The sequence below is a fragment of the Artemia franciscana genome, chromosome 14 (assembly GCF_032884065.1).
Source record: "Artemia franciscana chromosome 14, ASM3288406v1, whole genome shotgun sequence".
Lineage (NCBI taxonomy): Eukaryota > Metazoa > Arthropoda > Branchiopoda > Anostraca > Artemiidae > Artemia > Artemia franciscana.
The window spans coordinates 7,165,875-7,454,232 of record NC_088876.1 but is presented as its reverse complement, the minus strand read 5'-3'; the positions used below and the strand labels follow the sequence as shown (position 1 = coordinate 7,454,232).

At 35.3% G+C, this 288,358-nt stretch overlaps 8 protein-coding genes and 2 long non-coding RNA genes across 12 annotated transcripts in view; 5 read left to right on the top strand and 5 right to left on the bottom strand.

The window, feature by feature from the left end:
* Positions 1 to 14,077, bottom strand: part of LOC136035262 (uncharacterized) — a 95,228-nt gene extending 81,151 nt beyond the window's left edge. The window contains exon 1 of the long non-coding RNA XR_010619379.1: positions 13,632 to 14,077. This is a non-coding gene — a long non-coding RNA (uncharacterized LOC136035262). The remainder of the gene's footprint in view (positions 1 to 13,631) is intronic.
* On the top strand, positions 4,993 to 10,662 carry LOC136035815 (uncharacterized). Its single transcript, XR_010619514.1, has 2 exons — positions 4,993 to 5,287; positions 10,174 to 10,662. It is a non-coding gene; the product is annotated as an uncharacterized LOC136035815 (long non-coding RNA).
* A 9,742-nt stretch (positions 14,078 to 23,819) lies between the features above and the next one.
* On the top strand, positions 23,820 to 52,710 carry LOC136035261 (DNA excision repair protein ERCC-8-like). Its single transcript, XM_065716932.1, has 5 exons — positions 23,820 to 23,877; positions 29,759 to 29,934; positions 36,531 to 36,632; positions 47,442 to 47,647; positions 51,898 to 52,710. Exons 2-5 carry the CDS (start codon positions 29,792 to 29,794, stop codon positions 52,617 to 52,619), a joined length of 1,173 nt encoding a protein of 390 aa, XP_065573004.1. The 5' UTR covers positions 23,820 to 23,877; positions 29,759 to 29,791; the 3' UTR covers positions 52,620 to 52,710.
* A 10,433-nt stretch (positions 52,711 to 63,143) lies between these two features.
* LOC136035259 (transketolase-like protein 2) lies at positions 63,144 to 102,549 on the top strand. Its single transcript, XM_065716929.1, has 11 exons — positions 63,144 to 63,659; positions 65,871 to 66,016; positions 67,956 to 68,145; positions 73,792 to 74,026; positions 77,109 to 77,252; positions 82,591 to 82,839; positions 87,952 to 88,089; positions 90,982 to 91,108; positions 95,687 to 95,826; positions 97,690 to 97,921; positions 101,181 to 102,549. Exons 1-11 carry the CDS (start codon positions 63,475 to 63,477, stop codon positions 101,348 to 101,350), a joined length of 1,956 nt encoding a protein of 651 aa, XP_065573001.1. The 5' UTR covers positions 63,144 to 63,474; the 3' UTR covers positions 101,351 to 102,549.
* Positions 102,550 to 104,029: 1,480 nt separating this feature from the next.
* On the bottom strand, positions 104,030 to 135,503 carry LOC136035260 (THO complex subunit 7 homolog). Of its 2 annotated transcripts, none has more exons than XM_065716931.1 (5): positions 135,406 to 135,503; positions 122,596 to 122,719; positions 117,696 to 117,888; positions 112,799 to 112,918; positions 104,030 to 106,049 (listed from the first exon to the last, which is right to left on the bottom strand). In XM_065716931.1, the coding sequence occupies exons 1-5, from the start codon at positions 135,482 to 135,484 to the stop codon at positions 105,867 to 105,869; spliced, it is 699 nt and encodes a 232-aa protein (XP_065573003.1). In that variant the 5' UTR covers positions 135,485 to 135,503; the 3' UTR covers positions 104,030 to 105,866. The 2 variants fall into 2 exon arrangements, with proteins under 2 accessions (XP_065573003.1, XP_065573002.1); XM_065716930.1 differs by lacking the exon at positions 135,406 to 135,503 and adding an exon at positions 132,694 to 132,874 and having other exon boundaries at positions 105,805 to 106,049.
* A 3-nt stretch (positions 135,504 to 135,506) lies between these two features.
* On the top strand, positions 135,507 to 204,015 carry LOC136035257 (uncharacterized). Its single transcript, XM_065716928.1, has 7 exons — positions 135,507 to 135,644; positions 152,448 to 152,504; positions 161,448 to 161,552; positions 167,304 to 168,394; positions 174,589 to 175,813; positions 199,206 to 199,417; positions 203,672 to 204,015. The coding sequence occupies exons 1-7, from the start codon at positions 135,557 to 135,559 to the stop codon at positions 203,795 to 203,797; spliced, it is 2,904 nt and encodes a 967-aa protein (XP_065573000.1). The 5' UTR covers positions 135,507 to 135,556; the 3' UTR covers positions 203,798 to 204,015.
* Positions 204,016 to 212,150: 8,135 nt separating this feature from the next.
* LOC136035882 (uncharacterized) lies at positions 212,151 to 212,600 on the bottom strand. The gene has a single exon (XM_065717839.1). The coding sequence runs from the start codon at positions 212,598 to 212,600 to the stop codon at positions 212,151 to 212,153; it is 450 nt and encodes a 149-aa protein (XP_065573911.1).
* A 983-nt stretch (positions 212,601 to 213,583) lies between these two features.
* LOC136035256 (mitochondrial ribonuclease P protein 1 homolog) lies at positions 213,584 to 227,719 on the bottom strand. The gene is made up of 3 exons (XM_065716927.1): positions 227,581 to 227,719; positions 221,252 to 222,259; positions 213,584 to 213,811 (listed from the first exon to the last, which is right to left on the bottom strand). The coding sequence occupies exons 2-3, from the start codon at positions 222,241 to 222,243 to the stop codon at positions 213,601 to 213,603; spliced, it is 1,203 nt and encodes a 400-aa protein (XP_065572999.1). The 5' UTR covers positions 222,244 to 222,259; positions 227,581 to 227,719; the 3' UTR covers positions 213,584 to 213,600.
* Positions 227,720 to 236,459: 8,740 nt separating this feature from the next.
* Positions 236,460 to 253,796, top strand: LOC136035254 (centrosomal protein of 120 kDa-like). Of its 2 annotated transcripts, none has more exons than XM_065716924.1 (2): positions 236,460 to 236,524; positions 250,615 to 253,796. In XM_065716924.1, the coding sequence occupies exons 1-2, from the start codon at positions 236,505 to 236,507 to the stop codon at positions 253,049 to 253,051; spliced, it is 2,457 nt and encodes an 818-aa protein (XP_065572996.1). In that variant the 5' UTR covers positions 236,460 to 236,504; the 3' UTR covers positions 253,052 to 253,796. The 2 variants fall into 2 exon arrangements, with proteins under 2 accessions (XP_065572996.1, XP_065572997.1); XM_065716925.1 differs by lacking the exon at positions 236,460 to 236,524 and adding an exon at positions 236,746 to 236,797.
* Positions 253,797 to 262,003: 8,207 nt separating this feature from the next.
* On the bottom strand, positions 262,004 to 279,894 carry LOC136035255 (large ribosomal subunit protein uL22m-like). The gene is made up of 3 exons (XM_065716926.1): positions 279,632 to 279,894; positions 267,732 to 267,945; positions 262,004 to 262,255 (listed from the first exon to the last, which is right to left on the bottom strand). The coding sequence occupies exons 1-3, from the start codon at positions 279,860 to 279,862 to the stop codon at positions 262,038 to 262,040; spliced, it is 663 nt and encodes a 220-aa protein (XP_065572998.1). The 5' UTR covers positions 279,863 to 279,894; the 3' UTR covers positions 262,004 to 262,037.
* Between the last annotated feature and the right edge of the window lie 8,464 nt (positions 279,895 to 288,358).

Here is a 288,358-nt window from a genome sequence, read left to right as displayed (position 1 = left end):
GAATTGGGGGGGGGGGGTAATTTTGAAAATTGAGGTATTTGTAACTTACGAAAGGGTGACCAGATCTTAATGAAATTTGATATTTAGAAGGATCTTGTGCTTTAAAGTTCTAATTTTAAATTCCGACCAGATCCTGTGACATTGGGGGGAGTAGGAGGGGGAAACCGGAATTTTTGGAAAACGTGAAAATTGGGGTATTTTTATCTTACGAATAGATGATCGGATCTTAATGAAATTTGATTTTTAGAAGGAATTCATATTTCAGAGCTCTTATTTCAAATCCCGACCTGATTTTTTGACATTGGGGGGAGTTGGAGGGGGGAAATCTTGGAAAAACACTTGAGGTGGAGGAATCGGGATGAAGCTTGGTGGATAAAATAAACAAATGTCCTTGATACGTGATTGACAGAATTCTACTGGATTCGCTCTCTTTTGGGGAGTTGGGGGGAGGGGTTCAGTGATTTGGCGAGTTTGGTGCTTCTGGACGTGCTAGGACGATGAAAATTGGTAGGCGTGTCAGGGAGCTGCACAATTTGACTTGATAAAGTCGTTTTCCCAGATTCGACCATCTGGGGGGCTAAAGGGAGAGGAAAAATTAGAAAAAAATATGTATTTATAACTTACGAGTGGGTGATCGGATCTTAATGAATTTTGATATTTAGAAAGACATCGTGACTCAGAGCTCTTGTTTTAAATACTGACCGGCATTAAGCCTCTTATTTTCCTTCTTAAATCAATCTATTGATTCATAGAATTTTGTTAGAGCTCATACCATATGATCCCTTGGCTCTTAGCTCTTCTCGCCTCGTCACAAGTGCCATATGAGCTCTTAGCTCTTGTTTTTTCTGTTTTTTCTGTTTCTCTGTTTGCCGTTCTGGCATGTCCAATGAATTGTGGGACAGAATAGAAGCAGTCCAAAAAACGTGTCTAAGAATTATTTTCAAACAGGGTAAAGGGCCTTACATTTCCCTTTTTCGGAGAGCAAATCTAGTCACCCTTAAGAAAATGAGAGTACAAATTTCTTTGTGTTTTGCCAACAACACCGTGCATAAGGCTTGTACTACTCTTTTCCCTAGTGAGCATTTACCCACCCGCCACGTCAGAGGTGAATCCAGGATTTTTTTTTGGGGGGCGGGGCACATAAAAGGTTGCTCCAGTAATTTTGTGGACAAAGAAAAACCAGCAATTTAAAGGGAATTGAAACAATTTCTAAGTCGTAGGTAGGTAGTGGACATGGACTTTTATTTAATATAAAATCTGATGAGTTCTATTGAAATTAAAGTAAGTTAGAAATATTGATACAGTAAAAGTAAGTTTATAAGAACCACGTCGCCATAAAAACAATTAAAAGGTTGTTCACCCTCTACAAAAAAAATATATATTTTATCTTTTCTGCATAATTTGTAGCATTTGCACTTCTGGCGACTATAGCGAGCTAGTTAAACTTTGTATTGTCAAAAAGAAAATAAGTACCATAATTTGGTATCATACATTCTTTTGAACTAATTGTTGATTAAACATGAAATAATAGTTCGTTTGATAGTGTAGCAGGAAAAATAGAACAAAGAAATAGAAATATAATGATTTCTTAATGTTGCTATTAGCAGCAGATTAAGTCAAAATTTTAAATCTCCCCTCTTTACGAATGAAGATTTCCGCCTCCCAGTTGGCATTTGTGGTAATACGGACAGATTCCCTTGATAAACTTAAATTAAATTAAATACTTTTTGGGGACATGTGTCATTAATAAAAATCTAACAGAGACTGCAAAAAGTAACTGAAACCTTGTTTGAAACATGTTTGCAAAAAGAAACAGCCTTAATAATTAAAAACTTACTAAAAACTCGACTATTAAAAACCAAATACAAAAAAAAAATTTCGTCCCAAACAGAACCAGAACAAGCGGTCCCAACCACAAATCTACTATTATTTCAGGGGGAAGGCACCCCCCTGCATCCACCACTGCCTCATGTTCTATTTCAACAAAAATCCCCCTTCTTGCCCCAATAAGAGTTTCCAATGAAAGATATAGAAGAACGTTCATCCTTCACATAGTTGAAATTTTAAATTAGTAACGTTCCCCTCTTCTCACTCCACTTTTAACTTGTAGTTTTAATGCTTATTTTGCAACTGCAAACTTTACAATTCTTGCTAGTTAAACTAAATTGTCATTTTGTTTAAATTTGTTTTCCCGGTTTTAATTTACGACTTTTTATCGTTTGACTTTTTTACTGATTGCAATTTTATGAGTTTAAACTGGTTTGATATTTGTTACTGACTGACATTCACCATTTTTTAAATTTTTTTACTGACACTAAAGTGTGAATTTGGCCCTTTTGGGCTTGTGATAGCCGTTTTGTAGAAATAAATCTTGTCTTGTCTAAACCGTAGTTTGAAAATAATGTGATAGATAACCCGTGAAATATGACAAGAGAAGAGCCAGAACTTGAGTACTAAGTTGAGATTGCTAAAGAAATAGCGAAACAACTGCCGATTATTCAATATAAGCTTTGAATTGTTGGTAAAACCAACAATAGTGAAATTAAACCAACCTAAGCAGATACCGTCGGAGCGTTATGTTGTTTTGGGATGAAAATATCTTTAAAAGTTATCGAACATTCTTTCTCTATATCAGAAAAGACAATTATCAAGAATTACTAAGGTACAAGTTGTATTAATTGTAACCCAGAATAATTTTAATATTTTCTATATTAAAAATTAGTTAAATTCGTTAAATTGTAACCCAGAATAATTTTAATATTTTCTATATTAAAAATTAGTTAAATTCGAAAATAAAGAAACGAATCAAAGGTGTGGTTTTTACTTTTCTCGGCAGACTCCATCTCTCGTAGAAAGCTAATGAAAAAATAATTGATGAGTTTCTGCATTAGTAGTGAAGAAATAAAAGTGTTTTTAGAGTTGAAGATGGAGATAGCTGCCAAGTGAAAAAAAAAATATCGGTGAGCAAGTACTTGTAGTCTATTCTCGCGTCAATGAAGCTGGACAGATTACAGTCTTATGCTTCCGTGTCGGAAAATGTGCTTCAATGCTATTGGCCGATGTGCTTTAGTAAGTCAATTGCATTCTTTAAGCTTACGTCAGATAAAGAAGTCAGATAAGCACACGTTGCTGATTTATTTGAACCATCAAATATTGATACGTAAAACTAAAATTTTTGGCTCAGTTTTGCAAGGGAATGCCCAAGTTCACAGTTTAATTTCAACTCTGTTATTATTTATTTATTTCCCTCAAAATCGAGGAATTTAATAAATGCATAAATGAAGTTGCAAGAGGAAATCATAATACTTCAACAAACGAAACAAAGCATTGATATAAAATAGGCTTAACAATATAACTGAATAAAATACGTAAGGGAAAAAAATATCAAACATTATTGAAATTCTGGAAAAAAGGGAAAAGGCTTTGCATGAAAAGAAAATTTTCAGACGTATGTTAAAGGTATCTAAGATAGATATACGAATCTGGGTCCGATGAGATAGATGTAACCTTCCCATGAGTTTTTAGAGGTTATGGTTGAACAAATTCCCACTAACATCCGATTGTCAGATGCCAGGTGAAACACCTGGTCTTGATAAAATATCGAGACAAAGATATTGATATTTATCATAAAAAAGAGCCCCAGGGCCGTGACTAAACACAAAAAAAAAACTACGAAAAATAACTATTTAACACCGGATACAAAACAAAAAAGAAATAAGGAAACCAACTAGCATGCATGCAACAATTTTTTAAGCACTCTCTTCTCTCACTTTCCGTGTAAAAAAAAACTATGTCATTCCTAATTTAATATGTTCTGCAATATTTTTAATAGTCATAAAATCATTTGAACCCATTACTGAAACCAAACACTCCCCTGACTCCGCCTTACTTGAAGATATATGTTTCCTTAAATATAGCAATTTGGGACAAAGGGCCATAAAATGAAGTAGATCATTATCAACTTCTCTCCAAATGAGGCATGAATAAAAACTCCATCACTCTTACTCTTCTTAAATGTTCTCTTGTTTCTCCAAGTGCTAACAGATTACCCCTTCCTCACATATACCACTTAGTTTCATCACTATCCAATCTGCTCTAAAATAAATATCATAACCCAAGGCCTTCTTTCGCTGCCGGTAAACTCGGAGGGATGTCGAGGCTGGGATTTCTCTTTGTAATTCCTGATCTTTGTGGCTTTCTAATATACACCTTTTCTATTTTTGCTGCATTATCTATCTCCCAGTCGTATCCCCGTCCTTTCATTCCAAAGATCTGATAAATCGCTGCCATTTAAAATTGGTTTCACCTGCGAAGCCCATGAGCTTTTCTTCTATCTTGCGACACTTCCAGAGATGTTGCATCCACTAACCCAGCATTTGGTAAGCTAACAGCCTTTTCCCAATACCTTATCATTCTAACCATTCTTTTTACTCTAAATGAATATAATTCTAGATCACCCGTCAAAACCAAACTATTGGATTTACCCTTTAAGCCTAATAGCCTCTTGAAATGTCCTAAGCACATTATTTCTATTTTGTTCAAACCACCAAACTTCCACACCATAGCTCAAAACATCACCTATTGTTGGCTCAAAAAATTTCTTGTGCAGTTTAATATCCGATGGTCCTAGATACCTAAGGGAGCTCCTGAGTAACTACTACTACTAGTAACTCCCTACAGCACCAAGTCGCCAGGGGGCCAACATAGCTGTGTGAGCTCCTCCTCCACCCTAACTAAACCCAGAAGAATTGTCCATTAATCAGATTCCACTGCCAATGCTTTGTCGTTTACTAGGTCATAAATTCTTCTAGGGGTGCCACTCCTCAAGGTCACCCTGCAGTGCTGTTAGGAGTCACAGTTTTAGTTACGAACACTTCAAAAGTCAACCCTAATGTTACTTTGAGGCCATCCCTCAAAGTGGCATCGTCCCTTTGTCCTGATAGGGACGAAGATTGGAGCTTATGACGAAGCGAAGACCCCAAACCATCAGTAATGCCTGCTCAATATATTATGAATTGAGTGGTTAAGACCTAAAATTATCTGACTTTGAAGGTTTTCTGCAATTCCTTATCAAGGTCCTGTAAAAGTCATTTTGTTTTAGATGCTGTGTAAAGCTTTGAATGATGCCTAGGTCATTTGACCTGAGTTAGACAGGAGCTTACGAGTACTTTTCCCTGCAGATGCTCATCGGAAAAATGAGCTGCCAGATGATTTCTTTAATTTTGCAAAGCCAAAATACCGATGTACACTTATTCGTATCCGTTTTCCTGATGAAATTATTTTGCAGGTATTTTTTCTCCTAATTATTTATTTGTATAACTTATAAAAACTTTTTCTGTGTGTGTTTTTATGGCACTTGGTATTAACCAAGTGACATATAGCAATCGTAAATTTTGTATTTCCCGGTTTTGCTACTTTAGGCATTTCAAGGTAAGCTAGGACGATGGAATTTGGCAGGCGTATCAGGGACCGGGCCAGATTAAATTAGAATTAGTCATTTTCCCGATTTGACCATCTGGGGGGAGTGGGGGGCCCGTTAATTCGAAAAAAATTGAAGTATTTTTAACTTACGATCGGTTGATCATATCTCAATGAAATTTGATGTTTGGAAGGATATCGTGGCTCAGAGCTGTTATTTTAAATCCCGACTGGATCTGGTGACATTGGGGGGGGGGGTGGGAGGTGGAAACCTAAAATATTGAAAAACACTTAGAGTGGAGGGATCGGGATGAAACTTGGTTGGAAAAATAAGCACAAGTCCTAAATACATGATTGACATAACCGGAACGGATCCGCTCTCTTTGGGGTAGTTTGGGGGGTCTAATTCTGAAAAATTGGAAAAAATGAGGTATTTTTAAACGAACGGGTGATCGGATCTCAATGAAATTTGATATTTAGAAGGATATCGTGTCTCAGAGCACTATCTTAAATCCCGAACAGATCTGGTGACATTGGGGGGAGTTGGGAGGGGGCAACATAAAACTTGGAAAACACTGTGAGTGGAGGGATCGGGATGAAACTTGGTGGAAAAAATAAGCAAAAGTCCTAGATACATGATTGACATAACCGGAACGGATCTGCTCTCTCTGGGGTAGTTGGGGGGGGGGGGGTTAATTCTGAAAAATTAGAAAAAATGAGGTATTTTTAACTTATGAACGGGTGATCGGATCTCAATGAAATTTGATATTTAGAAGGATATCGTGTCTCGAAGCTCTTATTTTAAGTCCTGACCGGATCTGGTGACATTTGGGGGAGTTTGGGGTGGGGGAGCCTAAAATCATGGAAAACACTTAGATTGGAGAGATCGGGATAAAACTTGGTGGGGAAAAAAATCAGAAGTCTTAGATACGTGATTTACATAATTGGAACGGATCCGCTCTATTGGGAGGGGGGGAGATCTAATTCTGAAAAATTAGAAAAAATTACGCATTTTTAACTTACGAAGGAGTAATCGGATCTTCATGAGACTTCATATTTAGAAGGACCTTGTGACTCAGATCTCTTATTTTAAATCTCAACCGGATCCAGCGTAATTGGGGGGGGGGCAGTTGAGGGGAACCGGAAATCTTAGAAAATACTTAAAGCGGTGAGATCAGGATGAAACTGGATGGGAAGAATAAAAACCTGTCTAAGACACGTGACTGACATAATCGGACCGGATCTGCTCTCTTTGGTGGAGTTGGGGGGTAATTTTGAAAATTGAGGTATTTGTAACTTACGAAAGGGTGACCAGATCTTAATGAAATTTGATATTTAGAAGGGTCTTGCGCTTTAAAGCTTTAATTTTAAATTCCGACCAGATCCTGTGACATTGGGGGGAGTTGGAAGGGGAAACCGGAATTCTTGGAAAACGTGAAAATTGGGGTATTTTTATTTTACGAATAGGTGATCGGATCTTAATGAAATTTGATATTTAGAATTAATTTATTTTTCAGAGCTCCTATTTCAAATCCCGACCAGATCTTTTGACATTGGGGGGAGTTGGAGGGGAAATCTTGGAAAACGCTTGGAGTGGAGGAATCGGGATGAAGCTGGGTGGATAGGATAAGCAAATGTCCTTGATACGAGATTGACGGAACCGTACTGGATTCGCTCTTTTTGGGGGAGTTGGGGGGAGGGGTTCAGTGATTTGGCGAGTTTGGTGCTTCTGGACGTGCTAGGACGATGAAAATTGGTAGCCGTGTCAGGGAGCTGCACAAATTGACTTGATAGAGTCATTTTCCCAGATTCGACCATCTGGGGGGCTAAATGGAGAGGAAAAATTAGAAAAAATTAGGTGTTTATAACATACGAGTGGGTGATCGGATCTTAATGAGTTTTTATATTTAGAAGGATATCGTGACTCAGAGCTCTTATTTTAAGTCCTGACCGGCATTAAGCCTCTTATTTTCCTTTTAAATCAATCTATTGATTCATAGAATTTCGCTAGAGCTCATACCTTATGATCTCTTGGCTCTTAGCTCTTCTTGCCTCGTCGCAAGTGCCATATGAGCTCCTAGCTCTTGTTTTCAATGGTAGGGCTTATAGACCCATCAGCTAAGCTATGTACTTACTGGAGTCACCTGGGTTTCTGGACTTACTGTACTTACTGGAGTTACGAAAGCGGAGTGAATATTTGGCTTGCTTCTTTATCAGATCTGAGTTATTCTCGGATAGTTGGGTTTCACAAAGCCGCAAACTGGGTGAAATTTGGTTTGCTTGTGTATCGAACCAGGATATGGCTTCAATAGTTTGGTTTCGCAATGACAAAGAAGGAGGGGATGAATACTCGGTTTTAATTTGCAATGGATCAGTTTTGTTGCTTCATGGTATCCTTATTAATTTTGTTTCCATAGCTGGGATTTACGCGGATAAAGATGGGGACGAATTTTCGGTTCACTTCTGCATTGATTTCACGTCCACAGCAAGCTAAGTTATGCTTAAAACAAAGAAAAGCTTCATGCTTGTCTGCTGGTGACAGCACTTGCTTGCAATTCTTTCTAGATTAGTATGTAAAAGGAATCTCATTTTTTTCAATAAACAAATTACAAATTCTCTCTGGTCTTCTCTGGCTATGATAAACTTGAAAAATAATAAGAAAGTAAAATTAAGTGTGTATCCCAGCCCATCCTTTCGAGAAAAATGTAGAATTTCCTATTTAGTAGATGGAGGTCTGAAATCTTTGCTACAGAGTTTCCAGATGTGTTGAAGTTAATGGTGTTTTAAAGGTGGTTCAATCGATAGTGTACTTTTTGCACAAGGATATCCAAAAGTTTCAGTGTTTTAGTTTGTATTTTACTGAATGCTTCTACTCTTGGGATCTTGATTGGCCCCTTTGTGATGACACCAGGATATTTTCGAAGAGAGAATTTCTTTGGATCAGGGCCTTATACCTCTCCTCAAGTAAACGTATAATCCTAATTTTTAACTTAATTCTAAGTTATTATCACTGGCAGAGTTATATTAAAGATAAATTTGTTATATAAGGAGTTTTTTTTTGGGGGGGGGGGTCTAAAACGACTTCTTTTTTTTATTATCAGCCCAGAGTAGATAGTTTTCCTAATTGTAAATAGCTTCAAAGCCCATGTAATAGGTTTAGTGAAGAAATTTGAATATGTTTCTCATTAGAGAACATAGAATATCCACAATTCAAAGTCTTTGAACTAGAGAAAGCAAGATTTCGGGGAAATCCGCAAGAATCTGGGTTAGTGGCAGCACTGAACTGAACACAACTGATGAGCCAAAAATAATAACAAACGAAACAGTTTTACAAGTTGCCGCAGAATTCCTCCGTGGTTTTAAAATCACTTTTTTATGATCAGTCCAGTTATTTTTTTATTATCAGTCCAGAGTAGATAGTTTTCCTGATTCTGAATAGCGTCAAAGCCCTTGTAATGGGTTTAGTGAAGACATTTGAATATGGTTCTCATTAGAGAACATAGAATATCTACAATTCAGAGTCTTAGGAAATCCCCAAGAATTTGGGGGTTTCACTCTTGGGAGAAATCTAACAGTTTTACAACTGGCCGCAGAATTCCTGCGTTGTTTTAAAACCACTTTTTTATTAATAGGCTGCGCGGCGGTTGAGTACGCTTGGCAATTTGACAACAAATTACATACGTACAGTTTTTGTTAGAAAAAAAATTTCAGTGATAATTTATTGCGCCCCCTGATTTTGTTGGCCCCTAGGCCCGGGTCTAGTAAGCCTTTTTGTAAATTTGGGCCTGCTGAGACTAATGAATTCAAGGATGTAATCATCCTGACCTTTCGGAGCAATACAGCTATAAGCTTGTCGCAAACTCGCTTGTTTCAGAGGAACATAAACCTTCAAGGAAATACATAACATTTCTGCATTCACCATTTCCTATTTAACATTCAATTCTCATTCCCGAATTGTCAGATTCATAGTTTTCTCACGTAATATGTATAATTTTATCGTTTTATAGTTAAGTATGTGTATATAAATATATATGTATAAATATTTATATATAAATAAGTGTAGTTTGCATATATAAATGTATGGCAAATTTACCCTTTTAAGTCTTATATTTTTAAGTCTTCTATTAAAACTTAAGGTTTCTTCAGGTATGGGTTTCTTTCATAGTTAAGTTATAGTTAAGTATATAGTTAAGAATATTTATATAGAAATAAGTGCACTTGCATATATAAATGAATGACAAATTTACCGTCTTCTATTAAAACTTAAGGTTTCTTCAGGTATGGGTTTCTTCCATAGTTAAGTTATAGTTAAGAATATTTATATAGAAATAAGCGCAGTTTGCATACATAAATGTGTGACAAATTTACCGTCTTCTATTAAAACTTAAGTTTTCTTCAGATATGGGTTTCTTCCATAGTTAGGTAGAAAATTTGAATTAAAAAGAACATTCGAATATCCTATATAAGTCTGGGTATTTAACTACAATACTTAGCAATGCTTCCGGAGTTACTCCCTTTTATTTACCTTTTCACTGTGCTCAGTGAAATACGTGTGGGGCCATGGAGCCCAACCATTCTATGAAGAGTACTTCGACCCTCTGTGCTTTTGCTGTGTGTCGTGATCAGTTGATTTTAGTCTCCTCTCCGTCTAACCGTGTTTTTGCTGTGTATTGTGACCATTTAGTTTTAGTCTCTCCCCCTCTATTTCTTATTTTTGCTGTGTATTCCCATCAGTTAATTTGATTTGTTTTTTAGGGCACCTTCAATGTTAATGAGAAACCGAGGGACGTCACTTTGTTCATTCAGGAAGCTTTGGAACTGCCCTTGGGACCTTTTGTTCTCTCGTTTTCAGGAAAAAAGTTAGTGGACCAGTATGTGAGTCTCCTCAACCTTGAACTCATTCCCGGTGTGACTCTTCAGTGTGATTTTGATTGGGACCAACCTTGGGCTGAATATGATACAAGTTTTTTGGAAGAGACTATTTTAGCGCTATTGGAAAATGTGTAAATTATTTATTAACTTTGTTCATTATTTCTAAATAAGGGTTTGCAGTGGGTTAGAAAAAAAAGCTGAATTTTTACGGATGGACAACCTTTTATTTAGTAATTAACATATTTCAATGAAATATACATACAATTACAAAAATATTTTTTTGAAAAATGAAGCAAAGATAAATTCAAAATTAGGCTCTAAAAATAAAACCAATAATTTGGTTCAGGCCATTGTTCAACCCCACCCATCCCCTTTTTTAAATATAAATTTTTACTCTCAGTCAAACTGTTTCCTGGCCTTCGTTTTAGATGCTGGCTCAGTGTTTACAAATCATATATACCAGCCTTGATCTTGTCCGATCGAAATGTCCCTAATAGCCTTTGTACCCCCCTCCCTCCTTTCAATAAGAAATTTAATTTCTTATTGTTCGAAAAATAAATTGTTAACTTCGTGGCATTTTGAAAAAAGGCCCAAGTCCACTTCTTTCCATGTGGACTTGTGACTTTAACATGTGGTTCAAAAGAGCTCGAAAAGACCTATCGATTGGTATGTTCAAATCGGCTCTACCCTTAATTCTGACCGAGTTATAAATTGTTCCAAAAGAGTTTAATTTTCTAAGTGATGAAAAATTCAACAATTTGGTAGCTTATGTCCAGCCAATTCCGATCGAAAAGCAAAGTCTTTAAGGTTTAGTCTTTAATCCGTCTTTAAGGTTTCAAGTTTCTTAAATCCAAGTATTTTCAGTCGCTAGTAACTTTACCATTTGAATGATCTTTAGCTACGAATCTATGCTAATATTAAATAGTTTCTTGTTGCCCTTTGTTAAAATCTATTTCAAAAACTCGCAATACAAAGCGCTGTATTTATTTACTCTTATTTTGTGTGAATTAAGCAATAACATTCTTTTAATAATCTTTCCCTATTCGTAAGACCGCTCTGCCTCAAGAAGGAATGGAAGAAATGTTTTCAATCGTCAAAACACTGAGCATAAACCGTAATTTTCATTTTTGATATATTTTTTTAGGCCAAGTTAAAAACTAGCAGGGTTATTTTTTTTAGTAGTATTATATTTCCTACGAAAAGGCCCATGAATTACTGGGTCTTGAGTCACTCCACAACCACCACCAAAAAGCTTCTAATCAAATTTGGATAATACATTCGAAGAAGCTCAAAACATAGGTGTATCCTCCCCCTAAACGCACTCCTGAACACGCTCACCAGAAGACAGAACAAGTGAAACTAGTTTAATGCCACATAACGCAGTATCAGCATTCTTTTGTTACCCTTTTACGGGTCTGTAAAACAGCACAAAGCAATTACAATTTGTTTCTTTTGCAATTATTACGGACTATGGAAACAGCTCAGTTTTAGTTCTTTTTAGCGCTATGTCGCGTATGTCAGTAAATATGTCTATACCTCTACTCTTGGTACCACTGTCTCATTTAAAAGAGGAATAAAAAGACAAAAAGAAGTAATGTAATCGCTAGTACCATTTATCTTTTGAATGATGTTCTGGCATTGGCTATATGACTACCATAAAACGTTCTCCGTGTTCGGAATAAGACATTCATCGTAGTACAACTGAACATAATAGTCTTCTTCATTTCCGTCCGGTCCAGGATGCCGTCTCAAGAAGAATCCGGCCTCCCTTAGGAACTCTTTATTCCCTTCTATGCGGTACACATTCTTTTGAAACTCTTCATTCATGATACGAATCCTCTGGTATTTTTTTCAGTTGGGTGATGAATTAAATTTTCTAAAATCTGATTTAATCCGTCAACACATTTTTGAACCTGCAATGTGGGGTTTTACCCTTAGGTAGCTGATTGGAGGATATTTGTTTTTAATAAAAAAGGGTTTTAAAGTGTCTGAAGTTTTCAAGAATTGTGCGTGTTCTTTTTTTGTGTCCTTTTTGTTTTTCTTTTCATCTTTTTTTTTATACTCCTCATTAGTGCATTTGTGTTGTATGCTTGGATAACAATAAATTATTATTATTATTATTATATATTATTTTTCTAAAGGCTGCTGTCCTAGATTTATATTCAGGGGACCAAAATATGCATTTATATAACATATTTTAATAACATTTTTTATAGAATATATATATATATATATATATATATATATATATATATATATATATATATATATATATATATATATATATAAACATATATATATATATATATATATATATATATATATATATATATATATATATATATATATATATATATATATATATATATATATATATATATATATATATATATATATATATATATATATATATATATATATATATATATATATATATACTAGCTGTTGGGGTGGCGCTTCGCGCCACCCCAACACCTAGCTGGTGGGGGCGCTTCGCGCCCCCCCCAAGCCCCCCCGCGCGCGTAAGTCGTTACGCGCCATATTAGTTACGCGCCATTGTAGTTGTGTCCCTATGTCCCACCTGTGAATCGACCATTCCCTGAGTCGCCATCGTCATTTATATATCCCCCCTGTGCACCCCGGCGTCCCCTTTGTAGTTATGTCCCTGTGTCCCGGTCGTCGTCATTTATACTCCCTGTGTCCCGGTGCTTTGTTGATTGCTAATCGAACATTCCTTTTGTCCCGGTCGCTTTCCCTTTGAGTGTCGTCATTTATTTAGATTGTTTCTCCTTTATTTTTTAGTTTTTACCTTTTTTAGTTTTTTTCTTTTTACTTTTTTTTTAGTTTTTATCTTTTTTATTTTTTTTATTTTTATTCTAAATTTTATTAGTTTTCTTTTTCTCTTCTATTTTTCAGTTTTTTCCTTTTTTTAAGTTTTTTTTTAGTTTTTAGTTTTTTTAGTTTTTTTTTTCCTTTTTTTCTTTTTAGTTTTTTATTGGTTTTTACCTTTTTTTTAGCTTTTTTAGTTTTTTTCGTTTTTTCTTTTTACTTTTTTTTTAGTTTTTATCTTTTTTATTTTTTTTATTTTATTCTTAATTTTATTCATTTTTATATCCCCCTGTGCACCCCGGCGTCCCCTTTGTAGTTATGTCCCTGTGTCCCGGTCGTCGTCATTTATACTCCCTGTGTCCCGGTGCTTTGTTGATTGCTAATCGAACATTCCTTTTGTCCCGGTCGCTTTCTCTTTGAGTGTCGTCATTTATTTAGATTGTTTCTCCTTTATTTTTCAGTTTTTTTCCTTTTTTTAGTTTTTTTTCTTTTTTAGTTCTTTTAGTTTTTACCTTTTTTAGTTTTTTTTTAGTTTTTTAGATGAAAATTTTTTTTAGTTTTTTTCCTTTTTTTCTTTTTAGTTTTTTATTGGTTTTTACCTTTTTTTTTAGCTTTTTTAGTTTTTTTCGTTTTTTCTTTTTACTTTTTTTTAGTTTTTATCTTTTTTAATTTTTTTTATTTTTATTCTTAATTTTATTAGTTTTCTTTTTCTCTTCTATTTTTATGTTTTTTCCTTTTTTTGAGTTTTTTTTTAGTTTTTAGTTTTTTTAGTTTTTTTTTCCTTTTTTTCTTTTTAGTTTTTTATTGGTTTTTACCTTTTTTTTAGCTTTTTTAGTTTTTTTCGTTTTTTCTTTTTACTTTTTTTTTAGTTTTTATCTTTTTTATTTTTTTTATTTTATTCTTAATTTTATTAGTTTTCTTTCTCTCTTCAATTTTTCAGTTTTTTCCTTTTTTTAAGTTTTTTTTTAGTTTTTAGTTTTTTTAGTTGTTTAGTTTTTTTAGTTTTTTTAGTTTTTTAGCTTTTTTATTTTTTTATTAGTTTTTAGTTTTTTTTGTAGTTTTTGCCTTTTTTTAGTTTTTTCAGTTTTTTTTTAGTTTTTAGTTTTTTACCTTTTTTGTGGATCGTCACCTGATCCACAGATCCACAGACAGACAGACAGCTTATTTTTATATATTTTTTATTTTTTTTTATTTTATTCTTAATTTTATTAGTTTTCTTTTTCTCTTCTATTTTTCAGTTTTTTCCTTTTTTTAAGTTTTTTTTTTAGTTTTTAGTTTTTTTAGTTTTTTAGTTTTTTTAGTTTTTTAGCTTTTTTATTTTTTTATTAGTTTTTAGTTTTTTTTTGTAGTTTTGCCTTTTTTTAGTTTTTTCAGTTTTTTTTTTTAGTTTTTAGTTTTTTACCTTTTTTGTGGATCGTCACCTGATCCACAGATCCACACACAGACAACTTATTTTTATATATATAGATATATATATATATATATATATATATATATATATATATATATATATATATATATATATATATATATATATATATATATATATATATATATATATATATATATATATATATATATATATATATATATTTATATATAGGAATTTACAAACTTAAAAGATTCTATGAAATTGGTGATTAGCGAGTGAATTATTAATCTAAATGTTGTCGTTATTATTATTATTTTTTTTTTCTACAGAGAAAGGCTGCTCCTGTACTTACCGCTCCTACTGTTCAGTATTAGAAAGAGCAGGAACGGTTTTTGTTACCCTGATGATCCTCTCTTTGAGAGCAAACAACATAGCACCCTTCCGCAGGATATATATATTTATACATATATATATATATATATATATATATATATATATATATATATATATATATATATATATATATATATATATATATATATATATATATATATATATATATATATATATATAAACTAGCTGACACCTGCCGTATGTTGCTGTGCCGCTGCACACCACAGCAACACATACACATGGAGGGTAAGCTAGGCACCCCCACACGGCTCGCTTCTATATATGGATCTTCATTGTCGCTTGTGGTGCATTCTAACTGTTCTGACATTCTGTCTCAACTGTTCTGACATTTTGCTCTAACATTCTGACAGTATTGTCGCTTTTAACTCCGATTAGTGCTTTGATGGGAACAGAAGGACCTATCTTGCGGTTTCTGGTAATGAACGGTAAGAACAGTAAAATTAGAGTATCTTTTCTCAATAGGAATGAAATGCACAAAATACTGTGTTATATTCAGTTTCAACTGATAAGTGAAATGAAGTTTGAAGAAGAAAACTCTGAGGGTTGTGAAATTTAGATAAAAACCTTTTAAAAATATACACGGTTTAAATAAGAAGTATGCTGTTGAAATCGACATTTTTGAAAACCCTTAAGTGGATGTTTACAGACTCCAACATGAAAGTAACGACCGTAACTACGGTTTTGGCAATGAATGGTATGGACAGTAGGTACATAGTGCCTTTCCTCAGCAAAATAAAAAGTACCAAAAAAACAGAATTTTATTCATTTTCAACTGAACAGTGTAATGTAGTTCAGAGAAGTGAGCTTTGAGAGTTGCGAAAAATAACTTGAACCCCTTATGAATGCACCAGATGGGAATAAGAAGTACTCTGTTGAAACTGTCATTTTGGAAAACAATTAAATGGATGTTCACAGTACTCCAATGGGGACAGAAGGACCTATCTTGCGTTTTCTGGTAATGTCAGTAATAATGGTAATTGCGGTAACACCTGTAAGTGCAAAGCAACTTCCCTTAATATAAATAAAATATATAAAAACAGAGTTTCATTTATGTTCAACTGAACAGTGAAATGTAGTTTGGAGAAGAAAGATTTGAGAATTGTGAAAATTAGCTTGAAACCCCTCAAAAATACGTCGGATTGAAATAAGAAGTATGCTCCTTTAATCTACATGCAGAATATGCCAGGTGAACACGTGTAGGATATAGAATTTGATAATTAATGATGGTTGATTTGATTACTTAATTAATAAAATTAAGTAACAGGTAATCAATAACCATTAATGATATTTTATTTCTGGAACACACCCTTTGGGAGTATTTGCTTGAAAAGCTTGTGTATCTTAAACTTAACCGGGACACTCAAAGAGAAATTACAGACTGGGACACCGGGACACAAATGACGACCGGGACACAAGGATATAAATGACAGGGACACAACTACAACCGGGACGCCGGGGGGCACAGGGGGATATATAAATGACGACAGGGACCCAGAGAATGTTTGATTAGCAATCACCATCAACAAAGCTCAAGGGCAATCATTAGAATCATGAGGTATAGATCTGAATACGGATTGTTTTTCCCATGGACAATTATATGTTGCATGTTCAAGAGTCGGTAAACCTGACAATCTATTTATATCCACAGACAATGGGACAGCGAAGAATGTTGTATATTCGCAAGTTTTACTTAGTTAAAAACGTATATATATATATATATATATATATATATATATATATATATATATATATATATATATATATATATATATTCACAGGTGGGACACAACTACAATGGTGCGTAACTAATATGGCGCGTAACGACTTACGCGCGCGGGGGGTCTTGGGGGGTGGGCGCGAAGCGCCACCCAAACAGCTAGTATATATATATATATATATATATATATATATATATATATATATATATATATATATATATATATATATATATATATATAATATCCTAATCTATATATATATAGATATATATATATATATATATATATATATATATATATATATATATATATATATATGTATATATATATATATATATATATATATATATATATATATATATATATATATATATATATATATATATATATATATATATATATATATATATATATATATATATATATATATATATTCTATATATATATATATATATATATATATATATATATATATATATATATATATATATATATATATATATATATATATATATATATATTCTCTTTTTGAAAATATGTAACCCGGAACTATCCGGCCCAAAAATAGCTATTAAGTAGGTCAAAAGTTATAGAAGATTCGTAAAGAGAATTAATCTAGACAGCAAAATGATATGAGTGACACTATAATTATGTGCACATTTCAAAAGCATGAATTATATAATCCCCTCCCCCCAGAAGTGGTCGCATTATTTTTAGTATCTATGTCGCATACAAGTATGATTTGGTATCATGTATATACTGTTGTATTTCTTGGGTATACTTTGGTATCATCAATAAATTTTCTGCTTTTGCATACTTCATAACATACATAGCGATTTTTAATTGTGTAAGCATCATTGTAGGGTCGAGATATGACATCATTTTTGCTATAGACGTCATAGCAGAACAAATATCATGATGTCATTGTCACCATAAAAAGAAATTTCCTCAAAAAATACTAATTAGTTAGAAAATAGCGTTTATTCATAACATCAATGTATAATATCAGTTTTGAAGTAAAAATGCCCCCCATGAAAGATCAAGAAATTGAAATACTTAAACATAAGATATCCTTACTGGAATCTCAAATCCGTCAAGATACAGAGGCAAATTTGCAGAAGCTCGAGATCTCAAGGAAGAAACAAATTGACTTTTTGGGCTCTGAACTGTCTTGCAGCATCTGCTTCGAGGTGTTTGTTAAACCAGTTAGACTGCCGTGTCTACATCCATTCTGCCAATCCTGCATCCTTCAAAATCGAAAAAACAAAAGGGTTTGCCCCCTGTGCAGGGCAAAATACACATCCGTTGGCCGTCTAGATACTTTTCTGGCACGCTGCATTGAAAATCTTATAGAATTTTCCTATACAAGGAGTGAAAAGACCGAAAGAGCTAAACTTGTAGCTGCACGTGAAAACTTGGAGAAACAGTACTTGGAAAAAATACTTGGAAAATACTTGGAAGACATTGAAATTGAGGAAGAATGGGATATTTATCAATGTGATATAGTGATTCAATTGGTTGAAAGTGTTAAAGAGTCCTTTTGGAAGTTTATATCTGTAATCTGTTTTCTAATCTTTTTTTTCTTCATTCTACTCCCCTGGCTCTTTGAAAAAGATGACGAAGATGAAGACTGACATTGAAGAATTGTAAAAACTGCCAATCAAATAAACCCTTTCTGAAAATTACAGGAGCATATCTTCCGTAAGAACCATATATGTCCCCAGGGCATAAATTAAGACGCCTGCCTCTGGGTCGGGAGGTGGGGTGCGTTGACACTGGAGTTTTGTTATCTGATCATTGAACTATTTTTAACATAATGGCTTTTTCAAAGTTTTTATCTTGTGCAATTATGGATAAGAGTGGGGGGCTAGTTGCCTTCCGATCACTTTTGACTCTTAAAAAGGGCATTAGAACTTCTAATTTTCAATCGAATAAGCCCCTTCCAAAGATTACACGACCATCCCTTACATATGATGTGCCTCTGAGAAAAAAAAAAATCATAAAACATTGAAGCCTTATGGCCTTTACTATAGACAACGCTATAGCGCGGCCTCTGATTGCAGCGTATAGGCAACTCTTAAGAGTGAAAACTGACACTGCAATCCAATGCCATCTAACATTAGGCCTTTCTTCGTATTTTTTCAAGCTTAAAAAAAATTCAGAAAGATGAAAAAAGACACTGAGGGTATTATTACACAAAATTTTCCAATTACACTAGTTTTGGCTTACATATACACTAAAAAATTCCAAGAATCCTAAAACACCAGATGTCATTGGTAATAATTCATCAAGACTAGCAATAGTTTCCAATATGGTGAGATACCAACATTTTCTTAGTTCATTCGAGTCCTTATCTAACTTTTTTGCTTAAAATTGTGTCCCCTGGGTGTAATCCAGGTAAAGTTGACCCTCGGGTAAAGTTGAGTTTCAATTCACTCTTATGAAACAAGTATATAAAATGTATAACCTCCCGCACTTAATAAATATTTAAGAATAAATTACACTGTCAAAATGCAGATACTTCCTGGCCAATGTTGGAAAAGTCCTAAGCGAACAGTAGTTGCGTTAGTCCACTTAGCCCCGACAGATGTTTACTTATGGTAGTATCTTTTAGAGGTTTTTGCATGTTTAGGTTGATAGAATTAATGTTAATTGGTTATTAACATTATGTTACATTAACATATGTTAATATGTGTATTAACATAATGTTAATTAATTAGGTTGTTAATTTGAAAATTAATGTTAAGAGGACTAAGTCGTAAAGGCTGGGAGTAAGTGAAAATGAAAAGGTGATGTTGGATAATGCAAAGATTGATCAGCTTCACTTACCTCCGTAGTATTATTATCAAAAATATAACGTCTGGAAGAATATGAAGACAAGTCTGTAAACCAAAATTAGAATAGTGGAAGCTATAGTGATGATAGTGGTCAAATATGGTTTTGAAGCATGGGCGCTCCGAAAAGCAGATGAAGATTTGCTAGATGTTTTCAAGTGAAAATCCCTACAGATTGTTCTGGGTACCCTGCTTACCGACCATATTTCAAACAGTAGGCTTTACGAAAAATGTGGTTCAATTTCACTTTCTATGGTTATGATGAGAGAAAGATTGAGATCGCTTGGGCAAGTTCTGAAGATGATGGATGACGGATTACCGTAAGTTGTTCTTTTCGGCCAGCCGTCAAGGGCTAAGCAAAAAGCAGGTTGTCCGCGATTGGGGTGGGGAATGTTATAAAGAAAGATTTAAGGGAGACGGGACTTCGTGGGGGGATGTAAAGAAAAAGGCTTCGAATGGATTGGGATGGAGAAGGAACGTGCGTAGCTAGCTAGGTTGGTCTCAGGCGGCCGTGTGCTGTGTGAGTTGTTAGTAGTAGCAGTAGTTGTGCAAGATTTTCAATATCCTCCGTCTTATAGTCTTGCTATAAGACTACCAACCCACACGCGACGGTTTGTCCTCTCGGCTCAGTTAAGGCTCATGAAAAATTATTGATTTTGGTTGAATTGGCTCTAAGAAAAATTTTCAATTAATGTATGTGTCGATGATAACCAGACTAAACTTGCACTCAGTTCTTTTCTGCTGGTTGATATTTGAAAATTTAAATGAAAATTGAAAATTGAATTAAAAATACATTTAATTTTTATGAAAATTAAATGAATAATTAGGCTTAAATTAGCCTAGATTAAAGTTACCGTAGAATTTCAAGTGTAAATGTAACAAACGAATTAAAAGGGACATTTATTTGTTTTTGTTTATTTATAATACTCCGTACTTTGTGTTTTTTATACTTTACGGGTAATAAAGTTCATTCATTCATTCATTCATTATGTTAATATAAATTGCTGTTGCTTTTTCTCTATTCATTCGACAACTTTAATCCAAAAGGTATTATGTTCTAAAAAATAAAGTTTGACAGGAGAGTGGAAAGATTAAAAAAAATATAAACAAGTATTAATTCATTCAAAAAAAAATTAATGTAAAAATGTTAGTGTGTTAATTTTGGGGGATTTCAACCGTGTCAAATATAATTTTTATTTATTTTAAGGCATTAAACGTTTCAAGTGTACTGAATTTCTATTTGGGACGAAACTCGCTTTTTTTCGAAAAAAAAGAGAATTCAATAGAATTCAATAGCATAAAAATCTGATTCTTTTGATGTATCTATTGGTATCAAAATTCCGTTTATTAGAGTTTTAGTTTATATTGAGCTGGGTCGCTCATTGTTACTACTACTACTTTTTTTCGAAAAAAAAGAGAATTCAATGGATAAAAAACTGAAGCATGCACAAGGACGCCCATATTTTATATGAATGATATAAAATTCTGAAAGGAAATTGCGATACAAAACATTCTATCATTAAAATGAAATAAAAATATATGATAATGGGTGAAAATATTTATTAAGAGAATAAAAAAAATTTATGTATATTAATAAAGCCCCGGGTAATTCAAGTTCACGTTCCGAAAGCCTTTATTAACAGAAAAAAAAGAAAAAACTGGACTAAACAGCTAAAATATACAAGAAATCATAAGCAGTGCAATAGCATTGCCTAAGTAAACAGCGAAGTGGGCACAAGGTATTATTTAATATTTTCCAAACTGTTGTGGTAAGAAGCGACCCGGCTCAATAGTAAGCAAAACTCTAAAAAACGGAGTTTTGATACCAATATTTACATCAAAAGAATTTTTATTTTTATGCTGATTTTAAATATATAAGTTTCATCAAGTTTAAGCTTACCCATCAAAAGTTGCGAGCCTGAGAAAATTTGCTTTATTTTAGAAAAAAGTCATAGACTCATAAAAAAAATCACACCATCAGATTCAACTTATCAGATAACGGCACTGTAAAAGTTTTAAGCTCCTATCTACAAAATGTAGAATTTTGTATCTTTTGCCAGAAGACAGATCAGGGATGCGTGTTTATTAGTTGTTTGCTTTTTTGTTTTGTTTTTTTTTCCCAGGGGTGATCATATCGACCAAGTGGTCCTAGAATATCTTGAGAGGGCTCATTATAACGGAAATTAAAAGTTTTGATGCCCTTTTTAAGTGACCAAAGAAATTGGAGGGCACCTAGGCCACCTCCCACGCTCATTTTTTCCCAAAGTCACCGGATCAAAATTCTGAATTAGCCATTTTATTCAGCATAGTCGAAAAACCTAACAAATATATTTTGGGGGACAATATACTCCCCCACAGCCCTCGTGGAAGGGGCTGCAAGTTACAAACTTTGACAAGTGTGTACATATAGTAATGGTCATTGGGAAGTATACAGACGTTTTCAGTTTTTGTTTTGGTTGGGGGGTTGAGGGGAGGGGGTTATGTGGGAGGATCTTTCCATGGAGGAATTTGTCAGGGGGGCAGAGAATTTCCATGAAATGGGAGCAGGTTTTTCTAGCATTATTTAAAAAAAAAATGAAAAAATAAATATAAAAAGTTTTTTCAACTGAAAGTAAGGAGCAACATCAAAACTTAAAACGAACAGAAATTGTTACGCATATAGGGTTCAACTCCTCCTAATACCTCGCTCTTTACGCTAAAGTGTTTTAGTAATTTTAATTCTTTATTCTACGGCCTTTGTGATTCAAGGGCCATTCTTAAGGAACTGGAACAAAATTTAAGCTTTAGTGTAAAGAGCGAGGTATTGAGGAGGGGGTGAACCCACTCATATACGTAATCAAAACATACGAATATAGATGTTTATTACGTAATTTAATTTGTGAGTTATGTATATTTTTTACTAGTAAAAAAAATCGTTAAAATTAAAAGTTCTAGTTGCTTTTGTAAGTAACCTAAAAATTAGAGGGCAACTAGGCCTCTTCCCCCGCTCCTTTTTTCTTCTTTTTTCTTTTTTTCTTTTTTTTTTTCGTCCGATTAAAACTACGTGAAAGCCATTTTGCAAAAAAAAGTTAATATGCAAATTTTCTTTTAATTATTCATGTGCGGAGAGCCAAAATTAAAACATACATTAGTTCAACGTTCAGAAATTAAATAAAAAGCAAGTATTTTTAACTGAAAGTAAGGAGCAACATTAAAACATAAAACGAACAGAAATTAATCCGTATATGAAAGGGACTGTTACCTTGTCAGCGCCCTGCTCTTTATGCTAAATTTTTTTTACATTTTTAAAAAGTGAAGTTGAGAGAAAGAATCAAACTTTAGCGTAAAGAGCAGGGCACTGAAGAGGGAACAGCTCCTTTCATATACGGATTAATTTCTGTTCGTTTTAAGTTTTAATGTTACTCCTTACTTTTAGTTAAAAACACCTGTTTTTTTTTAAATTTAATCAACGTAAAGAAATGAGAATGCGCTATACGATAATAAGAAAACTTAAATATCCTATATCTTTCTTTTTTCCTACCCTAATTTTCCTGTTCTTTTTTTCTTTTTTTTTTTTTTTTTCGTAGAGTATTTTCATTTCTCCATAAAATTTTCTTGTATGAACTTACGATACAATTGACTTACGATGATGGTTCTATCTTCGTCCGTGTTCTTCAATCTTTGCTGCATCAAGTATGTTCGTGTATCCTCTTCCCTTGAATGAGTTATAATGAGGTTACCTGCAGCAGGAGATGGAACTTGTAATCTTTGAAAAAGTCTGGAGTCTCTTCCTCACCATGCATTACTATGTCTCAAATTTATCTGAAACAGTGGCATTAATATTACTTAGAATGGTAATGACTGTAATACCCTATTATGACAATAACTCTGACAGCTGAGAATAAAACTCATGTTTAGTAGACCCATCGACATAATTAGTCCCGGCGTGAAATATTATTATGCACCTGTTTTCATGTTTATGTTCATTCTGTTCTCTCAGTATCCTGTCTGAAATTCCCTACCACTGCTGCTGCTACTCACTAGAGCACCAAGCTACCTGAGGCCAACACAGCTACGCGCGCTCCTCCTCAATCCCAATCTATTCAAATCTTTCGTCTTTACATCCTCCTAAGAAGTCCCTATTTGTCTTAAATCTTTCTTTACGACATTTTCCCACCCCATGCAGGGATAAACTGGTGTTCATTTCGCCTTAAACGGTGGAAAGTCTTTGACAATCTGTCATCCGCTAAACCTATCCAAACAATGTCATCCTTTCTCTTATTATAGCCCGAGAAAGTGGGACTAAACCGCGTTTTGCGTACATCTTACTATTTTTGATACGATTCGTCAGTTTGGTAGCAAAAACAATTTCATAGGCAGTGACTCATGCATAATATCTGGCGGCAAAATTTGAAAAAAGCATATGTTAAAATTCACTTGCCTTAGGAATACAAAGACATTCAACGAAAACGTGTGTATCTCAGAATGTGTAATGATTTGGAAATATGAAGAGTTGCTGAGGTGGTATTAAAATTATTTTATAGACTTATTTTGTTTAGTGAGAATTTGAGAAACTTGATTGTATGGTGTATTAAAAGAGTACTAGTGAGCTATTAAAGTGAGGAGGAACAGGTGCTAAGGCACCTAAAAAGGGTCTGATATGGATCCTGGACAAATTCTTCTCTCACCAGCCATGAATGTTAATGGACCTAGTGAACTTGAAGCATTAAGCCCTTCTTTCCTCATGAACCAACAGAATGTCATGCAGCCTATACTTCAGAACAGCTTACCATCAAACCAAGAGACATTGCCAGTGGGCATATACCAGAACAATCTATCACCTATTCCTCTAACACTACCAGTAAGTCAGTTTGTTAATCATAACATGCAAGTTCCTTTTTATCCTTTTCCAGTTTATATGACTAATCAGTCAACCAGTAATCAAACTGCCCCAGGAACAAGTATTCAATATGCAACAGGTACTACAAACCAGGGACAGATGCCTAGAATGATTCCCAACCTGCAAAATATTTACCAAAAGGACAATCAAACAAGAACCATGCTAAAAGTCCCAAAGCAAATGCCACAATTTCCTAATGTATATGCAAATATACCAACTCATAACAAATTTGAGGTTCTTCCTCAAGATGAAGATCCACTGAATGAATGTGAAAGTGACCTTAATGAAAGTGACCTTAATGAAGTTATAAATCCAGCTGTGGCTGAGGGCCTTATGGACATTTCAAACCACACACAAAAACAAAAGTGGTGCAATGCATCACCAGGAACTTCAGATGTGAGACAGTCTAGAAAGCAAGAGATCAGAGCTCAAACTAAAGCACAGGTGGAAATTCCAGAACAAGAAATCTTTAACAATCAAGTCATGCTTCAAGTGAACAATATCAATGAAAAGTTTAGCGGTGATTATGAGATTTCCAAGTTTCTGAAGGAAAAGACCAAGATTAAAAAATTTGAATTTGAGATAAATCATGATAGAACAAAAATGATTATGTTCCTACAAAATGATGAAGATGCCAAGGAATGTATGCAGATAGATAGAGTTGCAAATGTATCTGTTAGGACAGCAAGAAAGCCAAAAACATGCAGGGGCATCATCAAAGGAATTCCTTTATACCTGACCGATGAACAAATTAAAGAAAGCATTGACTCACCATTCCCAATAATTGAAGTGTTGCGCCAAAAAAGATATAATCGTGAAGATAAAAAGCTGGAGAACAGCTATTCTGTATTGGTGGAATTTGAGAGCCCATTTCTTCCCCCAAATGTGTGGTGTTCAGGAAGAAAAAAAGAAGTTTTTATATATAATCGAAGGGTGTTGCAATGTTATAAATGCCAACGTTATGGACACTTACAGAAAGACTGCCGAGCAAAAGAATTTACCTGCCTGAGATGCTCAGGCAATCATTTTTCAAAAGAATGCTCATTGAAAGACAAAGAAATTAATGATCCAGCTAGGCAGTACTGTTGTGCTAATTGCAAGGGTAGACATTCAACTACATCCTCAGCTTGTCCTGTTAGAAGGGAAAACAGGGAAATATTAATGGTAGCAGAAAAGTATCAGATGGGATATAGTAGAGCCAGAGTAGCATATAAAAGTTATGCACAGATAGTGCAAAATGAAGCTTCTAGAACGCTAAAACCAGAGTCCATCATTGTCAATAGAACAATGAGTCAGTTAAGAGATGAAATTGTCAGGAATACTGCTAAAACAATTGTAGTAGGACTGCTATTATCCCAAGACATGTTGAATATTGGATCTCTCCCACTAGATGAAAAAATCAAGATGCTTTGTAACTTTGTAGAAACAATGAAAATATGCAAATTAGAAATGAAAGATATTGCTGATGTGTGCCAAGTAGAGATGATGATAGGGTCAGCTGCACCAACACAACCATGAACATGAGAATAATTTCTTGGAATGCATGTTCAGTTATGAAAGAAAAGAAGGATTTGTTTCTCATGAGTTGCTTAGAAAATAAAATTGATATATTCTGTATTCAGGAGACTTGGTTAAAGCCCCATATAAAACCAGAATTCCATGGGTACACTGTGATCAGACAAGACAGAATCCACACCAGTAAAGGAGGAGTGTTGATTGGAATCAAACAGAATTTTCATTTTACTGAAATTGAATTAGAATTGGATGAAGAAGAGGGGGACAGGATAGAATTGATGGCGGTTAAGCTATTTCTACCAGGAGGAAAGGGATTGTATATTGTTAATATATACAACCCTTCAGGATCTAATGGAATAATTGGCCAAATAATAGAGGAAGTTTATAAACAAATACCAAATTCAGATGATATCATCATTTTAGGAGATTTTAATGCCCATAGTAATTTATGGTGCAGATGTAATGTGATAAATAAATCAGGTAGGAGTATTGAAGCTACACTCCTATCTACCAATATGATTCTGTCAACTCCTAAAGGATTACCTACCAGAATAAATCCTCAAACAGGAGACTCTACAACCATCGATTTGGTTATGGCTAACCCAAGAATTTCCTGCTCATTAGTTGTTGACATTTTACAGGACCTTGTTCTCCATAGTGATCATAACCCAGTGATTGTGGAAATAGGCAGTAAATATCTTACTGGAATTAATGAAAGAAGAGATAAGTTCAGAACTGGAAATGTCAATTGGGATGATCTAACTGCTAAGCTGAAGGATGTCAATATCAGAGCTGTTATTGAGGGGGAAGCAGAAATAGATAAGAAAATAGAAGCATTTCAAGACCATCTTGTTTGCACAGCTAAAGAAATAGTACCATTTGGTCCCGTTGGATTTTCAAAAAGAAAAAAGTCTGCTTGGTGGAATGAGGAGTGTCTGAATGCAAAGAAAGAGGTCTGCCAAAAACGTATGCTGTACAGAAGATATAATTCTCTCTCAGATTTTATTGAATATAAAAAAGCTTATGCAAGTTTTAAAAGAATTGTGTTAAAGTCCAAAAGAGAAGCCTGGAATTTGTTTTTAGCATCATTAGACTTTAGAAAGCCAGCAAGCAAGGTCTATCAGTTCATTAAGAGTATATCAAACAAGATGCCCGCCCCTAGACAGAACCCACCTTTAATATTTGAAGATAAAACACTGGTAGAAGACAAAGAGAAAGCAAATGCTGGTGCCGCCCATTTAATTAAATCCATTGGAAAGGCAGATCCTAACGATGTCGAAAGCCAAAGGATTAAAAGGAAAATTAAATTTCTCTCCTCTCAAGGTGGAAAGGAAGAATATAACCAGCCTTTCACACTCAAAGAGCTTGAAGATATAATCCAGGGTTTACCACTTACCTCTCCAGGCCCTGATCTTATTCATCCGCATTTTGTTAGATCATTACCACCAAATTGGACCTCAGCTCTACTAGATATATTGAACCTTGCCTGGTCTCAAGGCAAATTTCCTACAGTATGGAAGTATGCTGAAGCTGTTATGATACCAAAAGGTGGCAAAGATCTATCCAAATTAGAAAATCACCGAATGATATCACTTTTGCCTGTTTTAGGCAAGGTTTATGAAAGGATTGTCAAGAAAAGGCTTAACTTTGAGATTGAAAGAAGGAAATTGCTGAAGGATATTCAATGTGGCTTCAGACGGAAGAGGAGCACTATTGACTGCCTTAATTGCATAAAGCAGGACGCACTTTACGCAATGCAAAACAATTGGATAATGTTATTGGTTATGTTAGACGTTGAAGGTGCATTCGACAATATAGTCCATAGACAAATTTTGTCTGGTCTAATTGAAGCTGGTTTTAAGGGAAGTTTAATTGCATTTGTTGAAGATTATATGAAGCAGAGGACCATCAAAGTCAGAGTTAAAGGTGAACTATCAGATGTTATAGTAGAAATTAAGCGAGGCGTCCCCCAAGGGTCTGCCTTGGGGCCGGACCTCTACAATATTGGAGAATATAATATTCCAATAGAAGAGAGTGCTGAAAAAGGCTGTATATTTGCAGACGATAACAATGTCTGGGTGTTGGGCCGCTCTATGGAAGAGATTCACATGATTATGGAGTCTGTTTTGGAACAGCTGCAAAGATGGGCAGATGATATTGACCTTAGATTCTCACCTAATAAAACTAAAGCTATGATATTCACAAGAAAAAAGATACTGGTACCCCCATTGCTTCATATATATGGGCAACCTATAGAATATGTCAATGAATCAAAGATACTGGGATGCGTTTTTGATAAGCAGTTAAGCTGGAATAGCCATGTACAATCATTAAAGACCGCTTGCATGAAACGTCTGAACATTTTAAAGGGAATTACAGCTGCCATGTATGGTTTACACCCTGATCTGCTATTGGATTTTTATGTAAAATACATTCGAGCTAAATTAGAATACGCTGTGGTGATATATGGATCTGCAAGTCCATCACTTTTGAGTAAGCTGGATGTCTTGCAAAACTCAGCTATCAGAACTGCTTACGGAGGTAGAAGTACGACTCCAATTCCCTTTTTACTATCGGAAAGTGGCTTAGAAGACCTTGAATCGAGAAGAAACATAGCCTTTTTGAGATACATTAGAAGAATATTGCTCGCGGGTAAAAATCATCCTGTGAAATCACGGATCATAAAGACAGGAAGAGCATGCACCAAGAATCCAAAGAAGGTTAGAAATCAACTTAATTTTTGGGAAAAGGCTTCAGAAATTTCAGCATCCAAAGATGTAAATTTAAAAACTTCAGAATTTTTAAGCATATGTGAAGTTCCTGATATTGCTCCTTGGGAAATAATCGAGCCAAAATGCAATCTATTATTTCCTACAAAAGAACGTGATTTGGACATGGAACTCAAAATAATGCTAAACGACAAGTATAAAAATTACATTGAAATATATACAGACGGTTCGAAGTTGGAGAGCCCTACAGCCGTTGGTGCTGCATTTTGGATTCCAAAAATGAAAGTTGTCAGAAAATATAAATTGTACCCTGAGGTATCAGTGTTTGTTGCTGAAGCATATGCCATTTTGAAAGCATTGGAGTTTGCAGAAAGTATGGAAGACCATGAGGACATTCTGATATGTTCTGACTCAATGAGTGTCTTGGAAGCATTAAAAAATTTTGGAAGGTCTAGAGATCCATCAAGAGAAATAGTGGCTTGCTACCAAAAATTGTTAGGGATATTAAAAAGAAGGAAGATTTCGTTTCAGTGGGTTCCCGCCCATGTGGGAATTAAAGGGAATGAGAGAGTAGATAGAGAAGCCAAAACTGCCGCACTAGAAGGTCAGAGTGAGTTGGATGTTCCTACTCCAAGAATTGCAACTCAAATAGAGCAAATGATTAAAACAATCCGCGATCAAAGCTTCCAGGATAACCTGAACTTATCAGGAAATTTGTTTGTAACTACAAAGGAGCGGCGCAAGAGAGAAGTTGTAATATATAAATTTTTGAATAGATGGCAATCAAGAATCGTATTTAGACTCAGATCTGGTCATGCTGGGGTTCGAAGTTATAAAGCAAGGTTTGAAGGAGCTTCAGAAAGATGTGAATTTTGTGACATTGAAGAAATTATTGAGCATTTACTTCTCGAGTGACAGATATGCGAGTCAAAGGTAGGAAATAGTGGAATTCTTTCGTGTAAGAAGCATTAAACCAAGTGTATATCATATTCTGGGTGGTCTCACTACATCAGAAGACAAAGTGCAGATACTTCAACTTGTTACAAGTACTTAGAAGAAATCCACCAAGACTTTAGACTTTGAAATCAGTTATTGGAGTTCCAGATTCTACAAAGAAGGCTCTTAAGTGGTAAACAGAGGAGAGCATAATTCCTTCAACTTCAACTTCAAACACTTGCCTTAGCTAATTCTTCTGTTCTATAGCATTGACAATGATTAGACCTATGAAAAATAGTATGTGCAACTATTTAGAATCTAGATTCTCGAATCTTTATTCAGATCCGTTCAAACAAGTGGAAAAATGCTTTTCAGACACAATTAACTGCTTGGATCTAGATGAGATTGATAAAAGATAGTGAGTTGGCTTTAACTATATCTTAATCAATCGGAATACTTCAAGGATATGCACAATGTTGTAGAAATAGACTGCTAGTTTGGTTTTTCCCCTTCTTTGTTTGTTTCCATCAAGGGCACCACAAGGCTAGATGAACATTTAGTGATGGCAGGGTTTGGATTGGTCAATGTATACAATATTATATAACTAGCATAGGGACAAGGTAACCATACTACTTGAGTCCTTTATGCATTCTCTTTCCAGATATACTAGGCTAATCAATCCACTTGCATATTCAAATCATCCATCTCTGATAGTCCCACATATAGGCCTAATAATATATTTCTTCATCATATCAATACAGTCATTCCTTCTATGCTAGCTCCTAATTTAAACTAGTCAGTTTCTCTGTAATAAAGTACATAACATGTACCAAAATACTAGCCTATTTAAAATAATTAAGATAGTGTATAACAGGGGATAGGCTATAATAATCTGATTAGTAGGAACATTTTGGATATTAAAAAATAAGAATTTAGCTGTTCCAAAGGGTTTGTTTAGTTTTTAAATATTCCTTGGGAATAGAGGACCATAAGGGGGGCTCACCATGTTCACTCAAGGACTTCTTTTTTTAACTAGAACTATAGCCTCAGTTATCAAATTCAACATACTTATCTGACATTCAGGTAATGGAAGTCTAATTTATGCATGTTTTTGGTCCAGTTATGTCAACTGGAGGTTGCATACTTTGTCTTTGGCAAGTATTAGTGTCAATTCATAGAAACCATGGTGTATTTTTCAAAATTTAGGGGGTAGGTATTTTATAATTTTTTCAATGATTATACAAAACAGGTCATATTTAGTTATACTGATACAAAATATTTATTTTTGAAAATGTAGTGGAAGCAAGCCCTCTCTCCTCCCCCATGAACATAACTGTTTTCAAGTCATTTGTCCTGAAAGATAAGAACTATCTGCCCAATAGATTCACAGATTACTCTGAACAAACCCAGCTAAGTCAGACTGCTATTTGCTAGATTGTATATAATTAGGTTCTTGTTTAGCTTCATCATAAAATATGATGCACAATATATTCTTTGTATAGAATCATAAAACAACACCTGTCTAAAAAAAATATATATATAATTAATTAAAACATCTAAACATATTGGTTAATTGGCTGTAACCTTTGTCTTTATAAATCATTTAATAATACATAAAGTATCTTATTCAATAATCTACATACAAAAAGTAATGAAATAACTTGTAATATTTAAAATAATTCAAATAGTTTGAAAAAAGATGTGGCTAGTTTTGTGACTGCCTATTGAGGAATACCAAATAGAAAAATGTTGCACTTCTTTTTCCTTTGAAGACTAAAAATATGAAATAATCTAGAATTTTAAGTTACCATATTCTAAAAATTAACACATCTATCTTACAAAAAAAAATTGTATTCTCTAACTGGTCTTGTGTATTATCATTTGGAGTATATTACTGTCTATTACTGTTGATTCTGTGTTACTGATCTTGTGTATGCTACTATTTTAAAGCAATCAACTAATCCAAATGTAAATCAAACAGTTTGGGGTAAAAAATTGTAGTAAAGAGCAACCTGGCTCAATAGTAACCAAAACTCACAAATACTGAATTTTGATACTAATATATAGATCAAAAGAATCACATTTTTTGGTTGATTTTAAATATATAAGTTTCATTAAGTTTAGTTTTACCAATCAAAAGTTACAAGCCTGAGAAATTTTGCCTTATTTTTGAAAAAAGGGGGAAACATCCCCTAAGAGTAATAGAATCTTAATGAATATCGCACCATCAGATTCAATGTATCAGAGAATCCTACTGTAGAGATTTCAAGGTCCTATTACAAAAATGTGGAATTTTGTATTTTTGCCAGAAGAAAGATCATGGATGTATGTTCTTTTTTTCCAGGGGTGATCATATTGTCCTAGTGGGCTCGGATATTGCGAGAGGGCTCGTTTTAATGAAAACTTAAGTCCTAATGCCTTTTTAAGTGACCAAAAAAAATTGAAGGGCAACTAGCCCCCCTCCTATACTCATTTTTCCCAAAGTCATCAGATCACCAGTCACCAGATAGTCAAAAAGTCCAATAACTATTTCTTTGAGGATAACTGAATCCCCCACAGTCCCTGGGGGGGGGGTGAAGGGCTGCAAGTTATGAACTTTGCCCATTGTTTACATATAATATTGGTTATTGTGAAGTACACTGATGTTTTCAGGGAAACTTGTTCTAGAGGCAGGGGAGGGGTTTATGTGATATCTTTCCATGAAGGAATTCACCATGGGGAAGAGAATTTCCATGAAGGGGGCACTAAATTTTCCTACATTATTTAAAGAAAGGAATGAGAAATTAAGTAAAAAATAAGTTTTTGTAACTGAAAGTAAAAGCAACATCAAAACTTAAAATGAACAGAAATTATTATGTATATTAGGGTTTGACTCTTTCTCACAACTCTACTTTTTAAAACAATAAAAAACTTTAGTATAAAGAGTGGGGCATTGAGGAGGGGACATCCCCTTTCATATACAGAATAATTTTTGTTAGTTTTAAGATTTATTGTTGCTGCTTACTTTCAGTTTAAAAAGCTTTTTTTTTATTTAATTATGCCTGTGATGATAAGTTCAGTAGATTTGTTTCCTGTGAAAATACAATGAAGTAGAAAATAGTCATGTAAAATCATTTTCAATTTGAATTGGATCCAAGGACATAGGAGATTGGAGGGGGGAAACAGAAATCTTGGATACCAGAAATCTTGGAAAGTGCTTAGAGTGGTGAGATTGGGATGAAACTTGATGGGAAAATTAAGCACAAGTTATAGATACGTGATTGACATAATTGGAACGGATCTGTTCTCTTTGGGGGAGCTGGGGGGCAGGGTGTTAATTTGGAAAAATTAGAAAAATCAAGGTATTTTTAAATTAAGAATGGGTGACTGGATCTTAATGAAATTTGATACTTAGAAGGAACTCATGTCTTACAGCTCTTATTTCAAATCCCGACCAGATCTGTTGACATTGGGGGAGTTGGAAGAGAAACTGGAAATTTTGGAAAACGTTTAGAGTGGAGTAATAGGGATGAAACTTGGTGGGTAGAATAACAAGATGTCGTAGATACGTGATAGACGTAACCATACTGGATATGTTCTCTTTGGGGAAGTTAGGGCTGGGGTTCAGTGCTTTGGCAAGTTTGGTACTTCTGGTTGTGCTAGGACAATGAATATTTCAAAGTGCATTACTTTGTGATAGCTTAAAGGTCAGTATAATTTCATCTCTTTTTGATAAGCAAGAAAAAGTAGTTTTTGAAATTCTCACCACTGTGGTTGCTCCTGTCAGGCAAGTCTAATAAAAACTGGTGTGTGTCATGGTCAAATTGACCAAGTGGTAGTATTTATAGGTTAGAGAAGATTACAAAAAGAAAACAATGTATTTTTCAAATCCAAGAGAGGGGTTAATTTTTTATTTTCTCTTTTAATTTTTTTAAAATTAAAAACTATTGTCCTTTTGAAATTTGGAGGAAGTAATTGATACCCTCGATTCCAACCTTCTAAAGATTGTATTTCAGTGACTATTGACTCTTAGGGTAAATTGTAATCTAGTGCCAATATTTCTATTCTGGGCTTTTTACTGTCTCATAAAATAGTTTTATTCTTATCTTAAAATTACCTTAAATTTTATTTGCCAGCAATAGAATGATCCTGTAGGATATAGTTATCACTCCTAGGATAATAAAACATTCAGGAATGAATTCCATGTCTGAATTATGCCATAGGAGGGCGTTTTCAAGCTCTTATCTTAACTTGCTCCCTATTTCTATGGTTTAGAAAATTGGGTAGAAAATTAAAGACATGTCTGTATCTGTCTTAGCTTTGGAAAAAATGCCTTAATTCTGGTCTGACTCTGCTTTTCTTTGACTCTAGCATTAAAAAAAATCCATCGTTTCTAACAAACATTTTAGAATTCTTTAAACAATCCTAAATCTTCAAAAAAACTCTAAAAAACAGTACTAAAAAAATTCTATTTCCTATTGAGTGGGATTTTAAGGTGAATTTTTTTTTTTAAATTCAAGATATAGTTTTCCCAAACTATTTGAAACCTTATAAATCATCAGCTGCTCCTCACAAGTTAATAGTAGTAAGCATGTGGCACAGATCCAATTAACTGTTTTCCATAACAAAGAATTGTTAACCACAAAAAAGTTTAAACTTCTTTAATACCAGTACAGGATATGGTGAATGCGATACTAAGAAGTTTGTCTGTCTGCCTACAATTAAAGTATTTAAACTGATCCCAAAAATTTGATCCAATTTTTTAAAGCACTTACAAGTCTTCCAGTCCTCATTCCTGAATGCCTCTACAGTTTGGACCTTAAATACTGTAAGATGCAGCTTGGAGTGAATTAAGGATTCCTATCCTTGTAATGCTCTGTGATCACTTTTATAGGGTTAATTGTTGTGTCTGTTTGTTTATTACTTCCTGATTGAGCTGAATCCCAGTTGAACAGGAACTCTTGATGTAGAGACTCTTTGTCAATTTATGAGGATATTGATATTTGTGATAATATATTTTCCTCTCAGAAAGTTCTAAGGTATCACAACTTGTGTATAGAAGTTTTCTCTGACTCTTTTGCTTCCATGATGATTGGCAAGCTTTTTGAACCGGCTTCTAGTATCAAAAAAAAATATTCCAAAGTGGATTACTTTGTGATAGCTTAAAGGTCAGTATAATTTCATCTCTTTTTGATAAGCAAGAAAGAATAGTTTTTGAAATTTGACATCTCACCTCATAAGTTTTTGTTTTGAGACCTTTTATGAGCTTTTTTTATATATCCATGTACTCTTTCTACTAGTGAAATATTCATTTTATATTGAACTAATTGTCGCATTTCCAATTTTGGTCTAATGTGAGCTTCAGTACTAGAGCTTAGCTTTGATATCAGTTGCTGGAATTGTGTATCTTAGTCGATTTACATCACAAAGCACACATTTGGACTTTCCATTGCTGTTGCTATACTCCAGTGATCCATTGCTCAGTAAGTCAAGGTTTTTAATGAAGCAGTTTATTATATCTTTTACTACAAGCTTGGTACTTACCAGTATTATTAGAGCACTTTCCTGTTGATTCAAGATTTCTTCTCTAAAAGTTCTTGTTGTGTTTCATGATAATATGACTATTGAGTAATGGCCAGCACTTGCTAGCACTGAAGTGAAGAAGCTAGACATATATCTAAATGTGGGTCTTTTAGTCATTTTGGATAGTTTCTGGATCTACAATACCAAAGAATTTGGCAGCATCATTAAATAGTTGTGATTCATCATCTATGTCATCAAAAAATATTATTTATGTACATTAAAAGACTGTTTGATCATGATAGTTCCCAAATGCAGACCACTTGTGAGTTATGATTTATTTGAGCAAGTAGATTTACCTTCTCTTGTAAATATCAAAAATTTCTGCTTTGTAAGTAGCCAGATAGTTTGTCAGCCAACCTGTAATTCGCTGGCTGTTGCTGACAGCAAATGGTTTGGATTTAAGTCATAAAGTATTAAAAAAAACTTGGCAAGAAAAAGTATACTGTTATGCTTGTGAATGCTTGGATGCTTATGCTTGCTGCTTTTACATTATGCTTTTCTTTATTGATGTCTGGATTATAAATAAATCTTATCATGAAACACTACATGGTGCCAGAAGATGGAAGCCAAACCACCAATTATTGGCTGGGATTCAGCTTCCCTGTGGAAGAATGAAGTGCTTTGAAAGGCATTCAAGACTCGTGTTCTTATGACGTCTATCAGACAAATCAAAGAAAAGCAAGTGTGATTATCTTCTCATTTGGGTAGGAGAAAAAGGCGAAAAATATTTGAAAAATTTGCACTTACAGTGGAAGAAACACACTTAGTTGACTCTTACTAAAGAAATTATGTGAATGCAATACCTGTCACCAACAGTGCATTTGCCTGATATAACATCCAGAAACAAGACCAGCATGATAGAGGAAGTATGGACAAAAAAAAATCACAGAGCTCAGAATCTCAGTGAAGTTTTTTAAACATGATTAGTACAAATGAAATGGTTTGTGACAATATAGTTAGTGGCGTCCAAAACCCTATTATGCAAGAAAGACTTCTGGTGAACGGTGAAAACCTAACTTTAGCAACACTAATTGAAAGGTGTTGCTCCTTCCAAATGGATAGTTAAGAACATTTGAAGCCATTACCATTCAAAACAAGAGATTGATGCTTTTGAGAAGCATGACAAGGCTAAGAAAATATGAATAGGCTGTATCATTTTGAAGAAAGAACAGAGATTGTTATTTCTGTTGTGGAAAAAAAAAATTCTGTTTGTAGGGAAAATTTCTTTTTTGCCTGCAAAAGGAAAAAAAAATGTGCCCATGCAGACCCATTCGGTTCCAAAGAATGGTAGTGAAGTCAGTACAAGGGGATGTAGGAGGGGGAGTGTATTTTTCAAAAATTAGCAGGGTGTGCTATTGAGTTTTTCGGTTTCTTTTTTTTTAAGTGAAAATATAACAAAGTATTTTTCAAATTCTATGTATATTTGCATTTGTAGCTCTGTTATATTTTCAGCTTACTCAGTGGCTCCTCTGATGGCACTATAAATATTCATGACTTATGGAACTTTTCTGGAACTCCAAGCTACACTGCAAAAGTTGTATCTAAAGTTACAAAGTAAGTTTTCCCTTGACATATTTGACAGAATACCTGTATACAAGGGGCATGGGGCAGAAGCTCCCTTGAGAAGTATATAACAAACCTTCCCATGTTACAATGTTTACTTTCAACTTTAAAAATTGAGAAGCAAAATTCTTCTCTCAAGTTTCCCTAAAAATAGCGTATTTGTACAATTGTCCTGAGTTTCAGTTCTGTTGGGTAGCATTTGACTGTCAAACCACCACATGACTAGCTTTCAAAGGAAAGTCTGATGGATTTTTTTTTCCCGAAGGTTATTTTTGACCTCTTATTCTACAATTATAGATGAAAATTTTGGACACAGATATTTAAACATCTTGAGGATAATCATTATTTGTCATCAATAAATATTATTAAAGATATTATTAGTTTATTAGCAGATCCGAATTTTCTTACATGGGTATACCAACTACCTGCCTATATAATGTACCACTCAATGTTACACAGGTATTAAATACTACAAACTCTAATAAATCCAGCAATATAGTGAAAGTCAAGAAAGTTTACTCCAAGTTCAGGTTTTTCATAAGCATAGCGTGCGAAAATTATGTATTTCGATTAGTTTTTTTATAAATAACCCTGTAAAATAGGGTTAAATAGCGCGGTTAAATGAACTAGTGGTTAAATAAGCTCTTCCAGATAATTTGTTGGGTTACAAAAAAAGAAGAATAATTACATTCCGAAATTTCGAGCTCAATACTGGTCTCTTTGAGAGTGTGGAATATCCGAACTAGGGATCACTGTTCAGCCTCTTCAAGATTTTTTTTTGACAAATCAGATTTGAGGTTTTGTTTCGTGTTTCGTTTTGCTTTTCTCACAAATTATGCACACCTCCTTTTGGTTGAAAATTGCCTCTTTGTTTGGTTTTGGTTTGTCCCTTTGTTAAACTTGAAAAGTATTGACATTAATCTGGTTAGATCAAAGAGTTAAAATTGTTACAGAGTAGATAAGCGGCTTAAATACGTTTTTTTTTACAAAGACATGGGCTGATAAAAGTTAGTAAACAAATATCGTGTGGATGTGAACTGACCATCAATTTCAGCAGTAACTTACTAGTATGCCTTAAAAACGGGAAAAAAAATGCCTGGTTGATCTCATGGAGCTAAGGGACCATGGTCCCTTTATCTTTCTTACTTGTCCTACATGGTAAATTCTATTTTTGTATAATTCCTAAGTTTTTTTTACTAGTATCATTTATCATCCGGTAGACAATAATACATTTTTTTGGCAAAAAAAGTGATTTTGTTTTAAATATTGTGTTCCGTTGATTACGAAAGCGAGTAGATGTACCAACTTCCTTTAAGGCCGTGATTAAGTGAACTGATGGAACTTGAAAATCTCATGTTAAATTGAAAATTTATATTTAAAAAGTACTCAAGTATTCAATGGCGGAAGATGCCGCTTTTAATATCAGACCATAGCTTCTTGAAGATGCTACAAAATGTTTGAAAGGATTTTGTTCTATTTCCTCTAATTGCTTAGAAATCTTAGAAAATGTCTAGGTCTTTTTCACAAGTGTACTCTATGAAGGATATTGCTTTTGGAACAAAATCGGTACTATCATGAGCAGAAGACAATAACCTGTAAGATGATTGGAACCATTTTTTGATGTATTTTCCTGTTTTCTAACAGTCCCATAGAATATTTTCAGCTACCTGAAATTTTTACAAGTCGGTTGCCAGAAAGAATCTTTTCAGATCGCCGATAATACCCCCTAGAGACCAAAATGACAAGCTGGTATAATCAGCTGCTTGTTAATAGAGTGTGAAATTTTCATAAATTATTTCAATGCAATGAAGAAACCTAGAAATGAGAAATAGTCAGGAGCCTTCAGTAAAGTTGTGCACACAAAGCCGAAATCATGGGGAAAATTAAATCAAAGCGAGGTATGCATCTTAAAAGTGTTACCACACATAGACAGCGCCTTTGTAAAAAGTATTTAGAGCTTGGTAGATGCAAATATCCAAAATACCTAATAATGCGGTACGCCGAAGAACTAGACAAGTCAAGAGATTTAGGTCAAGCGACAAACCTTGAGATGGAGCAGAACCCTGTAGCTTCTTCCCCGTTGCCCTACCGGATCGTGACTGGTGGTAGAAACTTGGATTGCGACGAATTGAAGGATTGCCGACGGATTTTTGATCCTGCATTTTTCATGCGCGATCTGGAGACTAAAGTTTGGAAGCACAGATGAGCTTTATTTTATACTCTATTTATTAAGCCGAATTCTTATGCGTTTTCATTTAAAATGTTTTTAAAAATCCAAGAAAGATTTTTCTTCTGGGTCTTGATAAACTTTTCAAAGATTCAAAATTTTTCAAACAAAAAAAAATCGACAATTTATGGTCTTTGATGTGACCCCAGCATAGAAGTCAATCTGGAAAGTACGGTGGCAAAAAGGAAAGTATTAGGCCGCACACAAAAATGAAAAGTGAAATCCATATCGAGAGTACAACAACAAACGGAGAAATAAATTGCAACTCCTTGCTTGAATTTTGACTCGGTGATGACGGAATAGTTCGGCTAAATACACAGAACCCATCTCTAGCGATCGCTGAAAAAGATCATTTGATACATTTAAAAAAAATAAAAATAGTAATTTGTCAGTGCGACAATCTTCGAGGTTATTTTTTTTTAATTTTGACGAAGTGACAGGCTCGTCATTCCAACTTCGCATTGCTGCAATTCATATTGCTGATACCTTCGCAAAATCCATCCGATAAATTTCTTCAAAAATTGTGCTTTAAAAAATGACGTTATTTGAATTAGCAATTGAAAACTGTCATTCCCTTTTAATTTTCTTCTCTTGTATGCGTCTTTTCCCCTTGGAGGAATGATTTATGAATTCAGTTAAAAATATTTTAAAATTATTCTCAACCTGGACCCCAGAGCCTGGAAGAGGGGGGAAGACTACTGATCCTCTTCCTTAAATGTCGGGTCTTACTGCACTTGATAGTGAAGAAAGCTATTCTATCGGTAAAACACTGTAGTGAGTAAGGTCATGGATAACCAAAATTTTCTAGTTGTAATTATTTTAGAAAACTGAACGAATTATGCCTTAGACGATGCAGTATGTCAAGTTTGGATACAAATGTTCTAGTCGAAAAAGGAAGAGAGGGAGGCGTTTTTTTAGAGAAATGGTCAAATAATTATTTTATTAATTAGGTCAAATAAATCAGGACCAAGAGAATATATTTGCAGGAAAGATAAGAAGTTTTTTGTTTGATATACCATAATATGTACTTAATAAGCAGAAGGAAGTAGAAATACTGACGATTTACAATAGTAAAAACATTACAGAATAATAATAATGAATAACAATACTTTTATTATAATGGTCGATTGTGACAAAATAACAAGAGCTAAGAGCTCATGTAGCACTTGTGACGAGGTCGGAAGAGCCAAGAGCTCATATGGCATGAGCTCTAGCAAAATTTTAAGAATCAACAGATCGCTTTAAAAGGAAAATCAGAGGCTTAATGCCGGTCAGGACTAAAAATAAGAGCTCTGAGTCACAAGGTCCTTCTAAATGTCAAAATCCATTAAGATCCGATCACCCACTCGTAAGATAAAAATACCTAAATTTTTCTATTTTTTCCAAATTAACAACCCGCAGCTCCCTCAAAGACAACGGAACCGTTCCAATTATGTCAATCATGTATCTATAACTTGTGCTTTTTCTTCCCATCAAGTTTCATCCCGATCTCTCCACTCTAAGCATTTTCCAAGATTTCCGGTTTCCCCTTCCAACTCCCTCCAATGTCACTGGATCTGATCGGGATTTAAAACCTGAGTTCTAAACAATAAGATCCTTCTAAATATCAAATTTCATTAAGATCTGATCACTCGTTGTTAAGTTACAAATATCTCATTTTATCTAATTTTTCGAATTACTCCCCCTCCCCCAACTCCACCAAAGAGAGCAGATAAGGTCCGGTTATGTCAGACACTTATCTTGGACTTGTGCTTATTCTTCCCACTAAGTTTCATCCTGATCTCTCCGCTTTAAGCGTTTTCCAAGATTCCCCCCCCAATGACACTAAATCCAGCTGGGATTTAAAGTAAAAGATCTGAGTTACGAAGTTTTTCTAAATATGAAGTTTCATAAGGATCTGATCATTTCTTCGTAAGTTAAAAATACCTCTTTTTTAATGTTTTAGAATTAACCCCCCAACTCTCCCAAAAAGAGCGGATTTGTTCCGGTTATTTCAATCATGTGTCTAGGGCTTGTGCTTATTCTTCCCACCAAGTTTCATCCCGATCCCTCCACTCTAAGTGTTTTCCAAAATTTTAGGTTCCCCCCAAGCCCCCCCCCCCCCCAATGTCACCGAATCTGGTCGGGATTTAAAATAAGAGCTCTAAGATACGATTTCCTTCCAAACATCAAATTTCATTAAGAAGTGATAACTCCTTCGTAAGTTAAAAACACCTCATTTTTTTATAATTTTCAGAATTAACCCCCCCCCCCCAACTACCCCAAAGAGAGGGGATCCGTTCCGGTCATGTCAATCACATATCTAGGACTTGTGATTATTTTTCCCACCAAGTTTCATCCCGATTCTTCGGCTCTAAGCGTTTTCAAAGATTTTAGGCCCCCTCGACTCCCCCCAATGTCACCGGATACGGTCGGGATTTAAAATAAGAGCTCTGAGACATATATCCTTCAAAATATCAAATTTAAATAAGATCCGATAATTCCTTCATAAGTTAAAAATACCTAATTTTTCAGAATTAACCCTCCCCCAACTCCCCCAAAGAGAGCGGATCCGTTCCGGTTATGTCAATCACGTATCAAGGACTTGTGTCTATTGTTCTCACTAAGTTTCATCCCGATCCCTCCACTCTAAGCGTTTTCTAAGATTTTAGGTCTCTCCATCCTAACTTTCCCCAATGTCACCTGATCCGGTCGGGATTTAAAATAAGATCCCTGAGACACGATATCTTTCCCAACATCAAATTTCATTAAGATCTGATCACCCGTTCGTAAGTTAAAAATACCTCCTTTTTTCTAATTTTCTCGATTTAACCGATTTATTTAAATAATAAAGGACACCAAAGATTATGTTTTATTTATCCGTATATAACAGTAGTAATTATAGCAGCATAGACTATAAAGGTATTTCGTCACATCTTACTCTGGTCAGTTGAGTCCCTTTTTTTAATTCGACCAGCTAAATCTACCTCCTTTCTTGCGTAAATGAAGTAGAGGAAAGCTCAGCAAGCTCAGGTCCTATATTTTTTCTTTCTTGCTGGAAGCCCTCTGTACTTGTCTTTATATTATTTGATTCCATGGAAGATCGATGTTAAAAGACAAAATTCCTAAGCAAAAGGACTCCCACTTTTTTATTGTTTTTAACAGGGACTTTAGCAGATAAAAATTAGTACCAAATAAGTAAGCACGTTTTTATTCTCTTTTGTCGAGCCGTTCGCTTATCACCTCCGAACTCCTTCCGTTTTTTATTTTTTCGTTTTTGAGTGATTTTTTTGAAGCTTGTGTCCTCCAATTTTCATTCGTTATGAATAACATCTAAAAATTTCGCAGTGGAGCGGCATCGACGACTTCGTGTCATTGCTTATAGTTTTTGATTTGTGAATCCTTTTCGTTTTTGGGATTAACGACACTTGTGACAACAAAGGTCCTTGCGTCGGTGGCGTATTTCCACTATTCAGCAATTTGAAATGTCGAACAAAACGCACAAATGTTCATCGAACGATGGATCGGTTTCGAAGCATGGCGACCCAGGGCCTTTACGATTCCGGGACATTTGTTTAAATCCCCGCCCCCGAAAATAAAATCCTGGGAAAGGGTCTATATATTGGCAAGTTCTTCAGTCTAAAACTTTTAGGAAAGTCTCATTCATTTTATGAAAGAAACTCTCTAATACTGTTTTTCTTGCTATGAATACTGTTCTCCTAAACCTTGCATAAGATCTTTTGACGTTGATCAGATTTTCTAAAGTTGTTGCTATGGCATAAATTCTTTCATTTTTCATGTAGTCCTTCTTTGCCTCATCACAGTCTCCATTCCACCAAATGTCGTCGTTTGTGTGAGTCCTTTTTGAGCTACCTTTTATTGGAATAGGTTTGTTTGCTGCTGTCAATATACTGCCTTGAAATACACGATTTTTAATTTCATCAATCAATGTCTCTGCTTCCACTAATACCTGAATTGATATGTTTTCAAGTTGATCTCTATATTCAAGCCAATTTGCTGTTTTCAACCTGAACTGAGGAGTGCATTTGCTGTCCAATTGGGCTGGATTGCTACTGATATTATGACCCTCAAAGTAGATATTTATGGAGGAATGATCACTAAATAGCATTATATGATCTGGAATTGCAACAGTAATCCTTGTGGCTAAATTAGGGTAGCAAATGTTAGGTCAATTGTTTTGTGACCAATAAAATGAATTATACGGGTTTACAATTCATTAGGAGTGACCATGCAAATTGGAGATTGCAACAGAAAATCCTCCATACTCCTTCCAGATGAGTTCACAATATCACACTTACACCAAACTTTGCTGCGTGCATTAAAATCACATGTTATTATCAGTCCTTCATTAGCAGAAATTTTCTTTGATAACTCATTAATAATACCACCAATTTCACTGTTGTTGCCATTTGCGTTGTAAACATTTATAATGTTAATGGTTGATCCATCTTGTTGAAGTACCCTGCAGCCATTGATTTCAACTTTATAATCTGGATGATCAATCTCCCATTCAGTTAAATGTAAATGCTTTTTCACTCAGGTCATTACTCCACCTTTTGTACCTTCTGATGTGTCTTTTCTTATCACATTGTATCCTTTGATAGTCAGATTTATATGCGGCTGCAACCATGTCTCTTGTATGCATATTACATCAACCTCATTCTCCTGACAATATTTTAAAATAAGGTCTTTTTTCTCTTTCATTACTGACTGGGCGTTCCATGATAAAATTTTAAGCTTCATTTTGACCATTGTCAGTTATTCCATTCATATTACAAATACTGGCAATCTTTTGCTGATTCAGACACCCTAACTCTAATTCTTCCACAAATCTGCAAAGGCATTCAATTCGACGATATAGTAACATGTTGCTCATTTCCAACAATTCGGCTTTACAGAGTAAACCTATTACCATCTTTTCTGCAGTTTCTTGTTTAGTAAACTTTCTCATCTGTTCAACACTGTTGGCTGAAGTAGAATTGTTTGGTGCTAGTCTTTCAAATGTGTCCTGTTAGCTGCATCTGCATAGCTCTTATAAGCTACTCGAGCCATCCTGTAACCTATTTGGTAACGTTCTAACACTTAAAGTATTTCACGATTTTATTTCCTCACTGGGCAAGCAAACAAAGGAGAGGCATAATTTCCTCCAAAAGTGGCACAAAAATAAGCCCTTGGTTTGTCTGGTGAGATATCACTTTTCAAAGGACATTTATCTGATGAATGTTTATTTAAACAACGTAGGCAAATTGGCTCCTTGGCTCCGCAATCCTTTTGCAGGTGATTCTACACTGCATGATTCTACGATGGTAAACATGAACTTCTCTCTTCCTCCCTCAAAACCAAATGTTTAGAGGTAATGTATCACCTTCGAATATTTCCATTACTGCAAAACCATCTTCTAGTTTTCTTGTTTCCTTGTCGATCCTTTTCTGTCTCACTATGTCATGTATTACCATTACACTTTGTGGGCACTCCTTTATATCTCCTGTTGTTTGGTTAAGAGGAACTCCCTTTACAATTCCTCTCACAAGGGACACTTCCAATTTTGCTGTTGCCTTAATGTCACCAATTTTTTCAATGCTCACAATTATATTTGTTGCATCCTTATTTTGAAGGTATACAGTCATTATAGACTTGCCCCTCATAACATCAAACTCAAACTTGCGACTTGTGAGCAATACTTTAAAAGACTTTACCAGATCAAAGTCAGGTGGTAAAACTTCCTCTTTATTGATCACTTCTATTTCAACCTGTGGCTTGTGAGTAATATTCAAATAGTGGCTTGTGAGCAATACTTTAAAAGGCTTCCATTAATTGTCCTGTGGTGGCGCAGTGGGTTTGACCTTAGCTTGGTAATACGGGACCCAGAGATCGAATCATGCTGCAGCAATGCACTGCAGGGCCGACGCAGGGACCTTAGTAGTCAAGAAGCGTCGTTAACCTGATACAATACAATACTTTAAAAGGCTTTACCAGATTAAAGTCAGGTGGTAAAACTTCCTCTTTATTGATCACTTCTATTTCAACCTTGGTGGCAAGTTGTTCTGCTGTGGGAATATTAACATTTAAAAACTGTTTGGGTGGTTTATCAATATTCTGTCTTTTTGTCTCAAGAATATAGGATTTATTAACATCTGGTGAAACATATCTTCTTTTACGATCAATTTCTGGATTTGACCAAGCCTTGGTATTTCTGTTTGTCTTTCGACTCCTTCCTCATCATATGGGTTTCCAACTACCCTAATCTCATCATCACTTTCACATGGCAGTGCTGGGAATTGCTCTGTACTTAATGGAGTAAATCTATTAGCTAGGCACATTGTAACATGGGGGGGTTGTGTGCTTTTTCTTGTTGAATCACTGAGTTTTGTTGAGGATCTACACAATTTGATGGTGCTGTAGTATAGCCATGGCTATAGAAAGATTGACTCTAATGCTGGTTATGCCAACCTAGTGGAGGTCCATACTGCCCAGGAGTCAGCTGAAAAGGCTGAGCCCAATTCAGTATCCCGTGCTTTCGATTATAGTAAGGGTTAATTGGCACAAATTGTCCCTGACCACCCTGGGGTTCTGACAGATTATTCATCCTTCCCAGTTTAATTTCAACTTATATCATACAATTGTCTAAAAGTTTTAAAAGGCAAAAGACTCAATGAATTCTAAAGTATCGCAAGTACTTACATAAAATTGTAAACTTGATGCAACGATTTTACATCGAACCGTTAATCTTTTCTTCCTCGTTATTGGTCCATTCAAAGAATTGTTTCTAAGTGATGATAAAACTCCCGAGTTACGCTGAGCCAGAAAAACCCTACTTGGTAAGCAATCCCATTTACGTGATGCAAGTTTCTATGCATGGATATCTAAATCATTTCCACCCTCTTTGCAAATTAGACGTCCTGACGGATCAATAGCTAAATATTTTCAGAAATGATCCAATTAATGAACTTGCTAGACCGGCTATCAGACAAGATTATAGTGACCGTAGTCAAAGAGATCGATTCGGGCGAAAGAATTGAATGTTTTTTGTATGAATGTAACAATTGAGAGAGAATTACATCGTCGTTGAGATGCTAAGAAAAAGTTTGTAGTAAAAATAATTGGTTAAGTGTTTGATTACCCTCGTGCGTGGTTATACTGTATGTTTTCTGCTGATTATAATGATTGCTGTTTTTGTTTGTCTTTAGCTAAAATTTGCGCTTTTCTTCTTTTTTGTTCTTTTTTTTTTTCGTTATCTCACATTACGAGACTTGAGAGATATCACATGATATTTTCCGCGAGAATAACCCCATTTAGTACGAGTTTCAGTGTTTTTATTTTTATGTGGGAGAGACATGGGGGGGGGGCAAGCTTTTAAGGTAAAAGTTAAAGTTGAATTAGATTTTGTTAGTTAAGCTTTGGCTAAATTTGGTTACAAACGTCAGAAATAGGTTAATAACCTAACCAAATCTAACCTAATCTGTCATCATCAAACCTTGCATTAAATTCAAAAAGTTGACTGACAGCGCTGACTGAATCCCAGGAGAAAAAAAGGTATTTCGGACATTCAACGGCGAATGTTCGACATTCACGAATGTCGAACATTCACGGTAAAATAGATATGTGAACTATAGTGCACGTCCTAGACTAGCTCATCAAAGACATATTTCAGAGTGCGATGCTGTATGGCACCAAGTAACTTGAAAGCGTTAACTAGTACTGCTCACCGCTCATTGCAGCACCAAGTCGCAAGAGGCCGACCCAGTTTCGCTCGCTATTTCCTCCACACCGATCTATTTTAAAGTCTCCGTATTTACATCCTCTCAAGAAGTTCCAATTTATCTGAATTGTGAGTTTGTTGATTTTAATTAAAATCAAGTAGTTGCTGGTAACAAGTCATGGCTAATTGTAAGAACAATGTCTGCTGGACTTGTATGCAAAATGAGGGACTGAATTTGCTTAGACTCACAGTCAAACGTGTGACCTAAGCCTCATAGGCTTGGCTGCTTGTAGTCTAAAGGTGGAATACCGTGTCATAGAATTGACACATGACAAACAAGTCCCCTGGACTTACAGTTGAAGGATGAGACCTATAATTTTCCAACTGTTTGGTTAAATGGCCATTGGGGTGCAAGCCTGCTTTTTATTTGGCCCTAGATGGTTGGCCGAATAGGACAATCTTTGGCAATGCATCATTCTTTGTCTGCTTGGAACGTGCAGATGAAGTGAACGTGTCATTATACCATGTCCTAGCCATATCAACCTTCTTCTCATTATTGCCCGTAAAAGCGGGATAGAACCACAAATTTTGCACAGCTTTCTGTTTGAAATACGGTCAGTCGGGTACCCAATGCGGGTACCCAAATGAATCCGTTGACAATTCCTCTGGTAAACATCTAACAAATCTTCCTCCATATTTTGAAGTGCCCACGTTTCAGAACCACTGTCATCACTGTGGCTTCAAATATTCCAATATTGATACCTATCTTGTATTATATTAACGGGATCATTACGAAACAAACATTTATTTATCACCTAAATGAATAATGAATTTGGATGAACAATAAAATAATGTTTTTTTCTTTTTTTTTTAGGAAAAATAGAAACTGCCACAGGCAAAGTTGCGAATGTGTACAATGGCTACCAACAGATACTGGTATGTTTGTTACCAGCGGAATGGATAAGTTTCTCAAAGTTTGGGATACGAATGCCATGATGGCTGTTGATGTTATTAAGCTGGAAGGCAGAATTTACCAACACCATATATCTCCTATGGTTTCTCGCCGATCACTAGTTGCAGGTATTTTCTTTAAGTTTAACTTGTTCCAGGCAGGAGCGAAAAAGTAAGGTTTAAATTACGTTTTATTTTGGGTGTTTCACTTCTTTCATTTCATTTTCTTTTATTTCTCTTACTTCTTTTATTCGGAGCTCAAACTAAAGGTGTATCTAAGAAACTTAAGAAAAGGCGAAAAGGGTGTTAGAGTACTGGTATTGTTTCTGGTTATCTGGTTATGGTTATCTGGTTATTCTGGTTATTATCTGGTTATCTATGGTTTCTGGTTATCTTTCATTTCATTTTCTTTTATTTCTCTTACTTCTTTTATGCGGAGCTCAAACTAAAGGTGTATCTAAGAAAGGCGAAAGGGTGTTAGAGTACTGGTATTGTTTCCAAATTGAAATCAATCAAGAGACAATCTACTGCCAGAGAGAATCTGTTTGTCATTTCTGTGCTTATTCAGGCTATTTGGAGTGATATTTGGAAATTATTTAGATATGAGTTTAATTTTTTTATGTTCTGTTTAATTTACCTTTACTCGTTTTTCCCCGTTTATAAAGGCTCCCGCACCTGAAGTCAAAATACTCGGATCTATATTATTCAAAGTTTGTTGTTTTTCTCCTGTTTTTTTCCACTGCTTTGTTTAGATATTCTACCCACTTCTCTCTCTATATTTTCATTTATGTTCTTATTTTATATATGTTTTCTCCTGAAAGATTTCGAATAATGCAACTGTAAATAGAAAAACAACAAGATATGTAATTTTTATTTAATTTCTATGGGGCTGTAAAAATTTGGGACTATTTTTGGCAAAATTCGCGTTTTGGTAATTTCTGGTGGCTTATTTTATTCTATTTTTTTATCATGATGCTTGGATATGGCAAAGTTTTTCTTTTTACGCCTTTTCTTCGATTCTGCCCAAGTTTGCTAAAACTGACGGATTTGAAAAATAAGGAGAGATGGGCCTAGAAAAATAAAATAGATGGGCCTTGAACAGTAACTTTTTGTGCACGATAGGGAACAACAGATACTACAGCATTTATCACTGGTTTTACCCGGAGGTGGGCAATTGCTGCTTGGAGCTTTTTTATTCTAAAGCTTAAATGTGAATAATTCTTGTATTATACATTTCTTTAATGTATTCTTGTTTCCAAGTGACAGGGGGTATCTCCCTTCCACCATTACCCAGGCCCAGTGCCCTTTCCGAAAGAATGTTCTTTTTCTCTGCTTTATAATTTAAAAATTAGGAATGTGAATATATGCTCGTATATGTATGGGTCCTCGCAAAAATTAAAAAACTTAATGGTTCAATTGCTTTTGTAAATGCATATCCTAAGAATATGTCAACATTAATTTTTTCACATTAATTTTGACGTTTAATTAAACTTCATGTTATTTTTTTTTTTTTTACTGATTAAGATTGAAGCAAGTTTTATGCATATGACGTTAAATATCCGTTACAGTTTTGTGTTTGAGTGATATAACGTGTACTTAGTAACTTTTATCGGCAACTTTGTAATCATGGCTACTCGTATTGGCAACTACCAACTTTCACGGCCTTGGCAACTTTATAAAAAAAAGCATCATACCAGCAAAATTAGTATTAGCCGTCAATGATGTTATTACCTTAGTCTAAGTCATTTAGCCTTAGGTAAGAAGGAATTATTTGTAGGCTAAGAAGGATCTCAATAATAACAAAACTATCATCATTCATCCGCAGAATGTGTCCTAGCCATTCCATCCTTTCTCTTGTTATAGCCCAAGAAAGTGGAATTGAATTATATTTTTCGTGCAGCTTACTGTTTCAAGTATGTTTAGTCAGACGGTTACCCAAAGGAATCCTTAGAAAATTTCTCTTGAAAATATCTAGCAGTTTCTCTTCCCCTTTTCGTAGTGCCCACTCTTCAGAACCATTTTTGACCACTGTCATCGCTGTAGCTTCCAATATTTTAATCTTGGTTTGCAGACCGATCTTCCTATTCTTCAAAAAAAAATTCAACTGCGAAAAAAAAACTTTGGTGTTGGATATCCCACCGTCTTTACAATCAATGCTACCTATGTAAGTGAAGCTGTCCGCTTGATTGATATTCGCGTTACTCAACATCACTTCTTCACCTTCTTGATATTAGTTTTCAAACTACTTTTGCAACCTGAACTCGCAGAACCTCTAAAAGTTCATTCATTTTGCTTACAATTTCGTCTAGGATGTTTAAATCATCAGCATAATCTAAGTCTACGAGAGTTTACTTCTCCATTTGATTCCATGTTTCAAAATACCTTTGCTACGCTGCTTAGGATAAAGTCCATCAAATGATCCATATAAAGGAGGATAGAACGCAGCCCTGCTTAACTTCTGATTTGATACGAAACCACTTTAATGTATTTATATGGTATACTATAAAAGGATAGGATCGTCGCTGAAGCTCTTCTATCAGCTGATCAAACGCATGCTACTAACCTATAAAACTGAGCACTACAGGTGCTAGATGACTCAGTCAATTCTCAATTATTAATTTAACAGTGAAAATATGATCAACGCATCCTCTACCCTTTCTAAAACCATTTTGTTTTTCTCTTAAAAATTTATCTACCGCATCTCTAATTCTAAAAGTATCATCATACTAAGTAATTTGCTTTTCTATAGAAACCAGGCCATTACCACACTCACTCTCTCACCTTTCTTATGGAGAGGTTTAATTAGTTTTCCTAAAATTGCTGGGTACTTCCTTTTTTCGAAGATCATATTTACAACCTTCAGTAACTTATCTCTCACAACCTCTATATTAACAAAAACTCATACTACACTAATCAGCACTTGGGGCCTTGTAGTTTTCTAATCCCTTTAGTACTGTGACTATTTCTTCCTGACAAAATGAATATTTCTTCACATCCAAATTGTCACAAACTTTTCATTATTCTATATATCTTTTCCTATAGTTCTGTCATGTTTTATCCCATTCTCAAAATGTTCTGCCCATATCTCTTTCCTTGTCACTAATTGTGGCTCGGTCCTGTATTTAACTGGGGCAAGTCGAGATTGACTATTCCCTCTCAATTTATTAACATACCAGTACAATATTTACTATCATGCTGCCTGGCTGCTTCTTCCAGATCTTAGACAATCTTGTCCATGGCATCCGCTTTACATATCTTAATTCACATCCTTATGCTTTGTGCACTTTTTTTACATTCCTCTTATTTTCATATGATCTATATCTCAAATAATTCTTGTAGAGGTCCCTAATAAAGTATTCCCACTAATATTCCTAGCTGCGTTTCTAACTCTCTTCCCTAAGACACCATCAGCGACTACAGAAACTATTTTATTAAAATTATTCCGTACTTCTTCTTCATTATCAAGTTTCAGACTATCCAGTTTAGTGTTCAAGTGTTCCTGGAAAGTTTCTCTCAAAGTCTCATTCTGGAGTTTACCGGCGTCATAAATTTCTGATAGCTGACCCTTCCTAAATTAGATGATTATACTTACTTATAAAATCAATAATAGCACTCCCATTTACCCTAGTATCTTGTGTCATTCCTGCCAGTCTTCGGTTTACAATAACATAATCAAAACGTTAGCTGTCTTACTACGGAAGGCTACATACGGAAAGGCAACCCATAATAGATACCTTAGCTAGGAAGGGGTTTTTCAGTCCAAAAAAAGCCCACAAAAACAAACGAAACCCAGAAAAAATATCCATTCATCAGAATCAATCGCAAAGCCTGTGTTGTTTACACTGCTTGCACTGAGTCAACGTCGGTATGTTGAATTCAAGGTGCCCTATCCCCTAAAAAAGAGGAGTTCCTCTAAATAGGGCGGGTCATAAGAGAGTTTTTTGAGAGCAGTAGTTAATCGGTAAAGAATTTACCCTCACTGATATCGTTAAAATAATATCAAGATAATGATATATAAATAAAAGTCAATATTTATTGGGAATGAATCGTGCTGTCGAACGTATTTAAAAAATAAAAGCTATTTTTGTATCAGCTATAAATGGATTGAATCGAGAAGCGGTCAAGGGGTGTGACAGATTTTGCCACACACATGTAGAAAACCTTCATAAAATACTGGTAGTCTGTGGATCACAGTGTTTAACAACGCTTCTTTTAAGATAGTAATCAATTTAGTGCTGTTTCTTCTTTAAAGTATTTCATCTTTTCTTCTCATAAAATGAAATTTTGTTTTTAAGTTGAAGGTCATTGCTGCTTTTTTTAACATCTGCCTGAACCAATAGACGAACAGCATTGCAGTTACATTATTTTATCTTTTTCAGTTGCAACCAGCTCAAACAATGTTAGTTTATTTGACTTGTTAACTGGGTCCAGTACTCATCAGCTAATCGGTCACACAGAAACGGTGATTTGTACACGGTTTTCAAATCGAGACGAAAATCTTCTTGCAACTGCAGGCAAAGATCATAATATCATATTTTGGGATGTTAGAAGTGCGAAGTCTTACCTCAAAACCTTGAAATACAAGAGAAGTGATAAAATAGAAAGCTCACATACTGGTAGTATTTGTAGTTTGTCTTTTACTTCTGATGGTTTATATTTATTATCGTTAGGTAATGATAAAAGACTTCGTCTGTGGAATACATTCAGTTTGGAAAGCGTGGATGTTTCTTACCCTAAAATACCAGTAGAAAGTAAAAGATTTTATAGAATGGCTGTGACCAATGAACTTAGGAATAACAAAGTATTTGTGCCATCAGAAGGGAAAATTATTGTTATTGATATATTTTCAGGAAATCTTGAAAAAACTTTGATTGGGCACCACAATTATATCCATAGCTGCGTTTATTCTGATATTTGTCAAGAGCTTTATAGTGGTGGTGTTGACCAAAGTGTGCTAGTGTGGTCTTGTGATCGGACGAGAAATAGTTTATATGAACGTTATTTGAAAGAAAGGGAACTGAACGATGTAAACTACGTTCCTAGAAATGTAATTCGTCCTATTATTAGATCTCAGGCTGGGACTGTTTATGATTATAGTTGAATTTTAGTGCTTTTAGAATATGTTACTTATTCAATTTTATAAAAAGGATATATATTTCTTTAATTATTTATTATACATTTTTTTTATTCCACCGGAGTTTTAGTTTTCGAAGGGTAGAAATCATCATTTGGGTGCACTTAGCCATCAGATCTGGAGGGGAGACGATGATTTGGAGGAAAGGCCTCTGATCTAGAAGAGGAGATAGCTGATCTGAACGTGTAAACATCTGGTCTGGAACGGAGCTACACCTAAAGCTGTGGGTGCACACTTAGACATTTTATCTAGAGGGGAGCTGCACATACACCTGTATGGGCGTACTTAGACATATGGTCTTGAGGAGAGTTGCTCCTACAACTGTATGGGCACATTTGTCATCTGGAGGGGAAGTGATAATTTCAAGTATACCCTATTTTTTACCTTATTTTTTACAGGGAGGGGGGAATAATCAAAAATAAATTCTAATAATAATTTGAATTTGAAATTCCCAGAGATTCTTGAGAATTAAGACTTTCGGTTAGGGTTGGACCATCTTCCTGCATTAGTCCCTAATGCATCAATACTTTCGCTATTGGCAAAATTTATGAAGCAAGAAAAAAGAGAGAAACAACCATAAAAGGGAAAGAAACGGCAGATATTTCAGACCAATACTAAGTCCTTTTTCGTCGCTGAAGAAAAGGGAAAGAATAAAGAAACAACAATTACTACTTCAGCATGTATACATTTATCTTGAATACATTATCATTTTATTTCAAATTGTTTATATTTATTTGAATGAGTCTCCTTCTGGCTTCAGAAAGGTGACTCCATTAACGATAAACAATTGTACGTTTTATCTTTATTTTCTAAGTATGTTCGGGTCTTCGTTTTAAACTAGATGGTTTTACCCTCAATTTCATTAAGTTTTCTCTCTTGTTGTTTCTTTTTTTGCATCTAAGAAGGACCTTAAATATAAACCTGAGTTATATGCCATCTTTTTTGCGTTTATTTTCATTGCCTTAACCCATTTTGGGAATTGGAATAAATGGTTCTATTGTCACTGAACTCCCATGTAACTGAACCTCGTGTGACTGAGCCCTTGTGCAACTGAATCCCATTTAACTGAATTTTCTTACAACTGAAACCCTGTGCAGCTCAACTACATTCAGATGAACCATAATGCAATTAAACAGCCGCGAGATTGATCGCCCGTGTAACTGAAGCCTCGTCTAACTGAACCCCATTTAACTAAACCCCCGTACAACTGAACCCCTATGCAACTTAACCTCGTTTATCTGAACTCTCTTGCAACTGAACCCTCGTGCAAATAATCCCCCTTTCAACTGAACCACATTTAACTGGGCCCTCTTGCAGCTGAATCCACGTTTAGCTGGACCCACTTAGAACTAAACCCGCGTGCAATCCACCTCCATTTAACGAACTCTCGTGCAGCTGAACTCCAGTTTAATTGAACCTTCATGCTATTCAGCCAACGTGCAACTAAGTCCCATTTAGCTGAACTTACATTCAACAAATAAATCTGGCTTTAATGGTTTGTGACGTCCGATTTTTTAGGCCAACTCTAACTTCTAATACGTAATTCTATATAAATAAAGAAAAATAAAACAATATCCCCCGCCGACGCGCTAATTTTCTTTTTTTTGTGACAACGAAACGAAGTTTTTTTGATGAATTATCTTGACAGGCATTTATTTCGTGATTTAAACAAACAAACAGTTACAAAAAGATAGAACATGTAAAGACTCGTGTGTCTTTACATGTTCTATCTAACTTGTGTGTTTGACCCATATTGCCTCATATTTGTAGAATACTGAAAATCTAGAGCTTTACTGAAAACAAAAAGCATAAATAAAAAATTAGGATGCTTCTCTTAGGAGCAAGAAAGTCTCTAACTAGCCTGCACAAAATAAAACACTAGTTCTTAAGGTGGTTAATAGTCTTTCGCCAGTTATAATATATAGCTGGTTTTTACCAGACAATTTAAACTCTTTACAAAATTCCAACTATGTCAGTCTTCATATTAAGAACTAGTTTTTTTTTTTTTTTTTTTTTTAGAATCCTCCAGATATAGGGAAATGTCATAAGTAAGTTTATTTTAGCTGGTTTAGTAGATAGGTGTTGTATAGACTACGAATTAATGATTTTTGTAGTTTCAAAATGAAGATAGATAGTCTTTATGATTAACGAATTGGCGTTATAATGGAATGAGTTTTTTCACTCTGTAGCTCTCTCAATTTGTTTCCTCTTGCAAAGGTTGGAAATACTTTCTAGGAAAGGGAGTATTCATGAAGGGAATTTTGAACACTAGTTTAAGTGTTTCTGATCCTCAAGGTTTTACAGGTAGATCTTTTATGGTTTCAAGCCTTCACCACTCCAGCAATCCCACTGAAATCATATTTGGTGCCAAAAGATATTTTATGATGGTCTTGTCATAACCAAACTATAAAAAAAAATGCGTTGCTCTGTGATATTTTAGTGCCCTATCAGTACTGGATAATTAAATTAGAAAATGAAAGAATTATGAACGATTCAGCTCTTTTTAAAAATTCCAAAAAATTTGTTTCCACGATAAAGTTTTTAAGATGAATTTAAATCAAAGCTGTCATTCCTGAGCTAAGTACTGGTTTTTCCATTCCAGGGTTCAGCTATTGCTGCGATCATGACTGTCAAGTATGTTCAGGTTTCAGGCCTTGGGCATATTTTCAAATATATAGGACAGAAGGACAAATTGCTCTTTTTTGGAAGGGGGGATAGTTTTACAACGAACGGCATAAAATAAGAAAAGAGAGAAAAGAATTAACGAATGAATAAAGACCATTCACCTTTCGTCACCTCCGACAAAACGGACTGAATTATATCTTCTATTTATATTGTTGTTTTGAAGATGGTTTAGCTAGATACGTTAATTCGAATTTGGGTTGAGTCAGACTTATTAGGTTAAACGGTGGGTCGAGTTGTGAGTGAGGATTGAATTTCACGGAAGTTAAGCTGGATGGAGGTCGGAATAAAGGGTGGCTGAGTTGTACGAGGGGTGAGTTATACAGAGCTTGGGTTGAATAGGGGTTGAGCTGAATCGGTTTGAGTTGCATGTATATTGATTTTAGTTAGGGTTGAGTTGCATTGACGATTAGTTAAATGAGGGTTCAGTTAAATAAGTTTGGTTTTTACAATTGTTCAGTTAAGTTAGAGTTGATTTTTGCTAGGGCTCAGTTGAACGGGGCTCTATTAAACGGTGGTTGAGTGGCATGAGGGTTCAGTTGCACGGGGTTTAGTTAAACGGGGGTTGAGTTGTACGAAGGCTCAGTTAAACGGGGATTCAGTTGTTGGGAGTTTGTGTTACATGCGGGCTCAGTTGAATGAGAGCTCAGTTGCACGAGGACCCGGTTGCACAAGGTTCAGTTGCACGAGAGTTCTGTTGCAGGGGGGTTCAGTTACGTGAGAGTTCAGTTACATGCACACCGGAAAAAACTTATCCATTTTTTGTAATAATGGACATAAAGAATTTCACCAGGGGACTATAAGGAAGTAACTACTTCTCTATACCCTTATGGGACTAAATACACATATAGCGTATAAGGCAGCGTTCTATTGAAAATCTGTTGCATAACCATCGCGTTTTCTTTTGAAATGCTGGATGGTAGTAAAAATAGAGTTTATCGGAGCTTCATGTCTTGTTGTTTGTTTATGCTTGGGATTTTTTAATGTTTCTTTTTAGTGCCATCTTTCGAAAAGTCAAGCTTTTTTCTTCTTTGTCTACAAGGGTATCATTTCATGTTGCATCATATCCTTTACCCTGTGGCTGCACAGTAGATTGATGCTCTGCTTGGCGAAATATGTCCCAGAGATCTATATCTGCTTAAGCAAGGCTGGACGACAGGTTTGCTACTTATCTCTTGAAAAATCCGAGCAACTCCAACCTTGACTTGCAGCCCTGTGTGCCAGCAATTGTTCTGGAGAACGTATATTATCTTTGTCACTTCTTTTCTTTTACTTATTCTGTCTTTTGCTCTATTTTTTTCACCTTTATTACTTTCTGCCTGTCTCATTCTTGTGGTTCATATTTTCATGACAGTTTCTATCGTCTGATATTTTATCTATATTTGTTATAATTTTATATAAATATATTTTGTGTTTTTATTATTGTTTAAATTATATATATATATATATATATATATATATGTATATTTATTTCACTTTTTTCCTGGACAGAATCATGGCTGTAAAACATATTACAGGATATAAAGGAAAAACGAACAAAAACGTTTTTTAAGGCCAAATGAAAATACTAAAAAAAAACCGAATATTTCGAAAAGACAACCGCCTCTCTTCTTCTGTGCCAAAAAGAATATTTAAGGAAAATGCCAAAAATGTCGTTTTTGTTCGTTTTTTCTTTACATTACGGTAGGCCAATGTGGTTTAAGAAGTTATTTTTGTATTACAGGGTAATCCTGAAAAGTGGCACTCGAGGAAATGAGAGTTATGTTAACGACACAGTATTAGATTAGATATCGACACAGCAGTGGATTAGATTTCAATTTATGGATGATTATAACCTCGACTAATTTCATCCCAGCTCTGTTATTTATTAGGGGTCGTCTGCCTCTCTACTGTAGAATATTATTTTTAGGTGTGAATATATAATAAGTCGAAGGTGAAATATTTGGAATTGCTTGTGTAGGATATCGATTCTGTTTTGTAGAAATGCATCGCCAAGTGCTGGAAATCACCTTAGGGCCATGATGGGTCCAGGCTTGCACAAAGTCTCTGTTCGACTGGAAATTCCGGAGACTTCTTGCAGCCGGGTTCCAAGGCGGCCTAAGCACTTCACGCAGAAGATTTTTTTTTCAGTACCCGACCTATACTAGTGGGACTCCTTGCTTTTCTCCGGCCCACAACAACTTAATCTATTGAAATAAGATGAAAATCACGTCATGAACATCGGATAAATTCAGGTTTTTTTAACTACACTTGTTAGGAGTTTGGGAATCTTAGCTTTTTGTGCTAGGAAACATAATTTGGTGAACAAGTAATAGTTCAAATAGGGAGGGATAGATCTTTTTATTAGACAATGAAAAACAATGACAAAAAACTGTGAACATTTCGATCCCATATACAATGACCGTCATCAGCTGATATACTCTGCTGTATATATCTGTTGATAACGGTCACTGTATATGGGATCGAAATGTTTGTTTTTTTGTCATTCTTTTTCACTGTATAATAAAAGAACATCCCTTTTTGAATTGTTATTTGCACGTCATGAAAAGGCAGTGTGATCTTCGGAAAATACCAACGTGTGAAATTTGGTGTACCACAAATTATTTATTCAGATAGAATGGATTGGGCATATAGACAGGGAGTAGGGATCATGATGAATAAGGAATAGTAAGTCCTACTTCGGCTGGTTAGTTATTAATAATAGTATTCTAGTTGCTCACTTTATAAAACAAGTATAAGGTATCAGTCATAATTGTATATACCCCTATATATGCGACTGACAAAAATGGTTTTGACTCGGATGGATTATATATACATCCGACCGGCAAGATCCAATTTAGAAAAACCTTATTTTTAAGAAGACTTTATAATACTCAGATGGATATAAATAGTGGCAGATGATATTCTGTCCTAAATAAATTTGGTATTGGAAAGTAAACCCCAATGGTAATAGATTGCTGCAATTTTGTAGGGACGATAACATAATAATCACTACGGTATCTGGTCAGAGGATACTGCAACGATATTAATTATGCTATCGTAAATCAAAGACTGGCAGGATGGACAGAGGACGCTAGGGTATACTTGAGTGCTGTTTCTGATATTAAAAGTCGGGATCACCATCTAGTAGTGCCAAGACTAGACTTAATTCAAAGCTGGGAAGATTAACCACGTTCTAGTTATGACAAGCATAGACTTTGGGGAGAGAATATCTGTGGTGTATATGAAACTGGTGAGTTTAAAATTTGGCAATTTCGAGTATGAGTGGAATGATTTTCCATAATAATTAGTAAGGTAGCTCAAGACCTCTTAGAGAGGAAGCCTAGAAATCTATCTAGGAGTACTAGCGACATTGCTTTAAACCCGGCCAAAAGAGGGAAATGGTTTGCTTGAGAAGTTTAATAGTCATAGGTTTACGAGAATAGAAAGTAAGGAAAATAGGGAAGACATTAAGGTACGCATTAAGGATATAGAAATGAAATGAAGACCATGGATAAAATTGCTGAGGATCTGGAAGATGCAGCTAGATGACATAGTAAAAAGATGCTATATGGGAATACTAAGGAACCAAGAGGGAGCAGTCAGTCTGGACTTTTTCCAGATAAAGATAGAATACGGCAGTGACGGTTAAAGGCCTGGGCAGGGGGTAGCTACCCCTCCGCCCCCCCCCCCCCAGTTTCTCTGACATCTGACGTTGAATTTTTATTTTGTATTTTTACTCTCCTATGGTATACCTTGCCCTCCCCTAGATTATGGGGCTTAAACCGCTACTGGGAAAAGTTACTCAATTAGTGATCAAAATGGTGTTTAAAAGAGGTGGATAGAACAATTTAAGATTGTATTAAATCTTCATAATGAAAAAGAGAATGAAAAATTGTTAGATTATTGAGAAGTAAAGAAAGATTTATTTTGCATGGAGCCAGGGACAGTACTAAAGTGATTTAAATATAATAAGACACTTTTGTTATGTCTTTTTGTTTGACAATAAAAATGTCTCGACACTGGAATTTTGTTATCTGATCTCTGAACTAATTTTAACAAAATGGCCAACTCAAAATTTTTATTAGATGTATTTAGGAAAAGGGCGGGGGGGGGGGAATTGGTTGATCTCTGATTACTTTTGACCCTTAAAAAGGGTACTAGAAATTCCGATTTCTAATCGAATGAATCCCAACCTAAGCTTATACGACCACACCTTCCGTATGAAGTGCCTTTAGGAAAAAAAAATACGTAATAACAAAATTAGGATTAAATTGGATTTAAAATTTAACAAGGTCAGCATTTCTCATGTAATAATGCCCTTGGTACTGCAAGTTTACCATAGCTGTACTGAAATGTAATGTCACAGTCATGCTTCTGTCTATAATAAGGATACTGTGCGACCTCACTGGATCCAGTATGTAATTTATTAAGATGAGCTATGTTCAACTTTCAAGTGTCATCTTTATAATTGACTAACGAATGAAGATTCAAACCGTAATTTTGAAATTAGGAAAAAATAGAAGCCTAGTAAAGTAGTTTTCATCTGCATATGATTAATCTACTACTACTACTACTAATAACTCACTGCAGCACCAAGCCGCCTGAGGCCAACACAGCCACGCACGCTCCTCCTCCAACCTAATCTATTTAAAGCCTCCCTCTTTACACCCTCCCAGGAAGTTCCCATTTCCTTTAAATCTTTATTTATGACATCCTCCCAACCCAGACAAGGACGACCTGCTTTCCGTGTAGCCCTAGACGGTTGGCCAAAAAGGACAATCTTCGGTAATCTGTCATCCTTCATCCGTAGAACGTGGCCTAGCCATCTCAACCTTTCTTTCATTATAGCCCCAGAAAGCGGGATTGAACCACACTTTTCGTACAACCTACTGTTTGAAATACGGTCAGTCAGCCGGGTACCCAGAACAATCCGTAGGCAATTTCTCTGTAAAACATTTAGTAAATTTTCATCTGCTTTTCGGAGTGCCCATGCTTCAGAGCCATATTTGACCACTGTCATCACTGTAGCTTCTAATATTCTAATCTTGGTATGTAGACTTATCTTTCTATTCTTCCAAACTTTTTTTAACTGTGAAAAAACACCCTGAGCTTTAGCTATTCTACTTTTAACATCTTCACTGCTCCCACCATCTTTACTAATAATACTACCAAGGTAACTGAAGCTTCCAACCTGATCAATCTTTTCGTTACCTAATGTCACCTGTTCATCTTCACTTATTCCTAGCCTTAGTGACTTAGTCTTCTTAACATTAATTTTCAAGCCTATTTTAGCCCCCTGAACTCGTAAAACCTCTAAAAATGCATTCATTTTGTTCACACTTTCATCTAATATGCTTAAATCATCAGCATAATCTAAGTCCAGGAGCGTTCTTCCTCCCCATTTGATTCCATGGTCTCCAATTGCCTTTCCTGTGCTCCTTAAAACGAAGTCCATCAAATGATCCATATAAAGGGGGATAGAACACAACCCTGCTTAACTCCTGATTTAATACAAAACCAGTTGCTAACCTCATTTCCTACCTTAACCGCAGCAGTATTATTCTCGTACATAGCGCAAATCACTGTAATGTATTTTTCTGGTATACCATATAACGATAAGACCTTTGTTAACGCTGTTCTATCAACAGAATCGAAAGCTTGCTCATAATCGATAAAACTAAGGACCAAAGGTGTTTGACAACGAAGGGACTTCTCAATTATTAACCTAAGAGTGAAAACATGGTCGACACATCCTCTACCTTTTCTAAAACCGCATTGTTCTTCCCTTAAAACTTTGTCAACAGCATGTCTCAGTCTAAAAATTATCATATTACTCAGTAATTTGCTACCTACAGAGACCAGACTAATGCCTCGATAATTACGACACTCATTCTTGTCACCTTTCTTATACAGTGGTTTAATTAAGGTTTTCCTAAAATCATTGGGTACTTCCCCTTTTTCAAAAATCATGTTCATAATCTTCAGTAGCTTATTCCTAAGCTCAGAGCCACCATATTTAAGAAACTCATTAATCATACTATCAACACCTGGGGCCTTATTATTTTTTAATCCTTTTAGTACTGTCGCTAATTCTTCCTCACTAAACAAATCTTCCTTCACATCCAAGGTATCACAAACTTTTTCATTTTCATCTATATCTTTTCCTGCAACTGTATCTCGGTTTAGCACATTCTCAAAATGTTCCACCCATCTTTCTTTAACTTTTTCCTTATCACTAATTGTGGCCCCATTTCTATCTTTAACTGGGACTAGTCCGGATTGGCTACTCCCTTTCAATTTATTAACATGCCAGTATAATATTTTACTATTATGCCGTCTAGCCGCATCTTCCAGGTCCTCAGCAATTTTATCCATCGCCTCCACTTCACATCTCCTTAGTTCATATTTTAATGCTTTCTCCACTTTCTTTACATTCCTTTTGTTTTCATACGACCTATCACTCAGATAATTCTTATACAAACACCTTCTACTCTCTATTAAACCTAAAGCTTTTTCACTAATATTCCTAGTTGCAGTCTTAGCACTCTTCCCTAGGACACCATCAGCAACTTCACAAATTGATTTTTTGAAATTATTCCTTCCATCTTCCACGTTGTCAAATTTTAAACCCTCAAGTTTAGTACTCAACTGTTCCTGGAATTTTTTTTCTCAAATTTTCATCTTGAAGTCTACCAACATCATAACTTTCCGGAAGGGAGTTACTCTTCCGAAATTTCAGCTTTAAATTAACCTTAGACACTACTAGATGGTGATCTTTACTTTTAACATCAATAACGGCACTCCTATACACCCTAGTATCTTGTATTGATCCTGCTAGTCTTCTGTTTACAATAACATAATCAATAAGGTTTGCTGTCTTACCATCACGTGAATACTATGTCAACTTATGGGCCATTTTGTGACCAAACACCGTATTGGTTATAACTAAGTTGTTATACTTACAAAATTGCAAAAGCCTATAGCCATTACTGTTTTCTTTTCCTACACCAAATTTACCTAGGCTAGGATACCATCTATCCCTATTTCTACCAACCTGGGCATTAAAATCTCCTAGCAAAAACACCATATTTCTACCTGGTACCCTGTCTATTTGCTCCTGTAACTGTAAGTAAAATTCATCTGAGTCACTAGTATCTCCATCAGTTGGTTCAATGGGGGCATATACTACTATAACTGATACCCTAAACTTTTTAGTCATAAAATGAGCAATTAGTATTCTATTATTAATACCTTCCCAGTCTAATGGCAAATATATACAAAAATATAGCCTTAGCAGACACTGTTCTGGAAACAACTAGACTGTCAAAGAAAGTAAATCGGGCCTTGGCTCATAATTTGACTTTCTGAGGGTAAGGCTGCTGTCTCTTGAGTTAAAAATAATTTACAATTGTGTGTTTTGGACAGAGGTCTATGAAAAGTGAACTTAGGAGAGCTTTAGGCATTAGCTTTATATGGGAAATGGAACATGAAAGAAAAATTTTATAGCCATCATTGTTTATAGTCATGACTTAAATCAGTTTCATCGAACATCTTAATGATTATCATCAAAATCTTTACTTATTTGCAATAACTTTTTATTGAAGTCGTTAAGATCCTCCTCTTCTTTGGAGCAGGAATCATTCATATAGACATGAAACAATATTAAGCATATGACAGAATCTGATGCTCCTATTGAAAGTGATATCTTACGAACATATACTACCTAATAAGATGGATGGAGACATTGACGATCTGTTTTTACGCATGAATTAATTTGACAAGGACAAACCACACAACACAACTAGATAATTACTATGACTTTGAGTTAGTCTTTATTGTTACTTGTCCAATTACGGTCTGGAAGCATGCGAATATTTATAGTTACTCAATATTTTGGAAATTTTTAATGCCAATGTGTGATTTGACTGAATTGAAGTGAATTAATATATCTTTTTCAACTCAAACCGTTTTGAAGTCAAGTGGCGGGAGAAGACAAAAGCCTTGGTAAATTGGGGTTTTATTGACTTTTCCTAGAAAAAACGAAATTTAAATACTAATTTGAGCCCCTTCCTTTATTGTTTTTTTTATAAAAATCTTGTGACAATATCAACGTACTGGTTACAAGGAACGGGTGGGTTGAGTATATCTCTGGCCATAAATGACGATCGATCGACTTTGCCCTCTGATTTGTTCAATGACTCAGCGTAAAATTAGTGATAGAGAGCCGATAAACATCAAGAAGAAAATCTCCAAAATGGATTCTGAAAAGTCTAAACAGCTCCAAATTATTGCTGATCGACTGAGAATTCAGTCTATTTTAGCCACGAGTGCTAGCAAATCTGGGTAAGTCTGCATTTAATCACGTTCTATGATAATTTTTTGGGGTAGGCTATTTAATAGTTCTATAAAAGGGCAGCCCAAAAACCTTAGCTCACATAGGCTATATCAGCATAATTTTCTTAGATGTTTTCTTGTACCCAACAGGGATGCTAACCCAAGAAAACCTTGGTAAAATTGTGCTTTAGCTAATTTTGGCTATCTTGGAAAGAGGTTAGGAAAATAAGGTAAAATTCTAGTTAATTGACTTCTTGCTATCTCAGAAAGGGTTTAGGTTAGGAAAATGAAACTTTCAGGGATGGGTCTACAGGCCAAAGTATGTCCCAGGAAGGTATTTCAAAGTACCCATGTCCACTCCTCCCTCCAAAGGGCCCTGAAATTTGCCTACATGACAGGTCTATACCTATTGAAATTTTGACAAAACAAAATTTACCTTAATTTTCAGTTACTAGTTGCTTTTTCTCTGCCTTTAGTTCTGAAAATATAATTCCTGTTATTTGAGTAGAATTTTGAGCCATATCAGTGTTTTTTTTTCAAAATTTAGGAAATATATTTGCATATCTTTAAAATCTTATAAAATAGAATTGAGCAAAGTTATGAAGCTGAAAACAATTTTGTTGTACTTCAATTAAGCAGAAGATCTATTTTGCAAGGTTTCACTTTTATAACACACATATTTTAAAGGTCAGGGCCCTCTAGAGGGAGAAGGAGTAGAGGTAGTTACTTCAAAATACCTTCCCAGGTCATACTTTGGTCTGTAGATTCATCCCTGAAAGTTTCATTTTCCTAACCTAAACCCTTTCTGAGATAGCAAGAAGTCAATTAACTAGAATTTTACCAAATGTTTTATGTATATTTATGTTGTTTGGTTACAATGAATATACTATCTCCTTTTCCTCCCTCTTGTGGTTTCTCTAAAAAAAACTAAAATGGGTAACATACCTTGTATACCAAGCTTCACATAGCTTACCACATTTGTTATTATTAAATAGAAGTAATCAGAACTCCTAAATTATAATTTACTATTAAAAATATAATTAAATTAAGCATGGGTTTAACCAAAGAATGAAAATACCTATTTATGAAGTAGTCATGAGCTGCAACATATCTAGGGCAAATAAGTACTTCCTAGATAACATTTTCTTTAATATCTAACTAGTTAATAAACATCAAATGTAGTCATATGATAAGCTAAAGACAAGGAATTTGAAAAAAAATTGTACATTCATCCTAGGCCTATAGCCTCTAATAACCACTTCAATGTTCCTGTTTTCATCTTGCAAGACTTGCAGCAAATTAGTCCATTTTCATTTCAATAATACTTGACAAATAATTTAGCAATTTAATTAGGCTTGCAAAATTTTCAGAAGCCATTTTTTCCTATTTTAGAAGTCATAATTGTGTGAAGTTCTGTTGGAGGTGTACATTCATGTAACTCTTAAGGTGATAAGGTACCTTAAAGAATCACCTGGAAGGATCACACTATCTTGTCTTATGATTTTCTTCCCATAACTTCAAGAGCTTATATCAGAGATCTGAATCAATATCAGAAAACTAAAAGCCAATACCTACTTTCCCAAGAAACTTGAACCATTTAACCCCTCCCATTTGGAGCTGGAGATAGAAATATTCAGCTTTAAGAAAACCTACATCATTAGAAGATGAAGATTTTGCTTATTCAATTAAAAAGAGCAGAATTTTATTTTTAAAACTCCAGGAAGAATGTTCCTTAAAAAATATTGTAGCACACTTGTTAAAAATCAGATCAAAGGAAATATCATTTGACAGCTTTGGGAGTTTCTTGTGGGGTTACCAACTTTGATTGAAAACCTTACCAACATGCTCCAAGCTGCAATTTAAGATAAGATAACACAGTGACCTACATTTTATGCTGTGGGAACATTGAATAGATGACACTCTTCCTAACAATCTGTAAAAGAGTATATTTTCCTTTATTTACCAGCTATTTCCCATCAGCTTTTCTAACTGTTGACATGTCAAAGATCTATTAATGTTTACCAAACTTTTAATGACATCATTTTTTTTTTTTTTTGGTAGTTTTGGGAGCTCTGTGGTGCTGAGAAAGTTTGCTAATGTACTCTTTTTTGAGATAGTCAGCCAATGCTGATGCTTGTAAAATGATATTTGATGGTTAGATACCAATATTAACTGACCTTGAGGTTTTTTATTCTTTTAATGTGCTTATTTTTCATATAGGCATCCCTCATCATGTGCATCCATGGCAGATATTTTGTCTGTTCTTTTTTTCCATGCAATGAAGTACAAAGTCTCTGCTCCAAAGGATCCTTCTTCAGATAGGTTTATACTCTCAAAAGGGCATGCTGCACCTATACTCTATGCAGGTCAGTAACTTGACTTTTTTATTAAATAAACTATTTTTTTTCCTTTTTTGTGATTTAGTTTACTGTCCTTTAGAGTACATTTCTATGAATATGAATGGTGAAACAAATAAACTTTATTCTTCTGTGATGCTTCTTGTGAATATCATCTCCTGAAATAGACATATGTGAGGTTTTAGTCTAAACCATCTAATTGGCTTTTAAACCTGATCTGGGTCTTTTCTGTGGCTTGGGTGTGATTTCTCCTCTTCTGTTTTTGAACAATCTGATGGATTTAGAGTTGCATTCAAGTTTTTACATGTGAGATTATGGTTCTAAAGACATGAATAAGTATCAAAATGAATGATCTAGCAGCATCAAGAAAAGGGGGGCATATGCTCCCTAGGTTCCCCCTGGGGTTTGAAAAAAAGCTTTTCAGGGGGGGGGGGGCTATTTAAACTAAGAAGTGCCTTTTCTTGGTATTTTATTGAAACATTTCAAATTTTTCCTGTTGCATAGATTTGGAAAAACATTTTCTTGAATTGATGCTACTGGAATTATGTAGATAAAAAAAAATGAAGCTTACTAGAGAGTTATGCTACTTATAAGAGTGATGCCAATGCTACATATTAAAGCGTAAGTTACTAATTCTACTTATAGCTTTCACTTTTGAGGTGCTGAAGTAGTTTTTTTTTTAATTTCAAACTTGTTTCTCTTGCTTGTCTATTTACTTGCTTGTCAGTAGGTTATAGCTTTCATTAGATGGATCTTTGGCTTTTTAATAAGTATTCCAAATGTTATTCTCCTTCTAGTATTTTATAGAAAAAGCGCAATATTCATCAAGCCAATTACTAGAAAGGCTAGAAAGTCATTTGCACTTATCAGATTGCTTTGAAAATAGCCAGTTAATGATTTTAAATTTATATTAAGTTACCAATTGCCCATTCATGACAAAAATAAGTATCCTTTTAAATTTATTAATTGTTAATGTAAATGTTTTAAAGATAGATTTTTTTCTGTAGACGTGAATAGAATTCTCATTTTTAGAATGTTTTATTATATAATACACATATAGAAAGGCACATCAAAATATATATTGTTTTTGGTAAATCACAAGTGAAACTAGTTTTAGGGGCAATTATGGGGGTTGACAGTGTGACATTTGTTTTTGGTAGTTTTGTTTTGCTCTAGGGCCTTATTATGTTTTTATTTCTTATCATTTCAGGTTTTAATAATGCTCTTTAATGTTCTTGAAAAAATAATTATTTCAGCTAAGGTTTAGCTTTCTTTATTCCCAAACTGAAAAACAATTTCTTCAAAATACAAAACATGCACTTCTGAAAGGTTAACGTTTTTGCAGCAATGCAGCATTAGATACAAGTCAGTTTCACCAACTCTTATCATTTCCATAACACATCATACCACTACTCTCCTGTTTCCCTATCACCCCACTTCCCTGCCATCCACCTCCCTACCATTTTTCTTTCCTGCTACCATCAACCATATCAAACTATCCAAAACAACTAGGTTTAAGGCTAAGTTAAGTTTAAGGCTAGGTTAAGTTTTTCTTTGCCCATCCTAAAATATTTTCTGAAAATATGTGGATTTTTTTCTTCAGTTGTTTTTGAATATATACAAATGTAATTTTTGTGTGCTTTTGGCAAAGGGGGCTCTTATATTTTTCAGACTAATGTAAATCAATGTAAAAAAGAAATAAAAATTGCCATTTATTTTTCTATTTAGGTTTTATAATTAGTTTTAAAGAGAAAGTTTTAATATCCTGGCTCCAAATCTTCTCACTAGTGAAGCTCAGGCATAGCAGAGTCAATCAATAAAAATGGTTAGATTCTATTGAACAGCTTTGATATACTTTTGCAGCTTTTCTTAATACTACTGCTTACTGAATTAAGCTGCTTAACCCTGCTTAATGCTACTTTTCTTATTTTTGTTTGTATATCTTTAGCATGGGCTGAAGCTGGACTTTTCCCCAAGAGTGAACTAATGAACTTGAGGAAAATTGATAGTGATTTGGAGGGTCATCCAACCCCACGTTTGAATTTCATAGATGTTGCCACTGGATCCCTTGGTCAAGGACTTAGTGTAGCTGCTGGTATGGCATATGTTGGGAAAAATATTGACAAGGCTTCCTACAGGTAGATAGGCTGTTTTTATGTTTTAATGCTATAGAAAGAGAAAAGGGGACTGTTTTATAGTAATTTTCTAGTAATTAATTTATTTATGACTCATGTCATAGGTTCATACATTCCTTAATTTTCATCAATATACAAAAAAAATCATGGTTAAATAAATATGCAATCATCATGGTTAAATTGTATGCAATGACTCAATTAATTAATTAAATCACGTTTCCTAATCAAAAATAAAAACAAAAAGAAGATATAAACAGGTGAAGAACTAATGCATGATATATACAAGGAAGATGTTCTAACTTTGCAACTCAACTAAGGAGAAATTTGAACAACAAACAACAGAAATTAGAAATAAAAATACCAAAAAGAAGAAATAAACAGGTGAAGAACTGATGCATGATATATACAAGGAAGCTGTTCTCACTTTCCAACTCAATTAAGGAGAAATTTTTTGACCTGCAGTTGAAATGAAGAGCTTAATTCAGAGCCCCTAGTGCTGTCTGGAAGGCTATTCCAGAGGATCATAGTCACGGACAAAATATATGGGCTGGCCTCTCTGCATTTCTCTTCTCATATAGTTGAAAATTTCAAACGTGAGTGGTAATATTTGCCTAGCTCACTCAGTTTATTAAAGGAGACCAAATTTCCTTCTGGAAAGGTGGGTTGTTTTCTTCTGAAGAAGGAAATAATTGTATTTTAAGCCTATATTTCTCTAAATTCACTGAAAAGGGCTGGTTTCTCCCCGGAAATTCACTTAATCAAAAACCACTGAAAATTTTCTAAATCATGCTGACCAATCTTGGGTAGGTTTACTCGCACCCTTGATACATATGCTTTAGTTGTAAAGATTTTGGAAGTTCGAGAAAGCGGGTGGCATTCGTATTAGAAGGGATAGGGCATCTTCTTGCCCCTTTTTCATGTTGACAATGAAATTATGTATATTCGGAAGTTTCTTTTTTAATTAGTTTCTTCTAACAATCTAAACTAATTCTGGGTGCTTTGACTGGGTTTATTTTGATTGGATTAATTGAATTATTTTAATTAAAGCTGTCTGGAAGGCTATTCTAGAGGGTTATAGCCATGTGAAAATGTAGGCACTGTTATTGTACTTCTACTTACCTCATAGATACAAAAGATTAGGGGTAATACATAAAACAAATTCTAATGAAATTACCATAAAATAACGGACAAAAAAAAATGATAAATCACAAAAATAAATAAATAAAAAGATGTAATTTTCGAAATTTCACAAAAAAAGGAAAAAGATTCCTGTCACATAAATATTTTTAGCTTCTTTTTTCTAACAGGATCACACTTATTCTTTACTACCCTAGCGGGTTTTTTAATTCAATACAAAAGATAATCTAATTAGTTTAAATGGATGATTGTGATAATTTAATCCAATAAGAGATAAATTCTTTTAGTTCTTTTAGTTAAGCGGGTTTTTAATTCAATACAAAAGATAATCTAATTAATTTAAATGGATGATTGGGATAATTTAATCCAATAAGAGATAAATTGTTTTAGTGGAAGAACACAGAACGCCAAGGTATGTCATTAAATCCGAAGCACGGAAAGCCCAACCATTATCAAATTCAAGAATGGATCATTTATTCTAAAAGACTTACATTTTGCAATGTTAATTTACAGACCTTTTTTCTTTAATTCATTCATAAAACCTTAAAATTTTTGCTCAAGACCAGCTAAAATAATGTAAATAACCAATGACAAGTAAAATAATGTCACCAGCATTTGTCAAATAACTGGTTTCAACTGCTAAATAAGTGAGATTTTTGAAGAAGCAAAGTCATATTTCAAATATAGACTAAAAATTGTTTTTTTTTTAAGTGAATTAAAAAAATTTATGCAAAAATGTGTGACACCCATGGATTAGTTGTTCTACTGATCATTCTGAATCTTGTTTCAAGAATCTGATATATCAGTGGAAAAGGTTTTTATTCTTGGCTGTTATCTAAAGCTATGCTTGAAGTAGAAAGCTTAGAATAAAACTGTGATAATGTATAAATGACAGTAATGGCAACATAAAAATACAAGTTTTAAATGATAAATATTAATGAAAAATGTGCAAAATACAAAAATAAATAAATCTTAATAAAATAAAATAGAAAAAGATAATTAATAAATTAAATAATAAATAACATATCAATATTTGATTATTATTGGTGGATACTTAAGTATTTCTGTATGTTTGGTATGCAATTAAGTTGGGATAGCAAAGGCCTAATCACCCTGAGAATACTGATACTGAAATTCAGCTAACGCTTAAAGCAAGTTTTAGCTGAGGGTAGTAAACAGACTGTTTCTAATGTTCAGGATTGTATCCAATCAAACTTGTTCAGATAGAAAATGTTCAACCAAGTTTTCCAAAAAGTGCTAATTGTAGACAGGGGTTTAAATATTAAAACATTTTCATATACCCTGGAACTTACCCCTTCGCTTACAGTATCCTGTGCTTGCATTTATATTGGATATAAACAAAAGTATATAATGTATTTTTTGTATATTGTATACCAAGCTGAGATTTAATACACTTTGCCACTACAGTACAGCATTTCAATCTCTCAGTATGTTTCTATATAACTAAGGATTGCTAAATGAAGCTCTTCAGTTGCCTTATCCTTAATAAATTTAAGATCAATCAGATTGGAGTTTTGGCTATATCCAGTTCTTTACACTAGACTTTCATTATGACTGAGTTAGAACTGGCTGATTTCCAATTGACATTATCTGTATCTTAGTGTTATTAAGTTTTCATTGCGAATGGGCCTAAATTAATTAATCTAAATTAAGATAAATTTTACAAAAAAATAAATAAAAAGAGAAATCAAATTTGATACATTGAAAATAATGCAGGACTTGGGAGTGCTTCGGTCTTGTTTCATTTTTAAAACTAGAAGCGTTGTTTTGTGACGTGATTTTGGGTAAGTTAGATTTATATCCTACTTCCTAAAAGTATAAAAAAACGATTTATTTCAGATAGTAAAGTCTGTTGCTCTTATATAGATGCCAGCCCCCAAATCTTTGAATGTTACCCCTTTCTCCCAAATGTGTGTTATCCTTCTTTTTTCCTCACAGAAATAATTGAATAATTGAGCTCTTCATGTTTTCCCTCTTATATTTCCTCCCCTTCATTTTATGCATGACATATTCGTTTTTAATTAGTTTTAAGGTTTGTTTGTTTTTCTTTTTCCAGCCTATTAACTTTCTTTACTTGACGTTAGAATTGATTCAGCACTATTAGAAATAGTGTAGAGTTTCCGAGTTCAATAACATATTTTTGCTAAAATGAACTTGGCCCATTTTGATCTATATCACATTCTTTACAAAAGGCTGCTTATAAATAATAGCAAAAACCCGTTAAAGATTTTTTCAGTTTTTCTTATCTTCTACAATTTTTATGTTGCACAACAATGATTTTCAAATTTTGTTTCTTATTTTGCCAAAAAAGCTCTCCAATTACGTCATATTGATTCCTATAGTCTTGTTTTCATCATTCTAATAAAAGCTACAATTTTTCTAAAATGGTGTTTTCTGTGAGCTATTAAAAAAAAATATTCGTAAAATTTGGCACCAATTCGAAGTTGTTGGTAAAAATTGTTTATGGTTATATGTTAAAAAATCTATTGAGCATCAGAATAAAAATAAAACTTACAGATTTCTTCATTAAAAATAAACATGGATAATGTTTTGTGTTTCAGGGCTTTGTAACGAGTTTCTCCCTTTATTTAGGTTTGAAATCTTTTACTTTTTTTGGTTAAAAATATACTTTTCGTTGGTTAGAAATTATGTTCTGTTCACTAACAGAAAATTTTCAGTAACAACTAGGACGGTGTGACCATACCTTGAGTGTTTGTATTTGCTCTTTTGTCTTTTTAACTGTGTTTATTAATCACTCTTAATATATGGATTGTCCAAGAGGAAAAAATTGTTTCCGCATATCTTGTGATCATTCAACCAGTCTGGATTATATTGCCTCTAGTTATCTCTGACCTCCATTGTTTAACTAGCCATAAAACATTATATTCTCGGTTTCAAAATTCCCAAATAATGCGGTTACTATTTATTGATCAAAACGATTTCATTGGAATAGGCTAAATTACTTGTTCATATAAATTAAACATAGGATATTATTCTTGGGTTGTGGTGATATAAAATAATATTTTAAGATTGGGACTCCTGAAATTTCTTGAATTCTTTCAAAATCATAGTAATAATAAGAAAGCAGGCATATAGATTCGTGATGCGGTTTAATAGTTTCTAATAAGAGTTGAATTAAGCTTTGGTAGCCAGATCTATTGTCACCTGAGAAGGAAAAAAAATCAGGTGGGAAATCTATCTTATTAAACGAGTATATATATATATATATATATATATATATATATATATATATATATATATATATATATATATATATTCTCGAAAACGGCACTGTAGTTTTCCTGGTAATTGGCATACAACCAATTTCCGGTGTGAAAAAAGATGTGGGTCGGTCATGATTTAAAAAAAAATGTGTTTGTCATAAATGTATAAAAACATTTTTCATATGCAACATGTCTCAAATACTTGGAATAGTCATAATATATGGTTTTTATTTGATTGCTTGTTGTATACAATAATATGTCTGTATAAATATGCAATAAGGTTCGCCAAATAAAACCAAATGAATACAAAATTTTTTTTCGAAAGAAAAAAAAAACTCATTTTTTTCGCAGAGGGAGGCTTTGTCCCGTGGTACTCTCATTATGACCAAAATGGCGTTTGGTCATAAAAGAGCCTATAAGTTAACATGGCACTTGTTTATAAGTACCTATAAATACTTGTATATACTAAGGGCCTAGAAGTTAACATATTATTTCCTATGAGTGCCTTATAAGTACTTAAAGTTAGTGAGGGCCTATGAGCTTCTAACTAAGAGCCTATAAGTTAATATTGCACTTGTCTATAAGTACTTATATGTACTAAGAGTCTATAAGCCTTTAACTTAGAGCTTATAAGTCAACATATTGCTTGTATATAAGTACTTATGTAATAAAAGCCTATAAGGCAAGTCTATAAGTTAAATGCACAAGTCTATAATCAAGGCCCTATAAGTTAACATGATTCTTGCCGTTAAATACCTATAAGTACTTATAAATACTAAGAGTCTGTAGCTAAGATATTCATCAGACTGTTTATGTGGGTGAAATTTCTTTTACCTGTCTGAAATTTCTTCTTTCAAAATGGGTTGGTTCTCATTTCGAAAAAAGAAACTTCAGATAACCCTCCTCCAATGTGCAGGCATGACTTTCACCAGAAAGGGTTCAGCTGTAAGAATCAATGATTAGCAACTCTCAATGTGTCCAAAGAACAGGTAAACACTTTATACCTCCGACTAATGGTTGATTTCCTGTAAAGTTAGTATTCAAAGGTGTTTGAAGTAACAAACTACATACGAGTTGGCTTTTAATACCGGTGTTCAAAGACCAACACCTCCTGCAGCCTTAATGTTTCGCAATGGCTTCTAATTTTCACTGTAGTTTGTATCCAAAGATTGTACGCTTGTCGATTGCAAATATGAGACTAATATAATGATTAGATTCCTAATGTACCCCATATGCGTCGTCTGATTAACATTTATTTCCTATACAGAACCTATTGCTTGATTGGAGATGGAGAGTCTGCCGAAGGATCCATTTGGGAAGCAATGCATTTTGCTGGTCATTACAAGCTTGATAATCTTGTTGCTATTTTTGATGTTAATCGTCTCGGACAGTCTGAGCCAACGGCCTTGCAACATGATGTCGAGACCTACAGAAAGAGAGCAGATGCATTTGGATTTCATGCTATTGTAATTGATGGCCACAATATTGAAGAAATAGTACAGGTAATTCTTTTTCCCCTGAATTTAAAGAATCATGGAAGGTGTTTAATACTGCGTCTTAAAATTTGGTCCTTTAACATTTTGTAAAGCACATTATACCCGTGACCGTATCCAGGGGGCTTGCCTGGTTGAACCCCCACACCCAAACTTTTTTCCGAGTCATACAGAAGTAAGAAAAATACATGTAAATACAATTTTGCGCGCATACACCTTGATAATCACTGAACTTTTTTGTACCCCCCTCCCCTCCATGAACACAGATCCTGGTTGTAGCCGTATTTTTTGTTCGCGTTTGTAGAATGCTTGTGTAGACCCACACGTGCTTGCCTTTGTGTATTTTTCATCTATTTGCCATATTTATTCGACTATTTGGATGGTGATAAGGAGGGTATTAGTTCTCTTTTCTATAAGTATACGAAATATATTTCGGGTGTCCCCCTTGGACATGTAATACCAGAATCTCAGCTAAATATGTCTAACCCATTTGTGATTGTTATGAAGCGAGAGCGCCGATTTGCTTCCTCTGGATCATAATCATAGCCCTTATCTAGCCAACGGCTTTGGATGTATTATTTTTTGTATTTTTTTTTATTGTTTGTCTTTTACATAAGCCTTCCTTTATGCCTTCATGTAATCCTTTATGCCTTCATGTAATTGGTAATAAAATTCTGCATTCATTCATAAGAAAATAGTTGTATTATTTAGGTGCTTGGGAGAAAATGGCTCTAGAGACAGTGCCATTTTTAAAGTGATCTCATTCGTTCACAAAATATGGTAATCTGACAGTTGCAAAAGTATATTTAATTTTGAACTCTAAAACTCCGACTGATTAACTGTGATCCCAAATAAATAATCAGAAAAATTAAATTACTATTTTAAGATCACATTTTAGATCATAATATCATAGCACGTAAAAATGTACATATATATTTTTGGGGAATTTCTAGGAATTGTTGACAAAAAACCTCAACTCTACGTGTTGGAAAACAACTGATAATTTATGTTCTGATTAGAGTTATTGTAAGTATATATATATTTTGCTCTTATATTTCTACGGATTACTTATAATCTAGCTTACCCTTTTCAAGTTGCTGCAATCTCAAAAGTAAGGAAATTCAAGGAAAATTTCCCCATATGTAAATCGCCCCTTCCCCCGGAAAATTCTCTCTGTAGTTTAATGACGATTGTATTTTTCAATTAAAAAATTTTTCAAACAGTTTCCCCGGTAGAAAATTCTCTCCCCGAAAATCCCCCTTCCCCCGATTCCCCTTATCGAGGGATCTATTTCATAAATCGAAAAACACGACAAAGTTCTGAATCGATAAACACGAACATTGATTTTGACTGAATAAAGTCGTTCTTTGCACTACATTTATTAATAGTCCGTAATTAATTTGTTTTGATTACATATGCAGAGTCTGAAAGAGATAGGCAAATCAAATACATTTTAATATGGAAGTCCCCCTTCGACCACTGAAAATTTCCCCATATAAAGAGGAGATTTTTTAAATTTGAAAACCATTATTGAGTACCAAATTCAAGGAGCTTAGAGGAAAAGAGATTTAAAATTTCCGGAAGTGTGGTAGATGACGGAGTTCATAATTAACTAACCCGTTAATTGAAAATCCAGAAAATGTGAATTATTTTACCTTGAAGAAATGTCTGTTGTTTTTGTTGAAGGGTCTCTAGTCTTGTCAGAAAGAACAGTATTGAGAGGGCCTTAGGAGAAGGGGAATTCTATGCCTAAAACCTAATCAAGAGTGTACTCAACTTCTTTGAGTTTCTTGACGATCGGATGAACAGTGTAGTAATGCATAAAGGACAGACGGACGGGACGACATACATACGATTTTATTAGATATGATACCCGTAATCTATACATATCCAAAATATTTTCAATAAACCTTAAGTTTTGTGTTTCTGCTTCTAAAAGAATAGGCTAAAGGGGGGGATATCTTCCTTATATAAAAGGCCATATGTCGATACCTGCAAACATAGGGGAGGTGAAGAGTCTCTCCCTTCCCCAGGGAAAATAGAACTTCCGACTAAACACGTACTTCCTCAAATCCTGAAAACTCTTATTAATTCGTATTTTTACAAGGTAGAAATCCACCCTATTATCATCCCTTGCGCAGATAACACTTTAAAATGGCACTGCCATTAGAGAGACTTCATCCGCCCGAAAGCTTAACAGCCAGTGTTGTAATCAATCTTGTAGTCAAACTAGTTGCTGGTCAGTTCAATTTTTCATTTTAATAGATTCATTGTACACATGTTTGTGTTACCATGTTCTGATTTTCACCCCTGTTTGATATCTATCTCTCCCTTCTTCTCTCTCTCTCTCTCTCTCTCTCTCTCTCTCTATATATATATATATATATATATATATATATATATATATATATATATATATATATATATATATATATATATATAAATATATGTATAAATATATATATATATATATATATATATATATATATATATATATATATATATATAAATATATGTATGATATATATATATATATATATATATATATATATATATATATATATATATATATATATATATATATATATATATATATTCCTGGATTCCTGGATATTCATATTTTTCTTTTGCTCTTTATTCTCTCTCTGTCAGTTTCGCAACATCTTTTTTTCCTGTTAATCTGTAATATTCATTACTGAATAATTCTCCATCTTTTTAAGTATAAATTTGAAATTTATATAGTTCAATTTGACTAATAAGCTTTCGTTTAGCGGGTGAAAGAGAGGATTTCTGCTATTGAAATTAAAATATGTTGTTTTTGAGAGCCAATTTTCTGTTGGAAGGGGGGGGGGGGTATTCCTTATACAAAAAAAAATCAGAAGGAAAAGAAATATTATATAAGAAATGTAAAATTGTACCAAAAAATTAGCCTTCAAAATAATATGAGTCAACTTTATTGTCAAAACTTTTCATAGGCCGAAATATAGATTTGAGGTTACAACATAAATTCTGTTGAAATATAAATTGATGGCCAAGTTTACATTACAAGCAATTATCTGCTCTACAACTGATTAACGACATCCATATTTAGGCTTTTGACGAAGCAGCAGCAACCAAAGGAAAGCCAACTGCCATCATTGCCAAAACCTTCAAAGGTCATGGACTGGATGGAGTGGCTGATCATGAAAATTGGCACGGTAAACCTTTAGGTGACAAGGCAGCTAGTATTGTTAAGGTTTGTTATTTGTATTTTGAGTGTTTTTTTTTCCTACATATAGATGTCCTTTGTAGTTGTTGCGCTTCATCAGAATTGTAATCATCTTTTTCATGCATGCGGTATAACCGAAGTTCCCACGCACTACGATTTGCTGAAAACCTTGAGGATTGCAGGCGATATTTTATTATCGATTTTGCGGGAAAAGTCAAATCTGCTTGCGTTGAAATTTTCCAATGTTTGTGAGAAGACCTGGCTAGGATTCAGGTGAACAGCTAAATTGTCTGAAATTGAAAAAAAAACAGAACTGATTGTTCCTGTAAGAATTTTTTTCAGCAATTCGTGGGATTATCTTATTCTTTCGTTGCATTTATTGACTTTTAGCAACAACAAATTCATTGGAACTCATCCTTTGTAATTTAAGGGTGTTCTCATCATACCAACCGTTTTAAAAGTATTTTTATGTGCTTTTTCCGCAAATTAAATAAGTAGTTTCATTTGTGTTTTACCGTAAATCGTAGCATGTGGGAGCTAGCGAATAGTTAAGAATCAATTCAAACTAAATGTCCCTCTGTCGTGATCCGTATAGAGAAACACACATTTTATTAACTCTACGATACAGCATATAAAAATTGACCCTTTCATTCACTTGTAACGCCGGTAGCTAACTAACTTTTAATTCAACGGAGCGCAATCCACCTCACAGGCGTAAGTCTAGCCGGACTATCTAATACATTTACTTCTGAGTGTTGAAGCCGCTTCCAAAATAAAATCATCGGACTATGTAATAAGTTGAAAAGTAAGTTTAATACATTTACTCCTGAGTGTTGAAGCCGCTTCCAAAATAAAATCAACTACCTTCCTCCCCCCTTAGACGCATAGGTAGGGTAACACTCTATTTTACTTTCACCACATCCCACAAACGCTTTCCTTCCTCGGCATGAACACGAACCCAGCTCACTCTTGATTCGATGGTAGATGTCAGGTCAGGAGGAAAAGTAAGCAAAATCTTTGCTGTTGCGCTACGGCCTCAATGAACCAACCTTGGGGGAGTTCAAGGCGAACAATGATATTGCAGGATTAGCTGACTACGGTAGTCCTCCAGTACCATCAGTTGAACGATCCTTCCTTTTGGTATGCTGATATAAAAGACCGTCCCGAAGCTCGAAATGGGCTCTTTTTTCAGGGGCCTGGTTAGTTGCTTGTAAGTTGAAAAAACAAGAGAGTTCCGATGATAGCGTCTAGGGGTAGATCATCAGAAACTGCAACTTTTACATTGCTTTGGAAGGTATAGTTGCCATATCCTGTCTCTAAATAACCCTTATGTCGAGGGTATTGCTTACAATCACCGTGGACACGACAGATCTCCGCGGTGGACGATGTTTGTTCGCCCGGGCTTCAATCATACCTCCTATGGACGATAGTGATGGATGCTCCACTGTCAATAAGAAGCTCCACTGGCTTCCCATTTATCAGACCGCTGAAACGAAATCTTGCCTTGATTCTTTCTTCCGGACTTGGACTGCGAGCCAACAAGTTTTCTCGTCTCCTTGGTTCCCTACAGTCAACAGCTTTGTGACCAAACTTTACACACTTGAAATAACCTCGTTCCCCTCCGTTAGTTTGCTGGCGCGGAGCGTCTCGACTGCTGGATCCTTTTTTTTTCGATTCGGCATTCACAAGATTGTTCGTGGGTTTGACTTGTCGGAGCCACTCCTTTCCTTGAAGACTGATGTGAGCTTCCTTTCAACCCTTTGCTTCTGTCATCTTTGTGGGCTAGAAAGAAGTTTTCAGCCACCTTGCAGACAGCAACGAGAGTTGGGTCCTCGAGTTCTCTCAACCAGATGCGTAGTTGTTCATTCTTGATGGAAGTGATTCATAGTTCCACCACCAGTTGTCTAAGGATATCAGCAATCTTCGTATTTAGCCCATATGCGGTCGCGATTGATCTTTAGTCGGCGACATCCAACCATTTGATCAGCAGCTGCTCTAGTTTCTTACCGTAGTCGGCAAATGACTGGTCTGCTTCCTTCTGGATCGTGTGGAATAACTGGAGATAGATTTTAGTAGTCGCTCGAAATCTTCTCATAATAGCTTCTTTTACAAGGTCGTAGTCTGAGCTATCGGCTGTCGGAGCAATCGCAGTAGCTTCTCCGGCTTTACCTGTCTGCAAGGCCTGAAGTCTAACTGCCCATGTAGCACGACTCCAGTCATTTTGGGTGGCAGTTCACTCGAAGATTGTGAGGTATGCATTGATATCCATACTATCAGTAAACTTGACAATCTGGATCGTAGTATTCTCAGCTGTAACTGGCGCATTCTGAATGGCGGACTGATTCGTCTCTACAGCTTGAACAAGAGGAGTAAACTGCGAAGTCAACGATTCCAGCTGCTGTTGTATCTGCCGTCGGCTTGTCTCACTTTCTCGCTCTAGTTCCGCCTGAATTGTTTTCATGCCCACTTTCATGGAGGCACGAAACATGGCCTCAGACGTTCTTCGTCCATTTCGTCGAACTTGTCCTTAGCTAGGCGTTTTAATGCCTGTGTCTACGATCTCATGCGCACTTTGCCCTTATCATGCTCCTTCAGGCTCATACAGCTGCGAACTTTGCTGTCGGTGAGACACAGGTGTTTCGAAAGTGCTATGAAAGCGCGTGCAATATGAAATGAAAGCACGCACAGATGTGCTATAAAGCATGCGCAATGTGCTATGAAAGCAAACCCAAATGTGCTATAAAGCACCCGCAATGTGTTATGAAAGCACGCACTAATGTACTATGAAACACCCGCGATGTGCTATGAAAGCACGTCCAAATGTGCTATGAAGCATGCGCAATGTGCTATGAAAGCACGCACTAATGTTCTATGAAGCACCCATAATATGCTATGAAACCACGCACAAATATGCTAGGAAAGCACGTTCGAATGTGCTATGAAATACCCACAGTGTGCTATTAAAGTACGCCCAAATGTCCTAAGAAGCACCCGCATTGTGATATGAAAGCACGTTCTATATGCTATGTAAGCACACACACAAGTGCTATGAAAGCACGCCCAATTTGGTAGGAAGTACCGTTTGTACACTGTTACCCTGTCACCACTGGAGTGGGGGGAGGTGGGTCAAACCTTGTTCACCAAGAACATGCAGTAAATGTAGAGATAGCTACCAACAGAAAAAACAATGATCGTCTTTAAATCAACGCACTGGTAATCCAGCAACTATCTCCCTTAGGGAAAACAGTTTAATAGGGGAGATATCTTTCGCAAATGATAATAACGGTAAAGCGGCTTTTTCATGGATTATAACTCTACGATACAACATGTAGAAATGTACCCTTCTATTCAATTGTAACGCTGGTAGCAACTTTTCATTCAACTGAGCGCAATTCACCACATAGGTGTACATCTGGCTGAACTATCTAATTAGTTGAAAAGTAAGTTTAATATATTTATAAGTATCTATAGTTCTGAATGTTGAAGCCGCTTAGTCTAGTAAAAATGTGGCTTGACCTCAAACATATTGCTATACAAATGATTCTTTCACTGCCCGACTAAAAACTATGTGCTGATTCCGGATCCGAAAAGTTTACCACTCTAGCTCTTTCACAAATTTAAGTTTTTTTTAGGTCGAGGGATAAATTTTTTAATGTAAAGTATCCCGTCCTGAAAAGACAATTCCGAATTCAGGAAGTGGTTTAGGGGTTTGATTTAACATCCCTAATAAATCAGAACATTACAGCAATTTGGATTGAGGATGGAGAGGGTGAGGTAGTCTCTGAGGCAAATTTGAGGTACATAGAAGTCTGAATTTTTAGAAAATCGTCATCGTCCACAAATTTTGAAGGATTTTTGCGTCTCCGATTCTTTTTCTGAAAATTCTACTTTCTAACTGATGCTGGTAAGGGTTTGCGGTAGATATAGCGGTAGATTTGAGGTGCAATAATTAACAAAAAATCTGATTTGCCAATTAAAACTGGAATAATTCCTGAAAATTTTAAGGGAATAGCTACCAAAATAAAAATCACCACATTGTCGTACTTGCAAACTGACATAATAATAAGGCACAAGTGAATTTAAGAAGCTTTCTCTTCAAACACTAGGCTGTTTTAATCTATGTTTGGATCTTTTGTGATAAGTGGTGGTTGTGCGCTTGTCCCAAGAGGACAGGGGCATTTTAAATTGGTATGATGTTTGTAAGGTAAGCCAGTTTCAAAAAAAAAAATCGTAATTACCTACGGATTTACTGATAAGTCCTTTTTATTTTTCGGTAAAAATTCTTCATCTTATCTGATTATTGACGCTTGTAAACTCACACACGAGAAAATAATGTAAACAAAGAATATGCAAGTTTTGTCTTCAAATGACTGATTCATTTCGTATTTCATTATTTAAATAAATGGTCAATTTTGTGGTTAGAGTTTACTCTGTAATAATCCCTGGTGAACGTACCTCCATATGGGGACGTGAATTTTCAATTGGTCCCTCCATTTAAGGAAACTTGGGAAATCCTAAATGCCTCCTTGCTATTTCAGAAAATTGTCTCACATTTTCCCTCCTACCCTCCTCTAAAATATAGGCTCTTTTTACTCAAGATTGTAGATAGACTTTCATCAGGCGTTGCGCAACTTTTACGCTGTTTGGCTGTAGGAAATACTTAATGTTTAAAATATATAAACATTTAATGCAGAATTATCTCTGAATACTATCTATTTTGTCTTTTCTTCAATATAGAAGTTCCTGCTAAGTTTTTATTATTTGATTGTTACTTAGTCTCCCTACCAAAATAAGCCAATTATTGAATCCAAATCAGTTCAGTTTTTTTTTCAGTTCACTTGGGTTTTTAAAAAAAAATTATGTGCATTATATACAAATGCATATGCAAAATGTGAGTAAATTATTTTAAGAAACAGATACATTTTTTGCACTTGAAGTCATTTTACAATTTCCTTGGCCTATATCTAACCAATTTACAAATATAACCATAACCAAATTGTTTTTTAAGAAAGAAAAAATGTCTGATTAATTCAAGCAACTTTTCCCTGTTCATCGAGGGTTAAAACTACTATCCTAGGTTTGTAAAATTTGTTATTTATATTTGTAATGTGTAATATTTATAATATTTAAAATCTAAAGGATAAGAAACTGTATTTCAAGGAACTTCAGTTTAAGATAACTGAATTTAAACATAACGAAATGATTATAAACCGAATTTATGCACAACCGAATTGTAATAAGAAACCAGCACATTCATTGCCTACAAGCCTCAACGAATTATACTGAACTTGAACATAACCCAGTTGTTATAAGAAACTAGCATATTTATTGCTAACAAGTTCAAATAATATGTCCCAATTTTCAGAACATTGAAGAGCGTATAGCTGGCAGTAATGTTCCTGCCCCAATTGCTGAGTCTCCGGTTGAAGATGCCCCAGTCGTTAGCATCATAAACATTCGTCTATCTTCAGCGCCAGCTTACAAAAAAGGGGAGACAGTTGCCACTCGTGTTGCTTACGGTACTGCTTTGATGAAGCTTGCCCAGAACAACTCCCGGGTCATTGGCTTGGATGGTGATACAAAGAATTCTACTTATTCCGAAAAGATCAAGAAGGTATGTCCTACTACTTTTTTTTTATTTTTTTATTTTTAATTTTTTAGACAAAAATTCATTTCCATTCAAGACAAATATTCACACACACACAAAAAATCATATCAAAAAGACTTGCCACGTGAAAATCTGTGCAGATTTGCTTGTGGGGGGTCTCAATAATTTAATCACTTATGTATATATTTATTTATATTAAAAAAAATAAAAATGTGATTTTATTAATAAATGAGTCATAAATTTAAAGAAAGCTCAAGGTGGTTTGGCGTTCACTTAACTTCTCTTGACCTATAGGTATAGTCAAGGCGGCTTCCATGTATTGGGCACCTTTAAATTGAAGTTGAAAAATTTAAATTGAAACACTTTGCGAGATCCTAGTTTAGACTGTATACCTACTACATCCATTATTGAACATTTGGCCAATCACCATAATAAGCTTCCCAGTTTACGAGAAGCTAATGTTCTTGGGGAAGGGATTTAAAGGCCGGAAGTTCAAAATATGCGCATGCAAGGTATCGACGCTTTTTTGGAAGTGCGGAAACTATGTTTATTAATGTTGGTGAATATTTAGTGGGTCAAAATTACATATATAAAAATAGTTTAATTTATACGAGTAATCATAGTTTAGAATAAAAATTCCAACTAAAGGGCGCTAGTTCTTACAACGAAAACAAGAAAAAAAAAACAAGACTATAACTTATTAAACACATATAAAAAATAACAAACGAATTGTCGAAACGGTTTGTTCCTGGAGTAGGCAATTCCAGTCTCACTTTGTAAGCTTACTGTGTTTATTTTATGCATCATAACAGGTGGTAGAATCTCTCTATTTTTTCACTGCTAAGAAAAAAATGACCAAAATTGCAGATCAAACCCAAACAACGTTTGTGAAGGGACGGTAGTTGTAGGACAGATAATGAGGATCCATAACTTGCATATGCGTCTGAAAGAATAACTTTAAAGGCTCTTTTTTTTAGTGACTCAAGTTTGTCGCTTAGGTAGCATGGGTTGTTGACTTGAGGGCCCCATACAGGACAAGCATGCTCGAGAATTGTCGGATATATGTAAGATAAGTCGTCTTAAGTTGGGACAAAGAAAAACCGAAATGACTTAGCAAGATAAGGGTATGCATCGCACCATTTGCCTTTGCAGTGATTCAGTGTGATTCTGCAGTGATGCAGTGATCCACATGAGTACTAAACGAGCAGTCAACGCTAAATATGACACCGAGAATTCCAGCCGAAGATACAATAGGATACAGTGGAGGAGGACTGACAAAGTCCCTCTTAAGAGGATTAAAGCGAAGGATTTCAGTTTTCTCTTTGTTGATTTGAAGGTTGTTGGTAGTACACTGATCTTTAAAGTTGCTCATTATTGCATCACTGAATTGGGGAACTGTCTCGGAGTTTTCAGTGAGATATTTTAGAAGAACTGACAAGTGGTCTACGTGCTTAAACCTGTCCTCAAACTCAGAAAGAACAAAGTTGAAGTATATCACGGAAAAATTGTGGATACTAGCATGTTCCCAAGATGAAGTTTTTTTTAAGCTGATTGAAGTGTATAGGGAGAGTGGAGGATGAGTATGCATACACACAGAGTATGCATGCTGAAATAAGTTGTTAGCTGTTGTAGATATTTAGATTCTATCTGCATCCAATTTATTATACTTGATTTTGTAATTTTTGGTGTTCAATAGCCAATTGTAAATAATTTCTTGGACCACACTGCTTTTCCATTTACGGAAAGTTAAATCCGTTTTTCTCTCTTAGTTTTTCGTCCTATGGTCATAGTTGAAATATGTTAAAGAGCACTTATTGAAACCTATTGTAATTTTTCTAGTTGCTTTATTGTGCTTCAGAGCTGATTTTGACTGAATTTAAATATAACATGCAGATGAATGAGCTGTAACATCTCCTTTTACGGATAAAAAATCCTTGAATTATTTTTCCTATTAGTGTAAAGAAACAATAATGGACATAAAGCAAACAATGGATTTGCAAGTTTTTTTTTGTAAGAACCTTATGCTGGTGTTCAACCCTTGTTTAGTAGAGTACAGTGATTACAGTTATATAATGAATTATTGCAACCAATTGCAATAAGCACTGTTGAACGCAGGAATGGTTTCTTATTAATGCCAGTGGAGAATCATGCTTGCAGACACTGTTGGGGACGAGGGCACGTTTGTCACCATTTTTCTTTGGTCTTTTGCAAAGGTATTTTTAGGGTGGTGTGTAAAGATTTTTTTAAGGAGGCTTCAGGAGATCTGAAAAAAGGACCCTCTTGGTAACCCTCTTGGTAATCCATTGAAGCGTCTGGAAAATGATTTCTCTAGGGGGAATATAGCGTAAAAGAATTAACTTATCATTGGCGGAGAATTACCCAATCCCCTGTATGCAGGCCTTATTGTCATGCTGGGAAATTTTCAACAATTTTTGCTGTTTTTAGCTGATTCCGGCAATTTTCAGCTGTTTACTTCTTCATCTGCGCCCATCGATAATCCTGACCTGACTGATCCAGTCAATTCCGCTAAAGAATTCTTCAGGCTTGTTCTTTTTTCTCACAGGCCTAGAGGAAGGCTTAGAAATGATAAGTTTTGAAGGATGCCCCCTTTCATAAATTGAAATTAGTTTGAAGATGTTTCAAATAACTTTTTCTGACCTTGTGGGATAAAATGAATGAGTTTAAATTGTGAACTTGTAAAAACATAGAGTACTCAATCATCCAAAAAATGGACACGGTTTAAATTTTTGAACATCTCTATTTGTCGAAGTGCAGTCGCACATCATCGCATTGAGAATGCCGGTGCGCTTTTCAGAGTTTCTACACAATCATAACTTTTAAAATTTTAAAATTCTAAGCTTTTCAAAATTCTAACTTTCCAACATTCAAATTCTAAACTTTTCAAAATTATAAACTTGTCTGGTTTTCTTCTTGACCAATAGATATTTGCTGTTAAATTATGAACGAAAAAGCCAGATAAGCCGAAGAAGCAGCAAGCTGTGGAGACACACGAACTTTATATCGCCTTACCAAAGAAATAGTAGGCAAGTTAAGTATCTAAGAATGCCCGGTGAAGGATGAAAATGGAAGACTCCTGACAGATGCGGAAGAACAAAAGGAACAGTGGGTGAGTTATTTCTAAGCCCTGCTTAATCGCCCAATGCCAGCGGTCCCGCCGGATATACCAGACCAACCTCTCATAAGTCTTCGCATCAGCGATGAAAAGCCGATATCCGACGAGTGACTCTCAGCAGCTAAAAAACTTAAGAATGGGAAGCCACTTGGTAGAGACCGCGTTTCAGCTGAAATGATCAAGTTCATCCTGTGTCGAACCCTAGCCATCTGGCTATCCTTCTTCTCGCTCCTCTGGCACACCGAAAAGTTCCCGAAAGACTAGAGAACAAGAACCGTAGTCAAACTCTTAAGAAAGGAGACGCGAAAGAATGCAGCAACTATAGAGGAATCAATCTTCTCTCGATCCCTGAGAAGCATAACGATAATATTAGGGAGACTCCAAGCTGTCCTTGATCCTCACTTAAGTGAAGAACACCATGGATTTCGGCCAAACCATCATGTGCCGACCTTATTTTTACTATACGCTCTTTGCTGGAGGAATCTAAGGAATGGAGACAGCGCTTGTATGTACTCTTCCTGGACTTCATAAAGGCGTTTGATTCAGTAGATCGTCACACCCTGTGGAGAGTATCGCGGTTTTACAGCATTCCCGAGAAGCTAACCTGTCTAATACTTGTCTTGTACGGAGAGACGGAATGCTGTGTTAAAACATCGGGCGGCAACACGCTGCTCCAAGGTGATGCCTGGCGTCAGGCAAGGCTGTGCCCTATAAACTTCTCCTCTTGCAAGCAGAAGCTTCAGGAATTCCTGAACAAACTCGCAGAGAAAGCTGAACAATCTGGACTACACATCAACGTCCCAAAGGCAAAAGTTTTGTCAATCAGTAGTTTACCCATGGGAATCCAACTAGTGGGAGAGGATATCGAACAGGTGACAGACTTCAAGTACTTAGGGAGTACAGTCACTTCCATTAGTGACTCTGGAAAAGAATTGGGCACCAACATAGCCTTGGCCAACGCATCATTTCAGAGACTTCTACCAGTCTGGAAATCTATTATATACTCGCTTAAGTTGAAACTCAGGTTGTTCCAGAGCACTGTGCTGTCGATCCTGAGTTACGCTATGCCTTAAGCTAACTGTGGAACAGGAGAAACGCCTTACGGACTTCGAGAATAACTGTCTTCGCCGAATCCTTAGAATCAGTTGGAGAGACGGTGTCAGCAACGACGAGATCCGTACCCGCACAGGCCAGCCTTATATTGCAACCATTGTGCAACAACGTAGATGGCGATACCTTGGGCACATCCTCCGCATGCCAGATCACAGACTTCCAAAAATGCTCCTCCACTGGCAATCGGAAGGCACCCGTCGCCGAGTAAGACCAAAGAACACGCTCCTTAGGACGCATGAACGTGACAGAAGAGCCTTCCAGACGAGTCTCATTCCAGAGTGGGAGGACATATTCGCAGTGGCTCACATGGGGGAAGTTTGGAGGCTACACACCGACACCCTGTTTGCCTCCGGAGGCACCGGAGTGACGAAGGTCTAAGTTAGGCTATTAAATTCTTAATTTGTTTAGCCTTTGCATTCCGGCCCTGATAGGCTAACTTGGAAAATGGTTATTTTTTCTTTTTTTTGTAAGCCATATCTTTTTTAATTCGTGATTTTAATGCCACTAAATCAAGTTTTTGTCAGAATGTCTACTTTCAATTCCATACTGTAGATAAGAAAATAACCAAATGTCTGGAGAATAAATTTAATAGTATTGTCCAGTAACGTAATTAAAGCTTTTTATTAAATAACATTGTTTGTCTGTGTCTTAAATTAAAATAAATGTTTTCATCTCATACAGGAACAGGATCTACTGGACAGCTGATCCTAATACTAAAGAATTCATTGTGATAGATAGTGTTGTATTGTTTGCATTACAATCCAATCGAGGTTCCCCTATTCAATTGCTCTATGAGGGTAACTTAGACATAGTTGCCTTTTAAAATAAAGAGCATTAGAAAAAAGAAATGTGTATCTTTTGCTAATTTTCAGGTTTCCACTGATAATTACATTGAATGCTACATTGCTGAACAAAATTTAGTTGGAGTTGCTATTGGTGCAGCTTGTCGTGACCGAACTGTTGCATTCTGTTCTACTTTTGCTGCATTTTTCACCCGTGCTTTTGATCAGGTAATTTGAAAGATTTAGCAGCTTTTTGTAATCAGGACGGCCTTTAGGCACATGCCTTGTTGGATATTTCATATTTTTGATTGTTTTCCTCATAATATCAAAATTTCTAATGCTCAATAACTCAATATATCCCATGATCTGTATCCGGGATTTTGGTTCGGGGGTGATGAGGGCCAAAACTACAAACGCATCAAAAATTTGTTTATATGTATTTTTGCTAAAAAAAAAAAATTATTAGTTGAATAACAGTGTGGGGTTTCAGCCTGTTATTCTCCCCCCCCCCCCCTAGATACGGCCTTTCTTAAAATCTCAAACTAACACATGACTGTAAGTGGTGGGAAAATTACGGTGAGAGGATTGAAATTGCTTAAGAGCATAATATACCATTTTATATACCCAGAATATAATATACCTGATTGGCTGTTTTTTAAACCAGCGAGAACTCAGGAAAAAATAACTGTATTGTTCTGTTGAGCGTTGTCCTATAAGTTTCTGTATTTTGTTATAGAGCAAAGAGTATCAGGGTGGCAAACTTAATCCACGAGTCTAATTGGCGTAACTCCCAAGCATCACGATTTTGTACCAGTCAATGGGCATTCGCATGTCAGGTGGGTGTAGAAACTACTAAAAGTGCCGAATTTAAACCAGAAGCATCGCGAAATTCTGGTTTTACTCGAAAAAGAGTTTTTATTGGCTGTTAGGGACACTTAAACTACGTGCATAAAATACCACTTTCGCTTTCAATAACTTAGCTCCAATGAAAAACGCCTCTGATTAGTTGAAAGTGATGTCACGACCATTTTTCACCCAACCTAAGCCCGTTTCTCGACTTTGGCATTCCTGGTGCAGTTTCTAATACCCGCATAAATACGCATGTGTATTGACAGTGCGCAAATACTCTTCCAAAGTAGCGTTACTTGCGCATTCCATTTTTAAAGTGACTGATACTTCTGGACCACGTTTGCCAACCTGAGTATGGGTAACTTAAAGGACTAGGAACTGGCACTAGTGTTAACAACCAAAACCTATTGACGCCATCTAGCTTTATAGGTGTCTGCATTTTTAATGTTATGATAAGAAAAAATTAGTTCAGTAATGAGTGTATTATCTCATTTTCTAAAAAATTACAATCTTGAAATGTGAAAAATGCCAAGAAACTCCAAACATTAGATGGCGCTTATGATTTTTTCGACACTAGCTCTAGTTTCCACTCTTATAAGTGACGCACACCCTTTGCTGTAGGTTACAAAAAAATTCAATGCTTGTTAAACGTTTTTTCTTCTTTTTTTGTAGATGGGATATATGCAATTTTCTAGCAGCAAAAAAATATGAAATCAGAATGTCCTTAAAGCGTTACCTGTAACGTTATTTAACAAAATCTTGTTTTTTTTATATGTAAGTTTGTTCTTTATGGTTAATTTTACCTATGTTTTAGTAGATGGTGGAAAGTGCATTCCACTCATAAAAAGAAATAATGGGGATTGCTTGGTATATCTGTATATGTTATTCGTTTTATAAGGCTTTTGGTGGCGACCAAAACAAAAGGGTTTATCTCGCTTTTTCGTAATTTTACAAGTTTTAAGATAAGGCTTTAAGGCCGTATCCAGGGGGAGGGATTTACAAAGGTGACCCACCTCCATCCCTCGAAATTTTTGTTCGACTCGTAAATAGTAATAAAAATGCATATTAACCGTTTTTGAATGATATCTCCGTTCGCCTGCGAGTCCAGGGAACTTGTGTCAATCCTAAAACACGGTAGTCAGTTTAAGACTCTTAAGTGGGCTCATAGAAACTCATAAACTATTTGAATTACTTATTCCATGACTAGTAACTCAAAAGGTAAACTAAGGTAACTTAGAATCTTAGAACTAAGGTAAGAACCTTAGTTCTTACCTTATTATTATTACCTTACCTTAGTTCATCGAGCGGAAAAGTGTCTACATAATATTCATGTTTGTGTTGCAATATTATAATATTTATATTTGGAAAAAGGAGCGTGGGAGGAAAGCTCGTTGCCGTCCAATTTTTCTTTGGTAATTTAAAGAGGGTACTAAAATTTTTATTTATGTTCGAATTAGCTTTCTCCCGATCCTATAGGACCATTAGCTCGACACGATCACCCTGAAACACATCCCCCTCCCAAAAAACAACAAACAACCACGACCCCCCCTCCCCCCAAAAAAAAAATCAAAACAACAAACTCATCCATGGTTTTTCTTCTGGTAAAAATCCTCATTAGATATTTTAGATTAATAATTGGGTAAAGGACAGTTCTGTTCAGTCTAGGATTAAGTACTGTGGGAAGCATTACGTTTAAAAAAAATCAATGGTTGTTTTTATCGTTTTCAACGATTCAGTGTATTATCCTGTTTTCGATTTATGGACTCGATTCCCCAATGAAGGGAATTGTTAGGGGGGTTTCCAGTGCGAATTTTCTCCATCGGAGAATTTTTCACAGAGGGGGAGTTTTCAGCAGGGGAAATTTTTCATGGATTTCCTTTATTTTGAGGTCGCAGCGACGTGCAACGAGGAAGCTCACAGTAAATAACAGTTCTTCCATAAAAACTCAGCATAAATGTTCCCACATCAGCTGAATTTTTGTATTGTGAAATTAATTATGATGTTGCTGCGTAATGTTATTTTTTTTATTTTTTTTTATAGTGGCACAAATTTGGCTTCTCCCTTTATGGTATCGCATACCCTTCACTTGGAACTTTGCTAAAATTAATTTGCCTGATATCAGAAACAGACGTGTTGTTCTTTTAACAAAATTTTCTTAAAATATTATATACTGTTTTAATTTTCTTCCTTTTTTTAAAAAAAAATCGAGCTGGATTTGATACTCGTGCTGCACTTTTTACTATCTCGTTTCTGACTAGCAATATTATTTAGATCAGAATGGGTGCCATTTCTCAGACAAACATCAACTGTGTCGGATCACATGCTGGTGTGAGTATTGGTGAAGATGGACCAAGTCAGATGGCGCTTGAAGATTTGGCTATGTTTAGAACTATCCCTGGTAAGCTATTCCTGATTTTTTTAAAATAATTTCCGAGACCACACTGGCTACACAGTACAGAATGAAAAAAATCTTGAAGGAGAGCCGTTGGTTCGAGAGGACGTATTTTAATTTAGTGTTGTTATTTTGTCCTTATCCATATTTTTATTTACTTCTGTGCAATAAAGACGGCTGAACGGAGGTTTTGACAGGAATATCTGCATATATATCCTTCCTTCGTTCAATACCTGAAAATATCGTCGTTTTTCTTCATCACAATCATTTTTTACTTATTTTGTAATAAAAGACATGGAAATTGGTCATTTATGGTAAATTCTGACTCTCCACCAAGAAAAACGATAAAACAGGGGTATTTCCGAAATCCTAGGGGAATTTTGTGTTGTATTGGATACTTACGAATACATTATATTGGAATACCGAATAAATTTGTTTTACTCTTTTATTATGCTACCTTAGTAGACTTATTAACGTATCGTATTTAACCTCCCCACCTCTCTTAATCTCGATCAATTTGAAAATTTTTTGGGTTTATAATTGAACTTCGATTTACGGATAAAAAATTTTAGCAAAAATTCTAAATATTTATGACTAAAAAAACAAGAGCTAAGAGCTCATATGGCACTTGTGACGAGGCGAGAAGAGCCAAGAGATCATATGGTATGAGCTCTAACAAAATTCTATGAATCAATAGATTGATTTAAAAAGGAAAATAAGAGGCTTAATGCCGGTCAATATTTAAAATAAGAGCTCTGAGTCACAAAGTCCTTCTTAATATCAAAATTCATTAAGAACCGATCACCCACTCGTAAGTTATAAATACCTATTTTTTTCTAATTTTCCTTCTCCCTTTTGCCCCCCAGATGGTCGAATCTGGGAAAACGACTTTATCAAGTCAAATTGTGCAGCTCCCTGATACGCCAACCAATTTCCATCGCCCTATCACGTCCAGAAGCACCGAACTCGCCAAATCACTGAACCCCTCCCCCCAACTCCCCCAAAGAGAGCGAATCCAGTACGATTCTGTCAATCACGTATCAAGGACATATGTTTATTCTATCCACCAAGCTTCATCCCGATTCCTACACTCCAAGTGTTTTTCCAAGATTTCCCCCTCCAAATCCCCACAATGTCAAAAGATCTGGTCGGGATTTGAAATAAGAGCTCTGAGACATGAATTCCTTCTAAAAATCAAATTTCATTACGATCCGATCATCTATTCGTAAGATATAAATACTCCAATTTTCATGTTTTCCAAGAATTCCGGTTCCCCCCTCCAACTCCCCCGAATGTCACAGGATCTGGTCGGAATTTGAAATTAGAACTTTAAAGCACAAGATCCTTCTAAATATCAAATTTCATGAAGATCCGATCACTCCTTCGTAAGTTAAAAATACGTCATTTTTCTTATTTTTCAGAATTAACCCCCCCCCCCCAATAGAGCGGATCCGTTCCAATTATGTAAATCACGTATGCAAGACTTCTGCTTATTTTTAAAACCAAGTTTCATCCCAATCCCTCTAATCTAAGCGTTTCCCATCATTTTAGGTTTCCCCACCCCAAACTTCCCCCAATGTCACCAGATCCGGTCAGGATTTAAATTAAGAGCTTTGAGACACGATATCTTTCTAAAAATCAAATTTCATGGAGATCCAATCACCCGTTCGTAAGTTAATAATACCTCATTTTTTCTAAGTTTTCAGAATTAACCTCCCCCCCCCCCAAACTACCCCAAAGAGAGCGGATCCGTTCTGGTTATGTCAATCATGTATCTAGGACTCGTGTTTTTTTTTCCACCAAGTTTAATCCCGATCCCTCCACTCTAAGTGTTTTCCAATTTTTAGGGTTTCTCCCTCCCAACTCCCCCCCCCCCCAATGTCACCAAATCCGGTCGGGTTTAAAATAAGAGCTCTGAGCCACGATATCCTTCTAAATATCAAATTTCATTGAGATCCGATCACCCGTTCTTAAGTTGAAAATACCTCATTTTTTTTATTTTTCAGAAATACCCCCCCCCCCCAACTACCAAAAAGAGAGCGGATCCGTTCCGTTTATGTCAATCATCTATCTAGGACTTGTGTTTATTTTTCCCACCATGTTTCATCCCGATCCCTCCACTCTAAGTGTTTTCCAAGTTTTAGGTTCCCCCCTCCCAACTCCCCGCCCCCATCACCAGATCCGGTCGGGATTTAAAATAAGAGCTCTAAGACACGATATCCTTCTAAACATCAAATTTCATTGAGATCCGATAACCCGTTCGTAAGTTGAAAATACCTAATTTTTCTAATTTTTAAGAATTACTCCCCCCCCCCCCCCAGCTACCCTAAAGAGAGCAAATCAGTTCCGATTATGTCAATCATGTATCTGGGACTTGCGCTTATTTTTCCCATCAAGTTTCATCCCGATCCCTCCACTATAAGTGTTTTCCAAGATTTTAGGTTTCCCCCCTCCAACTCCCCCCAATGTCATCAAACCCAGTCGGGATTTAAATAAGAGCTCTGAGACACAATATCATTCCAAACATCAAATTTCATTAAGATCCAATCACCCGCTCATAAGTTAAAAATACTTCATTTTTTCTATTTTTCCCGAATTAACCGGCCTCCACTCCCCCCCCCAGATGGTCAAATCGGGAAAACGACTATTTCTAATTTAATCTGTTCCGGTCCCTGATATGCTTGCCAAATTTCATCGTCCTAGCTTACCTGGAAGTGCCTAACGTAGAAAAACCGGGACTTTAGGTTTTCCCCCTCCAACTCCCCCCAATGTCATCAGATCCGGTCGGGATTTAAAATAAGAGCTCTGAGACATAATATCATTCCAAACATTAAATTTCATTAAGATCCAATCAACCGCTGATAAGTTAAAAATACTTCATTTTTTCTATTTTTTGCGAATTAACCGGGCCCCCACTCCCCCCCCCCCCAGATGGTCAAATTGGGAAAACGACTATTTCTAATTTAATCTGGTCCGGTCCCTGATACGCTTGCCAAATTTCATCGTCCTAGCTTACCTGGAAGTGCCTAACGTAGAAAAACCGGGACTTTAGGTTTTCCCCCTCCAACTCCCCCCAATGTCATCAGATCCGGTCGGTATTTAAAATAAGAGCTCTGAGACACAATATCATTCCAAACATTAAATTTCATTAAGATCCAATCAACCGCTGATAAGTTAAAAATACTTCATTTTTTCTATTTTTTGCGAATTAACCGGGCCCCCACTCCCCCCCCCCCCAGATGGTCAAATTGGGAAAACGACTATTTCTAATTTAATCTGGTCCGGTCCCTGATACGCTTGCCAAATTTCATCGTCCTAGCTTACCTGGAAGTGCCTAACGTAGAAAAACCGGGACTTTAGATTTTCCCCCTCCAACTCCCCCCAATGTCATCAGATCCGGTCGGGATTTAAAATAAGAGCTCTGAGATACAATATCATTCCAAACATTAGATTTCATTAAGATCCAATCACCCGCTGATAAGTTAAAAATGCTTCATTTTTTCTATTTTTTGCGAATTAACCGCCCCCCCCCCCCCCAGATGGTCAAATCGGGAAAACGACTATTTCTAATTTAATCTGGTCTGGTCCCTGATACGCTTGCCAAATTTCATCGTCCTAGCTTACCTGGAAGTGCCTAAAGTAGCAAAACCGGGACCGACAGACAGACCGACAGAATTGGCGACTGCTATATGTCACTTGGTTAATACCAAGTGCCATGAAAACATAGTACGGTTAAGAGATGCAAGTTGTGCTTAAATAAATTTGGAAGGTCATTGACGCTCACCATTTTCATTTTTAATGTTTTAAGCACCAAGGATAGTGAAAAGAAGATTTTATTTTTTTACTTGGTCAAACGGAAACTTATTTAACCATATACATTTTAGAGAATCAGAAAAATTAGGGAATTTAATCTGTAATGAAATCGTCTCCATATTTAGTTATGCGGTTTTTGGCAGTATTGGGTGCCAAATTTAAAAAGAAGAAAAGTGGGTCCAAAATTAACAAGAAAATAATCCATAAACCTGTGGCACTACAACAACTTGAAAAAGTGTAGCTTTCCTTTCAAGGTGTAGTTTTTGTCTTCAGGTTAAAATCGACAGGTTGTTAAATGTTTACATAGTACAACACTCACTTCATAATTTGAAATCAACTAAAGGTAAATGAAAACCCCTTTTCAGGTATGAATGATGGGAGATGGGGAAAATCCTTTTTTAGAATATCCTTGTTACTCTATGAAATTGTATTATTTCTCAGCGAAAAGAAAAAAACTTTTAGATTTTTGTATGACTTTGAGATAGAAGTTCTCTCTCTCTCTCTCTCTCTCTCTCTCTCTCTCTCTCTCTCTCTCTCTCTCTCTCTCTCTCTCTTCTTATCCCTTTCTTTCTTTCTCTTTCCGGTATACGGGTGATGGCTCCTCTTCAAGAAGTCTATGTAGAAAAGATGTACCCATGTCAATATGTCAATTTTGTGATTCATATTTGTTCTTATTGCTTGAAACATTTATGTGTGTATTATTGATCTTATATGCATTGTGAAGTAAAAACTCCCAGATGCAATTATACGAGTTGGATGTTCTGTTTTCAGGTTGCACTGTATTCTATCCCAGTGATGCTGTAAGCTGTGAACGAGCCTGTGAACTGGCAGCCAACACAAGAGGTATTTGTTTCATTAGGACATCTAGACCAGCCACCGTTGTTATGTATGATAATGAAGAGCTATTCCAAGTAAGTCAGCCTGTAACAAGACTTATGGCCCTTAGAAACGTTTAACTGACTTAGCTGCTTTTTTTCTTACTAGGAAACATTCTTTTAATCTTTCATATGTTTGCTTCACAAATAGAGATGTTAATAAATATTAAAAAAAAAATTCATTTTCATAACTTTTTTTGAACTTCTGGGCTTGTTTTTGTGCATACTCACTAAATAGGCATATATCCGTTACTCAGGCTAGATAACAGTGTTGGATCTAGGATACCCCCCCCCCTCTTGGGCAGACGCATTATTCATTTACATTTACATGAACCTGTCAAGTTTTTTAAAAATCTCTTGTGATTATTTGGAATGGGGACATTCTAGCCTAAGCACTTTTAATGGTCAACTGGGAAATGCTACATTAAGGGCTGGAAAAAAAAACTTTTTCTGTTTATTTTTTGTTTACATCATGAATATCAAAGAATCGATTAACCTTGTTCCTGAACTTCTTCTAGTAACATCAATCCTAACCTGTGATAGCACAGTGAATTGATTTTCGTTTGGCGATACTGGGCCCATGGTTCAATCCTAGCTACCGCAGGGCTATACGGGGAAGGGCACCCGTGAGTTAAATAAATTCGCGTGATATTTTTTTTATCATCCATAGAGTGCGCCACCTTTTAATGAAACCCAATGATTTCTCACCTTCTGACTTTATGCCATCTCGGCGATGAGAAATACTCGCTTGCCTTCAGGCTTCAGGCATGAAAAAAACGTATACTCTCTTTTAATGATTAGAAACCAACTGACTCTGACTCTAAAAGTACTAGAGTTGGCTTCAGTTGCCTATCGTATAACCTCACGTGACGAGAGGTTAAATACACTTATTAATTATATTTAATTTTTGACCTCAATGGGCTGTATAGTTCATATTTTAATTTTGCATGAAAATTATTATTACTTCTTAAATGTCTATTAAATATTTAAAATATTTTTTATGGTTTTTAATTATTAACTTGAATATTTCTTAAAATAAACCGACCCGCTAGAAGATCATGTTTGATCGGCAAAGCAGGTTTTCCGCACACTGATGATCGATATTTTAGTGCATTTATGTCTGTAAACATGGCTGCAACTCCCTAGGGACTTTACTAGTTCTGGTGATTTTTGTATACATTTTTCTCTCCTAAGTTGTCACATTGAAACCTTATGTTCTTCGATTTCTTATCAGTTTGTTATAGTGTCTTGTTTTTAAATTCCAAAGACAGTGACAATCTCATGACGCTATACAATAATTAACACTTTCTCCTGATTTTTTGTGTTTGCTAGCGTTAATCGCTTTACAGATGAACGCAAATTAGAATTGAACAGATTGAAATTAGAAATCAAGAAGATCTCATTAAAGATAGACTTATGGATTCTATATAAAGTATATTATTCTCTGTTTATTACATTTTCTTTTTTAATTTTTTAAAAATCAAATTCAAGAGTGATTAAATAAAGATAAAGGATACATAATGATATATATGCATGGGTATATTTATACCCTACTTCAGGCGATGCGATTGTTAAAAAAAATCCTATCTAATTCATTATAAACGTTTTTAGTTTGTGAGGCTTAATTATATAGAATTGATCGGGTGGCATTGTCATAACTTGTAGAACTTGGATAACAAACCCGAATAAACTGCAGAAAGCTAAAAGCCGACACCTACTTTCCTCATACAAGTAGGGGTAGTAGTATGAGTTACACTCATACTAGTAATTTATAACACAGATGCATCGGAAAAGATCTATAATGAGAAAATTAGAAATATTTAAAAGGCCAGTGCATGTTTCAAGAACTGTTATAATAAGAAAGAATGTACTCTAAAGTTATTTTTTCTCCATATGCAGGTGGGTAAAGCCAAGGTAGTCCGAGAGAACCCTGGTGACAAGGTTGTCCTCATTGGAGCGGGTATAACTATGCACGAAGGTCTGAAGGCAGCTGATACCCTGGCGAGTAATGGTATCCATGTGTGTGTCATTGATCCTTTCACCATTAAACCCTTGGATGCTGACACCATTCGAGCTCATGCTCTGCGAGTTGGTGGCAAGGTACTCACTGTTGAAGATCATTACCCAGAGGGTGAGTTTATTTTCTTATTTAGTATATTTTTTTTATTTTGTATCAGTTGTTGTCTCATCTATGGGACAAAAAATGATAATGTGACAATATGAGACAACAGAGTATCGTCTATTGTCACCTAGGGGGTGAGTTAATTTACCCTCATTAGAGGGTGACTTACAATTGTAGATTATTCAAAAAAATCAGGTCATCAGCTCAGCCAATGTTCTAGCAAGAAAGAACAATTTCGTAATTTAGCATCCCTAAGTATTATCTATATTTGACATCGAATTGACTTTATTCAGCCTTGTGGTAGCACATTTGATTGATGCTCTGCTTGGAAATACGGGGCATGGGTTGCGATTCCAGCTACTGCTAGGTTGGCCGACAGGCTTGCTACCTGTCCTTTGGAGAAAAGACCCAGCATCTGAAATGTGGATTCATCGCCCTCTGCGCCATCTATGGCTCTGGGGAATCTTTATTCGTTTAAAGAAGTGTTGTTTTATAAACAACTTCTTGAACCAAACTGCCTTCCAATTTACAATTGAAATGAAAATACATAAAACGAGTACTTTTTTTTGAAAGACTAATTTGAGTTACCAATGAACGTTCGAAACAACACATGTGTTACGGACCTGATCAGCCATGTTTTGCTTAATCGGCATTTTGCCGAGACAGCTTGAAAAAAAAAAACTGATAAAACGCGGACAACTGAAACCAAAATCGGAAAATCAAAAATCTAAAAAGCAAAAAAAAACGCGGTAAACTGAGAGAAATGACAAACAAATAAAATAAAAATTAGCAGAATGGGAACGATTGTCCAAGTCTCTTGGAGATGATTTGTCCTTGTATTATTATTTGTGTAATTCCCCTGCTCTGCTTTCTGTCATATAGAGTTGCACCCACAATGCATAGGGATAGGGTTATGAAGATATGCTGGTGGCTCTTTACTTCAGATTTTTTCGACTTCGACTTAAAGGCAAGAATGTTGTCGTTTTTTCTATTATTTTTCTTTGTGTAAAAGCAGTATTGTACCTATAAATTGATTGAGGGAAGAGAGCTGAGTATTATTTTAGGATGGAAAGTCACACCTCATCTTTTATATTCTTGCCGAATAATTATAAGCTTGTTTCTCATTTTCATCAGCTAGCAAATAAAATTGAGAAAAAAGATCATCAGGCAATAATTTAGTGTGCAACTCATTAAAGTGTGCAAAATCTGTTTATTCGTACCTGAAAACTCATCTTTATCATGCACAAGGGCCCCTTTTCGTTTAGAAAAATCATTTGTTTGCATCACCTGCTACTCGGGTTTCTACATTTTATGGTACTCAATTGTAACTGAGAGATTTATAAGAGTTTCTTATTAGTACATTTTCTCATCTTTTAGGAAAATTGTTACCAAAAACCTTAGGAGAATTCCATCGAATAATCTATTTATTTTCGGTTCATCAATTATCAGATGACGAGGAATAAAATAAGAGATATGATACCAAAAGCATGCAATAAACCATTTTAAGATTCCTTTAAGATCCAAATTTTTTAAGATCACTATCTTTATGCTGGTAATATAATAAAGACCCTATATTTGAGTCCCACTTTATATTGGGACTAAATGAACTAAACAAACTTGGATGCAATAAATTAAAAAAAACAATTTAAAGAATTAAAGAAACGTTATGACTTCATAGTTTAAACCGACGGTATTGATCTCGGTTTCATGGATCTTGGGCAAAAAAGTGCAATGTAGGCCAGTCATACTGTTCTTCCGCAAACTTTGACTGAGCTCACATTGTCATGCCACTGGCCCCAGTCTCTAACCAAACGACTGGTGACACCAGGGCTTGAATCTCAACCCTTAAGGCTATAAAATTACAAGTTCAATTAGATCAGCTCCACAGTATAGATTAGGAGTTTCAAAATCTTTTCAGATGTGTAAATAAAATATACGGACCTTATTATTCAGTTCTTCTATGAAAAAAATAGTTCGTAAATACAATAAAAGTTTTACCTGTTCTTTTATTTCTATATTTTTATTCGGTTTAAAATACGCTTCAATAATTAACTTTCCGTCTTTTCTTCTAACCTACGAAAAAAAGCTATTTTTTTCTAAAAAATAAATATTCACAGCAAACAGACGCTTCTGGAATTCTTAAGAAATAAGCTATTCCCTATATTTAGGGTGGTGAAAATGTGATATGTCATCCTACCCTCTAATATTCGTACAATTTTCATGTTATGACTTTTAACCCTGAACTTATATCACTAACGAAGTTCTTCTTTATCCGAGTTTCTACGAAAGAGAGCTCACTATCCTATTCTTTAGTGCTAAAAAGTGAGCTGTGATTCAATCGGTATCTCATTACACCTTATTTCTGGAAAGACTATTTGTAGCCTAACTGGTTTTAAAACATATTAAGCTGGTTTCAAAACCTTCGCTGTGAAGGGAGTTCAGATTGTTAATTACTTCGCTTAAAAAACTACGCATTGCGGGGGAAAAATTACGATAATAAGTTGTATACCAGGGAAGTGACCCTCGCTCTGTGATTGTTGTTCGTTAAATAAGATTGTTTGTAATAAGATAATTTTTTTTTTCAGCGTTAACTATCTAGATAGGTCACGAAATTAGTTTAAGACCTTAACCTTATTTTGGAAAATTACCAAATACCCTGAAAGTTATCAAATACCCTAATAGCTTTACTTTCTACGCGATTAAAATAAAGTTAAATTAAAATTATTTTGCGAATTGGTTAATAAAAAAAAATAATGTCTTTTTTTGAAGCTTGGTTCCCTAATGCTGAATTAAAAAAAAATTGTTAATGCTGAATTAAAAAAATTACCAATTGAAAGGTAGCAATGAAAAGTTTTGATTCGCAGTATTTTTTACAGGTAAACTTCGTATATGCACATATGTCTTTTTGAGTATATTTTGAAATAAATGAAATATTTCTTTTATACAAGTAAACCTATATATATATATATATATATATATATATATATATATATATATATATATATATATATATATACGTTTTTTCAGTATGTTTTGAAAGGAATGAAATATTTTTACAGGTAAACTTCGTATATGTACATACGTCTTTTTCAGTATATTTTGATAGAACTGAAATGTTTTTTACAAGTAAACTTCGTATTTGTTCATATGTCTTTTTCAGTGTCTTTTGAAAGAAGTGAAATATTTTTTACAAGTAAACCTCGAAAATGTACATACGTCTTTTTCAGGGTGTTTTGAAACAAATAAATGTAATAATGTAATTTTGTAGGTGGTATTGGTGAAGCTGTAGCTTCTGCCCTGTCGACCGATACAAATATTACTGTCAAACGTCTAGCAGTCAATGAGGTTCCACGATCTGGTCCTCCTGAGGCTCTTCTTGAGAAGTACGGTATTAGCGCAAATTGTATAGTCAAGGCCGTTTACAATTTACTCCAATGATTCCTTAGCACTCAATGCATTTGTTTTGAAGTTTAAATTCTTTGTTGATTCTTTTAGCATTTATGTATATGCAGCATCATCTTCCTAAGATATTAGGATTCTTTTCGCATGATTGAGTCTATTTGACTCTTATTTGGCAATACTGTTTGTCTTCGGAAGTTAGCATACATGCTTGTGATATTTTAGAATTTGATTCTTTTGACATTTTTGGTGAAGGCTGAAAAAAACTATTTTCTGGATTATATTTATAACGCAATATCATAAGTTTACTTATCTGTTTTTAAGATGAAACCGTGAAATTTTCCTAAAAAAATGTTACGCTGAACTTAAAAAATCAGTTGTGCTCTTTCTATTGTCCTCAAGTTTTTGAAGAATGATTCTAATTGTAGAATTGCACTGATGGCCCCGAAAAAGTTTAACTGCTTTCGGAATGTTTGTTTAATAATTATGATGCAAAATGGATGCATGACCTCATGCTCAAAGTAGAGAAGTTCTAAAAAAACATATCCATATCAGTATTATCAGCCTTGTCTACAATTCAAAAGATTTCAGGGGAATAGGAATTTGATGTTGTATATCCATAATGCAACCCTCGATATATGTTGTATGCTTCTTGATTTCGTTCTAAGAGTTGTTTTCGCTATGAAGATTTCAAACGTAGCTTAAACGATTCTTTTGTTACCAAGCACAGTGCAGTTACGAAAGAATTTCCTCCCCTTTCTCACATATTGCCTGTATTACACTAGTCACCTTTCGAAGTTTGAATTGGACAATATGCCCAAGGAGTAACTTACAAAAGTGGAAATTGGTGTTGTTGTCTACAGGGAAGACCAACCCCATCTAACGTTAGGAATTTTTTCATGCTTTGTAATTGTTTCTTTTAGAAACTGAGATCAAATACTTGTTACTACTCTAATTTTTTTTATTCTTACGATGAAAAAAAAATGCTAAGAAACGCCAAAAGCTAGATGACGTTCATGATCTTTCGTCGAAACTATCGCCGGTCCCCAGGAATGGCAAGATTAACTTAGAGCACAGAAACTACCGAGACAATTTAATAACTTTGATTGTAAGAATCAAAGATATTTGCACTTATGTCTACTACGAGATTGGTTTTATAACTATACTGTGCTTAGGTTAGATGCAATGAATTGGTGTTCACTGGTTTTTTTTAAGAATAAATTACTTTTTAAAAGTGAGTTTGTTCTTTTACCGTTCATATCGAACGGTAAGTCCTGATATATGATCTTCTTTCTTCTCTTTTTCTTAGAAATGTATGACTCTTAGCACAAAGTTTCCGCAAAAGACGGCTCTTAAAGAAACAATTTGAAGAAAAGAGTCTACGGCAGGGCCGTATCCATTGAGGGTTGATCCGGTTATGACCTTCGCCCCTCATTTCCCGAAATTTTCGCCTTATTCTTACAATACTAAAAAAACTGTAAACAAATTATTGCTTTTTTTGTATCCCCTCATCCCACCCTCGCGAATAAAAGCCGTGGATACGGCCCCAGTCAATAACCATTAGAAAAAAAGATGAAGAATAATCAAACGAATCGCATGTATCACAACCCGTGCTGGACTTCCGAAAAAGGAAAGAGTAAACCATAACTAAATAAAAAAGGAAGGAATTCAAAGAGAGATTTTTTTTTTTAAAAAAACCACTCCGTGGTTTTTACTTGGGTCCAGAAACTCCGTTTGGAATAATAACTAGAGGATTGCTGTCACTCACAAAACCGTCTGTTGATTTCTTTAAAAGGAAGTTTGGCAGACGGAGCTCTAGAAAGAAAACGTAGGTAATTGGTTAACTAGTGGCTTATCAGGCCTCAAGGCCGTATCCAGGAATCTTTAGACAACGTAAAAAGAATTTGTTTATATGCATTTTCGTTACTCTTGCACGAGTCAGATAAAAATGTCAGAGGGTGGAAGTCAAACCCGGACCCCTCCCCCCCAAGATGTGACCTTATCAGGCCCTAAGTTCTAGCCTGTGGCCATGCATTGCATCATTAAAATAGCATTGTACAAGCCATAACTCAGAAAAAGTGCAAATAAGAAAGTGGTAAGATGTATATTGTGAAACGGTACTATGATGCAACAGTTTTAGCAATTCGAAGTTTTAAATAATGGCAACAGTTAAGCCATTACAGTTCAGCCCCAAATAATAGACTATGAAGGTCATACAAAATAATGGTTTATAGACCGATTGTTGAATAACAATAAAGGCTTTACGGTATTGCTTAATTGTACACCAGCCAGTGCCACGGCGGTCAATAGATCTTTTCTTTCAATACTATAGATCTATACGGTCATTGATCTTTTTTTTTTTTTAATACCATACTTAATTTCAATTTTGAAACGTTGGGAAACAATCGAAAAATTTGAGCAACTTCCTAACGCTTATTTATCAGCAAGTGATAATGTGTCACAAGTGATATAGCAACATATTTTCGCTTTTGCTCAGGAAAGGCTAAAATGTGAAATAGGTACGGTCTTTATTCTGCTGTAACCCTTTGATAGTTGTAACCTTATTTAAAAAGGTTGAAAAGTAATGTCTTATAAACTAAATTCTTGGGGTATACTTTCAACAGAATATGTTCAATGAAGTGTCACAAGTGATAAAGTTGTCGGGTATAAGCTAATCGTCCACAAAACAACCAAAAATGAAATGCAAACGAAAAAGGATAAAAAAAAAACATTTATAAACCAACAGTTTCGAAGATACAAAAAATCAAAGATTGCAAATTCAACAAGAAAACAATAAGGTAATTATAACTGTTTTGAATGCACTCTCTCTGTGGAAGGAGCGATTCCAAGGATTATCAGCTCGCTATTACAGCTCATTATTATACCTTCACGCACTCAGAGGGATGGGGTCTCATGTCAGATATGGGATGGGTTGCAAAGTTCCCAAATCAGTAAAACGACAGGCAAGTAAATATAAACTATGAGACTGTAAACGTTTGTATATTAAAAGAAAAGGCAAAAAATCCATTTAGGATCCCGCGGCTTTATTGACGGGTAGGATCATGTATTTTTTTTTTTTTTTTTTTCGTAAATTTTAATCCCAGCCTCATCGATCTCCGATGCTAGTTCGAGTATGGAGCCACAACTCAATACAAATTTCATTTTTACTCAGAAAAAATGCAAATAAGAAAGTGGTAAGGTATATATTGTGAAACGGTACTATGATGTGCCGTTTCATGTCAATGTTTTTTTACTTTCAGTAACGAAAAGTAAAAAAAAACAAACAACTTTTGATGATAATGTAATATTGTATTATAAAAATACCTTGTTCATCCACTGCATGAATTGCTTCGTTCTCAATTCAATATTAAATTCGGTAAAATTGCAGAATATCGGCTCTCCAGAACCGTTAAAGTGGTGTTTTTGATAACTCATCCCCGCTTACCCACCCCAGATGGTCCCATAAATAGCCCTAGGATATACAGTCAATGAAACTTATGTTTCCTTTCTTTATCATTCACATTTTAAAAACGTCTGTAATATATTTTTTCAAACCAATTTTCAGCACCATCACTCAAGCTAAACTGGATATTTGTAGCATACAAATTATAACCAATTTTACAACGGATCGAATCAAACCATTCGAGGTAACGAACTGTAAGTAAGGAGCGAATCGGTCGAATAGTGATCAAAACTCTAAAAAATGAATTTTGATAACAATACACTAAAAGGATTTACATTCTATGCTGATTCCAATAGATACAGTTCATTAGGTTTAATGTCACAAACGCGACTTTGACCATAAAAAAACAGGATAAAATTAGCAATCTAAAAATGCCTCTTTTGCTCTAGTCTCCTTCTAGACACCTTAGTTCCGTCTCAGCTCTGCCCTAAGATGAATGGATGGATGATAAACTATCTATCAACAAGGGAAAATGACAAAATTTTTATAAATTCCAGACAAAGGCTTATGCCAGCTGTGCCTTTCACTCAGACTATCAACTTTCTTGGCTTTTTCTCCAATTAGAATGGATTGATTTTAATTCTTCCCATTCAAAGGAGCATTGAATCCCAAAATTTAGGGGTTTGACATTTTGGTAACTTTTTTCCTTTAGTATTGAATTATCCAACTAGGGCAGATACTACCAGGAGCATCATGTAAGGGGGAGGAGGACGCTCCTCCCCAGTTTTTTCATCCAGTTTGTGAAATTTTTTGAATCGGTAAAAATTGTCAGTCCGGTCTTTTTTTTGGTAAATGGGCTGAATGAAATTTATGACAAAAAATCAATAAAAGAAGATCAGTCTCAGTTGGCAAAGAAAAACTGAAGGAATTTTAATACAAATAACGCCCAAATCAGTCCATAAAAAATAGCGAGCACGTTGGAAAAATCCACTGCCCCCCTTCCCTTCCCCCAGCATTTTGGCTAGTAACGACTCTGAGTCCAACAACCAATCACAGCCTAAAGGATGAAAACTGAAGTTGAATAAAGAAATAAACGGAATTGAGATTTTTTGCTACAAAAGTATTTAGATCAAAAAAGGACCAAAAACACAATTAGTGTTCCATAAACTCTGTTGATGAGTCGAGAGAAACATCGTCAAGTTTTTCATTGTCGATTTCAATGCCGCTCTCGTCTTCGTTCTCTAACGTTGACTCGAGCATATATAATGCATCCATCAACAACATGAACTGCTTTGTTCTCAACTCGATTTTCTGGTCCAGATCTCTTAATTTGCGCTAAAAAAAAGATTATGTATATATATACATTTTCGATATATATCATGTGTTATATATAGATATTAAATGAGACGTAGAATATGCATATACGACATATTATGTATGTCACAGTAAGGCAATGTTTCTCAAAGTGTGCGCCGCGGTGCCCTGGCATGCTCCACGGCCTTTACTGGGGTACCTTGGGCGAACTTATGGTACAAAATATTAAAACGGGTAGAGTAAAATAAATATTAAATCATTAATAAATATACTATCATACCTGGAAATAAAATAAATCATAACTAGTAGAATAAAATAAATGATAAATCATAAATAAATATTAATAATATAAGCGAAAATAATAAATAAATATTAAACAAAATAAAATAAATATTAATTGAAAAATAAATAAAATAGTTTAGTTTTCACGCAACTCTATGCCGCCATTATACTACTACTGCTACTAGCAACTCACCGCAGCACCAAGCCGCCTGAGGCCAACACAGCTACGCACGCGCCTCCTCCATCTCAATCTATTCAAAGCCTCCATCTTTACACCCTCCAAGGAAGTTCCCATATGCTCTAAATCTTTCTTTCTGACATCCTCCCACACCAGACGAGGACAAACTGCTTTCAGTTTAGCCCTAGACGGTTGGCCAAAAAGGACAATCTTCGTCAATCTGTCATCCGCAGAACTTGGCCTAGCCATCACAAACTTTCTTTCATTATAGGCCTAGAAAGGGGGATCTGAGCCACATTTTTCATACAGCCTACTGTTTAAACTACGGTCAGTCAGCCGGGTACCCAGAACAATCCGTAGGCAATTTCTCTGAAAAACATCTGGTAAATCTTCATCCACTTTTCGGAGCGCTCATGCTTTAGAGCCATATTTGACCACTGTCATCACTGTACCTTCCAATATTCTGATCTTGATTTCAGACTTATCTTACCATTCTTTTAAACTTTTTTTAACTGTGAAAAAGAAACAGAACAAAAACACCCAGAGCCTTGGCTGTTCTACTCATACATCCTTACTTCATATTATAATGTTTTCTCCACTTTCTTTACATTCCTTTTGTTTTCGTATGATCTATCACTCAGATAAGTCTTGTGTAAGCCCCTGCTCCTCTCTATTAAATATAAAGCTTCTTCACTAATATTCCTAACTGTAGTCTTAACTTTCTTCCCTAAGAAACCATCATCAACTGCAAAAATAGTTTTTCTAAAATTATTAAAACCATCTTCCACCTAGTCAAATTTTAAACTCTCTAGTTTAGTATTCAACTGTTCCTGGAAAAATGCTGCCATTATACAGCACTATTTATGCAGCCATTATGAATAAGCAACTAGCCCAAGGTAAATAAATTGTTATAAGGACTAGTTTCGTTCAGTAATTAAACAATAGAATATCTAGTCCAAATTGGGTCTAACATACATCAAAAGAATACTTTTTATACTGAACTCAAATATACGAAAATCGTCCATTTTGAGTTTACTCATCAAAATCGCAAAATATTTTCTTATTTTGCAATATTTGTTTTTCAAGTTGTCGATATTATATACTTATACTATGTAATTTCAGCAGCTGCATAGCATTCATTCCTTGCATCCAACTTCCATTATATCCTCCCTCCTTTACAAGCCAATTTAGGAGATGTTAGACGTTAGACTATAGCACAGAGGCCTCTTAAATTATGGCATTTTAGGAGATGTTGGAGGCTATATGACTAGGGAGTTCAAAATTTTCAGAATGTATTTAAACTTCAAATAGTTTAAATTTAAAATATTTAGCACTGAGTGGTATTTCAATTTTTTAATAGCCTCTGTGCTATAGCCTATAGCATTTACTAATATGGCCTAATTTTCAATGACACAATAAAAATATAAATACCCCAGTGCTATAGCCTCTAATATCTCCTAAAATGGTCAAATTTAAATATCCACACTTCTATAGCCCAAATCACTTCTATAGCCTCATCACACTTCTATAGCCTCAAAGACCTCCTAAGATGGTACATTTTAAATATCCCCAGTACTATAGCCTCTGACGTCTCCTAAAATGGTGCAACCCCAGTTCTATATCCTTTAACATCTTTTAAAATGATACAATTTAAATACCCCCACTGTTATAGCCTCTAATATCTCCTAAAACGGCGTTGTGTTCAATGGCGTGAAAAAAATTTGAATACACCTCAGTGCTATAGTCTCTAAGATATTCTCAATTGGCGCTGTTTTTATCTCTAGCCCTTTTAACCAATTAAACAAATCATTTTAACAATATTTCGCAGGTAATGTAGCCCCCATTCTGGATGGTATCATCGTCCAAAATTTGATCATTTTTTACCAAAGCTGTGGTAAAACCAATTTTAGTCTTAGTCCAAAATGGTTCATTATTGGTCGGAATGTGATGGCGTCAGAGACGCGAATATTCACTTTAAAGCTGCTCAATGATTTAATCTTCAAATAGAGAATTTGTATTCATTTCAACACGTTTTCCCAGCGATCGTCTCAGGAAATACTTTGTCTTTACACTATCCGTAAACATGGCCTGGCACAAGCAGTAGGGCTTTTGTTATGAAAATAAAATATTTACGAAATAAAAATAAAAATAAAATATATTTTTATTAAGTTAAACTAATTAATTAAGTTAATTAAAGTATGTTCAATGGCACAAAAAAAGTTAAATACACCTCATTGCTATAGGCTCTAATATCTCCAAAAGTGGTTCAATATTAATACCCTCAGTGCTGTAGCCTCTAATATCTCCTAAAATGGTACAAATTAAACCCCCCAGTGCTATAGCCCCTAAGATAACCTCAAATGGCGCAGTTTTCACCTCTAGCCCTTTTAACCAATTAAACAATTCATTTTAACAATATTTCCTAAAATGGAACAAATTAAACATCCCAGTGCTATAGCCACTAAGATACCCCGAATGGCGCAGTATTCACCTCTAACCCTTTTTACCATTTAAACTATTGTCCATTTTAACAATATTTCACAAGTTAAAATAATCAAATAAAGTTAAGAGTTTAAGCTGAGATAATTAATACTTTGAAGATATTTTGAATTTCTACCAATCTTGGGGTCACGAGTTGGAACCCAACACTAGCGTTTTTTCCGTCAATAAAAACTAAAACATTGAAAAGAGTTCTTTTGTTGTCAAAAGCGACATTTATGGAGAAAAAAGAATTAACTATTTTAGGCATGCAGCAGGATATATAATTCGATTAAAGGGAGATGGGGCCCATTTTTATTTTGTAAATGAGGCGTTCTAAAGTAATAGATTTAGAAAAACTCCGTTCACAATGAGACTTCATTAATGCCAGGATCTACCCAGTGCCAATAAGAGAATCAAACTTTTTCACAGAATTTTCCGATTGGTTGAAAAACATAAAATCTGATAAGTTCAAATCAGGGCAAGCTAAATGTCAGTTTTATAAGCAAATCTCATTGTGAATAGGCCTTAAATCTATCATGTTTAATCCTGGGGGATTACTTTAAAAGTTTCGAAGAGAGCTTTGTTGAAAGGAGATAGTCGGTTTCATGTTGGATAGGCATAACAATTTTTCGCCGAGATTCCTCACAAAATAGTACACGCAACCATCTTCTATTAGTTCCATTCTACTTACCGTTGGCAGGAATATGTAACTAGTAGCTGGAGACTAGGGTACCACGGTGTAAGAATTAGGTAAGTCCCGGCTAGGCCCAAGCTTGAGTTCAAACTCAGTGCAAAACGAGCTAATTTTTGATTTGATGCAAATTCCTTTTGTTTATACTTTTGTCGATTGACCTGAATGTGGTCAACTAAGTGGAAATCTAATACATAATGTTTTATTATATCTTTCAGTGTTTCCATAGTTTTATTATCAAATGTAAGGGCCGGTTGACAAAGGTAAAAGCTGGGCTAAACAGCCCAGCAATGGCCGATGTCGACGTCAGCAAAGGTGTAAAGGTGAAAAATTCTTATAAAAGAGTATAGTGATGAAAGTTTATTGTTCAGGCAATTTTCAATTTTCGTCGTGAAATTTGACTATTTGGCAATGCTGGCAGCCCTATGAAAGTCTTTTTTTTTCTGTTAAACAACCGGGAAAGGTACTTTATAGGTGCACACAAAATTTAAAGCCTTGCTGCTAACCAAAAATAACTCCACCTAAATAAAAACTAATTTTCTGATACCAATAATTAATAAACAAAAATATTTTCAAATCAAAGAAAAAAAAGAAGCCAGTTAAAATGTGCCCCGAATACATTATTTGAGCTTGGAGGTTATGATCAAGAATACAAACAACCTAAACAATGAAAATTAAAAGAAACCAAAGAATCAAGACAATATTGGGAGGAGGGGCAAACGACTAGTGTTTAAGCCTCAAAGAGCAGGGTATGACGTTTTTATGACAATTATTTGATTTAGGGTTGAAATACTTTTATTTACAAATAAGCTAGTACTTTTCTATTAACAAGAGAATAAAGAGCCATTTTCCATTTCTATTTTTTCTGAAAGAATTTCAGTGCAAGTAAAAAACGTGTCATGTCGCTTGTCCGGAGTTGCGGCTAAGAAACTGTCGTTCAGTTTTAATTGTCTGAGCAAGCTCCTCAGAAACTTGGCCGAAAGCCAAATATAATCCTTTGTACTGAACTCAGATATAAACTAGGTGTAATCGGGTCTTTTAACGTTTCTGATATATTAGCATTTCATTGAAAAACAAGAGCTAAGAGCTCATATGGCACTTTTGACGAGGTCGGAACAGCCAAAAGCCAAGAGCTCATTTGGCATGAGCTCTAAGAAATTTCAAAAAATCAAAAGATTGATTTAAAAGGAAAATCAGAGGCTTCATAACGGTTGGGATTTAAAATAAGAGCTCTGAAACACAAGGTACCTCTAAATATCAAAATTCATTAAGATCCGATCACCCACTCGTAAGTTAAAATACCTCATTTTTTCCAATTTTTATCGCCCTTCAGCCCCCCAAAGGGTCGAATCGGGGAAAACGACTTTATCAAGTCAATTTGTGCAGGTCCCTTACACGCCTACCAATTTTTATCGTGCTAACTCCCCCAAAGAGAGTGGCTCCAGTCCAGCTACATCAATCACGTATCTACGACATTTGCTTATTCTACCCACCGAGTTTCATCCCGATCTCTCCAATCTAAGCGTTTTCCGTGATTTCCGGTTTCCCCCTCCAACTCCCCCCAATGTCACCAGACCTTGTCGGGATTTAAAATAAAAGCTCTGAGACATTGGTTCCTTCTAAATATCAAATTTTATTAAGATCCGGTCACCCGTTCTTAAGTTAAAAATACCTCAATTTTTCTAATATTTCAAAATTAACACACAACCCCCAACTCCCCCAAAGAGAGTGGATCCGTTCCAGTTATGTCAATCACGTATCTAGAACGTGTGCTCATTTTTACCATCAAGTTTCATCCCGATCTCTCCACTCTAAGCGTTTTCCAAGATTCATGTCCCCCCCCCTCCAGCCCCTTATGTCCTTGGGTCCGATTTGAATTGAAAATGGAGCATCTGAGACATAAGATCTTTCTATATATCAAGTTCCATTAAGATCCGATCGCCCATTCGTAAGATAAAGATACCTAAATTTCACATTTTCCAAAATTTCCGGTTTCCCCCTCCGACTCCCCCCAATGTCACCAGATATGGTCAGGGTTTAAAATAATATCTTTGAAGCACAAGATCCTTCTAAACAGCAAATTTCATTAAGATATGATAACCTGTTCGTAAGTTACAAATACCTCATTTTTTCTAATTTTTCCGAATTACCCCCCCCCCAACTCTCCCAAAGAGATCGGATCCGGTCCGTGCATGTCAGTCACGTATCTTGGATCGACAGACCAACAGAATTTGCGATCGCTATGTGCCACTTGGTAAATACCAAGTCCCATAAAAAAAAAAAAAAATCATATATACAACCATGAGGCCTGCGTAGCACAGGTGTTAATCTCCACATACTGTGCCCTCAACCGAGAGTTCTATTCTTGACCGATAATTATACGAAAAATCCTCCAACGCTTCCCGTGTTTTCTCCCAGATTTCTTAGTTAACCATTTCAAGCTGGGAAAACTTATCCTTTGTCTTTTAGGGAACACCACTAATCCCCGCCCCAAACCCAGTTGAGTAATGCCGTCAAAGTTCTGGGGCAGGAGGCAAAGTTAGTGCCGATTTTCCCAAATCAAGTAAAAACAACAGTACAAACTGAAAAATGATCTATATATTACCATAAAGGCAAAGATGTATTGAATCATGAATCTTAACACTTAACAGTGAGGAGGGGAAATAGAATTAAAAAAATATAGGAATTTAACAATTTCAAAACACTTGAATCATGCATAATATAAGTTTGGTGGGGATTAACCGTATTATATTACAAAATATGAATAAATTAAGTAGCCTGGAGAAAATAAAAACTGATTTTTTGTTGATGATAGTGTCTATCACGAAAGGAAATTTAAGGATATGAATTACGAATAAAATATTACCTTGCAATAGTTTTAACAATGAAGTAAATCTCCAGAAAGGGCCTGAAATGCGCTCATATATAGGTTTAAGAACTGTTTACATGTCACAAGGGGAAAGGGATGAACCTAGTACTACATTCTCTAAAAGTATGGCTTTAAAATGGAACCTTGGAAACTATCAACTCTCTAAATTTTTCGCTATGTGTGCGAAAAGATATAAAGCAAGAGAGACCCACTTCTCAGATGCACAAAAAAAGAGAAAAACCGAACAAATTAAAAGGGCCAAAGCGTACCTCAGAATCTGCCAATTGCCTGCGAGTTTCTTTGAGTTGCTTTTCCTCTTCCTTGCGATTTGGATATTGGCATATTAGTTTTGCTATTGAATCGTACTCCATTCTCTGTTTCCGGACAATCTAAAATGAAACATCCCATGGTTCAGATCTACTCAGCCATTGGCCAGACCAGTGTTGCCACTTGAGGTAGCTGCCCTCTAGATTTCGAAAAATAAATTTTTCGGTGTTTTCACTGAAAAATTTGAAAAAATCTACCCCTTCCTAACATTAAAAAAAAATCTTTTGACATGCAGTTCTACCAAAATTGGTACCCCCTTTATCGAACTGTTTGAAGAGATTCAATACCTTAAAGAATCACCCTATCTCGTCTATTATAGCCTTTTTTGTGTGAGTGACCAAACTATTTAGAATTGATAGGGCTGTCTTGGCAAAACTTACAGATCTGCAATAAACGACCCAAATAAACGACAGGAAAGTAAAAGCTGAAACATACTTTTCCAGAAACTTGAAAAAGACCATTTAGTATCTCCTGTTTTTTGCAGGAGATAAAGATACCCAGATTTAATGAAACTTGCATCATTAGGAAGTATGAATTTTTTTTTGTGTTAAAGAAACACGAATTTTTTTAACATTCAGGACAGTCCCTTAAAATGTCCTAGCACGGTTTTTTTTTAACATTCAGGAAAGAACAGTCCCTTAATATATCCTAGCACACCCGCTAGAAAAAGGCTAGACCCTCCACCAAGTCGTCCTCAGTGCTCACTCCAGAAAAGACTTCTGCTCTTGCAGAGTTCACTTCAGAAGGCTAGATTTTGTTGTTGTTGCTTTTGTTTTTTTTCCCTTTCTCCTTTTTTTTGAGCACTGATTATGACTTGGCGGGGTCCTTTCAAAATATTTGCTTGATTTTCGTCTTCATATTTTGCTACTGGCTGACAAAATCCTCGTTTTTTCACCTATTTGATTTTCTCTTTTTCATTTATTATTTCCTTTCTTGGTTTCACATGTCTCTGTATGATAAATGGCTCCCTGAGCAACCGGTACCAGTTTGGGAATATACACTCCATACAATCCAGACCATTTTTCAGACCATCCAGACCATATCCAGACACACAATCAGACCACACAATCCAGACCATACAATCCATGTCATTTTTCTGATCCCACAGTAGCTTTTCCTACTGTGAGGACAGAAGAGTTGCTGCAGACACCGAAAAAACGCAGATTTGGTATTGCGGAGTCCCACAGGGATCTGTTCTAGGTCTAATTCTTTCCTTGTGGTTCATGAATGATATGCCTAATTGTGCACCAGATTGCTGTTTCAAGGTTAGATACAATTCGCCTGAATGTGACAAAACCATTGTTTGCTGATGACATAATAGCTGCTAGCACCGTCAAGACGGAAGAATTGCTGCAGAAACCAACAAATCACACGTTCGATGTTGCGAGTCCCACTGGGATCTATCCTAGGTCTAACACTTTTCCTGTTGCTCGTTAATGACATGCCTATATGTGTTCCAGATTACTGTTCCACGGTTAGTTATATCTCACCGGAATGTGACAGTCCCATTTTTTGCTGATAAGACAGCAGCTGTCAGTACAGCGAAGACATAAGAGTTGCCTCTGACACCAACAAAACATACAGCTCATAACATCATTCTGAAATGAGGGTGATAAGGTCCAAATTAATTTGTATAATTCAGCATTTCGTCCCTTTATCCCAGTCTTCTGGATTTCATCCTTAGACACGGGAAAGGGCAATGGGAAGTGGAACTTTAAAGTGTGTTTCTTCCCATAAATGGCAGGACGTTTGTATCGATTAAATCCTGTCATTCCTTGGTCTGTGTCCTTGGTGTAATGAGAAAATTTAAAAGATATTTTCCTCTTTCCATCACACATCTTCTTCATTTTCCCCCCAGCCCACCCAGATATATGTTATTGCAACAATGCTTACCTTGGGAGTTTTTCTACCTTTTGCTCATCTGGTGCGTGTTTTGTAAAACAATTGTGTGGAATGGACGAGTTTAGGACACAGTACAGCAGGTTCTGACCCATTATATTTAGAAAATGGAAACCGTGTTTATCACTCTGTTTGTATGGATAAGTTTCTATTGCTCATCATAGCTTTCATTCTATCTTAGCTCTTCCTGAATTCTGAAGGTGAGTCGTTTCTGAGCTATAACTCTTGGGCCCAACCATCGTACCTTTATAAGGATTTGCCATTCTCTATAATTCCTCAACGCTGTCTATCAGAAAACGAAGGTTCAATCACTTATTATTTCTAAGATTTCTTATTTCTAACATAAAGAACATAATTTCTAACAACAGAGTTTACGACATGGGTAAAAAAGGTGATAAGAAATAATCCTCATCTTAACTGTCATTCTATCTTAGCTCTTTCTAGATTCTAAAGGTAAATCGTTTCTAAGTCATGAGCTTTAAACCCCCTCTCCCATTATTCCTTTATAAAGATTAGCCATTCTCAAAAATTCCTCAATGCTGTCTATCAGATAATGAACATTTAATCAGTTATAATTTCTAAATTTCTTATTTCTAACAAGAGAACGAATTTCTAAAAACAGAGTTTACAACAGGGTAAAAAACGTGGAATATTTGGTGTCCATTCCCGACATACCCTTATTTTAATAAATAAAAAAAACAAGTTTTTTTAACTGCAAGTAAGGAGCGACATCAAAACTTAAAACGAACAGAAATTATTCCGTATATGAAAGGGGTTGTCCCCTCCTCGACGCCTCGCTCTTTACGCTAAAGTTTGACTCTTTTTCACAACTCTACTTTTTAAAACAATAAAAAAAACTTTAGCGTAAAGAGAGAGGCGTTGAGGAGGGGATAACCCCTTTCATATACGAAATAATTTCTGTTTGTTTTAAGTTTGACGTCGCTCCTTACTTGCAGTTAAAAAAAAAACCTATTTTTTTAAATTTAATTTCCGAACGTTTTTTATTTAATGCATGTTTTGATTTTGGCTCACCGCACATGAATAAATAAAACGAAATTAAATTTCATCAATACCTCGCTCTTTACACTAAAGCTTGAACATTGTCTCAAATCTTTAAGAATGACCCCCGAATCATAAAGAAGGTAGAATAAATAGTTGAAATTATTTAAAATACTTTAGCGTAAAGAGCAAGGGATTGTGGAGGAGACGAACCCCCTTATATACGTAATATTTTATATTCGTCTTAAGTTTCAATGCTGCTCATTACTTCCAATTGAAAAAAATGTATTCGTTTTCTCTTTTTTTTTTAGATAATGCTAGAAATGCCCGCACCTCCTTCATGGAAATTCTTTTCCCTCATGATAAATTCTTCCATGGATAGATCCTCCCACATAACCCCCTGACCCACCCCACCCCAACGTGAAAACGTCTATATGTAAACAATGGTCAAAGTTTGTAACTTGCAGCCCCTTCCCCGGGGACTGTGGGGGATTAAGTCATCCCCAAAGACATAGTTATTAGGTTTTAGACTAAGCTAAACAGAATGCCTATCTCAATATTTTGATCCGGCAACTTTGGGGGAAAATGTGCGTGGGAGGGGGACTAGATGCCCTCCAATTTTTTTGTCACTCAAAAAGGACACTTGAACTTTTAATTTCCGTTAGAATGAGCCCTCTTGCGACATTCTAGGACAACTGGGTCGATAAGATTACCCCTGGGTGAAAAAAAGAAAAAAAAAACAAATAAACACGCATCCGTGATCTGTCTTCTGGCAAAAATTAAAAAAAAAAAAAGTCGCATAATTTATACAGTAGGGTTCTCTGATACGCTGACTCTCATGATTTTATTTTCATTTTGATTCTATGACTATTAGGGGGTGTTTCCCCCTATTTTCTAAAATAACACAAATTTTCTGAGGCTCGTAACTTTTGATGGGTAAGACTAAACTTGATCAAACTTATATATTTAAAATCAGCATTAAAATGCGATTCTTTTGATGTAACTACCGGTATAAAAATTCCGTTTCTTAGAGTTTTGATTACTATTGAGCTGGGTCGCTCCTTACTACAGTTCGTTACCACGAATTGTTTGATTAATTCAATTAATACGGTAGTAAAGGTACAAAGCAAGGATCTCCTACGCCCTGTCCAGGTCCATTCCCCTTTGAATCCTATTCCACGATTTTCTCAAGGGCATAATCATAATTTTAAAAGCTTGACCAGAGCCTACACCTTCCTTAAAAAGTTGTAAAGCGTTTAAAGCACCATAATTCGGTAAGAAATGCGCATAACCGTTTAAGAATAGAGAATCGAAAATTCGGGAATAAGAGCATTTTGAACGCTTTTGTTCATATTTAGACTGGAACACAGCATACAGAGTATGATAGCTTAGCCTATCTAAGAGCCTCAGTTCACAACTGTGACACTTGGTCCTCTATAGAGGCTTATTCCCCATTTGTTAGTCCACCAAGGTTGACGTTTTCTTTCCTTCATAGGGGGGATCAGAATTTGGAACCATTTTGACCAAAAATTATATATTAGTAACATTTCTTCGTTTAAGAGAGCAACACAGGAAATTCTTTTCATTAAAGGTCTTTCAATCCTTTTTTTTTGTGTGGGCCGTTGTTTTTTGAGGGGTTACTAAGATATATATATATATATATATATATATATATATATATATATATATATATATATAAATATATATATATATATATATATATATATATATATATATATATATATATATATATATATATATATATATATATATATATATATATATATATATATATATAATATTTACGTTAATATATATGTAAATATATCTCCTTTTCTCATCACTATTACATACTCCGATCAGATTCACTATAACTTCACAATCAGCGTAAGTGTAACTTCAGCAATTCAGATAAAAAAGTATCAGAAAAATAATAATTACCTGAGCATTTTCCAAGTCTTTTTTGGCTGTTAATATATCGTTGCGAAGCTCCTCAATTTTCTTTCCAATACTTTCATGTAAGGAATTATAGGCCTTTTCTTCCTTGCTTGTCATGCCTATTATTAAATGAGTTTTCAGCATATTCCATTCAGCTTGGCTCAAGTGAAATTTCAGCAATTCTTCATCATTTTTGCTGAATTAATTAAAAAACTAAATAAGACGAAGTAAATATAAAATGTAAATCATGAAAGGAAATGCAATAAAGACAAAGAAAAAAAGAAACACAAAATTAAGCTCATGTTACCTTTTTTTCAGAGTGAGAAATTTTCCTTTTAATTAAGGACCAACATTCACAATAAATTATTTCAAACAGACCTACCACGTCAAAATCTATACGGATTTGCTTGTGGCAGGACTCAATATTTTAATCACTTACTAAATATGTATATTAAAAAAAGAAGAAAAATGCAACTTTTGTAAATAAATAAAAAATAAAACTCTTAATAATACTTAGTTACATAGTTAATTTATATTTTTAAATAAAGAAAAAGATGCAGTAAAAACTTATTTATGGACACAATATGAATTATGTGCTTTATCATGGCTGCCCTAACACGATTTGAAACATGTTAATATTCAGTTGGATTCGATTGAACTTTTGTTGATACTTTATCATGGTTACAGCAGCAGCTGCAACAAAGCAAATAGCAGACCACGGCCCATAGCAACCAGAAATTAAAGAACTAGCTTTTTAAAGAAACTTTCGATTGGTAAATTTTTCAAATACTGTTTGAAAAATACACATTTTCATTCGGATTTCATTGAACAGTACTACATAATTGCGAGAGGAAATTTCTGAGAATTTCTTCATTATACACAACGATCAAAATACCATTTATGCATTGAAGCAGTATCTCTATTTTTCCCATGGCTGATCACACCAGGACAGTGGTCATAGAATATCAAGAGAGGGCACATTTTAACCCTAACAAAAATATTAAGCACTGTCTTTAGTTACAAACAGACTGCGTTAGAGCAACACACTTTTCCGTGCTATTTTGTGTTGCAAAATCAACTTTCACGAAATAAAGTCAAACTACCAAGGAAAAGCAGTTGGTTTTCCAAAACCTAAAACCAAGTACTGGAAGTTTACTGTTATCCATCTTGAAAACTGAGGAATATCATATTTTAGCATTAGTAGCAAAACTGCTGTATCCGAAGTGGATTTATGTGAACTCTGTGGGAGAATAAACAGATGTAGCCAAAAATGGCGTCCTTTGACAAAAATGACGTAAAAAACTATGTCATTTTTGTAGCCACAATCCTATATGGTGTCATATTTTTAGATTTTTTGTGATCTTCTTAGTCATACATTTTTCTGATTTTTACAAAAATCTACTTTTAGTTTTAAAATAACTTTAGAATATATAGCAGGACATTTTGAATTGATTAGCTGAGTTGCTCCAAAGGTACTATTCATTTCAGTGTGGTCAGACAATTCCAAATTTTAATTGATAATTACATTATAGGTTTCAGACAAACCTATATAAAATATAAATATAAACCTATATAAAATAAACTAAACCTAATATAAAATAAACCTATATAAAATATAAATTCGCTTCAGACAAACCTACAGAGGGTGGACAATCAACTTCCAGAAATACATTAAAAGAAAGCAGTTGATCTGGGTAAGTAAAATTTCTAGGGATATTCGGGAGTTAATTAAGAAAAGTTTGATTTGCACAACTCAATTTTTTTTTTTTTTTTTGAAACGAAACTTAAAGTACCTAGGGCATTAAAAATGAACTCTGATTCTTCAAAGTGGTTATGTGGAAAATTACACAACAATATATGTCTTTAAAAATTAGGACAACCCAGGAACTCACTTTTTAAAGAGAAAGATGTCAGATGCAGGTATGTAGTTTTACAATTAGCGAGCGCCAAGTTTGAAAATAAGGAACGTGTGTGAGAAATCAGCAGAAAATGAGCAAAACATATTTAGCATCATGGAGCTCTAGAAAATGTAAGTTTTCTTACATTATATATATATATATTATATTATATATATATATATATTATATATATATATATATATATATATATATATATATATATATATATATATATTATATATTATATATATATATATATTCTTACATTATAGCAGTTTCTTGACTGCTATAGCAGAAGACAAACGCTATATAAATCTGAGATATGCATCAATATGAATATTTACTAAAATTATTTAAGAATAAACACTTCAAATTATAAGTTAATTGACTTACCTACAAATACATCTTTCTATGAAGACCAATTACGCTATCATATTTTTTTTTTTTTATATTTGTCACTTTAGTTGAATATTAGTGTATCAATAGAATCCTCATTTTCTTTTGATTTCAAAATATCACTTTTATTACCTTATTTTTACATATTCCCCCTTGCCCATACTTTTTCAATAGCCCAATTGAACATAAAGCTTGTATACATCAGTTAATTCTTGTACTGCTGAACAATCAGCTGCAGACAAAACAGGTATTCTAAATGATTTCTGTAACAAAAAAGTGTTTGCAAACAAAAAACGCTTCCACTTGTTTCCTTTTTTGATTCAGTGTGGCAACAAAGCTAAGAATGTACGTAACGAAAATTTTAATAATTGTATAACATTTTAATAATGTTGATAATTTTTAATTAAATTTAATAATAATGTTATAAATTTTTAATAATTGTATAACAGCCAAAAGAGAAATGGTAGAAAACCCCAGTTTTCGGGTATGGACAAAGTTAAGATGGGTCCAGGGGGTTTAATTGCTTTAATTTTCATGTCTTCGGTACTTTAAGGAATGTACTTTATTATACAGTTATTTTTGTTATAAAGAACAAATTATTTACGATTTTTTTTAAATAATTGTATAAAAACCAAAAGAAAAAGGGTAGAAAACCCCGGTTTTCGGGTACGGATAAAATTGAGATGGGTCCAGGGGGAAAAATTTGCTTTAATTTTCATGTCTTCGGCACTTTGAAGAATGTACTTTTATTATATAGTTATTTTTGTTATGAAGAGCAAATTACTTGCGAATATTTTTTTTTATAACTTTATAACAACCAAAAGGGAAATGGTAGAAAACCCCGGTTTTCGGGTATGGATAAAATTGAGATGGGTCCAGGAGGTATAGATTGCTTTAATTTTCATGTCTTCGGTACCTTAAGGAATGTACTTTATTATACAGTTATTTTTGTTGTAAAGAACAAATTATTTATGCAGTTTAGCAGATATGTTCAATTATAAGTATTTCAAAGATATAATAGGTTCAATAGCTGAACAATATAGCCATTCTGCTTATTAATTTAGATAATAAAATGATTTCAAATGTAAAAAGAAATATAAGCATGATAATTTTTACACAGGTTCAACTACTTGGGGGCGAGCGGGAGAGGCTTTAAAAAAGAAGGTTGCACTTTGGGAACCATTTTTTTGGGATACTGCATGATTTCTCATGCAGTGTCCCTTGGGAAAATCTCAGAATTGTGGGAAGAGGTGTGTGGTGACGAAGCCATGCATTGACTGAAACACCTCAGTAAACTCCAGCCATTATTTTGAAGTGTTATCACCATATTCGATACTCAGTATGCCTGACAGAACTTTGCAGTTATGGGGAAGCAAATACATTTTGTTTTATATAACATGTAATCTTAGCAGTTTTTATTTTTTAAATTAACTTTGATTTTATTAATTTGATTAACTTTGTTAAGCAAATATTACAAAATTAACTAATTAGATATAATTTTATAACATAATTGATAAAATGTAAACAAAGCACATTGCCCATCTCTGAGTAGAATTTTCGAAAAACACAAAATACCAAATCATATTATCAATGCTAAGAAAGCACAGAAACATGGAAACATCAGTGAATCTTGCATGTGAATGACATATTTACATGAGCATATCACCGATAATCCCCATAATCATAGCAACACATTGCTAAAAATTAACATAACAATAAAACAACCGAATTTTACTTTTTTGGCTCAATAAAAAAGGAAAATAGCCTAGGTGGGTGAAAAGTCTAAAAGGGTGAAAAAATCGGCATTAATTTTTTCTGATCGGTGGGAGGTATGAGGAGAGAACTTGGATATTTAAAAAAAATGTATATGTTTGGCCAAAAACTCCCAATTCCAATTCTTTCAAATCAAACTTTTTTTCTAAAAACTTGCCTCAGGAGAGGATTCCTGGACAAATCCTACATGAGATTTAACCTAACCCCCAGCTTAAAAGAAAGACATAGACTAGACTTAGAATGAAATGACAAGAATAACATAAACTTAGATGAAATGGAAATAGTAAAGAAACAAAAATGGTATGACAGGAATGATAAGAAAGACATAGACTAGACTTAGAACGACAGAATGACACAGATATAGTAAAGAAACGAGAACATCATGACAAAGATGGCAAAGACTAGACTTAGAATGACATAGACTTAGTTGAAATGCAAATATTAAAGAAACAGGAATGACATGACAAGACTGACAAGAAATACATAGAAGTAGAGTGACATGACAAGAATGACATAAACTTAGATGAAATAGAAATAATAAAGAAACAAGAATGGCATGACAGGAACGACAAGAAAGACATAGACTAGACTTAGAACGACAAAATGACATAGATAAAGTAAAGAATAATATGACAAGGATGACAAAGACTAGACTTAAAACGACATAGATTTAGATGAAATGGAAATGTTAAAGAAAAAGGAATAACATGACAAGAAAGACACAGACTAGACTTAGAATGACATAGAATTGGATGAAATGGAAATAGTAAAGAAACAAAGACTAGGCTTAGAATGAAATAGAACTGGGTGAAATGGAAAAATTTAAGTAACCATACAATTCTTCAAGCGACTCGTACTTCCATGTGCATAGCTTCACCCAGTCTCGAAAGATACCCAATATTTTCTTTTCATCACCAGCACCGTCACCATCAACTAGGAGTCGTCGGCGTAGAATTTCTTCTGCAAAACATAAAATCAGACAGGCTCATGAGTAGGGTACACAATTAAACTCCCAAGAGGATAGTTCAAGTACTATCAGGAGTATTTTTTTTACCCCTTCCTACAATAGCCTCACCCCCAAAACCCCCATGGGTAAATCCCAGTAAATAATTTTTATTCCAATAAATCTCCGTGAATACCATGAAGGATGATCTTAGCTATGTTCTATAGAATACTGTAAGCCCAGTTACTAAAGCCTTGGCAAAAGACCCAATAGGCGAAAAAGAAGAAAAACAACAAGAACACAAGAAGAAGACGAAAACAAAGCCCAAAGACAAAAGATAAGCTGCTTAGTATATGAACTATGCTGCAAAGGCACTTGATACAATTTTACTATAGATGAGGGAAATTCCCTTTTTAATAATTTATTATATAACAACGTATATGGTGGGGTGGCGGAGGATTATCACCTTGAGATTCTTTCAAAGGACTTTCAAAATCATACAAAAACAAGAAATTATGCAGAGTACGAGATTTTAGTGAAAACACTGACTTGAATAAACCTTAAACAAATATTTTGACTGTATTTTCAACAACCGTCTTTAGAATTAACAAAAGCCAAGAGCTCCTATGGCACTTATGACGAGGTCGGAACCTAAAATTAGACTCGGTACTAGAGTTATCGATTTCATCATCCTAGCACTTCAAGAAGCACCGAGCAGGCCAAACCACTAGAAATCCCTCCAACTCCCCCAAAGAGATTGGATCCGGTCCGCTTATGTCAATCACGTATCCATAACTTGTAATTATTCTCGAACTCTGCCCAAGTACTAGATATCAATCATGTATCTAGAGCTTGTGCTTAATATTCCCATCAAGTTTCATCCCGATCTCTCCATAAAGTTTCCCAAGATTTCAGATTTCCGAGATTTCTGATAATTCGTAAGATAAACCTACCTCCATTTTCACGATTTCCCCTTCCTCCAGTCCCCCCTTATATGGTCGAATTGGGGAAACGACTATTATCAAGTCAATTTGTGCAGGTCTCTGACACGCCTACTAAATCGTCCTAGCACGTCCAGAAGCACCGAACTCACCAAAGCATTGGATACATCCCCCTGACTCCCCCAAAGAGAGCAGAACTGGTCCAGTTATGTCAACTACGCATCTAGGACTTATTCTTATTCTTCCAACCAAGTTTCATCCCGATCTCTCCACTCTAAGCGTTTTCCAAGATTTCTCGTTTCCCCCTCCAATTCCCCCAAATATCACCGGATCCTGTTGGGATTTAAAATAAGAGCTCTGAGACACGAGTCCCTCCTAAATATCAAATTTCATTAAGATCCGGCCCCTTGTTCATAAGTTAAAATACCTCATTTTTTCTAATTTTTCCGAATTACCCCCACCCCCAACTCCCCCACAGAGAGCAGATCCGGTCCGGTTATGTCAATCACGTATCTAGGACTTGTACTTATCCTTTCCACCAAAATTCATCCCGACCTCTCCGCTCTAAGCGTTTTCCAAGATTTCCGGTCTCCCCCTCCAACTTCCCCCAATGTCACCAGATCCGGTCAGGATTTAAAATCAGAGCTCTGAGACACAATTTTCTTCTAAATATCAAATTTCGTTACGATCCAATCACCCGTTCATAAGTTAAAAATACCTCATTGGTTTCTAATTTTTCCGAATTACCGAATTAATTCACCCCCTCAGCTCCCCCAAAGAGAGCAGATCCGGTCCGGTTATGTCAATCACGTATCTAGGACTTGTGTTTATTCTTCCCACCAAGTTTCATCCCGACCTCCCCACTCTAAGCGTTTTCCAAGATTTCCGGTTTCCTCCTCCAACTCCCTCCGGTGTCACAGGATCCCGTCGGGATTTAAAATAAGAGCTCTGTGTTACGAGGTCCTTCTAAATATCAAATTTCATTAAGATCCAATCACCCGTTTGTAAGTTAAAATACCTTGTTGTTTCTAATTTTTCTGAATTACCCCCCCCCCCCCCCAACTCCCCCAAAGAGAGCAGATTCGTTCTGGTTGTGTCATTCACGTATCTAGGATTTGTGCTTATTCTTCTCACCAAGTTTCATCCCGATGTCTCCACTCTAAGCGCTTTCCAAGATTTCTGGTTTCCCCCTCCAACTCCGCACAATCTCGACGGATCCGGTCGGGATTTAGAATAAGAGCTCTGAGACACGAGATCCTTCTAAACATCAAACTTCATTAAGACCTGATCATCCGTTCGTAAGTTAAAAATATCTCATGTTTTCTAATTTTTCCGAATTAACTGTTCCACCACTACCCCCAAGATGGTCGAATCGGGGAAACGACTATTTCTAATTTAATATGGTCTGGTCCCTGATAAGCCAGCCACCTTTCATCGTCCTAACTAATCTGGAAGTGCCTGAACTAGCAAAACCAGGACCGACGGACAGACAGACAGATAGACAGAAATTGCGATCGCTATATGTCACTTGGTAAATACCAAGTGCCATAATTATGTCAATAGTCTGAAATACAGATACCTGTATTTTGACCTCCTCCTCCCCCTACCCCCACAAAGATCCTACCACCTTGTATGTAGGTGGTAGGAAATACCTTGTATGTAGGTGGTATACAAGGTAGGAAATACCTACCTTGTATTTCCCTCTCCTGCCTTTCAGTCAAAATTAACGGATCTACCACAAATGGGCCCCGATGTAAGGTGTGACAGCTAATTTCATGTACCCAATATAAACATAACCACTAAATTTATTGTGTTAACATCATATTACTGCCACATTAAGAAGCTCTATACACAGTGTTGTAGAAGTAATTAATTACAAGTATTTAAATAGGTATATAATTACTTTTCAGCGTATTTAAATATGTGTTTATTTACAAGCTAGATCAAGTAATTAGATGCGTATTGAATTTTGTTTTTCTGTATTTAAACACAAACTGATTTTTCCCAATATTCGTATCTTTTGTCTATGTCATATGTCAAACACAGTTTTCAAGATTATTCACTGTTTTTCTAAACTGCATTGTATACAGTCAGCTTTTTAACATCTAGATTTAGAAGAAGACCCATAGGAACACTGTACTGGAGGCCAGCTATGTTTGTAGAGTAGAATTATAAAAACAACAAAAGTTCAGTAGCAAAGGCAAAAAATTTTCACTGGTCGTCATTGGTAGTATTTAGTCTTTTGAAGTAAGGATGGCATTTTAACGTGTTTTAACTAGACTGAGTGTACTAAATTAAACTAAAAAGCATAATATCTGTGTCATAAAAAGTCCAAGGCACTAAAATTAGGTGGAACATAAGTTGAGAAGTCGTTTTCGAGAAGTTATTAAAATCTTAGTCTATGCTTCGAGCTTTTACTTCTTATCAGGCAAATAATAGCATTGGGTCAAAACAGAGACTCAGGTGGAAATGAGACAGGTGATAAGCACAAAAACTGGTTCATTTCATAACATCTAATGGCAAGTAGACTTGTAAATGTCTTCTTCCCAGTTTGCTGGCTAATTAAGTAATTTTAAGCTTATTTCTTCAAAATTAAAAACAAGGCTTGAGAAGCAAAATAACTTTTAATTTAGATAATAATAATATTTGAGGCTCTTTTGGATGTAGTAAGCAATAGAATCAATCAAGAAGACTCAGACTAAAGCGTGGATGCATAAACTGCAAGGAGATGTAGGCAAAATCTTGTATCAAAAGCTCTCCCAAATCCAGGTTCATAATCTTTAAGTTCAGATGTGATGGTGCATGTAAGTCTGAAGGAGAGGCTTTTGGTCATTTACTTCCCTGCCACTAGACTACTTTGCCTTGTTTTGTAATAGAAAAATCCAAATATTTGACGATTAGTGAATTAAGAACCGTACAACCGTTCACATGTGCTTTATTTCTGTCTAGATATCTTGAATAAAATAAAAGGAATTGTTGTTAAAATTTGAACTGCTCGTATCTTGTTGAGGTTGTTTCTTATTTATTTATTTAATTCTTTAGCTGGTCAGTGATGAAACGCAGATTCGTATTCCACAAAACAGACACGTTTTGCTGAAGATTGTGTTTAAAGAAAATGTTTGTCTACAATTTATTGCTTTGTTAGGTAGGTGCAGGTGTCTGAAAATGTTTCATTTTCTAGCGGGTTCTTGACTAACTGGCTTATGTTTTTTTTTTTAAGAGCATAAAGATCCAGGAGAAAAAGGAAGGAAATGCGTGTTTTCACAGACACTCTTAATGGTAATGAGTCAGAGACGCCACAGTCAAACCTTCAAATCAACCTCTTCAGCCTCTTCAAATCAACCTCTTCAGGAGAGGTTGTCAAGCCTTCAAATCAACCTGAAGATTGTAACAGTTTGGATTCTGAAGCCATGACAGAACAGCAATCTAGAAAAAGAACTCGAGCAGATATTTCTTTGAGTAAAAGCAAAGTAAACTTTCTCGGGGGTAAATTGATCATCTCATAGAGGGCTCAACAATTGAAAAAGTGCGGCCTCTTGACAATGCAGAGAAAAAAGCTTTCCAAAAATCTTGTGCAAGGCCTGTCTCAGGGGAATTCTCGACAAGATGCTGTGAAAAGGATTGTCGACGTCCAGGACCAGATTGGGCGGATTTACACCAAACTTAACCTATCAAAGTTGAAAACGACTGGGCTTAAGTTCCTCGAGGAGTATACCAAGGTAAATGAGCCTGTCGCCAGGGCACTTGACATACTACAGAGGGACAAAAACTTTTCTCTAGGAACGCAGTTGGCCCTGTAGATTACGCTAAGAAATAAAATGATAGACATGAAACAAAAATGCTCTATCAAGCACACACAAGCTCTCGTGTAAGCGACTTTTGGATGGTTTAGACAACTGTTTTGCACATGCTTTTACAATACAGCTAAGTGAACCTAGTTCCAAGGAGCTAGCAATAGCTAGTGACAGGGGCGTCACTTGAGGGGGCCAGGGGGCAATCCCCCCACCAATAATACAGAGACAAAATTATTACAAAATTACCCATGACCCTTGACTATCCAAATATGAACCCCTCTCCCCCCTCCCCAATAAAAATGCTGGAGATTCGCCCCTGGCTAGTGGAAGCCACCCTGGTTTAAAGGGAGGACGGATGCCGGGATATATTCGTGACCAAATCATTGATGTAATTTGTGACGAAATGAAACATATTTTGCTAGCCCAAGCTGATGATCAGTTGACTGGTTGTCATGCCAAGCCCCAAAAAAACGTTGACAGATTCTGATGACTTTTTCACTTTCGAGAGTGATGGTGTTGGGACGATCCCATATTCTTCTTTTGGCTATAGCATGAAACTTCAGTTATTGAGGTTGAATTGACGATAAAAACCGTTCGATTGAGTCCTTACAAGATTATGAAGTCGTTGCAAGATTTTCCCAAAAGTTCAATATTGCCATACCATTGTCTGCTCCAGTAGAATACCTTTTTTCTATTTGAGGTTCAGTTTTCACTGCAAAACAGAGTCAGTTTGGAGATACAACAATCTAGAATTTTCTTTTTACAAGCAAACTCCCAATTTTGATAATGAATTTTGCAAGAGTTTTCATTATAAGCGGTACGCTTTGAGAAAAAGGTATTGAAAAATGTATATAATTTGTATTTTAAATACAAATTTTACAACTAGCCTACATAATAATTACTTCCCTGGCAATGTATTCCCAATTACTTATTGATTACTTTATGGTATGAGTGATTTTTCCACAACACTGCCTACACACAACCTAAGTCTTTCTCAAGTTTCTTTAAAGGAAGTTGATACTCAGTCTGCCTAGAATACAGGCACATTAACACTTACAAAAAATTATAAAGCCTTTGGTTTTTAATTATTTTTTAATTTAAAAAGTCTTTTTATTTCAAGCTTAAGACCTAACAAGCAAACCACCTAAGGTCTCAGCAAGCTACTTCTCAAGCATGCCCCACTCAGAGATTATCACTTTCTCCCCAAAAATGAATGGACTTAGTTTCTTTTAATAAGTTAAGGCATTTTGTTATTAATAATGATTTTTTCATAAATAGGGACAGGAAGATATCCTCCTCCGGTTTTATGTCTAGGCTGTCTTTTACTTAAATTTAAAACAATATTATGGCTTGAGAATTGAAAAAAGCTCATTGAGAAAAATCTAACTGAAAAAATTTGAGCATCCATTTAACCTTTTTTTTCAGGTAGTGCTGGGAGCTATGGCATACAATAATGGGCGTTGTTAGAATTTCAAGCAAATAAAACAGATTAATCTATGTAAAGGTTGCTTTAAATATATATATGTGAAATCAAACTATATATCTGTGTGTCCAGTACTTATTACTAAACTGTTCATCCAATCGTCAAGAAATTTTAAGACGTTAATGAGTACACTCTTACGGAGGTTTTAGGCACAAAATGTCTCTTCCCAAGGCCCTCTTATCGTTCCGAATACTTTTCGTGCTGACTGAAATTAGAGGCCCTTGAGCCTCTAACACATAACACCTAACGGGTAAGTTAATAATACCAACCTTATTTTTAAATACCCTTAAGTTTAAAAATGGGAATGCTATTATAAGATTTTTCTAGGGAGAAATTACCAGGGGATTTCCTTTGTAGGGGAATATTTTTCCGTAAGGGAATTTGTCCGGGAGAGAATTTTCCGTAGGGGAATTTTCTGGGGGTCTGCAGAGAAAATTATTCTGCGGAAGGGGCGGGGGAGGTTCTGGAGAAGAATTGTCCACTGGGAAAATTTTTCAAGTATATATATATATATATATATATATATATATATATATATATATATATATATATATATATATATATATATATATATATATATATATATATATATATATATATATATATATATATATATATATATATATATATGACTTATTAACACACGTGGGGAATTTTCTGTGGGGCAAATTTTATGCAGGGGGTGTCTTCTACAAGGGGGAGTTCTCTCTTGAATTCTCTGTCTTTTGAGATCACAGCAACCCACAAAGTGGAAGGTGTAAAATAAAGACCTTGTTATAACTCTATGCTAATAAGACAGAAACAATCAGGTGTTACTTCTGGAGAGACATTTACCTGTGCTGAAAGTAAATTAGTTAATAAAATGTAGCTAACGTTTAGTAGTCTTTAGTAACAAAAGCATGGTATCACTGGCAAACATTTTTTTTAAACCTAAGACAGACCACTCAGGCCATGCAATAGTAGCCCAAGTTCAAGGTTATCCACTGAACACATTCTATTAGAACATAATTATGAACATTTGAATAAGAAAAAAAAATATTAAAATAGAAGATGGAGAAAAAAATATAAATAAAATAGATGCAAAAAAGTCTTTTTAGTAAATTAAAACTCTTACAATGGAAAAAGAGGCTTCCTTTATTGATACAAGTAAAAAAAATATGCACTTTAATAAGGGCATACCATACCCTTACTTGACTACCCTGCACCAGGGACAAGCAGGCTAAAACCGTGAAAGATCCACAGAACGTCAAAGGTTTTAATTAATGAGTGAAAATTTTTAATAAAAGGTGGATATAGCATGCATACAAAGGAATATTTCCACATGCTCTTGGGCAGATGGTTAAATGTTGATAGGCCTCTTAACAAATATTTACTAGATGATGGGATTATCACAATTTAAAACTTAGCACAGTCAGGAGAATAAAATATTGAAAGAAGAGTTCAGAGCCTGATACCCCGGGAAGGTGTGTCCAAGTCTCTATCTCTATCTGTACTACATGTATAATGCTGAGAAAACTGTATATAAGCATAGTGCATTGCTTTGGTCCTAAAGGAAAAACCCTGGGAAAATCCCTTACATAAAACTACCCCTATGCAGAAAATCCCTCCCCCATGTATTAACAATAATCAACTGTTTAAACTTAAAAGCATTTGATCTCCCCACAGACAATTCTCTCCTGGACAACATTCTTCACCTGCAGAAATCACCCCTGTCTTCCCCACAGAAACTCCCCTTTCCCAGGAAAATATTTAACACAAGTAAAATAACAATAGTCTTTTTAAATTCAAAAGCATTTGAAAAATTAGGTTGAATACCAAATCAACAAAATTGTAGAACATCAAATTCAAAGAATTGTTTGTGAAAGAAATTTCATAGTTTTTGGAAGTGTATTAGAAGACATAATTCATAATTAACAACCCTATTAATTAGATATCCAGAAACATGAATGACATGACCAGAAGAAACAGTGAAGTATTTCCAATTTCATTCATCACAAAAAGTACTAACATTACCATGGGGAGAGGGAGGGGATTTATGCCTAAAACCTGCACCAGAGTGTACTAAAAAAAAATCTAAAAGGTTCTTGGTGATCATATGAATAGTGTATCAACACTTACAGGATAGACAGACATAAATACAATTTTATGTCCAAAGCGCTGAATTGTTTGTCCAATCCCGACCAGATCTGGTGAAGGGGAAGTTGGGGGGTGGAACCTAAAATCTTGGAAAACGCTTAGAATGGAGGGATTGGGATGAAATTTGGTGGGAAAAATAAGCACAAGTCCTAGATACAGGATTGACATAGCCGGAACGGATTTGCTCTCTTTGGGGGAGTTGGGGGGGGGGAGTTTAATTCAAAAAAATGAGGTATTTTTGACTTACAAAAGAGTGATCATATCTGAATTAAATTTCATATTTAGAAAGACCTCAAAACTCAGATCTCTTATTTTAAATCCCGACTGGATCCAGTGTCACTGGGGGGGGGGGGGCAGAAATCTTGGAAAACACTTAAAACAGAGAGATCAGGATGAAACTTGGTAAAAAGAATAAGCACAAGTCCAAGATATGTGACTGACATAACCGGACCAGATCTTCTCTCTTTGATGGAGTTGGGGGGGGGGGGTGATGAGGCATTTGTAACTTATAAACGGGTTATCAGATCTTAATGAAACTTGAATTAATGAAATATCTAGAAGGATCTTGTGCTTTAAAACTGTCATTTTAAATCTTGACCATAATCCAGTGACATTGAAGGGAGTTGGAGGGGGAAACCTGAACTCTTTGAAAACATGATTGGATCTTAATGAAACTTGTTGAGTTATTGGATCTCTTATTGAGTGATTGGATCTTAATGAAACTTGATATATTGAAGAATCTTATGTCTAAGATGCTCTATTTTCAATTCGAATCCGGATCTGGGGACATAGAGGGTTGGAGGGAGGAAACAGAAATCTTGGAAACCGGAAATCTTGGAAAACCCTTAGAGTGGAGAGATCAGGATGAAACTTGATGGGAAGAATACGCACAAGTTATAGATACAAGATTGACATAATTGGTACAGATCCGTTCTCTTTGAGGGAGCTGGGGGTTGTTAATTTGGAAAAATCAGAAAAATTGAGGTATTTTTAAATTAAGAATGGGTGACCAGATCTTAATGAAATTTGATATTTAGAAGGAAATCATGTCTCAAAGCTCTTATTCCAAATACTGACCAGATCTTTTGACATTGGGGGGAGTTGGAGGTGAAAACCGGAAATCTTGGAAAACACTTATAAATGTTGTAGATATGTGATTGATGTAACTGGACTGGATCTGCTCTCTTTGGTGGAGTTAGATGGTGGGGTTCAGTGCTTTGGCAAGTTTGGTGCTTCTGGATGTGCTAGGACAATGAGAATTGGTAGGGATAACAGGGAGCTGCACAAATTGACTTGATAAAGTCGTTTTCCCTGATTCAACCATCTGGGGGGCTGAAGGAAGATGAAAAATTAGAAAAATTGAGGTATTTTTAACTTACAAGTGGGTGATTGGATCTTAATGAATTTTGATATTTAGAAGGACTTTGTGACTCAGAGCTATTATTTTAAATCCTGACCAGCATTAAGCCTCTGATAAATCCTTTTAAAGCAATCTGTTGATTCTTAGAATTTAGCTAGAGCTCATACCATATAAGCTCTTGGCTCTTTCAACCTTGTCACAAGTGCCATTTGAGCTCTTAGCTCTTGTTTCTATAGCATTTCTATGCTCAATGTTTTCTGTTGATTAGCTTACTTACTTTGAAAGTTAAAAAGGAAATTTTTGTCCTTGTTTTGCCTGAAAATTCTGGTGCAAGACTTTTCAATATGCAGCATTCTTACATTTGACCAACTCCCATCAATATCATCAGTAATAAGCTTTTTCCAGTTGACATTGGCAAGTTTTTCAAAGCCTGTAGTTTCCATATTTTTGCTGCTTAGAAAAAGGTTGTCTGGTAGGCAGACATAACTCCAAGATAATTACTACATGGTCACTTTTACCAACAGGTATGGCTAAAACATTTTGGAGAATGATATTCTTCTTAGAATGCATTCTAAGAAGGTCAGAGTTACTGAGAATAACCAGATCAAGAATGTTGGAAACTTGACAATGCCTGAAACAACTTATCTGTTATATTATTTGACAGAGGGAACTATCATAGAGGGCAGACAAAAAAGGAGAATCTCTAATACAAAAACCAGATCCATCAGTCTATTGGATTCCAGCAAGGTTAAAGTCCCCCAAAAGGACAAGATCATAGGTGGCAAAATTGCATCAAATGAGATAACATGGAAGCCAAATTAGATTCAGAGTCCAAAACACAGGGAGCACTTCTATAAACAACACCCACTACAACTGACATTGTTTGATTGTGTATTTTTATTCACACAGACTAGATTCCATTAGTAATCAGAGAATTAAAATGAATGAGACTAACCTTTAGTCCATCTCTTATATATAAGCACACTCCTCTGTGGCTAAGTGGGGAATTCAGATCAGAAAAGAGTAGATAACCATTGATTTTGATTTCGTCAGGAGATAAGACTGACAAGGTGTTTTTTGGTGGAACTTTTGTAATTGCTGCAACATCCCTTTCTTCTGATATTATATGAAAGGAAAGTTTAGAAAGCTTATTAAGGAGGCTATTCAACATTGGAGCTAAGGAGCCTCACTCCTTGTGAGGTAGGAGTCCAAGAGGATGTAGGACTAGACTAAGAAGGAACCAAAGGACTGGTAAAATTGTTGGACATAGCATATGAAACAACAAAGAAGAAACAGCAGGTGAGCAAGTCATTGCAGAAGAAACAAGAGAAATGTCAGCATTTGTCAGGGAAACATTATTATAAACAGTACTAGATAGTTGAGACAAAATTTGGTCTCAACTGAATTCAAGTCCATAAACATTTAACAATTAACAGAGATAGAAGGAAGCATCAAAATTAGCAGGCCATAGGAGCAGTTTGGAGGATTGCTCTAACTGGCAAGTTCTTTTTTAATGATTGCACCCTTGTAAACTATGAAATCTCCCTCTCCATTAGCTTTTCTGCCTTCCTGTGGACTATCACCATAGAAACTGATTGATTGTTTTGTTTCAAAGGCTTTGCTTTCATCTAGTTGATGGCACAGAGAAAAGGAGAGGATAGCCTGTTCACTAAAGGGGAAGGGAGGGGGGTTAACTTTGTAGGATGGAGATGACCAGAAACATGGAAGTGATTACAACATCTTCCTTGATAATTGATATTCTCTGGGGGAAAGGTCCAGAAAATCAAGTTTTCTTGTACTTCATTTAAGAGGAAGATCTTTGGTAAAATCCTAGTTTAATGACTTCTTGCTATCTTGGAAAGGGGTTAGTTTAGGAAAACAAAACTTTTGGGGACAGGTCTACAGGCTAAAGTATATCCTGGGAAGGTATTTTAAAGTATATACCTCAACTCCTTCTCCCTCTTTTCAAATTGTGACAAAACAACATTTTACCTAAATTTTCAGTTACCAGTTGCTTTTTCTCTACCTTCAGTTCTAAAAATGCAATTCCTGTTATTTGATTAGAAATCTGAACCATATCAATGTTTTTTTTCCAAATTTAGGGAATGTATTTGTATATCTTTAAAACCTTATAAATTGGGATTGAGCAAACTTGTGAACCTGAAAACAATTTGTTGCACTTCATTCAAGCAGAAGACTTATATTTTATAAAACACATATTTTAAAAGGTCAGAACCCTCTAGAGGGAGAGGGAGTTAAGACAGGTACTCCAAAATACCTTCCGGGGACATACTTTTGCCTGTAGACCCATCCCTGAAAGTTTCATTTTCTTAACCTAACCCCTTTCTGAGATAGCCAAAAGTCAATAAACTAGAATTTTACCAGATCTTTTTTACAAGGTTACATTTTCACAACACAAACATTTTTAGAGGCCATCAGTGGTCACTGTTCTCTAGAGGGAGGAGTGGAGTAGGTACTTCAAACTTCTTTCTCAGGACAAACTTTAGTCTGTTGACCTATCCTTGAAAATTTCCTTTTCTTAACCTTACCCCTTTTCCAAGATAGCAAAAATTAGCTGAATTAAATTTTACCATGTATTTTGCAGATCTTTGAAACCTTGTAAATTGGATTGAGCAAAGCTGTGATGCAGACAATATATTTTTCTTGTCTCAAGGGAGAATGAGTGGAGGGAGGTACTTCAGAATACTTTCATAGGACATAATTTAGTCGGTGGATCCATCCCTGGGAGTTTCATTTTCATAACCGAACCCAGTTAGAAGATTTTCTTCAGCAAATGTGTCTAGCCTATGTCAAACTGAGGTAGGCTAGTTTGTCAAACAGCTGCAAAAAAAGTTGAAAGAAACTATTGACGTAAAAAAACATGTATAAACTTCAGAGTAATCAATAAAAAATAGAATGATGATAGTTCAAACAGGTAGTTCAAAACCATTTTAGATAAGATGTAGCAGACTATTTTTTCCACATTTACCTTCATTCATATTTGTTTCTGGATTCGAAGCTATGCAGATACTACTAAGCCGAAGTTTGGAATTTTTCAAAATCTGCATAGCTTAGATTTTGACCGTTTTCGTCCAGAATTCGACCCAAGAAAATATGCTAAATTCAGAGAAATAGAGAATATGGCCGCTCCTCATGAGAGTCCTTCTAGCCTATATGGACAACCTTGGTCTATTTGGGCTGAGAAGCTTGGCAGAGAAAGTCCACAAAGTATTTTATTTTTCTAACACTAACTCAGAATTTTGTAAACACCTGGCAGATGTGTCTTTTGGTATTTTGCCAAATTTGAATTTGTTCTTGTAGCTCTTAACACCTTAATAACCTTATTTCACTCAAGTAAGCCATAAAAAATATCTTGGAATACATTTATTTTCGTTCAATATGTATGTGAAATTTTAGGTCAGTCTAGGCTAGAGCTCTAAAGGCAAATCTTCCCTTGTAAGACATCTTGGATAAAAACTTAAATAATTTATTCTTGGTAACACTGTAGTTTTTATAATCAAGCACCAACATACAATGAATTTGGTAGAAAGCTAACATATTTAAACCCTGCATTGGTGATTTACATAGGCCTTGGCAATTTTGACATTATCAGTAGGTCTAGCTGAGTAGGCTATGAAACTAAGAAAAGCTTATTTTTCAACTGATCTAAACTTAAATAAAGTATAGTCATTGCTCTCCTAAAGTTAATTTAAGGACTAGCCTTTATAAAACTTTCATATTAATAGAAGTTTATGTTTTGTTGGCACTGATTTCTCCAGATTTTAATTTTTCAAATAAAAATGTCTCAGCTTTAAGAAAATTATATAGCCTATTTTTATTGCTTATCTTGCTTTAAGATTTCTTTTCTGAACTAGGCTGTTCCCAGCTACAGTAGCCTAATAGCAATAGGCCCACAGTAATACTTTTCACCTTCATGTTAGACTATAGATTTAGTTGATTTATTTCAACTTTCCCTCAAATTTTCTCTTCAATACCCTCAGATTCACTGGTCTATTGATTATCCTCTTATCATTTTCTATAAGTTCCAAATTAGTAAACTCAGTCATTCCTCAGTTATGCTTTTTTGACAACCTGTATGCCAGAGTATGTTTTGATTTAGTTAAATGTTAGCTTAATTCACACTACAGAGTAAAATTAAGGTCCATACTAGATCAATGTTCTCTGAAAGGCTCATCTGAATACCTTTCATCTTTTTGGACACTAAAGGTCAAACATGCCCACCTTTCTCAACAACAAATACCTTGAGGGCTCTGGGGAGAAGGATTGAAATTCCAAGATACATTGTTACTAAACCTTTCAACTATGCTGAACATAGTGGCTATCTCAAATTGTGATTGGATATGTTTAATGAATTGATAAGTATGGGAAGGGGACTGGCTGCCCTCTAATCACTTCTTGATTATTAAAAAGGGCACTAGAACTTTCAATGTCCAATTGAAATAGTTCCTTCCAAGGTTTCTGTTACAACTATATAAAGTGCCTTGGTGAAAAGAAAAGAAAAACATAGTAGTAATACATGGTGCCTGTATTGCTCTTTACTTAGGAAGCACTATTGTGGTGTCTAAGATATGTTGAATCTAAAGTTGCTGTTATAAAGCAGAATAATCATATTTAGATAGGCTAGGATATAGGTGTGAGTGTTGGTAAAGTATAAATATTAAATAAAAGGTATTCTACATTTGTCATTCCAAGATTAGGAACCTGTTGTTCATATTTATAGAAGATGCATTTTAGTTGAAATATCTGTCCAAGATTAGGTGGAAGTGAAGAAAGACTTGAGAGTCATGATTAATTAGAGTAAAGCCAAGACAGATAGTCTCTGTGAGAGACAAAGCTGGCATAACTTTAGATTATGACTATAATGGATTATGACTATAATGTAAGTTGGGCTTTCTTAAGCCATTTGAATTTCATTTCCACCCTTCCCTTAGATCAAAATAAATGAAAAAAGTCTGCCCCTGGGCTCACAATTTTCATTTTTTTTTTCATTCTCTTGGCTTCAGTCATGTCTAAATTCCCACCAAGTTTTACTCCTTAAGCCAATCTAATTACTAGGCTTTATATATCTGCTGAATCTTTACTTGAAAGAATTGACAAAACAACTCTCTTAGGTATACAATTTATTGGATATTCAGTCCTAGGCCAAGATAGTTTTCAAATCCTCTTTCCTTGGCTTTTCTCTTTTCAAGCAATCAGAACATACTGTTGTATACCTTCATGCAGGAGCAGAGCTAGGGTTTTGAGTTTGGAGGGGGATATAAAGAATGTGTTAATAAAATCATCCAGTGCATCATATGTGGATACATTAGCTAAATTAAGACACTAAAGATGCTCTAAAGTTCCAACCAAGGCATCAGCACTGTATGCTGATGCCTTGGGACTTTGGAGGATTCCCTCCTTAGCTGTGCCCATGCCTTTGTCTTGGGCTTACTTCAGTCACAAAATTGTCTATCATGGTTTTGTGCATCCTTCTTTCAAGTCCAAGGATTTTATTATGCTCTATTTCAAGCTTAAAGCTGAAGTTATTTTGCTTAATGCAGATCTTTTAATTGGGGTATTAAGTATTTTCTTTGAATGCAACATAATGGATGAGGATTCTAAGGGGCTGAGAAATTGCTGCCATCATCTGCAAATTCCTATATCATTTTATGCTCTGATTGATTGCTTCCATTCACATGATTTGGAAGGTACAATTTATAGCTTGATGAGAAAGATCCTAAAGAAATGCCCTTACTACTGGCATCATTTATTGCCAGTATATTTTTATAGCTTGCAGATATTTTTGAAATATAGTTAGGGATGTCTAATAATCAGTTCAAGTATTTATGGGGAAATGAAGAGGTGAGCAGATTCCCTTCCAGAACCTGCAGACCTTTTAATCATGTGAACAGGAAGAAATAGTGTCACAAGGAGAGAAAGCTCCATAGAAGGAAGTGATCAGATACATTTATAGAATATAGTGATTGATCAAACCTTACCTTTAAAGGTAGCCCTTTGTCTTTGGTGGTCCTTTGATCCTTCTAGAACCTCTATAATAGTGCCAGATGAATTTCAGAGGCCCCAGAATAAACTGGACAGTTGGATTTGACAATAGTCTTATCCAGGACTTAAAAAGAGGGATTGCTAAGCTGAATAGGTGATGGCTTTTAAAGCAATGAATTACTCCAAAGTTACCACTAGAGGAAGATTGGATTTAACTGAGATAGGCATTCTAAGAAACATTAGCTGAAAAATGGATTCCAAAGAGACAAAAATTTATCAATTCTCTTGATGGCTTCATCCATAGCAGGGGTGACATTAGAATCTAGTGACTAGACCTTCTGAGACATTTATTTCTGATTCTCCAGGAGATTGACATGAAGGATAGGAAACCACTAATTACCCTGAATGTAGCTTGGAGTAATTACCTTAATTTGCACTTCAGATTAATGATGGTCCAATGGATCTGTGTTGCTCCATGAGTGATGACAGCTGATGCATGTTACTGATCTAGATCATGCCAGCAGTATTTCCAGCTCCTGCATGACCACTCATTATTCAGTGACTTCTTGAAAGTTACAGGTGAAGTTGCTGACACTGTAGACTTGGAGAGGGAATTCCAGTTGATGACAATTCTTTTGGAGAAGAAGTTTTGACACATTCTTGTGTTCATGTGGCATTTAGAAAGTTTCTTTGAATGGCCTCTTGTATGGGATTGGTAGGACTTATTCAGGTTGGGGAGACTAGATGTGTCATTCAAGAGTTTATGGGTAGGCAGCATGTCACCTAAGGATTTATTCCTTTTGAAGCTCCAGAGTTTTGTTTTAAATGTAGTTTAGTGACCTGGTGCTGGTGGATAAATGGTAGCCTCCCAGTCAAGTTTATACTCCCTCAAGGATCAATCATTGTACCTTAAAATACCTTAAATTGCATTGTCCAGCAAAATAAGGATTAAATCCTGTAGAATCACTGGTTAGTGATGATGATGATTGGACATCTAAACAGCATCCCACTCAGTTCACCATGGCTTTGATGACCATTCTTAATCATCAGCTCTTTTAAAGGCAGCAGTACTGGGGACCTGACCATGTCTTTGGTGAGCAAATTCCACAAACTCACTATTCTGTTAGTGAAGAAGTTATTGCATAGTCTAGTGGCAGCTCTCTTTTGATATAGTTTCTGACTATACCCCCTAGTTCTGGCAGATTGGTCAAGTTGAAATTATGTATCATAATAATATCACCCCTTTTACATCTGTAGACAAGAATGGCGGGTTTCAGTTTCTTCAGCCTTTGTTTGAAAATGTCAACAGATTCTACAGTAACTGTATCTTCAGAAAGATTATTCCAACTGTTGACAATTCTTGAGGAAAAGAATTGAGTACATACACTTGATAGGGTAGATTGCTTAACAAATTGAGTAGGAGGTGCCATGTCACTCATGGCATTGGTATGCTCAAGGAAAAAGAACCAAAAAGCAGGTTGTTTCTTAATGGGGTGGAAGGATGCCATTAAGGGAGATTCAAACTTCTCTGGGAGGATGTGAAAAGGGGTGCTTTAAGTAGATTGAGACAGAGGAGGAGTGTTCACAGTTGTTTTGGCCTCAGACACCTTGGTGCTGCAGGGAATTGTTAGTAGTAATGGTTAGTAGATGCTTTTTTTGGAACCCTCAATCTTCACCAGATGGTCAGAGCATGAAACCCTAATAGAACAATTATTTAAAAAACTTAGCTTTTTGTATTCTATATGGTTAAAGCTTCTTTTGTAGGCTTCCATACTGAATATCACCAAAAGTCTTTGAAATATCTGAAGACAGTAACCCTATCTTGCATTAAGTTTGTATTTAATACTGAGATTTTCTTTAAAAATTAAAGAAAAAATTTTGACTTAAAACAAACCAAAATTAGTTTATATTAGATTGCAATCCTGCAAATCAAAACAGACATTACTAAAAATAAATAAATGAAACATAAGACCAGCAGAAATCACAATGAACAATAAAGCCTTTTTTTTCTTTTTTTTTGTATTAGTTGTTTTGTGACCAGTATGTTTTCATAGTGTGTTATTTTTCATAGATTTGTATGTGTGTATTATGTTGTCAGCATTATCATATATTTTTTTTTATAATGTTTAGTGTGACAAGCTTGATAAAGCTAACCGTATTTTGTTATTAATAAATAGACAAATTAGGCTAGTATTGCAATCTCCCTAACCTTCCAAAAGTCATTTGACTAAAACTCATGATTTGTGATCAAAGGAGCCTCTTCTCAACTATATATGACCATCCAATTTAGATGATGACTTTGAGGAGAAAAATACATGGGAGAAACATCACTCTTTACTGACTTGAAAATATTATGTTGACGCTGGTATAAGTCAAACTTGACCTACTTCTGATGCAAGGTCATAAGATAGTTTCTATCAGGATCCATGCCATTGATTGCTTAGAAGCTTCATCTGCTCAAAAGGGTTTTTCATTCTTATGTACGTTTTCTGAATGTAAGAAAAGTAATGTTTTGTCAAATTGTATTAATTAGACCTCAGCACCTGTACAAAAATTAGATTTACCAGTGTTTTGAATTGCATTGCTAGTTAGCAATTGTAATAGCATTAGTGTAGCATAAAAGAGTAAGGTTAGAACTTCCATCATTTGCCTGTAGTATCTGAAGTTTAAAAAAAAAAATGTTCCATGGAAAGAATAATACAAATTCAACCTTTATAATGAGCATAAGATAAGCTTTTATACAATGTCAAATATAAGTTAATATATTGAAGGAATGAGAGCTAAAACAAACTGAAATCCCTGTGAAGAGTGAAGACATGCTCAAAACAAACATGAACTATCACAAAGAAGGATAACATTGTTGCCCCTCTACCCTCCCCACTCATGCCAAGGGTAGATTGTCATTTGATCTTCAACAAAAACTACATATATAACTTATTTTTAATGTTTTGTTGTGTCAATTGTTCTCTTCCTTGTATCAGATAAAAATGAGCTTAAAAAAGAATTAGTTTTTATGAATGTAAGGTCTTTATGGAACAGTAAAACTAAATTATCATCATAGGCCTATATGAATTTATGACAGGACATTTTTACCTCAAAAAGTGTTGTTTTGATGCCCCATTCAACAGTTTGTAGTGACAAACTGTAAGTAAGGAGCAACTCAGCCCAGTTGTAACCAAAACTCTAAAAAATTGGATTATTATAACAATAGATGCATCAAAAGAATTGGTTTTCATACTTATTCGAAATAAATGAAATTTATTAAGTTTAATGATACTAGTCAAAAGCTACAAGCCTGAGAACATTTGCCTGATTTTGATAAAAGGGGGAAAACAGCCCAAGAAAGACAAGGAATCTTAATCAAAATTTCATTATCAGATTTAGTATACCAGAGAAGCCTTCTGTAGTTGTTTCAAGCTCCCATCTGCAAAACCATGGAATTTGTTACTTTTGTTAGAAGAAAGATCATAGAAGAATGTTGTTTCCCCCAAGGGTGATTGTATTGAATCAATGGTCATAGAGGTCTAATTCAAATGGAAATTTGAAGTTCTAGTGCCCTTTTTAAGTGACCAAAATGATTGAAGAACAATTACCCTCCCTCCCCCCTCCATGCCTCTTCTTCCCCAAAATCATTTGATTCTAATTTCAAGAGCCATTTTATTCATTATAGTTGAAATATCCAATAGATATGCCTCTAGGGATGACATGACCCCCCACAGTCGTAAAGGGATAGGGCTTGTTGGTATATAGTATATGTTATTGAGAAGTATGCAGGCAATGCAGACAATGCCAATTGAGGATGCAACTCCAACAAGAATTTTTATCCACAATAATTAGTGACAATCTGGTATATTTGTTTCCAACAGCTTTTGTAAATGCTATTTTATAGCAAATGCTTGGATCTTCACTTTGGTCTTTATGTTTTCTCCTTCACATTACTATTATTTCTGGAAAATTCATCTACTAAATACATTGTTGGTTATAGGCAAGATTGAATTTCGTTCCTGCATTTATCTACACTATTTCTTCCTTCTGTATTAATTACCTTGAATTTCTTTATATTATACTGGGGAGCAATAAGGACAAATCCAGTAGATGTTTGTTACTAGGGACTCAGCTTGTTGGGTGCATCCCAAGCTGAAGGCCATGCCTTGCTGCACCATTCTCTGTCAACAGCTAACTTGAGCTTCAACACTTTGGGACATGACTATTTTCTGGCTAAGGGTGATCCATAGGTGTAGCATTTGACTATTTATAGTTTATTATAAACCCAAGCACCTAGAACAAATACAAAATATAAGCACAAGCAAGCAATGTTATAAATATAAGCACAAGCAAGCAATGTATAAGCACAAGCAATATAAGCATAAACAAGCGGGTTAGTTCATAATGCTGCATCTCCCTTCTTTTCATGAAAGGCAGTCTGCCTACAAATCCGGCCTTTTAGGTGGCCTAACCACTCTGCCGCTGCGGGTGTGCGGCATCACCTTTGATGTAGTGGTAGGGGATTTAGTCCCTGTGGCTGGGCAGTCGGGAGCGGCATTTTCAGGCGTAGGAACAATGGTTGGTGCGACAAGGGGTGGGTCAGAAGGTTCATCTTCTTCTCTTGGTAACGGTACATTTCTTGGCAAGGTTTCGATGTCTGTGCGGATTGGCTGGGGTGATTCGGTTAAGATGGGCTGGGATATGTCATTGCTTTCGTCCTGTGTGGTGGGCTGGATTCTGACCTCTTCCTTGGCTACGGGAAAGGAATGGCGGGAGATATGGACTCTATTTCGTTGCAGCCTGGAACCGTCTTCTGTCTCCACTACGTATGATCTGGGGTTCTCATGGCATGATATGATTTTCGCTTTGGTCCAGGGGCTGTTTGTTTTCTTCTGGATAAAAACTTGGTCTTCCAGTTGAGGTTCACGTAGCGGTTTTGCAGTCTTATTGTGATAGCGTTTCTGTCTTTCCTGTTCCTTCGATCTGTGTTGTAGGAAGGTCTGAAGGGGGGTGACTCTTGGTTTTAGCTGGTTGTATGTTGATGGTAGGACTGACCGTAGCTGGCGGCTCATGAGGAGTTGAGCAGGTGAGGCATGGCCGTCAACTGGGCTGTTTCTATATTCTAGAAGTGCAATATGTGGGTCGTTTCCACTTTCTTTCGCTTTGGTTAGTATCCGTTTGCAGGTTTGTACTGATTTCTCCACCAGACCGTTTGATCTCGGATAGATGGGGCTGGAGGTTTTCAGACTAATTCCCACTCTTGCGCAAAATCTCGGAGCTCTTGTGAGAAAAGTTGTGAGCCGTTGTCTGAAGTTATCAGCTGAGGGATTCCAAAACGTGCGAAGTTGGCTTTCAGTTTGTCGATGATTGCGGTTGATGTCTGACTTGACAATTTGTCTATTTCAAAGTATCTGCTATAATAGTCGGCAGTGATGAGATAGCAGGTCTTGTTCCAGTCGAAAAGGTCAATGCCAATGTGTTGCCATGGGAGTGAGGGGGGCTGGTTGCTAATCAATGGTTCCTTTTGATTATTTGCTGCAAATTTAGCACATGTTTCACATTTTTGGACGAAGGACTCAATGTCAGCGTTCATCCCTGGCCAGTACACAATCATCCGGGCACGCTGTTTGGTTTTGTTGATCCCAAGGTGTGCTGAGTGTAGCTGATGAATTATGTTGGTTCTGAGAGGATGGGGTACGATGGTTCGTTGACCTTTCAAAACTAACCCATCGTGGATTGCTAGTTCGTCTTTGATATTCCAGAATCGAACGGCATCTGTTTGGCATGACTGGCGTGTACTGGGCCATCCTTTGAGTATGAGTTCTTTGACTGCCTTGAGTTGAGTGTCTTTTTCTGTCTCGCGGCGTATTTCGTCTAGTTTGAAGTCGCTCACTGGCAAGGATTTTATCACTGTATGCACAAAAACTTCGATGTCATTCTGCATTTTGGTATCAAAGTCTGGCAGGTGTAGTTGAGAGAGTGCATCTGGGACTGGGATATCTGACCCCGGGCTATAGTGTACTTCGATGTCGTATGGCTGGATCTGAATCATCATTCGCTGTAGTCGTGCTGGTGCTGTATGGAGTGGTCATGATAAGATGGTCTCTAATGGGCGATGATCTGTTGTCACGATGGTTTTTCTTCCATAGATGTAGTGATGGAAGTGTTTGCACCCAAACACGATCGCATACAGTTCCTTCTCTAGTTGAGAATAGTTCTGTTCAGTCATGCTAAGGGCCCTAGATGCAAATCCTATGATCTTCCCATTTGAGGAGAGCTCAGCTCCAAGTCCATGCTTTGAAGCGTCAACCTTGAGTTCGACCACTTTGCATTTATGGTCGAAGAAAGCTAGATTTTCTGAAATGCAGCTCTTGATCTCTTTCATACTTGCTTCGTGATCGGTTTCCCATCTGAAATCGGTGGCTTTAGTAAGATCTCTCAGTGGCTTATTTTTCGAGGATAGGTCGGGTATGTATTTTGATAGGAAGTTGAGCATTCCTAATAGTGTCTGTAGCTCTTCTTTAGACTGTGGGCTTGGCATGTCTTGTATAGCCCTAATCTTTTCTGGGTCTGGTTTTATCCCGTCTCTGCTAATGATATGTCCAAAGTACTTGACTTTGTCTTTGGAAAATTCGCATTTTTCACTGTTGAAGCGGATTCCTTTTTTCTGGCTCTTCTAAGAACGGCAGATAGTCTCTGGTCGTGCTCCTCGCGGTTCTTTCCATATACCAGAATATCATCTACAAGTATTCTGATACCTTCCAATCCTTCAAACGCCTCTTCCATTTTTCTCTGGAACTCGTCTTGCGCAGACACTAGGCCGAATGGGTATCTCTTCCATCTGTATCGGCCGTAGATAGTGCTGAAGGTTGTATAGTAGGAGGATCGCGTGGAAAGTGGATTCTGACAATCCCCACTTCTGACACCATGTAGCATTTGACTATTTATAGTTTATTATAAACCCAAGCACCTAGAACAAATACAAAATATAAGCACAAGCAAGCAATGTTATAAATATAAGCACAAGCAAGCAATGTATAAGCACAAGCAATATAAGCATAAACAAGCGGGTTAGTTCATAATGCTGCAATAGGTGAACCCATGTTTGGAAAAAAACAGTTTTGCAGGCTGGTATTAGTGCATTCCCAGTAGAGCTTTGGGGCTACCCTCTTGTAATTGAAGAATTTTCTATCTGAAAAAGTTTTAGGATGATATCCTGGTCATAAATCAATTTGTACATCATTAAATTTTAATAGTTTTAAAGGTTAATGCCTCTTGTTTCCTGTCCAGGTGAGAAGTGACCAAACTTACTTCCTTGTGATTTGCAAGCCAAGGGTACCAAAAATTGATCTCTACATGCTTATCAAAGCCTTTCCATACTTTGCCAATGGAGGACACCCCCAGAGAGTGAATAGTGGCTTTTGTATCCAACTTTGAACATTATGTACTGTTCTATGAACTGGAATTTTAGTATCTTGGACAGCAGTAATAGAAAAGCATAAAATAATAGTCAAGTCAGCATCATCATTGATAGGCAACCACTCCCATCAATGCAAAATATAAGCATAATATAAAAAAAAAATATGACTCTTAGGTCTGTACAAGCCTATACACACTAAACTGCTGTCTGTCTTGAGGACAATGACAACACAGGGGGGGGGGGCATGTCTTGGTAAATGATTTAAACCTGAGGCACAGTTAGACAGGGATGAGAAAGATCTGTCTAACTCAGTGCAAGGAATGATGTTTGGGATATTATCTGGGCCAAATTGTTCGATCTCATTAAGGCTTCAGAATAAGAACAATGGTGCTAATTTAAAGATGATGTCTATCTTCCCGAGATTTCGCCCCCCCCCCCCCAAGTATCAAAAAACACTTAATGGTATTTTCAGTGGAAATACCTTTTTTGGTGTTTGTTTGAAAAAATAAAAAAAAATTAACCTGTGCCTAGATTTTGAAAGATCCATTCCCGCCCCTACTGTTTTTGTGGATTGGCACCACTGAAGGAGTAGTAAGAGAAGAGCAGAGCACTTGGCCTGGGTATGTATCAACCATGTTATCCCAAAGGGCATTAAATCTTGATAATGACATTTTCTGTATTTCTGTATATCTATATCTCTATAAAACAAGCTGTCTCTCAGGAGTGAGAATTATTTTAGACAGAAACTTGTTATAAAACTTATTTGTATAAATAGTTTCTATAATTTAATTGGTAGCAATTCACAAATTTCTATTAAACTTCCTATTATATTAAAACACGAATCTTTTATTGGGAGCTAAACCTGAATAAGATATGATTAGTGATTTCGTTATCACAGAATGTAAGCAACAAATGGGATGGATCTATTTATCCTGTTGCTTGGTAGTGTGGAACTTATTCTGTCACAAAAAAAAAATATTTGTATTAATTATATTTGCAACATGGAAAGCAGATATGGTAAGATTTCCAAATGGTGGTGCTTTCTTAAGCACCTGATAATTTCTTTCTTTTCCTTTGCTTTTTGAGATTATACAATGTTGGCATTTTTTTTTTTTTTATCATCCCTCATCATCTTTTTGTGGTTTAGGTTTAAGTTGTGTTTATCTCTACTAGATACCTGAATTATTTAAGAATTGTGGCTTTTCATAAGGTCACCTATGCATCCAGTTTATCGATATGATTGACAGTGGTAATTATCCCATTATCTGAATTCTAATTTATCTTGGAAAATTTACCTGTTTGTTCTTCCAGTGAATTTGCAGCTAAACTTTCAAGCTTGGAATGTGACAACTACTTTAGAATAATTTTAGAAGCATGAAAATTCAAATTAGACTATAAAGTTCCAGAAATGTCAACTAAAGGAGCAAAACCATAAATGTGATATAGAGATAACGATTGTGCAAGGGTCATGGGTATAAGCTGCTAACCATAATGTATGCCTATGTATATAAGGCTTAAAAAATGGAAAAGTGGTCAGCACTGGTGTTAATGATGTCAATGGGGGGGGGGGTTGGCCCCCTGTCTAGCAACAGTGTCATTTCATTTTGAGCTATGGTGGCTCAGCAACTTCTGTGGGCCTCCTAAAGTGGCTGGCTCACAGTTGTTGAAAAGCAATATTTCTTCACAGTGGTTAGCACAGGCCTCTTCCAAACCAACTAATATTAGTTAGAAGCAATTTAAAAGTGTTTAGTGAATACAGAGAGAATTTCAGTCAGAAAGTAATCTATACTTTTATTGCAACCCTTGGAATTGACAAGGTCTCATTTTTCCAGAAATATCAACCATACCATCAAAATATAACAATTTCATTACAGCCTTTTCACTAAATATCAGCATCAAGATCACTGGGCCTTTCATCACCCACTGTTGATGTTGAATAGAGTCTAATCAGGCCTAGTGTAGAAAAGAATCTCCCATTACTAGCCATTGTGATAGATATAGTAATGAAGATTTACGTAATTTTAAAAACTTCAGAATATGTTACTGACATTGCCTTCAGACAATTGTAAAGTTCAAATAAATTTTTTGGCTTATTGGCTAAAGAGCCTACATAGCTTCTCACAAGATGCATTGGCAGTGCCAACAGAGTTGTGTCAATGTAAGCTTATTTATAATGTGCTGCCATGCTAGTTAGTTGGCTAGTGTTGATTAAGCACAGCAAGTCAACATCTAATGCAGAGATTTACTCCAGCAGCGGAAGAGCATTCATGAAGCAGCTTTCAAACATGGAGCACAATCTGTTTTTCATATAAAAATGACCCCTTCTGCAAGTATTTTTATTTGCTTTTTTCCCGAAGTTGGCATGGTTACAAAATTACATAAGCAGGAAGCTATTTGCTATGCATGCTTTGGTCTTTTACATGAATAATCAGAATTCTGAAAATTTTACAAAAGGTCTTTAGTGAGGCCACACTTTCAAGAAAATTCTTTTACTTAATGAAAATTTCATAAAAACCTTTGGTATGGTTATAATCTTATTTCATATACCTGCAATAAGACCAGTAGCTCTAGAGAAAACTAAGTCTACCACCTGCAGCTGCTCAAATAGAGTTCATGGTGCAAAAAAAAAATTCCACTGGATGGAGTATAAATATAATTTCAAATGTCTGAAGTCTGGTTGCGAGTCCATTGGCCTGAGCTGCCAATTCTTCATCACTTGATGCTCTGGTAATTGGCAAAACAGCTAAAATAAAGTTGTATCTATTCAGTACTCTGCTCAACAATCTATATCAGTATGTCCATCTTGTAGTAGATGATTTCTCCAGCTGAAGAACAGTTATGCTAGTGGCTTTCTGAGCATTAACAAACAGTTTGTACCATCTATTGCTATTTGTGATAGAACAGTACAGGTCTTGAAGAGTGGAGAAGAAAGATGTCATTCATCTTAAGTTCTGAATTGAATCACTCAGCACAAGGTTGAGTCTATGAGCATGACAGCTAATATAAACTGCGTTGGTGCAGTTGTTTTAATGTGGGCCTCCTTAACTGAAAAGTGCTGCTCATGACACTGGCTTGGTATTTTCACAGGAAGATTGAAAAAGCGACAAATTTTCAACCCTTGCTCTGGATGTTGAACAGTAAATTTGCCCCCCCCCCCATCATAAATTTTCTTGAATTGATACCAATTGATAGGTCTGAGTTTTTGTTTCAATGCTCAGGTTATTTTCTATAGCTCCTATTTGTTATGTTTTTTTTCACCTTTTTTCATAAGCTGGTTCAAGTCAATTCCCCCCCCCCCCGCCCCCTGTTGGTAAATCCTTTCGTTCTTCAAGCCGAAACATTTGGTCTTTAATTATTGGGATAGTTAGGTTGTTTTTTTTCTCTTATTAGTCGATTTCGTCCTTCTTCATGTTCTCATTTTGTTTGTTATGGTATTTGTTATGGTGTTAACACTTTGTTATGGTGTGTGAGATTAATTAATCTCCTCCAAGAGTTTTGTCGATTCTTTGAATTTTCTTTTTATATAATTTATTCTTCTTATATTTCTTATCTTCCCTGAAATCTGAAAAAAATAATTGGCCTGAAATACACTTTAATTTTTTCAAAATTCAAGAAGCTAAAGTTCAAGACAATTCAAGAAACAAAATTCATGAAATAACAATTTTGAATGAAATAAAATTTCAAATTTAGCGTCTTGACTGGAGGCAAAGAAGAAAGGGCACAAGGAACTTGTGAAACCTCATACTGTCAGGCTACTAGGAACGCAAAAAGTCTGTCATTGTAAAACATGACTCAGAAACAAGTCAAACAGATTAAAAAACAAACTCAAAGAAATATAGACTACATAATATATATATATATATATATATATATATGGGATTACTGCTTCAGAATCACATAACTGACATGCATAATTTTATTACAGATCCTGGGACAATTACTTTATTTTAATGAAAGTTGGTCACCGTGTTTCACAGAAACAAGTTGACAGAACATGACTCAGAAACAAGTCAAACAGATTAAAAAACAAACTCAAAGAAATATAGACTACATAATATATATATATATATATATATATATATATATATATATATATATATATATATATATATATATATATATATATATATATATATACATATATAAATATATATATATATATATAAATATATATATATATATATATATATATATATATATATATGTATATATTATATATATTATATATAATATATATATAATAATATTATAATATATATTATAATATATATAATATAAAATATAATATATATGGGATTACTGCTTCAGAATCACATAACTGACATGCATAATTTTATTATGGATCCTGGGACAATTACTTTATTTTAATGAAAGTTGGTCACCGTGGTTGTAACAACAAGGCAATAAAAATGCATTGTGAAATAGGAATAATAAATAAATATGTTTGAGACTGAAGTTCACTATAGATTGTTGTGAAGTATAGCTCTATTAGAAACAGACTTGTTTTAAATGAAAACACTTTTTTACACAATTTTTTTTACACTTCAAATCTAATCAATTGAAATTGTGACAACTGTTCGCGGGCCCCTCCTAAAATCAGGGTTAGGTGCTTGGCCCCAGTCAGTCCCCCCTCACCTCCAATGACGCCACTGTGCCTAGATTTTTTTTTTCATTGAAAAAGTAACAATTTTGTCCCCCCTAGGTCTCGAAAATTACATTTTTACCTCCCCCCCTCTGATTTCCATGAATTGGCCCACTATCTGGCACGGTAGTAGACGAGTATATGAAATAAGGTAGAAGAGAGTTTATTTTAGTTCTAGACTATTTCGGGCTATGATTAGTGTTTTGGATCATTGGGTAGTTCCAGGAGAGCTACAGAAACACTACTAGTGCTTTTCTGTAAGAAAAATGTGATTAGTCTCTGTTTTAAAGGTGCAGGGAAATAAGCCAGGTCCTTAAAGGTAGCAAACTATTGGGCATGTTTTTCTAACCAGAATCAGTTATGTAGTAGGTAATGTGGAGAAGTGGAATAGAGTGGTCTCTGTGATAAAAGGATGCATCAGTTAGGATTTAGCTTATGTTGGATAATAGAAACATTTTTAAAATTTGTCAGTACTATGAGTGGTTCGTTTCATTGACTATGAACAGGCTTTTCATTTAATAAATATAAAATGGATGATAAAAGTTAATCTTCTGTATGAACTTTTGTAGAAGTATGATAAGTACTTTATGAAAATAATGAAGCATCAGCAAAGCACCACAAGCTTAGTGGATGATTCCAAGTAGTTTGTTTTGAAATACAGCTGTATTTTTCCTTGTTCTGATGAATTTTGTTTTGTATAATAACCTAAATGATGTTTGTAACATACTTGCTATTTCAACAATCTGCCAGAGTAATGATTCAATAGCATCAGCTCTCAGAAAATATTATTTCTTCAGACATTGATTTATATTTAAGAAAATGTAGGATGGAATATGTATTTTTTAAATATTGGAGGGGCAATTTTTCTATTGCAAATACCAAAAAAGATGTTCTTAACAGAAATACCAAAAAAGTATTTTTCAAAATTTAGGAGGAGGGACAAGTATAACTCCCTTATCTCTTTTTTTGCCCCTGTCTCTTAAATCTACAAAACCACACAAGAATAAAATTGTTAGGGAGTATCTACTTCAGAAGTTTTTATACTACTGGGAGGCAGCTGAGGTGCCATCCAAATGCATGAAAATGTAAATGCCCCACAGGGATGACAGTTCTAAAACTCGTTCGAAGTTTCTATTTAGAGTAATTTAGGGTAGTAAAATTGCAAGTGGAAGGAATGATATTTGATTTAGATGATCTCAGATTTCGCGGGAACAGTTTAGAGGGATGCTATTATGTCTGCAATAGGTAAAAAGCTAGGACTGAAGATAAAAAAGATTAGGGGATATTACCAAAAGTGCTATTAAGGAAGATGAATCAGTCAAAGTTGTCGATAATTCTCTTCACTTGGGCCAGTTATCTTTATGGTGAGTGGACTCTTATCGGGGCTCAGGCCCCAAATGTCCATTCACTTGCGAAGTTATAACTGAAGATGGAGATAGTAAAATAGACATAGATTAGCAAAAGCTCAGGGTGTTTTTACTCAACTTAAGAACGTTGTTGGAGAACCATAGGATCTAGTTAGGATTATATCGCTGAGTATTTGAGGCTGCTACAGTGATAAGTTGCTAAATATTGTGCAAAATCCTCAACACCAAAGAAAGAGATAATCTAGATGTTTTAAGACAAATCAGTGAAGGATAATTTGAGGACTAATGAGGTCACTCATTAATATTAATATTTCTAGGATGGAGGGGAGGCAGTCCTTTGAAAAATCTCAACCTGGCCCTTTCTCCAAGATTGTTCTTAAAGGCCTTTTCCCTTGAAGAATTGAAACTATTGCCCTCAATATTACTTTTTATGTTTTTACCCCTTCAGCCAAGGAAAACCCCTCTAAACCCCCTCTTGTTTTAGGGGCTTGACTTATTTGCATCTATTTAAAGTTATTTAGTATTCCAACACAATTATTTGGGCAACTTTTAAGATTATTGAATTGTTGTATTAATTATATTTTTATTTTAATTATTATATTAATTTTCTTTAGGTGATGATCAAACTTTAACATCAAAAGATAAGGATGCTGCCAGACTCTCCAAAGATGGTAAGTTCTTTTTTTCCACAGTTATATCCCTTTTCTTCTCTATTAAACTAACGTTGTAATTCCATACACGATTTTTATTAACCTTGTTTTCTTTTACTAACGGAAAATTTTCGATTTTATATAGCCTACGCTTTTGTTTTATAGTCTTTTCTCACTTTAATCATGAAACTACAGCTGCTTAGCTGGATTGCACTAGTCCTAAGAATGAACAGATACCATATCATAGAGTAGTTTAATTAACTCCTCACAAGAAGATAAGATAAAGACAAGACATCCTAGTTTAGGCTGGAATGAAGTTATTAAATGAATTAAAATCTCAGAATATACCTTGAAAGATGGCCAAAGAGGAACACTATAGGATGAAGGAGGAGGAGTGTTTGTAAATCCAAACAGAGATGTTAATCTAGAGAGAGCGCTTTTGTTTTTTTATAGCTCTGCAGTTCTGCACATGTCTTAGCACTTATGTCGTTGCTATGATTTTTTTTTATTCAGTTCTGCACTGTTAAGTTCTGCGGATCTGCATATATCTCAGTACTTTTGTTGTTGCTATAGGTATTTTTTCTATTTTGTTCTGCAGTTCTGCAGGTATCTCAGCCCATTTGTTGTTGCTGTAGGTATTTTTTTTTTTATTAGTTCTGCAGTTCTGCACATATCTCAGCACTTTTTGTTGCTATGTGTGTTTTTTCCGTTTAGTTCTGCACTGTTTAGTTCTGTAGTTCTGCAGGTATCTTAACACTTCTCTTATTACTATGGGTATTTTTTCTGTTTAGTGCTGCAATTCTGCGTGTATCTCGGCACATTAGTTGTTGCTACATGTATTTTTTTTTCTGAGTAGTTCTGCACTGTTTAGTTGTGCAGTTCTGCAGATATTTCGGTACTTTTGGTGTTGCAGTGGGTAATTTTTTCTGTTTATTTCTGCAGTTCTGCACATATCTCAGTACATTTGTTGTTTCTATGGGTATTTTCTTTTCTGTTTAATTCTGTACTGTTTGGTTCTTCAATTCTGCACATATCTCAGCTCTTGCTGTTGCTATGGGTATTTTTTCTGTTTAGCTCTGCAGATCTGCAAAAATCTTAGGACTTTAGTTCCTGCTTTAGGTGTTTTTCCATTTAGTTCTGCAATGTTTACTTCTGCAGTTCTGCATACCTCAAAACTTTTGTTATTGCTATTTTTTTTTTTTTTTTTTTTTTTTAGTTACTCAGTTCTGCAGATATATAAGCACTTTTGTTACTGATATGTGTGTTTCATTCTGCAGTTCTGCACATATATCAACAGTCTTGTTATAGGCATGGGTATCTTTTGTCTATCTTGTTCTGAACTGCTTAGTTCTGCAGTTCTGCACATATCTCAGCCCTTTGGCTTTTGCAATGTTTTTTTTTTGTTTAGTTCTTCACCGTCTAGATCTACAGTTCTGCATATACATCAACATTATTTTCTGTTTGTTTTTTTTTTGTTTTGTTTTTTAGTTATGCAGTTCTGCACATATCTCAGCACTTTTGTTGTTGCTATAGGTATTTATTCTGTTTAGTTCTGCACATTTCTGATCAAATGTTGTTGCTATGAATATTTTTTTTCTGTCTAGCTCTTCAGTTCTGCACATATTTTAGGACTATAGTAGCTGCTTTAGGTGTTTTTCTTTTCTGCCCAGTTCTGTAGTTCTGCAAATACCCCAAGACTTTTGTTGTTATTATGTTTTTTTCTGCTTTAGTTCTGCAGTTCCGCACGTACCTCAACACTAGTTGCTGCTATGGATATTTTTCTGTCTAGCTCTGCATTCCTGCACATATCTTAGGACTTTATTTGCTGCTTTAGGTGTTTTTTTTTTTTTTTTTTTTTGTTTAGTTGCACACTGTAACATATCTCAACACTTTAATTGTTGCTATGTTTTTTCTGTTTAGTTCTGCAGTTCCGCACGTACCTCAACACTAGTTGCTGCTATGGATGTTTTTTTCTGTCTAGCTCTGCATTCCTGCACATATCTTAGGACTTTATTTGCTGCTTTAGGTGGTTTTTTTTTGTTTAGTTGCACACTGTAACATATCTCAACACTTTAATTGTTGCTATGTTTTTTCTGTTTAGTTCTGCAGTTCCGCACGTACCTCAACACTAGTTGCTGCTATGGATGTTTTTTTTCTGTCTAGCTCTGCATTCCTGCACATATCTTAGGACTTTATTTGCTGCTTTAGGTGTTTTTTTTTTGTTTAGTTGCACACTGTAACATATCTCAACACTTTAATTGTTGCTATGTTTTTTCTGTTTAGTTCTGCAGTTCCGCACGTACCTCAACACTAGTTGCTGCTATGGATGTTTTTTTCTGTCTAGCTCTGCATTCCTGCACATATCTTAGGACTTTATTTGGTGCTTAAGGTGTTTTTTTTTTGTTTAGTTGCACACTGTAACATATCTCAACACTTTAATTGTTGCTATGTTTTTTCTGTTTAGTTTGCTGTTTTGCACATATTTCAGCACTGTTGTTATTGCTTTATGGGTATTTTTGATCTATTTCGTTCGGAAGTGCTTAGTTCTGCGGTTCTGCACGTATCTCAGTCTTTTTGTTGTTGCTATGGATATTTTTTTTCTCTTTGGTTTTGCGACTCTGCACATACCTCAGCTCTTTCGTTGTTGCTATCGGTATTTTTTCTGTTTAATTATGCACCATTTAGATCTGCATTTCTACATATACAATCAGCATCGTTGTCCTATGGGTATTTTGTTGTTGTTGTTGTTGTTTAGTTACGCAGTTCTACACATATCTCAGCACTTTTGTTGTCGCTATTGATATTTTTACCTGTGCAGTTCTACAGTTCAGCACATATCTCAGCACTTTTGTTGTCGCTATTGATATTTTTACCTGTGCAGTTCTACAGTTCAGCACATATCTCAGCACTTTTGTTGTCGCTATTGATATTTTTACCTGTGCAGTTCTACAGTTCTACACATATCTCAGCACTTTTGTTGTCGCTATTGATATTTTTACCTGTGCAGTTCTACAGTTCAGCACATATCTCAGCACTTTTGTTGTTGCTATGGGTTGTTTTTTTTTTCTATTTGGTACTGCATGAGGCTAACTGAAAGAACTGAGAAACGAAAAAGAATCCGAGGACACAGGCACGTACGCAGGAATTTTTTTCGGGGGGGGGGCAAAACCTTCGAAACAGCAGATATAAAGTAGATCTTTTTTTTTTATTTAGTAATGCAGAAAGCACGTATATCGTAAAATACAGAATACCTTTAATCTGTAGTATTGTAGCGGATAGGGGGAAGAAAACTGAAGCCTCAAAAGTACGTTTTAGGCTCAGGTTATGTTCATAGCGATTTAGAACCAGTGATTAATCTATTATATACCACTGAAAGGGAAATTTTAGGGTTACCAGTGCAATATGGGTACTGTGGGCGGTAGTTCTTCTATTGCAAAAACGTAGATTTTTATGAAAAATGAATGTTTCCGAAATTGATCCATTAAAAGCTGTACTTTATTCTGAAAAGGGGGGATAAACGCCCTAATATCAAGGATAATTCTATTTTGCTGTGGAAATCAAACTCTCTTTACAAAAAAAAAATAACAGTACAATTGCTAATTACTTCAAAGAGGGTAAAAAATTAGACAGAAAATGGGTTAATAATTGGGCAGTGACTTGACCGGATAATTGCATGCTGTAAAATCCCCCAAAAAAGGCTTCACACATGTATCTAGATTCTTAATAAATGTCCTACTTTTGCCAGAAATCCCAAAAAACCATGGGGAAATTGAACATTTCACAAAATTTCGGGGGGGCCGAAGGCCCGCCCCCCTGCGTACGTGCCAGCGAGGACATCTACGTACAGTTTCAATATAGAAAAAACAAGCCTGTGGGAAACCTTCCGTTGGGAAAGAAGGGAAATTGCCACTTCGATTTTAAGTAAATTGGGCAGTCGCACCCTTGATATGGAGAATAAAGAAGGTCTTGTCCCCTTATTGTAAAACTGGTAAATAAGATGGCAGATGTTTTGGACTGAACTTTTCTAATTTCGAAGTCTGATTTTGCTCATATTTGTTTGTTCGTTTATTTTTTGCTGACAAACACATTTGCGTCCCTTACTCCTCGAAAGTGTTTTTATTGCTGCAGCTAATACACAGTACCCTGATGTCCCTTTGCACTACAGTCCACTTAGGACAAGAAAGAAGGCAAATTGTGAGTTGCTTATTTTTAGTTCTTAAATTACCCCCTCTTTTGCGTGGGTGTTCTTGGACCTTGTAACACAAAGTATCATCTCATACAAAATCCGCTTGTCTTAGCGTATTTTTCGTGAAGACATAGGCAGTGGCCTTTCTTATCAAATGGGCAATTCTTATCTGACAAGTACACGTGTATAAATAAACGGGAGTATCTCAGGTGCTATTTGCTTGAATATACTCCTTTGAATAAATTGCACATAGTCTGTCTTTGTGCTATCTAACAGGGTCGTTTCTTTGAACATATCTTGGTAGGAAAAACCCCCTCCTTGTATGCACATATGCTTATTTTGAGGGTGTGCATTTCTGACTGGGTGCTAGTATATATGTTACCGTGAATTCCCTTCTCTACTTGGATTCAATTAGCTTTGCGAGTCACCTTTTTAAGTCTTATGCAAGCTATGTTGGTAAAAGTTAAAGTTAGGTTGCGTTAGATTATATTAGTTTAGTTTAGGTTAGATGTGGTTCTAAATAAAACCTAACCAAGCCTTATCTATTCTAACCTAACCTCTCATCACCAAACCTTGCATTAAATTGAAAAAGTTGACTGGTAACGCTGACGAAATCCTAGCAGAAAAAAAAGAAGAAAATTTGGAGTAAATTTCGGCATTCACCAATTTGCGGACGTTCATGGTAATATATATAACGCTGGAAAATGAAAGTTTTTGTTCAAAAATTTTACTATGTCTCCGATGCAATTTTTTATGCTGAATTCGAATTTGCAATCAGGTTTGATTGATAACATACATTTTTTGCGTAATAATATTTAGAATTGGTTGTGCGGAATCAGTAGCTAAGCAGGGTTATGTCTTATCCCCGCTTAAATGGATTATTTCTATCAACTTCGTCCTAAGCAACAGAGCAAAGGCTATAGGAGAACCTTGCAACAAATAAGAATGTAGAACCCTTTCATACTTTGATTTTGTAGATGATTTGAGTGTCCTAGAACTAAACAAGAAGAGTAAATTTTTGGACCCGGACATCTTCAATGAAGTTGGAAAGTTCATGTGGAAGGGTTTAAAGGCAAAGCTTCATCGGAGGGAATAATCAGCGTAGCTTTGAACAAATTGGGGTGGAGGGGAAGCGTATTGGCTTCAGGAGGGTTGATGCTCTGGTGAGTCCTTATCACTAGAAGTAGTTTATGCTATTTCAGTATAGCGACAAGTCTGTTCTGATTGACAACAATGATGTTAGTATTTCTACTGAATATGGAGACTCATTCTGTGGTTGATAGAGTAGGTTGCAGGGTTGGTTTAAAACAATACGAGAGCTCATTATAGAACCTCCCTGTCTCGGATGCCACATTGCTACAGAGGGCAAATTATCCCTAAGCATGTTTGCGGTCAATAAATGACCGCAAACATGTTTGCATGTTTGCTCCCCTTTTAATAAGTAGAGAGCAGTTGTGGTACATGCAGTTTTTTCCTCAATTGCGCAGTAAGTTTGAACTATAGCTTAAAGGGTGAGTTTTGAGTAGTCTCTTTTCTCTAGCAGTCTCTTAAGTAGTCTCTAATTGCTTCTCTCGTGTTTTGGATAATCCATTAGATCGTGTAAACGATACACATCCCAAAGAAATCTAACTCTTAAAGCATTTTTTTTTAAAGCTGAACTCCAGTGTAAAGGCGGGACTAAAACAAGTTTTCAAGTATTATGGTATTATCATAGAAAAGTAACATTTTAGTATTAATAGTAGTGGGTTCTTTGTATTTAGGAGAGTCATGAATATGGCATTAAAAACAAACAGAAAAAAAAACGAACTTGTATTTCAAATGGGAGCTAACCACATTTTCGTTGTCATCAAAAGTCATCTAAGATATGCAATTCTGGTTGCAGCAATAGATGCGACCTAGTAAAGAGTGAAACACATTCCATACTAACCAAAAATTAAGAAAAAAGGTTTTGCATAATTTGTAGTAAGAATCGTTAGTAGCACAATGTGAAATTATTGATCCAAAATGCTGATGAATATAATTTTGGCGCCTGTATAACACCAGTACAGTAAAAGTACCTCCCATTACCAAGGTCATATTTAAGGAGAGGAGTCTAGGGGGGTTTGAACTCCCCGCCCCAACGTTTTTCCTGACTCGTAATAACGTATCGAAAATGCGTATAGGCAAATCTCCGATACGCTTTTAAAGTTTCTTTGCCCCCCTCCCCAACAAAAATTCTGGATAAGGCTATGGCTATTGTCTATGTCTCTTTTAGGTCTGTAAAATGCATTGATTTTGCCATGTTTTTTTCTCTTTTCTTTTTTTTTGCTCAATTTATCTTTTAGCTTTCACTACAGAGTGAAAGTGAAATGAAATTATTATGAAGAGATTGCCACAAAACTTTGCTGATTGGTTTTTTTCTTCGCATTGCCATATTACCAAGGAGAGTAATAGGTTTTTTTTTGGTGGCTCATGCGCAAAATCCCGATGCGTTTTCTTATTATTTCACCTATTTTTTTTCATATATATAGGCTATAGCCTTCCCCTCCCTTCTAAAACTTAAGACCTTCAATTGGTTCATTTACATGTGTCCGTTTTTTATGGCATTTGGTATTAACCAAGTGACATATAGCAATCGCAAATTCTGTCGGTCTGTCTGCCTGTCTGTCGGTCCCGGTTTTGCTACTTTTGGCACTTCCAGGTAAGCTAGGACGATGAAATTTGGCAAGCGTATCAGGGACCGGACCAGATTAAATTTGAAATAGTCGTTTTCCTGATTTGACCATCTGGGGGGGGGGGAGTGGGGGGCTGGTTAATTCGGAAAAAATAGAAAAAATGAAGTATTTTTAACTTATGAGCGGGTGATGCGATCTTAATGAAATTTGATGTGGAATGGTATTGTGTCTCAGAGCTCTTATTTTAAATCCCGACCGGATCTGATGACATTGGGAGGAGTTGGAGGGGGGAAACCTAAAATCCTGGAAAACACTTAGAGTGGAGGGATCGGGATGAAATTTGATGGGAAAAATAAGCAAAAGTCCCAGATACATGATTGACATAATCGGAACGGATCCGCTCTCTTTGGGGTAGTTGGGGGGGGGGTAATTCTGATCGGGATATCTAGATATTTAGCTCTTATTTTAAACTGACCGGATCTGTTGACATTGGGGCGGAGTTGGGAGGGGGGAAACCTAAAACTTGGAAAACACTTAGAGTGGAGGGATCGGGATGAAACTTGGTGGGAAAAATAACCACGAGTCCTAGATACATGATTGACATAACCGGAACGGATCCGCTCTCTTTGATGTAGTTGGGGGAGGGGTTAATTCTGAAAAATTAGAAAAAATGAGGTATTTTTAACTTACGAACGGGTGATCGGATCTCAATGAAATTTGATATTTAGAAGAATATCGTGTCTCAAAGCTCTTATTTTAAATCCTGACCGGATCTGGTGACATTGAAATTTGAAAATTGAGGTACTTTTAACTTACGAAAGGGTGACCAGATCTTAATGAAATTTCATATTTAGAAGGATCTTGTGCTTTAAAGTTCTAATTTTAAATTCCGACCATATCCTATGACATTGGAGGGGGAAACCAGAATTCTTGGAAAACGTGAAAATTGGGGTATTTTTATCTTACGAATAGATGATCGGATCTTAATGAAATTTGATTTTTAGAAGGAATTCATGTCTCAGAGCTCTTATTTCAAATCCCGACCAGATCTTTTGACATTGGGGGGAGTTGGAGGGGGAAATCTTGGAAAACACTTGGAGTGGAGGAATCGGGATGAAGCTTGGTGGATAGAATAAACAAATGTCCTTGATACGTGATTGACAGAATCGTACTGGATTCGCTCTCTTTGGGGGAGTTGGGAGGAGGGGTTCAGTGATTTGGCGAGTTTGGTGCTTCTGGACGTGCTAGGACGATGAAAATTGGTAGGCGTGTCAGGGAGCTGCACAATTTGACTTGATAAAGTCGTTTTCCCAGACTCGACCGTCTGGGGGGCTAAAGGAGAGGAAAAATTTGAAAAAATTAGGTATTTGTAACTCACGAGTGGGTGATCGGATCTTAATGAATTTTGATATTTAGAAGGACATCGCGACTCAGAGCTCTTATTTTAAATCCTGACCGGCATTAATCCTCTTATTTTCCTTTTTAAATCAATCTATTGATTCGTAGAATATTGTTAGAGCTCATACCATATGATCTCTTGGCTCTTAGCTCTTCTCGCCTCGTCACAAGTGCCATATGAGCTCTTAGCTCTTGTTGTTTTTTTTTTTTTATCGCGACTTATAAATAAGATATGTGTAGCTTCAATACTCAGCTGTTGAGCTGAAACAAAAAACTTTCTGGGCTGTAAGAGTCTTTGCTGCTATTTGTAATAGACCACCCACCCCTCCCAAAAAGAAAAAGAGTGGCATATAACTGCTAGTTTTGTCTCTTCAACATCCTGGTCTCCATTTAGAAGTTTGGTGTATACCTATTGCTTTAAGGCCTTATTAAAATATTAAGGTTATTTGTTTTTACCAGTTATATAGCAATGCAATCAATAAGCTCAAAAATCATTAGAAACAGTAGCCTAAAATGGACTTGTTTGGACATTAGCCATCCAAACCCTCCCCCCAATAAAGATGTATAATTTCAATTCGAAGCTTATAAATTGTTTACCGTTATAATCATACATGCATATAGAAGAGACTGATTAACCCCCCCACCCCCTCCTTCATTCGATAAAAATATCCTGGCTCCGGTTACAGCTCTGGACCATGTTTGCAACTAATACTTTTGTTTTTGCAGAGATGAATTTGTTTGGTGAATGCCCTGGGCAAGACCAATTATTGCTGGTTGAGTGCAAAATCTGTAGGATGACAGTGAAGATGCAAAGCCTGCGATTCCATATGGGTAATATTTTCGATTCTTTGTTTATTTCCTTAGCCTCTCTTAGATTTACTTTTTGTAGAAAAGAGTTGATCAGAGAATTATGTATTAGACAACAACAGGGCCGTATACAAGGGTAGGTACCCGGTTTGAATCCCCCCTTCCATCCTGAAGAATAATGTCTAACTCGTACAAAAGTAGAGAAAATACATGTAGACATATTAATGTTGTGTTTTGTTAATTTTTGTACCCCTCCCTCTTACGAACAAAATCAAGGATGCAGTCCTGGACAACGATAAACAAAGGATTGACTACTATCCGTCCTTTATGTCTCTCAATTTTTATCAACTGAACTATTATTAATGATTTAATGATGTTTATTGTGTCTCCTTCTTTTTTATTATTTTTTTAACTTTTGTTTAGATTGTCACTGGGGTTTTCTTGGCCTTGAGTTTTCCTTAGAAAGTACTGTAACAAGTAATGTTGTCCTTGATCGTCCATGGATTCGTCCAATTATGGATGTTGAATATTTGAAGGAGAGGTAGGCGTGGTCTTAGAGCATGAAATGCTAGCGAAAATCGTTAGTATCATTACAATGGAAAAATTAATCACAAATTTTACTAAAGACGAAAAACAGTGAAATGAAGTATTTAAAAGGGAATTCAATATTTTTTTATCCAAATGACCTAAAAAAGTAAATATTCTTTACCCTGAACCCCCAAAAATTTAGCTCTATTAAGACTAAAAGTGAATGTATGCAGTACTTGTCAAACAAAAGTCTTCCTTGAATAATTATTAAATCTGTCATGACCGCTAGTTGCGTCAATTCACGGAAACGTGGAGAGGGGGGAGAGTATGTTTTTAATCTAGGGAGGAGTAATTTGTTTTTTTATTTTCAATTTTTAATGGAAATATAAAAAAAGCTCTTTTTAATAAAAATATTAAGTATAATATATTTTTCAGACTGGGATATTTTCAAAATTTTTTGTTTCAAAAATTGATGCCATAAATGATCGCTTCACTTCTTTATTCCTAATTTTATCAGAATTTATTTTTTTCTGGGTTCCTTGAATAAGTTTTTTTCACTTTTAAGTTCATTTAGAGGTAAAAGTGTTAGTGTTCGGTAGAGATGTAGTTAACAGCGTTGTAGGCATCTGTTAATTCTCAACTCTGACTCATAGAACTGATCCGTTACCCCATTTCAACTTTTAGATTTTTAAACCGTATATTTTGGACCCTACTCAATAAGTCCCTCTCTCTTTCATTTCTCTTACCTATAACCTTTTAGTGTAGTATTTTACCCGCGAAATTGGCCCAAATCACTTCTCTAAAAATAATTAGAAAATTAGGACCTAAATTGCTTTTTTGTGTTTTGCCCCTCCCTCCCTCCCCCTGGGTAAGTCATACGGTGTCCCCTGGGGAATTGGACTTATGTGTAAAATACGGCTGTAATTATGTGTGTGTTTTCGTTACGTGAGTAGGGGCTCTGAATTCCAAAATAATGCATTCTTATTCTATTGTTTTTCTATTTTTGTCGCTCGTAGGTTTATTGCCTCTATGGACCCTGAGGGTTTTGAAATTATTTTGTGTAATTTCCACATCAAGATAAGAAATTTTCCATTTCTTTGCCAGAAAAAAGATATAAGCCTGAACCCAAACTTCATATTTTTTCCTTATATTTGTTTGCTGTTCCATTTTTTTACATATTTTTTTATACTTACAGGCTTAATAGGATTAAAAAAAAAAGCTTTGAAAAACACAATTAGTTCTCTCTCAAGGCAGTCTAAGGAAGATATACATAAACGATAAATCATCCAAAAAGATTTAAAGTGAAGGTGAGATATGGGGGAAGAGTTGAGGAATTATAGAGGAGAGTTTAAAAGGGGGAAAGAAATGGAAATTGGGAATCTGGAGGAAAAGAGGAAACTTAGTAAGTAAAATAAATCCTCCCTCCATCCCGTATACTTCTCAGAAGCCCTCCTCCTCCAACTGGTGTACATCTTAGAATGCCTTGTGTACGTGATTACTGAAAGTGATCACCCCCTCGATGAAACTCTTTAGCAATAGTCCGAGTCCATGCCTGAACCGACCTGACTATTGTCCATGCGTGAAGAATAAATTCCGACCCAACAAGAACAAATCTGTCCTCTAGAAGACAGAATCTTCCTGAAGTTCAGAACATACCGAATTATAATGGTGAATTATTAACAAATTATTCATGGTAAAGGACAGTACTAAGGTGCAATCTTTTCAAAAGGAACCGAAAAAAAACGAGCGCCGGGTAACAATATAACATACGTAAAAAGTGAACCTCGGCCTACATTAAGTGAAGATTGAAAGATCTGTTTTCAAAGAAACTGCCTTTTGTAAAAAAAAAAAAGAGAAAAGAATGACACTGATCCGAAAAATGATAGTCATTATTAAGGTTCAACTTAATTGCCTAGTGAAGGCATCTTTGGTCTCTGTGTATAGGTAAAGTATTGTCGTGAAAGTTGCTTTCTGACACTTTTTTAAAGTTTTTGCATAATTATTAATTATAACTTGATAATATTATTATTTAATAATAATAATATTATTATAATATTTTTCATAATATAATATTAATATAATATTTTTCTAATTAATAATATTATTAAATATTATTACCATAATTATATGTCTCATCTTTTGGGGTTACCCCAGCGGCTGTTATCCCTCATACCAGAAGGGGTGTGCCAGGCGTTTTAAGGAGTCTGTGCCAAGCGTGGTGGAAATGTGCCAAGCGTTTTGAGGAGTTTTTGCCAAGTATGGCTGAACTGTGCCGAGTGTTTCTAGGAGTGTTGGCCAAGTGTGGCGGAACTGTGCCAAGCGTTTTGAAGATTTTGTGGCAAGCGTGGTGGAACTATGCCAAGTGTGGTGGAACTGTGCCAAGCGTTTTAAGGAGACAGTGCCAAGCGTGGCAGAACTGTGCCAAACATTTTGAGAAGTTTGTGCCAAGCGTGGTGAAACTGAGCACACATTGTGTTTTGAGATGTAAACCAGTTGGTGGCAAGTCATCCCCCCCCCCTCGGAGTTACCAGCTACTCGTTATAAATTATTATGATAACATGTATTCTTTTCTGTTCGTATGCAGTTACGTACATTGAAACTGATTGAATATACTATCTGCATAAATACTGCATAAATAGTAAGCCTTTAGTAAGTCTCTAATAGTAATTTTTAATTGCGATAAGACAATTGTGAAAAAGAGGCTGAAACCTCTGGAAGAAGAGGACACAAGAGAAGATTGAATATGCTGCTGAAATCCACAAGCTATATTTTGCCTCTTAGTTTATTTGGGTAGACGTTGTCTTGGTAAAATTGGAAGGCCAAGTAGGCATTTTTCACAATCAGTCTCTTTACTTACAGAATATGGAAACTAATTCGTGAATTGGGATTTATGATTAAAATCATTTAAGATTTAAGATTCATGATCGTAAGCAAAGAATGTAAACAATCATCTACTCTAGCCCATGTAGGGTAAAACCGGACACCGTCCGGTACAACTCGAAAAACAGTGTCCGGATTACCCCCCCCCCCTTCACAATCTGACAGAGAAGTCCATCTGGACTAAGAGCATTAAAGAAAAGGTAGATAGGTCAGATTTTCATGAGGTAGTAAATTGAAATAAAAAGCGAGAGTTGAAACTGTCAAAAACCTTCAATCGGAGGTTATCCCTTCTTCGAAAATCAAGGAAAACTGCATGTTGGCAGTTATCGGTTAACCTCCATTAATTATGCATTTTTGCAACTCTAGTGGCCTACTGGAAGGTCTTAAAAAGATGAATAAGGGCTCACTTGAAAGTTCACTCGTAAATATAATAATCTGTTCTCTAAGTATTGTCTTCTCTCGGTGATTTTTGGACAAAAACTTCCGGCGATTTTTTGGGGCAAAAAAATTTGGGTGGCTATTCTCCCCTTTTTCAAAATCCCGACTCTGCCGCTGGGTAGCATCATAGATACATTGTCGTAATTCTCTTTAAAATTTTTGTGTCGTAAATTTTTTTATTATTCATGTTGTTCACGGTGAAACTTTAAAAAGACGTTGTAAACTACAAGTAGACGTAAGATTACTGACAAACTGGACCCAACTGAAAATGTAGCCCTCTCCCGCCTGAAAAATAATCGCTGTATAGCTGCTGGACTAGAATAGTTTGTTACGGAGCTTCAATGTCCTTTTAGAGCGTTAATGGGCCAAATCAATTTTACCTTACTTAGGTTTATTTTTCTCAGTTGTAACTAGAAACATGAGCTTTTGGTGGAATATAAAAACAGTAACAAATTATACAGTGACAGAAAGGAACGATGGAATTTTCTGGAGCGATTGATAGAAAAAAATGGCATTTAGTATAGAAAGGTGTTCTACCTTTCCAAGTAATATACCCGTACTATTGCTTCTTGGTCTGAGAAATCAGATTGGTAGTGTCGGACACCTTCCTTTCGTCTTTTTTTTATATTTTTTATTATTTTCCGTTATATATTATTATATTAAAACCCAAAAGTTGTCAGTTGAGATTAAACCCAGAAGTTGTCAGTTGAGATTAAACCCAAAAGTTGTCAATTGGGATTATCAGCTGTTTTCAGTAAATAAAAAATGATTGTTTAAAATTGATTGTTAATTGTTGGCCCTATCAAATCGAATTTGCTAATTGAAAGGGGTTATGAATTAACGCATTTACATGAAACAAAGAAAGATAAAAGATATTTATTCTATCGAAGACACGTAAAAAGAAATAGTCAAAGCTTAAAACGAGGAAAATTACCCTGAACGGAGGGCGATTGTCCCCCCCCCTTCAACTCTTCAAGTTATGCTTATGAGTGGTTGCTTCCCCTTTGATGAAAACTTACTACAACACAATATAGCCCTTATATCAGTAACTGCGTTGATGCAAATTTGTTTTTCATATTCTCAATGAAAACGTCGGACACGTGTTATTTTCAGTGAAGCACTCGCATCCTCTTGAATTTTAGAAGTAGGGGAACAGAGGAGACAACAGTCCCCCTTCCGTTCGTTCTAATGTTTACTCGTTTTATTTTTAATTTTCCTATCTATTTTTTCTTTTATAAAGCTTTTTTTTAGTTTAATGCATCAAAAGAACCTGTTTTGAATGCTGATTCCAAATATGAAAAATTCATTAATTTTCAAGGCACCTATACAAAGCTATTAGCATATGAAATTTTGTATAATTATAAAAAAAAGGGTGATCCTGATGGAAAATTGCATCATCAAATTCAACTTGTCTGACAACCCTATAAAGGAGGTTTCAAACGCTTTATGTAAAACACAATAGTTTGCCTTATTCCTCAAATGGGTGCTCAATGATATGTCACTGTAAGTCCGTTTTTATGTTTGTTTGTTTTTGTGTTTTTGTTCTTTTTTTACTAAGGTTGATCGCATTGAACCTCCTATAATACCAGAAGAGAAATCATTCAAACGTAAAGATATAATGCTTTATGAACGAGTAAGAGTTTGAAAGTGCTCATTTCTGCCATTTTGTGCTGCTGAATAACAGTCGGACTTGAATAAGTCAAAAGTGACTAAGTCTTTACCTAAATTTACGTTCAAGGTCAAATGACTACGAAAAATTGAGAGCCCTGTAGATGTACACACGCCCTACCCGAGGGGGAGGGGAGTGAATAAAGTGCCTTTTAGGGAACAGTCTTTTTTGGTGGTGGGGTCCTTAAAACCTTCTTGTGGGGAAATTCTTCTGTATCAATCCCTTTGAGCGTATTATAGCTTTCTTGTTCTTTTTTTCAGATGTTCGGCATCCAGGAGTGTTAGTACCCAAATCAGAGCCACCAGATCAATCTGAAATTTTGAAGAGGACTTTATCAAAGCCTAGTTTACAGAAATCTGATGACGTTAGAAAAATTAAATCTATATCACGATCCAAAATTGAAAAACCCCCACCTGTGTTATCATCAGTGAACTCAGTGACTCCAGTGCCATTTGATAAAATACCATCTCCACAACAACCGCCTCCAGCACCTTCACCAACACCATGTAAGCCAGTATTAACAGCACCTAGTCCATTGACATCACCTCGTCAGCAAAGTAGTACAATAATGATGACTGTGTCATTAGATTCAGGTGGAGGGTCACAAATGGTGCAAATACATTTACCTGATTTGAGTCCTCCTATATTACAACCAATGGTTGAGCCCTCTAGTGAACAAAAAGTGCAGTTGTCTCCCAAAAAACGTAAAAAATCACAAACGGATAAAAAGAGTGTTTCAGTTAAGGATAGGGAGTTCAATCCAGATGTGCATTGTGGTGTGTGGATTAGTGAAGATAAAAGAAATTGTACAAGATCGCTAACGTGCAAGTCTCATGCACTTTCAGCAAGAAGAGCTGTGCATGGGAGAAGTAAAAAATATGATGAACTACTTGCCGAGCACAAAGCAGCTAAAGACATTAGCAAAAATAGGATTCAGAAACCAACAAGCCCTCAGAGCTCTAAGCCCTCAATTATACGGAAACCCTTAGAACCTCCCCAAGTGTGGAACAAGCCCTCTACATCACATGCAGCTAGTACACCTATTCTAGCAAAAACACTCACCTCCAATTTCAGCTCAGCAGATGAGTCATACCCAACAATTAGTTTGCCAGCAACAGATAGCCGTGATAGTGATTTTCCACAGCTTTTAAATGAGTTGAAAATTGAAGTGCCAGGACTTACTGATAGTGAATTCGAGTTTCCCAATGTACTGGATGAAGTGGGTAGTAGTCATAGACCTCTGGTGATGATGCAATCAAGTAGCATGTCTAAGATAGATTTAGGTAAAGCTATTGAGGAGCATAGGGAGCCTGTAACCCGCTTTAGGACTGAGGAGCTTAAACCTTTGGGGGTAAATCTTTTCTTTTACTTTTTTATTTTTCTTTCTTTATAGTTTTCAGATTCATTATTTATTTTTCAATGTTTGTTGTTTCTTTATTTCTTTACTCTTTACTTTACTTTTTTCATTATGATCTTCAGATTATTCACTTTACATTTTTTGTTGTTTCCTTATTTCTTTACTTAATACTTTACTTTTTTCTGTATAGTCTTCAAATTCTTCATTAGTTTATCGATTTTCATTCTCTGGACTTTCATTTCAGGTTCTTTAGCTTTTTATAATCTTATGCTTTTGCTTTTTATTACTTTTTTCCTTTATTTTATTTTTGCTTTAGTTTATTCTTTTTCTTTTTACTTTTCATATTCCTCATTAGTTGATTGATTTCTGTTTCTTATGACTTATATTCCAGGGTGTTTAGCTTTTTGCCATTGTATGTTGTTCTTTATTTTACTTTTTTTTAACTTAGTTTTTATAGTCATCAGATTTATCATTTTTTGATTCATTTCTATTTCCTTGGACTTTCATTTCAAGGTCTTTAAGCTTTTTTTTCAATTTATCTTTTTGCTTTATTTTACTTTTTTTACATTAATTTTTTAACTTTGTGTTTTTTGTAGTCTTCAGATTCGTCGTTAGTTGATTGATTTATATTTCTTTGGACTTTCATTTCAGGGTCTTTAGCTCTTTTCTGCTTTATTTTATTTTAACTTTTTTTCATTCTTTGGACTTTCATTTCAGGTTCTTTAGCTTTTTGTAATCTTATACGTTAATTATTTAACTTTACCTTTTTTTTGTAGTCTTCAGATTCATCATTAGTTGATTGATTTCTATTGCTTTGACTTTCATTTCATGGTCTTTAGCTTTTTTCCAGTTGATTTTGCTGCCTTATTTTACTTTTTTACGTTGATTTTTTAACCTTACCTTTTTTTGTAGTCTTCAGATTCATCATTAGTTGATTGATTTCTATTCCTTTAGACATTCACTTCAGGGTCTTTAGCTTTTTATCAATTTTTCTTGTTGTTTTACTTTTTACGTTAATTTTTTAACTTTACTTTACCTTTTTTTTGTAGTCTTCAGGTTCATGGTTAGTTGATTGATTTCTTTTTCCTTGGACTTCCATTTCAGGGTCTTTTCCAATTTATGTCATGGCTTCATTTTAGAATAGAATAGTTTTATTTATACAAGCAATCGTAGCTTAGAATAAAATTCCAACTAAAGGGTGCTAGTACTTACAACAAAACAAGAAAAAAAAGACAAGACTATAACATTAAACACTAACATGTAAAAAGGAATGAACAAATTGTCGAAACAGTTTGTTCTTAGCGTAGGCAATGTCTCTCACTTTGTTTGCTGACATTATGTTTATTTTATACATCATCTGGTGGTAGGATCTCTATTTTTTCACTGCTAAAAAAAAATTGGCCAAATTTGCAAATCAAAGCCAAATGACGTTTGTGAAGGGATGATAGTTGTAGGACAGATAATGAGGATCCATAACTTACATATGCGACTGAAAGAATAACTTTAAAGGCTCTTTTTTTAGTGACTCAAGTTTGTCGTTTAGGTAGCATGTGTTGTTGGCTTGAGGGTCCCTTAAAAGACAAGCATACTCAGGAATTGGCCGTATGTATGTAAGATAAACCATCTTAAGTTGGGACACAGAAAAAACGAAACGGTGTAGTAAGATATGGGTTCGCATCGCATCATATGCCTTTTTGGTGGTTGTATCAACATGAGTACTAAACGAGCTGTTAACGCTAAATGTAACACCGAGAAATACAGCCGAAGATACACTAGGATGTGGTGGAGGAGGACTGACAAAGTCCCTCTTAAGAGGATCAAAGCGAAGGATCTTAGTTTTTCCTTCGTTGATTTGAAGTTTGTTGATAGTATATTGGTCTTTAAAGTTGCATCACTGAATTGGGGAACTGCCTCGGAGTTTTCAATGAGATATTTCATCCTATTCTCTTCCTATTTATCCTATTCTCTATCAAGTTTGGGAGAGTGCTTGAAATAGATTGGGCTGTGTGTAGACACCATAATAGCACAACTATGACACAAGGGCACAGACCAAATCTTTAAAGTTGCATCACTGAATTGGGGAACTGCCTCGGAGTTTTCAATGAGATATTTCAGAAGAACTGACAATTCGTCTACGTACCTAAACCTGTCCTCGAACTAAAAAGCACAAATTTGTAACTGCTAAAATAACAGCGCTGTAAGTTTCGTACCATGTGGAGCGCCACACGTGAGCGCAGCCCATTCGGAGTTGGGTTTCTCGAGGGAAAAGGCTGTGGATGTAGTGGAAAAGGTCTTGCGAAAAACCGATCACTAAAAGGAGAATATGTTTGCGGGCACCCATTGCGTGCAAATTTGTCACAGCTGTAAAATGCCGAATGAGGTAAAAGGCTTTTTGGTAATCTAGAAGAAGAAGAATAGACTAGAAGAAGTCTACTATAAGACTAGAAGAAGATCGACAATTGCACTTCGTTGGTCAAGCCTTTCGACAATAAGATGATACATTCTCACTAAGTAAACAGTATTTCTGCTTCCTTTCAAAAATCCGTACTGATATGGGTCAAGAGAAGGAGAAACCTGTGACATCAGCTCACGGTATATAAACGCTTCTGCCGCCTTAGACAGGATCGGGGCTATTGCTGTAGGTCGGAGTTGGTCGCAATTATTGAGACCCTTCACTTAGGGTATGACGCATACTTATGCTCCCTTCAGAGCACTAAGAACAGTTCCTCTTAGAAACACTGGTTAATAATGGAGGAGAGTGGCTTGGCAAGGAAAGTAGCAAATTCACGTAACAAGTTTAAAGGAAACTCGCCAGGGTAGAATGCTCAGTTCCTATTCAGCTTCTGATGTTCCTTGTAAATGGCGAACTTAGAAACTTTACCTGCATCATCAATCCCTGCTTCAGTAATGAGAGACTCGATTTCTAAACTGTTGTTCCGCAACTTGGCAGAAACAACTGCATCGCTATTTGTGAAGGCGGTAATGAGTCTTAATTAGGTCCTTGAGGTAGCTTTTGATGCATGGCTAATCAGTATTTTTAACGGTAATGACTTTAGTCGGGAAACAAGCATGGAACTTCTCCTGAAATAGGCTATTTGGCTTACTGACTTTGACGTTGTAGTTGCGTAGTTGCTAATCCTGCGACGGGACGTAGAAATCGAATCTCTTGCTAGTGGTCGTATAGTAGTTTTGAATGGTTTGATTTTGAGGATTGCTGAATTTGCTTCCAATAAATTTATGAAATGATCTGAATCCTGGAGGGTCTTAGGAACTGCAGTGCATCGTAGAAGTCTGTAAGGTTCGTTAAGATTAAGTCAAGTATGCTGCCACTCTGATGGGTCGGTATTGCGACAACTTGCCGCAAATCCAAGACACTGGAAACCCACTGTTGGTTTGTTTGGTTAAAGTCACCAGCAATCACAAAGGCAGGAGAGGCATACTGTTGGCGCATTTTGTGTACGAAAAACTAAATGTGCTCAATAAATTCTTTTGTGTTTCTGCCACTCTCAGGGTAATAGACCGAAGCGACTATCAAACAAGTGAATCTTCTTGATAATTATGTTGGTTTACATTCCACCCAAAATATCTCATGGTTGGAGTCAATTGGATCACTTAACAGCTTTGATGGCAGACTGTCCCGAAAGTAAAGTCCTATGTCGCCTCCACGACGATTCAGGCCACGGTCGTGGCGAGTAGCCTATTAAAGTAGCCAGTGTAGGCTTTTCACTTTTCTACGTTAATTTTTTAACTTTACTTTACCTTTTTTTTAGTCTTCAGATTCATTATTAGTTGATTGATTTCTATTTCTATGGACTTTCATTTCAGGGTCGTTAGCTTTTTTCCAGTTTATGTTGTCGCTTTATTTTACTTTTTACTGCTTTTTATTTACTTTTTCCAGATCCATCATTAGTTGACTGATTTCTTTCCTTTGAACTTTCATTTCAAATTCTTAAGCTTTTTGCCAGTGTACTCTGTTGCATTATTTTTCTTTCTTCATTTTACTTTTTGCTTTACTTGTTTATGTTTTTTCTATTGCAGTCTTCAGACTCATCATTAGTTGAACAATTTCTATTTGTTTGTGCTATCATTTCAGGTTCTTTGGCTTTTTGCCAGTTTATGTCGTTGCTTTATTTAATTTTGTTTGCCTTTTTTCTATCACTGTATAATAAAAAATAGAGTAGTAACTTGAAAATAACTAAATATAACTTAAAAAAAAGATTAAAAATGTGGTTTAGAAGTAGGCTCACAATATCACTTGTATTGTCAAAGATGTACTTTTATACAAGAGTAATTCTTCTTATTCTTCTATGCTGCCGATGATGCTGGTGATGAAACGAATAATTCTTCTTATGCTGATGCATAGAGCCCCTATCAGAAAAGTTTGAAGATTATGAACTAGAACTTCATTTTTATCGTGTTTCAGACCTCCCATAAAACAAAACTAAAAATTCTTTTAAAATATCCATTTTAAAACTTAGTTTGAAGAAAAGCCTAAAAGAGGACGGATCAAAAAAATAAAGGGAAAGGATTAAGAGAAAGTGTTATAGGATAAACTTCAAAATAAAGAGGAAGGTAAAGAAGCCGACTTGTGATTTAATAATAAGGAGTGCTAGCCAGAAACAGTCCAGATCTTTGGTGAGGGGGTTAACACTTACAAAAGGATGTTTTTACCTAAGATACGTCTGCCTTCTTGCATTCAATATTTTCCCCATGCTCTGTAGGTGTATCTTATAGACCAATCCTAGAAGTAGAGTACCTCTTAGTGCAGATATGCAAGTCTGGCACAACTATTGCCAACTTACCTCCATTAGAGGGCAAAACCCTTTGATGCAGATTTGTTGGAGGAACCTCTCATCTCAGAAAAAATCGTAATCCAAGTCAACGAAAAAATATGGCTTTTAGGACATAGTTTTACATATTCGTAGAAGGGGGCAAGGATTCTTTATCCCACCTACAGCCAGTTTTCTGTATGTTCAGAAAAGAAGGGGACAAGATCGCAGGGCTCTCTAACTCAACACCTTACCTTGTTCTGTATCTCTCTCTCCCAAGAAAATCATGTTCATTTGTGATTACTATCGTGCCAAAAAATAATTTAGGGTGATTCTGCATGCTAGATTGCATTACCAAAATAAGTTGCACCCACAATCGAGTTTATTCTATTTCCCTCCCCTAGGGATAGACGATTGTGACTTTGTAGTCACTGAGGATTCTAAATTTTATAATTATTATTCGTTGTCGACATGGAAAGAGATGTTGCCCAAGTTTTTGCACTAGTTTTGATAGTTATGATAGCACTGAGCAACTGTGTTCTGACTTTAGATGATGGTGATAGCATTCTAGAAGCTTAAGATTTTTGGGATTGTCTTCCAACTCACCTTTCAGGTGGGGGTTTTGGGATTAATCTTGGGGTGAACCCTCGTCCCTATCTTTGTATCTTTGTTTAAATGTAAGAGGGGTTGTTCTTAAAATAAACTGCGGGTTTTACCGACGTATCTGGAATGTGTGATTTTAACACCCATCTTTTCTTACAACATTGGCCGCTGGGAATTTGATGAATTTGAAGAAGAAATCTCACATCCTCTTATGTGAGTAGGGCATAGGTTGTACTTTGCTTGTACATATATTGGGATATTACGGGGAATATTCCTTTACGGGGATATTCCCCGGGAGTATTCCTAATACGGGGAGTTGCATTCCTTTATAACTGTATGAAATTGTTGAGTTTCTTGATTAATAGTAATATCGGCATTCTCACGAATTATGATACGATGCTCAAAATTCATACAATTTTTCCTATGTAATTAGTTGTTTCGTGGTAAAAAAGCATGCACACAGGGAAATATCCCCTAAATTGTCATTTTTTAGTTCTCTTCACTTTTTTTTGTTCTCTTTACTTCGATCATTTTTTAGCACAGGCCTATCAAGAGCAATAGCCTCCCTTAATCACTAGATAATTGAAGAAAATTACTCATAAAGTCACTAAAATTTAGTGATTTTATACCAGGTGGCAACCCTGGAGTGCATCCTCTTGCACCCAATCCTACCATACCGTGTATCTGCGTGTTTACTGTGTTGACGGGGCAAATCGCGATACAAGCTGAAATAGCTGCTAGGAAGTAATGCGCGGAACATGTTAAATTCGTATTAAACCTTTTTTACGTTAGCACTAAGTTGTTGTTTTATTTTAGACTTGTTCATTCCCATTACGGCGACATGGATTAGCTGTAATACCTTCCTGGAAATACAAAAGACTGCGGAACCGGTTTTCATCCTCCTGCAAAGCCGCCAAAGAGCATTACTCCCTCTATCAGTCTCAGCAGGTGCTGGCCAGCACCGCTGGACAAGATTATGGTGCCTCATTTGTGCCTGTTGATCATTCACTGAACAATTTTGGGATTGGAGATCCTTATGCACAGTTTACTGATATCAGTGACCTAACCGATGAGCAATTGTTTAATGGAGATGATAGTACTGATATTTTGTCTCAAGCTTTATCAGCATCGAATGTGATATCGCGTCCTCAGGCTCAGTATTGTACAGTGAGAACACAGCCGGTGAGACAGCAAGTGAAACCTGAATATATGGTGAGTGACAGTGTTCACAAGTTGAATTATAATTGTGCAGAAAGTCAGGTGAATGCCCCCAGTTTAGATCATGATCGAAATCCAAAGCGAATGAGATCGGATTTTAATGTTCAGAGGAATGGAGTTATACAAAATGATTTGATATTGCAAGCCTTAATTGGCTCAACGTCCAATTCCCAAGTGAAAACTGGTGTTTATGACAAGAGTTCAGTGTTTCAGAGTAGTGTTTTGACTGATCAAAAGCAGCAGAAAAGTGTACAACAACCTATCGTACGACAAATAGTTAGCAGGGGTGTAGTGCAGCAACAAGTGCCTACTTCACAACAGTTTCGACAAGCTATTCAAGGACCTGTTCCACAAGTATTAAGGAGTCCAAATATCCCTGGACTTGTCCCGCTTGAAGTTGCTAAAAATATGACAAACGGAGCAAAAGTGGTTGTACAAAATAATGCAATACGACGACCGCAGCATTATCCGGCATTGCAGAACAATACAGAACAATTACAGTACCAAGTTATTCAAACTCGACAACCAGTACAGCATGTTCCACCTTCAAAGGCAGATGAGATAGGTCTCGATTGGCAAAGTTTAGCACCTACAATCAACACTAATAATCAGGTAGCTACTAATGGACATTTGGATATTGATGATTCAGCTCTGTTGAATGATATACTCTCTGAGAATTTTCCAGATTTAGGGAACTTGGACTTCCCTGATGACCTTTTGGGACTTGATGAGCCCCAACCAGTGAATTCTGCATCTATACAATTGCAACAAAAAACTACCCTTAGTCAAACATCTAGTGGGACTGAAAATACTCGTACAAAAGGTGAGCTTGGCTTTTAATACTTCGAATATTTTTTTTTTTTTTTTGACAAAATGAACCAACAGTATGGATATACTAAGAATGATTGTACTTTGAAAGTTATTAATTATTGTCATTAAGCTATTATTTCATATGATTATTATATTTATATTGTTTATTATTGATTTTCATTATATTTATTAGTCAGTTATTAGTAAAGGAAGAGTGGTGGTAGATGTCAAGTTTTGAATCGGGAGAAACTGAAAAGAGAATAGTTTGGGGCTTTTTAGACTTTACCAAGTGACTAATTTGAATCTGACTGCATGAAAAATTAGGCCATTTTTGGGGGGAACCAGTAATTTTGTTTAATATTTTCTTGTGTGTTGGGTCCTCTTGACCGAATGATTTAAGGATGGAAGTTTCGAGCCTATCAGAAAATGATTTGGACTCAATTTTTTTGGAGGGGTGGGGGTGACTGTGCCCGTAGACGGGCTGATGTATTGCATCAGATTAAAGCGCTGGTAAAATTAAGTAGTAAGAAATCCAGTTAAGCCTGAGTGCCTGATTGAATGTTGGAAAAAAAAAACTTTTTAAATGAGTAAAAAAAAACTATTATATTGAAGAGGATATCCTTTCTCAAGTAAATTTTAACTTTGCTCGTTACTTTCAGTTAAGAAAAAACTTGCTTTTTTATTTAATCACTGTATAAAGGCACTAGCCATTATTATTTCCGTTCAAATTAGTCTTCTCCATATATCTACGTTCACTGGTTCGGTATGATCGATCGTGGGAGAAATAGAAATACATCAGGGGTACCCTTGCAAAATATGTTTTTTATTGTTATTCAAGGAATCCTTCAACTAAAGTTTTTTGACAATTTTGATTTCAATGTTATATTTTTTTTCAGTTTCAATTTTGAGGGGTTTCATGCTCTTTTTGGAATTCTCGAAATATTTTTTAGTAATTAAATGTAGCTCTTTACTAAGTTCCAGCTACTGCTTTAACCATGATAATTACAGGCTCTATGGTTTGTAGGCTCAAAAAGAAAACTTCTTCAATTCCAACAGAGCTTGAAAAATAAGGAATAGCCAGTGACCACATAACCAACTTTTTGTCAAAATAAGGGGGTATTTCTCAAAAAGGTTTGAAGCTGGTAGTTAATGGTCTCTACCTTGCTCATTCTTTGCAGACAATTTTCATAACCTTGTGGCCACGACAGAGCCTAGATAGGCTCAAGTCAAAAGTTAAATATTGATTTCTGATATCAAACTTGAAATGCTTGAATGTTTTTGTCAAAACTGCTCTGTTTATTTCTATCCGTTCTTTTTCCATAGGGAAAAATTCTGCAATGTTGTAATTTTTTAATTTGTTCATCTCAATTTATCCCGCTTTTTTATTCCTGACACGTACTTTATTTCATAATTATAAGTGGTTAGTGCTATTTCGACATCAAAGATTCCTTCTAGAGTAGCCTAAATTACTAAATATAGGACAAATTATAAATGTGTTTTTTTTTTCTCATTAGCGCGAAACAAGAGTCTACTTAAAACTAGAACGAGCAAATTTAACGAAACCCACTTGCAGATTTTGGAACCCAAATTTAGTTCCTTCTGTAAGATTTCAAAGCTAGGCTGTGGTATGAAACCATAGATTAAAGCTCCCATACGGCAGCGTTGCCAGCATAAAGGGAATCAGACGCCAGTGGTGTTAGTCGTTTCAAGAATGGTTAAAGTGCTTGATTAATTCTTAACTTTATATTACCATAATGGAATCCTTTAAAAGTAATAATTAGTGCCTAAAATGTCTAAAACATATTGGTCATCAACACCAAATACCTTTAGGGTTCATTTTTGCGAAATTCATATCGAAATATACTTGAAAACAATGTCTTTACTCTCCTACTAAATTACCAAAAATGCTAAAATAAAATACTTTTATTTTAGCTCTTTCAAGACCGTTAAGTTTTTGGGACAGGGCCACATTTTCATCAGTGTTGCCATGTTAAACCGTGAAAACAAATAAGAAAAACTATTTAGTGGAGTTTGGCAATATTTTTTTCGTCCTTAAAGATTCCAGCGTTAATAACCTGTTGATTCTCAAAGACAGTCTTAAAAAAGCTACGTCTTCTTAGATCGTTTGGTACCGTATGTATTTGGCCTAAATTTTGCTGATTCCTCAGCAATGTTTCTTTTTTTCAGTTGACGTTCTCCACTATCAAAAAATGAATAACGGAGTGTGGAGGTGTTTTCAGGAAAAATTTTCTCGATTTTCATATATATATATATATATATATATATATATATATATATATATATATATATATATATATATATATATATATATATATATATATATATATATATATATATATATATATATATATATATATATATATATATATATATATATATATATATATATATCAGTTTCCACTTCATCAATTAAAACTAGATTTTGTTTTCTCCGTCCTTGGTACTTCACGCGTAGTTATACACATGTCTAATCTTTGGGTCAGGGGGGTGGCATCACCAAAACCGGAAAATCTTGAACAATTAAAAAAAAACAGGCCTATCTCATTAAAAAAAAAACTATAAAAAAAATTAGAAAAAAAAATCCTTTGTAAATCTAAAAAAAAACTTGATTTTTTTTAACAAATAAAAAAAAAGAACGGTGAAAATCTTGAACAAATCTTCACAAAACTAAAAAAAAAATTCAGGAATCCTTAACAAATATCAAAAGAAACCGGAAAAAGAACCTTGAAAAAAATCTATAAAATAATTTTTTTTTTAATATGAAAAAAAAAATCTAAACAGAAACTTGAACAAAGTATTGCACGTGCTTCATATATTTTTATTCCATATTAGTCTTTCTTTTCTGTCCCATTTTTGCTTGTTTGCCTTTTATGGGTAGTCAATATCGATTTGTTAACTAACGCAATGAATTTATTCATCAAACCTTGTTTCTTATTTATTCTCCTCAACTAGCTTATGCTTATGACACATTACCTAATTCAGATGTAGGCTATAGGTATTAAAAGAGAAGCAAAATTGGTGTGTTTACAATGTACAGTATGTGCCCAGAATTGAACATAATTTGTTATATTTAAAAAATTGTCACATGTCGCATTTTGCGTAATTTTGACGCTACTCTTCTAAAATGTTGAAAGAATCCGGAAGCAAAATAGAAAGTATAGGAAGAAAAAAGGCCAATTTTTTTAAACACCATGGACTTTGGTAATAAAATCTGATTATTTAAATTCGCTAAGTGGAAATTTGCACTATGTGTCTTTAAAGATTAATTCATTTTTAATGGAAAAGAATTCCAGCTTGTTATGCAGTTTTTATGACACTTGATCTACCAAATCTACCAAATGACATATAGTGATTGCAAATTCTGCGGGTCGGTCGGTCTGTCTGTCTGTCCCGGTTTTGCTAGTTTAGGCACTTCCAGGTAAGCTAGGACGATGAAATTTGGCAGATGTCTCAGGAACCAGACCAGATTAAATTAGAAATTGTTGTTACGGTTAAATAAAAAAAATAGAAAAAGAGGTATTTTTAATTTACGAACGAGTGATCAGATCTTAATTAAATTTGATGTTTGGAAAGATATCATGCCTCAGAGATCTTATTTTAAATCCCAGGCGGATCCGGTGACATAGGGAGGAGTTGGGGGGACCTAAAATCTTGGAAAACGCTTAGAGTGGAGGGATCAGGATGAAACTTTGTGGGTAGAATAAGCAAATATCGTAGATACGTGATTGACGTATTTGGACCGAATCCGCTCTCTTTTGGGGAGTTGGGGGGTGCGTTAGTTCTGAAAAATTAGGAAAAAATGAGGTATTTTTAACTTACGAAGGAGTGATCAGATCTTAATGAAAATTCACATATAGAAGGACCTCGTAACTCAGATCAGGTCAAGTGGGCAAAAAATGTTTTTATCTCGATTTCCTTTGCACTTTAAGATTTATCAGGGAAACCAAATTATTCATTCCAATATGTTTCCGAAGATATTCGTCAGGGGTCCTTATAAGGTTATTAGGAGGATATTTCTCCAATCATCCACATCTGCACTTTGGCATGCATTATAACATTATAATTACCTGACAGTGTAAACCCAGATACCAGATACCCCATTGCGAAACGTTATGGTACTTGTCGGTTATTGGAAACACATTCAAGAATGACGCTTAGGTTCTTGAGTTACATCTCAGAAAACCGGCTAAATACAAAATCAAGTGACGGATGATACAATGCATTGGACAGAATGCATTGGACTTGTATAATTTGGGCTATATATTTGTACATCAAGCGGGGGGGAGGCTAGGTTGGTTAGATTTTCGTAATTTCATTTTGTAAAGTATTATTTTATCATGTTTCATTGTCATCATCAAGTTCACTTTTTGGGTGTGTCGAATAACCGACAAGCACCAATTTTATGGAAAGGTCTACCCAATGGCGTATCCTGGTTTCTGTTCGGAGGGGGGGGGGGGTTACAAAAAAGTTTTAAAACATTAAAATTTTGTTTATAAGCATTTCTGTTACTTTTTTATAAGTCAGGCAAAATTTCGGGGGGGGGGGGTTGAACCCAGTATCTCCTCCTCCTCGAGATACAACCTTAGGTCTAGGCCCACCTATCTGATGATGCTTGAAATAAAGAAAGTTAATTCAGGTTTCAGAAATATCATATTCTCTTATTTCTTTCACGATGCAGTAGTTTTTTTTAGCCACCTTTAAAAGTTCAAATTTCTGAAAACACAAGAACTGAGACACTAAATTGTAATTAATATTTGACATTCAATTAAACTAGTACATCATTCATAAATTAATGACAGATTGGGTAGTTCCTATTTCTTTATTGAATTTGTCTATCTAATATAGTGATTAGTTCCCTCATATTCGGATCGCATCTATATTTTTTGCATGTCTAGCAGGTTTTATTTAGTATCCATTGGATATATCCCATGCAAGACTGCGACCAAGGAGGAGGGGCAGCCGGGTTTGAATCCCCGGCCTGAAATTTTGTTCAACTTGTTAAGATGTACCAAAAATGCATATATACTATTTTTATGCTTTTTTTTAACCTCCCCTTGAAAAATAAGCTCCGAACAAAAGTTCGGGGTAAGGCCTTGCCACCAGGCATTAACCAGCTGATTGTAACTGATTTGAATGTTTAAATTTGGAGCATTTTGTTTTGTTTTAAACTTAATTAGTGAACTTAATTAAACTTAATTAATTTAAGTAAACTTAATCAATTTTAAACTTTTTAAACTAAATTTATCACTGCTAATATAGTGGTTTCTCAAATTGTGTCAAATTTTTATCTCATTTGATAAAAATATCAAATTCTTTGATATTTTTAAAACCTGACACTGAATAAATTTGATTATTATCGTTTTAAAACGAATGCGTCGTTTTAAATAAAATACTCAAAAGAATCAAAATACTTTTATATGTTTCACTGGTCGTTTGATTTGTCATGAGAAACACATATTTGACTGATTACTCTTACCTTTAATTCTTTTTTTTTTAGCCAGGCAAAGGGATGTTGGGTGGGATTCTCCCTTTAAAAAAAATTTGTTTGTGCCCTACTCCCCCGTGTGTGTTCTATGAAACCGCCACAATATTTATAAATTATACAAATTGTTCAAAAGGTATTCAAATATTAAAATATAATTATTTAATGTAAAATATGAATAGAGTTTAAAGTATGAGCTTTTAAATAAGATAAGATTTATTCACCATGAAATAACATACAATATTACGTTTTACTATTCACCCAAAGATTCATAGGTCTGTAAACAAGGGTGAAGACTAACTAGTCACTTACTCAGAGAAGAAAAAACATAATAAAATTAAAATAACCACTTGTTCACAGAGAGAAGAGCAAAAAGGAGAAGAAAAGAAAATACAAATAAAATAATAACTATAGATACAAAACTGAATAGATTGAATAGACTAAATTAATTAAGTAGTTTAAAGAGACTCCAATAAAATATTAGTAAATATATAAGAAAAACAAATAAATAGATACAAATAACTTAAAAATAGCCAAAGAGTTTTAAACAATATTTTTAAACAAAGCAAATGAGTGGCACCTTCGAGCTGATTCACTCAGCTTATTCCATACCGTATGACTCGTCATTAAAGATCGAGAATATAATTGAAACTAAATACGAATTAAAATATAAATTTCCAAAAAAATATATTATTTACAAAATTGAAAACGAGCGATTTGGTTGTCAAATAAATTAGCTACACAGAGGAAGCAGTGGCGAAAATGGAAAAAAGTCGCATTGCTTGGCTGTGATCCAAATATGTAGAACAAAGTTTTCATGATTTCATAATTTTTGAGAAGGGGAATGTCTTTCTATACATTTTTGGAATAAGTTAGTCAAATGTCCCTAAACAAATGTTTAGTTGGAATGCTAAATTCTATGGCCTGTTTTGTTTCTCTTTTGTGGGCAATACTATTTTCCAGGGACACACGAAGTTAGGAGTCACACGGTTACTTTGATGCTAAAATCTGAAGTAATTCAAAAATGTAGCTGCTTTGGTATTAAAGCTTTAAAGTAACAAGATGTACCCTGGATCTACCTTAGGTCTATTTATATCTGAAAGTGCCAATATTTTAAGATTTTTCTTTTGATTGCTTTAAGATCGTAAAATTTTCAAGGCAGTATGACGCTCTTGTTAGTATTGTCACGTTGCTCCGTGAAAAATAAATAAGCAAACCTGATTAGTTAAGTTTGGGAACAGCTTGTCGAAAAAAATTCATTTACAATTTGCTAGTTCCCAAATATAACTACACCTTCAAAGGAAATCTACACTACACAAAGGAAACCTACTATGGTGCCATATGTTTTTAAATTATTGTTTGCTTATTTTTTACCCAAGGTGTTCTTTTTTTAATCTTATGCCCAATACTACCAAAAGCTTCATAACTGTGTATGGAGGTCTTTTTCGTGGCAAATTAATTCTCAGTTTTTTTTTGTTTTTTCTTTTAGGTATATTTAGCTGTTTGAGTTTCCAATTTAACCAGTTCAAACCAACAGATCGCATTTTCACTGTCCTTAGTACCTTAAAGGCTCGTGGTATTCTCCGGGGTGGGGGTTAGCGTGTAAAACCCTCTAGATAGTGGGGCTTGGAAAGTAGTAACGTTTGTTTTCCGACACATAGTTGAAATTTAGTTCAAAGATTTCCTATAGAAAATCCCGATAGAGCGTTTTTTGTGGAGTCACTCTTAGTAACATGTACTATAATGTCGTGTACTATGTAGGCTACTGTACGTTTGAATTTACTGGCATTTGAAATGTCGGAGTATTCGCCATTTTAAATCGGTGAATGTGATCACCTAAACACTTAATAGCTTTGTTATTTTTGATGTGTCGAAAGTTTAAGAGATAGTGCGTTCACGCCTAAAGGCCGTATCCAAGATTTTTTTTGGGGGGGGGTGGTACAAAAAAGACTAAAAACGTGTCAAATGTGTTAATAGATTTTAATTACGATTTTACGAGCTGGACATTTGAGGGGGGTTAAACCCCCTAATCACTCCCCTGAATACGGCCTTGGTCGTATCTAATTCGTTGTGAAATGGTTGCCGAAAGGCTTGGTAAGCTGCTCTTAAAGGCCTGATAAGCAGGACTAATATGTTCAATTCGAGGGGCCCTCTCTCGGAAAATACGCACAGTAGATGGCGCGTGCCAAGCATCCTAAGGAGTGCCAATAGTTTCGGGGACTGTTAAGCGTGGTGCAACTATATGGCACACGCGGCGTCCGGATATGAACACCAGGTGGTGGGAAGTCAGTGATACTGACTACCAATAAATCAAACTGATACTTTTGACGTTCAGTATCTTGTTGAATCTCCCGTTGAAAAGAACTTAGCTCATGGTTTCTGGTAATTATTTTATAAGTGTGAAAGTATCAGATACGTCCTTTAGCCGTGGCAGTCATAATATATACGTACATAAATATGGCATCAAATAGTATATTACCGATACAATCCTAAATGTATTTTCTCTTATCAGCTTTTTTACAGTGTGGTTAGAGGTCCTTTTCGGAAATTAAATGGGGGGTGGGGGGGTCTTAAGTGATCCTTAGTAGGATTGTTCCATAACGATCAGACTCGACTTTCATAATATAAATTATTGATAAAACACATCACACCCGGATATTATCATCTCGTGTGAGACACTGTTTTCCGATCCTAGAACTTCAAGGATAAAATTTTCACACCCGGAAGGTGGGGGGGGGGGGTCTTAAGTGATCCTTAGTAGGATTGTTCCATGACGATCAGACTCGACTTTCATAATATAAATTATTGATAAAACACATATTAATGTGTAAATTATACACCCAGATATTATCATCTCGTGTGAGACACTGTTTTCCGATCCTAGAACTTCAAGGATAAAATTTTCCAAAGATTGTCCCAATTGGTATCTCTTGGAAAACTCTGATATCATGGTCGTATCCAGGATATTTGTGCGGGGGAGGGGGACAAAAAATATTACAAAATGCATCATAATTTTTTTATGCTTAATTTTACTTTTTTAAGAATTGGACGAAATTTCGAGAGGGGGGCTCACCTGGTACCCTTTTCCCCCTCTTCTGGATAAGGCCTTGTCTGAGATATTAATTCTAAATTGTTGGCTGTGGATACCTATGCATTGAAGTTACATTTGATTTTTCATTTTTGAAACCTGCGTAGACGGTGGATATCGTAATACCCCTTAGGTAGAGATGTTTTATACCGATTTTGTATTATAAATCATGTTGGTCTGCGTTTTTTCTTATTGCTCTGAAGAATCCAGTTCTTCAACAGGTAGTTTTGAAAGCATTCTTCGAGCTGGTTTTGCGTTTAATTTAGCATCTCGAAGTATCTATTTTCGCAATAATCCATTTGACTATGGAAGGCGTCGCAGTTCCTGATTTAGGGCTCGGACCCCAATGGATTCAATTTAATTTTAGTAGGTCAATTTAAGAATTCTTCAAATCAAATTAATTGGTATATAAGCCTTTCATCATATGAATAGAAATCAAATGTTCTAGTGATGAGAGCTAATCAGAATTTTCATTTTAAAAAAGTCTCAGATAATCGGGAAAATCTATTGAAAATCTGATTGGCTCCATTCATCGTTAGCTAAATCTATGTTTTCTTGTGAATGATCAGGTTAAATCCTGTTGTGAATTAGCCTTTAATCCTTTCAGTTTTGTCAAACTATGAGTTGCTGTTCTGTTGCTGTTGCTGTTTTGTTCTGTTCTATGAGTTGCTGTTCTGTTGTGAATTGGCCTTTAATCCCTTCAGTTTTGTCAAACTATGAGTTGCTGTTCTGTTGCTGTTCTGTTCTATGAGTTGCTGTTCTGTTGTGAATTGGCCTTTAATCCTTTCAGTTTTGTCAAACTATGAGTTGCTGTTCTGTTGCTGTTGCTGTTCTGTTCTGTTCTATGAGTTGCTGTTCTGTTCTGTTGTGAATTGGCCTTTAATCCTTTCAGTTTTGTCAAACTATGAGTTGCTGTTCTGTTGCTGTTCTGTTCTGTTCTATGAGTTGCTGTTCTGTTCTGTTGTGAATTGGCCTTTAATCCTTTCAGTTTCGTCAAACTATGAGTTGCTGTTCTGTTCTGTTCTATGAGTTGCTGTTCTGTTCTGTTGTGAATTGGCCTTTAATCCTTTCAGTTTCGTCAAACTATGAGTTGCTGTTCTGTTGCTGTTCAGTGCTGTTATTGAAAATTAAGCATTTATGACATATGCTATTTCCTCAAGGGATCGTTCTACATTTAAAAAAGAAAAAAAAATCAAATCCAAACTAAACCAAAAAAAAAATCAAACCAACCAAAAAAGCATTATTTTGACAAGTTTCTTAGATTGTAATAAAACCCGATAGGTTTATTCCTTTTATCAATAACCACCAAAATATTGTTGAGTTTTTATTGTTGGTTTTATGGCCTTTGAAAATTTTAACACTTTTTGTGTTATTGATGGCAAGTATTAAGCTCTGTCTTTTTGAAAAATAATTTGCATCTTCCTTATTTTACGGGCTAATACCAATATTGTTTTAAATCAATATTTAAAATTAAACAATCAAGAGAGATAAAACTCTAAAAAAGAAAACTTCAAACGAGACGACGGCCAGTAGAATTAAAAGACTAAAACAACGCGGATATTTCGCCTGTATAAAACAAGGCGTCTTCAGCACAAAATAGTAAATTAAAAGAAAACTAATTTAAAAACAAATAAAAACCACCACCAAATATAATAAATACAATTGTCGCTACTTATCCACGTAGGGAAAAGCAGCTATGCGAGTTACTTCAATGAGAATCAAAGAGCAACTGAAGAAAATTTATGAAAATTGAAACTTAGTTAATTATTCTGTTGCGAAATAATCCTTTTGTAAGCTAACATTGAAGAAAGTCTTTTTGGTCTAGTGGGTAATCTTGTCCCCTGGTGATTGTGTAAAATTTTAATTCCCCCATCGACTATTGGTTAATTTTTTTAAAAGAATATCATAAATTGGGTCAATATTTAAATTCCCTGTGTCTCTATTTATTGAAATATTAGCAAATATATGTTGTTTTTTTTTTTAATTTCTATAGCCTCCCTCGCCCACTGAGAAAAATTTATGATATTCCAATTTATGATATTCTTTTAAAAAATGAACCAATAGTCGATGGGGGAATTAAAATTTTACACAATCACCAGGGGACAAGATTACCCACTAGACCAAAAAGAGTTGCTTCAATGTTAGCTTACAAAAGGATTATTTCGCAACAGAATAATTAACTAAGTTTCAATTTTCATAAATTTTCTTCAGTTGCTCTTTGATTCTCATTGAAGTAACTCGCATAGCTGCTTTTCCCTACGTGGATAAGTAGCGACAATTGTATATATTATATTTGGTGGTGGTTTTTATTTGTTTTTAGATTAGTTTTCTTTTAATTTACTATCTTGTGCTGAAGACGCCTTGTTTTATACAGGCGAAATATCCGCGTTGTTTTAGTCTTTTAATTCTACTGGCCGTCGTCTCGTTTGAAGTTTTCTTTTTTAGAGTTTTATCTCTCTTGATTGCTTATTGTCATGTCTGGCCAGTTCGGCTTAAGAACTTTCAATATTTAAAATTGTATCAATAAAAAATAAAAATAAAATATTAACACTAAAAAATGATTTGTATCTTCCTTATTTTGCGAGTAAATCAATATTATTCATGTTCATTTGCGAGGAAAAAACATTGACTGTAGATTCTTCAAGAAAGCTAAAAACAAATTGTGCTGATTAATGAATTTAAGTGTTTTGACAAATTTAATCTTGGTGAAAAGATTCAACACAAACAGAAAATTGATGTTTACTCGGCAAAAGGAGCATTAAAAAAGTATCTGCTTACAGGAAAAATGAGCATTTATGAAATAGGCTATTTCATAAAAAAGTCAAATCCAGTCGACCAACCGAAAAAACGATTTTTTTGACAATTTTCTCAAATTTCAATAAAACTTGCTTAGTTTATTTGTTTTATTGATACAAATAACCATTAAAAAGTTTTGATTGTTTTTTTATTGCTGGTTTTACGGCCTTTCAAAATATTAACACTTGTGTCGTTTAAAACAAGTACTAAGTTTTATGTCTTATTAAACGGACAATAATTGTAAATATGCATACTTATTTATCTATCTCTAAAGTTTTCCTCGAAATCGCTCTATTATTTTTCTATTATTGCCGTACTACCATTTTAAAACTTTTTGTGCCCCCCCATGGCTGCCTCTATCACTTTTGACTTATTAAAGAGGAAGGACTAGAAGTCTCAATTTCTGATGTAATGAGCACCCTCCAAAGTTTTTGCGACCATGAGATGGAGGTGAAGATGAAAAAGGGGAGTGTCCCTCCTATACATAACAAATTCTGCTCATTTTAGGGTTTAATGTTACTCTTTACTATCATAATAACAGCGTAGACCAGAAATATTCCCAGAAATCAAGAGGGATTAAATATCATTTTCTTTTTTTTCTGCGTTTCTAAATTTCTTTTTGTACCTCCAACCCCCGAAAAAAAATCAGGGAGGACTGCCTCTTTTTAAGTCGATAGTAATTGGAGACCAGCCAGCCGTGGGAGGAGGGAGAGGGGTAATCGCTAACTACCCATTTTTAGGTGTAAAAAACAAACTAGGTATTCACGACTTTAAAAAATTCGCTTAGGGCGTTAAATTTAGAAAGATACTTTTCACATGAATGACGACACAAATACTTGGAATAGTTATAATAAATTTTGCTCTAGATGAGTGCTTTTGCTAAACATTTTAAGAAATAAGTATTGATTGTACAGAACGATTTGTCGGTATAAATATACAAAAAAGGTTAATATGAATTCAAAGTTTTTTTTGTGAAAGAGATAAAAAAAACTGTCTATTTAACGAGGGAAGCTCGGTTTCTTGGTACTATAAAAAAAAAGAAAACAGCCTTTTCTAGCATTTCAAAAACACAAAATTCCTTGCAGTAAAATAATCAGAAACTAGACCAAGAAATAATTGTCTACCTTGTACGTTATCTAACTGAATTAAAAATAAATCAACTTATTTTTATCCTTACTTGTCCGTAAATTTACTCCTATTGGGTTAAACGCCTCGACTGTTGGAAGCTTAATAAAAGGAACTGGGTTTTTTTCAATTCGTCAGATCTTCAAGTCTTCAGCCTCTTGAACCTTGAAAATAAACTGACTTAATTTTACCTTTTATTTGTCTTCAACTTGACTCCTGCTCGAGAAAACAGTCTTGGCTGGGGTCTGTGGTGTCAACTCATGAAAATGTAGGGTTGGGGTAAAATGTGTTTTTCAAAATGTAGTGGAGTAATTTTGTTGTTTTCTCAGTTTTTCATTGAAATTTCCACTAAAGGCATTTTCGAAAATCTACGAGGAAGTACCCCTCTCCAAAAAATTGACGCGTTTGGCTGGGATGGGTTTATTAAAAGAAATGGGGTATCTGAATTCTACCTATAAGACCCTGAATTCTTCCTCTAGAAGTGATCAAAAAGATAATAAAACTGTGGGAATTCTATTAAGACTTAACGACTTCTGGTCTTTACGAATATTGTTAGAATGAATCGCTAACAGTAACGAATTGAAACATTTTAAAGGCACTAACAGGTAGATATAAATGTATTATTATAAACTAATTAAACAGCCTAAGGGACGACAGGCATCAGTCAAAATCGCTGCAAATTCTCTGTTTGGAGGGGCCAGGGAATACCATATTATGCCTTCTTCCACCAACATGTGATAATAAGTCCCCTTACCCCCCCCCTCCTTTCAAAAAACTTTCTGAGAGTTTCAACTCGACCTACCAGCCGTGAGACAAAACAGGGCATGCGCTCTTGTGATGATCTGGGCCCGACTGGGCTCAGATTTTAGAGGTAGTCTGGGGGAGCGTTGGCTTCATTCACTCATTGTGTAATTTGAATAGGTATGACTTGGTTTTAAGGCCAATCGATACCTTAAAAATCATAGTGCGAGCCTCAACTGAACGACTCAAAGACAACGGGCCCATTAACGAATTTTCCCAGCGCTACAATATACTCCCAAAGCTGCCAAATTATTCAAAGAGTATTTTCTTAAAATTTGGTTAAAATTGATAGGGGATCTTAAATGTCTCAACAGTTCGAAATGCTAACGAGAGGCTAATTTAAATAAAGAAAAATTGAATTTTTTTCTAATTGTTAAGCAAAATGCTGTTTATTCAATGTACCTACAGCATAAATAATGTGTCCTTGTGTTAGCAAGGTTTTCAATCAAAGTGGGTAGCAGAACAGGGAACTCCCAAAGCGGTCAAACTGCTTAAATGATATTTTTTCTGAGCTGATTTTTAATGTTTATCTAGCAGGTATGACATAATATTTTTAGGGACCCCCTTTCCTGAACTTAAAAAGAAAATGCTGTTCTGTTTAATCTAAAAAACAAATTTAACAGTTTCTAATGATGAAAGTGTCATTAAATCTGAATATCTCTATATCCGGCACAATAACGGGATAAGTTAAATGGTTTCCAAGGAAGTTCTCCTCGGATTTCCGAGGAAGTTCTTGTCGGCTTTTAATTTTGTGTCGTTTATTCTGATCTCTGATCCATTCTCTGCAAATTATGGCACGACCGCCCAATCTAAATAGTTCAGCCACACAAACTAAAAAGTTTATAATGGATGAGTTGAGACAATTCTTTAAGTTACCACATCGCCTTAAAGGCATTGAAGGAGGAGGGAGGCTATTAATACACGGGGACCCAGGTGTCAAAAAGGAAAATAAATGTGCCATCAACGGTTGGGCCAGCAATTTCGCATGGCGTACTTAAGGGTCTGTAAACGTTACTCTGGTCTGATATGTGGCTTGATGTCCCTGACCGGTTATGCAAAAATGAAAATTCTTTTCAGAAGTATTTTTTAGATTGGAGACACACGTATTGTGGAAATTAATTAGTAGCTAAGGAATGGGGAAATTCCTTTCTCATAAAGTATAATTGATGACTGATGGGTTATGTGCATTTAATTCTCGTCAGACATGTAGGCAAGATTTTATTTCGTAATAATCCCTTTAGCACAAAACTGAATTTTGTATTAACAAATTTACATTTGTTAATTAGCCCAATTTCTTCCAGTCGTTTCGGAGTAACCTATTTAAAAACTCAGCATCAGGGGGGCGAGCTCTCCTCGGCGAAAATAACGAGTCTTTTTTTTATATCTTTCGCGAAACTACTTAAATTTTATTTTATTCGGCTAACCTTTTTACATGTTTATACCGACTTATTATTATATGCTACTGACCGTCAAATTAAGGAGATTCGATACCTCAAAGAATGTCACTATCTGGTCCATCATAAACACAAATATCTTTAATGTCCTATCAGATCGTCAGTCTTGAGAGGGTAGTTGTGGGAAATAGCATATATTCCTAACTTTTGTTTTCAAAGTTAAGAGAGCTTCATTTGGTTGAACTTTTGTTTTGGTCAATCCTGGACCCTGCTGTCACCTATTTTTATTTTGTTATATTTTAGGGGGTTTTTTTCGTCTCGTTTTATATGGCCGTTTATCAACGAATGGGTTTTCTAATAACTCTATGAGTCAGACATGGACATTTTAAAGAGATATGCTTAGCTTATCGAGCTTAAAATATACCGGATTTTTACAAGTTAGTTCAAGTACACTAGAGGCAATGCGAAATATGTGTGCCTTAAAATATAAGGGCTTTACACCCAACAGCCTTGGTTTATACTGATCTAGCATACAATCTCGTCCGGTTATAAAGGCCTTAACAACGAGAGTTTCTCCAATCTGCGCCAACTGGTGTATATCTTGGAGCGCTATGTGTTCTCCACAGTTCCGCCACGCTCGGCACTATCCTCAGAAGAAAAAAAAACTTCCTGCAGAACGCAACCTTTTTATTTACCCTTCGATAACAGTAAAACGGAAATAAAAAGATTATGAGGTTTTTTTCTGCTCTTTTGAAAATTTACAATTTAGGAGATACAACTTTTTGATACCCGAATGGCGATACATAGTTTTTTTTTGACAAAAATATATATATATATATATATATATATATATATATATATATATATATATATATATATATAGCTTGGTGGTTTTTGACGAGTTGTACTTCTCAGAGGTGATGGATTAATGGGATTTTCCGAGGCATGGACTCTGTAATTGCTCTCGACTGCTCTATATGAGGGCCAGAAAAATAGGTCTTTACTTGATCGTCCTTAGCGGGCTCTGAGGCGATCCTTGGGAGATATAGAGATTTCTCTTAGCCCCTACTGTGCTTGTTTTGTGTACTCGCATCTTTTGCATCATACCTACACATAAAAAGGGGGCTTGGGGATAGAAGGACTCCTTCCCGGGGTTTGTCGTTTAAATTGCTTCTTTGCTAAATTGCGTTTGCTTTAAAAAAAAAAATCGTTAAGTTGAATCATGTTTTAAGTACTCGCATCGCTTGAGTCATACCTGCACAGGGAGAGGGAGATGAGTGAACTACTCCTCCAGGATATGTCCTTTAAAAAATCAGAAGTTTTGTTAAGTTGTATCTTTCGTTGTTTCGATTCCATCGGCCATTAAATGTCACTATATATGCCCCCGTCCCCGTAGTTGATCTGGGTGTACCTGTGATCTACAATGGTAGGCCAATCAGGGAAAGGCACGGTGAAAATGTCCAAAGCTATAATTTAAAAGCCCAAAGCAATTGCTGAATAATTCACTATTGATGGTCAAATGTTGTGCAATAACCTTTTTTTTTCTTATTTTACAGTTGTGGTTATTTATCTTTGAGTGTTTTTTGTTCTGTTTTTTTTTTTTTTTATCATTATTGTTATGCGAGCCCACAATCTATCATTTTTTTGTCACTGAATATATGAGCAAGCCTTTTTTTTTACTCTAATTAGGAAGACGAGCATTATGAAAAAAACTGGCACGGCCACATTTTTTTTTTTTTTTTTTTTTTTTTTTTTTTTTTTTTTTTTTTTTTTTTTTTTTGAGGAATTATAACCATTGAGAGGGAGATGGGGTGGCAAGTATGACAGTATCTTTTTTTTGGAAAAATTTAATGAAATAACGCACGTTTGTGTGGAATTGTTCACATTTCATAGGAAGGGGGGGGTCTGAACTTTACTAACCCTCTGGACAGGGAAGTGCACGAAGATTTTTCACCGAGTCTTGTAAATTACAGTAGAAATTAATTATAAGTTGATAATATGAATAAAATATACAGTGTGCCCAAACAATGTATCCACTGCATAGGTGTGTACTTGCAGGTCCCTACATTTGTGGGAGGGAGGAGGGAAGTTTAAAATTAAAATTTGCTCTTTGGCGACAATTTTCTCCTGGGGAGGGTTTTCTGCAGTAATCTTTGTGATTAAAATAGCAGGGCTTGGAATTAGTCCCTAAATTCCCTTTTTTCGGCTGAAGTCCCTTCCAAGTCCCTTTTTATGCAGGAAGTCCCTTAAGACCCCCAAAAGTTCTTAACGTCTCTATTTGGGAGCATGGTATAATTCAAAACTGGAGCATGATATATTGGAAAGCCCCTTCTTAGATAATATAGCTTCTCCGTAAACCCGGCTATACTTGTCTCTTGGTTACGTCGTCCCAGTTCAGAAAGAAGTAGCAAAGCAGTGGGAACTTTGTCTGTGGCCAAAGTGTCTATTAACTGTTGTAAACAAAGGAAGCTTATAGCAGCACAAAATTGGCCTATATTGCGGGTGGGATAGATGGGTGATATTGTAGTACTGTTCAAGGATAGAGAAGAAAATTGGCCTATAGGGTGAGTGGGTTTAATTGGTCGTGTTGTGGCGACGTTTAACGATAGATAATTTCCTGTAGCTTCATAAAATGAACTATACCAGTATAAATTTGTTCGAATTTACTTGTATTACAATGTTGCAAATTATATATTCTTTCCTAGGTTAGTTAATAAACTAATAGCAGGTTGAGTGAGAAGGGTACTATGAGTGGAAAATTCAGATGGCGAAAATGTTAATGTTTTTCCTGCTGTATTTGAACCTGTTAGTCTTTCAGGTCTCCCAAGTGTATTTAGGAAAGACAATGGGCAACTGAAAATTTTGTCGCTCAGCTGGTTAACTAAAGAGGACAGGAGTGGCCGAAAGATAAACAGGTAGTGTCAGATTGGTGATGATGAGCTTTCTTTTTACTGCAAAATATGTAAGAGTATCCTGAACTGCCGCAAAGGCTCTTACACCTTGAAAGAACATTCTTCGTCGGAAGAGCACAAGAAACAGATTGCGATCCGTCTCAATCTGTTACAGTTCCGATTGTGTGATCTGCTTGGCAAAAGTCCTAATGAAAAGAGCCATCAGCTAGCAAAGGAAGTAAAATTCTTGAGATGTTTTGTGACAAAGATGCTGCGTACAAAGTTACAGTTACAGTCAATCTGTTACAGTTCTGATTGTGTGGATCTGCTTGGCCAAAAGTCCTAATGAAAAGAGCCATCAGCTAGCAAAGGAAGTAAAATTCTTGAGATGTTTTGTGACAAAGATGCTGCATACAAAGCAAAAATCATATGAGTACTCGAGTCCTTGCAAGCTTCTATGTCTGTAGCTTCATGTGACAGAGTCATTGATGTCTTTGAAGCCATATTCTTTGGTAAGATACCGCCTGGGTGATGAGTGCAAACAAAGTTGTGTACATGATAACTGATGCACTGTTTCCACACTGTAAACAGAATCTTATGAAGAGCTTATGCGAAGCTTACTTTGTTCTTGGATACGACGAAACTAGAAACAGTGAAGGAAAAAAAGAGCTACAGATTAGAGTGCGCTTTTGGTCTTGTTTAAGAGATCGAGGTGTGAGTCGCCATCTGGTGGCGTATTTTAATTGTTATGCAACTGGTGAGAAAATTTTAAAACTGCTGATATGATGCATTTGGAGTAAGAATTTACCTTTTGAAAGATTAATAAAGATAGTTAGCAATGGTCCTAATATCAATAAGTAAGTATGGTCGCAAATGAATGCGTTGAACAGGGATTGACCGCAGTCACTAAAATCACTTTTTGTAACTCTTATTTTAGCCTGTCATTTTTTCTTTGAAACTATCACTAAAGTCACTTTTTTTGCCGTTTCAAAATTCGATTTACTTATAACTTTTTTCAATGAGCTAGAAAGTTAATGTAAAAACATATTGGATAACAGGCTGTTACCTATTGAAACTTAGTAATGGTTATGTGACACAGGAGTATGGAAAAAAAAGAAATAATTTAAAATTCGAGAGCAACATCTTTAAATGTTTGCAGATTAATTTTGCATAAGTTATGCATTTATTTTTCATCACAAGCTTTTGATCGTGCCCTTTATCCTTATCAGTTGGACTGGCGGATCCTGGGGGTGGGGTGATCCCTCTCCCTGTGGTTAGGTCTTGCACCCGCCAAATCAATCATAAACAAACCCTTATAGTTAAGTCTCAACTTATAGATTCTCAGTCACTCAGTATCGGTTTTTTTGTTGAAATGTCCCCATTTTGCCAAACAAGTCCTATTTGTTTTTCCTCCATTTGATTTAATACATTCAATGAACTGAAATCGATGTAAAAACTGTCGTCAAGTCAAGTTTATAAAATTATATGGGTCCTAAAATCATGGTAAAATTACATGGGTCCAAAATTTTCGCAAGTTTGTCTTCCCTTGCTCCAATTAAACCGTTCGGAGCTTAAGGTCCTCGCTTAGAAGGAGTGTAAGGGTACTTCACCAAATTTCGAAAAATTCTGTAAGTCTGGACCGTCCAAAAAGAGAGTAAAAAAAAAAATAATAATAACCCTTAACGATAAGCTCAAAAAGTTTGTCTCTTCGCGGCATAATAAAATGTTAATTTTTTTTATATTATTTGCTTTTCTGAATGTGCTTCAAAGAAGTGAGTATAGTGAATAATAAACGCGACGTAAAGCAAATAAAAATGTTTTTAAATCTTTTATTGACCCCAAAATTCTTCAGTTGTAAAATGGACGAAATAGACACCATCTTATTGAAATTTAAAAAAAAATGCCATCCCCCCCCCCTACTTTTGCCCTCCAGATTCGTCAGTGTTCAGTTGCTGAAGATTTGAAAACTGGCCTTTAAGAAAGAGTCTCAAAGGGTAACTTTTGAGTTGGGGGGGGGTGGCAAACCTGTATTTCCAAGTTGTTAGCCTTGGATGATCAATTGAACCCTTTTTGAATCAGACCCATTTTCAAGGGATTCCAGGCTCTTTTTTGAAAATTCTGAAAGCTTATTTTCGTAGTTCCTAAACACTGTTTTGTGGCATGTGATTACCACTCTTGAGTCAGATTCTATTCCGAATAATATTGAATTTTCGTCAGGAAAAAGAATTTGTTTAAGTATATTTTTACTCTCGGTTATTATGGGCCGGGATTTTCCCTTTATTAGGTAACCATGAACATGCGAACGCGTAACGTCCATGAAATGAAAGGGCTCCAGGAATTTGACGAGGAGTCATCCGACTTTGTTGTCATTTTGAGGCAGTTTTTTCCTTAGCTGACCTGAATGATGTGGGATTTTTTAGATTGCCAGAACAAGAAAGGTGTCCCATACAATATTGTCAATCAGCATGTGCCAACAAGGTGGCTGACTTCGGGTTCTGCTGTTTGTTGAGCGATTGATTGGTGGCCGGCACTTTTGGAGTATTTTTTGCATTACATGCCATCGAAGAAACATTTGAAGAATGTTGTGTCATTAGCGAAGTACCTGAAGATTGCAAGCTACCTAAAAAGGAAAGATATGCTTGCAGAACTCGAATTCTTGTATTCACGAAGCCGAGCTGAAACTTACTTCTTACTTTTTTTTTGCGAGACTTCTAAAACCTAACATTATCATGTCTGCTGATGAAATTTCTATCAGTTTGCTTGAGAACTTATACAACTATTTGTAGGGCACTATTGTAGGTGAGCAGGTCGGCTAAAGCTTACTTTTCAGCTAAGCTGATAACACTTACTTATCACAGTTTTTGGGAGACTTCTGAGACCCAACATTGTCTTGTCTGCTCATGAAATTGCTACCAGTTTGCTTGAGAACTCGGACAACTATTTGCTGGACTCTATTGTAGGTGAGCAGGTTGAGCTTGCTTTAGATGCTTAGAAATTCACCTTGGCAGAAAGATAGGGGTTCAATAAAAGGGTGCGAAGGCATTACAAGACGCTGCCGAACACTTGATCAAGAAGTGCCCTATTAATTATTGACGATGTTAGAAGTGAGTGGATATTGCTGCAAGCCGAGAACTCAGTAGAATCAACCCCATCACGCGTCGATCATTACTCGCATCAACTCTTCTCAGTGATGGATACTTTTGATGGGCAAAAGTGTATGCTTTTGTCGAAGCTTGTTGACATTATTTCGAATTGTTTGGCATTATTTGTCGAAGCTTGTTGACGATGCTTTCGTTGACATTATTGCACAGCAGTACTGATGTAGAGATGTTTTTTGGCTCTCAGGAAGCCTTCTTCCGTTGAACAGAGCCCCCATGCCAGAAAGAGTTCTGAATGTGAAGCTGTGTGTGATTGACGAATTGAACATATATGGAGGCAAACCAGAAAAATTTCCCATTCCCGAAGAATTGTTGACTTTGTGGGTCGGACTGATCAAAATACCAAGACTGTGTGGAGAGCAAGGCAACAGAACAAGCTGCTGCACAAAGCATTCAAGACTAAGAGAAGAAATGGAGCTGAAACTAGTTGACATCTCTAGCAAAAAAAGGGCTAGATTGACTTGGGTAATCATTGCAAGAAAAGTGGGCCTCTGAAAAGCAAAGACTAGCGATTGTTGATGCCCTCTTGAAAGAGGCAACCAATCGCTTTCAGAGAGGGGTGGCTTCAAATGGTTCCCTGGACATTGCCTTGGTCAGTTCTCTACTAGAGTGCCATGAAAACGTGAGAAAACGAAAAAAAAAACGAAACATAAAAAGAGTGGTCAGAAAAGGACATACAAAAGAGGAAGTTGGATCTAATAAGCAAGTTGACAAATCCGATAACATGTTTCCGATTACAAATACTATTTGTAAGTAATGGACAAATTACAAAACTTAAAAGACACTTCATCTGTGAAATTATTCCGTATATGAAAGAGGATTCCCCTCCTCGACGCCCCGCTCTTTACGCTAAAGTTTTTTATTGTTTTAAAAAGTAGAGTTGTGATAAAGAGTCAAACTTTATTGTGAAGAGCGGGCGTTGAGGAGGGGACATCCCCTTTCATAAACGGAATAATTTTTTTTTGTTTTAAGTTTTAATATCGCTCCTTACTTTCAGTTAAAAAAACTCTTTTTTTAATTTAATTTTTGAATGTTTATGAATTAATGGGGGTTTTGATTTTGGCTCACCGTAAATGAATAATTAAAACGAAATTTGCATATAATTTTACTTTTTTTGGCTAAATGAGTTTCTCAAATTTTGATTGGACGATTTGAGAAAAAAGGGGCGGGGGTTGGGGCTTATTTGCCCTTCAATTTTTTTAGTTTCTTAAAAATGCCACTAGAACTTTAATTTTATTTACAAACGTTTTCATTAGTAGTAAATATGCGTAACTTACGAATAAACTTACGTAACAAACTTCTATATTCATATATTTCTATTACGTGTATGAGGGAGTTTGCCCTCTCGTCAATACCTCGCTCTTTACGCTAAAGGTCGAATTTTGATCTAATTCTTTAAGAATTACCCCTGAATCACAAAGGTCGTTTAATTAGAATAAATAGGTCTTTTGGAATTACAAAAAAATACTTTAGAGTAAAGAGCGAGGAATTGAGTAGGGGAAGAACCCCATCATATACATAAAAATTTCTGTTCGTTTTAAGTTGTAATGCTGCTCCTTACTTTTAGTTGAATTTTTTCTTAATTTCTCATAGTTTTTAAAATAATGCTGGAATCCAGCTCCCCCTTCATGGAAATTGTCTTCTGCCTTGGCATATTTCTCCAATGGAAAGATCCTCCTACGTAACCCCCTCCCTGAATCCCCCCCCCCCCACCAGAAAAAAAAATCCTTCTGAAAACACCTGTATGCTTCCCAATACTAAATGTAAACAATGGGCAAAGTTCATAACTTGCAGCCTGTGCTGCAAGTTATTTTTCGACTCTGCTGAACAAAATGGCTATCTAAAAAAAATTACGGTGATTTTTTGGAAAAAATTAGCGTAGGAGGGGGCCTAGTTGACCTCCAATTTTGGTCACTTAAAAAGGGCATTAGAACTTTTAATTTCCGTTAGAATGAACCCTCTCGTGAAATTCTAGGACCACTGGGTAGGTACGATCACCCCTGGAAAAAAAGCCCAAATAAACACGCATCCGTGATCTTTCTTCTGGCAAAAAATACAAAATTCTACATTTTTGCATATAGGAGTCTGAAACCTCTACAATACGGTTTTCTGATACGCTGAATCTGATGGTTTGATTTACATTATGATTCCATGACTTTTAGGTGTTTCCCCTTTTCTTCAAAAATAAGGCAAATTTTCTCAGGCCCATAACTTTTGATCAGTACTACAAAATTTGATGAAACTTATATATTTGAAATTACCATAAAGAATCGAATTCTTTTGGTATCAAAATTTGGTCTTTTAGAGTTACGGTTACTATTGAACCGGGTCGCTCCTACTTACAGTTTATTACCACGAACTGTTTTATAAAAGGATAAAATAAAGTAGAATTTTCTTGAACTAATTTTTTTTCAAATCATAGCTTATGTCCCATTCCTCTAATGAGTTAAATATGCCTCTTCAATTGCACCTATTGCATAAATACCATTAGGATACTCTTTGGAGGCAAATAGGTCAACTGGTTTTGGGTTTCGGGGTGTCAGAAATGCGTGTTGGTTTTAGCCCCGGTAATATGGTCATTGAAGTGTTGCTGGATGAATACTTAAGCTCAAATTGTCCATTCTAGTTTTGAATGAATTTTTTTTTCAGTCGTAATAGAGCGACGGCAGAGCAACCCAGTACAGCCACTCGTGGTCCAGTCAACTGGCGGAAGTTCTTCTTTGCCCCAATTCGGTTTAACATCACCATCTGCCCCATTATCACGCCAAAATTCAAATATCACTGGCGTGGCTTGCTTATCCTCACCTCCGTCCACCTTGCAACCAAGTCCATTGACGTATCAACAAATATTTAGTGAACAGGTTGGATTTATTGCAAATTTTTATTGTGGTTGATCATAATGAAATGTGACTATTTTATCCAGTTGATTATGTTTGCACAAGTCCTTATTTAGAGGGGGAGCAGGGTCCTTTGTCTCTAGAGAGGAGGGGTACCGAATGTAACTAACCTCCTCCCTTTCTCACCCCTATTTGTATTGACTTCTGCTAGCATAACTACTCTTAGCAGATCTTGTTTGATTGACTACATTTTAATATGGGGTTAAATCAACCAACACTTTTTAAAAAGCTAGAGAAATTTGACAAAGAAGTTGATGGCTAGTTTTATTAAATTGTTAGTATTACCTGCTGACCAAAAAAAAAGTGTCTTTGAATTTGAAATATGTTATTAAGTAGGGGAGAGTGGAATATGCAGGGACAGATTTTGGAAAACCTCCAAAATGCATGGTTAACTTTGGAGTAGAAAAATGGTTTATGGTTCAAATGAAAGCCCCGAAACTGCTGTATAAACTGTGATTTTTCGAGATTTTTCTTGTATAGCTAGAAGAAAAAAAGGGGTTGTCCCTGCTTATACCATTTGTCTCACTAAGTACTGGAGGCGGATTATCTTGAGATACAAGGTGGTATACTCTGGGACATAGTAAAAAGATTCCATGTATTGGGAGAAAACTTTAACTATTCATTGTATAAAAACTACATTAAAAATTCGACTTTAAAAATAAAACACCTTAGGCACAAGACTAGACTATCAGTCAGTGAATACAGAATATGACGCTGCTCTGGAAGCTGTACCGGGTTCTGGGGTAGCAGGCAAACAACTTTTTCAAAATGTCTTCCCTTGGATAAAATATTGAGTCTTCTTGGTCGAGCCACATCCTCTTTCTTAGACCTGCCATGCACATGACGCTCACTCTGACACTGTTCTCGTTTTTCTCTTAGATAGACCCATGAAAATACTCTCCTTTGTAAACAACTTTAACAAAATCTCCTGTAGGGACACTGTCAAAGATCCCTTCCTCTTTCTCACTTTCATCTTCTGAATCAACTAATTTCATTGAGTCATCACTATCATCATCAAGAATCATTTTTTCATCATCACTTCCTTCTGAATCCACAAATAGCTCTTTTGTTGTCTGTTTTTTTTTTTTTTTTGCTTTTCCAGCTTTTCCAGCGGTCCCAACTTTTACTCTAGTCCTGCCATCCCATTCTTTCTTATCTTTTCTTTTGGCTTCTTATTCTTCAATCTGTCTTTTCACAGGAGTGTCAATAAAAATCTTTGTAGCGCCTTTCTTCCTGCCTCTGCCACTCAATGCACGTGGCTTGGCTTTAGGGTATGGCCGAACTTGTTCTGCCATCACAGGAACTGAAATGGGTTTAGAGGATTGTTCAGGCCCACTTGTAAATGGGGTTTTGGCCAGGTTGTTTCCAGGTTCAATTGGATCCAAAGCATCAAGTGCAGGTCTGTACAGCAGAGGTTAGAAAATCCTTTTCTATAAAGATGTCTGGTTTGTAAGGCTGTATCCCTGTCTTCTCGAAGCCCCTCATTATGTTGTTTGGCGTGAAAGATATGGGGAGGCTTTTGCCAACAAGAGATGCAATCTTGTATATTGTCACGTTCTCCCCCGGGTTGGACAGCATCCAGTTGTCCATAGCCTTGTTGTATTGGCATTTGAAGGGAAAATACATGCAAATGTCCAATGGCAGCAACCTGTGGCCGCAGTGGTATTGTTAGTAAAGTGATACCAGACTCTTTTGCAAACTACACAACTGCAGAACAACAAGAGATGGAATCTTGTATATCGTCATGGTCTTCCCTGGGTTGGACAGCCTACATACCACTTGTCCTTGTCCTAATATATACCATGTGATCTCTATTTGGAAATTGTGTCTGATTTGTTTTACTGTTGCATATTTTTCCTCCAGATAGCCACACGACGTGGCCTGGTGTTTTAGCTTTCATTTGCTATCTTACAGACACAATTTCAGTTAACCGTTACAAAATAAAGCACAAAAAACCATTGTCCAAATATTTTTTTTGGGGGGTATAGCCAAAACTCGATTTTCTCAAAAACGAAAATAGCAAATTGCCAAAATGATAGAACTGTCATGTCTGCCATTGAATGAATTGAACTAGGTGGCTTTGTTGGATTTTTAAAGAACGCTAGATGGCAGATAAGTACCGTGTCCCATCTAATACCCCGTCCCTGCATATACCACTTGCCCCTACATATTAAATTATTCGAATCGACTTCTGAAACAATTGTTTAATATTTATGAAATAATTTGATTATTTTTAGGATGCTTAACCCTATTTTTGGGAATTTCCTTATGTGCGCATAAAGTTAATAAGGTGTTCTGAAAACTAAAGAAAAAGACATCAAAATTGGATTAATCTGTTATGATGTATTTAATAGAGCCATGAATCCCGCAGGAACAACAAATATTTTCAAAAATAAACACAACAATATCTTCTTTTTTTTATATGTTTGTACCTGTTTTTAAAGACTGGGTCTCAGGATAAGTCGAAAATTCTCGAGTCTTGCGACGAAACAAAAGTTGGAATAAGCTAAAATTTTGAGCCATGGGTCAAAATTTTGAGCTATGCATGGCATATAGAAACATCCCGTGAAAACCTAAGCCTGGCACCATGGATGTTCAGCAGTTGTTGCTATGTCAAATGTTGTCTGATCACTATCCTTATTTTGTAAATTAGGAATCGGCATGACCAGGATTTGAGTAAAAGCAAAAGAGAAATGAAATAGGTGGAACTGGAATGGAGGGAGATAATCTTTCTAGTAGTGAAATGTTGTCTGATCACTATGTTTCTTGTGTAAATTAGGATCTGAGTAAAAGCAAAAAAAAAATTGAAATAAGTGTAACTGCAGTGGAGGGAGATTAACTTTCTAGTAGTGATGGTGTTAAATTTGTTCTTTTTTATATCGTTTTCACTGCCTTGTTTTTTTTTATAAATGTAAATTTTCTAAATTTTCAATCTCCGTCGAATATTGTTGTAAAAGGTTAGCTTTGTTAAAAAGCTATTGCAAAACTAGTATTTTTCATTTTGTTAATTTTAAGTGTTTGTAAGTCGATTCATAAAACTGATTTAAATTTAAATTTCTGGAAAATATTTTCGAAAAATTGATATAGTCATTTTTAGTATTTATATTAATGTGTTTGTAAAGGTAATTTCTAAATTTTTTTAAGCTACTTTGAGAAAAATATTAAGATTCCTTTGTTTCTGCTCAAAAATTAAATTTCCAAGTGTCTGATTATTGCGATATTCTGAATAAACCAAGTTTATGGATTACAAGTCGAAACTCCCTGGCGTTGAGCAGGAAACTTTATAATAGTTTATTAAATCATCGCATCTTATTTTCTTAATATTTCATTTTTACCATTACTCCCCCCTCCCCTAACAAACTCTCCCTCGCCCTGTTTGTATTGTTTTTGTATTGTATCGGATTAACGACGCTTCTTGACTACTAAGGTCCCTGCGTCGGCCCTGCAGTGCATTCCTGCAGCATGATTCGATGTCTGGGTCCCGTATTACCAAGCTAAGATCAAACCCACTGCGCCACCACAGGACTCTCCCTCGCCCAGTCTTGATCTTCGTCTACGACATGTTAGCAAAATAAAAAAAAAGTGGGGCGATGAACCACTACACTATGAAACTGTATACAGAGATTGAATTATGCATGAAGTTCAAGAAAGCTCAAAATTGTCTTCCCTCCTTTAGACCCCCCGCTATCCTCACTTGGCCTTCTCCCGTTTGAAGGGTTCTCATGCTGTGTTAGCCCAAATCGGTTGTGGCAATTAAAAGAGTGACATATACCATTTTTGTAACTTCACGAGAGCCTAAAAACGGACAGAAGTTCGTCGGCTGCAGTCGCTCTGTAAAGAGAATATATTCTAAACCAACTTTTTATGCTCTTTACAGTGGTATGGATTAAATTCAAGTATTCTGAGCAATCCTCTTCTGTCATTCCGAATTGCAATAATCCCGATAAAAAAGAGACATGCGCCACTTAGAGGCTTATGGTCTCTTTTTATTTTCGTAACGTACAATATACGACAATTCTGACTGCACCATTTCATTCCTCGTGCTTAGTTTACCCTAATGTAACTCATTTTCGACCAAAATGGCATGTGTCGTACTTCTAATTATCACAGCCAAACCGGTGCTTATGTTTAGGAATGCATCACAAACAAACAAAGAAATGTGTATTATATCATAGTTTTGAAAGATTTAAAATTGATAAGTACTTTTTTTCTTTGTAGGTAATAAATCAGATTCGTCTTCAGTCACGAAGTCCCTCAACCGATTCAGCTGTCTTACGAATGCTCCAAAGTCCTCCTCAGCGGCTTACTCTGACAGCCCAACGCCAGGACACAGGAAAGTCCTGACTCTAAACCAGTTTCTTATGGAAAAAGGCTTGAGTGCCTTATAACCTCTAAGCAATTAGGCCCTTTGTTTATAGAAGCTCAAAATGAGATGCAGAAATGATTCCTTTTCTTCCTAAAATGAGCTCTTTGACCATCCATTCCCTTCTTTTTAGTACTACAGAGCTATTACGTCTACTGTTATATTAGTGTTACGATTTAAGTAAAAGTTATCAGCGTGACCTTAAAATAGTGTGTTAGAGATAATGTCTCCGAAACTGTCTAAGGTCTCTCTTGACACTGAATGAGTTTAAAACAAAATTTGAAATAGAAAATATTATATATCAAGAGAAATGACCTATATTTTTTAAAAGTTAAATAATGGCCTATAATTGTAGCCTTCATTAGCAAACATTGAGTATGACCTAGGTACCCTAACACGGGTCTCGAAAATAACTTCAAAAATCTAAATGGAATGTTTAAAAAATCCCCCCCCAGGTTCAAAATTTAAGGTTTCTAATAGCGTTGAAAAAATAGGGTGAAAATTTTTTTTCCGAAAACCTCCCTGCTGTCACTAGACGCAGTAGATAAGTTGTTTTATAGGGCTGATTCGTTCAAAGATGTTGTCATCATTAAAGATGTTCAAAGATGTGTTTCGTTCATCAAGGCTGATGTTTCCCAGCACGATGTAAGTAAAAAAAAACTAAAAAAAAAAGTTAGATCTCTGGTGTTTTAATATGGTTTTTATAGGCTGTAAGAACGACTTCCACCATGGACAGAATAACGTCACTGAGATGAGCTAAAAATTTGAAATAAATTTTAAAATAATCGAATCACAAAGTGGTCGTGGGTATAATCTGAAAGCTTAAAGAAGACCGAGGACCGCCTAGGACCCCAGGTTGCTTAGAGGACCCTTTGTGAGGACCTTATGACCCCAGGGTGCTTAGAGGTCCCTAGATCGACTTTGGTAATTTGAGATATTTATAGTCCATCTCTTCAAGGAAACCACGTTCTGCTGGTTCATTCAATTATCTCCAACTATTAGGTGTATTCCAACTATATTCAGAAGTATTTCTTATTTCTAAAATGCTTTGTGTCTACTTTTTCCAACAACAGAAAAAGTTCGAAATTGGATCCATCAATAGCAACTTTTTATTATATCTTAAATGCTTCAAAGAAAGAAAAAAAAAATCCTTTTAGACTCGGCTGCTTATAAAAACACTCAAAATACGTTTTTCATTATTTCCACTTTCCTGCCAAATTTGTGTTTTGTAAGATACATTTTGAATTTCCGAGGTTGAAATGGTGTTTGGGCTTTTTCTATCAGAAACCCACTTGTGTTAACAGGCTTTTTGGTTCCCAATATATTTTGTCGACGTTTTCGTAGAGTAAAGACAGTGGATTGAGTTACCCCTGAAGATTGTCAGGGGGTCCCTTTCCCCAGGAAATTTTGAAGAAGAAACACGTTTAAATGCTTTAAGAATTCAGATATTTGGTAATCAAATGAGCTTGTTTAAATTATTAGACCAATTCTTTTGGAGTTGAAATTTGAACTACCGGAACCTAGCTTGGTTGCAGATCTGTGAAAATTATAAAATAATTTTGTTAACAAATGATAGCCTAAATAAAACGGAAAATTCTCAAGCATTGATATGTATTATTTTGATTGTTTTAAACTGTTATTTTAACAGCGTTGAACAAACGAACAAAAAATATGAGCCTAAATATTATACAAATATATATATTACAATTGGCCAAATTGTCATATTAAAAAAAATTTGTTTGTGGCTTTTGTTTGAATGAGTTAAACATCCCTCCCTTTTTTTTACACAGTAGATACTTTCGGGGTTAAGAACCGATTTGTCTCTTCAAAAAAAATGGGTACTGGTCAGTTATCCCGACCACGTTCAAGAAGTGAAAACAGGTTAATCATAATGACATATACCAAAATTTGATGAAAATATAATACTTTAGAAACAAAATTGCGGAAACTGCAGCAGAGAAATGTCTTTGTTATCATTGTTACATAAATATTTTTTTTAATTGTGCTTAAAATTGACTGTAATAATTAATGATAAATATTCATAAATTTAATTGTATCTATTAATCTATTAGCAATAACCATATAATTAAGTATAGTTACTAATTAAGTTTAATTAATTATAAGAGAAAAATAATTTTTCAATTAAACAAATTTAGGAAATTTAATAGAAACTTGCCGAAAAACACCCCTAAGTACAGTCTTGAAATGCTGTAAACGCTATTCTACCTTTTATGCTGTCAGTGACCTGAGACGAGATCAGGGCATTATAAAGATCAGTCTTAGAAGGTTTTCCCTCTTCAGGACCATCATCAATAATTGCAAAATCTGTTGAATAAAATGTATCGTCAAAGAACGACCGCTTTAAAATATTTTGCTCGTAATATTAGATCTCTGTTCACGTTGATTTATTAGTAAAAGTTATGTAACCATTGATGATGGCGAAGGAAAGAGGGATGTTTTGCAATGAATCTGCTTGTTATTACATAATGACAAATGACATTATGACAAATAAATAATTGCAAAATCTGGTGTGTTCAAGTATAGTTATTTGTCCGTTATTTTTAGTTCTAATTTATTTTTGTTAAAATACGTAAAATTTTCTGACGTGATACTGAATTTCGCGAATTTATTGATAAAAAAAAAAAAAATGGTTGTATGATATAAAGACAGAAACGTGTTGCGTACAACAGAGCTCATTTTTTAATAGTTGGAGGGACACTAGAATTTGTAGTATATTATTTATAAGTTTGTAATTTTAGCGGTCGAATTGTAGGACTAGAAAAAATATATATTGTGAACAATTAGATAATTACGCCCCCTCCTGGGTACGGCCCTGCCATTGATTTTCTACCTATTTGTGTAATTTCTCCTGTAGCCGACGCTATAGCCAAATTGTGAATTTCGGAAACTAAGCGGTGAGAATTAAGTGGATTTTTGACCATTTTGCCAAATTGACAATTGTTTTTGATATTTGAAAACAGTTATAAATTTGAAAAGCTATAGTCAGTTGCGAATTTTGGATAGTCAGCGATTAAAGTCAGAAAGTCAGTTTTGATTATTTTGTAATAATAAAAAAAAATTGTATTTGAAAAGTTATAAATTTGAAAAGCCATAGCTAGTGATGGATTACAAAAACTAAGTGACGAGGAGTTACAGTCAGTTTTGACAATTTTGAAAAATTCAGAATATACTTTTGAAAGAGTTCTAAATTTGAATGCTGATAAATTTAAAATTTTAAGTTAGATTAATGTGGACGCATCAGCTATGAGTTTTATTACATTGTACAATATTTTCTAATTTGTTTTCGTATGTAATATAGACAAGGAGGCTCTGTTGAGCCTCATTCGCGACGGAATGAGAGAGAAGGCGCAGTTGAGGAATTTGGCTTGGGTCTTACTTTCAAAGTATAAATATTCTCAAGGGCCTCAGAAATTTGAGTATATTTAAGGCAATTATTTATTATCATATAAGAATAAATAAGTATAAATTATCTTCCATTTTTCATGCTTTTCGATATTTTTTTTTCTACTTTCAGTTTTTACATGCTTGGGTACAACAATCTAGGTTTTCGTTTTGTAAAATTGCTTAATAAGTATACAAATTCAAAATTTATAGTCTGTTCGCTAAATTCACAAATCCCATGACCTTTTTTGTGCTTATGTAATGGCACGTCTATCTGAGTATTGTATTTTTGACAAATATTTGCTAGAGAGAGAAATTTGTTATGACAAACAAACAGCAACTAGAGTGTAACGGTCAACCCAAGAAATACAAAAATTTCCCAATTGGGGTGGAAAAAAATACGTTAAAATAAAAAATTAAACGCCAGTGTGGGATAAATTTATAATAAATAAATAAATTTAAATAAAATGACAAATTAAATAAAATGAGATAAATTATAATAAATAAATTTCAGAAATTTATCGTAAAAAACAAGCAACAACTTCAGTTTAATCGTCCCATCAAGAAGTAAAAAACTTGTCGGAGGGGGTGGCAAAGTATTCATAAAAAAAATACAGTCAATTCACAATACAATTTCTAATTGGCATCACAAAACAAACCATTTCACTAAATGATGTTTGTAAGCCCGAGAAGTCATAATAAAGTGCAAATCTCTAGCATTTTTAATGAGGGGGGGAGAGCATGGGATATATAATAATTTCTTCTCCATATTGTTGGGGGGCAACTGTTTCTCTCTCCCCCCCCCCCCCAAATGACGATCATGGCCATAATCACTAATGTGTTGATTTATTTATTTGTTTACACCACCCCCTCCAAAAAAAACTACTAAAATTCACACTTACTAAAAAGCATTTATTGAATTAGAAAATAAGAAGTCTTTGTGATCACTGTTCTGTGTTCCTGACTTATCAAGCATTTACGAAAAAAAAAACATGATAACATTAGTCTAGATTTTAATTATTAAATTGCTATGTATTGCCCATTTTTGTTTTACTTATTTTTTATTTATTTTGGGGGGGGGGGGTGAAAACAGTTACAAGGCATGGATTTCACTTTATAAGCCGATCGGGGTTGCCTTGAAATTTCAAACAATCTAGAAGGAAAAATAGATAAATGTGTATAAAGAAGGTTTTAGGAAGCTTCTTGAATTTCAACAAGTGTTTATAATTTTTTATAGAATTTTGGAAAATTATAGTTCTAGCAAAATGTCTTCAGTTTGTTTGTAAATACCCGAATTTGAACATTTTATAGGGGGTCGGATTTGACAAAATAAAATGGATTTTCTGAAAAGCTTTTTGGAATCTGCTTGAATTTCGCCAAGCGTTTATAATTTTTTACAGGATTTTGGCAAATAATGGTTCTAATAAAATGTCTTTATTTTGTTTGGAAATACATAAATTTGAAAATTTTATAGGAGCTGCCTGTGAAAAAAGAAACGGATTTTCTGAAAAGTTTTTAGGGAGCTGCTTGAATTTCGCCCTAAGGCTTGAATCCCTTCATTTTGACTCTTAAACGTTAATATTTTTTTTTTTGCAGTACTTTGGCAAATAATATTTTGGGCAGAACCCGCGTTTATTCTTTTGGACAACTTTTTTATTCTTTGAAAAATAAGGTTTTTAGAACTACGGAGAAGCTTCTATATAAAAAAAAAAGATTTGGTTGCGTGTATATGTTTTAAGTGTCTTGGAAAGTTTTAATTTCTGCTATTTTAGGTAAAATAATGCAAATCATGAAATGTCTCCAATATAATCTATCACTAAAGGTTTGAATATTAGTATTGTTCTGCCATTTTCTTATCTTAATGCATTAATGAATTTTTGGGGCTTTAGCTGTGTACGCATCAAATCTTAGAAGTATTAGGGTCACAACCTTCTTCCTAAGGAGGGAGTATGAGGTCCCATAAAGTGTATCCTTAGGTCCCTTAGATTTAGGTTATCCGTAGGTTTCTGTAAGGGGTCTTTTGAACAAATCTTTGACGAGCTATCTAATTGAGAATGTATTATAGGGAGTATCTATTGCCACCAATTAAGAGAAGGGGCTGAGGATAATCCAAGAATTGGTGCGACTAAACTAATGCCCGTTTAGTCCCCAATTGAAGAAGAAGAGGAAGAAGTTTATTATTATTCAATACAATACAAAATACAATTCAAAATGGAATTACAATACACTTATTCCCCCTCGAAAGGCTCCATGGCCAGGGATACAAGGGGGGATGAAATGGGACTAGTCTCTAATAATACGAGTTGTAAGCCACAGATACCAGGCTGGGTTCAGATTTTTAGGGAATTAGTAGGTGTAATGTGGTCAAAGGAGGTTGGACCTTCTAATTTGTTGTAAATACTGAACTAAAAGTTTTACAGCTTATATGTGTTTTTTTTTCAGAAATCTAGCAAATATTCCACTTGGTTTTAAATCAAGTTCTTTTAATAGGCCCTGATTTATTTATTACCATCTGTTGAAACTTATGGACAGATTAGAGAGGTGAGCTTTGCATTTACGAATTTACGTGCGGATTATTCCTAATGTCAAGGCTGTATCCAGAGGGGTAGGGGCGATTTAGAACTCCCCCCGAAATTTTGTCTGACTCGTAAAAAAAGTAACAAATATGCAAATAAACAAAATTTACAGTTAAGGCTATATCCACGGGGGTATGGATAATTTCTAAGGTCAAGCCTGTATACAGGGGAGTGTGGGGCGATTTTGAACTCCCCTAGAAATTTTGTCTGACTCGTAAAAGATTAATAGATATGCATATAAACAAATTTTGGATGTGGTTTCCAGTTTTTTTGTAGCCCCTCCGCCCCCCTCCCCCCCCCCCAAAAAAAAATCAAAATAATAATGAATTCCTGGATGCCTTGGCTAAGATATTATCGCTAGCTATCTTTGAAATTGTATTACTTTAGACTAAGATTTTATTTTTTCCTTAGATCTCTTCCCATAGATTCCCCCCTCCCTTGAAGTCAGAAACGCTATGAGGCCATACTGTTATGTCTACATTTTTGGCAAAATACTTCTAGTTTTTCTTTATTCAATTTCAGCTTCATTCCGCTTATGTTTCAACAACTGATTTTATACCTAACCCGGGCTACATTCAGTTATAAACTAGCTTATTCAAGCTTGATTAAAAAAAAAAATAGTTTAGTAATTTAATACGATTTGTATTCGATTCGAATGCAATTTGCTCTAATTCTGTATCTTTTTGTTGTCTATGATATTTATAAAGTACATGTTTCTTTTTGCTAGTTTTGGGATGTTCACCTGATTGAAAAAGATAATTTTGGTGATTTCTGTTTGTACTTGAAAGTTTCGGCGAACCATTTTATCAAGAAAATCTTTGTTGTTTATTTCTATCCATAAAATGAGAAATATGCCTGTATTAATCAGCTGTTGGGATCAATCTCTTGGTTTTTTTTTAAGATTTTGTTTATAAATATTTTTTGTATCAGCTCTAGGAAAGTTGCAATATTTTTCATTAGTGTTTACTCGTTTTTAACTTATATCTGTCGCAAAAATTGTTTTTCTTTTCAATTGGTGCTTCTTGTTAACGTAAGAATTACGTTGCCTCCTCTTTACTCGTATGAATAATTTTTTCTCCCTTTTTCTTTTTTTCTCCCTTTTTTCGGGTCAGCAATTGTATGTTTTTAGTTATAGCTGTTTTTTATTGTTTATAATCGTTTCTTATCGCTTGTATATATATACATACGTACTTGTTGGAAAAAAGTTTTGAAAATGCTCAGTTTGTACAGAAATGATATATTGGAAGTTTTTCATATAAACGCTTTTATTAATAAAATGCCTCATTTTTCATAGAATATAATAATATTAGGAAGTATGTTATTTTATCTTGTTCGCCTTATTTTGTGGTAAGTTCAGATCGTAATCTCTGACACCATACCGGATAAGCATAACAAAAAAAAAAGGAAAATCGTAACTAAGACAAACAGGATAATTACAGCCAGTGAAAAAAAGAAGAATGCAATATAAACGTGCAAACTTGAGGCAGGGTTGTACTCCAAAACTGAACATGGACTCTTTTTCATTAAGATAATTTCATTAAAATATTTTTGTCATTTGTAATAAAGTTATTTTTATTATTTTTATATAATATTATTATTATTCTATTATTGTTATTATTTTTTTATTTATTAAATTTATTTTTTTATTATTTAATTATTACTATTTTTACTAATTTCGTCACATTTGCAAATATGTGACGCATATGTAAATTACGAATATGTAAATTCTGCATACAAGAATTGTATGTAGCTTAATTTAATAAAGTTTGTGTTGGTGAGTTGGATAAAACTGCGCCTGTAAGTAGAGGACAGCAGTTCAAACCTGCTTGCTGAAAGGTAAAGGATACAGCATTAGTTCCTTAAAGTTGAAATTGGCGGTGCTGATCTCCGTTTCGAGGCCCTTCAGCCCACTGGGGGGCTGGTGGCCAGCCGTCCTGTGCTTTCGCACATCCTTCGTGCTTTCCTTTCCTAGATTTCTCCAGTTACCCATATAGAGCGGGTTCAACTCTGGATGAGTTTACAGAGTCACTTCACCGACCCCCGTTCCAAACCAAATATCTGGCCACACCAGGAATTGAACCCCCGCCCTTCGCAAAAAGGATTCTAAATTCAAGAAAGGACCTCTCGCTTAAAGTACGAATGACGTAAATATTTTTTTAGGTTATTTTTACGTGTGCTTTAACAGGAGAGGGACACAATGCGTGCGCATTTATACCACCATGTTTCAGGGTTGGGCTCTCTGGATTTACGTTAAATAGAAGTCCCTGTCTCCAGAAATAGTTCTCATGACGGATTATAATGGTGATGATATGACCCATGTGCAGATTATATGAAAAAAAAACTTGACTTACTTGACTTAACGCTCTTGCTCAGCAGGGTCGCCAGCGTAGAGGGAACTAGTTGACAACGCCGTCAGTCTTCTCCAAGTAGCCCTGTCCAGGGCTAAGGATGGGGCCTCATTTGGGGTGATATTGCGATTGAGCAGGCGTTGGTTTACTACATCAGCCCATCTAGTGTGTGGCTTTCCTCGAGGGCGTTTCCAGCCATTTTCCGAGGGATTGAGGTCTGAGATGATCCTTGCGGGGGTACTTAGCGGGAGACGGTGTAGGTGGCCGTACCACCTTAGGGAGTGGGCTTCTACTCTGGTAGAGAGGTTCGCCAGCTTGAAGGTCTTCAGGATCTCAGTATTGCGGATCTTGTCATACCATTTGAAGCCTTCGACTCGACGCAGGTGTCTAGCCTGAACAGCATCGACCCTTCTTAGCTGTGTCTGAGTTATCGGCCGTGTCTCAGATGAATACAGCATGATGCTTGAGACTGTGGCATTGTAAATTCGGGCTTTGGTATGGCGACTAATTTGCAGTTTGTGGAAGACTGCTCACAGAAGTCGTCCGAACACAGAGCTTGCCTTGGCTGAAATTTCGGCGTCAAGTGTGCCACTTGAAGATATAATTGATCCGAAATATGTGAACTGCCTTACCACATCGCCAGCTTGGCCGTTAAAAAAAAAAGAAGCATAAAAGAGGACAATGTAAGACAGTATAGACAATATAAAAACAGGACACTTATAAAAAGATAAACCTCAAAAGTAAGATAAAAAAGGCTTCTTGTCCTTAAAGCTTGTCTTTTTGTATTGTCCTGTAGACGTTTATTTGTATTAAATATAAATAAAAAAACAGACATTTTCAACTGGAAGTAAGGAGCATTACTACGGAAATAAAGAACGAATTAAAATTACTCCGTGTATGAGAGAGTCTGTCTTAAAGTTCTGCAATAAACTTAAATGTATAATTAAATTAAAAACAATCAAACTTGATTATGTGTAATGCCAACTGAGCCTGTAAATAGAGGACAGTAGTTCAAACCTGCTTCCTGGAAGGTAAAAAAAAAGGTAAAGGATACAGCACTAGTTCCTTAAAGTTCAAATTGGCGGTGCTGATACCCGTTTCGAGGCCCTTCAGCCAGGAAGTGCACTGGGGGGCTGGGGGTCAGCCGTCCTGTGCTTTCGCACATCCTTCGTGCTTTCTGCGATAAATGTTCTGCAATAATAAATATATGTATATAAATACATATAAGTAAATACATATATATATATATATATATATGCTTTGTCCTAGGTGATTAGTTGACTCTTTGGTTAAACAGCTTTGTCTTAGGTGAGTAAGGTTTAATTGCTTATTTATCTCAATGGCTAAAGTGGGAAAGCAGTTCTGTTCTTCTTCTTTTTTTGTTTTGCTTTTCTCTTCATTTTTTTTTTTTTTTTCTAACCAAATAATCTTGAACACGCTATAGGAAACTAGTAAAATTTATTTTCTAAAATAACTCTTATTCTTTTGCTTCTTAAGCATTCTATTTCGAGCTTCTTCTCTTCTCATATAATCTTCTATTTCTTCTTGATTTTTGAGTTTCCTTCGTGGAATTATTTCAAAAGCTTTCGTCCAGTCTTTGTGGTACTTCAATTCAAGCAGTATTGACATGATATGATTTAAAGCTAGGGCTTTCGAACCAGAGCCCCATCTGAAAAAAAAAATAGAATTACCAAAGATTGTAAATACCCAAAAAAGAAATTATCTCAAGGGAAAAACTGAGTAGAAGTATTTTCTTGGGGTGATTGGACAAAGAATAAGAGATCTAACTTTGGCACTTTAGCACGAGTTTAATATTAATAACTAAATTAATGTTAAGTAAGCATTAAAATTAATTTTAATTATTAAGTTAATCAATTTTTAATTGAACTAAGTTAAAACTAAACTAAATTAAGTTTAGTTAAAACTAAATTTAAATATTTTATATTTAACTTTATTTAATTTAGTTATTAAGTTTAATTATTCATTTATTTAAGTTATTGTAAAGAATAAGAGGTGTAACTTTTGGCGCTTTAGCACGAGTTTAATATCAATAATTAAATCAGTGCTAAGCTAATATTAAGATTAATCTTTATATTAAGTTAATGACTTTTTAATTTAGTTAATTTAAATTAAAATTATTTGAAGTTAAAATTCCGTTTAAATAGTTCATATTTAATTTAGTTAACATTATTTGACTTAGATTTCATTTTTAATTTTAAGTTTATATTAATAAAGGTAATATTAAGAATAACAGATGGAACTTAAGCACTTTAGCATAAGTTTAATATCAGTAATAATGTTAAGTTACATCCGAGTGATTAGCACGCTAGACTTAAAATTCTTTGTCCGTGACGACGGGGTTTGAGTCCTAGTGTCACTGGTTATTTGGTTTGGAACGGGGGTCAGTGGCATGACTCTGTAAACTCACCCAGATTCGACCCAGCTCTGAATTGGTACCTGGATAAATCTGAGCAAAGAAAACAGGAAGGACGTGAAAAAAAAACACAGGGTGGCTGGCGCTTAGCCCCTAATGGCATTTCCAGGATAGAGGACCATAAAACAGAAATCAGGACCACTGGTAGGAATTGAGAAGTTCAGTTGCCGCATTCTTTATCTTTAGTTTAAGGTTAAGTTAATATCAATATTAATGATTTTTTAATTCAATTTAGTTAAGATTAAATTAAGTTTAAGTTTATTTAAGTTTAGGTATTTCACATAATCAAGTTTAATTGTTTTTAATTTAATTATACATTTGAGTTAATATTAAGAATTAAAAATTACAAGTAACATTGACAGTAGATCACTGCTTTGCAAAACTTAAAAATTAAAAGAAGCATACTTTTAATTTAAGTCAAAGTTCGTATTTTGATTACTGTCTAAGTTCCTTTGGACCCATCCTGCGGTTTTCTGAAAGAGAGCATATTCTTTTGTTGTAAGGAAATCTTATTAATTCTAAAATATTTGGGCTAGGTTATTATGCAGAAAATATTCATTAAAATGAAATTATTAAAAATGAAATATTTATTTGAAATTTTACAAAAATATATCTTTTGTGCCCGTTCAGCAAAAGTGGTTGTTTCTTCTCTGTCCCAAAGTAAACCAAAAATAACAACAGACGTAGAGAAAAGATATTCGAGCATAATTTTTTGGGGTTTTTCTACAGTTGACTATGACTTTGGGTGCTAGTATTAGATGGCACTAGTCATTTTTCAGGACGAACCTGAGCCTCAAATCGTTAGTTTTGATACTTTTTGGAGGTAAAGATAGCCCGCGAACGATTTTAAGAGCCTCCTATACCGCTAGAGCGCGATGACGGTATCAGGGTTTGTAAGTGTCTCAGACAGATTACAGTATTTATTTCCATCTTTGGGATCTTACCTGCTGCCTATTCAATCACTCATTGATTAACGACGAATCCCAACTACGCCGGTCCTTGCATCAATAGTGTGGTGGCCTGGATCAAACCCTGGACAACGCATCTCCCGTCAGAAATATTAACCACTGGTCGACCACAGAACATAATTATGATGACCATAAGGTTTCAATCCAGCCACGTAATCATCGCTGACTTATCAGTGCTAGTAGGGTACTGTCAACCGACTAAATTCTATAATTGATTTATCATTTCATTATTTATTTATTTTTACGTTTCTGGTTTGAGTCCTGGTGTTGCTGGCTATTTTGTTCCGAACAGGGGTCAGTGGCGTGACTCGGTAAGCTCATCCAGAGTTGACCCAGCCCCAGAGAAATCTGGGGGTTTGCGAACAAATAGCTCCTTAATCAAATTCGGGCTAGAACTACCGATAATAAATTCTATTGAAACAGGGCAATACGTAAAAAATTCTTTCATATTTTGAACCATTTATATTTTCAATGACAAATTGTTTTACTTTCATTTTAGTATATTGGCCCGTTTTTTTTTTTTTTTTTGCTATTGCGGTTTTTATCCTTTTTTTCTTTCTTGTTGCGTTTTTTCTTAATTTGACTCCGAAATGCAAATTTAATTCATCTGGGGTCGTGATAAAAAATTTCAAAAATAATTCTTTGATTACTTGAATTCTATCTCTAATGAAGAATTCTTCCATAATCAGACTAAAGCTTGAGACTACTGCGTATGGACATAACATTTCTCTTTGTTTTTATACACAAGTATTGCTATTCATAATACTTGATACAATACATCCGAAAAGGAGGATGGAGCCCCCTTTAGACGGGTTTAAAGGCCCTCTTGAGATATTGAAAAATACTGGTTTAAAACGCACATATCCTTTTTTTGACTACCTACAAGTGAATATCTATGATTGTATCCCCCCTCCTTGGGGTTAACCTTTATGCACCAACAACTGCGGCTACTTTGTAGGTCTGTTTAACATTTAAAGAGTTTCGAAATGGATTTTGGTAAACTTCAAAGGAGACTTTGTCAAAACTATGAGGCTTATGGTCCAATTAGATTTTGAGTTTTTACTTAGGTTGGGTATGTCTGGTGGTGGGGGGGGTGACAAAAAATACAAAATAGGAAAGTTTTAAGGAAATCACAGGAAGCTATGAAGTAATTAAAACTTTTTTTGGTGGGGTAGCACAAAACCAAAAACAACAATTTTCTGCATGAACACCTGGTCCAAATTAATACAGCTTATGTTTTTGCATTCAATGAATCCGAAGCATATATAGATTTATTTTTGAATCTGTAAAAAAAAAAAAAAAAAAAAAAAAAAAAAAAAAAAAAAAAAAAAAAAAAAAAAAAAAAAAAAAAACAGCCCCTTATTTAAATGAAAGATGTAGGCAACCTGGAACACATTTATGGCAAGCGTTTTAATGCCGAATTTGGTTAAATTTATCTTTATTTAGTATATAATTTTCATTTTTTCTTCTTTTGAAAGAAGAATTGATTCAAGTTCAATAGGGTCTTATGGCGCACAAACGTCTAGGTAAATTGGAGGCATAACATTTTTAGCCAAACTTTTAAGTCAAAACTTTAGACCGAGCTGGCTACTAGTACCACTCTTTGAGAGCTTCAACTTGAGTCCCGAAGCCGTTCTCGCTATATTGCAATTAAGTTATTTTGATAAGCTGGCACCATAATGTCTTTTGATTTAAGTCGCTAGTAAACCATGTTTAGATTTCATGTCCCATATGCGCTCACAGTGTAAAACATTCATGTAGGTCTTTTCTAGCTGTTCCCGAAATATTGCAGATATGCTACTTTAGATAACCTGTAAATGTATACCGTAGTGCCTTTCAATTTAAATCTGTTCACTCCCCAATTCATGAAGGGGGAGGGTGGTTCAATACATAAAACTATTTATTCATACTACAATTTTCAAAATTACAATTCTCAAATGGGGGGAGGGTGTGTGTGTCTAAATCAGTCTTGGTGGTAGTGAAGGAAAATAATCTATAATTAATAACTAGCATACCCGCCACGCGTTGTTGTAATCTCAAAAGAAAAGAAATTCGAGGAAAATCTCTCTCCCCCCCCAGAAAATTATTCCTGGGCGGGAAATTCCCATGCTTATTAATAACAATCGTATTTCTAAATTTTAAAGTATTTCATAAAACTTACCCGCAGACAATTTTCCCCCGGAAAATTCCACCCTGCAGAAAACTTTTCCTTCACTTCTCAAATTATTTCCTAGATAACTAAAAACTCAAAAAATTATTTCCATGATTTGGGTATAATTGAGAATCCCACTTCTCCTGCCCACCACGTCCGCTCCAAGAAGTATCGCCTTCCGCAAATCAAATCAGAAAGAGCTAGATTATCAATCAGATACCAGATCCTCACATTCTAAATAAACTTAATTTAGTAGAAATGTCCCAAAGTTTCACGAGCCAATTTTCTTTAAAAAAAAAAACATTTCAAAAACAGCTCTTTGCCTTGATGTCGGGATTGATGAATAATAGATCTTAGTATGTATTTTGTTGTGGTTTTCTCGCGCTGTGGTGGCCTCCTCTATTATCGCCTACCTTGTATGTTTTTTTTTGCCGTGTTATTTTTTTGTATGACGAGATGCTGTGTTTTTTTCTATGCATTTTTACTGTCCCAGCCTTATAAGCTCTGCTCTCTGTTGGGACATGATATTGTTTTTGTATTTTTTTTAAGCTGAATTCGATAAATTCCTATTCCTACTCACGAAAATTCCACCCCACGTGTTATTAGCAACGACTTTCAAATTTAAAAGCACTTGAGAAAGCACTGTCGCTTTACCACCTAAACGCCATCTGTTGCAAGTGGGCTACGTGTGTTTAGGGATCTCTAATTTCTGTCAGCGTGACAAATATTCGAAAGATTAAGCAGGTCTTGGGGAAGGGGAAATTTTATGCCTAAAATTTTTGCAAGAGTTTACTCAACAAATTCTCGAAGTTTCTTTCTGATCAGAACAACAGTACAGTAATACATACAAGATACAGGCATACTTTCATTTCATTTAAATATATTTAAATATTTTTAACAATATTTTTTGTATAATCTAATTTAAAACCAACGTAACGAGATTTGTTTTGCTTAACTTTCAATTACCGAATATGGGGGGAGGGTCTTCAAATCAGTCTTGGGTGTAGGGAATGAAAATAACCCTAGCATTTTTTTAAAGTGATAGAGAAAGAAAGAGGAAGGTAGAGATAAAGAAGGGGAGAAAAAAAAGAGAGAGGAAAGAGACTATTGAGAAAAATTTATAACTGATAAATAAAATTAATTTACCTCCTCATAAACAGTGCAGTAATACATACAAGATATAGGCATACTTTCATTTCATTTAAATATATTTAAATATTTTTAACAATATTTTTTGTATAATCTAATTTAAAACCAACGTAACGAGATTTGTTTTGCTTAACTTTCAATTACCGAATATGGGGGGAGGGTCTTCAAATCAGTCTTGGGTGTAGGGAATGAAAATAACCCTAGCATTTTTTTAAAGTGATAGAGAAAGAAAGAGGAAGGTAGAGATTAAGAAGGGGAGAAAAAAAAGAGAGAGGAAAGAGACTATTGAGAAAAATTTATAACTGATAAATAAAGTTAATTTACCTCCTCATAAATATAAATCACAACTTGGAAGTTTAAATTACTATCTCAGAGCATGACTTAGCTAAAATGGAATATGAGTGGAGTCCGCTATGGCTCTCCACTATAACTATCAACCAAATTCAAAAAATTCACAAGACCTTTTTATGCATAAATAAGGCACTTTTATTTATAACTAGCATACCCATCACGCGTTACTGTAATCTCAAAAGAAAAGAAATTCGAAAGAAATCCCCCCCAGAAAATTCTTCCTGCGCGAGAAATTCACCTGCATATCAATAACATCATATTTTTAAATTTAAAGGTATTTTAAAAAATTTACCCGCGAATAATTTTTTTCTTGGAAAATTCCAACCTGCAGAGAGCTCCTCCTCCACGAAAATTTCACCCCGCGTGTTATTAGCAACGACTTTTTAAATTTAAAAGCGCTTGAAAAAGCACTGCCGCTTTACCACCTAATGCCATCTGTTTCAAGTGTGTGTGTTTAGGGGTCTTTGATTTCTGTTAGTGTGACAAATATTCGAAAGATTTAGAAGGTCTTAGGGAGGGGAAAATTTTATGCCTAAAATATTTGCAAGAGTTTACTCAACAAATACTTGAAGTTTCTTTGTGATCAGAACAACAATGCAGCAATGCATAAAAGACACAGGCATACTTTCATTTCAATCAAATATATTTAAATATTTTTAAGAATATTTTTTGTATAATCTAATTTAAAACCAATGTAATGGGATTTGTTTTTGCTTACTTCGGAGCCTGCATTTATGAAAAGCATGCAGAAGATAAAAAAAAAGTCTAGTTTATTAAAAAAAATTATTTATTAATTATTTTATAGTAGTTTATTTATCAATACTAGTTTATTAATTATTATAAAAAAAAGTCTAGTTTATGCAGAAGATAAAAAAAGTCTAGTTTATATTCGGAGCCTGCATTCATCAATATCTTTATTGCCCAAAAAACACACAAGGGTTCAATATGGAGTAGATGAGAAGACAAAAAAAAGACTAAACAAAAGAAAGAAGAAGACACTCACAAAGAAATATATACTAAAAAGGATAGATTCAAATATTACTACTAACACATAACAGTATGGAGGCTGTTTGTCCTATCAAGCTTGCAAAAATAGCGACCGCAACGCTGCTCAGACATGGTTAGTGGCTCAGCTAACCCATAGGCTGGCACTAGTCTTTTGTTTCTAGCCCATAGGGCTATGCACAAGAGAAATTTCGCGAAACAATAATATAGAAATCTAATAGTCTTTTTATCACTAGCCGTAAACACAATCCAAAATGGAGTCAAGGCGAGGATATGAGGCATCGCAAAAGCGTTGTACACACGGACAAGAATACGCCTGCTGTAGCTAGCTTTACAGCAAACTATCACACCAAACGCTTTTCTAAGTTTCTCACTTAGATGAGAGATTAGGAGCTCCCTTGTCGCTTTTACACTATACCCTATCAGGAGACCGAGATACTTAATACAAGCAGAAGTTGTTTGAGAAGCTATTGAGTAAACTATTGCAAAGATTTTAGGTATAAGATACCCCACCCCAAAGGTCTTCTTAACCTTTTGAATACTTTTCGCGCTGACTGAAATTCGAAACTCCTAAACACAAATACATGAAATAGATGGGATTGAGGAGGTTAAGTACAAGTTAAGAATCCTAGCCTAATTCTTCAAATACTTTGAAATTTAAATATACGATCGTCATTAATGAGTGGGGAAGAATTTTCTGTGGGGGAGATATCATAGGGAGAATTGTTTGCAGGGAGACTTTCCAGGAGAAACTTTTCATAAACTTTTAAGTTTAAAAAACCCATTGTTATGAATACGCAGGGGGGAATTTTTAAACGCGGAGGGGAGGAACTTTTTCATGGAGGGAGTTTTCTGCAGGACGTTGATTTTCTGGCGGTAATTTTGCAAATATTTTTAAAGTTAAAAATACAATTGGTATTAACACACACGAAGAATTTCCCGCAGCGGTTGGGGTGAGGAGGAGGAATTTTACTTTCTTATGAGACCGCAACAACGCGCGATGGCTAGGCTAGTACTGAATAAATACAATCTGAAAGAAAAGATACATACGGTAAATACTTCTCAAGCGGAAATCTTGCCGTTCGTAAGCCCTCCTTCTTTGCTTTTGCATACGAGAGAGGCTCTTGAATAGTTTTGTCAACAATTCCTCCAACTATATACACATCATCATGATTAAAATACTGTAATTCCTGCCGTGAATCTGGAGTTAGATAAACAACCTGATTTTTCGGATACAAGTCTAAATAATGCTTTGATGATATCTCTACAGGGTAATCAAGGTCATTTATTCTAGGATTTGTTTTTAATAGGAATTTAGAAAATTCTGAGTCAGGAGAAACGTTGCAGAATGTTACTGGGGATGGCCACACGTGAGATCTGTTCAGTGTCCACATTTCAGCCATTTGTTCTGCAAGATTCATAATCTCAGATTTTTGCATATATTGATCATAGCTCATATCAAACACGATTGGATTGCTAAACATCATTTCTTGTACCACTTTGGAATGATACCATTTATGCATCGTTGAATCTAATATTTTCAAAAATATGGTATTAAAAGAGAAACCATAATTAGCTATTCCACTTGGGTTTTGAGCAACAAACTTTTCCCGATTCTCAATATTCTTTGCTCGCTTTTTCTCACCAAGTCTCTTCTTTTTTTCTTTGCCACTCTCATGTTTAAATTCTTTTACCGCCAAATATCTTAAATATTTTTTTCTTTTCATATATCCCTGTTCTAAAAGCTCTTTCCAATTTTCCAAATTAAGTTTCGTTGGTATTTGTTCACCTTCTTCATATAGAACATTGCAATCGAATTCTATCACTTTTAGTGCCTTGATTGTGGCTTCATCCCTTCCAAGTGCATTCAGCACTTCTTCTGTTAGTACTATATGCCTTGGAGATCCTGATGCAGTGTTGTCAGTTGTGTAAAATACTGCTTGGTTAGAAAAGATTCCCATACATTTTTTGTTTAGTTTATTGCTCAAGTTTAGCACGTTTTTAGATGTAAATAGGGATAACAATCTTCTCTGGATTTTCATTATACTTCTCGATTTCCTAAAACAATTTTAAAAGCAAATTAGGATGTGACTAATAAGTCTTGAAAAACAAGAATGACACTAAAAGGGGAAAAACAGAAAATAAATCAATAGTTAAATAAAAAAATTAAATATTTTTTTAATGGAAAACATAGCGATAAAAATCTTCCTTGGATTTTCATCATACTTCTCTGTTTTCTAAAATAAATTTTAAAAGAATATTCTGACGCTATTATTAAAATTTGGAAAAAAAATCAAAATAATCTAAACATCCTTTTTTCAATGGAAAACATAGGGAAAAATTCTTCACTGGATTTTCCTTATATATTTCAATTTTGTGAAATAAATTTTAAAAACATATTATGATGTGATTATTAAGCTTAAAAAAAATAATTGACATTAAATAAAGAAAAACGGGAGAAAAACAAATTTATAGTAAAATGATCTAAGAAATTTTTTTTATAAAAGAGCAATTGAAGAAAAGGAAAGAATCGCTCCCTTTATTGACACTACCAGAAAGTACACTTAACTCATAAGAGTCGAAAATGGAGCAATACTTCCGCAAGTCCTACTGCTACTACGTCTACAACTCCTACTACTATTATAATGACTCCTACAACTACTAAGGGCAAGGGTATAAAAGTAAAAATTTAACAGAATATTGAGGGGAAAGTTGAACTAAATCAAAACACACTCTGTACATGCAGGTTGTAAAAAAAGACATATCTTTGGAATGATGTAGGGTATTGAGGTATATGTTTGAGGTAGTTATGAGAGGAATGATTAATTGACCAGCACGCGATATGTGCACGTTACTATTACTACTACCATTACTACAACTACTTATTTGACTGTGGATACTGCTAAGACTATGAATATTAAGGTAAAAATTTCAAGAAATGTTAAGGGGGAAGTAGAACTACTTAATTAAAACACACTGTGTGCATACAGACTGTCAAAAAGGCATATCAGCAATATCTTAGGAATGGCTTAGCATGTTAAGTATAAACTTCCAGGCCATGATGAGAGATGTGTTCAACTGAACAAAAAGGCAATATGTGTATATTACTACTGATACAATTACTACTACTGTTACTACTACTGCTAATTTTACAACTACTACCCCTGTGGTTAAGGCTAACTACTACTACCACTAAGGCTAAAGGTATGAAGATACAAATTTCAGGGAATCTTGAGGGTAAAGTGGAACCAAATCAAAACACTCTGTGTGCATGCAGGTTGTCTACAGGGCATACCAGCAATACTTAGGAACAGCTTAGAGAATATAGTTGAAACTTACATGGCTTGCTGTGGGAGATGTTCAATAAACCAAAAGGAAATACTTGCATACTGTGACTACTACTACTACAACCACTGGTACTACTACTACCACCACTGCTGCTACTACTACTGCTAATACTACAATTACTACTACTACCAAAGCTAAGGATATTAAGGTGAAAAGTTCAAGGAATGTTAAGAAGATGTTGAACTAGATCAAAACACACTATGTGCATGAAGGTTGTCAAAAGGAAATATCAGCAGTGTCCCAAGAACTGTTTAGGGAATTAAGTTGAAACTTTCAGCGTATGTTGAGGGGGATGTTGCATCTAAAAACAAAAGGTGCTATGTTAATACAGCTACTAATGCTACTACTTCTACTACTACAACAACTGCTACTACTGAAGCTAAGAGCATTAAGGGGAAACATTCAGGGAGTGTTTAAGGAGAATTTTGAGCTAAATCAAAACACACTATTATCATGTAGATTGTCAAATGATGTACCAGCAATGTCTCAGAAACAGCTTAGAGCATTAAGTTGAAACTGTCAGGGCATTTTGAGGCAGATTATGAACTAACTATGTGTATACTACCACTACTACTAATACTAGAGAGGCTAACCTTATTAAGGTAAAACTTTTCAGGGAACATTTAGAGGAGTTTCAACTAAATCAGAATACACTATGTGCATGCAGGTTGTCAAAAGAACATATGGCCAATATCTTAGGAACAGTTTAGAGTCTTAAATTAAAACTTTCAGGTGATGTTGAGGAGTATGATGAACAAACCAAAAAGCACCATGTCTTGTTACCACAGTTGCTACTGTTACTACCTAATGCAACTACTACTTTTGCTAAGGCTAAGGGTGTTAAGGTGAAACGTTCCGGGAATATTGAGGGGGATGCTGATCTAGACAAGAAAAAACTATGTGCATTCTGATTGCCACAAGGATGAATGAACAATTTCTCAGGAACAGCTTAGAGAGAATGAAGTTGAAACTTCAAGGATGTGTTGAGAGGGATGTTGAACTAACCAACAGGCACTCTATATGTACTACTACTACTACAACTGCTGCTACTAATGCTACTACTCCTAATAATTCTACTACTACTACTACTTCTTTCAGGGAATGTTTAAGGGGCCTTATATGCCAACTACTACTACTACTTTTACAACTGATATTACTGCTACTACTGCAACTACAATTACAGCTGCTGCTACAACTACTATGACTACTATGACTTGTACTACTGAAGCTAAGGGTATCCCAGTGAAATTTTCAAATGGTACTGAGGAGGATGTTGAACTGAATCAATGCACACAATGCAAATGCAGGCTACTAAAAGGGCATGACAGCTATATCTCAACTATACCTTTGAGTATTATGTTTAAGCTTTTAGTGCATAATAAGGAAGATTTGGAACTAACCAAGGTACTATCTACATACTACTACCACTTTTACTGCAACTACTAATAATAATATTAATGCTAAGGGTATTCAGGAAAAATTTTGGGAAATGCTGGAGGAGGTGTTGAATTGATTGAAACACTGTGTTTGTGGACTGTCAAAAAGGCATATCAGCAGCACCTTGAGAATAGTTTAGAGTGAAAAAATAAAACTAAAAAAAAAACTTCAAACAAGGTTTATTAAATAAATATAGAATACATACCTTGTCCTAATGCCCGCAGGGCTCATAGGCTAATATGCTTCACTCTATAGAATTTTACCTGTAAGCAAGCCCACTATACATTTTTAGTTTGCCCCATGGAGGAGGAGGGTCAACCAGAAATGGATGTGGTTCTAGAGTTAGCATTTCTAGAGCAGTAGGAACAGAACTAAATATTTACCCCAAAGTTATTTATAATTAGGTTAGGTTTTTTGTAATAATAAATAAATAAATAAAGTACAATTCCTGGTCTCCTTCCTCTGGTGTCTTAGGACTCTTGTACAAGGGGACATAACTTACAGTTATCCAGGCATTTCTCCTCAATGCAGCAATGTGCCTATTTTTTTTTTACCAGCTGTGTTGCCAACCTCTGGAACAAATTACTGCCAGATACCATTGCTGCCCAAACCACAAACAGCTTTAAGAACCATCTTGACAAGAAATGGTTGAAAAAAGATTGGAAGTATAACTGGGAAGTACTCAAATCAACAACATCAAACCACTAGTCAAGTGTACATATTCAACTATGTGTCACATATTACCAACTCTGGAGTTTCTACAAGGAAAAAATCCTTAGATTGCTCCAAGCTGCAATTTAAGGTAATTAATCCCAATTTATAAGGTTTTATATATATGCAAATACATTTCCTAAATTTTGAAGAAAAAAAACATTGATATGCCTTAACAGGAATTACATTTTTAGGACTAAAGCCAGAAAAAAAAAGAAACTGATAACTGAATTTTAAGGTATAATGTTGTTTTGACAAAACTTCAATAGGTTTAGACAAAGTTCTAAGACTAGGGGTAAAATTCTAGTTGAGTGACTTCTTGCTATCTCAGAAAGGGGTTAGGTTAGGAAGCTGAAACTCTCAGGGATGGGTCTACAGGCTAGAGTACATCCTGGGAAGGTATTTTAAAGTACTCACCTCCACTCCTTCTCTCTCTAGAGAGCCCTGAAATTTGCCTACATGACAGGTCTATACCTATTGAAGTTTTGAGAAAATAACATTTTAACCTTAGTTTTCTTTTACCACTTGCTTTTCCACTGCCTTTAGTTCTGAAAATACAATTCCTGTTATTTGAGTAGAATTCTGAGCCATATCAATGTTTTTTTTCAAAATTTAGAAAATGTATTTGCATATCTTTAAAACCTTATAAATTGGGATTGAGCAAAGTTGTGAAGCTGAAAACAATTTGGTTGTACTTTATTCAAGCAGAAGATCTATTTTGCAAGATTCCACTTTTATAACACACATATTTTTGAAGGTCATCAAAGGTCAGGGCCCTCTAGAGGGAGAAGGAGTGGAGGTAGGTACTTCAAAATGCCTTCCTGGGACATACTTTAGCCTGTAGACCCATCCCTGAAAGATTCATTTTCCTAATCTAACCCCTTGATAGCAAGAAGTCAATCAACTAGAATTTAGCCAGACTTAGAAATCAGAAGAGCATTAACATAGGCTAGAAGCTTGGCAATACCTTTCCAGAGTAGGCTAGGCTATGTTTTTGACCTGGATTCATTAATGAAAGTTTTATTGTTTGAACCTAGCCCATCCCTTTGTTCTAACTAGCCAAACTAAACTAGAATTGGTAAAATTCTAGTTAGCCTAATTAACTTCTTGCTATCTTGGAAAGGGTTTAGGTTAGGAAAATGAAACTTTCAGGGATTGGTCTACAGGCTAAAGAATGTCCCAGGAAGGTATTTTAAAGTATCCACCTCCACTCCTTCTCCCTCAAGAGGGCCCTGAAATTTGCCTACATGACAGGTCTATACCTATTGAAATTTTGACAAAACAGCATTTTACCTTAATTTTCAGTTACTAGTTGCTTTTTCTCTGCCTTTAGTTCTGAAAATGCAATTCCTGTTATTTGAGTAGAATTTTGAGCCATATTAAAGGTTTTTTTTTAATTTAGGAAATGTATTTGCATATCTTTAAAACCTTATAAAATGGAATTGAGCAAAGTTATGAAGATGAAAACAATTTTGTTGTAGGTCTACTTCAATTAAGCAGAAGATCTATTTTACAAGGTTTCACTTTTATAAAACACATATTTTTGAAGGTCATCAAAATTCAGGGCTCTCTAGAGGGAGAAGGAGTGGGGGTAGTTGCTTCATAATACCTTCCTGGGACATACTTAAATCTGTAGATTCATTCCTGAAAGTTTCATTTCTCTAACCTAAACCCTTTCCAAGATAGCAAAAATCAATTAACTAGAATTTTTCCAAACTAAATTTCTATGAAAGTTCCAGTTCCAAAACCACTCAAGAATATAGAATTATTTAGCCTTGTTTAGGCTTAATTCAGTATGTATATTCATCACTAAGAGTCCTGTTAGGCTACCCCATCTCAGGAACTTTCAAAATATAAAAAAAGCTGCTATACTAGAGTGTTACCGAAAATAATAGCTTGAAATTTTTGAAATTCACGATGAAGCAATTTATTTTCCCTTAGCAATAGCCTCACCCAGGCTTTAAGATTTTAAAAAATTAATCAAGAATGTCAGCGTTGAGAATAATTGAAATTAAAATGATCGGCTGAACATGCGACCGCTTAAGGCCATTTTCTATCGCCCCAATTTTAATTGTAACACATTGGTTGAATAATCAAAAATTCATAACAATTGAGTGTTGAATGAACAATAAACTTAATATAACATTCAATAAGATCAAAAAAATTAAAGGAGAATCGGGGACACTACACAGCTATGGGCGTAAAGAAGAACGCTATAAAATTCTGGAAACAACCTTAAACAAATCTTAAAATATTTATTCACAACGCTCTTAAGAGCGCTTTAAACTATTGCACCATCAACCCCCCTAATGTTCAAATACGTATTCCAAATTATTTATTTTTTATGTGTTTTACCCTATGCCGCTCTGTTATTTGAACTTAATACCCTTAAATTGTGAGGAGCAAAATAGCACTGCCTACTTATGGAGTGATGTATGCACAATGTTTCATTTGTATGTTTTGTTTTTTAGACCAGGGCGCTTCATATAGGATGAGTTGTCTTAAAACTTTGAAAGGGGCTTGTTTGATTGGAAACTGAAAGATCTAGTGCCCTTTTTAAAAGTAAAAATGGATTTGAGGGCAACCAGTCCATCCCCGCCACATGCACACACCCATCATTTCCCCAAACACATGCCATCGAAATTTTGAGTCAGTTATCTTGTTCAGCCTATTTAAAAGGTCTTTGAGTCCTTGAGAATGAAAACCCCCACAGCCCTCGGGGCAAGTGTTGTAAATTATGCACTGGTGACATCCAACGTTTCTTTAGAAATAGTGGTCGTATAAACCTTGGAGGAGTCTCATTGGAATAGTTATCCAAAGAACTAGTGCCCTTTCTAAGAGTCAAAGTGATCAGAGTACAGCTACTCCTCTCCCCCTATACGCTGCATTGTTTTTCCCATGGACAATTATATGCTGCATGTTCTAGAGTCGGTAAACCGGACAATCTATTTATATGCACAGAAAACGGGACAGCGAAGGATTTTGTATATCCAAAAGTTTTAAGAAGTTAAAAATTAGCACCTTGCATACCTGTTGCCTTAGGGGGGGGGCTTAGGCTTGCGGCACAGAAAGAAATTACCAAAAGAAAGCGTGTCGATGTATTACAAGAGCAACGCGAAACCTGGCTTGCGGCTGAAAGAGAAAGTAAAAAAAGAATGCGTGTCGAGGAATTACCAGAGTATATCACAAGAAATACCAGTTGTATATCCGCAATTTTTACGCAATTAAAAATTAGCACCTTGAACACGTGTTGCTGGGGCACGTTCCGGGAAAAAAAACTTAAAAACAAAGAAGAAAAATAAAATAAAAAAAAGAAGAAGAAAAAATAAAAAAAACTAAAAAAAGGTAAACAACTATAAAAAAAACTAAAAAGAAAAAAAGGAAAAACTGAAGAAAACAAAAAGCTAAAAAAAAGAAAAAATTGAAAAAAAATTAAATTAAAAAACAAGGATTACAAGAATTTAAAAACCTTAAAAAGGAAAACCAAAACTTTGAAGCTTAGCAGATATAATTGTTAGAAATTGGACTTGCTTTAATTATCAAATATCTTTGAAAAAACTGCAATAGAATACAAGGGACAGTGAGAATCCATATATAAAAGCCTGCCAAGTGCCGTGCTGGGGCCCGGCGGTGAAGCTGCCGGGTCCCAGCTAGTACGAGAATAAAAATGCCGCTGTTAAGCTAGGAAATGAGATTAGCAGCTGGTTTCGTATTAAATCAGGAATTAAACAGGGTTGCGTTTTATCCTCCTTTATATGGATTATTTTGGTGGATTTTGTCTGAAGAAGCACAGGAAAAGCAATGGAAGACAACGGAACCAAATGGGGAGGAAAAAATCTCCCGGCCTTAGATTATACTGACGGTTTAAGCATCCTAGATGAAAGTGTGAGCAAAATAAATGATCTTTTAGAGGCTTTGTGAGTTAGGGATTCTAGAATAGATTTGATAATAAATGTTAAGAAGACCAAGTCACTAAGGCAAGGAATAAAAGAAGATAAAAAACTTTGGGTAACGAAAAGATTAACTTACCTTATGTACAGCTTTACTTACCTTGGTAGTATTAATAGTAAAGACGGTGGTACCACTGTAGATGTTAAAAATAGAATAGCCGAGGCTCAGGTTTTTTTCTACAATTAACAAAAGTTTGGAAGAATAGGAAAATATGTGTGCAAACCAAGATTAGAATTTTGGAAGCTACAATGATGACGGTGGTCAAATATAGCTCGGCAGCTTGGGCAATCTTAAAAGGGGATGAAAATTAGCTAAATGTTTTCCAGAGAAATTGCCTACCGATTGTTATGATTACCCGGCTGACTGACCGTATCTTAAACAGTAGGCTGTGTGAAAAGTGTGGTTCAATCCAATTTTCTAGGACCATAATAAGAGAAAGGTTGAGACGGTTAGGGCAGGTTCTGCGGATGAATAATAACGGATTGCCAAAGATCCTCCTTTTCGGTCAACCATCTAGGACTAAATGGAAAACTGGTCGATGGGAGGATGTCATAAAGAAAGATTTAAAGAAATTAAGAACTTCCTGGGAAGGTATAAGGAGGGAGGCTTTGAATAGATTGGGATGGAGACGGAGCGTGCGTAGCTGTGTTGGCCTCAGGTGGCTTGTTTCTCCGGTTAGTGGTACTTGTTAGTGGTAGAGGCAGTAATATCGGTGGAAATAGTATATAAGGGGATACTAATATTTCAAGCTTGATATTAGCAACTTACTGAACAAACTATACCACGTGACACATCAAGCGACAATAATATATCACGTGATAATACTACTTCAAGCTTAATTTTAGGAAATCACTAGAAAAATTAATTTATTTTTTTATTTTATTATTTTGGAAAGACTTATCAGTTTAATTTATTTACTTTGTTGATTTCTAATCAGCTTTCCTGGTGATAATACTATCGATAATAGCATTTCAGCAATAATAATATTCCATGGGCAAAAACTTATTAAACAAACTATATAAGGTCATACACCATGTTATAACTAACATATGAGGTGACAATAGTAGTTCAGGTATGATTTTAAGAACTTACCAAACAAAAATTAGTATATTTTTGAATTAATTCATTACGAAACGGACTTCGTTATTTTATTTACTTCTTATTTTGAATCAGGTTTCTAACGATATTAACATTTAAGGTGATGATAATATTCAAAGTATAATATTGGGAACTTACTAAAGAAATTATATCAGATGATAGGCCATATGATAATTAATATATCAGGTGACAATTAATTTGTATCAGATACATTTCGGGAAAATACGATGTATGTGGGGGGGGGGGTGCCCTTTAAACACTTTGACTCTTAGAAAATGCTAGGAAAATTTTACTTACCAATCAAATGAGCTGCTTCCAAAGTTTATACGCCCACCCTTTCTGTAAAAACATTGTATGTCCCCAGGGCATAACTTACAACCCTTGTCCTTAAGGCTATGGGGGGGGGGGTATCTTCAAAACATAATTTTCAGACTTTTCAATTGACCTTTCAACTACGCTGAATGAAATAGCTGTCTCAAAATTTTGATTGGATATGTTTTGGGAGATAGATAGTGTAGGGGGGTTCCCCTTCAGTCACTGTTAACAATTAAAAGTGGCACTAGAATTTCTTATTACCAATCTAATGGGCCCCTCCGAAGTTTACATGACTGAACTTTTTATAAAACCCTTTTATGACCCAGAAGCAATACTTACAACTCTTGCCCAGGGGGCTGTGAGGGGTCTGTCATCCTCAAAACATAATTTCCGGGCTTTTCATTGTCGCTGAACAAAACGGCTATATTAAAATTATGATTGGATGCGTTTTGGGTCTGGTTACCCTCCAATCACTTTCAGCTATTAAAAAGGGCACTAGACCCCTTAATTTCCAATTTATTGAGCCGCTTTTGAAATTTCTGCGACAACTCCTTCAATACAAAGTGCCCTGGTCTAAAACCAAAAAAATAACAATAAATAATGAATTTTGTCCACATCGCTCTTTACTTAGGCAGCGCTATTGCGCTTCTTTTTATATTCAGGCAGATGTTGAACTAAATCAAAACAAGCTATGAGCATGTGGATTTTCGAAAAGGTGACAAAGCAATATCTCGAGGGCGGCTCACATTATTAAGTTACACCTTTAAGGGTAAGTTTTGGCAGATTTTGAACTAACAAGAAGGCACTGTGTGTGTACTATTCATACTACCACTATAGTTACTGTATCTCATGATGCTAATGATATTAAGGTGAAAATTTTAAGGGAAAGTTTAAAGGGAGTTTCAATTAAACGAGAAAAATATGTGCATGCAGGTTTTCAAAAGGCAATACAATCAATATAGGCAGCGTTGCTCTATACTAGCTAGAAACATCGTTGAAACTTTTAAAGGAGCTAATCAAACAGTTCGTGGTAACGAACTGTAGTAAGGAGCGACCCTGCTCAATAGTAACCAAAACTCTAAAAAATTGAATTTTGATATCAATAGCTACATCAAAAGAATCGCATTTTAATGCTGATTTTAAATATATAAGTTTCATCAAGTTTAGTCTTACCCATCAAAAGTTACGAGCCTGAGAAAATTTGCCTTAATTAAGAAAATAGGGGGAAACACCCCCTAAAAGTCGTAGAATCTTAACGAAAATGACACCATCAGATTCAGCGTATCAGAGAACCATACTGTAGAAGTTTCAAGTTCCTATCTACAAAAATGTAGAATTTTGTATTTTTTGCCAGAAGACAAATCACGGGTGCGTGTTTATTTGTTTTTTTTTTTTTTTTTTTCTTTTTTCTTTTTCCCAGGGGTCATCGTATCGACCAAGTGGTCCTAGAATGCCGCAAGAGGGCTCATTCTAACGCAAATGAAAATTTCTAGTGCCCTTTTTAAGTGACCAAAAAAATTGGAGGGCATCTAGGCCCCCTCCCACGCTCATTTTTTTCCCAAAGTCAATGGATCAAAATTTTGAGATATCCATTTTGTTCAACATAGTCGAAAACCATAATAACTATGTATTTGGGGATGATTTACTCCCCCACAATCCCTGGGGGAGGGGCTACAAGTTACAAACTTTGACCAGTGTTTACATATAGTAATGGTTATTGGGAAGTGTACAGACGTTTTCAGGGGGATTTTATTTTGTTTGGGGGGTGGGGCTGAGGGGAGGGGGCTATGTTGGAGGATCTTTCCTTGGAGGAATCTGTCATGGGGGAAGAAAAATTCAAGGAAAAGAGCTCATGATTTTCTAGCATTACTATAAGAAAATAATGAAAAATAAACATGAAAACGTTTTTTCAAATGAAAGGAAGGAGTATCATTGAAACTTAAAACGAACAGAGATTATTACACATATGAGGGGTTCTAAAAATACTTTAGCATAAAGAGCGAGGTATTTAGGAGGAGATAAATACCTCGCTCTTTATGCTAAAGTATTTTTAGTAATTTCAACTATTTATTCTACGGCCTTTCTGATTCAGGGGTCATTCTTAAAGAATTGAGACAAAACTTAAGATTTAGTGTAAAGAGCGAGGTATTAAAGAGGATACAAACCCCCTCGTATACATAATAAAAATATAAGATTATGAAAGTTTGTTACGTAAGTTGCTAATTTATAAGTTACGTATATTTTTTACTAATAAAAACATTCGTTAAAAATTAAAAGTTCTAGTTGCCTTTTTAAGCAACCGAAAAACTGTAGGGCAACTAGGCCTCCTTCTCCACCCCTTATTTCTCAAAATCGTCTGATCAAAACTAAGAGAAAGCCATTTAGCCAAAAAAAGAATTAATATACAAATTTCATTTTAATAATTTATGTGCGGAGAGCCAAAACCAATCATGCATTAATTCTAAAACGTTCAGAAATTAAATTAAAAAAAACTATTTTATTTAGCTGAAAGTAAGGAGCGACATTAAAACTTAAAACGAACAGAAATTACTCTGTATATAAACTGGGTTGTCCCCTCCGCAATCCCTCGCTCTTTACGCTAAAGTTTGACTCTTTGCCACAATTCTACTTTTTAAAACAATTAAAAGCTACAGCGTAAAGAGCGAGGGATTGCGGAGGGGACAAACCATTTTATATACGGAGTAATTTCTGTTCGTTTTAAGTTTTAATGTCGCTCCTTACTTTCAGCTAAAAAATTAGTTTTTTTTTATTTAATTCTATTAAAAACTAAAATTTCTAGTGCCTCTTTTAAGGGTAAAAAGATTGTAGGGAAAGCAGCCCTTCTCCCAAGCCCATTCATTTTCCAATTCATTCATATTCTATGGGAGAAATATGATTTGGGCTATATATTTTGACATAAAGGGGAAGGGGTACAGTAATAAAGTAAATTGAAGTGTAATTTAGGAATGAAATAAGAAATATTCATAATTTTAGGAGGTTATTTTCCGAATTTTATAATGTTGCCTTCTCAATTGAAGCCTGACGCCGCGTCATTTCCTTTTTGGCGGCAAATAGCTTGTTTTTTTTTTAATGGAAAACGGCGTTCTTATTAGCAAGGATATTAATATTTGTTGAAATCACCCCGAAACCGGATAAACAAATAATTCGGATAAAGCTTTCTCAGGGCCAGATTTAAAGTCTTGACACTTCTAGGCGAAAGTGGTTTTACTGCTTTGAATTTGTAGCAAAGGAGGGAGAAAGGATCCTTAAGAAAATAACCTTTATGATGACAAATTTTATTTTGTCACAAAATAAATCGCTTATTATAATAATTTGAAAATCAAATATTTGTACGTTGGGTGAATTAAGTAAATCAAATAAACCAACAAGGTATTGGAAATAAGTTGAATCCATTAGTAGATTAAATAAAAAAACAAGTTGTTTTAAATGAAAGTAAGGACCGACATTAAAACTTAAAACGAACAGAAATTACTCCGTATACGAAAGGGGCTTTTCTTCCTCAACGCCTCCCTCTGTACGCTAAAGTTTGGCTCTTTCTCTTAGCTCTACTTTTTAAAAAAGGAAAAAACTTTAGCGTAAAGAGCGGGGCGTTGAGGAAGAAAAGCCCCTTTCATATACGGAGTAATTTCTGTTCGTTTTAAGATTTAATGTCGCTCCTTACTTTCATTTAAAACAGTTTGTTTTTTTAATTTAATTTCTGGACGTTTTTTAATTCATGCATGTTTTGATCTTGGCTCTCCGCACATAAAGAATTAAAACGAAATTTGCATATTAATTTTCTTTTTGGCTAAATGGCTTTCTCATAGTTTTAATCGGAAGATTTTGAGAAAAAAGGAGAGAGGGAGGAAGCCTTGCTGCCCTCTAATTTTTTGATTACTTAAAAAGGCAACTAGAACTTTTAATTGTTTTACGAACATTTTCATTAGTAAAAAATATACGTAATTTACGAATTAACTTACGTAACGAACTTGTATATTCGTATATTTTTATTGCATATATGAGGGAGTTCACTCCTCGTCGATACCTCGCTCTTTACACTAAAGCTTAAATTCTGTCCCAATTCCTTAAGAATGACCCTTGAATCACAAAGGCCGTAGAATAAATAGTTGAAATTACTAAAAATACTTTCGCGTAAAGAGCGAGGTATTACGAGGAGGTTAACCCCTCATATGCGCAATAATTTCTCCTCGTTTTAAGTTTTAATGCTGCTCCTCACTTTCAGTAGAAAAAACTTCTCATATTTATTTTTTCCTTGTTTTTTTAAATAATGCAAAAAAATCCTGCGCCCCCTTCATTGAAAGTCTCTTCCACCATGAGAAGTTTTTCCATGGAAAGATCCTCCCGCATAACCCCCCTCCACATCAACTCTCCCTCCCAAACCAAAAGAAATCCCCCTGAAAACGTCAATACACTTCCCAGTAACCATTACTATACGTAAACACAGGTCAAAGTTTGTAATTTGCAACCCCTCCCAGGGAGAATGTGGGGTAGTAAGTTGTCCCCAAAGACATAGTTATTAGTTTTTATCACTATGGTGAATAAAATGGCTATCTCAGAATTTTGATCCGGTGACTTTTGGGAAAAAATGAGCGTGGGAGGGGTCTAGGTGCCCTCCAATTTTTTGGTCAGTTAAAAAGGGCACTAGAACTTTTAATTTCAGTTAGAATGAGCCCTCCTGCGACATTCTAGGACGACTGGGTCGATACGATCACCCCTGGGGAAAAAAAAACAAAAAAAAAACAAATAAACACGCATTCGTGATTTGTCTTCTGGCAAAAAATGCGAAATTCCACATTTTTGTAGATAGGAGCTTGGAACTTCTACAATAAGGTTTCCTGATACGCTGAAACTTATGGTGTGATTTTCGTTAAGATTGTATGACTTTTAGGGGGTGCTTTCCCCTATTTTCTAAAATGAGGCAAATTTTCTCAGGCTCGTAACTTTTGATAGGTCAGACTAATATTGATGAAAGTTATATATTTGAAATCAGCATTAAAACGCGATTTTTTTGTGTAGCTATTGGTATCAAAATTTCATTTTATAGAGTTTTGGTTACTATTGAGCCGGGTCGCTCCTTACCACAGTTCGTTACCACGAACTGTTTGATAGCAGCACATAAATACATGTACGTATTTAGCCTTCCCTCAATAGTTAGTAGAGATAACAATGTCAATTTTTCATGGCCAATTAAAGACCTTAAGTAGTTCATCACACGACGAACGATTGAAAAGAATCTTTCTCCTGTGCCATTTGTGACTGGCAGACTAAGAACCATTCTTAATTTTCAATTATCAGGGATTCAAGAATTTCTGAAGTTTATTTGGCTTGTTTAATGGTAGAATTTCGGCACTTTTTCAGATTAAGAATATGCGAGTTTATCTGCGACTTACGGCTAATATTTAAAAGTTCAAAAGTAAATAATATGGACAAGAAAGACCAAAGGTATATAGAAAATGTTTTAGTCATATTCCAAAATAAATGCTAAAAAGGACCAACTACTTAACTTAATTAAGGTTGTTAGCCTATAAAAGTGACTTGAAACTTACATATATTCGTTAAATTCTAGTTTAGCTACTTTTTTCTATTTTGGAAAGGGGTAATGTTTGGAGAGTTAAACTTTCAGCCACGAATCCAGGGCCAAAAACATAATTCGGGAAGGTATTGCCAATCTCCCATATTAACTTGAATAATCTTGAAAATGTGCCGACTTGACAGGTGTATACCTATTGTAATTTTAACAAAACAACATCTTGCCTTAATTTTTACCTCATAAATCTGGGATTGAGTAAAGTTGTAAATCTGAAAACAGTTTTCTTGTAGCCCACTACTAAGAAGAAGATCTGTTTTGCAAGGTTTCACTTTCATAACACAAATATTTTAAAGGTCTCGTGCCCTCTAGAAAGAGAAGGATTGGAGATATATACTTCAAAATGTCTTCCCAGGATATATTTTTGGCCAATGTTGATATTATCTGAACAATTGTTTTGGGTCATGATATTAATAGATGAATTTTGACTTTTTGAACATCTTTTCTCTCTTGCAAAACTACTGCAACCTCACTGTTATGGAGCTATTATATATTTACACATTAGGGGGGAGGGGTAAAGCATAGCATATATTTAAATACAGCAATGGTTAGTTTATGTATTTAATATATGTTATGCTTTACCCCCATCCCCCTAATGTGCAAATATATAGCACAAATTTGTTTCAAAACTATTACAGATTTGCAATTTCAAATATCCAATCAACAAAAATAGAAATAAATCACAATTCTATATGTGTAAGTACAAGAGTATTTGGGCTGGAATAACTCCATAATGGTGAATTTGCAGTAGTTTTGCAAGAGAGAAAAGATGTTCCGAAAGTCAAAATGCATCTATTAACAATAGCTTCATGACCCCAAACAATTGTTCAGGTAATATCAACATTGACCATATTCTTTAATCTGTAGACCCATCTTTCATTTTTCTAACCTGGCCTCTTTTCAAGATAGCAAAAAGTAGATAAGGTATAAATCAACAGACTATTCATGTTGCTAAGAAACAAACTTACCTCTATAGCCTAGTCAGAATTGCATCCTGAATCCAAATTTAACATTTATTTGCATTGAAAATGGACTTCACCCTTACTTCCCTAATGTGCAAATATATACCCTGATTCCAACACAGATGAATGTTAAGTTTAGATTCAGGATGCAATTCTGACTATAAAGGTAAGTTTATTTCATAACTACCTGAATAGTCTATTAATACAAACATTGACCTAAACAGTAGCTAAACTAGAATTTAAACCTTTTATTTTGTTATTTAAAATGGCTTGTTCAAAATCTTCCTCAAGGCTATTACCTTTCTTAAGCCTGCAAGATTTCCTAAGCTATTATTCTAGTATCATTTGTTGAACTAGTATCTTCTAAACAAAACATAATTTTCCATAATGTTAGGGCTCTTCTGAGAGAGAAATGTTAAATAAAATCAGTGCTATTAGACTCTTCATTTTATGTTCTTTAAATACATCATTAGGCTATATTTTTTTTTGAGAATGCAACCCTCCCCTTATGACCCCAGATATAGCCCTAGGATAAACAAAACTAAAAGAAAACCCTAAAACAACAAAATTCTTACTTTGATATGCAGCATGTTCCCATTAATCAGGTTATCATGTTTGCTTCCATTTTTTTCTATAATTTTAGATCAGTTCTGAATAATATTTAATTTCCAACAAATCTGAAACTCTTTTCCAATCATGTATAGGTCTAATGATTTTGATAGGGAAAAAAGCCTATTGATAAAGAAACAGCTGCTAAACAGCAAACAAGTGTATTAATTAGGGCTTTAGGCTATTTTGACCCATCATTTGTCAGAAAAGTAGCCATGATGTGCAGAAAAAGTCTAAAATGAGAAATATCATAGTATGGATTTTATTTTATTAGCTTAATTACCTTAATTTGCACTTCAGAGTGATGAGATCCAATGGATTAGTGTTGCTCTGTGAGTGATGATGACTGACATCTGCTACTGATCTGGATCTGGCCAGCAGTATTTCCAGTTTCTGCATGATCACTTGCTATCCAGTGACTTCTTGGAAGTCACAGGTGAAGTTGCTGACACTGTAGACTTGGAGAGGGAATTACAGTCATTGGCAATTCTTTTGGAGAAGAAGTTTTGATGCATTCTTGTGTTCACATAGCATTTAGGAAGTTTCTTTGAATGGCCTCTTGTATGGGATAGGTAGGACTTGGTAGGATGGAGACTAGATGTGTCATTGGAGAGTTTATAGGTAAGCAGCATGTCACCTCGGCTGCAGTTGTACACCAGAGTGTACCACTGTATTAGTATGTTTTCTTCAGAAGAGTACTAATTCTCCAGTGTGATCAAAATCTTCAATGGGTTTCATTTATAAAATGAAGCATTTTATTCCAGACATTAAATATTGTACTTGTTACTGGCCAAGTGTTATTTAATCTGCAAATTTGGATTGGTGTTTGTTCTATTGTTGTTTATTGTTCAATTATTGTTGATTACTAACTTAAATCACACTTGCTAGGAATATGAACAAATCCAGTGTATGTCAGTTAGTGATGATAATCCTGCAAGGCATCTGCTGTATCCCATTGTGTGAGCTGTGGTTTAGTCACTTAGTCCTTGTCAAGATTTGATTATAAGCTGTTGATGGTTATTGATCCCAATATTGTCTTGCTAAGACTTCCATAGACTTATGATGCAGTTGTAGAAGAAATAGTTTCTTTCTCTTATTGTGGTATGCTTGCAGAACAGCTTCACTGTTTGATCTCTGGTACTTGACAAATGTGTAAGTTCAGACATGTCTTTGTTGCCAAACTGGAACAGCACATAAGTCATTATCATGTCACCTCTTTGTTAGTGGTGTGTAAGAGTTGACAGCTTAAGGCTCTGCAGTTGGAATGGATTCTCTTTATCTTTGAGATTTGTAACACATTTTGTTGCCAATCTGTGGACAGATTTGAGAGCCATTTGGTCCATTTTATTAATTTGCATGGCAGCAAACAATGAGTACATGAACTTCTAGGTAATTAAACATTAAATGACTATAATGTTCATGTAAAACCATAAATTTTGAGTGTATGTACTTTACTATATTATACCTTTATTTACTTTTAGATTTGCAGGTAAATTTGTTTTTATTAAAAGTTTAAATCCCATTTTTAAGTGCTGGTAACTGTGACATTGCCTTAGCCTCTTTACCATCTATCTTTAACACCATTTACTTTTAGGTTTTATTAAAACATGCAATAGGCCTAATATACCTGTTACTGGCTGTTAAGAACAAAGTTTTGATTTTACACAATTATAGTTTGACTAGTAGTCCACAAAAAGTAAGAGGCATAAATCATTACAAAGAGAACAGGCTGCAGACTATGATTATTAATGGTCATTATTCATTTTACATTGTTTTCTATGAGAACTGGTAAAACAACCTACAGAGAAATATATAGAACAGATAAGAACAATTATTTAGAAAGCATAAGAACTTGAATAATGATTTGGCTAAAAAAAAAAACAGTGAAAGATTCTTCATGTACATATATAAGGCTCAAGAATATGTAAAACTATTCCAAAGAATGAGGGTATTCATCTACCCTGAGCCAATTGGGTAACATTATTACAAACAGACTCGTTGGTCAAGGTTTAGACCACAAAGGGCCATTGGCTCTAAAGTTTGCTTCAGCAGAGTCCATGACCACTTCTTGGCTGCAATTGCATTCTGTGTATAAATAGCCAAATAAGCACATATCCTTGTCTTGAATTCCACTCCTTGTTGGTTTTGATTGAATCAAGCAAGATGCAAGACTATTTTGCAAGCTTTAATTTATTTTTATTGTGATTCCTTGAATCAATCTTGAGTTTAGCATAATTATCAACTTTGCCATGAGCAAACATTGATATGTAACAGTGATGTTACATGTTGCTTGCAATTGCAATATGCTCTTTCTTTTAGCTTGATTAAATAAAAAAACTAGTTTTTTTAACTGAAAGTAAGGAGCAACATTAAAACTTAAAACGAACAGGAATTACTCCATATATTAAATGGGTTGTCCCCTCTGCAATCCCTCGCTCTTTACGCTAAAACTTTTAATTGTTTTAAAAAGTAGAATTGTGGCAAAGAGTCAAACTTTAGTGTAAAGAGCAAGGGATTGCAGAGGGGACAATCCATTTCATATACAGAGTAATTTCTGTTCGTTTTAAGTTTTAATGTCACTCCTTACTTTCAGTTAAAAAAAAAACTATTTTTTTTATTTAATTTCTGAACGTTTTTGAATTAATGCATGTTTGATTTTGGCTCTCCGCACATAAATTATTAAAATTAAATTTGTATATTAATTCTTTTTTTGGCTAAATGGTTTTCTCTTAGTTTTGATCAGACGATTTTGAGAAATAAGGGGTGGGGAAGGAGGCCTAGTTGCCCCCCAATTTCTCGGTTACTTAAAAATCCAACTAGAAATTTTAATTTTTAACTGACGTTTTTATTAGTAAAAAATATACGTAACTTAAGAATTAACTTACGTACAGGCACGTACGCAGGAAATTTTTTTCTGTTGATTCTGTGGGGGGTAGTTCTTTTATTGCAAAAACGTAGATTTTAATGAAAAATTATAGTTTCCAAAATTGATCCATTAAAAGCTGTACTTTATCCTGAAAGGGGGGGGGGAATAAACGCCCTAATATATAGGATAATTCTATTTTGCTGTGGGAAAGCAAACTATCTTTACAAAAAAAAATAACAGCACAATTGCTAATTACTTCAAAGAGGGTCAAAAGTTAGACAGAAAATGGGTTAATAATTGGGCAGTGACTTGACCGGATAATGGCATGTTGTAAAATCCCCCAAAAAAGGCTTCACAAATGTATCTAGATTCTTAATAAATGTCCTACTTTTGCCAGAAATTCCAAGAAACCATGGGGAAATTAAACATATCACAAAGTTTCGGTCCTGAAGGCCCCCACCCTGCGTACGTGCCAGCTTACATAACACACTTTTATATTCTTATATTTTTATTATGTATACGAGGGGTTTGTACCCTGGTCAATACTTCGCTCTTTACACTAAATCGTAAGTTTCGTCCCAATTCTTTAAGAATGACCCCTGAATTAGAAAGGCCATAGAATAAATAGTTGAAATTACTAAAAATACTTTAGCATAAAGAGTGAGGTATTTATCTCCTCCTACATACCTTGCTCTTTATGCTAAAGTATTTTTAGAACCCCTCATATGCGTAATAATCTCTGTTGGTTTTACGTTTCAATGTTACTCCTTACTTTCAATTGAAAAAACGTTTTCATGTTTATTTTTTCTTTGTTTTTTATAGTAATGTTAGAAAATCCTGCACCCTTTTCATTGAATTTTTCTTCCCCCATGACATGTTCCTCGAAGGAAAGATCCTCCCACGTAGCCCCTTCCCCTCAACCCCACTCCCCAAGCCAAAAAAAGCCCCCTGAAAACGTCTGTGCACTTCCCAATAACCATTATTGTATGTAAACACTGGTCAAAGTTTGTAACTTGCAGCCCCTCCCCCAGGGATTATGGGGGAGTAAGTCATTCCTAAAGACAAAGTTATTTTGGTTTTCGACTATGTGGAACAAAATGGCTATCTCAAAATTTTGATCCGTTGACTTTGGGAAAAAATGAGCGTGGGAGGGGGCCTAGGTGCCCTCCATTTTTTTGGTCACTTAAAAAGGGCACTAGAACTTTTCATTTCCGTTAGAATGAGCCCTATTGCGACATTCTAGGACCACTTGGTCGATACAATGACCCATGGGGAAAAAAAAAACAAAAAACAAACAATTAAACACGCACCCATGATTTGTCTTCTGGCAAAAAATACGAAATTCCACATTTTTCTAAACAGGAGCTTGAAATTTTTGCTATTTCTGATACGCCGAATGCGATGGTGTGATTTTCGTTAAGATTCTATGACTTTTAGGGGGTGTTTCTCCCTATTTTCCAAAATAAGGCAAATTTTCTCAGGCTCGTAACTTTTGATGACAAAGACTAAATTTGATGAAACTTATATATTTAGAATCAGCATGAAAATCTGATTCTTTTGATGTATCTTTTAGCGTTTTTTAGAGTTTTTTAGAGTTTTGTTTGCTGTTGAGCTGGGTCGCTCCTTACTACAGTTTGTTACCACGAACTGTTTGATAAATTGCTGTCTTAAGGTTTTTGACTCTGGTCTAAATTAGGTGTAGTTTGATCTATGATTTTGGAAACATTATATCTTTCTTAGAAGAATTATATTTTATTCATTTTTGAGAATAGGTTTAGCAGTCCATGAACAATTAATACAATCACTAACATGTCTTTTATGTTTTAAGTTTGAATCTGTATTGTATATGTATTAAGATTTTATTGTTACTTTATTTTGTACCTTAGGATGATTAAGGCTCATGCTGGATCCATTCAGCTGCATGTTGATAATTGGTAATATGCAAAATAAATTAGTAACTGTCACTGTGTTAAAGCTCCAGCAACATGACACAAAAAATCAATCAGTTATTTGTTGGGTGGGTTTGGGAATCCCAATCATATCCTATTTCCATGGTTAGTGATTCCATTCCATGTCTAACTTTAATCTCAATGTTGTTGTAGTTGGAACAATCATTTTATCTTCACTGAGTCCATTCCAAAAGGATTAATGACTTGTTCAGTAAAAAAGTTCTTATTTATTCTGGTATCTACAGTCTCTTTAGAAAATCTTTTGAATGTCTACTTGTTGCTGGGTTGAAATGTTTGATTTGAAAATACTGATACTTTGCTGATTAAGATATTTGTGGGTCAACATAATGTTGTCACCAGAATACTAGAGTTGGTATTGTCATTTTTTCTAGCTTTTGTCTATGTGGTGTGTTTTGGAGACCAGTTATACACTAGATACATATCTTTGAACTTCCTTAATCACTGTTGTATCATACTTGTATAAGGGAGGGGTAAGACAAGCTCAAGAGTCCATAATAAATAAATTAAGTGCTGAATTTTTAGTTTGACCTCCAGTTTTAGCAATGTTTCTACCATCTGAACCAGCATTGCTTACAAAGGATTGTGTCTTTGCAAGCTAACAGAAAAATGTTAGCTAAAATATTAAAGAATTAAGAAATACATTTATTAATTTAATTGATTTAAAAAATTAAGAAATTAGATTGTTGACAGAGATCTAGTATCAAATTTGACCACTTTTACAAGTACAGTAAAACTTATGATTTTTTTTCTCCATTGAAACAGAAATTACCAACTACTCTAGTTTTAAAACATGTATTATATTTTTGTATATATTTGAAATCCAACTTAAAGCTGTGTTGTTTGTTTTTTTTACAATTGAAGTTGCTGCAATATTTAATTTGAATATGATAATTTTAAGATTTTCTGTTCATATAAAATCACCAACTGTTCTGTAAAAGTTTTGTTGGATAAAAATTTTAAAATTTAAAAAATTTTAAAATTTTAAAATTTTTTTTTAAAATTTTAAAATTTTGTTGACATAAAAATAGGTAATTGCTACTAGTTATTCTAAAGGACCTAAGCCTGAATCAAGGATTTAGATTGCCTGCTGGCCAATACCCAGGGAAGCCAAGAATTTGTTTTGCTATTGCCTAGTTTTGCAAGGCTATTTCAAGGCATATTTTCAGTGTTGCAGACTTGAAATATACTTGAATCAACGAATTGGTTTGTTGTACAAGTTTATTCTTGAAATTACATTCTTGAAACAAGCTTGAATTAAGTCAGTTTTGGAACTTTGTTTCATGTCTTGATTTAAGCCTGCAACAAGCCAAAACGAGGGCTTGTTCAAATGGAAATTAAAAGCTTTAGTGCCCTTTCTAAGTGACCAGAAAGATCGGAGGATAACTAGATCCCCTCCCATGCCCTTTTTTCAGCAAAATCATGTGATCAAAATTTTGAGATATCCATTTTGTTCAGCATAGTTTAAAGATTCAATAGCTGTGCCTTTGGAGGCAACATGACCCCACAGCCCCAGAGGAAAGGTATTTAAGTGATAAAGAATAAACTTTTTCAGTGAACTCTCTCTGAAAATAATCTTGTGAATAATCTGGAAGTTTATTATTTTGTGAATGACCTGAAAAGTTATTTGTTTTTTGTGTATAAATAAGCTAGTTTCAGTTATATTATTTTAGTCATTCTACTAATGATGATTGCTGTATATACGATTGAATTATATGGATTTTTTATCTTTTTTTTCACTGTCTAAATAAAGGATCTATCCCTTTTTGAACATTTATTTGTTTGTCATAGTACAGCATTATGGTCTAAGAAAAGAATATCTAACTGAAGGTGTTGCATCAAAAATATTTTACATAATTATAACTAAGCAAAAACTTTGAAAACTAGAAAAATAACTATTCTCTAGGGTCTTTATAGACTTAAGCCTATATGATAGACTTATAACTCTTGTTATAACTTATATGTTAGTATATATACTAAAGACTTTAGGATATATAGACTTAGGTGCAAGACTTAGCACATAACTGTTCCTGGGTATGGAGGAAGTCATTTGTGCAGGTGGCCAAAATTTGGTCCATCATTTTCCTAACAGGCTACTGTAAGATCAGACTCTAGTCCAGTTTGGCTGTCATAACTAACAAATTTCCTTGTATCAAGTTTTCTCTGAAAGGCAAATAAGTGTGCAAAATCAGGAAAAAAAAGCCTCAAACAAGACTGCTTCATGTTCCCTAGTGGCCCAACTTTTGGCTTATTGCAAGCTTCTCAATGACAAATAATATATGTAAACAATGGGGAAACTTTATAACTAACTTAAATAACTTAACACAACTTTATTACTTTATAACTTAAAACAAAATAAACAGACACACACAAAAAGATGTAATATAATTTAAGATTTTATCATCAGTCAACAATCTTTAGTATTTCCTTCTTTAGAGATATTCTGCATGAATCAATTCAACTTTTTGTTAAAGAGCAATAACTTCTAATTATGCAGATAGACACGTCCTTGTATGTATCCATTTACATCCTTGTACTAAGTGACATTTCTACTGTCTTTAAAATATGTAATGAAGTTGTTTTGTGGTCTTCATAATTTTTTGCAATTGGCATTCAATTATTCAAGACCATGTTCTAAATAGTCTCTGAACCATCATAAGTGGAAAGAGGTATAACATGTCTATATGTGACAGTCCTGGTCTTTTCCTTTGCAATTCAATGTGATTTTTACTGTTCCTACATCTATGCTTTTTTCTTTTTTTTAGCTGTTCAGAGTCATTTGTCATCTTGTGTAATTTTGCATGCGTTATAGGTACTATAAATGGTGCAACCACTCCTGGTGGAAATTTACGTATTTTGTGCTCCTGAAATGTATATAAATATGACATCACTCGCCATTTTTTTTCCAAAATTAAGGCTTTAAGCGAATTTTCTAAAATTCATGTCCTCTCTAGATTTTTTTTTTTCAGGCCAGAAAATCCCAGGGTGCTAATTTAAAAAAAAAAATGCTGAGCCATTTTCAAGAAAAAATTAATAAATACATAAGTTTGTAATTACATACATACATAGTTGCTCATTTAAAGAATATACATGTATACAGGCTTATGTAGCTGGATTAAAATTTCGGGGAAGGGGTTTCAAACCCCATAACACCCTCCCTGGATACGGCCATGGAAACAAGTATGGTCAGGAAGATGCTTATGTGTGGACTGGGATAGTTACCGCACAGCAAGTTCTTAGTTACCATATTTGCCAGGCAGGAACTTTCCAGCAAGTTCTTTAAGTTTTAAAATGACCTCTTGGGGTCCATAAATAGATGCAAGGTCTTAATTTTTATACCATGATTTGTGGGAAAACCACAAATAGCATGATCAAATTGAGCGGTTTTTTACCATCAAAAACGGGGTAAAATTTTGAAACAACAAAACCAAATGACATGTAAACCATATTTTGTAAGATTTTTGCATCTACCTTAGTTTGCAACAGTTTCGGAATAGCTTAACTGAATTCTTTTCGTGCAGTCAGTAACAACGAGGGTCTGGAAAAATTTTAGTGTTTCACCAAGATTTATTCCTGCACCACCAAAAAAAAAGAATGGAAATAGATGTAATAGAGAAATATAGGAAGAACAAAAAAATCTGCGAACTGGGGGAATTGTTACTATTTCAATTTACAAACTTCATTTAGTTTCTATTTATTCATTTAAACTACTATTATGTAAAATTAAATTGAGTATTATTTGACTTACTCTTCTTTCATGAGTGACAGGAGTGTTGTCTCAACCTGAGTTAAGGGTGATGATAGTGATGATACTGCTTTTGGCAAGCAGTACTGCTGATTACTCCTACATTTAACAGATAGCAAACAGATAAAAGATAAACAGATAAAAGGTGGCATAAGTTACCCTTGTGTGGCGAAATAAAATTTAGAAAACGTAGTCCTTGGGGCTATGAAAAAGTAAAAGGACGGTGGCTTCAATTTTGAGGGGGTACTTGCCCCCCTAGGATTTTGAACAACATATTTTTTTCGTAATACCATAAAAAATGACTTTGGTACTTTCATTGACAAAATCGAAAAACGATAAAATCACTCCCCTATATTTCATAAAATATAACCCCCCTTCCCTCCGCTAATGTCTGAATTGACGTCACGGGAAAAAAGTAAAATTCCCTTTAAAGGACTAGTTATGGATCTTCAGGAGGTATTGGAAATTTTACAAGCACAGTTGAAAGTGAAGATTGTGATTGTATCATTGTTAAGTTATCTAGTTTCGTAATGATAAAAACGACTTCTTTAAATTTGAATAAAAATGAAAAGACAGTTAGATATGAAATGAAAATGGAACAGTCCTGCGATATAACTTGGAACCAACATGGTTACAAGGCGCTGAAAATCTTAACTACGGCTCTGCCAAATGCTCCACCTTAGTCCAAGCACATGCACAGAATTTTTTTTTAGGGAATAAGTAGTGAAAAAAAATTACGTTCAATATTTGGACAAGAAAAGCCCAGAAATTTGAGAAAATTTAGGACTTTTGGGGTCCGAGGCCCCCCTATTCCCGTACGTCCCTACCCATTGTTCGAATTTATATAATTTGTGTAATGAAAATGTACCTTGTCAGAAGATTTATAATGGGAAGCTTTTTCTATTAAAGAAAGCAGGCTCGTTAAAAATTTTAGTTTATTTACATTGTGTCATTAAAATTTGTGTTATGTCATTTAAAATTAGTAATAACAATTTTGTAGCTATAGAATATGAAAGGGGGGGGGGGGTGAGAGAAAGGAATAAAAATAGTTTACTAAATCTTTAATCCTTGGTAATTCGACACTGGCTTTATAGATTAACAGCGAAATTACCACTAATGCATTTTAAGCAGCTTTTACTTAATTAATGAAATAGTTTAGTGGCATAGAACCTACGAAATATATGAATTTGTCATTAAAAGTAAAATTAATGTAAATGGTAAATGAACAAGAGCAAAGAGCTCATATGGCACTTGTGACGAGGCGAGAAGAGCTAAGAGCCAAGAGATCATATGGTATGAGCTCTAACAAAATTCTATGAATCAATAGATTGATTTAAAAAGGAAAATAAGAGGCTTAATGCCGGTCAGGATTTAAACTAAGAGCTCTGAGTCACGATGTCCTTGTAAATATCAAAATTCATTAAGATCCGATCACCCACTCGTAAGTTATAAATTCCTCATTTTTCTAATTTTTCCTCTTCCTTTAGCCCCCCAGATGGTCGAATCTGGGAAAACGACTTTATCAAGTCAAATTGTGCAGCTCCCTGACACACCTACCAATTTTCATCGTCCTAGCACGTCCAGAAGCACCAAACTTGCCAAATCACTGAACCCCTCCCCCCAGCTCCTCCAAAGAGAGCGAATCCAGTACGATTCTGTCAATCACGTATCAAGGACATTTGTTTATTCTATCCACCAAGCTTCATCCCGATTCCTCCACTCCAAGTGTTTTTCAAAGATTTCCCCCTCCAACTCCCCCCAATGTCAAAAGATCTGGCCGGGATTTGAAATAAGAGCTCTGAGCCATGAATTCCTTCTAAAAATCAAATTTCATTAAGATCCGATCATCTATTCGTAAGATAAAAATACCCCAATTTTCACATTTTCCAAGAATTCCGGTTTCCCCCTCCAACTCCCCCCAATGTCACAGGATCTGGTCGGAATTTAAAATCAGAACTTTAAAGCACAAGATCCTTCTAAATACCAAATTTCATTAAGATCTGGTCACCCTTTCGTAAGTTACAAATACCTCAATTTTCAAAATTACTCCCCCCCCTCAATTCCAAAAAAGAGAGCAGATCTGGTCCGGTTATTTCAGTCACGTATCTTAGACAGGTTTCTATTCTTCCCAAATAGTTTCATCCAGATCTCACCGCTTTAACTATTTTCTAAGATTTCCGGTCCCCCCAGCTGCCCCCCCCCCAAATATGCTTGATCCGATTGAGATTTAAAAAAAGAGATCTGAGTTACGAGGTCCTTCTAAATATGAAGTTTCATGAAGATCCGATCACTCCTTCGTAAGTTAAAAATACGTAATTTTTTCTTATTTTTCAGAATTAACCCCCCCCCCCCAATAGAGCGGATCCGTTCCAATTATGTAAATCACGTATGTAAGACTTCTGCTTATTTTTCCCACCAAATTTCATCCCGATCCCTAAGCGTTCCCATCCAATCTAAGCGTTTTCCATGATTTTAGGTTCCCCCACCCCAAACTTCCCCCAATATCACCAGATCCGGTCAGTATTTGAAATAAGAGCTTTGAGACACGATATCCTTCTAAATATCAAATTTCATTGAAATCCGATCACCCGTTCGTAAGTTAAAAATACCTCATTTTTTCTAATTTTTCAGAATTAACCCCTCCCCCAACTACCCCAAAGAGAGCGGATCCGTTCCGGCTATGTCAATCATGTATCTAGGACTTGTGCTTATTTTTCCCACCAAGTTTCATCCCGATCCCTCCACTCTAAGTGTTTTCCAAGTTTTAGGTTTCCCCCTCCCAACTCTCCCCCAATGTCACCAGATCCGGTCGGGATTTAAAATAAGAGCTCTGAGACACGATATCCTTCTAAATATCAAATTTCATTGAGATCCGATCACCTGTTCGTAAGATAAAAATACCTCATTTTTTTCTAATTTTTCAGAAATAACCCGCCCCCCCCCCCAACTACCCCAAAGAGAGCGGATCCGTTCCGTTTATGTCAATTATGTATCTAGGACTTGTGTTTATTTTTCCCACCAAGTTTCATCCCGATCCCTCCAAGAAAAAGACTGAAACAAAAACTAACTTAAAAAATTATTAAAATGGTTTAAGAAATCAACAACAACCTCCAAGCCACCTTGAAATCCTCAGACCTGAATAATTACGAACACCTTCATACGTGAAAGGACAATGCAATCATTGATAGTTCAGAAGTTCTAAGATGTAGATAGCGGTATTGGTGCCACGTTGTCCACGCGCAAAAAGTGGGGTAGCAAAGTAGCAATGCTACTTGGCAGTTTTCAAATTTGTTGGCAGATTTTGTCCGAAAGTACTATTTTTACATATAAAAATACTTTTTGATCAAAGAAAAGATGTCAAAGCATAGGTTGTGCTGCTAAAGTTTCGGCAGCTTTTGGATTTTTGTTGAATTCTGCTATTTGCAGCTTTGGAACTTTTTCCATGCCTGCACGTGGTCTGTACATGTGACGGACATGCTCCCCCGGACTTCTTGTGCTTGTCTCTTGGGAATTTTTTGCCAAGTATTTTTTTTTATCCTAAGGTTAGCACAGAAGGGTTCCAGCTATTGATTCTATTTCTGATGGACCGGGCTGATATTATTTTCAAATTGATTTTAAAATTTTGACTTTTTATGTGCAGGAACTTTTTTTTTTCTTTGTAATATTTTTGAAATAATTGTAGTAATTTTTTATGTAATAATTTTTGTAACAGCGATTATAATTGAAAATAAACTAGTCTGTAGATCCAGCTAATGTACTTGAACTAAACTAATTACAAGAATTTGTTTCTTTGCAGGAAACGATCTGACCAGCTGTTGCTTCTTATTTTGAGGGTCTGCCAAGCTAATAATGTTCTTCTACATAAAGGCCAGACATTAATCATAGAAGCGAAATTTAATGGAGAATCATTGGCTTCCGACCCTATTCCTGGCTCAATACATGCTGATGTCAACACTGAACTTGCTTGGTCAGTAAGTAGGAAAGAATTGCATGACTTGAGATTACAAAAGGCTCCAATTAAAGTTGAACTTTATGCTACTTCTTCTTCTCAAAAAAAGCTCTTGGGATATTGTATATTGGACCCAAGAACTGCAGAAGTTGGAGCAACAGACCAAAAATGGCATAAAATGATTGGTTCAAAGCATGCAGATAAACCTGTCTTGTTGTTATTATGTTTAGCATTAGAAATTGATGAAGAGACACAAGTGGTAACTCGTGTAGAAACTGTAGAAGAAGTGACTGAAAAGAGGGTAGAAAAAATGGATGTATCAAACAAAGAAGAAGAAAAGTCGAGAGAATTTGTAAATACTGGGTTTGACCTGAAACCAGTGCTATTTGAAGGTGCATATTTTCGGATTGGACCGGCTGATCGTTGTCATGATAGCTTTTGTTTTTCTGTAACTGTAGTGTTTGCTGATAATCTACCTTTGTTATTACCTGACGAATCCAGTAACTGGCCTCATTTAGATTCCAAATATCATTTTTATTTCAGTCTTCTCGGTTGTGATATCACAACTGAAGCTTTCCAGAATATAACAAGTCCTGAATTTTTAGCAGAAAAGGCTAGTGCTAAGATCAAAAGCTCTGTGTCCTTCCTAAAAAGATTCTTTGAGCAGCAAAAAATATTTGAAGTTCAATTTTTTTGCGATGATTTTGCTATAGGCTATTCTAGTGTTGACATGGCTCAGTTGAGCTCAAAAATTGGAAATGAAATTTATTTAAAACCTGTATCTATTGCTGGGCAGTATCCTTTGAGAATGATGAATGGTGAAATACCAAAGAATGCACTTGATCAAAACCCAGTAGTGGGCTTGTCATTAACTCTAAGCATACAGCAAGATCTTGAACGAGAAGGATCAGTTGACAATAAGTTCGTTCAAGCTTCTGAAAGCGGTAATCAATCACGATCTGAAATACCATTAGAGTGTAATGCACAAGAGCTAGAAATGGAAGTCAATACTCACAGTTCTTTGGCAGAAGAACGCTCAGGAATGTCAGCATTGCCAAAAACCAATAAATATCTTCAAGAAAATCCTCTGTATATATCACCTAGTCAAAATAGACAGTCAAGACTTGATTCTGAGATTGAACAGGCCAAAAATAGTGATTATATATGTTCATTTGTTAAGGAATTGGAAGATTGGAAAGAAAGACAAAAGACGAAATTGAAAGACGAATCAGATAAAGAGGAAATGAAGAGGTTTGAAATGTTATTAAATCAGTGGAGGCAACAGTATACCCAATGGCAGAGTCTATTTAAGCAGAAAGTGAAAAAGTGTGATGAAATTGAGAACAATGCCAAAACTCTTCTTCAAAATTTAATGAAACGTGAGGAAGACCTAAAACAAGTTGAGGAAGATTTTGAAAGGAGTAAGCGTGAGTTGGCATGGATTTCTGATAGGATGCATGCTGAAAGTGATGAACGATGTGAGAAACTGAAGTCAGATTTTGATCTTAAACTCAAGCTAGAAGTGGAAAAAGTGAAAATTTTACAAAATGAAATTAAACACTTGACGTCTAAAGAGTCGAAAAGTCCAATAGTTGTTGAGCTAAAGGAGAAAATTGCTAAAATTAGTGCTGATAAAGATCTTCTTGAAGAAAAACTAACTCATGTTCGGCAGTCCAAAGCATACTATAAAGAACAATGGCTAAGAGCTCTTGATAAAATAGACAATCCGTATTGTTCGGGTGAAGTTGGGGACCTCCAACAAATGGTCAAACAAAAAGATAGAGAAATTGAGCACCTAAAATCTCTTCTATTTTCAAATTCTAAAAAGTCGGAGGATATCCAGACATCAAGCAGTGGTAAAAATGACTCACCCCTTGTTCGAGCAGCCATTGAAAAAGGAATGAGGGTATCCAGGGCAGGAACTGATAGTGAGTTGACTCGTCGAAAAGTGGAACCTCCAACCCCAGAAAGTGAGACCAGAGCAAAAGGTCGGTTTAGTCGATCGAAATCTGTAGAGGGGAAGAGAAAACCGTTGACAAATAGTGAGAAGACGATCAGACCCCCATCAATATCTAGGAGATCTGTAGCTAAGGCTGATCCATTGCCTAATAGAAGACCTTTAGTTTCACGAGCTTCGTTGGAAGACATGCAAAAAGAATTGGAAATGCTGGAACGTCATCGACTTGCAATGCTCCAGTCTGGACTTTATAAAGATATTGACACAGTTATCATTAGAACGGATGCAAAAATTGCTAATCTTAGACAAAGTCTTAATTCGGATTAATTTCCAGTACGGAAATATTTCTTAGAGAGCTGTAAAATTTTCTATTCGCAGTGTGTAGACTTATTTTCTGCCTAGGCACGATAAAAGCATTTGTAGAGATTTTATTGTGTTCACAGAAAAATTATAAAGTTTTTTTTTTGGCTGGACCCACTGTGGTTGCCAATAAAATCTACCTTGTCAAATTCCGTAAATTATACTAGAGATTGGAAAAACCTAAAATTTGTTTGTAAAAAAGATTTCTATATCCATCTAAAATATGGTTGAAACAGTTGTGGTATCAGAAACCTTGATCTTCCTATTATTTCTGAAAATATAAGAAAAGAATATAACGCTCAAGAAAATCTAAAGCTCATTTGCGCATACCACAAAGCAAGTTGCATCTCAAAGAAATCTTTAAAGTTCTAAATATTTAGAGAACCAAATGAAATTGGGGAAAACGAACTGAACCGATCGATATAGAAGTCGTTGGAAAGGGAAATTAATGTGTTTTATCAATGGATTCAAAATTAATTATGTAAATCTAGCCGATATTAAAATTAATTAGAATTGCAAATACGTATAATTCATTAATTAGAAAAATAAAAGGAAACACAGTTTCATGTAGGGTCTGACATAGAAAATTTCATTTCATCAAAATTAATTAGAACGGAAATTAATTAATCCAAAAATGAAAGGAGGCACAGTTTCATGCAAGGTTTGGGCTTTTTTTTATTTCTTGAGAACCAACTAAAATAATAAAAATGGATTTAACTCATCGCTATAGTTTTGTGGAGAGACTTGACTTATAACTTAGTAGAACTAGTTGATTAAAAAAAAATAGAAAAGATTTTTCTTGAATCACCAAACGGGTGGCAGAAATCACCTGTGATTTCTGGTGACAGAAATAACCTGTGTTTTACGACAGAGGCACACTGAAACTACTTGTTCCTTTGTGAAATTAATTTTAAAGAACAGTTTTTCTGAGGGAAGTAAAGAGCCAAGTTGAAATTTTAAACGAACAAAAATTATTGCATCACAACTTATCTAGCATATATCGATAAAACTGTCAGTATGTGGATGTCAGCGCTACCAAGGCAAAAATGTGATTTTCCTTGTTGTTCAAGGTGGGGTACGGTAATTCTTCTATTTAAAGTTTGATCATGCTGATTCCAATAGCGCACTTTTCATTTCAAACTGAAGTCATTTTTGAGGGATTTCTTTTTGTTTTCACAATAAACTTTTGTTTCTAAAAATAACAAAAATAATAATTACCATTTTTGAATCACTGCCAGATGATAATTTTTTCTCATTAGGCACTTTCTTTCAAAACGTCTTTTTCAACTTTCGGTTACTATGGGCTGTGATTCACTCTTTACTAGGTTGCAGCTACTGCTGCAACCATGATATTTTTCGGAGTCATTTTCTATTCAAGCTGAATTAGTAAGAAAAGCTTGGATTAAAATTACCGAGAATTGTGTAATATCTGCTATTTGCAAACTATGTGATACCTTTTTCTATGATATAAGTAAAGAAATGCTTCCGTTAAGAGAGCTGCAAAAACAAACAAGTAGAAATTTCTTCCGATCAAAGTACGATCACTGAACACGAAGGGAACAATGAAATCGGCATATGATCGTTATTACAGACCGACTCGAACTTTAAGCCGTCCTGGCCGAGTGGGTTGGTGCGCTGGATTCGGGATCCCTTGGCTGAGAGGACGCGGGTTCGAATCCTAGTGTACCCAATTCTTCAGTTTGGGACGGGGGTCAGTGGCGTGACTCTGTAAGCTTAGCTAGAGTCGACTCAGCTCTAAATGGGTACCTGGAGTAATCTGGGGAAGGTAAATAGGAACGGTGTGCGAAAGCACAGGATGGCTGGCCCCCAGCCCCCCATTGCACTTCCTGGCTGAAGGGCCAAGAAACGGAGATCAGCACCACCTGTACGGACTGTAAAGTCTAATGCCGTATCCTTTACCTTTTTTTTTACTCGAACTTCAATCTCCCTTCTCAGGAGGTAAGTCTTATACGCACTGTGCTGCAGCAACTGGTTACAAACGAGTATTTTAAGGTTTGATGATATCTGGACAATCTCAACAATGCCAACGAAGTCAGGGACAAGCGTTATAAATTATGGAAACTATATGATGCTCTATCATATAGTCAATATGATGCTCGAATTAGTAATCTGTAAGCCAATAAGCAGTTATAAATTAATTTTGATGAGAAATTTCTTAAAAGGCGTAAGATCATGGTCGTAGCAAGTGACTTGCGTAAAAGTAATGACAGCGGGGTTCGTTCTTCACTAGGACTTCCATGTCACAAAATTTCATCATCATTGCAACAAAAAGAACTAAGTTATATAGTAACAATAATTATAGTAATTTAAGTTATAAGTTATATAGTAATTATAGTAATTGAAACTTTAAAAACACTATGAAAAAAAACACTGTCAAATGAGAAAGTGATTAACTGAATCGGATTCAAGTATGGTAACTGTAGCAATTATTTTACATTAATTTTAATTGTAATGTTAATGCATAAACTGCAGTTGTTAGTTGGTCACTTTAAGTACACGGAACACTGCTATTATTTATTTATTACATGGAACGCAGCAAGAACGCTTCTAGCTCAGAAATAGTAGTATAGTCAAAGTCCAGAAATGCCAGAATTCCTTCAAGGACCCCCCACCCACCCAATCCTTTTTTGGGGAATACCAGTAAAAAAAACAAAGGTAGTACGTCGTGTGGTGGTATCTTATGTATTGAAAGCAAGAATGGAAGAAGGCTAAACACTCCCCTCTGATCTTCCTTGTGTGCAATTTTGCCTGTAATCATATTTTGTGTTAGACACTACAGCGCAGTGTAGTGTCTTCACTGAAAGTCTCTTTTGATTTTTAATGTACTTTGAGGGCACACTGTCGTTAGCTAGATCAGTGTAACACTATGCTACCCAGTGACAAAAATCACTATATTTTAGTGATTTTCTGGTTTATCTAGGGATTCTCTTCAATTATTTAGTGATTTATTCACAAATTTAGTGATTTTTTTAGGCAATAAGAAAAAATAACTCGAGATAGTAATAAATCCCTAGGGGTAGCACGCTGGTTTAAACACCACTACTTCAGTTCCCATTGGGAGTCGTTTGTGGACCTCTCTAGGGGTCCGCGGAGGATAATTTCCGAAGTTATCATGAGCGCAAACCATTGTTCCCGGATTCATTTAGTTCAAAATTGCCGGGCTAAACATACGCTAAATATGATGGACCAACAGTAGATTATTGGATAATTTGTAAATGCTAAGCTTTAATTTTAATACATTTTCTACTCATGGGACTAAAGTGAATAAAATATCTGAAAGTTTTCGATTATTAATTAAATTAACAAATTGTAACGGAACGCCCATCTTTACAAGATCTTACGCTGAACCCTGTTGAGGCTCAATCGAATTGGGTTTACCTGACCCCGTCACTACTAAACAGGCCTGCACAACATGGGCGTAGACCAGGGTTGCCAACTGCTGGCGTCTTAAAAGAGTGCAAATCAAGGCCAAAAAAGAGTGATTTTTGCTATAAAAAAAACCAACACGAATCAAAAATTTGCATGCGCACAGCTGCCGCTTTTTGCACATCACCCAGAGGTGTAAAAGCGGGCATCTCAAATGAAAAGTGTGCAAGTTGTTAATCCGGTTCCTTGGGTTAATTAAACTCCTCACGAAGTGGTCAACTACTGACATTCAAAGTGAATGAAAACAAACACCCAAAAAGAGTGATTTTCACTCTTCTGTATCCCCTCTGAGGTACAAAATTTCACATGAAAAGTGTGCAAGTTGGCAATCTAGGCGTAGGCAGCATTTTGTCTAGAGAGGGCAGTCGATTCTGTGACGGAGGGGGGCCCTATAAATGCTTCCCGAATTCCTTTGAATATAGGTCTTTAGAGACTCGTCATTCTATATTACGCTAAAACTTGACTTTTTGAATTTTCTATGTTCTACTTTCCCGCAATACTAAAATATAATAGACACACTATCCTACTTTCAATTTCCAGAAAACACAAACACCACAAAAGCGATTTGACACAAATCACGATACAGTTAGATAACAGCTTCTTGTTATAAGACTTAGATTCATAAGTCTAAAGTTGGACAAAATTAAATATCAAAATAGGTACAGGGGAGACCAGCCCATGTTTAACCGAAGCAAATAATGTCAATATAAAAACCTATGGCGACTTCTGGAGGATTATAAAAGCTATGACAGATAGCTGTGTTTGTTGTTAAAGTGTCTGGCCTTGACTAATACTAATGCCAAAAATATCAGATTAGATCACGTTTTAAGGTGATTAAATCTAAAATTTTCTTCAATTTTCATCTGAAGGCCTACGCCTAATTATGGATCCTAGAAAAGCCGTAAACTCAGGTTCTATTCTCATATTATTTGCCTGTACTTGTCAGCTTTCGAGACGTGCCATCTTTATCGGTTTGCTGTAAGCATTTTTTCATCCCGCGGGACGGCAAACTCCCACGTTCGGGAACTCCCATAATAACCGGGGCAGGTTCGGCATGCCGTACCAAGATGTCCAAAAGTGAGCTATGCTTGTAAAAGCTGTGCAAACAACATATTTTAAGGTTGAAGGCAAGCTCAAAACCCAAAATTTTATTAATTCTGGTATTGTTTCATGCTCTCAGACTAGTAGGTTAACTGAAATTCTCTTTTTTTCTGTTAAATGTCATTTAAGATAAAACTTCGAAACAAAAGAGGAAAGAAATAAAGGTGGCTGGGAACCAGAAGAAAAGAAAGCAACAGTGTTTTCTGTCTTAGCTGACAAAAAGTCAGAAGGATTCGCTAGAAGTGCCATGGGTGTCCCTAGAGGAACGCTGCAAGACTACATAAAAAAAAGTTGAGAAGCTGAATATCCCTCTGCAAAGTCTGGACCTGAGTTTCTTCACACTTTTTTACAACACATGATAAATATTTACAGAGAAAAAAAAAAGGATTAAACACTTACTTGAAAAAAATAGCAGATATATATTTCGACTGTACTCACCTAGAAGCACATAAATTCGCATAGGATTATGCCATTATTAAGAATATAAAAGTACTGGATAACTGGAAATGCAAAGGTAGTGGAGACAGTGGAGGAATTGCAGGTAAAGATTGGTACCGTGGTTCTATGGATCGCCTTAAAACTCTATCAGTAAGAATGCCAAAAGGTACAAGCTTATGACGGACAACTTCTTTCAACCGTCACAGTGTAGGAGCTTTCTTTAACAACCTGGAGCGAGGTCTAGATTAACACATGTTCAGACCACGAGACATTTGGAATGTTGACGAATCGGGTCTGAAAACATCCACAAATCTGGTAAGATCATTGCACATCGAGGCCAGGAATAAGTAGGGAAGGTTACATCAGCAGAAAGAGGTCAGTGGACCGGACCACGATCTGTGCTGTTGTTAATGCACTGGGAACACAGTCCCTCCTGTACTTATTTCCCCTGGAAAACAGTGTCCGGAAATTTTACTCAAGGGAGCTTTACCAGGAATTATCATGATCATCTCAGAAAATACTTCTGGCTGGATGACTGCCTCTCATTCTTTGCTTTACTTAACGCATTTTATCAATCAGGTCAAACCCCCTCGAATCAGTCACCTGTACTTCTGAAAACAGACGACCAGATCAGCCGATATACCATTGAGTTGCTTTATCCAGCTAAAAATAATGGTGTTGTGCTTTCAACTGTCCCTCCAACTCCACTACTCACAAACTCCAGCCTCTAGAAAGCATAGTCATGGGGCGCCTTAAGGCCTACTACAACCGGGAAGCCACAATTTTTATGAATGCCCATAAATACAGAACTATGGGGAAAGCATATCCAAAGGCTATACTCCTGAGAATATAATCAGTGGAATCAGAACAAGTGGGGTCTATTCTGCTAACAGGGATTCCTTCAAGGATCATGAGTTCCCCTTGTCATATGTCTCAGACAGAATGGCTACCACATCTAGTGAAGCACTTACCAGGCAAGTTTCTATGTTCATCGCAAGTCCTGTGCGACATTTAGACTCACTATTTTACATAGACCCCGAAACAGACAGAGCACAGGTTCTTTCTCTAAATGAGGAGCAAAGGTCAGCAGATGATTCATTAAAAGAGATCATTTATGCAAACCCCTTTCCAAAAGGGCACCACGAAAAAAATAGGAAAAAGTCAGAAGTGCTTACTGACATCCCCGTGAGAACTTATTATTGCTGGGATAAAAGCTGTATCTACCAAGAAGGCCCTAGTCCTAGAAAGAAAGAAACTCAGAGAAGCAAAAAGGCTAAATGGCACAAGGCATATTTCTCGTAGCAAGAGTTGCAGTTGGAGTGACGACTCTGACGTAGATAAACCTGTATACAACAACTGTTCAGACCCCAGTATGGACGTTGAAGACGAGCCCCTTACCAGCAACCTCCAATTTGACACTGAGAAAGTCGAGGCTGCTCATCACATTCTGGTTGAGCTGAAAAGTAAGAAAGAGAATCCTGTTCACTATATTATCATCATAAAAAATTAGCAACTGAACAACTTTTTCCCTTTTCTGAAGGAGACTAGAGCAAGAGACTGCACTAACTAACGAGCCGGATAGTGTCTTGAAGACAGAAGTTGACATGAAACTGCAACCACTGACAGGTGGAACACCAATATTAGCGGAACAACTTACTTTTGGTGTTGACCAGTCTATTTATAATTCGAAATTAATAGTTTGTTTTAAACCTTACTGAAATTCATTTTGTAGTTTTTTAACTGACCATATTGTTTCTTGATTTTATACCCAAAATATAAGTTATAATATTCCCCTGGCCACTTTTCTGTTTTTATTGTCAGGTGGCCGAACGCAAGCAGAGACGGCCGAACCAGCACCAGGTGATCCAGGTTTGGAACTCTTGACCACTTGGATAGAGGCACCCAGGTCAAAAAGCGGTGGAGTATTCTAATTGTCTTTTTCGAGGATGGTATTGAATGAGTAACCTTTGCATTTGGCATACTCAGCAACTTCTTATCGCTTGAAGGAAACGATATTTGAAAATTTCTGTTTTTTCCGACTTTATCAACCATCTACCAGTTAAAATCCATCAGAAGAATTCCAACATACGAAAAATTATCGTTAATATCTAGTGTAAATTTGAAGTTCAAGGAGGGGCGGCTTTTCTCCCCTCCCCTGCCCTCCTTCCATACGCCCATACTGCACAATACCAAAATATTCTACTGGCTATGAGTATCTTTCACTTAATCACTCTGTAGTTGATTCACCAATACGTTGACGAAAAGATAAGAATCTGTCATAAGTTTTTGCTACTCATTAGCTTTGAATTCTAAAATCATTTTACGGATGATGCTGGGTGATATTGCATAGTTCAAAACACAAGTATTTGGCAAATCTGCCTCTCCCAGAACAAAAATGACCTTTTTATTACATCTTTGTATGTTACTTCCACAGTAGCTGTACAGAATTCTAGCTGAATAGTCTCAACCAAGTATTGTTTTTTTTTCTTCTTCTTTCTTTAACGGTTTCCATCCACCGTTTACCGCTCTGTTGCTGCTGTCGTACTTGAGACATGCCTGGAGTACCTGCACTTGGGACGATCTTAAATATAAAAGAAAGTCTTCTAAAGGAATTGTAGCAAAAGATTGAGGGATATAGGAAGGGGCAGCCACCCCCCAGATATGGAATAATTTTTGATCGTTTTCAAATAAAGCCTTAAAAACTCTTCGAGGAAATTTTTAGCTTATTTTACAATAATTGATTAAGAAACTTTCTGAAAAAGTTTTTCAAAGAAAAGTAAAGAGTTCTTCTAAACTTAAGACTAGCAGAAATGAAGTCTATAATAATTCAAACTCAAAACGACAAGAAATCTCTACTAAATAATAAATGAAACCCAGAACAAACAGAAATTAAAATAAATGATTTTATCAGAAATAATAGATACTGATGTAAATGAATAAATCTATCTGCTCTACTCTCTTTAAACAAGTAATTGTGTATTTTTGCTTTTTTTTTCTTGAAAACGGCAACACATCACTTTTTTTTAAATTGGCGCACTGAGAATTTCTGGCCTGAAAAACGACTATCTAGACAGGTGAAAAGTTTGGAAAAATTCGTTTAAAAATTTTGGAAATATTATTCATGTGAATGACGTCACATTCATATGCATTTAAAGAGGAAATTAAATCATTTTACGGGGGGGGGGGGTGTCTTATCGTTTTTGGGTATCTAAAAAGCAAGCGAAGTTATATAAGATGAGAAATGACTGAACAGCAAAAAAATATGCATGAAACAAGCAAATCTTTAAACAAGTAAAAATTAATTTAATATTCAAGACAAGCTGACAACTAACAAAAATTTATATATAGTGAAAATGTCTGTTTCACGTGCTTGTTTCTTTTGTTCATTTATGTTCCGTCCCTTTTTATATTTTGTGAACGCGTTTTTGAATTAACACATAAGTCATGTAAAAAAATGTGATCACTAAATTTGCCTTTAACGGTTATTTGCTTTAGGCGGAAAGGCCCATTCACAACAAAATTTTGCTAATACCGGCAATTAACCAGCGCTAATTTGAGCCAATCAGCATTTTTCATACAATTTTGTAAGTCAATAAAAAATTCTATGAAAAACCTGATTAATTACATTAGAACTAGTTAAGTCTTGGTATTAGTAAAATCTTATTATGAATGGGACTGAAAGGTATATACCGGATATGCTGATATGATATACCTATATATGTACCTGATATGGTAGATAGATATACCTGATAGGGTATTTGTTCCGCATAATATGCATTATATATCTGGTAATCAACGGTGGCGGCAATACTGTTAAGTAGGAGCTGTATAAATATAAGCTAATTATTTGGAATTATTTGCTGTGTTAAGCATAATTGTCTTTTAGTATTCAAATATTGACTATTAGCGACTAAAAATAGCAAATTTCGTAAGTAAACGATAGAAAAATTTACTTTCTAAAAAAAAATTATAAAGAGTCTGGTATGATCCTCTTTCGATAATAGTCCAAATAATTCTTTAATTTATCAGGTGCTGATAGATCTTGTCTGTAGTAATGCTTGGGAGGCGGACCCTCTTCCAGTTTCAGGAAATAATGACAGTATTTGTATTTAATGACACCAAACTTCCTCCTAGCGTGTCTTCTTAAGCCCTTTATGACTAGGCCTTTACCAGATCGGCTATCAGCTAAAAAAAAGTAGTGCTTTAAGCAAGGTGATTAAGCATCAAAAGAATTATGCCCAAGCCACATTTATAGTCACACTTGTCAACAAAACCAAAATTACGCACGACTACAGCGCCAACTATGTTCGCCGTTCGTAAATTCTCGAGTTGAATATTGTTCAAATTTCAAGCACAAATTTATTGACTGACCAATCAGAGTCAAGGATTGAGGCATACTTTTTAAAAATATAAAAGATAGAGATAATCTATCTGTGAGAGGAATCTGACAAAAGTTAAGAAGACTTAGATTTAGTAGAAAACAGTTGAACACAAATTACAGCTGGTAGAAACTTATTTCTTGCTAATTTAAACTAATTTATTGCAGTATGACGCTAAAATCAAGAAAATTCCATATGACTATGATGCGACACGGGCATTAGGCTTTTCACTAATCTTAACTTACCCGGATGTAATCTGCCCTAAAAGCTAAATTGCGGCCTCTTTACGAGGACCTCTAGCTATTAACGGTTTCATTTATAACATAATGTACCCCAATAGCTAGTTCTGATTAGAGCTAAAATTCTCACCATATATTTAATTCATATACAGTTATTTTGTACGTTTTGCGGATGAGAATTTGCCAAATAGCGTCCTTTTCGGCCATTTATCGTTTAGGACCGAGCGAAAAGCAAGTCGTCCCCAAATAACATGGAAATAGGTCATTAAAAAGGATCTAAAGAGAATTAGAGCTTCTTGGGACGGTGTAAAGTGGGCACCTTTGCGCAAATTGGCACGGAAGAGGAGCGTACGCACCTGGGTTGGCCTGAAGAGGCTTGATGCTGCAGTGAGTTATAAGTAGTAGTAGCAGTCATTTTATCTAAAGCTTTTATATCAACCTTTATACACCGGTAAGCAATTAAAAAAAAAAAGAATCAAATAATAAAAAAAAAAATCAAATAAACATTAGTTATGGATCTACCACGTTTAGGAATTTAGCTGAATTTTATTCTGAATGGGGCAGCTGATGGCAAAATCTCTTCTGCAGCAAGATCTTCATGTGAATGGACCTGTATAGGAGGGGTTGGTAGGGGTTTAACAGAAGTTTTTTTTTGTCAAAATACTAAATTTAGAAGGTTCTTTTTTATGAAACTATTTTAAAGAAAATATATATATATATATATATATATATATATATATATATATATATATATATATATATATATATATATATATATATATATATATATATATATATATATATATATATATATATATAAGAAGCTTAAGCATAGCAGCCTAAGTATTAAGTAGATTAAGGATGAGGATCAAGAATTAAGTAGCTAGGTTTAGTGCTGAGGGCACTGGCCATATATATATCAGACAGAAGCAAAAGTATAGTACTGAAAAGTCTTTGGTAATACTATGTTCAATAAAAACAGATCCTTTGAAGAATACTTTAAAAAAAATTGGTTAAAAAACATCCTATGGAGATTTATGAAGAAGATTCTGCATATAAGCAACTGGCAAAAAAAGATTACGAGGCAATTTCGACAAAAAATGATGTCCTGACTTTTGGAAGTGGAGGATGGAAGTTCAGGTCAGACAAATGGAACCATCAATTTTTTATGTGATTCCTGTGAGTTACACAACTAGACGAATATCACATTCTGAATACCCGTTTGTACACGTAAGGTGACAAAAAAACTTGTTAACAAAAACCCGTCCTTTTTAGTCAACAGATTTTTTATTGTCAGTATTCTTAGATAATCATTAGGTCCAAAAAAGGCAGCATTGCAAAAAAAAATCCGGCAGGGGTTTACGAGGGAGATTGTTTTCGAACAGCTGACAAAAAACGATTACCTGACCATTAAAAAATTAAAAATAAAACCCTGATTTTAAAAAGTGCTGGACTGAAGTTCAGGCCAGGCAAATGGACCCTTCCATTTTTATCTGAATCTGATGAGTGACACAAATGGATGCATATCACCTTCTGAATACCCATTTGCATGCAGAATGGATTAAGCATGTATAAATCGAGAACCCATCTAACAATTTTTCAAGATTGTGATTAAAGTAATGTTAAAGTTAGAAATCCTACAAAAAAAAATAAATAAATAGAAGACAAGGCCAAAATATGAGAGAGGATATGAGACTTTAAATCAGACGAGATAGTCCCCTTAATAGAATCAACCACGGCAAATAAGTCAGGGGTCAATTGCAAGTTGCACTGATCCAGGGTTCGGACAGGTCGGTTCGCTTCAAATTATAGGCTCTGTTCTATTTTTATAGGATTTCCCGGGCCCAAATATAGGCCAAATATAGGATTCGGAAGTCCTCGGGATCAGATCTGTGGTAGATGGCGTGGGATGCCTGGTCACATAAATTACCAAGTTTCATCCCGATCCCTCCAATCTAAGCGTTTTCCATGATTTTAGGTCCCCCCCAATGTCACCAGATCCGGTCGGGATTTAAAATAAGAGCTTTGAGACACGATATCCTTTTAAATATCAAATTTCATTGAGATCCCATCACCCGTTCGCAAGTTAAAAATACCTCATTTTTTCTAATTTTTCAGAATCAACCCCCCCCCCCCCAAACTACCCCAAAGAGAGCGTATCCGTTCTGGATATGTCAATCATGTATCTAGGACTTGTGCTTATTTTCCCCACCAACCCCTCCAATCTAAGCGTTTTCCATAATTTTAGGTCACCCCAAACTCCCCCCAATGTCACCAGATCCGGTCGGGATTGAAAATAAGAGCTTTGAGACACGATATCCTACTAAATATCAAGTTGCATTGAGATTCGATCACCCGTTCGTAAGTTAAAAATACCTTATTTTTTTCTAATTTTTCAGAATCAACCCCCCCCTCCCAACTACCCCAAAGAGAGCGGATCCGTTCTGGTTATGCTAATCATGTATCTAGGATTTGTGCTTATTTTTCCCACCAAGTTTCAGCCCAATCCCTCCACTCTAAGTGTTTTCCAAGATTTTAGGTTTCCCCCTCCAAACTCCCCCAATGTCACCAGATCCGGTCGGGATTTAAAATAACAGCTCTGATTAACGGTTCGTAAGTTAAAAATACTGCTTTTTCTATTTTTCTGAATTAACAGGCCCCCCAGTCCCCCCCCCCCAGATGGTCGAATCGGGAAAACGACTATTTCTAATTTAATCTGGTCCAGTTCCTGATATGCCTGCCAAATTGTATCGTCCTAGCTTACCTGGAAGTGCCTAAAGTAGTAAAACCAGGACCGACAGACAGACAGACCGACAGAATTTGCGATTGCTATATGTCACTTGGTTAATACCAAGTGCCATAAAAAAACTATGCTACAATGAGATTAACCGAACAGACGGACCAAAGGATGATGAGGCGATAAACGATAAAAAGCTTATTCCGCCAATCTTCCATGCAGGAGGGCCAATTTTGCACTTATATCAGGGACATCAAACTTACGAATTATCTTACCATTGCTATACCAAGGGGGGAGATAAAGTAAAAATTTACAATATCTGAAATAAAAAGTCCGAATCTGATTAACATCATTTTTCTTTAGAAGGGGATAAAGACCAGATAGATAAAGGACAGATTGATCACATAATGTAGCATATAGCCTACCCAGTGCACGTCTATTATACTTCCCTCGATTAGCAACTATCTTAGAATAGCCCATTTGAATAACTGGGCCGTATTCACATCAGCCAGCCAGCGTTCAGCGAGGAAACACATAAGTCGCAAGAGCTCCAGTCTCATTAAGCAGAGTCTGCTAGCCTATATACTGATCTTCGCTCATTTCGGACAGGCCCAACATGACAAAAAACAAAACATAGGCTACTAGGTCAACACAACAGCATAGCCCAGGCAGAAGAAGCTTACTAAGCCCAACACAAAGCATTAGTTAAGTTCAAAAGCTCAACAGTTGTAATTAATTATCAATCTACACCAAAAGACAGAAAATTGCAAATCATGAGCAACGTTCTTAGTGCTCTTCAGCCGAAAATATAGGAATAATAGAATTTTAGCCAAAATATAGTCATTTTATAGGAGTGCATTAAAATATAGGAATTTATTGGAATTTATAGGCGAGTCCGAACACTGTTGATCTGTCAGAGATGTCCAAAGTCTGTTGTGATACATGTAGCTAATTCGGGTATTGACAAAGCATTTAAACACACCAAACGAAAAAAAACGCATCAACTTCCACAAGTAGTATCACAAATGGTACATTTGCACCAAGGATGGTAACTGTGGTTATTGTTCAGTCTTTGAGTAATCCTAATGAGTATGTTCGATGTCTATTATACTTCATTACCAAGCTATTTTTGCAATCTACTCTCCCTAGAAAAAAAAATATCAGCATAAAATAATTAGTACTTATTTATCAGACCTAAAAAAAACACCCTTTTTTGGCTATTTCAAACCCAACACTACCTGCAGGATATGGTCTCTGCCCCCCCAGGATTTGACGTGTGCATCTGTGTTTTTACACGTTGCCCCTGCATGAATTCACAATACGACATTCATCTTTTTTGTTACCATATTTTTTTACAATGTTTCCTCTGTTTTGAAATTTTTCTTTGAGGCTCAATCCAAATCAGGAAACAAAATATTTTTTTTCTATTCAGTTTCTGGTACTAATAAAAAAACAACTCTTATAAAAATCAACCAATATTTGAATATATATTAAATTTACAATTTTAGGTTTACTCAGAAACTCATCCAATTACTTCAAGTGTAAAAATAACTTGCCTTTATGGATGCCTGGTGGGCAAGAAGAGAAAAGCATTTTCACTCAGGGAATAATCAGTTCAAATAAGAAAAAGTGTATTTTTGAGCAGCTATTTTCCAACTAATCTATAGGAGAGCACTCTGGAGAGGTGATACCCACCCGCAGGTGTGCACTCAGTGAAAGTAAGTAATTGGTTGTTTTCCCCATTTTAATGCAATTTCGAATGCAAAAACCATAAGAATAGTGTATGACCACCCAGTTCACTACTGTGGCTTTCAATCCAACAAATGATAATCTGATATAAATAAATAATACAATATTAACACACAAATGATAAATATTTCTTTTTGCATGCTAACCAATGGTCTGCAAAGCTCGGGAACCAATCTCCAGATTCTCTACCTTCAGCTCGAAGTACAACACATAGTTGAGATCACCCAATGTTTTCCCTGTTTTTCACCCTGATTTCCCCAGGTAGCCATTTAGAGCTGGGTTGATTCTGACAGAGCTTACAGAGTCCCACCACTGACAACTGTCCCAAACCAAATAACCTGCAACATAAGGGCTTGAGCCCAAGTCCTCATGGACAAAGGATTTAAAATCTAGCCTGAATTGGCTAGGACAATTCAACAAATAATATAAAAATAAATACTATAGATAAATAAAACAAATATAAGGATAAATAAGTAATATGACAATTATTTGATACTACCCTAGGATTAGCAAACAAATAGCAACATTTAAAAAGTAAAGCAAAGAAACAAACTTACCAACCCACAAGTTACTCTTGAACTCAACATTGTGCTCTTCAACTGCCAATCTTTGGGCTTCTAAAATAGTTTCCTTCACATAAGCAGCTCCTTTATCATTCAAATGGTCAAGTTGCTTTATAGCTTCATTAACACTCATCCCTCTAACAAAACAGGCAACATACCACATTTTGTCAGGACTGTATTTGATGTTGAACTTGGCATGACAAACGAACTAAAAGACAAACAAACAGTACTGGAGACTTCTCGGCATGCCCTAAAACAGTCCAACTTAACACTCTAAGCTATTCCTGAGATATTGCTGATACTTCCTATTGACAACATGCATAAACGTAATGTGCTTTAATTTTATATCCTCTCAGCATTTCCAGAAAATCCACTTTAATACATTTAACCCTAGTAGAAGTAGCAGTAACAGTCTCATAGTGCCTTTTGGTTTTTGTCAACATCCCCTCAACGTGTCCTGAAAGTTTCAAGTTATTGCTCTAAACCATTCTTGAGACATTGCTGATACATCCTTTTGGCAAAATGCCTGCAAATAATACATTTTGATTTAGTACAACCTTCCCCTATGCATGTAAGTTTTACCTAAACACAGCCTCAGTAACAGCACTAATAATAGTAGTAGTATGTACATAGCGCCTTTTGGTTAATTCAACAACCCCCCCCCCCTCAGCATGTCCTAAAAGTTATGTTGTTAAAATCTTTCAATTTTAAGCCCAAGAAGTAGCATAACAGAGAATTATCCAAAGAAAAACAGAAACAATCCTACACATTTCTCCTTATGGCTTTCACCTCCCTTTTGAGTCACCTTTCACTAGAAGTGGTGTACCCACACGATTTTCAGATATACAAAAATGATTATTTTCTAGAAATATTCTTCATTGACTTTTCAAGATTGTCCCAAATTTGTCATTGCCTTTATTTCCAGCTATGTTTCCCAGTGCCGTTGTTTTGTCAAAATCCTAGGGGGGCAAAGTTGGAGCCAATTTTCCCAAATCAAGTGAAAACTGAAAAATCATCCATATATTACCATAAAGGCAAAGATAGACGTAAGGAAACTGACCTGTAGCTCTGGATACTTGAATTATGCAGGTTTATTTTAGTTTTGAGGAGTTTTTTTTTGCAAAAACTAAATTTCAACTGGGGGTGAGGTGAGGGGGACAAACTGAGGTCTGGGGGCAAACTTGGGTTTGAAGGGGGCAGTTGCCCCCCTGTCCCATAGCAAATTAAGCCCCTGGTTTTACCATGTTTCTTTAGGTAACTGTGCACTGCATGTTTGCAGGTAATGCTTTTTTGGGCTTGGGGGTGTACTTTCAGCCAAGAGTTCCCAGTTATTTGGAAAAAAAAACTTGTGAAGAATTTTGAGATGTTTTTTAGAGATACATATCCTAGACCTAATTTCTTTAATGAATTAGTGTCCTCTTGGCCCAAGAACTTACAGATGAAAGCTTCAAGCTATTCAGAAAGGAAAAATTCCATTTTTTAACTCTTTTTTTTGGGGGGGGGGCCTATCCTGTTTGATAGGGTTCCCTTATGCAAAATTTCTTTAAGTTTTCAGTGTAATCATCCAATAAGAGTTTTCTGTCAGTTATTATAACCTAGTTTAGGTTAATAACCAGCATTAGTTTGAGCGATGGATTCACCCCGAGTGTTATTGAATTACTACAACAACTCCCCAAAATAACAGAAAGCATATCCCATCTCTAATTCTTCCAACTAAAATAAATAAATAACAAAATTTTGACAATGACACACAAGAAATTTGATTTTAAAGTTAAGTTATATTGCATTCACCATTGAGTTAAGAAGATTGAAGTTGTAAGTCAAGTACTAGAGGATTAATCTTTGCTTGATGAAAAGGAAGTCATCATCTATCTAGATTGTTGTGCCACACCAGAAAACAGACAATTATTACAAGCAATAATCACCAAGCAAATCTTCGTCTCTTGATATACAAATTATACATTGTAATTTTTCTGCTGTAATGCATAGCATTTAATGCAAAGTAATAAAGAATCTGAGACTCATTAAACAGCTATCAAATGGGAATACCTTTTTTTCTAAAAGCGAAGGATTGACTGATTTGTAAACAAGCAAATCAAGTTTTGAAACTGTGCAAGACTTTCAACCTTCATGGGTCTCTAATTTCAGTCAGCAGACAATTTTGAGACATTTTAAGGGGGCTAGGAGGAGGAAACGAATTTTCCCAAGTCATGACCTACCATAATACTTTTCATACACTCTAGTCTATAAATCAGTATGCAGGATTGATCATAGGGTGAAGTCTTTAGAGTTATGTGGCATTATCTCTTTGGAAAAGGTTTCCACATAAAATATTTTTAAATTAATTTTTCTATTTTAAAAAGTTTAATGTTTTGACCAATCTTACACTGGGGAGTGGGGTAACTTTGGGCCTCCTGTCTTTAAAGCATAATTCGACATTTCCAGTACTAGTAAACTAACTTTGGTACAAAATTTGTATTTTAATAATTGTTTTGACTGCAAAGAATAAAAATAACAACACAAGAGACTTCAATTGCTTATGACATAGATTGCTTAATAGGCGCTGGTTTAGTACTTCCTGGGGGTTGAATGAGATGATCCAAGCTTTTCAAAATCCCAATATCACATTTGCTGCTCCATTAAATTCATCAGGATCATCCAAAAGTTCCTTCAACAACCTTGGAAAATCCCCTTTAGGAAGGCCTGTGCTTCTAGAGCCTTTACCTGATTTGATCCTAAGCAGTGTCTTTTGCCATGCTATTTTCATAAGACAAAAGTACGCAACATCAAGTCGCTGTATTATAAGGCTCAAGTTGGCTGGCAGTGAGACAAAACGAATGTTGTATTTTTTGCACATTTTGAGAACAGACACACTGATATGTGATGACAAGTTATTGGAAATAATTAACTTATTTCTATCTTTTTTCTTTAGCGTGAGAAGCAACGGATTTTCAAAAAAGTCTTCACAGCAAATTTGTCAAACCCTCTTGACTTTGACCTGTTGTGTTGAGTCTCTTTAGGGCTATTCTCTGTCCAAGTGGATCATAGCCTTCACTTTTAAATGCAATATTAATGAGATCATCTTCCCAGCTCCAACATCTCTAAGGTTTGTCTTGTCAAAGTTATAGACATTCTGAGGGTCAACCCCTCAAGAAATCAAAGGTTGTTTGCTAAAAATTGAAGTTTGTACTGATCCAATGGAAGTGCCTCCATCATGAAGAGACATTCCCCCTCTGGAAGCTTCCAATCAGACTGAGGGCAACACTCCTCTTTTTGTTGACCCTTCGTCTATTCTTTGTACCACCACTAGTAACTTTCACCCCTGCTCACGTGAGGTACAACTCCAGACTAAACTTTTCTCCAGTCTTCCAATTGATGAATCGATGTATCGAAATCCCCTTGCTAGAGATTCTGGGAGCCAAACCAAAATTTGCTCTGTGAAACCTGACTGCCTCAAACCAGAGTTTGCATTGTTGGAAAAAAACAAGCTAAAAGAGGCTTTGACACAAATTTTGGGAATTATTACTCACCCCTGTCTACAATACAATGTAACAATAGCTCCTGAATTGAGTATTCTAAACCCCATTTCTTTCTACTCAGCAAGACAAAGACAAATCCAAAAAATAATTACACCAATTGAGTAAAAGCCAAAAAAAAACAGAAAACCAGTCTTAGTGACTGGATCTGTCACGTCAAAAATACTGAATATTCATCAATTATTCATTAACTGGGTAATCAGTCTGACCTTGTCTCATCTCTGGATAATTATATTTCCACTAATCAGCATAATGACCTTGTTAGCCCTATCATAGACATCCGAAATGTTTTTTAAAAAGTGAAGTGAATAATCTGAAAAACAAGAAAGTCCCTTTGTCTCAAATATATCGATCTGCAAATACGATTTTGGCTGGTTCATGCAAAATAGGAGATAACTGTACTTTTAGACAAGGTCATGATTAAAGCCTTGATTATGATTAATCAAGGTCATGATTAATGACCTTGATTATTAAAAATAATCACGGTAGCAGTGCTAAAAAAAAATAGCCAGCTTTTCAAGTATAGAAATTGCAAACTTGACCAAAAGTTTTCCCATAATCATACAGCTATAACGGCTGCTCAAAAGCTTGAAATTGCCATACAAACACTGACATTTGGTGATACAAATATCACCAAAAGTGATATTCCTTCAAAAATTTGTAAACAATTCTTAAGTGGTAATTGTAGAGTTAGTTGTTGCAATTTGTTGCACTTATGTAAATTTTACCTATTATGCAAATTAGTATGCTTGAGTGCCATTATAAGTATTGTTTTGGTTCAACTAAAGCTCATGTTAAGGTTCCTCCTTCTTTTTATCTGCCCCTTGGAAGATAATTACACCAGTCTGAAAACAATAAAAATTGTAAAGAGTCACTCCTCTCTCTTTAGCCATCCTTTTTAGTGCACTGCACCCAAGCAAAAATCACCAATCAAAGTTTGTTGAACATAGCTCAAGAATTAAACAAGAGCTACGAACTCATATGGCACTTGTGACGAGGTCGGAAGAGTCAAAAGCCAAGAGCTCATATGGCATGAGCTATAGCAAAATTCTAAGAATAAATAGATTAATTTAAAAGGAAAATCAGAGGCTTAGTGCTGATCGGGATTTAAAATAAGAGCTCTAAGACACGAGGTCCTTCTAAATAACAAAACCCAATAGGATCTGATCACCCACTGGTAAGTTAAAAAACCTTTTTTTCTCTCCCTTCATTCCTCAAGATGGTTGAATCAGGGAAAACAACTTTATCAAGTCAATCTGTACAGGTCCGTGACACGCCTACCAATTTTCATTGTCCTAGCATGTCCAGAAGCACCAAACTCGCCATAGCACTGGACCCCCCCCCCTAACTCCCCCAAAGAGAGCGGATCCAGTCCTGTTACATCAATCACGTATCTACGACATTTGCTTATTCTCCCCACCAAGTTTCATCCTGATCTCTCCACTCTAAGTGTTTTCCAAGATTTCCAGTTTCCACCTCCAACTCCTCCCAATGTCACCAGATCTGGTCGGGTTTAAAACAAGAGCTCTGAGACATGAGTTCTTTCTAAATATCAAATTTCAATAAGATCCATTCACCCATTCTTATGTTAAAAATACCTCAATTTTTCTAATTTTCTGAATTAAAACCCCCTCTGCTTTCCCAAAGAGAGCGGATTCAGTCCAGTTATGCCATCACGTATTTAGGACTTCTGCTTATTTTTCCCACCTAGTTTCATCCTGGTCTCTCCACTCTAAGAGTTTTCCAATATTTCCAGTTCCCCCCCCCCAACCCAGCTCCCCCCAATGACACTGGATATGGTCAGGATTTAAAATAAGACATCTGAGTTATGAGGTCCTTCTAAATATGACATTTCATTAAGATCTGATTACTCCTTTGCAAGTTAAAAATACCTCATTTTTTCTAATCTTTCAGAATTAACCCTCCCCCCAACTCCCCCAAAGAGAGCGGATCTGTTCCGGTTATGTCAATCACGAATCTAGGACTTGTGTTTATTTTTCCTACCAAGTTTTCATCCCAATCCCTCCACTATAAGCATTTTCCAAGATTTTAGGTTTTCCCCTCCAACTCCCCCCAATGTCACCGGGTTCTGTCGGAATTTAAAATAAAAGCTCTGAGACACGATATCCTTCTAAATATCAAATTTTAAGATCTGATCACCTGTTTGTAAGTTAAAAATACCTCATTTTTCTAATTTCTCCAAGTTAACCATCCCCCCACTCCCCCAAGATGGTCGAATCGGCGAGACGACTATTTCTAAATTAATCTGGTCTGGTCCCTGATACGCCTGCCAAATTTCATCGTCCTAGCTTATCTGGAAGTGCCTAAACTAGCAAAACCAGGACCAACAGCCAGACCAACAGAATTTGCTATTGCTATATGTCACTTGGTAAATACAAAGTGCCATAAAAACACTTCCCGATTACTAGCTCCCCCACTTCTTTTAAACATATTCGATCCCAAATGCCTGAACAAGAAATACCCCCCTTGTTCTGATATTATACCCAGCCTCTTAATAATACCAGTACCCATAATTCCTTTTCCTACTTTTCCAAACAACATCCCTTTGCCACCCCTCCCCCCTCATACAGAGCCTTACCCCCTCGCACATACTGAATGTGCCCTTATGTCCTCCCCTTTCTACCACAAACCAACAACTCTTCAACAGACAGGAATCACCATTCCCACTATGACAATCACAAGGGAACAGCTGTGCAACAGATTATCTCTATTCCACTGTAGTTCCCTGTGATGTTAATAATATCCCCATGAGCTATCTGCTGTCTTCTTTTTCTCTCAGGCCTGCTCAAATCCCCTTTTTTAAATCCCACTTCCCAAACGAACCCCAGTCTTAATTCCAAAAGAGATGGCTCTCCTCCCTCAGATCCATGTTCCTCCTACTTCCTTCAGGCTCAATTAACACACACAAAAAAAGCTCACTTTAGTATTTGTTTTACTTTCCCAAAGCTCCTTGTTACTAACGTCAAAAGCCTGAATTTTGATAAACTGATCGAATTAGAGGCCCTCTCTCAAGTACACAAAATTGAAGCAATTGCCATAATGGAGGTCCAAGCACAGAACCTTGACTTGCTGAAAATTGATAACCACTCCTAGTTCATATAACTTTGTCCTCATGACCGCCCCCTAGGTAAAAAGGGAGGGGGGATATTATTAATTCGTGGGTAATTATCTTTTCCCTAAATTAATTCATCCTCCCAACCTTTCAGAATATGATGAAACCATTTGGGTAAGTGTAAGACCCTAAGTTTTACCACGCCCCTATAATTAGATTGTATTTTGCTGCTTTCATTATTCTCCAAGTCAAATACTGAACAAAGATGGCAATTCTACCAGCAACTGCATAGCAGTGCAATCCCCCTTCTTTCTCCTGCTCATCCCCCCTGAAATGTATGTCACCACTATAAGATTACTGGCTGTTACCATCTTAATTGGCACAAAATGGGATCGCCATATTAATGATATTTTAAAACATGCAAATGTCACATTTTCCCTCCTTAAAAAATTTAAATGTCCTAAACTGCATTGTTTGAGGATTTTCCTCTCATTTGTACTCTTAACCCTCAAGTATGCCTGTCCTCTTTGGCATCCAGGCATCTCCATTGAATTGTTGGACAGAATAGAGGCAGCCCAATAAAGGTGCCTAAGAATTATCTTTAATGAGGGTAAAGTACCTTATATTTCCCTTCTTCAGAGAACCAATCTAGTTACCCTTAAGGAAAGGAGAGCAAAAATTTCCTTGTGTTTTGCTAACAATACCCTTCACAACCCTTGGACAACTACCCTTTTCCCTAGTCAATATTCACCCCTTCCTCCTGCATTCAGCTCCAAAAAAACCCTCCTTCCCCCTAAAATATTCCACTGAAAGATATAGAAAACCTTCCATCCCTTACATGATTGACATATTCAATCAGTGAAGCTCCTTACCCCCTCCCTCCTTTATCTTCCTTTTCACCTTATATTTTTAATGTTCATTTTGCAAATTTTGAGCTTTCTATTTTTGGTTGCATAACTAAATTGTTTCAATTATTGTATTCCTTTTTTATTTTTACAAGTTTTTCTTTGTTCTGACATTTTGCTGATTTGCTATTGACCTTTTAATTTGTGAGTTAAAATTACTTTTGACATTGATCCTTTTATATTTTGTTGTTGTTGTTGTTTGTTTTCATTTTTTCTGACATTAAAGTGCAAATTTGGCCCATTTGGGCTTGTAATAGGTGTGTTTTAATATTAAGTCTTATCTTATCTAAGTCACTTGCTGATAGATAGCAAACAGTATAGATCAAGCATTTTTCCTCTTCCCTGTTTAGCAGAGTGGGCCTACCAACATCTTATGAATGATGTTTTCCCACTTTGTTTATGAGGGTGCTTATGGGGATTCCATACTTGTCAGCAGCAGCTCTTTGGGTTAATTTTCCATTTTTAATCTCTATGAGAGCATTCTCAAGGATCTGTGGTGAATAGTTGACACAAATCCTGTTTCTAGCTGTCTCCTTAGAATCTTAGAACCTATTTACCCCAAAAGTAAGGTATAAAAGCTGATTGCTACTATGATTCTATAAATTACAATTAGCACTATAACTATTTCAGTGACAAGTATTGTACTAGCCATAAATATTATGCTTTATAATTTGAGATGTACTACTTTATCAAAAGTAGGGGAGTGTCCATATTTGACAGGCCTAAACAGACACCCATCCCATCTAGCAAAAAATTGTAAAAAAAAATACATAATGACTTCTTTACACTAGGTGCATTACTTATGCATTAGTCCCTTTTGAAATAGAATTGATGGGTCTGATGAGTTCTTTTTAACATTTTAGATTAAAATTGAATTACTTCAGAGACAAAGTCTGGTTTTATACTTGGGATTGTCCAAGTATCAATACTTGGGACTGTCCCAAGTGTCAATACTTGGGACATGTTCTATGTATAGCAACTATGAACAGAAAGGAAATAGCCAGGGAAATTTTGCTTTGACATGCTAAGATAGCCTAATGGCAAACCTAAAAAATCAACAAACTTTTGCATATAGCCAGGAAACCATACCATTGTGAGGTGGGCTGAAAAGAAAAGAGCAAGTCAGAAATGCTATTATGGATTTATGTCACAAAATCAAGACCTTTCACTCACAACATATGAAGCCACTAGCCTCTCTAGGGTGACCAGTTTCAACCTCTACGATTTTAGCATCTTCTTCTCAAAGCTATGAGGTGTCACAACCAGGAAGGCTTTCTCTCCCTATAGTATATAGAACATGAATGAGAGTGCCTAGACCACCATTCAAAGGCCACACAAGACTGTTGCTAAGATACTCAATGAATATATCAATATCAAGTGGCAACTTCTGCACACAGAAGACAGACCATGACAATTCTTGCCTGTATTTTAGAATCTGGAAACTCAATTCCACCAACACTAGTCTTCCCAAGGAAAAAGACAACACCAAGGAAGGCATTAGGGGTTCACCTGGTACTGTTGCTTGTGTTAGCAACAGTGGCTGGACTATGGCTTCAGTGTTTATTCAGTTTTTTTATCACTTTGTCTTCACTACACAGCCAAATAAGTAGATCCCAGCTACTTATTGTAAATGATCACGAATCTCACTAATCAGTGGAACCCATCCAGGTAGCAAATAATAATCATGAGATCATGTTAAATTTGGCTCCACATACATCACAGAAACTGGAACAAGTTGATCTTGGGGCTTTCTACTCTCTGAAAAATCATTATAAAAATCTATTTCATGCAGTTCTTCTGTATAAAATCACCCAGTTTGTTGACATTTTTGTATCCCCTTTCTTTCACCCATTCAAGCATCACAGCAGATTTTTAAGCAATGGATATTTGCCCATTTACTAATATTTCTGTCAATGATGATTTTTATCATCAGCTGTAACTGACTGACCATTGGGTGGGTCTGCATCTGAGCCAAGAGATGAAGACATGACTTCCTCAAATCCCAAAGAAGAGAGAGGTGTAGCATCTCAATATTCACAAGTCACCTGCACTTCAATCCAGAAAGTTTCACATGTCATGAAAAGACCATATCCAAAAGCTTATCCAAGAGAGACAACATCAAAAGGTCAATCAAAATTAGTCTGCAGAATATTTATGGATACTACAAAGAAGAAAAAAATATTGAGGAGCTGACTGTTCTTCAAAAAGCTAAGAAACTGAAAGAAGCTCTCACAAACCCCTTTTTAGTTATCTAAAATCAAACAAAATCATTCTTTATTAAAGTAACAGCAGGGCAGAAGAGGTTTCAGAATCTATTGAAACAGATCCAACAGAAGGACCTTCAGTTCAGAGGAGGCCTCCTTTTTCTGCTTTCAATGTTGGCAACTTGGTTTTTGAAAAAGAAACAGAAAATGCCACAGTGCTGGTGAAATCCTTTCAAAACTTGCAGAGGAACAAGAAATAAAAGTTTCATATTTCAAAATAATTGGTCTCTTCAGGTGCTTCCTATTGGCACAGTTTCACTGACACCACAACTCTCTTGCCAAATCCTGAGCCTTCAGGATAGACCACAAGACAAGCAGGACACTTTGTGATCTACCAGCATTTGATACACTGTAAACACATGAGCACTATTTTCTTAATTCTGGTCTTAGATATTTGAGCTTCTTTCTTCTGTTTTTATGGATTTACTCCATTACTACTATTAAATAGCAGAGTTTTCATATCAAGAAGACACATTAGGGTCTGTCCCAAGTATGGTTATCAATTGCCTTATCTATTCCATACTTGGAATAGATGAGACCATTCCATTCTATACTTGGGAGAAATCAGGGGTTGTGAAAAAAATGCCTTTCCTTAAAAACTGATTGAGCTCCTAACCTTAAACATGGGGATAACTTTCTTAGTTAATTTTTATTTATTTTAAACAAAAAAACAAAGTAAGCCATAGGCTTGTCTATGGCATGTAATGCAAAACATACTGGGAAATTTTATTCTTTCAACACATAGCATGAGGCAGTTGTAGGCAAACACACACAAAAATTGAGATTCTCCCTTACTGTATCATATTCACTGTAGTACTGGTAGTTGAGTTTCAACTGTATATAGCCTATACCTTGATAACTACTAGCCTTTTTTAGAACTTTTCTATCCAATAAATTATCCGTTTTGAAAGAATTTGGCTATTTTTCCAATATTTGGACAAATATCCACTTTCAGTTGAAGAGGAGTAAAGTAGACAAAATCTAAACAAAGCATGTAAATGACTCAAAAGTAAATTCTCACATAGCAAAATTGAAACCCAATGAGCTTTTAGTTCAAACAAGTTCTAAAAAGCAATGGCACAAGAGCTTCTGCTCAATATTTGAAGTTACTTTTCATTTCTTGTGAATAAAATTACCAACAAAGCCAGATAGAGGATGTTATATCTCTATCTGCATGCTAAAATCATTCAAATATACTTATTGAACTCAATACTAATCTCTAGGATTACCAATACTTTTGCCTTGAAACATTAAAGACCATGACTGCATAATGATTTCAAGGGAATATAGAACATATTGGTAGCCTATTCATAAAGCAAGTGGAGCATTTGGTTTTTTAGAGCCAATAAACTCACAATCCAGCTTTCAAAATAACCCTCATTCTATAACAATTCTTAGGCATAGGCTACTTCATAATTTGCAGAATAATTAGGGTAAGACAACTGGTACTGGGACACTTGTATCACTCTGCCTATTCTGGGACAGAATTTTTGATTGGATTGCAACATGTCTAATACTGGGATAAAAGACTTTAATCTTGGACACCCAAACCAAGTATTGGACAGACCCAATCTGTCTAAGATTAAAGTCTTTTGTCCCAGTATTGGACATTTTGCAATCCAATCAAAGCTTCTGTCCCAGAATAGGCAGAGTGATCTAAGTGTCCCAGTACCAGTCGTCTTACCCTACATTTATAGCTTGTTGACTGCAACACTACCACACTTTGTCCACAATTAAATGTACAAAAATATAGGCCAAAATATATAAATTCTGTGCATTTTTCCATTTAGAAAATTGATTTCAACACAGTTGATTCAGTTTATAGCCTAGATAAATGGTTGGAAACAAGAGGATTGTTCTCTTTTTGATTGTGAGGTATAATGAATGGGAAATGTATAATATGGTTTATATAGGTTATACAGGAGGGTTATACTGTAAAGTGTAGGGGAGCTATAGTCAAAATGTTGGCTATTAACTTCAATTAGGCTATTTTGCAAATTACAAACTAGTCTATGCCTATGAATTATTTTCTTACCATGTTTCCTTCTCAATAGCTATTAGTGTAGGCTTATACCACCCATGTTCAAATACTTAAACACAATAAACAAAATCTTACTGCAGGTCTTCTTGGTTCTCCAGGTTTCTGGATTGGATATTCATCACTATTGTATTCTAACCATTTCTTTGGAGGAATAGGTTGCCCTGTTCTCTGATCAATCTTTTTTAGTGCTATTGAAGTACTAATAAAGTTCTTTATCGATAAGGGTGGTAAGGTCTTCAAAACATTTCCAGTAACTGCAAGGTTGCAAAAAGGGAGCCCAAAACTACAAATTTTCCGCAAGCTCATATTTTTCTAGAGTTTCTTCTATTAACAAGCGCAATTTTTTGTACAATATTGTCGCATTGAATACTCCATAAAATATTAACGTTAAGAATAGTTCCACAGAAATAAAAGAGAAACAGAGGCAAGATTATTGCTGATTGGTCTTTATTATATTTTCCCATTCTACAAATTGTGTTGTCAGATCTCCGCCTTGTCAAACTAATACCTAATACGAATAGGTAAATATTTACGTACTCATAATTTAGCTAGGAAGAAGCTGAATGTCTCATTTACCCCTATTACTAGCTACAACTTAACACACCACCAAGTCACCTGAGGCCCAACTCAGCTACGGAATCTCCTCCTCCATCCCAATCTATTCAAGGCATCCCTTTTTACAACCTCCAAAGAAGTTCCCATTTCCTTTAAATCTTTCTTTAAAACATCCTCCCACTCCAACCGCGGACGACCTGTTTTCTGTTTAGCCCTAGGCAGTTAGCCGAAAGGAACAATCTTTGGTAATCTGTGATCCTTCATCCACAGGACGTGCCCAACACGCCTCAACCTTCCTCTCACTTTAGCTCTAGAAAGCAGGATTAAAGCCACACTTGGTACAGTCTACTGTTTGAAATATGGTCAGTCAGCTCTGGTATTTCTATGGTAAAAATCTGCCAAATCTTAATCTGCTTTTCCAAGTGCCCATGCTTCAGAGCCATATTTGACTGCTGTCATCATTGCAACTTCCAAAATTATAATCTTTGTTTGCAGACAAATCTTCCTATTCTTCCAAACTTTTTTTTAACTGTGAAGAAACACCTGAGCCTTGGCTATTTTACTTATAACATCTTCACTACTTCCATTGTCCTTATTAGTAATACTACAAAGGTAAATGAAGCTGTCCACCAGATCAATCTTTTCATCACCCAACGTCAGCTTGTCTTCCTCGCTTATTCCTAGCCTTAGTCTTCTTAACATTAGTTTTTAAACCTATTCTATCGCCCTGGACTCACAAAACCTCTTAAAGTCCATTCATTTTGCTCACACTTTCATCTAGGATTCTTAAATCATCAGGTCCACGAGATTGTTTCCTCCTCATTTTATTCCGTGGTCTCCCATTTCATTTTCTGTGCTCCTTAAGACAGAGTCCATTAAAATGATCCATATAAAAGGAGGTAGAACACAACCCTGCTTAACTTTTCATTTAATACGAAACCAGCTGCTAACCTTATTTCCTATTTTAACTGCAACAGTGTTATCCTCATAAGTAGCCTCAATCACTTTAATATTTTGACTGGTATACCATACAAGGATGGCTAAAACTTTTCTATCAACAGAATCAAACGCTTGATCATAATCTATAAAACTGAGGGACAAAGGTGTTTAATAACTCAGGCACTTCTCAATTACTAACATAAGAGTAAAAATTTTTGTTGGCACGTCCTTTACCTTTTCTAAAACAGCACTGTTCTTCCCTTATAACTATGTCTACAGTATCTCTCAGTCTAAAAAGTATCATATAACTAACTAATTTACTACCTACAGAGTCCAGACAAATAGCTCAATAGCTACGACACTCTTATCACTTTTCTTAAACAGTGATTTAATTAATATCTTCCCAAAATCGCTGGGTACTTTCCCTCTTTCAAAAATCATATCCATAATCTCCAGTAAACTTATTTCTAACCTCAGAGCCAACATATTTAAAAAAAATCATTTACCACACTATCACCGCCTAGAGCCTTAATATTTTTAACTCTTTTGGTACTGTCGCTAATTCTTCCTCACAAAGTAAATCTTCTTTCACACCCAAGGTATCCAAAATAATTTCATTTTTCTATATATATTTTCCTGCAACTGTACCTTGGTTTTAGCACATTCTCAAAATGTTCTGCTCATCTCTCTTTAGCTTTTTCCTTTTGACTAATTGTGGCCCGTTCCTATCTTTAGCTTGGACAAGTCCAGATTGAATGCTCCCTCTCAATTTATTAGCATGCGAGTACAATATTTTACTATTATGCCGTGTAGCTGCATCTTCCAGATCCTAGGCAATTTTATGCATATCCTCCACTTCACGCCTCCTTAGTTCAAATCTCTATTTTCTTTACATTCCTTTTGTTTTCATCTTGTCTATCACTCAGATAATTAATGCACAAGTCCCTTCTCCTGTCTTTCAAACATGAAGCTTTTTCACTATTATTCCTAGCTGCGTTTCTAACTTTCTTCTCTAAGACCCATTAGCAACTTCACAAATTATTTTCTTAAAATCATTCCGTCCATCTTCAGACACTGTCAAATTTTAAAATCTCCAGCTTAGTATTCAACTGTTCCTGTAAAGTGTCTCTCGAATCCTCATTGTGGAGTCTACGTACATCATAACTTCACGGGAGGGAGCTACCCTTCCGAAATTTCTACTTTAAATTAACCCAAGACACTACTAGATGGTGATCTTTACTTTTAACATCAATAACAGCACTCCTAAATACCCTAGTATCTTGAATTGATGCTGCCAGTCTTCGGTTTAAAATAACATAATCAACAAGTTTTCTTGCCTTATCATCACGTGAATACTATGTTAACTTACGGGCCATTTTACGACCAAACACTGTATTGGTTATAACTAGATTGTTATACCTACAAAATTGCAAAAGTCGGTAGCCATTACTGTTTTCTTTTCCTACACCAAATTTATCTAGGCTAGGATACCATTTATCCCTACCTCTACCGACCTGGCCGTTCAATTCTTCTAATAAAAACCCCATATTTCTACCTGGGACCCTGTCTATTTGCTAGTGTAGCTGTAGTTAAGTTCATCTGAGTCACTAGTATCTCCATCAATCGGTTTCACAGGGGCATATACTATTATAACTGATACCCTGAACCTTTTAGTCATAGAATGAGCGATAAGTATTCTATTATGTACCTTCCCAGCCTAAACAAGACTTAACAACTTCCCTATTCACCATGAACGCTACTCCCTGTCTATGTACCCCATGCTTCCTGCCTGAGTAAATAAATTCTATATTTTCTAATTTCACGCTTCTTACCCCTGGGTTATGAGTTCAAAAACTCCTAATAAACCCAGTTCAAATCGTCTGAATTCTTCAGCCAAATGTGGGCACGACAGTTAGTTTTTAACATCGTAATATTCCAACTTCCAATGTTCATATTCTTTAAATCATTTAAATTATTTAGATCTCAAGCAAAGCAATGTTCCAGATACCAGTGTATGATGGAGCCCAACACATCTTCTCAAGTCTACATCGAAACGCTTAAGCCCCCTTAGAACCAGGAAGCAAGAAGTCCCTGGGGCCTCCAGTATGAATGGAGGCTTTGTGCAATCCTGAGCCAATCTTGGTCACAACATGGTTTTCAGCACCTGGCAATGCTCTTCTATCAACAAGAGTTCGAGTCCTGCACAGCCAGTCTCAAGCCTACTACCTCCAACTCATTATATATTCATGTCTACAAATATTATGGTGCTACGGAGAGGCAGTCTATTGTAGATAAATAAGGTAGGAAGAGGCTTTTCAGACCGTAAACGCCCGCCAAAACAGACAAAACCCAGAATATATATCCATTGATCAGTATCCCGTGCAAATGCTCTGTCGTTTACTAGACTATAACTTCCTCAAGGGGTGTCGCTCCTTAAGTGGGCATAGAGTTGACCGAAAGGTCCCCAGTCTTGCAGGTAACCCAAAAGGGCCAAGCCAGCTCTTTGCAGAGGCCGTTGCCCATAGATCTGGATCTTACGCCCTGCCGCAGGTGTCCTACTATAGAGGATTCTCTCACGATGACTGACTCATTACTGGGAGAAGGTTTATAACTCACGGGACGTGTGCACACACCGGTGAGCCCTGTTGAGTGTACATTTGAGGGGCCTTCTTCCTCATCCACATGTATTTACGGCCCCGGGTGAAGTTGCCCCAGTTTTATCATTGACCCCGAGGGACCTTGTCTCTCCTTGGTCCGTGCCTCCTATGGAGGTACACTACATATTTGTTGGGTGTTCCCCTATCGCCACCTGGTGACACGCTGAGTGGCCTGGGGGAGGCCCCTACTGAGTAGTAGACTCATAAATTATAAACATATACATATATATGTATACAAAAATGCACATATAAATATATACACATACACACATCTAGCAACATTTGAAAACATAACTGAAATACTAAAACTGTATCCTTTGAGCAATTTTATTCTTTTTAATTTTTTTTCTAATTTTTCAATTTTTCTTTTAAAAGTATTAGTAATACTTGAAACTAAAATGTTACAGATGTTAGTTTTCTAGTATTTTATCCATATTTTAGATATACAGACATGAACGGATGAATTTATTTTATAGGGGGGGTAGATGAAAATAAAAATGAAATATATTGGAGAAATAGTAAAACTCAAAATTTGGTGGGGCAAAAGCTCCCGACCAGAACATAAGTGAGTGCAGAAATATATCATTTTCAGTGTCTAAAAAGGACATCTAAGCAGCGATGGAGTGGCTTAGTAGCCAAGTGGATAGATTCAAGAAAAACCATATAGAAACATGGCACCAAAGGTGCAAAATGTATTAAGAGTACCATCGTAAGCCAAATTAAATATTTATAGCAATGTGTAAAATTCAATAGATAGCATGGTATAAGAGGGTATCTGGTGGAGGTGAATCCTATTGAATACTTTAGATATTGTGTCGATGCATAATAATGCACGAAAACGAACCACAAACAAGATTTGTGGCTAGAAGACATGCGACATCAACTATCGCAACAAATCCCAATTGAAAATAAAGGACAATGAAATCTGCGTTTAGAAGAAAAGGGGCAGCGGTAATCACGTCGAATTGTAAATGAAATCTGTGGTTAGAAGACAAGTAACAGTGAGAATCACAACGAGTCCGAGGGGAAAAAATCCTATAGATTTGGGGTTGAATTTTACAGGTAGGGTTTTGCGTCTAGATTGTTAAAAGGGTGATACAGCAATCTCCCAAAACGGGTTACATTATTAAGTTGGTTCTTTCAGGGTAACTTTTGGCGGGTTTTGAATTAGCCAGAAACCACTATGTGTCTACTATCAATACAACCGCTACGATTGCTGTTACTAATAACGATAAGGGTATTAAGGTGAAACTTTTAGGGAATGTTTAGGGGGAGTTTCAATTAAACGAGAGAACTATATGCATCCAGGTTTTCAGAAGGGCATTTAAGCAATACCATAGGCAGCGCCACTCTATAATAGCCAGAAATATCACCGAAACTTTGACAGGAGCTAAATCGATTCACGATTAAAAGTTCTAGTTCCCTTTTTGAGACTAAAAAGAGATTTGAGGACAAGAAGCCCTCCTCCCAAGCCAGTTCATTTTTCAAACACATCCAGTCGGAATTTTGAGACACCCATTTTGTTTAGCATAGTAGAACAGTCCAGCAGCTATGTCTCTAGGTATAATGGGTATTTCAACCCCCCACAATTATACGCATGAAGCTCAAACTTTCGGGGCTATTTCTGTTACTACTTCTGCTCTTACAGTTTAACTAAATCAAAAGAAGGTAACTGTATCCAGACTGTCAAAGAGCATAAATTCAATTTTTTGGGGGGAATGGTATTAAGTTTTGTTTTGTAGGTAAACTTCAGAAGATATAAAACTAAATTAAACAATACTATTTGTGTCGAGATTTTCAAATGGGTATATTCATCTAAAAATTGCTAGTGGCTTTAGAAATTGATAAAATAACAAAGGTTACAAAAAGAATGACCAAGTTCAGATTAGACATGTTACTTTAAAAAAGAACAAGCACTGATTTAAACTGTAGGCTAATTAACACGCTCAGCCCTATTATTTAACAATTAAGGATACAATTATTTGACTTGGAAAATTTTGAGTGGGCTTAGAAATTGGTAAAATGGGAAAAAATGACCAAATTATGCTTTCAAGTCTCAACTTCTTCTTTAAGTCTCAACTTCTTCTTTATACGTTTGTATAATATGAGACTTCGTTATATATAAGCCCGTAGATTTTTGTTTGATTTTGGATATTTGGAATTGTCTTCCAGTTTTGTTTGGATCAGTTTTTATTCTGTATTCTTTCTCTAGTTCAAAAGTCGATTTTTCCTTCGTGTGTTTCTTTCCTTTTTTCTCTTTACTTTTTTTATGTGTTTGTAAGCAAGCAACAATAATCTTGCCTTACACCTTCGACCTTGTGTTCTGGTAGTTCGATTTTTCCATTAATTAAGATTGTGAATCATCAGACTTTTATTTGTGAAAACAATTCTCCTGTTCAGTGATGAAAAAAAGTTCTTTTCAGGAAGAAACTCAACTTAAGTTGTAATATACTAACTTCAACCTATCATTGTTACAAAGTGTAAGCTAACTACGCCGCTATGTATGCTACATACAGGCTAATGGTAATATATCATTTGAAACCCTCCAAATTCAATAATCGATGCTGGGGAATTTTTTTTTTGAGTCTTTAAAACTATTTAAAAGATACTATAGCAACACAAAATTTAAAAATGTGTTTCTTAAAAGACTTTCTAGTGAGAAAAATTGCCATTTGTGGCTGATTCAGGAAGGCTAATTATAATTGTCACTAGTTTGAACAGTAAAATGTTATTTTGATAACAAATTTATAGAAATTTTTAAAAAGAGCCTAAAACCCCTCGAAAAGACGTCACCACACAACAAAAAGTACACCATTGAGATCACCATTGTTAACAAGAGCTAAGAGCTCATATGGCACTTCTGACGAGGCGAGAAGAGCTAAGAGCCAAGAGATCATATGGTATGAGCTCTAACAAAATTCTATGAATAAATAGATTGATTTAAAAAGGAAAATAAGAGGCTTAATGCCGGTCAAGATTTAAAATAAGAGCTCTGAGTCACAAAGTCCTTCTAAATATCAAAATACATTAAGATCCGATCACCCACTCGTAAGTTATAAATACCTAATTTTTTCTAATTTTTCCTAAACTATCAAGTCAAATTGTGCAGCTCCCTGACACGCCTACCAATTTTCATCGCCCTAGCACGTCCAGAAGCACCGAACTCGCCAAATCACTGAACCCCTCCCCCCAAAGAGAGCGAATCCAGTACGATTCTGTCAATCACGTATCAAGGACATTTGTTTATTCTATCCACCAAGCTTCATCCCGATTCCTACACTCCAAGTGTTTTTCCAAGATTTTCCCCTCCAAATCCCCACAATGTCAAAAGATCTGGTCGGGATTTGAAATAAGAGCTCTGAGACATGAATTCCTTCTAAAAATCAAATTTCATTACGATCCGATCATCTATTCGTAAGATATAAATACTCCAATTTTCATATTTTCCAAGAATTCCGGTTCCCCCCTCCAACTCCCCCGAATGTCACAGGATCTGGTCAGAATTTGAAATTAGAACTTTAAAGAACAAGATCCTTCTAAATATCAAATTTCATTAAGATCTGGTCACCCTTTCGTAAGTTACAAATACCTCAATTTTCAAAATTACCCCCCCCCCCCCCCCAATTCCACCAAAGAGAGCAGATCCGGTCCAGTTATGTCAGTCACGTATCTTAGACATGTTTCTATTCTTCCCATCCAGTTTCATCCTGATCTCACCGCTTTAAGTATTTTCTAAGATTTCCGGTCCCCCCAACTGCCCCCCCCCCAATTACGCTTGATCCGGTTGAGATTTAAAATAAGATATCGGAGTTACGAGGTCCTTCTAAATATGAAGTTTCATGAAGATCCGATCACTCCTTCGTAAGTTAAAAATACGTCATTTTTCTTATTTTTCAGAATTACCCCCCCCCCCCCGCAATTGAGCGGATCCGTTCCAATTATGTAAATCACGTATGCAAGACTTCTGCTTATTTTTCCAACCAAGTTTCATCCCAATCCCTCTAATCTAAGCGTTTCCCATCATTTTAGGTCTCCCCATCCCAAACTTCCCCCAATGTCACCAGATCCGGTCAGGATTTAAAATAAGAGCTTTGAGAAACGATATCCTTCTAAAAATCAAATTTCATGGAGATCCAATCACCCGTTCGTAAGTTAAAAATACCTCATTTTTTCTAATTTTTCAGAATTAACCCCCCCCCCCCAACTACCCCAAAGAGAGCGGATCCGTTCTGGTTATGTCAATCATGTATCTAGGACTCGTGTTTTTTTTTCCACCAAGTTTCATCCCGATCCCTCCACTCTAAGTGTTTTCCAATTTTTAGGTTTCTCCCTCCCAACTCCCCCCCCCAATGTCACCAGATCCGGTCGGGCTTAAAATAAGAGCTCTGAGCCACGATATCCTTCTAAATATCAAATTTCATTGAGATCCGATCACCCGTTCGTAAGTTAAAAATACCTCATTTTTTTCAGAAATACCCCCCCCCCCCCCAACTACCCAAAAGAGAGCGGATCCGTTCCGTTTATGTCAATCATCTATCTAGGACTTGTGTTTATTTTTCCCACCATGTTTCATCCCGATTCCTCCACTCTAAGTGTTTTCCAAGTTTTAGGTTTCCCCCTCCCAACTCTCCGCCCCCGTCACCAGATCCGG

Coding starts and splice junctions, on each gene's coding strand:
- LOC136035261 (XM_065716932.1), top strand. CDS start 29,792: ATGATTAGACCTATGAAAAATAGTATGTGCAACTATTTAGAATCTAGA. Junction 29,935..36,530: donor GATGAGATTGATAAAAGATA/GTGAGTTGGCTT, acceptor TTATATTTTCAG/CTTACTCAGTGGCTCCTCTG. Junction 47,648..51,897: donor TCGCCGATCACTAGTTGCAG/GTATTTTCTTTA, acceptor TATCTTTTTCAG/TTGCAACCAGCTCAAACAAT.
- LOC136035259 (XM_065716929.1), top strand. CDS start 63,475: ATGACGATCGATCGACTTTGCCCTCTGATTTGTTCAATGACTCAGCGT. Junction 68,146..73,791: donor ATTGACAAGGCTTCCTACAG/GTAGATAGGCTG, acceptor TTTCCTATACAG/AACCTATTGCTTGATTGGAG. Junction 97,922..101,180: donor TGAAGATCATTACCCAGAGG/GTGAGTTTATTT, acceptor GTAATTTTGTAG/GTGGTATTGGTGAAGCTGTA.
- LOC136035260 (XM_065716930.1), bottom strand. CDS start 132,859: ATGGAAACTACAGGCTTTGAAAAACTTGCCAATGTCAACTGGAAAAAG. Junction 112,919..117,695: donor AAGACTTGGAAAATGCTCAG/GTAATTATTATT, acceptor GTTTCATTTTAG/ATTGTCCGGAAACAGAGAAT. Junction 106,050..112,798: donor GGCAATTGGCAGATTCTGAG/GTACGCTTTGGC, acceptor TCTTTTTTTTAG/CGCAAATTAAGAGATCTGGA.
- LOC136035257 (XM_065716928.1), top strand. CDS start 135,557: ATGGCCGCTCCTCATGAGAGTCCTTCTAGCCTATATGGACAACCTTGG. Junction 135,645..152,447: donor TGGCAGAGAAAGTCCACAAA/GTATTTTATTTT, acceptor AATTTTCTTTAG/GTGATGATCAAACTTTAACA. Junction 152,505..161,447: donor TGCCAGACTCTCCAAAGATG/GTAAGTTCTTTT, acceptor TTGTTTTTGCAG/AGATGAATTTGTTTGGTGAA.
- LOC136035882 (XM_065717839.1), bottom strand. CDS start 212,600: ATGCTGTATTCATCTGAGACACGGCCGATAACTCAGACACAGCTAAGA.
- LOC136035256 (XM_065716927.1), bottom strand. CDS start 222,243: ATGAAAATCCAGAGAAGATTGTTATCCCTATTTACATCTAAAAACGTG. Junction 213,812..221,251: donor CCGCTTGAGAAGTATTTACC/GTATGTATCTTT, acceptor TTTTTTTTTCAG/ATGGGGCTCTGGTTCGAAAG.
- LOC136035254 (XM_065716924.1), top strand. CDS start 236,505: ATGGACAAGAAAGACCAAAG. Junction 236,525..250,614: donor ATGGACAAGAAAGACCAAAG/GTATATAGAAAA, acceptor GTTTCTTTGCAG/GAAACGATCTGACCAGCTGT.
- LOC136035255 (XM_065716926.1), bottom strand. CDS start 279,862: ATGAGCTTGCGGAAAATTTGTAGTTTTGGGCTCCCTTTTTGCAACCTT. Junction 267,946..279,631: donor GAGAACCAAGAAGACCTGCA/GTAAGATTTTGT, acceptor TTTGTCTTTTAG/TTCGTTTGTCATGCCAAGTT. Junction 262,256..267,731: donor CAAGAGTAACTTGTGGGTTG/GTAAGTTTGTTT, acceptor ACTTTTTTTTAG/CTGATAGCCGATCTGGTAAA.